Source organism: Pygocentrus nattereri, chromosome 19 (assembly GCF_015220715.1).
Source record: "Pygocentrus nattereri isolate fPygNat1 chromosome 19, fPygNat1.pri, whole genome shotgun sequence".
Lineage (NCBI taxonomy): Eukaryota > Metazoa > Chordata > Actinopteri > Characiformes > Serrasalmidae > Pygocentrus > Pygocentrus nattereri.
In genome coordinates, this window is record NC_051229.1 from 23508360 (window position 1) to 23752152 (window position 243793).

The 243793-nt window shown below is 39.0% G+C and overlaps 5 protein-coding genes across 7 annotated transcripts; 1 reads left to right on the forward strand and 4 right to left on the reverse strand.

The window, feature by feature from the left end:
* Nucleotides 1-13953: 13953 nt before the first annotated feature.
* On the reverse strand, nt 13954-38076 carry LOC108428268 (HERV-H LTR-associating protein 1). The gene is made up of 13 exons (XM_017699140.2): nt 37919-38076; nt 34319-34402; nt 34038-34094; nt 32863-32943; nt 30636-30719; nt 30416-30499; nt 30241-30324; nt 28870-28926; nt 24950-25024; nt 22364-22912; nt 18813-19005; nt 18490-18572; nt 13954-14449 (listed from the first exon to the last, which is right to left on the reverse strand). Exons 2-13 carry the CDS (start codon nt 34398-34400, stop codon nt 14406-14408), a joined length of 1473 nt encoding a protein of 490 aa, XP_017554629.1. The 5' UTR covers nt 34401-34402; nt 37919-38076; the 3' UTR covers nt 13954-14405.
* Nucleotides 38077-46096: 8020 nt separating this feature from the next.
* kcnq3 (potassium voltage-gated channel, KQT-like subfamily, member 3) lies at nt 46097-110787 on the reverse strand. Of its 2 annotated transcripts, XM_017699224.2 has the most exons (16): nt 110636-110787; nt 109851-110313; nt 79907-79997; nt 76898-77024; nt 74226-74398; nt 73004-73180; nt 72573-72683; nt 71860-71955; nt 71536-71630; nt 69474-69500; nt 58801-59030; nt 56622-56727; nt 53983-54114; nt 53765-53860; nt 52068-52152; nt 46097-50734 (listed from the first exon to the last, which is right to left on the reverse strand). In XM_017699224.2, exons 2-16 carry the CDS (start codon nt 110201-110203, stop codon nt 50156-50158), a joined length of 2478 nt encoding a protein of 825 aa, XP_017554713.1. In that variant the 5' UTR covers nt 110204-110313; nt 110636-110787; the 3' UTR covers nt 46097-50155. The 2 variants fall into 2 exon arrangements, with proteins under 2 accessions (XP_017554713.1, XP_037386884.1); XM_037530987.1 differs by lacking the exon at nt 110636-110787 and having other exon boundaries at nt 109851-110459.
* Nucleotides 110788-125683: 14896 nt separating this feature from the next.
* On the reverse strand, nt 125684-160360 carry lrrc6 (leucine rich repeat containing 6). Its single transcript, XM_017699141.2, has 12 exons — nt 160234-160360; nt 158469-158636; nt 158220-158297; nt 155958-156130; nt 152917-153110; nt 151683-151883; nt 146820-146897; nt 146501-146566; nt 142708-142777; nt 137002-137097; nt 134409-134494; nt 125684-126700 (listed from the first exon to the last, which is right to left on the reverse strand). Exons 1-12 carry the CDS (start codon nt 160241-160243, stop codon nt 126502-126504), a joined length of 1419 nt encoding a protein of 472 aa, XP_017554630.1. The 5' UTR covers nt 160244-160360; the 3' UTR covers nt 125684-126501.
* A 3386-nt stretch (nt 160361-163746) lies between these two features.
* Nucleotides 163747-219214, forward strand: LOC108428315 (ATP-dependent 6-phosphofructokinase, platelet type-like). Of its 2 annotated transcripts, XM_017699226.2 has the most exons (23): nt 163747-163982; nt 171848-171921; nt 174312-174389; nt 176273-176462; nt 177489-177654; nt 179951-179995; nt 181197-181305; nt 183098-183193; nt 187066-187158; nt 189041-189166; nt 191189-191253; nt 191620-191689; nt 194033-194179; nt 195201-195271; nt 195476-195563; nt 197675-197827; nt 204485-204649; nt 209380-209441; nt 211594-211705; nt 213337-213436; nt 214810-214815; nt 215016-215121; nt 216811-219214. In XM_017699226.2, the coding sequence occupies exons 1-23, from the start codon at nt 163898-163900 to the stop codon at nt 216977-216979; spliced, it is 2376 nt and encodes a 791-aa protein (XP_017554715.1). In that variant the 5' UTR covers nt 163747-163897; the 3' UTR covers nt 216980-219214. The 2 variants fall into 2 exon arrangements, with proteins under 2 accessions (XP_017554715.1, XP_037386725.1); XM_037530828.1 differs by lacking the exon at nt 214810-214815.
* A 360-nt stretch (nt 219215-219574) lies between these two features.
* pitrm1 (pitrilysin metallopeptidase 1) lies at nt 219575-243247 on the reverse strand. Its single transcript, XM_017699225.2, has 27 exons — nt 243034-243247; nt 240286-240376; nt 239671-239777; nt 239025-239176; nt 238771-238885; nt 237944-238040; nt 237512-237672; nt 236561-236687; nt 236377-236465; nt 233309-233437; nt 233056-233169; nt 232720-232816; nt 231888-232022; nt 230339-230477; nt 229943-230059; nt 226792-226921; nt 226506-226626; nt 226231-226307; nt 225730-225895; nt 225065-225165; nt 223574-223694; nt 223358-223414; nt 223152-223264; nt 222940-223065; nt 221406-221551; nt 221017-221119; nt 219575-220464 (listed from the first exon to the last, which is right to left on the reverse strand). The coding sequence occupies exons 1-27, from the start codon at nt 243078-243080 to the stop codon at nt 220371-220373; spliced, it is 3072 nt and encodes a 1023-aa protein (XP_017554714.2). The 5' UTR covers nt 243081-243247; the 3' UTR covers nt 219575-220370.
* Between the last annotated feature and the right edge of the window lie 546 nt (nt 243248-243793).

The following is a 243793-nucleotide window of genomic DNA, read 5'->3' on the forward strand; positions in this document are numbered from 1 at the left end:
GTATCAGCAGCATTATTGATTATTGAGTTCTTTAATCAGAGTAACATTAAAGAACATTTAATGTGTGACGTATTTGTATTGATTAATGTTCTTGTGATACAAACTAGATAAAAATCGATACATTTTCAGGCTTGTTAGCTTATGTTCTTTACATATGAAATAAATGCAACAGCACTGAGACATCACGTGATTAATGGAGAAGAGCAGATTAAACAGCAGAAATAGCCAGGATTTAAAGGTTATCATAAAATCACCACAAGCAATTGTTATTGCCAGCAATAACTGTGACTTCTAAGGCTTAAAGCTGAACTCTACTGTAATATATAAATGATGATGGTGTAATGCGGGAAATCTTACCTGAGGTGCTTTCACCTGCTCCAAACGCAGTCTGAACTCAAGAAAGAAGCAAAGGCCTTATAGCACAGGTGGTGTGTGCATGAGAGAAAATAACTCTAATAGTAACAAAGAGCCATTTAGGGCAACACCAGAGGTCAAAGGGTAGAACAGGTACCATGGTAACAGGGTCAGCTACCTGCACACCCCATGAGCAAGATGTGTATCAGGTCACACAGGAAGAGACCCACACACACACCTGTTCTCAACAAAAGGGGCCGGAGACTGCAAAATGGAACAAACACATACATACATACCTTCAGTCGAGGCCTAATCAGTCTCTTACACACACATGTGTAAACCTTGCACCCAATGGCTGATAGTTCACACCACTGTCCACTTTCATTGATGCTTAATTAGCTGTGTGTGTGTGTGTGTGTGTGTGTGTGTGTGTGTGTGTGTGTGTGTGTGTGTGTGTGTGTGTGTGTGTGTGTGTGTGTGTGTTTGGGTGTGTTCGCACACTCACAGGAAGCAGGCTCAGTTGGGGTGTGTAGGAAGATAGTGGCTCTTTGTGTTCACCAGGCTGCCCATTCTTATTTCAAAGCTCAGACCAGTGAGCAGCAGAACAGACATGCATTCACACACTCTGCCAAAGTTGTGCTGATTTTGTCTGCTTGTGCATCAGCAGCTTCAGTGCCTCTGATCCTCTCTGTTACAACTGGAGCAGTTTATGAAGCATCTTCATCCTCTGAGCAGGAAAAACACTTTCAAAACAGTCCTCAGTAACATTTCATTGAAGGAGGCCTATCTTAAGGCTGGCTTTACAGTGAAACTTTCATGCAACTAGTTACATGTTGAGATTTGCCTGCAACATAAGTGCCTAAGGATTAAATTGCTCCTAGGTGTGATTGTGTGTGTGAACATATGTGCCTGTGTGACAAGCCTTCTGGTGCAAGATACAGTCACTGAAGAGGAAATCATTTACACACTGCTCTGCATAGCTTTGTATTTGATGTTTAGCTAGCTAGCTGGCTACCTTAACAAACACTGCAAAACACAAGAAAAAATGTTATTTTTTATTAGGTGGAAACAAGCTGTAAGATGGCATCATCTACATTTGTTGGTTCTTTACTGTATTCTGAGTCCAAAGTTGCATACCGATGGGAAACTTAGCTCATTTACGCTGCAAAGTCATGGATTCACTTGGCAGAGTCAGTTTGGTGGTTGTGTGATGTTTACAAGTGGCTGTCTCTATTTTATTTAATCATAAAAATAAAAAAAAAACAGTAAGATAATAATGGTATAATAACATTTTCTTTTTAGGTGAAAAACTACAGAGACAGATCATATCAGACTGATTCAACTGGCCTGCTTCATGTCTTTGTCCAGGCACATGTGAAATCATCCAGGAAGTCAAAACATAGAAACAGGGATTTAGAGCTCACTTGTATCTGATTGTGCATTGTGTTGATCTGAAAAGTGTGCATTATTATTATTTCTATCATGAAATGTGTGGCTACTCACGCAGAAGTATGAAACAGTAGTGTGGCATGTGAGGTCAGTTCTTTTGAAGCTGCTCATGAAAGCTTTTACCGCCTCAAATTCCCTAGAGACCTGAGCTTTAACTTACCCTGATGACTTATACAAGTATACAAATATAGTCTTATTTATTATAATCCCATTTCCCAAAAGATGGGACACTGTGAAAATGTAAATAAAAACAAAATGCAACATCAATGTGCAAATCATTTAATCCCTATATTTCTTTGAAAATGCTTCAAAGACAACATATCAAATGTGGACACTGAGAAATTGTATTGTTTTTTTTTTTATATATGTCCATTTTGAATTTGTTGCCAGCAACACATTCCAAAATGGTTGGGACAGGGGTAACAAAAGACTGGTAAAGTTGTGTAATGCTAACACATCAGTAATACGATTGGCTATAAAAAAAGAGGCTGAGTCATTGAGAAGTAAAGATGAGGAGGGGTTCACCAATCTGTGAAAGACCGCATGATCAAATAGTGCAACAATTTAAGAATAATGTTTCTCAATGTAACGTAGCAAAGAACTTTTGCTTTTCATCATCTATGGTACATAATATCATTAAAAGATTTAAAGAATCTGAAGAAACCTCTATACGCAAGGCACAAGACCATAAACCAGTGTTTGCTGGCCATGATCTTTGGGCCCTCAGGCATCACTGCATTAAAAACAGACATGATTCTGTAGTGGAAATCACTGTATGGGCTCAGCAACACTTCTGAGAAACACTGTCTATAAACAGGATCCAGAAATGCTACCACCTTCTGTGGGCCCAAGCTCATTTAAAATAGAGAAAAGGGGAAGTGAAAAAGTGTCCTGTGGTCCAACAAATCAACATTTGAAATTCCTTTTGGAAATCATGGACACTGTGTCCTGGCTAAAGACCACTCAGCTTGTTGTCAGTGCACAGTTCAAAACATCATAACATGATGTTATAAGGGTGCATTAGTGCACATGGCATGGGTGACGTGCACATCTGTGAAGGCACCATTAATACTGAACAATATATATATGTTGCGGCAATATATGCTGCCGTCCAGACAACGTCTTTTTCAGGGAAGCCCTTGTAAAACCAAAAAACATTCTGCAGGTATTACAACAGCATGGCTCTGTATTAAAAGAGTCCAGGCACTAAACTGGTCTGCCTGCAGTCCAGACCTGTCACCACTGAAAACATTTGGCACATTACAAAATTAAAAATACAACAAAGGAGACCCCGAACTGTTGAGCAGCTAAAATCCTATATTAAGCAAAAATGGGAAAACAAACTACAGCAGTTAGTCTCCTCAGTTCTCAAATGCTTACAGAGTGTTGTTAAAAGAAGAAGTGATGAAACACAGTGGTAAGCATGCCCCAGGGTTTGAGAATTATGGTACACTACTGTAACACTAACATCACTTCTGCAGTAGTTACTTGGAGCTTAAATCAGAAGTAATCATGACTCTTTGTGAAATAGGTCTATTCCAAAGCTGGGGGGCTTGAAAAGGCTCTACCCCCTAATGCAACTTTATTCATTCTAGGTACTAATAATAAGCCAGCACCTTGTGATCTAAGTAGGTATGATGGTTCATAATAAGAGAGAAGTTCACTCAGGTACTGAGGGTCAAGGCTATTTAGAGCTTTATATGTCAGTAAAAGAATGATTTAATCAATCTGAAATTTAACAGGCAACTGGTGTATGGCAAACCTTCTGGTTCTTGTGAGAACTCTTGCTGCAGCATTCTGGACATACTGAAGCTTGTGAAGGCTTTTGCTGGAACATCCAGATAGCAGGGCATTACAATAATCCAGCCTTGAGGTAATAATTGCTGGAACTAGCTTTTCTGCATCCTGTAGGGACAGTGCACTTCTTAATTTAGCAATATTGCAGAGATGCAAAAAAGCTATTCTAGTAATAGTTGTTGGACGTGCAAGACAGTTTGTCAGGATCAATCGTTACACCAAGGTTTTTTACAGATGTACTTAATGCATCTGAGAAAGTAGGAGTTACTCATCATCTAGTCTTTTATACTTTCCTCAGTTTTGTTAAGTTGAAGTTTATTATCTAATTTGGTTGATATGTATAACTGTGTGTTCCAGTGCAGCAGTGAAAATTGATGTGTTTACTGATAATGGTACCCAGTCGTAGCATATATTTTGTGAATAAGAAGAAATTTATAAAATCATTGCTGCTGTAGGCTGATTAAATTTGGGCTTCAGTGATTGTTTGGTTCTTAGTTAATTTAGTAATTGATCTAAAAAAAATCTAGGATTATTCTTACAACCCCAATTCCAAAGAAGTTGGGACATTGTGTAAAACATAAATAAAAACAGAATACGATGATTTACAAATCCTTTTCAACCTGTATTAAATTGAATACACTACAAAGACAAGATATGTAATGTTCAAATGGATAAACTTTATTGTTTGTTGCAAATATTCACTCATTTTGAATTTGATGCCTGCAACACGTTCCAAAGAAGTTGGGACAGGGGCATGTTTACCACTGTGTTACATCACCTTTCCTTTTAACAACACTCAATAAGTGTTTGGGAACTGAGGTGCAAGTTACCCATGCCATGGGCACTAACACACCCCCATACCATCAGAGATGCTGGCTTTTGAACTTTGTGCTGATAACAATCCAGACAGTCCTTTTCCTCTTTGGCCCGGAGGACACGACGTCCATGATTTCCAAAAACAATTTGAAATGTGGACTCGTCAGACCACAGGATACTTTTACACTTTGCGTAAGTCCATCTCAGATGAGCTCGGGCCCAGAGAAACCAGTGGCGTTTCTGGGTGTTGTTGATGTATGGCTTTCGCTTTGCATGGCAGAGTTTTAACTTGCACTTGTAGATGGAGCGACGAACTGTGTTCACTGACAGTGGTTTTCTGAAGTGTTCCTGAGCCCATGTGGTAATATCCTCCTGAGGGATCGAAGGTCACGGGCATTCAATGTTGGTTTTCTGCCTTGCCGCTTACTTGTAGAGATTTCTCCAGATTCTCTGAATCTTTTGATGATATTATGGACTGTAGATGATGAAATCCCTAAATTCCTTGCAATTGCATGTTGAGAAACATTGTTCTTAAATTCTTAGATTGAAACGGATTTGCAAATCATCGTATTCTGTTTTTATTTATGTTTTACACAACGTCCCAACTTCACTGGAATTGGGGTTGTATTATTTTCTATGACACAGGAGAGATAGGTTGAGCATGCTGCAGTACGTGCCCTTCTAAAGTCTATAATGTTGTCCCTCCAGATGGACTGGAACACTTCTAGGTTAGACAAGCGCCATTTTCACTTTGGGTGTCTGACTGTCTGTTTTAAAGCTTGAGTATGATCATTGTTCCCTGGGGCAAACTTTTTCTGCCTTATTATTTATTTTTAATGGAGCCATATTATCTAAGGTAGAATGCGAACTATTCTCTAAGCACTTGGTCATGATCTCTAAATAAGATTAGACAGACAGCTGATAGAAGCTGATAATTGAGGGAGGTTTCTGATAAAGCTACCAGCTGTGGGGGAAGTTATATTACGCTTAACATGATAGCGTGGTGATAAACATTGAAATTAGGTAATGATCTGAGACTGCTGTGCTCTGGGGGGAACGGGTAAATGATCTATGTTTGCACCAAAGGTTAAAATGAAGTCTAAAATGTGGATGCAATAATGATTGGGCCTCTATATTTTGAGTGAAACCTACAGAGTCTAAGTTAAATATAAACGCTTTACTTAGTGGATCTTGTGGGCTCATACAGGCAAAATCCTAACTAATGTCTCACACTCACTATCAAACTCTCTCACACTCACCATCAAACCTCTCACACTCATGATCAAACCCTCTCTCACTCAATATCAAACTGTCTCACACTCACCTTCAAACTTTCTCACACTCGCCATCAAACCTCTTCCACTCACCATCAAATCCTCTCCTACTCACCATGAAACTCTCTTACAATCACCATCAAACCTCTCACACTCACTATCAAACTCTCACACTCACTACCAAACTCTGCCACACTCACCATCAAACTCTCTCACTCACTATCAAACTCTCTCACACTCACCATCAAACTCTCACACTCACCATCAAACCCTCTCACACTCACTATCAAACTGACACTGGCCATCTAACTCTCTCCCACTCACTATCAAACTATCTCACACTCGCCATCAAACCTCTTACACTTGCCATCAGTCTCTCACACTCGCCTATCAAACTTCAAACACTCACCATCAAACTCTCACCTGCCATCAAACCTCTCACATTCACCATCAAACCCTCTCCCACTCACTATCAAACCTTCTCACACTCACTATCAAACTCTCACTCTCACCATCAAACCTCTTACACTATCAAACTCTCTCACACTCACCATCAAACTCTCTCACACTCACCATCAAACTCTCACACTCACCATCAAACTCTCTCACACTCACCATCAAACTCTGACACACACTATCAAATTCATTCATACTCACCAACAAACCCTGTCACATTCACCATCAAACTCTCTCAAACTCATGATCAAACCTCTCAAACTCACTATCAAACCCTCTCACACTCCCCATCAAACTGTCTCACACTCACCATCAAACCCTCGCACTCACACCATCAAACTCTCTCAAACTCATGATCAAACCTCTCAAACTCTCCATCAAACTCTCACACACACTATCAAATTCTCTCACACTCACCATCAAACTCACGCTCTCCATCAAACCTCTCACACTCACCATCAAACTCTCTCACACACACTATCAAACTCTCTCACTCTTACCATCAAACCCTCTCACACACACCATCAAACTCTCTCAAACTCATGATCAAACCTCTCAAACTCTCCATCAAACTCTCACACACACACTATCAAATTCTCTCACACTCACCATCAAACTCTCACACTCACCATCAAACTCACGCTCGCCATCAAACCTCTCACACTCACCATCAAACTCTCTCACACACACTATCAAACTCTCTCATACTTACCATCAAACCTCTCACATTGAACATCAAACCCTCTCACACTCACTATCAAACTCTCTCACACTCACCATCAAACTCTCTCACACTCACCATCAAACTCTCACACTCACCATCAAACTCTCTCACACTCACTATCAAACTGACACTGGCCATCTAACTCTCTCCCACTCACTATCAAACTATCTCACACTCGCCATCAAACCTCTTACACTTGCCATCAGTCTCTCACACTCGCCTATCAAACTTCAAACACTCACCATCAAACTCTCACCTGCCATCAAACCTCTCACATTCACCATCAAACCCTCTCCCACTCACTATCAAACCTTCTCACACTCACTATCAAACTCTCACACTCACCATCAAACCTCTTACACTATCAAATTCTCTCACACTCACCATCAAACTCTCACACTCACCATCAAACTCACGCTCGCCATCAAACCTCTCACACTCACCATCAAACTCTCTCACACACACTATCAAACTCTCTCATACTTACCATCAAACCTCTCACATTGAACATCAACCCTCTCACACTCACTATCAAACTCTCTCACACTCACTATCAAACTCTCTCACACACGCTATCAAACTCTCTCATACTTACCATCAAACCTCTCACATTGAACATCAAACCCTCTCACACTCACTATCAAACTCTCTCACACTCACTATCAAACTGACACTGGCCATCTAACTCTCTCCCACTCACTATCAAACTATCTCACACTCGCCATCAAACCTCTTACACTTGCCATCAGTCTCTCACACTCGCCTATCAAACTTCAAACACTCACCATCAAACTCTCACCTGCCATCAAACCTCTCACATTCACCATCAAACCCTCTCCCACTCACTATCAAACCTTCTCACAATCACTATCAAACTCTCACTCTCACCATCAAACCTCTTACACTATCAAATTCTCTCACACTCACCATCAAACTCTCACACTCACCATCAAACTCACGCTCGCCATCAAACCTCTCACACTCACCATCAAACTCTCTCACACACACTATCAAACTCTCTCATACTTACCATCAAACCTCTCACATTGAACATCAAACCCTCTCACACTCACTATCAAACTGACACTGGCCATCTAACTCTCTCCCACTCACTATCAAACTATCTCACACTCGCCATCAAACCTCTTACACTTGCCATCAGTCTCTCACACTCGCCTATCAAACTTCAAACACTCACCATCAAACTCTCACCTGCCATCAAACCTCTCACATTCACCATCAAACCCTCTCCCACTCACTATCAAACCTTCTCACACTCACTATCAAACTCTCACTCTCACCATCAAACCTCTTACACTATCAAACTCTCTCACACTCACCATCAAACTCTCTCACACTCACCATCAAACTCTCACACTCACCATCAAACTCTCTCACACTCACCATCAAACTCTGACACACACTATCAAATTCTTTCATACTCACCAACAAACCCTGTCACATTCACCATCAAACTCTCTCAAACTCATGATCAAACCTCTCAAACTCACTATCAAACCCTCTCACACTCCCCATCAAACTGTCTCACACTCACCATCAAACCCTCGCACTCACACCATCAAACTCTCTCAAACTCATGATCAAACTTCTCAAACTCTCCATCAAACTCTCACACACACTATCAAATTCTCTCACACTCACCATCAAACTCACGCTCGCCATCAAACCTCTCACACTCACCATCAAACTCTCTCACACACACTATCAAACTCTCTCACACTTACCATCAAACCCTCTCACACACACCATCAAACTCTCTCAAACTCATGATCAAACCTCTCAAACTCTCACACACACACACTATCAAATTCTCTCACACTCACCATCAAACTCTCTCACACTCACCATCAAACTCACGCTCGCCATCAAACCTCTCACACTCACCATCAAACTCTCTCACACACACTATCAAACTCTCTCATACTTACCATCAAACCTCTCACATTGAACATCAAACCCTCTCACACTCACTATCAAACTCTCTCACACTCACCATCAAACCTTCTCACACTCGCCATCAAACCTCTCACACTCGCCATCAAACTCTCTCACATTGAGTGTCAGAGAACTTAATAGAGTGTAAGAGAAAACTTGATGGTCGATTTTTATATATATATATATATATATATATATATATATATATATATATATATATATACTTATCTTGTGAAAACATAAAACATAAGTAGAATAAAGGGTCGTGTTTTATTTATCCAAATGTATAAAAGTTCTATCACTTTAACCGGAGATAAACGTGTAGAGGGCACGTCTGGTCGCAGAAGCTCAAAAATCAGGCGATCGCGGTTAAGAAATGATAAAGACAGAAAAGATCGGTCATGGTGAGAGGACAGGACTAGTCAGACAATAGTGGGGACAAAATTACGTTTTATAGTTGTTTGTATATTTCATGCAGCTTTTCTATCAGCAAAAAAACTGAAGCGATATGGGGAAGAGAGTCTTCAGGACCCTCGCCATTTAACAGCGAAATCAAAGAGGAATGAAAGTCGCGCTGCCCAGTAATGATGAGAAAAAATGAATACTGTAATGTCAAGTCGTCAGATGTGAACTTCATTATAGTGACTGCGTCACAGCTCCAAACTTAAGCATTAAAGCTGTGAGCCTCTCGCTGTCCTGTGTCCATAATGTTCCTATAATACTGTGGCGGCTCTGGTTTTGGGAAGGAGCTTTAGAGGCGCGATATAGGGAGCTGGGCTGAGAGAAAACTCTCACTCCGAGACTCTGTTCGGCTTTAGGTCTTGATGTGCTGTTTGTTGTGAAGGAGAAGCGATGATTGATCGTTATTTACACACAGAAACAGCCGAAATCGCGAGTATAATTTGAAGTGTCCGTATGCCTGCGAGAGGCGCGTGCACGCGAAGGGGACAAACAGGCCTACTTTCAGTGATTTCTGAGTCCATGCCCTCTGCACGTTTACTTCAGGTTAAGGTGATAGATTTTTTTTGGATAAGTAATTTAAGGCCCTTTATTCTATTGCTGTTTGTTATTTAATGTTATGCTTAGTTTGTGAAACTGTGAAACAAACATATTTCGTGATTTTCTACTGACAATGACAGAATAAAAGATGACAATACACGGACAGCTATAGCACCAAAACGACTTCAGTCATACGTATAACCATCTACAGCAGATTGTGTATCAGTCTGAAGAAACATTTCACCACCAAAGAGCTCTTTAAACATGAAAATGGTTCTTTTTGTTTTCGTTGTTCTGTGTAAAACCTCTGTCTTTACTAAAGAACCTTTGAAGAACCGTCTGTTTTTAACAGTGAACTATCGCACGTAGGGGACGGGCATATTTGACTATGAGCGAATCAGAAACTGCTAATTTAAATCATAACTCTCTAGGCCAATCAGAAAACGCGACCACCAGGTTCTCGCATACACTCTACCAAGCTCTCTCACATTTACTATCAAGAACGTCTTAGAGTTCAATAGTAAGTGTGAGAGGGTTTGATAGTGTGAGGGTTTGATAGTGAGTGTGATTGAGTTTCATAGTGAGTGTGAGAGGGTTTGATAGTGAGTGTGATTGAGTTTGATAGTGAGTGTGAGAGGGTTTGATAGTGTGAGGGTTTGATAGTGAGTGTGATTGAGTTTGATAGTGAGTGTGAGAGGGTTTGATAGTGAGTGTGAGAGAGTTTGATGGTGTGAGAGGGTTTGATTATGAGTGTGAGAGGGTTTGATAGTGAGTGTGATAGGTTTCATAGTGTGAGAGGGTTTGATAGTGAGTGTGAGAGAGTTTGATGGTGAGTGTAAGAGGGTTTGATTATGAGTGTGAGAGGGTTTGATAGTGAGTGTGAGAGTTTGATACGGAGTGTGAGAGGGTTTGATTGTGAGTGTGATAGGTTTGATAGTGTTTGATAGTGAGTGTGAGAGAGTTTGATACTGAGTGTGAGAGGGTTTGATTGTGAGTGTGAGAGGTTTGATCGTGAGTGTGAGAGGGTTTGATAGTGAGTGTGAGAGAGTTTGATGGTGAGTGTGAGAGGGTTTGATACTGAGTGTGAGAGGGTTTGATAGTGTATCTGAGAGGTTTGATGGTGAATGTGAGAAGGCTTGATTGTGAGGGTGAGAGAGTTTGATGGTGAGTGTGAAAGGGTTTAATAGTGAGTGTGAGAGGGTTTGATAGTGAGTGTGAGATAGTTTGATGGTGAGTGTGAGAGGGTTTGATACTGAGTGTGAGAGGGTTTGATAGTGAGTCTGATAGGTTTGATGGTGAGTGTGAGAAGGCTTGATTGTGAGTGTGAGAGAGTTTGATGGTGAGTGTGAGAGGGTTTGATACTGAGTGTGAGAGGGTTTGATAGTGAGTCTGAGAGGTTTGATGGTGAGTGTGAGAAGGCTTGATTGTGAGTGTGAAAGGGTTTAATAGTGAGTGTGAGAGGGTTTGATAGTGAGTGTGAGAGGGTTTGATAGTGAGTGTGAGAGGTTAGTTAGGATTTTGGCCTAAACGGCCTCTCATAGGCTTGCCCTCAAATGTAGATATATTATCTACAAATCCCACATTGTTGTCTGAGCACCACTTGGAGTACCAGCAGTTCAGGAACCAACCCTGCTGTAGATTTCAGCACCATATGAACCTAGGATGGTCCCAGAGCATATTACATCGGACATCGTGTGGGTTAAGTTACACACCTGTTTAATGTTATCTTTAGTTATTTCTGACTGCTGCAGGCACATGTTATTAGTACCTACATGAAAGACTATCCTCGAATATCTACGGCTAACTAGCAGCTTCAAGTTCTCTCAAATATATGGGTCTGCAGCCTGGAGAACCTGTGGGCGTAAACAAATGGGCGTAGACACTGTCAATCATTTCTTGCATTGGCCAATTACAAGTGTGAATGAACTGTTACGTATTTCAGATCAATACATTATTATCACTATTGTTTCACACACACACACACACACACACACACAGTGTGAGTCAAAAGTCACAGGACACGGTTTTATTTTATTTTGTTTTTTATTTTGTTATCAACTTTTATCTCTGGGGTCATCTCAAACAAATTGTGTATGCTGAGAAAATCCGCAACATACACCACACATGTTCTGTGACTTTTGACACACCCTGTATATATATACCGTTTGGCTGCTTCTACTGAGCGATATCATCACTTAATCAATTTTTCGTCCATAACTGAGCTACAGGATTCCATTTAACTTGTTGAAAAAGTCACAGAACCCATTAAAAGTGTCTGCAGCATTCCCGTCCTCTTTAGCATTAGCTTTAGCTTTGCGGCTACGCTGCCAAGACGCCTCCCATTTGACCCACCGTGAAGGCTCTGCTGCTGAAGTCAAGTGTGTGCTAGCTCTCCCTGAGGCACCTGGAGCTTGTAATAGCGAGTCTGACGAGCCCTGCTTTTTCTAACTTCCAGATGCACACCTCTAACTGTAAAATCTTCCCTGTAAAGCACAAAACTAACTTGCACTTCTCACAAACTAGGCTAATAACACTGCTGTCACTAGTGATGGAGAGAAAAGAATAGCTTAACAGGCTGCACTCAGAGCAAAGCAAGAGCTCGCGGTCTGCCATAATAATACTTACATTATTTCATTGGCCTAATTGAGCCCTTTCCAGGTGTCCTGTGAATCCGATGAGAGAAAAAGTGACTTCCAAAAGTCGGTGGTTGTAATTAATTGTGAATAATAAGCAACAGCGAATCAAGTACATATCTGTTTATAACTGTCACTTTCATGACAACTAAAATTGTTGGATTATTCCTTAATAAATGTCTATGTAGGTTTATGTCAGATGTCACCAAAGGCTTATGTAGGTGTCATGTAGCCTTACAATTGCTACACCTCTATAAACCCTGTCATCATCCCTTTGGAAGCAGTAGTGGACAAAGCAGATAAATCCTGAAGTGAAACTAGAGATACCCTTGGTAAAATGTAACTTGCATAAAAGTATTACTTGAGTTAAAGTACAAAAAGTGTGCTTGCTTATAAATGTACTAATCAAAAATTCATCCTCACATACAGTACTGTGCAAAGGTCATGAGTGAAAAATTGTTTATTCATTGTTGTTATGTCTTAAACAAGCTGGTGCTCTTAAAGGCATGCCACTTCACCCATTAGAATCTCATATTAACCTCTTTAGGATTCTAGAATGACAAATAATGGGTATCATGTTGCAGGAAGAGATGAAATATCATTAACAGAGGGAAATAAATAGATGTCATTGTCTATGAAGTGTTAATGGAATCTAACTGTTATGTTGTAAAGAAACTCGATCTTTCTGTCAGTCATGGGTGTACAATTGTGTCAGTATTTGCAATAGTTAGGGTGGTCTTTGCACCAAACCAAGGTTGCCAGGCCCCTCAGACCCCCATAAGCCAAGGGCCATCTGAAAATACTAATTATATACAGTTTGTGTTGATGTTAAATAACCTTTTCTGAAATATATATACTTTCTAATAATAGCTGTAATTTGTGATTGTAGAAATTATTTTCAGTAATTTCTATAGGACTATTCCATGTTGTTATGTGATGACTGGTGTGAACAAGGTAATTAAGCAAAAATTTACAGAGGGGATGTTTTTTTGAGTGTCGAGAGGGCAAATTAAATAAAGTTATCCAAAGTTAACTTCCTTTTTTTTCAGTCAGAACAAAGTGCTGCACAGGCTCAGCAGAGCAGTGGATTACTTCCCTCCAGCAGTGAACATCCAAGGAATGAACACTGAGAGAGTGGACTCATATGTACTTGGGTTTTCACCTCAACAATGGACCAGACTGGTCAGATAACAGTAGTGCACTTTATTAGTGCACATTTGTTTGGAGTACGCGGTGGGCGGGGTATCTCTATGTGGAATACCCGTAAAATATCTTTATGGTGTAATTTCTTTTTGCTTTTCTATTTATAATGTTGTCTGTGTGTCTGCCCTGTGATGGACTGGCGACCTGTCCAGGGTGTATCCTGCCTTCCGCCTGAAGACTGCTGGGATAGGCTCCAGCTCCCCCCCGCGACCCTGACGGAGAAGCGGCTTAGAAAATGGATGGATGGATGGATGGATGGATGTTTATAATATTATATTTTTTATCTTGTTGTTTTACCTTTATTATTATATTATATATGTCTATAATATTAATAACAAGTAACAGACTGTAAACGTTTTAAGGTTAATTACTTGTTTGTTAATTCTCTTCTTGTTACTCCCTTTCTTGTGTGCTTTGCAAGGGATACCTTTGCTGCTGTAGAACTGTGAATTTCCCCGGTGTGGGTAAAATAAAGGACTATGTTATCTATGAAAGGTGAGTGTACTGCGATGTATAGCTGAAGCTATATAGTTTTTGCTGAATACATTTCACTGTGAACTTTTATTCATAATCAAGAGAAAGAAAAAGGTCAGTAAAATGGTCTCAACAAACATACAGAAAAGAGAAAAAGACATTTTTCTCTCACTCTCTTTCTCTCTTATGTCTTTCGCTCTCTTGCAAAGCTGAGGAAGTTCAGGATTTTGGTGTGCTGCTCAGTAACAGTCTGGCAGGATCACACTCTTCTCACATCTTCACACACATCCTTGCCAGGCACTTCTGCTTCAGATCTGTGTGTGTGAGGGAGAGAAAAAGAGATAGAGATATTAGGTGAAATAAAATACACACTATGAATCCTTTATTCTGTTTGTTATCCAATGTAGCTTCTGTAAGTTGACAGTGTTGCTGTTTCCCTGATCCTCAACTTTGAGATTTGACCCAGTCTGAACAGCCTCAACAGGCACTGCTAAATTTGAACCTTGAATCTAACCTGAACCTGCTTGCACATGCTAACAGAGATGAATTTCCGTAGATATGGTTTCACAATGCTGTCCTTTGTTACTATGAGCACAGTGATTGACAGAAAATGCCATACGAGCATAAACTGATATTTCACACATCTGTAATGCACTGTTTCAGCAAGGGGTGAAATACATAGAATTCTAGGAGGTATAGCCCCCTCTAATTAACCTCTTGGATCCCCTGAATGTCTCAGAATCAAAACTCTGGGGCTGGGGATGTAATGCTGTCAGTTAGGGAACATTGATGTTATGTGATTATGGTCATTGTTTAGCCTGCTTCACCCAAAAAAAGGGTGAGGTTCTGCCTTTGATATTTTTAACTAACTAGTTATAGAGCACTGGTCTACATCAGGGTGGTGCTGTTGCATAGGGGATCAAATTGTCGAAAGTTGGTTCTTAATAGCATAGTGTAATGGGGAGCGAGGAGGCGGACGCATACGCTGAGATAAGCGAGATTTATTAAGTGCAAATCCAGAATCAGGGTCATAATGGTCCAAGGTCATATAGCTGACACGGATAGAATGGGGTTCAGACATGACACAAACCAGAACAGAACTAACAGCAAACAGAGTCCAACGAAGCAAACATAAAAACAGAGCAAGGACATGAAACAGAGACCAATACATTCATACAAAGACTGACAAACACAAGGGGCAAACACAGGACTTAAATACACGGGACAATGAGGGACAGGTGAACACAATCAAGGGCGGAGTAACAAAACCAAAACAAACGCACATGGAGTGGGAGGAGCCAATCGTGACACATAGCAATGGTAATTAATGTTCCACTATGACCTTTCCATCAACCCAACTCTCTCATCAACCATTGTGTGATTGTGACTGAAGAACTTATTTTTACTTTTCTATAATTTCCTTCTCAATTATCCAATTCCATCCACTAGTTAGGACCCAGTCAGACACTACCATCAGCGCTAGGAGGACAAAGGCATACACAAGCTTCCTCCCAGTCACATGAACCCAGCCACTGCATCTCTTAGAACTGCTGCTAATGCAATTTCATTGGACAGCTGAATGCAGTTTTGGGGAGAAGACTTCTTCCTTGGTAAGGGACATGTTCACCCAGGTGATTTTCACCAGCATGACAAATACTGAGAACACAACTTGAAATTATTAAAATGACTAAAACAATGTTTTGTTTGCAACTGATGATACATATAGAGCTGAAATGTGAACACATCAAAATAATGCCAAAAATGTAAGTTAAAGCTACTGTTACTGAAGTAAAAAAAAAAGTTAAAACTGAAGTCCAATAAACTGGAAGTTAAGAATACTGTGACAGCACCTGATGCTGTTAATCAGAGCACTGGTGATCCTCAGTTTCAATTTCTGTTTCCTAACTGTCTTATCTGGCGTGCAAGCTGCACTACATCATTCTTTCTAATAATCAGCTACACGTTCAACATTAACACTCAAAGGTAATAAGAGGGAAAGTTTGAGATCTTGTCTGCAGTGTCTGGGACTTTTAATAGGCAGAGTTAGTAAGGAAAAAAATCTTACAATTTAAACCATTGTTTTGCAGTACTGATAATGTAATGTCATTATGCTAGTAGTGGAATATGAATATAGGACACCTAAGGACAGTAACACCTAAGTAAGGATAGTATTTAGGAAAATTAGTCTTGTTATGATGCTTCTATATACCATTTTACTATTACCTAGATTTAGGATAAGATCTTTGTCCACATCAACAAATCTTTTTGTTCACACTAGAATGCCAAATTACTCAAAAATGCTCTCATGAGAATGGCAGCACAGCAGAGGGCGACAAGAATTCAGAAAATGTCACATTTCATATATCTTGGTGTTCAGTAGGCTTTGATTTGCACTGCATGTAAATTCAAAAATACAAATGCTGCCAAAAAATAAAAGGAAAGTAAAACTTGCTGCCATAGAGTTGCCCATGTTAGCATGGCTATTCCACTGTCTCTGAAACATTGACATAGTCCTGATCAAGCACAGCATCCTTTCAATTCATTTGAATTATTGTCATTATAGTTTTATTTTGCTTTTTTCCAAACCTGACTTTAATTAATGATCACATATATTTTAAGCCTTTTTGCATTTAAGGTGATGTCCTAATGTAAAAGAACTGAACACAGTACATTCTGATGCCTCTGCACTAGTTTAATGAAAAAGTAAAGGTGAATTCAGTTGTAAAAATACCACTCTCAAAACGTTCCTAAATGGCCAAGTGCACCGAAACAACTCAGCGGCCACAGGTATTTCAACATACATAATAATACTGGGAGGCCGAAACACAAAAAAAACTATTTATTCTCTTCTGACTAACTTATTGATTCATGGCTGTCGCGCACACACACAGACACACACCATCTTAGCTGACCTTAGACACCATTAGTCATGTCTGGTGTTCGTTAATGAGAGATCTATTTCTATCTCCCCGGTCTCCTCACACACACACACACTTTAATGAGTTCAGATTCCAGCGCTTCTTATGAAACAAGTGCACACATATACCTAATTTTCTTTAACGAGGACGCCTCTGACCTTTGTGCATGTGTGTTAGAGAGATGAAGGGAGCTTTGAGTTGTGTTCTTAATCGCACACTTTAGAGAGACTGATTAAATGAGAGAGAGAAGGAAAGAGGGAGGAGAGAGAGCATCATTACCATTGTCACACTACCTGTCTCACTCTACAGCCTCAAACTGCAGCTGTTCTATGCTTCTTAAACTATAATGCTCTCTTCTAAACTGCTGGTCACGATCGTTTGTCATTTGTTCTTGACATTGGTGACCCACTGAGCATCTACACTGACCAGTTATCTGTTAATGAAAGCAGTTTCTAAGGAACCGAGAATCTTGTTTTACATTTAAGGGCAGGATATCATTTTCCTTGCTAACCTTTTAGCGACACTGTGTGTGTGATATGATGAAAGACAAGATGTATGAAGGTGAGTGTGCAACAGAGTGTCCATGTGTGTAATTTTCTAAACTAAAACACTATAACATTGTTAAAGGTAGACATGCATTTTTTGAAGTGCAATTGTGAAAAGTACAGTAGTTACAAACTGTGTTTTGACATCTTAACCACTAGTAAACTTGAATGATGTTTTATTTCATAAAATGTTCAAGAAAATGTTCAAGAAATCTGTTTCAGGGAAAAGTAGTTTTAATGCTGATGGTAGACTTTGTGGAGAAAGCCCAAAAAAGAATTCCAACCAGACTGCACTAAGATCACTGTAAAGCGCAGAGGTGGAAATGTCTAGGGCTGTTTTTCTTACAATTGTGTCAGTGAGCTTTTATTCATTGATAGGAAAAATAACTGGATGCAGCATCAGCAGTGTAATGACCTGAAGCACATCACGTGCTTTGGAATCATCTGTTTAAAATAAATGCCACTTGTTGTGCCATTTTGTTTTCTAACACAATGAATGTAATACATTTACAAGTATTGCACAAATGTCCAAATGCTCCAAGTTCTTTGCCACGAGGTGCCATGTTGGAACTTTCAGTGACCAGTATAAGAGAGTGTGAGAGCTGTACTACAAATTTGAACACACCTGCTCCCTATGCACACCTGAGACCTAGTTGAGCGAAGAATAAATTTACACTGTTATATAAGCTGCACACAGACTACTTTTCATTGTGTCAAAGTGTCATTTTGTCAGTGTTGTCCCATGAAAAGATATACTTAAATATCTGCAGAAATGTGAGGGGTGTACTCACTTTTGTGATACACTGTATATGAAGTACGATTTTTAACTGGAGTTTTAAAACTGTTTTTGTTTTTTTGTGCAGTTGATATCTTTGGTTTGCTACTACTTACTCCTGGAGAAGGCGACTCTTCTCATGCGACTGCAGACCTCTACTGTGTGCTTTTCATACCAGAAGTGGCTGTCTATACAATAGCTAAAGAGGGAGAGAGACATTAGTGAGAACAATGCAACTGGAATACTCACAAGTGTACAACTGACTGAATTAAGAGCTTGTGTGAACATGTTTTGTAAAATATAATCTTCTGCAGAGGTTATATGTTACTTCTGTGGAGCAATTATCTGGATGTACTTTCTACATTTTCTATCTATGGGTATTTCACTTCTGTGGAGTGCTTATGTGGCCATATGCTCTGTAGCATGTATGTGTCTTTACCTCTGCAGAGAGGTTTTGTGGCTGTACCCTCTGCAGAGGCACTGGGAGAAAAACTTGCACAGCTCGAACACACATGGCTGCAGCTTTATCGCGCTGACCGTTGGACTGTCTCCACTCAGGTCCTCATTCAGAGTTTCCTTAAGGTCCTCTCTCTGACTTCCTCTATAGAAAAGCTCTGATCTCCATGGGCAACCTGCCAGGACAGCACAGAATCTCCCATAGCAACAGAAATGTCACCCTGCTGTTACATTCATCTCAGTCTTGTTTAACCATTTAGTCTTGGCATTTGTGCCTTGCTGGGAAGTAAGACTGAAGACAGGTTATCTTTAAATCAAAGCAGATAGTGAGGGATCTTATCTGATCCAGCACATCACATCTCTCTAGAGTACACCTTGAAAACGGGCTTCTTCAGGGGTTCTTCAAGAAAAAAGCAATGGTTATATATAGAATAATGACATCTTGATGAATCATTTGAATGTTCAGATTTTTGTACCATTTTTACTGTTAATCATTTTATTACTTTACATAAATACAGTCAGCTCCATAATTATTGGCATCCTTGATAAAGATAGGTGTAAAGGTCATGGAAAAAATGTTTATCAGCTTATGCTAGTCAGTAATGTCTTGCGTAAACTGAGAAAAATACCATTCCGTCGCAGACTGAGAGGAACGAGGTTGATTCTCGGGGTGGTCAGTGTTCTCTGGTCCGAACTGTTAAATGAAAGCACATTCTTGTGTTTGTGTCCACTGACGCGCTAATGGCCGCTTCATTTTAATCCGAGTGGCTTAGATGCCCGACCTAGAGAGCTACTGGATATGCTAACGTTAGTATGACGCTTCTTATTTGCCAGCTTCTTGTTCAAATTTTCTCATTCCGCTTTAAATGGTGCAGCGGTTACAAGCTAAAGCCTTGAGAGAGGCTGCACCTTTACCACGACTGGGCGGGTTTCAGCGACTTCAGCGGACATGCCCCTGCATATCAGAGTAGTAAATAATGTGGGTTTTTTTTATCATTATTGTTATTATTTTTACAATTTTTAAACCTAATTTTATTTGCCGATTTTTCATTATCACATTTTTCTGTGGTATGACTAACTCAGAACACGTAACTACTTTACCCAGAGTTTAAAACAACTGGAGCTGTAGTGAACCTGCCTGGCTGAGGACATTTATTTTGCCTCTACGCACAGTAAGTCTCCAAAACTGCAATTAGACGCCAACTATGTGCCAACAAATTATTTGGAACACTTGCTGGAAGAATGTCTTTCCTTTCATCTATCCACAAATGTCTGTGCCATAAACACATTTTAGTTCCAACCCAAATCTAACACACCTAGTTAATACAGCAAGTTAATCAAAGTCTACTCACTGTGATTGTAATTCAACTCAGTGCAGGAGCAAAGTAATACAGTATGACTCACTGACTTTAAGCACACAGAAATGAATAGCAGAAGACATTTCAGTGAGACCAGGCTTTAACATGAGGTCATTGTGCCCTCTTGTGGTCAATGTTGTTCTCACATGCATTTACATATAAAGCCCAGCAGAGGTCTGTCTCTCCTCACACACAGACCACTCAGCGAAGACCCCTGAACCAGTAAGAGCTTTTAATGTGCACTGCAACAACCCCAAAATACAAACAACCCAATACAAGCAGCTGTGCTCTGAGTGTGTGTGTGTAAGAGAGAGATGGAATGGAGTTGTGTGTATGTGTGTGGAGATTTTTAATGTGCTTTTAACCTTCTCTGACCCTGCCAGTCAAACCACTCTCCAGGGGAATTCGGCAGCGTTGCCATGGACACTATCACTAGCACCGTCCAGCCTCCACTCAAATCAAATCATCGCTGTGGCAACAATAACATTAACCCCGCCTTGGCACCACTGAACCACCACTGGCTCTTTATCTGAATTAGGGGTCAGAGGTCAGTCTCTGATAGCTCTATATCCTCTATTCGACCAAGCTGTTGCATGTGCACATGCGCATGTATGTGTGTGTGTGTGTGTGTGTGTGTTTGCTCTCTAAATGTAAAATTTGAAAATGTCAAAATCTCTGAAAATGATATTTATCCTGATTCTGTCTTAGGAAAAAATCTGCTCTTTGTAGTTGTTTTTTTTTTTAGTTCAGCTTTTACAAGGCCCATATTCTACATTTTTCTTGCATTTTATGCTCCTTTCCTTCTTACACATCTTGTAACGTAATTGAGTTGTTTTTTGTGACATCACAAAAACGATTAATTCAAAGCAGGCTGTCTTTCTATATGGCCTGAAACAGTGTTTACATACTACATTAAGCTGTTTTATTATTTTTTTTAAAAGGGAGAAAAATTAGGATTTTTCACAATATTTTTCACGTCCCTTTCACATTTACTTTGAGTTATTTAGCTTGTTTTTGGTCTTTAGTTATGGTTCATTTAGGATTTGTTTGATGATTACAGATTAGAGTTAGGTTATAGCAATGATTATTATTAGTCAAGGATAACAGGCTAACATATTTGGTTACAATAAAAGGTCAGTAGTTAGTTCTCATAAATGTAATAGCTCAAATAATCTTTGTGAATGTGAGGAATGATGGCAGGGGTTAGGCTTAAGATCAATATTGCCTAAAGTTTTAAATAACAGTTTGATTATGTTGCATTTGCTTGGGGATGCTTAATATATTGGGATTTAGTAGATATTTGGTTAAGTTATAATGAACCAAGATGCTAGTTTGTTGAGATAACAATGTGATTAGACACAGAGAACGTTGTTTTGCTTCTAGCTAACGCCAGCTAGACTGGTTACAGGGTCATTGCTGTGTTCCCAGGGTTCTATTCTATTCTAATAACAACATCTACATTTCAATATTCTTTTTTACATGCCCTTCATGTCCTTCACCATTTCCACTTGCCCTCACTATTTCCCATTATACCATCTCAAAAAAAGTAAATTCTACAGTCCAACTTCTCAAAAAAGGTTTGGGTTACGAAGTCTGCTTAGCTAGCTAATTACCTCACTGAAGCTAGCCTAGCTGAAGCAAAGTGCCCTCTTATTGAAAAATCTGCTGTGTTGTTCCTTTTTTGACTTTTGACTCCTTTTTTGACTCCATGATATTAACTAGGACCTTGGGAACTCTTTCATAGGTTCTCTCAATGTATCATATCAAGGTATGATGTATCATATAAATAACTGAACATAGGACCCTGAACAATTTGCCCTCAACATAGGTAGACTCCTCCACTAACTCTGCCTTCTCAGTCACATCCTTAATAATGCATCCTTAGTAACATGTTCACATTAAGGCACTTATGTCTTGTTGCAGCAAAGTATAATATAATACACTTACTTATTCTAAAATACGAGTAACTGTCCCACTGTAGAGCCCTTTCGCTGAATTGTTGGCTTGTGTATTTTGTCCCTGACTTTCCATAATAGAATGTAACTAACAGATGCATCAGGTATGGTTAACCAAGTACTTTAGTAGATGTGCAATAGAGCTGTATGAAAACAACTTTTCATATAAAGATAGATATAGTATGTAAAATATAGTATGTGTGAGGACTGCACTTGAGTACCTGGTTTGTCTGTTAGCAGACCTTTGGTGGCAGCTGGACTGGTTGTCGTGGTATCAGTAGTAGGCCGAGTTGTCATCGGTACAGTAATGGCTGGTTTTATTGCTAAAATAGCAGAGGATATTGTTGTCCTAGAAACAAAAGCCTGCGTAGGTCGTCCAGTAACAGTACTGAACAGTGGTGTGGTTGGTGGTTCAGTCGATATGGCCACGCTAGTTTCAGTGGTTGTCTTGGAAACAGCTGTAGTTACTGTGGGTACTTCATTGAGTCTGGCTGTTATCAAAGCAGGCGTTAGATCAGTTGTCATGGGAACAGAATCTGATGTACCCATGCTAACACTAGAAGGCACAGGTGTTCTGGGAACAGTGCTTGGTATGGTTTCGGAGGTACTTTGCACAGTTGACACGGGGCCGCTGGTATCCACAGTTCTCAAAGCAACATCAGAATGTTCAGTTTCAGTGGAAACAAAAATGGGTGTAGTTGTCATGGTGACAACTGAGGGTTGTGTTGCTATAGAAACAACAGGGGATAGGGTAGAAGAGTTGGGGGAACCTGTGGGTAAAATAGCAGCAGTTAGAATTGACTCTTAAAAAATAAATAAAAACATTAAAAGTAATTTTATTTTAATTTATATTTAAATTGAAGGTGCTGAGGACGCTCTGGTACCCTGTACTGTAAGAATTGTGTAACTATTTAAAATTCAGTGAGTGTATATTTTCAAAATCTTAGCCTGTCATATTTTTTGTTTGCGTTTTGTGTTGACTGTGTTTAGATGCACTTATTTGAATATTAAGTACAAAAATTCAGATTTTTCAGTCATTTGTTCAACGCATTTATATTCACTTGGGTAATCAGATAATGTTAAACTCTGAGTCTGCATGAATCTGAAGTGTTTCATGCTTCTAATGGCTACCTCACAGAAAGGTATTACACTAAATAGTCTAAAACATTATGATAGTTTTACTATAGGTTTTTGGCATATAATGCATTTTTAAAGTATGCATAGCAGAGAGGTACATGCAGAGCCTTGTAAGGAAAAGTACCTAAAATAAACCTTATTTCTTCACTATTGTAAAGATACAAAATGTCTTATTATATAAAAAATATTATTAAAAAAACATTAAACAAATTAAAGTGGAATTCTGCTTTAACTTTGTGGTTAAATTAAGTTTGTGGCTGCTGTATTGTTGGCTTGTGTAGAGTTGTACTGAGACCAGGAAATAACATGACAGGTAAACCTGAAGGCATTCTGAGAGAGAGAGAGAGAGAGAGAGAGAGAGAGAGAGAGAGAGAGAGAGAGAGAGAGAAAGAAAGAGAGAGAGGGTGAGAGAGAGAGAGAAGTTGTGAGAGAGAGAGAGAGAGAGAGAGAGAGAGAGGGTGAGAGAGAGAGAGAGGGTGAGAGAGAGAGGTTGTGAGAGAGAGAGAGAGAGAGAGAGGGTGAGCGAGAGAGAGAGGGTGAGAGAGAGAGAGGGTGAGAGAGAGAGGGTGTGAGAGAGAGAGAGAGAGAGAGAGAGAGAGGGAGAGAGGGTGAGAGAGAGAGAGAGAGAGAGAGAATAATTTGGATGTAAATACTCATTCATTATTTATTTCAACTGTCTGAATTCCCAAGTCGTAATCCTGTCGTTGCTAAAATAACAGTAACTTTGCTTACATCCAAATATCGATGGTCCTGACTGTACATTAACCAACGAGATTCTCATTTTGGACTATTTCTATTGGTCCATTCATCATGAAATGTTCATGTACGCCAGTTGGCATTTTCAAATGGAATAATAAGGAAGAAAATGTTATAAGGTTTTAATGATGGTAATGATAAGTGTTTATTGACTAAGGCCACATTAAGTCATTTAATGGCCTCAGCTTAACAGGGTCACTCACTTGGGTGAGGAGTGAGATTATCAATTTTGCATTCACAAGTGCTGTCACACTGAAAAACACTGATTGGCTAACTCATGTTCATTAGTGTGTAGACCTGTTTCTTAAACCAGGTGGTCTATGGCTCAGATGAGAGAAAATTCACTAAGTGAGTTTAGTCAGTCCACATGTGTTTTCTCGCAGTGGATAAAGTGCAAATGTATTTTTTGTGTTTCAGGTCACCATAAACATGCATTATAAGCAATATAAGTATATAAATGATCAAATAAAGCTATTGATATAAGGAGACATATAGTGTCAGTAGTGGAGCTGAGAAATGTATCATGTGTTATCCTTGTAGGATGGAGTGGTATCGGAGAGATCTGGATTTCTATAGCTGCTCCTGAGCAAAATTGCATCACTCCTCCTCTATAAATATGATACGACCCAAACAGAAAGAAAAAAAATGTGCAAGGTTGCACAGTATGTAGATCCCTACCGAAAGGTTCCTACAGTGTGGCATAAACCTTTAAATTAGTGATGTAAATTAAATTATAAGTTGAAAACATGTTTTAGGGATAGGGTTAGCATAGTAGTAGTTATGGTTAAGGTTTAGATAATTCTCCAAGAAATGAATGTAAGTCTATGCAATGTTTCCACAATTTACAGAAACAAATGTGCGTGTGTATGTGTGTGTGTGTGTGTGTGTGTGTGTGTGTGTGTGTGTGTGTGTACCTATGTGTGTGTCCTCTATAATGGTGTGGTTGAAGAGTGGAGGAACAGAATCCCACAGCTGCGACAGATCTCTGTCTAAACACACAAACAAAAGGCATTGAGAACACAAAACATGTGTAACCTGTGGATCCTTAAAGTCTTTTATGAAGTCTCTAAACGCCGACATGTCAGTCAAGCGAACCGAAACTAAATACCGTCCGTTTGTGATATTCCGCACGAACATTTTTTTAAGTCTCAAAAATAATATACGTTAATTAAATTAATTATTATCAAAAGCTGAGCCGCATCAGAGGGATCAAAGAGCCGCATACGGCTCCGGAGCCGCGGGTTGCCGACCCCTGGCCTCGTGATCTGACCATAGGATCTGACGCTTCTCTTGATCTGACATGCGCAGGTTTCACTGTAACCAACACCAAGGCCTCGCCTACTAGCCATTAAGCCAGTCAGAAACAGGGGGGGCGGGACTTGCTTTGACCAAACAAATTGATAGATTCAGTAGGAAATCCCGGGAAATACACGTGCGAATTTTTTTCCACTGTCAACGCAAAACGTATAAACTCAGCCATGGAACACAACTATATTAAGCCTATATTAAGATGGAACTGAATAGTAATTTTAGGGCTGTAGTATTATTTATGAGTTTGTTGCACTGTAACTGTTTCAAAATATTTAAAATAAATGGTGCATAGTTTGCTATTATATTTTTAAAAGAAATTAATGTGTCCTTGTTCATGTCATTTAGTCAATGGTTAGGCTACTAATCAATTCCTAGTTTACTTTGGAGTATTGTTATTGCCACCTGCTGACCGTTCTTGGTATGGCTGTAGTATCTGTAGTCTCCTATGCTATAGAAGCAATAAGGTATGTGACTAGTTAAAAACAGGTATGGATTCCCGAACAGGCCTGCTAGTCCCAGGAGTTCTAGTAATCCGCACAAGCTTCTGAAATATAGGCTTATATTGGGTTTGTTTATCTCATGTCTGAATGTTGTTCATGTATTTCAACAAAATTCAACACAATCTATCATTGAAGGGACTAATTCAAAAGCAAAAATTCTTTGACAGTAATGAAGATCAGGGTTATACATAGACGTATATCTGCGCCCAGGGGCCAACAAGTTATGTGTTAAGTGTGTTGCATACATAGCACCCCCACCCTGCTCACCTCCCGAGCAGAGAAAAAAAGTTCAGGCTCAGGAATTTTTCCCAGTATCAGCCCTGTACTTCTGACTATATAGTATATTAAGGTTTAGTGGACCTTATGGCCCTGTAGCCTAGGCTTTTGTGTGTGTATATATACACTGACGTGCCAAAAGTCATGAGATAGCAGTGTGTGAATTGATTATGAAGTGATTATGAAGTGCCATTACCTCAGGGGATGGCTTAGAAACGCCCACACCTGTATAAGTTGTGAGGTGTTATCTTGTGGGTGAGGTTAAACACTGGCCAGTGTGCTCATGGCAATTCCATGTGAATTATCACAGTTCAAATGAGGCATGATAATGGGTGCCAAACAGATGGGACATTCCATTTCTGAAGTTGTGCAGGAATTAACAATCCTCAATCCACAGTGTCACATGTGTACCGGGAATACATCACAGAGGGCATTATGACCCACAGTGGATGGCGCAGTGGCCACTCAATGGTGCTGAATGATCTAACCGTCTAGCTAGAATTGTCTGTGCAGAAATCACATCCACATTCAATGCAGGAGGCACCACATGTGTATCCCATAGGTCAGTGCAGCATTCTTTAGATTCCATGAGATATGGGAGCAGAAGACCAACCAGAGGGCCTCTGTTAGCACCCTGACACTGAGCTCAGTGCCTAACCTGGGCTCATGAGATCACTCACTGGAATGTAGAAGATCCTAGAACAACATAGCATGGTATGACAAGTCATGGTACCAATTGTTTTGAGCTGATGACAAGGATTTGTGTGTGGCGCAGGCTCCATGAAGCCATGGACCCCAGTTGTCAACAAGGTACTGTGCAAGCTGGTGGTGGTTCCATACTGGTGTGTGGTATGTTCTCGTACTATAGGTTGGGATCACTGGTCTGCCTAAAAACCAGTGACTGCTACATTTCAATGCTTAGTGACTACTTGCAAAGTCCTTCATGGACTTTATGTACCCCCACAATGATTAGATTTTCCAGCAGGATAATGCACTGTGAGGAGCATTCTGGAGAGTTCCAATGAATGGTGTGGCCTGCACATTCGCCTGACATGTGCCTCAAATATTTATGGGATGTGGTGGAGAGGTCCATTCATGCCTGAGATCCTGCACCTAGAAATACCATGGAGCTATGGAGTTGCTGCACTTCGCCAGGCTAGAGGGGTACTAGTACCTGTATCATGACTTTTGGCATGCCTATATACATATACAGTATCTCACAAAAGTGAGTACACCCCTCACATTTCTGCAAATATTTTATTATATCTGTTCATGGGACAACACTATAGAAATGAAACTTGTATGTAACAAAGTAGTCAGTGTACAGCTTGTATAGCAGTATATATTTGCTGTCCTCACACACATAGCCATTAATGTCTAAATAGCTGGCAACACAAGTAAGTACACCTCACAGTGAACATATCCAAATTGTGCCCAATCGTGTCGTTGTCCCTCTCTGGTGTCATGTGACTTGTTAGAGTTACAAGGTTCCAGGTGTGAATGGGGAGCAGGGCTGTTAAATTTGGAGTTTTGGATACAATTCTCTCATAGTGGCCACTGGATATTCAACATCACACCATTTCTCACATTTCATCACAACATCACATGTGAGAAATAGAATTGTTGTTCTCCACAAAGATGGCCTAGGCTATAAGAAGATTGCTTAAACACTGAATCTGAGCTATAGGATGGTGGCCAAGGTCATGCAGCCGTTTTCCACTTGGAACAGCCCTCGCCAGGGATGACCAAAGAAGAAGCATTGCTGCAGAGTTTGAAGAAGAGGGAGGTCAGCCTGTCAGTGCTCAGACCATATGCTGCTAAATGCTTCAACTCATCTGCATGGCCGTCATCCCAGAAGGAAGCCTCTTCTGAAGCCGCTGCACAAGAAAACCTGCAAACAATTTGCTGAAGACAAGCAGTCCAAGAACATGGATTATTGGAATTATGTCCTGTGGTCTGACGAGACCAAGATGAACTATTTGGCTCAGATGGTGTCCAGCATGTGTGGTGGCACTCTGGTGCGGAGTACCAAGACAACTGTACCTGGCCTACAGTCAAGCATTGTGGTTTCAGCATCATGTTCTGGGGCTGCGGTTCATTGAGGTAAACATGAATTTCAACATGTACTCTGACATTCTGAAGCAGATCATGATCCCCTCCCTTCGGAAACTGCGCCGCATGGCAGTTGTCCAACACGATAATGACCCCAAACACACCTCCAAGATGACAACTGCCTTGCTGAAGGTAAAAGTGATGGACTGGCCAACTATGTCACCACACCTAAACCCAATTGAGCACCTGTGCAGCATCCTCAAATGGAAGGAGGAGGAGCGCAAGGTGTCTAACATCCACCAGCTCCGTGATGTCATCATGGAGGAGTGAAAGAGAATTCCGGTAGCAACCTGTGCAGCTCTGGTGAATTTCATGCCCAAGAGGATTAAGGCAGTGCTAGATAATAATGGTGGTCACACAAAATATTGACGCTTTGAGCACAATTTGGACACTGTGAGGTGTACTCAATTGTGTTGTAGGCTATTTTGACATTAATGGCTGTGCGTTGTGTTATTTTCAGAGGATAGTAAATCTATACTGCTATACAAGCTGTACACTGACTAAGTTGTGTTGTAATGTTGTTCCATGAAAAGATATATATGTATATGCATTGAATTTAAATTTTAAAAGTGCTACCGTAAATTCAGAGGAGCAGTACTGTGTGTGTGTAGATGTTTGTGTGAGTTATAGTTGACCTGTTTTTCCAGCCATTACACAGATGTAGATGCAGTCTGAGCTGTTCCTTTGGCTAACTGCAGTAACAAGACAAACAGTCATTAGCAGCACACACACACACACACACACACACACACACACACACACACACACACACACATTAACTCAGTAAGGCATTAGACTGTCTGAATTCGTGGGGTAGAAGAAAGTTAACTTATATTATAATATACTAATATTATATTATTAGTAGTAAAAGTATTTCAACTGTAATTAAATGTTTAATGTTGTAATTAAATATCTTTTAAATGCTATGATATGGTGAATCCTGTTTATTCTGACCAGGGACCATTTAGTGAGACTTATTTTTCAAAGAAATCTGCTGGACATTGTCCCAAACCTTCAAAGTTCAGTCTTAGAAGTTGGTTGCATTTTCCACTTCTCATGATCCAAGTAATTCCAAAGACATTCTGTGACGCTGAGGTCTGGACTCTAGATTGGTCAGTACATTGTTCTGAGAACACCAGCAGCAAGTTTGCTTTGCTTGCAGGTTGATTTTTTTCTTATTTTTGTGTGCACTTTTCTCAGTAAGAGCTACTTGACTGACAAGTGTGTGCGCGCTCTGCTGTAAGTACACTGGTGCAATATGGCTGCCATTTTATATCTTTTTTCATTTGTTTTGTATTGCTTGTGTGTGTGTGATGTTTTGATGTTTCCCTCCTGACTGAGGAGTTTGCCATCATATCCACTGAGAGTGATTTTCCACCTGTGGCTCAGAAGCTGAGTGTGGATACATCACAACTATGGTGCAGCCTGGACCAGCCACTTGAAAGATGCTGTATCACGGATTTGAGGCTTTCCAGGCTGGGGACCTGATAGTCAAGACCTCACAGTCTGGGCTGGCTGCTTGGTTGTGGGGCTGCCTGGACCGGTGGTTTTTGGCTGCATGAGCAGCATTATGACGCTTTTGTGAGGCTTCTTAGGCTGGCTTACTAAGCAACAATGCTTCACAGATATGTGGCTGACTGGGCCTGACCACATCCTTTCAGACTCACAATGTTGAGTTGTGTTCTCACAGTGGAAGAATGGACAGGTTTATACTGTTTATATGATGGTGACAGGTTTGGTGGCCCACCAGGTCCCACATCCTCAGTGTAATTTAATGATTTTTTTAATGGTTGTTTTCCTTTTCTTAAATGTGTGGATTATCTTATATCTCATCTCTCCTGAAAGATTAATAACTTGTGCTTAATGGTTGTTTTGACTAGAAATTATGTGTGTTAAAAATGTGTGTGTGTGTGTGTGTGTGTGTGTATGTGTGTGTGTGTGTGTGTGTGTGTGTGTGTGTGTGTGTGTGTGTGTGTGTGTGTGTGTGTGTGCGTGTTTGCCAATACCTGAGAGGATAGAGCTGGATTTGAACAGCTCCTGTAAGTAACTACTCGAGTTTCCCATCACATCCAACAGGATAGCTGTAAAATCTGATCACACATACTCAGCTATAAGCAATCCATTGTATCAGGCAAACAAATAAATGGATCTTAATGTGCTGTATTTAATAATGTTTTTGACCTGTGAGGTCATTGGTTTTGTTTGTCACACAGTAGCAGTATCTCATGGGAAACAAACTGCTCTCAATGTCCTGAAAATCAGAAACTACACACACACACACACACACACACACACACACACACACACACACATACACAGTTAAACATCACAGACAACAAAAACAACACAAAGGACTGTTGATATTCCACCTCTTGATGGAGAGAGATGTGTTTGTAGTTACTGTTATAGACCAGCAGGGTGAGTTTGTGCAGCGCAAGAGAGCTGTGTGACGTGACACTCAGAACAGAGAACAGATGCTGGGAACCTGACGGAAACACACAGAAAACATTACTATATCTTCAACCTGCTTGAGAATGTTTTAGTTTCCTGTGGATTTTAATATTGCTTAATATTGATGATGCACTGTGTGTGTGTGTGTGTGTGTGTGTGTGTGTGTGTGTGTGTGTGTGTGTGTATGTGTGTGTGTGTGTGTGCTATGCAAAGTCAGAGATCACCCTTCATTTATTTTATTTCCAGCCAAAAGGCCATTAAGTACAAGTTATTCATTTTTCAGCATAAAAAAAAGAAATATAATTAAAATAAAATTACACAAAAGCCTCCAACACTAAGTAAAATTTCAAATCTGTCAGTAATTTGTCCACTCTTTACTTTTGTGTCCCTACTGCCACTTTAAATCTTCCATCCTTCCAATCTTAAAATCACTGATTTATATCTGTGCTCTCCCAGAGATTGAGTTGAGCCAACTACTTGGACCTGCCCTAACATGACTCACAACTCGACTTGGACTTGAGACTTACACAGAAATTACTATTTGAAAAAAAAAAGAAAACAAAATAAAACATGAAAGTGATTAAATTAGAACCACCAAATATAAAGTGGTGAGAATAAAAATAAATGAAACCTTTTGTTTCCAACCCTACATGCCTCTACCTGCCACTGTTAGGCAAGGCTCAATACTGAATCTGAGGAGATTTGATATGAAATAATCCACTTGCATAAGGAACTCAAAGGAAGAAAAGTCCCTGCAGATTTTTTATTCTTTATATATATATATATATATATATATATATATATATATATATATATATATATATATATATATATATAATGATACTACAGTGCCTTGCAAAATTATTAATCCCCTTAAAAGTCATCAGATTGTGAAAAACAAATGACCGATTTTTCTACACAGTATTTGTATTGCAAACCGATGTGCTCTTAAAATAATTTTTTTAAAAACAAGATAAATTATTTGTCAGTAGATTTTTAAATAAAAATTAAAAACAAAAAAATAATTCTTTGCTTAAGTATTCAGCCCCATCAGACTGCAATAACAGCTTTAAGTTAATACCAGCTTTGCTCACTGTTTTGAGCAGTGTTTGCCAGGTCTTCCTCACAGATTTGGACTTCAACATTCAAAATTTTGTTGTTCAACCACTTCTGTTTCACTTTGGCATTGCGTTTGGAACCACAGTCCTACTGAAAGGTGAAGTTTCTCATAATATTTTAGGATTTTAGCAGACTGAAGCTGAAGTGTTTACAAAATGCCCCAACCCCGCTGAGGAAAAGCATCTGCGCAACATAATCCTGTATAAAACCTGCATAAACCTCTATACTTCACTGTTGGTTGGTGTTCTTCAGTGGGGTTGGAGCAACTTGTTAACACTCACAGCAGTTTGAATTTCAGTCAAAAAGCTCAGTTTTTGACCACAAAACCTTAGCCCACATTTTAGCTGGGTCACTCTGATGCTTTCTGGTGAACTCAAGATGTGTTTTTTCTTCAGTAATGGCTTCTTTCTAGCCACCATCCCATACAGGCCAATGGCATATAGAGCTCTTGATATCATTGACTGGTGCATCTTCCCTCTACTTTCAACCACTGAACTCTGTAGCTGCTTCAAAGTGATTGTTGACCTCATTGTGGTTTCTCTCACAAGTGCCCTCCTTGCTCCGACGTTTTGAGGGACAGTCTTGTCTAGGAAGTGTTTGGGTGCTCCACTTCCATTTCCTCACAATTGAGTTATAATTGAGGGGGTCTTTTATCAAAAAAATGTGAACTTTTTCCTGGCTTACAATTGAGAAACTGTAAGCCCAGTGCATCCTTGTTAGGGCAAAATCTGTCATCTTGGAGCTTCCACACATTATTTTCTAACATAAAACCTATATCACTTTAAATTAACTAATTTTTAAGGGTCAGTCTTTCAAAATATAATACGAAACAGCACAAAATTTGTAATCCAGATGGACCTGATGACTTTTAACGGGGCTGAGCACTCATGCAATACATTGTATATTTACTTACTGTGTTATTTTCTGCTATATATTTTTTCTGCTTTATTTTGTCAAAATGCTGAAAAATGTCTGTTTTGACTGGAAATTAGTCAGATGAAAGGATGGTGTCTGAATATGACCTTGTGTTCTGACATTGTGTAAATGGAAATGTGTACCTTTGTGTGCAGCACTGATGAGTGTGTTTACTAATGGAGTAAGGTCTATGGAGGCAGGGTCAATGTGTTCTACCGGAATTTCTGGAAGACAGAATACAAATGTCACCATGCCTAAGAGTCATTCCCACACATACAGCACCAATTTTGTTTAGCTGAAAAAAACAACACACATGGAATTCTGTGGCAACTATTAAAAAAGTTTAGATTATCTTTTATTTTAGTTTTCAAGTTAATTATGCTCAGTTAAGGAGCCAGTTGGAATGCTTTTCCAACAAGCTTTAAATTCAGACATAAACGTATGCATAGGCATGCATTAAACTTTAATGCATAGTCATTTATTGGGGAACTAAATTTCAGCATAATTTAATCGTTGAGATGAAAATAAAGTCATTCAGAGTGGTGGGCTGTGATATGATTCTTTGCAGATGAACTTACCATCTCAAATTTCTTTACAATGGTAGTGATAGTTGGTAATGGTGTCTACACTGCAAATATAGCCACTTTATTTTCTATCCAAAATGATCAGTGAACCAACATTTTTTGTGTAATGTTAACAAAAAGCTTGTTTTTAGCCTAAACCTTCAAAACTATCATAATGTCTCAGGCATTAGGTAGTTTTTAGAGGCATTAATCACTTCTTCTCATCACTGCTGTGAAAAAAATCTGACTCACAGATCTTCTCAGTTTCTTCACAGGAAACCACATTAATGACTATTTATATTTAACAATTCAACCAGGATTCAATCTAAACTTTTGACTGATCATATACATATCACTATGCTAAAATACACTTTTGTCTTTTCATGTTTGGCACAGCATCACATTCAAACCAAACATGATGTAAAAAAAAGGCATATTTCTATGGAATATCAGTATTAATTTCCTTTCCAGTCCTCAAGTAAATCAAGTAATCAGTTCAAGTAATTCTGCAGCACACAATACAGTTATGTTCATTAATGAGTGTAATTTAAGCACATAATAATCTGATAACAACATAAAACCTGCTTTGGGCAATAATTCAAATGATTAATTTACACTTGCTTATAATAATGATGTCACATGGCTACTATTATACTATTATTATTAAGCTAATAATCCATTATCAAGCTGGTGGAGGGATTTATTCATAACTGTTGTTGGTGATCTTCTGTGGTGACTTCTTGTTCATTGGTTACCTGTTGATGCTAGAATGCTTCGTTTTTCTCTTTGCTCCAGTTGTCCATACCTCACTACTGTAAAACAGAGAGAAAAGAGAGAGAATTAAACTTGCTAGGACTGTTAGTGCTATCTTGTGACTTCTCATCTTTTCTGGTGCTTGGCTAGAATTTGCCCTTATGAAAAGTGCATGCGTGGAATTAAGCCAAATAATAATAGTAGTTTTACATAATGTTTGTGCACAGTAATAATCACAATGTAATAGTGATACGATAAACTAATAAATGCTGTAGTTACCTACCTGTTATGCAAATGGGCAGCAGAGTTACTATGGCCACACTGACTTGTATGCAGACACATTGACTTAGTTTGAACTTGGCCATCACTGCAAAACCAACAAGAATCAGCAAATCACTCCAAATAAAGGGCTCTTTGGTGTGACACCATAAAAGAACCAAAACCATAAATATAGCATTCTAGTTTATATTTTGATGGATTTATTGGTCATGTAATAGTTTGTGGTAAGTCTTCACCTGCAAGAGTAAAGAATCAGCAAAATGTTCTGTGGGGTATTCTTTAAGAGGAATTTCACCAATTTTTGGAATTACAGCATAATTACATTAGATGGAAAAAAAGTCACTCAAAGTGATTTATCATAAGAAAGTGGTCAGAGAAGCTTGCCAAGTCAGAATTGTACACAGTGGTAATGAGAGGAACCAGACACCTGGAGAATGTGAAATGCTTGTGAATACGTTTCCTGACAAAACATTTTTTTGTGTGAGATGAAGTGATTGTGTGAGTGTTGAGGTGAAGTTAAAACATATTTTTAAAAAAAATCCATACAGTTCATTGTAAAATAGAATTTAAATAATTGTTATTTTGTTATTTGTTATATATTTTGTTATTTATATTTTTAAAGTTTACATATAAAAACTCAGAAGACACATGTAGATTCACATATTGGTTTGGATCATCAATAAAATGGCAATATTTTGTTGTAGATATTGAGACTCCTGACTCCAATTGAGAAATGCAAGCATTTTTACAAATAAAATTCCCCTTTAACCAGACAGCAGTGAACTGAATGGCTCACCCCACCCTTGAGTGCCATTAGGTCTTGTTGGTACCAACAAGATCCGGGGCAGGTATCAAAAACCATGAAACTTGACCCGTCCGTACAGAACCTGTAGCTAATGGAAAAAGCACAGTTCCTTTTTCTGGTGCCAAGGGTTCCAGTCCATTGTGCAGTGGAAAAACGCTTTAAGGCATCACTCCAAAAAAACATCTTTGGCATCTTTACTTTTAAGAGTGAGGCATGTAACCACAAAACAAAGCTGCCATAGTTCAGTCACCAGCAAGACAGAAATATGAAGCACAACGCTTAATCATGAATGCAGAAGAAAAATATCAAGAGTCTGGCAACATATTTGAGTTAACATGACTTCATTCCAGTATTCCAACAATTTAAGCTCTGCAGAAAGTGAACCAAACAGATTATGTATGCAGAATATGAACACAAAGTCTTTCTAGCACTAAAAGCCAATTACCACTAGCTTATCTCCAATACACACCAATTACAGTAATACAATTACAGCCTGCATATCTCTCAAACCAACCAATTATGTCTACCTTATCTACCCAAATAATGATGTCATTCTGTATCAGTGACCTCACTACTCATTCTCAGGAAGATGATAGTGTGCAGTAACAACAAAGAGTCAAAATACAGTTAGAAGGCCGTGCTGATAATCTTGCATAGCCTGCTTCTACAGAGTCTACAGCTGCTGAGTTATGTATAATTATGTTGCCTGAAACTAATCTGCTTTTGCAGAGAGAATGAGACAGAGAAGGATAATGTTACAGTAGTTGATAATGTGCTGTTATGCAATCACAAAAAAGCCATTAAGCATTTCATTGTATTTGAGCAGATATTGTTTGCCAACTGAATGCTATGAATAAATAAATGAATTGAGTGGAGTTTGTGTGCCATGTGTATTTGTGTTTCATTTGATCCTTTACAGTATTTCTGAAGCTGATTATCAGGATCAGAATGGCATAAACTAGTCCATAGAAATGCTACTGGTTAGAAACATTACAAAGACTCTTCTGTTTCAGAGAACTTCATAGCAATTTCTAATTTTCTATTTCTTTATTTATAATTTACTACTTAATGAATATATTCAAAAAGGTTCAGTCTGGCTTATGATTATCTAATGACAACAACTTAGAATGTTCCATTCTTGAGAAAAAATGCTAGAAAATGTTTTAACACCAACAGTTGTTGCAAAAGTTTGTGTGCCTCTGATCAAATCATATGTTTAGTTAGTGAAAATAATTGCACACCCTCTAGTAACCACACAGATTTCTAAAAATTCAATAGTTAAGATGTTAAAAAGTGTCATTCAGAGTCGTTTGATGTGGACTGCTTTGTTGAATAGCAAATGAACAGTTAAATGGTTATAAGTAGGTTTCCCATTGCTAAAGACATAGTTTTATGATTGTTTTGTGCTAAAAATATATTTAGACTTATTTTTAAGTATTCAGGGTGGACAGCCACAAGCAGGTTTAGTGGTCCCCAGTGAAAATGTATTTTTTCTGATTTATCATTTATTTAACTCTTGTAATTACCATTAACAACATAGAAAAACACAGAAGACACAAACAGGTTCACTGGTGGAATTGGATAGTAAATAAAATGTATTTGCATTGTAGAGATTGTGACCCCTAGAGTGTGGTATGTTTATGTTTATGTTCACCACCCCTGTATTAAAAAAAGTAATTGTAAAAGTAACAGTGATTGTGCATCAAAGTGTGCAAAAGTACAATAAAACATGTCATTTGGCCAGGGGTGCCCAAACATTTTCATAAGCATGAATTTATCTTACTTAATAAAAAAAATTTTACATTTGTGCTCAAATTTCTTTCCGTCATGTTTTCATGCAATGATGGGACCTATTTTCTGGGCACTTTAGGACACTGTGTGGGGGACGAACAGGGCAGATTGGCAGATTTGTTTTTGTACAAATTTTAAAGGTTTTACACCAACAACCTCCATATTTCTATTAGGATTAAGTTGCATCAACATCGATAGAGAAGATGTAGTGTTCCTTCACTAATTTGGGCCCAAATGTCTTTCCTGTAATTTTATGCACACTGATGTGACCCATTTTCTGTCATTGTATGGCACTATTTCTGTAAATCCAAATGTTCAGGTTGTACATATTGTTAATGAGTGTTGAGTTAAACCATTCCCTTATTTCAGAGCAAATTTGCACATTAGATAACTGCATTAAAAACTGTTTAACAGCTCAACGAAGCACTGTGGTGCCTTTAAAAAGTGCTCTGGAAAAGTGTTAAAAACCTCAATATTTGGATGTGTTCATACAGCTGTATTCTTTCATGAGCTAATACGTGAAAACTGTACAATAGTTTACAAAATAACAAATTGTAAAATAAAAAGAAAAGAAAAGGAAAGACGGATATAAACAAGGTGTGTAATGATACAGTCAGCCAACAATTCGATTCATGACACTGGGTTTACAATTTGAAAGAAGAAAAAATTCGAAAGAAGAAAAATAATCATGTTGTTGCACATGTCACTAATGAGGAGTACCAGATGAAGAGTTGGTTGTTGGCAAGTTTTGGTGTTCACACTTTCAACAGTGCAACTGCATTGATGGAATAATTGATAAAATGTCTGTTGTTACACCCGTACAGCTACTTCTTTTAAACAGGAGTTGTTCATTGCTGGTAGTTTTCTAATTATAACATACTGATTTTCCTAAGGAAGCTTAAGAGATTTGAAGTTGTAATTAGGACGAGGGTCAGTTGAAAGCATTAAGGCGAAGGTTATGCGTTATAAAGTAAAGTAAGTAAAAAAGTAAAGACCAGAATTACTCACCTGCAGGAGAAAGGCGCAGACAATCTGAGAGACAGACGGCACACTGCTTACTGTCCACTCTCTCTCTTTCTCTCTCACTCTCTCTCTTTCTCTCCCTCTCACACTCACACACACAGACACACACACACACACACACACACTAGGGGCCATTACGGTCCCCAGAGTGGGTAACAAGCTATAATAGCCCTCTGGTGTGTCACCTGAGATCAACTGGCATAGTGAATGAACCAGCTCTCACCCTGCGCACACACACTCCGATACAGCCACAGATTTGGTCATCAACACAGACACACACACCTATACAAATGTCAGTTCAGTCTGAAACAGCCATATCACCTGTGTGTTCACCTTTACATCACTTCTCAATGCCAAACCAAGGATTTCAGCTAGTGAGGACAAAAATGAAAAAAACTACAAACCTCACTCCCAAAAAGTTAGGACAGTGTGTGAAATACTAGTGCAAACAAGAATCAATAATTAGTAAACTCTGTTTGACATGTATTAAATTATTGTTATTTTTTGTTATTTTTGGTTAATGTGCACTCAATTAAATGCCTGCAGTATGTCCCAAAAGTTAGGACAGTAGCATGTTTACCACTGTGTTACATCTCTGTTCTTTTTAACAGCCCTTAAGAATTGTTTACGCACTGAAGACACAAACTGGTCCGGTTTTGAAAGTATAATATTCGACATTCGTCCATTATGCAAGTCTTCAGTTGTGCAACCGTGTAGGTCCTTCAATTTTATCCTTCTTTTTGCATTTCTTAATGCGTAACACGTTTTTAATGGGAGACACCAATACACCCTCATACCCAGACAGACCAGATTTTTTAACTTTATGCTGGTGAAAATCTGGATGATCCTTTTCCACTTTGGCCTGAAGAATGGCATCCTTTTTTCAATAAACAATCTGAAAGATACAATCTGAATTATATGTTTCTACTATGAATCAGTCCATTTCAGATGAGTCTGAGCCCAGAGAAGTAGGTTGTGTTTCTCAATGTTGTTGATATGTGGCTTCCACTGTGCATAGTACAATTTGTGGAAGTGGCGATGAACAATGTTTATTGACAAGGATTTGTCAAATTTGAGGGATCACAGGCATTCAATTGTGGTTTTCAGTCTGGTCTTTATGCACATAGATCTCTCTGGATTACTTGAATTTCGATGAAATTATGCACCATAGATGGTGAAATACCAACAGTCCTTTTAAGTCCTGAAAGGCTGTTCTTAAACTCTTGGATTAGTCATTAGTCACTGCCACATTTTTGGGCTAAGTGGTGGGCCTTGACATATCCATGCTCATGAAGGACTCAGCCTTTCCTGGATGCTCTTTCATACCCAAGCAGGCCTGCATAAGCTGTTTAAGATTTCACATTCCTAGGTTTAATTTAATCTGTCTCAATTTTGGGAGCATGTTGCAGGCATTTTAGGATGAGTGTATATATAAATACATTAAATATCTTGTTTTGTCACTTTTCAATCTAGAGGACGGCCAATAGGGAGCCCACAGATTTTCTTGCTTGGTAAATTATTAGTTTAAGTTCTTAATATACACACTCACATTCATGCACACATACATGCATACACAAATATACATCCCGCTGTCAGCAGCTAGGTTTTCAACCACAGACTTTTATGCCTGTGTTGATATATTGAACTAAAAAGCCTTGATGAAAATGGCAAATACATATAAATGCCAAAACTACATATAAATTATACAATATAAATTGCCAAAACTTGCAGAAAAGTTTGTACACTTCAAGAGAGAATCATTCTATCTCCAAAGTGCACATTTCTTGTTTACATGCTCTCCTTACTTGTGCAGACTCACCTGCCTCATGCCCTCTGTCACAGCTGCCAAACTTTCTGTTACTCTGGGCTCCAAACAGCTCTCAGGGCCTGGGAAAATCCATTACCATGGAGACCAAGAACCAGTTAACTGACCATTCCCACAGCAACGCTGCTCCCTGATTGCCCTCTGAAACTATCCCACTATTCATATTGTCCATACACTAATGATGTCAGCAGTACACATTCCACAGCCAAAATACTCAACCTTTTAGACACAAAAGCTTCACATTTTTCACAAGTCAGAAAATACCCCAATTATGTACATGCCTTGAGAAAATATTCAATCCACTTTGAAAATTATAAATATTTTCAAAATGATAACTTTACAGAAGGACAAAACCTGTATAACTATTAAACTGATTTTGGACCATTTCTGTTGCTCCATTCATCATGAACTTTTCACATAACATAAAGCACAGCTCACAAGTTCTATACATTTTTTAAATGACAAAAATAGGAATATATATGCCTGTTGACCTTTACATTGTGTGTAAAAAGGACTGACCCAACATAAATTAAATAAATTCTGGTTCTATTTACTATATAGATATATAAAGCATTCTACTCTTACTTTTTCAACAGGAAATATTGAATATTTATCTTTAGCCACTGTTAATTAACACTAGCTACCTTACCTAGCTGGCTTTCTTGTACTTGAACTATTTTCATGCCTGCATTATGGACAAAACATTGACATTTCTGTGAAACTATAGCAACAGTTTAATACATTTGTACTTCCCATCAAAATTTTTAGAAGTCAAGAAATATGTATACCAACCTGTCCATACATATTGGGTTGGCGATATGAACTTCATATGACATTTTTTAAATGATACATCAAATCTGCAGATATAATCCACTTTCTTGACAATAATAATATATCATGATATACAAAGCCTATTTCCTATGAAAAAGTCATAAGCTGCACCAACACTAAATAATTGTGTAAATGTTCACATTTCTAAGAATTTTCTAAGAATTATTTAAGCTTTTCAAGCAGGGCATGCACAGCATGAAGCATGGCCACTCTTCTGTTTACATTTATGGTGAAAACCTGTCATCAGGGCAGTTACCAACAAGTTTTATTAGTCTAATCCTGCTGGACTTAATAATCAGTATGCTATAGCTGGCTGTATTAAACTACTTTGCAGAACAGACATACAAGAATGCTAGTCAAAACCTTAATGATAGTCTTATTTGTTTTGTTTAATGAGGCAGCAAACCTAAGTTTTTACATTATGAAGTAACACAGTTAAGCTAAAAAGAAATCAAAAAATTCTTTAGCAATATAGTACACTACTTTTGTTATCATACTTTGCGTAAATAGCAAGACTGAAGATTTTAACAAATTTCATAGGTACTGTTAAGCAGTAAAATGATATAGAAAATGAGACGAACAATGTTTTTATAGAACCTTTTCAAAAACCAGGAACAAAATAATTTCCAGCTTTTCAAGAGTAAAAACTGCATTTAAAAGTGTGATTAACTGAAGTATAATGTTATTTTGTTTGTCTAGTACACTGAAGCTCACATTGTCCTCCAGCAGTGCTGCTCTGGTAAGATGTGTTAACTAGCCAGTATTACTCAGCTTTAGTCATTTTTCATGTTCACTATTAATTTTTTACAGCTGGATGTATCTTTTATTGTTTCCTTTACCACCACAGTTAGTTCAGTGGATCTAACTTGGTGGTGTTTAGCATCAGTTACATGTTAGCCTGTTAATGTTGGTTTTTTCTCTGTTCTTGGAATGCAGAACTTCAGATAACCTTGCATGAACTTCACCAGGCAATAACATTGACTATATTGTAACACCAGCAATCTCAAGGCCTGGCTTACATTAGACAGCAAACAAACAGTTAATTCTGGTATTTGACGTTGAAATGGGCAGGCTTGAAGAACTGAGCCACTTTTAAAGGGTCAAATCATTATGACTAGACAACTATGGCTTCTCAGAAATGGCAAGGATTGTTGAATGCTCCATGTCACCAATGCAGAATACCTAGTGACAGGGATCCAAGGAGGGACACATCACAAACTGGTGGCAGGATGTTGGGCACCAAAGGTGTATCAATGTCTGAAGCCAACAACATCCGTCTGTTCAATTAAGAGAAGGGCTACTATTACACAAGAGACAGAATTTTTTTAATAATGGTTATGGGAGGAATGTCTCACAACACACAACGCATTGCATTCTGCTTCGGGCTGAGTAGTCGCAGACAGGTCAGAGTGCCCATGCCCTGTCCACCATTAAAAACAAGTGCCAGAACTGGAACATGGAGCAGTGTCTGGTCCACTGAGTCTCATTTTCTTTTACATTGTATGGATGGCCTGGTATGCGTATGTGCACTGTTTACCTTGGGAAAGTGATGGCACCAAGATGCACTGAGGGAAGAAGACAAGCTAGTGAAGGGGGTGTGGCTCACAAAATTAAATTTAAAGTGGCACATGATAAGAAGAGCTTCATAAAATTTCAATATACCTTTAAAGTTGTTTTCTATGCATTTTACTATCTTTACTCTAAACTGTGAGAGTATAAGAGAAGATGTATCTTATGATTTCCCATGTCACATCTATATGGGACATAGCACTGTACAGTACACAGCATTTAATGTTAACAGATGCAACAACTGCTTTACATATTTCTATATATATATATAAATATAACACTATATACAATACTATATACACAATATAACATATGCATATAACACTGATAATACTGTTGACATTACTGTACATTCCAATCCATGTGCATCCTACTTAACTGTGCATACATGTATCCTTAATGACTTCATAATTCAGAGGATGCAGTGGCATTCAGAGAAAATCTATTTAAGACAAAACATTGGAACACTTCTGTTCACTTAAGAGTGGGATAGTGGTTATTTTTGACAATGCTGCTCTAGGGCTGGACAGGCAATGATTCTTTTTGTTATTGTGATCACTATACACGCATATTTGTGAACTTTATTTCCACCTTTTACTCCTCAAAGTGTTGCTCTTTAAGAAAATTGTTTTGACCACAGAGATCATTTAATATATCTTTATTAATAACTGGTGCAATTTAACATAAAAAAATGAAGTAAACATTTGCATATTTCAGTAAATCAAATTATTAAAACTGGTCTAGACCAGAATATAAATAAAAAGTTTATTAGTCAAAAATCTGGGATGAATTTTATATATATATATATATATATATATATATATATATATATATATATATATATATATATATATATATATATATATATAAAAAATGATACAGAGCTCAGAAGGCCACTAGTGTGAAATCATCTAGTCTGACATGAAAAGGAGGAACTGAAATGCGATTGGATGAGTCCTATCAAAGCAAAAATATGACTGGTAGAGAGCAAATGGATGACTGGCCCATTTAATCACAAGCCAAACATGTGAGTAAGAGGAAGCTATACTTCAAAATGACAAGGCACAAATAATGAATAGCAGTCATTAGTCAGTGATGGCAAGTTGTTTGTTAGTTTTACAGTACATGAGTGCAGTCAGTCTACGTGCTTTAATGTCACGGCTCGCACAAACACACACACACACGTTATACACACTAACCTACACAACCATTAAATGACCTGTCCTTATGCCAAAAAGTGCTCCTTAAGAAAGAAAGTAGACAGAGGGGGCTGCAGCAGGGGGAGGAATTAGAAGTCACAGTCTGTAAAACGTACATCACAGGGCATAAACGCATCATTATGGCTTCTGTTTCTTTTTGTCTTAATGACTCACTAGAAATGTCTGATCAGAAGTGAAGATAAACTACAGAGGGAAGTCATATGACTTCTGAAAGCACTGAAAAAATGTGATTTATATCCTCTATCATCTATGTAGATCTGTATTAGAAGATAACAGTTCTAAGACAATGCACTTGTCCAGATTCTTGTAAAGGAGAGTTGAGGAACTAAGGGCGGAATCCATCATAGATGGGTGATTTCACTGCTCCAGCACTCCAACTAAACCCGGCAATCAACTTCAATCCAGTACTTCTGACTCAAAAAATCACCACATTCTGCAGGAATCTGGTTCCCCACCCTTGGATACGTTAAAGAGCCTGATGAAAATCCTGCAAATGATAAGTTGAAAAAAATGTAGGGAGCTATAAATGGAAACAATTTTTTTTCTGAAATTCTCCTGTCAGGATAGTTTGGCCTATTGCTTTAATAACAGTAGCAGAAACATTCAAATGTTCATGCAAACCTTTTGCAGCATGCTAATCGACATGAGCCTTTGTCTTTCAATGTATTTTTAGGTTTTGGATGCCAGTTATTTTTTCACCCAAACAGTGAAAAAGAAATACATTGCCTTATATATTGACTTTGGCCAGAAGTGTACATCATTTCCATATAAAGAATACAGTTCAGTGCAAAAGAGACCACCCTACAATTATGTAATTTAATGGCTGTTTCCAGTCAAAACAGCGATTGAGTACAAGTTATTTTTCAGGTGATTAGATGTAAGATATTCCAGCTGTCTATTCTTTTTTAAGTCAAAAACATGTGTTAAAGGATACATTGAAAATGTGGCTCCTAACAATTGTGCAAGATCAAGAAAAAGCTTTAGATCTCAAATAATGCTCAGGTGTTTCTGTCCATCCCTCTACTATGAGAAAGGTCTTAAAGGATGTGCAGCTGTCAAGAAGCCATTGCTGAGAAAAGAAAATAGACAAAAATGGATGTTGGCAAATTACATGAAGAAGCTGCTAGTGTTCTCAGAACAATGGACTGCCAGACCATTCCAGACTCAGTATTATTCAGTGTATTTGGGATGACTTGGTTCATGAGAAGCAGAAAATACAACCAACTTCTAGGAATGAACTTTGAAAATGTGGGAAAATATCCCTGCACAAAACTGAAAGCAAGCCAATCATTTTCTGTTTTTCCTGAAATTGAAAAATAAATAACTTGTACTTAATGGCTGTAGTGCTGAGAAAATTAAATAAATGAAGTGGCCTCTGATTTTTGGATTTTTGAATTACATCAGTACTTTATTTTACAGTTTTTTGGCAAAAATTATATTGATGAACACTATAGTTTAAAAGGTTTGGAATTAATCTCAACAACATAAAACCACTTTTACTGCAGATACATGTATGAAATGGGTCTAATATTATGCAGGTATTCTACGGATTCACAGGTTTACAATTATTTGTAGGGAAAAAAAGGTTAAGTAATATTTTTAATATGATTCAAAACTTCCAAATGAACTGTTCAGCTGTTGTGTGATATATTTCATTCCTGTGAAAATGATGCACATGTTTGAATCAAGTAAATTCAATGCATGACTTTTTCAGTGTTTTAGCTCATCAGTCAGCTTATTGCAGGGGGGTCATGATTTAGTCCCAGAGGGCTGTGTGTTTTTCTCTGTTCTGACACAGATGACTCAGTGTATTACCTAATTACCCAGCTCTTCCTGAGTTAACCTAAACTAAGCAGTGATGTGGCTCTGCAGGATTGGATTTGACACTACTGGGTTTTTTGTGCCCAGACCTTGATCTAGTTAATGCACACTCATGCACATTAGCCCTGGCTGAAATGCCATGAATGCTTTTCTCCATTAACGTCTTAAGAAAACCACATAATCAACTCAACTTGAGTTCTAGAGCTGGCTGATATCCATGCTCCGTCCATACATATGGCATGTACATATGGCATGGCTGATGCTAAACCCTGCTTGTTTTCTCTACTTCCAGAACACTTTCCATGATTGATTTTGGATTTTTCAATACTTCTGTACTCTTTCTCACAGACATTTTGTTAACAAGACAATATTTTTAGACAGAATTAATTCAACTCAATATTCATGTTTTCTAAAGTCATATCTTTCAAAATGTTAATGTTTGAGGTGTGTTGGATGGTGCCTTTCCAGGAGTAGCACTGGAGATCTCTGGTTTGAATATAACAAGTGTTTGACTTCATAACCTTTTTCGAAGTAAATTTAAAGTGTTCTGGTTGGCTACTGTTACACTGTACCCAAAGTATTGATTGATAACTTATAAACAGGCATGGATCATCATGTGTTTTATGGGGGTATGCCCAGCAGCCTGAGCCTCTAGGGGGCCAGGCAGGAAAAAGAAACTTATTTGTCATTGGATTATGAGCGACCAGAATCCTCTGCACATCTTTCCTGAACTTTTCCTTTCCTGAACATCTGCTTCATTTTCTCCTCCAAAGCTTAGCCACTGTTTCACTTCTTCTATTACTTTGGTCAAGATTTCAGTCTTTTTAGCGTTGAGTTTCTTTGAATGTATTTGAAGCTCCAGATTTTTAAAAGCTCTGCCTGTAAAAGTGAGACCTCTAACTTCAGTAGACTGGAAGATGTCCATTTACAAAGCCAAATATAAAATGTCAGCCACTTGAGTTTTTTTTTTTTTTTAAAAAAAGGTTAAGTTCAGTTCCATCATCCATAACAACTGTCATCAGAGGTAAGATATAAATGTAAGAAATATAATTTCCACACCCAATGTGGCAGTATGCTTTAGCTAGGATATTTTACAGTTTGGATGTTTAAGCTTGCTGCTTTTTTCTGACTTTATGTATATTTTAGCTTTCCATTTTTTTCTGTCCTCTTCATTGGGGTAAACATTTTGCTTGTGAAGATTTAACGCAGGCTTTAGGGACATTTTGCACTGGTTGTTGGGTCTATGTTAACCTGTATTCTCATTAATGTGTAGGTAATCTTTCTGTTCTTTAGTCTTGATTGGAAAAAAATATGCACTTATAGCGGTCACATGCTCAACACTGCAGTTAGTGTACTGCCATTGTGGTGCTAAATAGGCCTCATATAACCTGCTGTGATATCATAAAAAAATACCACCCCAAAAAGGTAGCTAGTTAGAGGATTACCAAATATTTGTGCCCAGGGGCTGCTAACTTGGTGAACCAGGCCTGATTATAACATAGCTGGAATTATGTAATTCTCAACATATGAAAGCACGTTCCTCAAAAAAAAAAAGAAAGTGATACAGGTGTCCCAAGATTGAGCACTGTATGTATTTTGTATGCATGTGGAAGCACAGTGTTAGGATACAGCAGATGTAACTTTTTTTTCTTGAAAGAGTGCGTTTGTAGACAGAGCATGGATAGATCAGTCAACTCTACCTGTAACTCCACTAACTGACTTTACCAAAATAAAGACATACCAAGTGAAGATTAATGCTGTTGGAATATGGATAGCATTTGGTCTTGATTCAGGGACATACTGTTGTTTGAACCACTAATAATCACCAAAAAAGTGACAAAATTGTCAAATATTGTAAGTAACTTTTCTTGATATATGCAATTTTGATCATTCCAAACTTTTGCCGGTATATTAATAAATGTTGCACCTGAATCAAGCATTTGTGCCCATTCTTGGGCAGAATTTCTGGTCTGATATTAGGTGGATTTTACCAAGACTCATTTCATTCTCCTCTGTATCTCACTACAAACTTCAAGAGATACACAAAAAATAATAATTAGTTATTGATTATTAATTATTAATGATTTACATTTTGGGCTTTAACCCCTTGAGCCCAAGGTGTTTTATTCAGTTACTGAACTTGAGATTTATTATTGAGTGACTACACTTGAGAAGGTAATGTGTTGAATTAACCTGTTTCAAATGTGCACATTATTTCCACAAAGATACAATTATGTTACATTAACTAATATTGCCAAAAGTAAGCAAACTGAAATGCAAAATTGTGTTAGTGTAATGTAGTTAATTTGTGCAGAAATAGTGCACACAATTGAATCAGGTAAATTCAATACATTTACTTTTTCAGTTATATTATGTTGTAACTTATATTTGGTAACTACTATGAAACTAATATGTAGTTATAAGACTGGGAAAGTGAAATGTAGGCCCACACACCGGGCCTTCTAAAGGTCTAACCAGTTAATATTTTTGAACTGAGCAATGCTGCCCTAAAATAATCTGTTAAAAGTAACATTTTAGGAAGACCTCTATATATACACCAATCTACCGCTCATTCTTTACAGTAATTAGTTTAATCATTGACAGATGTTATGCTGTAAAAGTACACTAACTAGTGTTAAAAGCCTAAAACTACAACCACAGTCATGGTCAACAACCTCTGTGCTGGACTGCAATGACTTTGTGAGGCGTATGGATGGTTACCATGGAGAAGACAGTTCCATGATGCTCTTACAAGAAGCAACATTCTTTAAGCTGGCAGTTTAGAAGCTGTGAAAGCCAATCACGGTAAGAGACACCAAGAAGATCTCCATGGTGATTGGCTGGGCTGAAGCCATGTGGTGATGTCATAGAACAGTTCCTGATTGGACAGAGCAGCATTGGTGGCCTGGTTTGTTTGGTCCCATACGTCCACACTCCGCCTTACAAGCATACTCTGCAATGTCCAAAAAAGTGCACTTGGTAATGATCAAGGTGTGATTTGGGACATGCTCTCTGTATCAGTCAGAAACTCTCTACTTGTTAAAGTGAAAACCAAAGCCGTAAATCAAACACGCCTGATAACCAGGCTGCCAAAAATCAGAGAGAAACAAATACAGCAATAAAACTTGTAAATAAGAGAAACAGCCAATTTGGTTACCACAAAGAAAGCTCTCCACTGCAATGAAAAAATTACCTGGAACACAAACTAAGTGCAAAAAAGATCCAGAAGACATAATAACACTCTTAAAAATAAAGGTGTCATTAAGAATTTTTTGCATGATGCCATAGAAGAACCACATTTGGTTTTCTAAAGAACCTTGGAGTTAGGGGTGGACAATGTGCCGATAAATTACGTCACATCGCAATATGTTTTTCTGAGTATATTTTTAGTACTTAAAGAACACTCTGCATTTGTTTGATTACAAAGACTGCACACAATACTGTCACTCCAAATGCTCATGGAAGTTGTAGTCAATTATTGAGCTGTTCTGACTGCATGGCACATGTAATATCGAACAACATATCCCAACTGCCCAAACCATCTGCTCTGCACACTCGAGTGAGCTGTGACGCAGATTAAGTTCTGAAGTTTATGATAATTGTACTCTATTGAGTAAATTAAATAGTAAAGAACACAACCACATGTTAGCAAGGATGCACAAAATGCAGTTTAGAGCTGTGTTGTCATACATAAACTTAGCAATTAAGGCTTTTACCATTTGCTTGTTGAAGAAAGTAAGTCTTCCCAAAGAAGTCTGTGAAATTGGAAGCTAAGGCACCCCCTGCTGTTCATACTACGTTTTACTCTCTTTAAACTAGATATCTTTAGCCTGTTTCTCAAGAATAAGCTGACAAAATTACAAATCATATATATTTAAATAGTATTGAGCCTTACCTTTAGAACTATTTCACTTCATATTTTCAGATTTGTTACTCTAACCCAAACATGCATAGCCATGCATATCTGCTGCCGTGGGTTTCTTCTCATTCAAATGCAGAAAAAAAAAGGCTACTTAAGCACTAGTAGTGTCCCCTTGTTGGGAATCAGAATTAATCTAGATAAAATGATTCAATTTTATTAGCACTTAAAATTATATTGTTCCATTTACTTTAGTTTACATTTACATTAGTCATTTTTTTATGTCAGTGCTTAAAAATGTTCATTTGTGCTACTACACTTGCAACTTGTATAGCACCCGTGCTACATGCTCAAAAATCTAAGTACAGCCCTGATTAGGCCTGAATAACTGGATGTAGAGCAGTGTAGTCTGCCAATCATTGAACTGAAATCACTGTATTCATAGTGTTAGGCAACACTGGGGATTTTTTTTATGTGCTCCAATTGAAGTGTGAAGAGCCTTTTTAAAAATTAAAAATCTTCACATAATGTAATGACTCTAAGAAAATTGGAACCTTTAATCAGTATAAAGTTTCTTTAAACCTATAACAGGTTCTTCTTCCTCACAAATCTCCAAAAGTGGTTCTTCTATGGCATTGCTCAAAGAACCCTTGTCTTTTTTTTATTTTTTTATTTTTATTAAAGAGTGAAGTGCAAAGCAGAAGAAACGTCTTTACCGTTAGCTGCTTTATAGGTGAACGTCATGCAGTCCATGCATATGAAAAAGCTAGATGGTCGTAAATATAAAAATAAGTGTACAAAAATGGCATAGCATTTCATTTTGCTTCCCCCCCAACATACAGTCCCTTCTTGGTCTGCCCCTGTGCAGTGTCTACCACTAAAGACGAAAAAGATAAAACGCATGCATTCCATGCAGTGCTCCTTGCTTTGCAGCGGTAAAGCATGATGTTGATATATATTTATATATTTTCTGAAGATTATTATGTCTGAGCATATGCGTGTGTTTGTGAGTGCTGTACAGAGTCTAGTTTTTTAAAAATGTATGTTGTTATATTTGTGTGCGTATGTGTGTATTTGTGCACGTATGCATGTGTTTTTCAAGGTGGGGTGGTCCACGCTCCATCAGTGGCAAATCCGTCTCCAGTAGAAGACAGTGGAATGGGTCCACTTGGAGTAAAAGGGTCAGTGTCCGTATCCGTCTCTCCCTCGGCCAAATAGCGGCGATCGCGTCCCCAACTTGACCCTGCTGTGATTCCCGAGCCTTTGCCCATGACCTCCTCTCTCTCAGCAGAGATGCTGAAGCCGCTGGGTGACCGCTCCAGTTCCTCATGCGTGACGGACAGCAATGACAGTGGAGTCCCTGCCCCCTGATCCATGCAAAGGTGTTCTGATAGGTCCAGGTGGTCAGAAGGGGAATGGCTGGGCAGTGGACTGATCGGTAAGACAGTGGGCCTTGCCGGGTTTGAGTGAGAATGTGTGTTTGACATTGTGTGTGAGAGTGTGTAGAAGGGTGTGTAGTGTAGAGGTGGAGCATAGCTGCAGTACACTCGGTCTCCGGCAACACTGACAGTGACTGAAGGGTCGTGGCGCTCCATGGTAACATGGGTGGGGCCTGTGAGATCATGCTGCATGTGCATGTCCACCAGGAAGTCAAGCTTCTTCTCCATGTCTGTCACCTTTCACAAAAGCAAGATAACACAAAGAAAACAGGAACAGTAAAAGCTAGTGCTGAATGCTGTATAATTCATATCAGTATACCAGTATCGGTGTAACAGAACAGTATAGATTTTAGGCCTTGTCCACACTAGCAGCATTATTAAAACATTTGTGATCACAAAAACTACTTAAAAACGCTCACATTAACATGCAAGTAGAGCGGAATAATACATCATAAAATTTCATGACATACCTCAAGAAGAACATTTTGAGCATGTGTATTGCACAAAATACAGAGCACACTAAAAAGCAGAGGCAGAGATTTTACTTGGTGGTGTGATACATATAAAATAGGCTTTGAATTGCAGCTGTCAAAACTCCATAATTAAATATTTCACACAAGTTTGATTTCTGCCAAAAATAAAAGCTAAAACTCCATGACATTACTTATGTTGCCATAAATGCCCCACCATCTCAGAAATATCTACACAGACAGAGAAGATAATGAGGTGAGTAGGAGATGCCTTATCATTCTGAAGCCTCCAAAGTCTAAAAGTAACTGTTATCAAGTCCTAAATCACCCCAAAACTGCAGAGCAAACAGAAAGAACCCAGTCATTAGAAATATTTAAGAAGGAGGTCTGGATATGAAAGTAGCTACAGGCTATTTTCAAAAAAAAAAAACATATTTGCCCATCCACACAAAAAATTGAAAGAGTGTTGTGCCAAAAAAAAAGAATAAAAATTTAACAACAAACTTTTTCCTTTTCTCCATCTTTATGTGTTTTTCTCAAGCGCTCGGATAACTTCCTTAGATTTTCCATCTCTACATCCAAAAGAAGAGACCTTTATAACCATGACCAGAGGGAGGTGCAACATTGAAATGACTCAAAAAAATCCCTACAATCACAAATAACAGCAATTTTTAGGAATTAGGAATTCATAGGAATAGCTTATTATATTCAAAATATACAAGAATGGAGACCCTGGGTGGCTGCCTACCTTTGACCACCCTTGGTTCCAGGACTTTATCATTTACAAATGAATCCCTGCCTAATTATCCAGTGCCTACTACAAATTATTTTAATAAATATTATTTTTTAATATATTTGTTATGTAACTTTTTATATTAATATAAAAGTTATGTTGTTATGTGTATGGAACTGAAGCATGGAGCCATATCCTTGCCATTGACCCTTGAGGTTCAAGGAGTTAACATTCTGACAGAAACCAGAAAAAGATCATCATGAATCTCTTCTTCACAAAAATAAAACAGCTCAGTAAAAACTGAATTTATGTAAGAAGGGGTGAGTGTAAAAGGCTGAAAGGAGTGGGGGACTGAAGGTGTTAGTACCTGTCTCTCCACACGTACAAATCTACTCATCATGCTTTGGTCCTCGGCATCTGGCAGGCCTGTTTTAGCCAGATAAGCCTCATGTCTAAGAGAGAGAGAGTGAGAGCGAGAGAGAGAGTGAGAGAGAGAGTGATAGCGAGAGAGAGAGAGAGAGAGAGAGAGAGAGGGGGAGAGAGAGCGAGAGAGAGATAGGGAGAGAGTGTGAGAGAGAGAAAGAAAAAAAGGGGGTAAGGCCAGAGAGAGAGAGAGAGAGAGAGAGAGAGAGAGAGACTTAAAACCCTCTGCAGTAAGCCTGAGAGAGCAGGAGGAGCATCAGGGTTAATGTAGCGTGACAGCCATTTCAGGATTACAATCACAATCTAAAGCTGTTTTAGGATGACGCTTTTACTTAATTTAGACTCACATCAAGACTTATTAAGATTCGCACTTATGATTAATTTTGTATTATGAGTAGAATTATTTTAGGTTTATCGAGCATGTAATTATTGTAGGATTATGATAATGGGTTAATTATGGTAATGATTTGTCAAGATTTGTCAAGACGTTTGTGATTAATTCAATGCTCTAGCAAAGCCTGTGAGCCATAAACACCCCAGATGTCGGAGGGATTTCTGAATTTGGTGAAATTTTCTTAAACATGCTGCATATACAAGCTAACTTTGTATAGCTAACATATATAGCTAAATGGCAAATGTATTCTTTATAGTGAATGACACCTATTGGAATAAGCATGTCAGTCATGTCAGATGTCATGACAGGCTTATGTACATAATGAACATGTTAACAAGTGTTTCCTTTGTTGTTTTAGTTAATTAAAATAATATGTATTTTTTAAATGTTGAAATAATGACACTAAAATTCAGGAAAGTAATTATTTTGGAATGAGTATTATTAATTTAAAGGAAATCAGCCATTATTTGTCTGTTTTGGTATGCTGCAGGAAAAAGGTAACTTTTTTCTCCTCCACCTGGCCAGAATAGGCTTTCTTACAAACATGGTCATATTTTTTTCCCTTTTTTGTATTTTGTAAATTTCACATTATATATATATATATTGACAAACAATGTGAGTTGCAATAAAACATGCTGGTTTTACATAAAATGGGAACTGATAAAAAGCTAAAAATACATATACATATATATATTTTTAAAACCGCATAGCCTTATTACATGTAATGATTCTATATCTTGAAGCAGTAGATTTTGAGCATATACTGTTTAGGATTATAGAATATCTGTTCAAATTAGTTTAGAGTTAGTTATCCAGTCTTATATAGCTTAGATCGTTCAGAAGCAGTAGTAGTAGTAGTAGTGTAGTCATGGGCTGGAGGTTAGGGCACTGGCCCTGTGACCGGAAGGTTGCTGGTTCGATCCTCAGTGCTGACAGTCCATGACTGAGGTATCCTTGAGCAAGACACCTAACCGCCAATTGCTCCCTGGGTCCTGTGGATAGGGCTGCTCACTGCCCCCTAGTGTGTGTGTGCTCATTAGTGTGTATGTATGTTTGTTTCATTTCATGGATGTGGAGGTGGAACTTCCCTGGTTGTGGGATTAAAAAAGTATCACTTAACTTAATACTAGTAGTAATTGCTTGAGGTTTCTTTACAGTAAGTCTATGTTGGTTATTTAGAGGTTAGTAAATTTGGTTGTTAAGGTTTCTTTTTAGTCACTGTATGTCATTTCATTAGAGGTTCTCACTTGGGAGACTGCTGAGATGGATAGGGGAAAGGTGTTTTCTGGGTCTTCTTATGTTTTGGAGTAAGCGGTGGTCCAGGAGCAAGAATCAAATCTATTCTGGAGAGACGGGAAACAGAAAGCACAGATTTATTTGTTTCTTTTAAATATCTAACACAGTAAGATACAGAAGACCCCATAAAATGAGGTAATACCTGTGTGTGTGTTTGTGTGTGTGTTACCGTGTCTGAAGGTATTTGATTCTGCACAGCATGTCCAGGTGTCCTGCGGAGTACTGCTCTATCACATCCTTCACATCATATGGCCTCAGAGTCTCCTTAAAATGTTTTTTATTCAACAGGAACATCATAATCCTAAAACATACATGCACAAATAAACCTCAGACAACAACAGAAAAGATAAAGAAGGGAAAGCATTTTGTAGGTCAAGTTAAATGTAGAGAATCTGACTGAACTTGCTGCAGCTTACTCAAAACATCTTAAGTGCAGGGGTCGGTAGTAACTTGTTCCTTGTTCTAAGTTATGCATTTAGAGGCAATTTATCATAATTTTTGCAAAAAAGGTCATTCAGAGTGTTTTGACTGAAAAGGTACACTGTAGTTAGATTTCTTTAAAATGGTGATGATAGGAACCAAGGGTCATTATGCATCTACTATGCAAATATAGCCATTTCATTTATCACACATTTCCACCAGAGAGGTCTCCAAACCTCCAAATCTTACATAGTGCAGCTTTTATTTAGCTATTTTTAATTTTTTTTTAGTTTTTTAAAGAAATACAAGCAAATCTGTTTTTAAAAAAATCAAGTTTATATGACTTAAACATGATCTGAATGCATGTGTGTGATTGTTAATCTGCTGAGTGCTATTGCTCTCAGCTAGTATTTAAAGGTTAATGACCTTGCCCCTTTAATAGAAACCCATTTCACTCGATGGATGAGGGGCTTTATAAGTGGATATTTTAGGCAGACCACACTTTCCTGTCATTAATCAGCGGGAGTATGTGAGAACTTAGGGGATTATTAGTGTGAGTGGTGGGTGGGTGTGTGTGTGGGTGTGTGTGCGTGCGCGCGCATGTGTGCATGAGTGTGTGTGTGAGAAAGAGAGAGAGAGTGTGATGGGGAGAGAGAGGTGAGGAGTAATGGGGATGTCTGAATGTGTAGGTGTAGTTGGGGGCAGTAGTGTGTGAGAGAGAGAGAAAAGTGAGGACGTTGTGTAAATGTGAATGTGGCTGCGTATGAGAGATGGTGAGGACATTGTGTGTGGATGATGTGTGGGCTGAATGATGTGTGTCCTAAATGGCTTGTCAGTACAATGATGTATAATAGTGGATGGGAGGAGGTGTTATATTCATGGAGTTAAATCATGAGACAGAGTGTTCTTTATCACAGAAGAGGACGCACAGCTGGTCACCTGCATTACCTCTGCGGGGCTTGGCCGTGTAATAAAAAGGGCACTCAGCTCCAAATAAGACATAATGTCAGCCAGGGCTGGGTCTGTCATTTCTGGGGACTAATTGACCTATCTGTGCTCCACTCACATAGTGGTTCATTTGTAGCAGCGCTTATATAGTTGTACAAGCTTTACAGAACACTGGAAAAACTTTGTTTCAAGAAGTCTCATTAAGCTTCGTTAAGGTCATACAGACAGTCAGTGTAGTCTTTTAGTCTTCCATTTCTTTAACTGAGATACACATTTCAATTTAGAAAAAACAGAAATCACAAATGTAATCTAGAGCCCATGCATGACAAGCATGAATGTGAGGGAGCACTATTGCACTACTGGGTACACCACTTGTTGTCTGTATTTATGTAAAAAACATTGTGTGACTATTTATTCTTGTGTAGTTTTAAAGTAAAGAAGCAAAATTTGTACACAATGTCTTTTTTGCTTTTTACTTTAAAATTAAGATTCTACAGTGGTTTATAGCTTGGATGTATGCTTCTAGGCATAAACTGTCATTGGTATAGAAACTTTAGATTATATGGAGATTCTTCATACTTAGATATCTCATTTACAAAAATAGTTCTTTAAAGAACCATCCACTGAAAGGTTCTTTAGGAAACCAAGATTGGATCTTCTATAGCATCTCTTCTTTTTTGGTTAGATTTGTCATCTTTATCACTGTAGGCATGCTGAGCTGAACTGTGTTAGTGTAGGTAATTGAAACTAGGTGTGATAAATGCCACTGTTGTAACTTTTGATGTTTGATCTATCCCAATCTATCCTCACAGTGAGCCCTTTCATATGTATACAAAATAAATATGATTTGAAATTAGCAATGCAATCTAAACTCTGTATTTTCATAGAAATTGAGTTGCTTTCTCATTTGCTCGAGTGGAATTTTTGCTAATGTTCCATAAAGCTTGCCCAACCTGGCCATAGTTGCTATGAAAACTTTGTGGGTGGAGCATGGGCAGTTCATTTTAACGAATTCTTTTCTGCTATGCTAACATAGCATCAATGAAAGTAAGCTAACATAAATGTTAGTTTATATAAATGTTACAGTAAGCACTGACCAAGACACACAGAGAGAGAGAAGGACAGAAAATAATTCTGTTTTGATTTTGAATCAGAGTTTTGCATATGTGGAAGTAAAGTAAAAAGGTTTGCTGGCTAGCTATGGTATCTTTGAAGAAATATGAAAAAAACTGTCTACTACATGTAAACAGCATGGCAACTACATGTGTCCACAAAGCATTTATTTGGTTTGTGTGATGACAAAGACCGCTACTGATCCTAGTTCATCTAAGAGTGAAGGTCAGCACTGGGAGCATTCACCAACAGACATGTGTCTGTTCACCTTCACACGTACCTTTTTAAGTGAGTTTTGAGGTTGCACATGTATGTTTGAGTTTTTACCTTACTGCTCTGATGACTAGTTTGAGAGTAGGAATCATTTCCTCCATCAGGATGTCAGGGGGGAAGCCCTTTTCCTCAGGTGTGGGGTCTGTCAGACCACCTGCATCTAAGAGGAACAACCACAAGATTACTGTCAATAACAGACATTGTGCAATCAGCAATAACAAACAAGCATTTACATTTTTGAATGTATGTTTACATTAAAGAAATACTGCAGACACATCTATATTGTACTGATGATTGCCAGAAATAATTATGACTTTTATATGTGCTTAACACTCTAACAATACAGAACTTAGGGTGAGTCAGACATGAGAGAATGTCTCACCCGTTAGTCTTCTGTAGTTTTTTTCCACTTTCAAGCACCAGACTTGAGTTAATGTTAATTTGACACCACTAAAAATGGACAAGTGTGTGATCATTTTATGATGCCAAATTGTGGTGTACAAGCTTCCATTACTCTTTAGCTACACCAGCCGAAAGGGAAACCCCAGGCCTTTGTAGACCTTCAGAGAAGGTCTAATGATCTCAGAGAACTCATAAATACATGTCTACTTTTTAACTTCATTTTTATTCACACTGTAAAAAATTTGAGGTCGGCTCAATTTAACATGATCTAGTAACTGATTACATGGCTTTTCTTAAGTTAACTTGAGGACATACAAGTTCATAGAGTTCATACAGTTCATACAACTTGAGCTGAATCAAAAAATTCTTCCAGCTACTGTTTTTAGGTCTGTATCTCATTTAGATAAACAAGACTGAATTTGCATTTTTTACTCAATCTCCCCACTAGCTGGCACTCCTATCACATCCCATCTGGCATGTTCTTCTCTTGGGCCTCTGGATATGGACAGCTGTGGTATTCCTGGGATTCAAAATCCCAATCTCCTGCTGCTGGGATGAATCATTAAACAGCTACACTACATGAGACTGCACCACGCCTTAAGCTAAAACAACAAATATTTTTTCCAGTGTATTAAACATTTGTAGACACAAAATCTGTGTCCCTGAGTGGAGCAGTGGGGAAGTTGAGTTTAAAAAACAATTATTTTTACTTAACTAAGGCACAGAACAAAAAATGAAGAGAACTTTTGACTCAACTAAGAAGTTTGAGTTGTGTGAACTCTGGTGTCCTTAAATTGAGTCAACTCAATCCATTATTAAGGTCTGGATGAAAATAAAAGGGTTAATTTCTTGAAGGAGAATTGTATTTCTCCATGGTATCTAGGCAGAGCTCTACCATTCATTAGGACTCCAAATGCTGAAGAGAAGAGCGAACATCACCATCAGAGTAATAACAAAGTGACAAAGGAATCAACCAATCACATTTTGATGTACAATAGATGGGACCAATTTTGTGCTAAAAGGCCTGTCTCAAAGTTCTAGATACACCACTGGATTTCAGTATGAGCAGCAGCCAAATCAATGGGTTGTTTGAACTGGAAAACAGTGGCAGCTCTATACCAGGGCTCTTTACTGAGTCACTGGGAAACTGCTACAATGCAAATATGCTAATATATCTATAACTAGCTTAAACTAAAACATGGAATGCCTTTTAGAAGCATCAAATACATCAATTAGCATTATTGTGGAGGTGGGCTTTTTTTCTCATGTTTAGATATATATGGCTTGAATTGAAGTCCTAACTCTAATAGTCACAGTTTGCCACTGACATCAGTTACAGCCATATGCAATAGGGTGGACACCCCTGGTCAAAGTAAATGTTCTTCTACTATGAACAAACTTAAATATGTAATTTTTTTCAAAATATAATTTCTATTTATTTTCCAAACTTAACATACTGGAAAACAGAAGCATGAAATATACAATATGCCATATGTTTTGCACACATTTTTTGTTCCATTTTTCCTCATTTTTTACAGTACATTTAGTAAACAAGCAGTAATTGTGTATTAAATCTGCAGAAGTGTAGAGGATGTGTACTTATTTTTACATAGAAAATCAACAAAGCATGTAATTTGACTATGGAGCTCCAAACTTTTGCTTGAGATTGTGTTGGTTCAGATGCTAAACATAGCTTGCATGGTTTATCAACTATATTTGAGGATAACATTAGGTTTAGTTGTAGGCAAAGCAGTACTGGCCTAAGTAATATAATGTAATTCAATGATAAAGTCTGATGCAGTCCTGTGTGTGTGTGTGTGTGTGTTCATACCTTCTGAACTCTGTCTCAGAGCATAGGCCTTCATTCTGAACGCAGTCCTGAATCTCTCTCTGTTGGTGAAGCCAGCAGGTTTTGCCTCTTTGGATGGACTCTCGACCTCTGTCGGCCCACAGTTCCCTGCTCCACTCCCAGGATTCCCTGCAGGCATCATGAAGCGCCCTCTCACCGAGGACGGGCGTGGAGTGGGCAAACGCACGCGGTCCAGCAGTGTCAGCTTCTGACTGAGACACATACAGAGAAACACACAGCAATGTTACACTCTCTACTGCAAAGTACAAGGAGCATGCCACCATTCCAAAGGGAAGAGGTTAAAATGTTACATCACACAGTCAGTAGAGAAAATAATACGTAGACATGGCATACTTCACTGCTGTGACTCACTCTGTTAAGTCTGAAACATACATTCAAAAGTCAGATTTTGGGTAGGATTTGGAGGGCTGGGAAGGTTACTTTAAAAATGTGTTTCGGTATAGATTATTGATTACATGTCAAAAAATGTAATATGTAAACTAATCCAAAGGACTACTATATCTTAAACTAACACGATCTGATTATTAAGATGTTTTCAAACAAGGCAAACACAAAAAACGTTTTATGAGACTAAACAATGTATTATAGGTGACATATAATTGCCAAGACTGTGCCAGGAAGAAGCATTATGTCCCAGAGTTTAATGTTATAATGAGAATGATAACTGGAAACTTGCTAACTAGCTTACAGCAGCTTCCATAATCATAGAGAAACAAAATGAAACACAATCAACAACCACTGCCCTCACATTTAACTGCCTAGTTAACTTACTGTAACAGCTGACACCACACAAAAGGTGAATGATAATTAACTCTCCTGTTATCCTCAAATTTACTTTTTAATAATAAGGAAAGTAAGAGAGAAGCCAGCAGTCACTTAAGAGAACAGTAGAGAACAGTAAGCACTGCACTGCAATCATCTCCATTCCTACTCCCCACGCAAAACTCCTCTACTAAAAACAGCATTTGCACACAAGCATTTAAATAAATCGGAGAAAAAGGCTTGAAGAGATTAGACTAAAATAGTACCCTTTGGCAATTGTCAGCTTGTGATGTTTGGAGAAAATGGGGGTTTTCCCTAAAAAGCCATACCCACAACACCAGAAACACAGTGAAGTATGCAGGTGGGAGCATTATGATATGGAGCTACATCTCTGTAAATTATATTTGGGCATTACATGTCATGTCATGTTCAAAGGAAACATGAATGTAGTAATGTACTGTGACATATTAAATAAGAATTTGATCTCATCTACCAGAAAAGGTAAGAAATTTGATTTTCTAACAAGATAATGACCCTAAACTTAAAGCCAAAATAAATCAAGACTCTTTCCTGCCATAGGTGAAGATGCAGGCATCTTCTGACTCAGATCCCATTGAAATTTTAAAATGCTGAAACATTCTAATGCTGGGGGACTGAAGACCATTTACCATAAGAATGGACAAAAACTGACATTGTCAATAACAGTGTTGTAAAAAAGTATTTTTGACTCTTTTTAATGCTATGGATATGTGGTGTCTGAATAACTTTTTTACCCAACAACTTTAAACATATATGCATTTATGCTTATGAAGGCAGAGTTTTCATTTATTTTTACATGTACAAAGTCAAAAGACATTTTAAATTTGAAGTGGATATATGCAGAGAAAGAATATTAAATGATAAAAACAAAAGCATCTGAATACCTATTTCCCCTCACAGTAAATCAGATGATTGCCTAATTATTCTTCCCCACCACTAAAAAAGTACTGATTGTTCCTTTTGGTCCTCCTAAAACACTGACAAAATGCAGTACTTCTGTTTCTGAATTCTAGGATTAGAGATTAGCAAGGGCAGTTCACCATGACTGTTTCATAGAGCTTTTACACGTACACACACACACACACACACACACACACACACACACACACACACACACACACACTCTGCCTACAGGCGAAACCAGACCCTGTTCTCGTAAACAATACCCTAAAACAACACAGGGCATTCTGTAGTGGCCAATCCCTTAGGATGGACCCTCAGAGACACACACACACGCGCAGATACACACTCTCCCACACACAGTGGACTGAGGCTCTCTCTTGAGTGCAGTGAAAAGCAGGAGATTGCACTGGTGAGAGAAGCTTTAAGGAGATGGAGACAATCTGCTCAGACAGAACAGACAGAATTACAACTGATTACCATGCAGTTACAGACAACACTTTCCCACAGACACACACCCACACACACACACACACACAACCACTTCTCACGGTACTTGGATCGTCTATAGACAAATGATGGACTTTGTTGCCCCTGTTTGTGAGTGTGTGTGTGTGCAGGGGTGTGTGTGGGGAGCTTATAGGCCATACAGTGAGTGGACTGGCACTGAAAGAAAAGTGAGAAGAGACAGGAAAAGAACATCACCTGACAGTAACTCATTCACACAAATGAATGAATTAATGAATGACAGGACAAAATTGAGGACTTTGCAGTAACACCTGAGTAAAACAGGACTAACCTACAATATCAGCACTAAACATGCTCCTGACTTTGTAAAGTACCTTTTACAAAAGCTATAGAGAACTGTCAAAGGTCATAGACCCTCATTCTTTCATTTAATGTCCATTAAGTAAGTTATTCATCGAGATAAACAGTACACAAAGCTGTTTCATTCTTGCTTCACATCTGAACACATCCACAGGTGTTTCTGTCCATCCTTTCACTGTGAGAAGACACTCAAGACTGTGAGTCTGAAAGGATGTGTAGCTATCAAGAAGCTGTTATGGAGAAAAGTAAATAGAAAAAGCTTTGCTAATCAAATGAAGAATTTTTTGGTGTTCTCAGAACAATGGCCTGGCCACCCCAGAATCCAGAACTTAACATCACTGAATGTGTTTGTTTTTACCTGAGAAGCAGAAATTCAATAAGTTCAAGACTGAACTTTGGAGGTGTAAAAAAAATCTTGCAGATTTCTTTGAAAAATTGGAAGCAGGTCTCCCAAAAAAGAATGAAAACAATAAAAAAGGAAAAAACGTTGAACACACTTACTGAAACATTTGACATATTTGATTGTGAAACTTCCTGGATCGGGGCCTTGTCATGGCTGAAGGGCTTGTGTGGTCTAGGGATCTTCAGAGCTAAGTGGTCAGGAGCAATATGCTCCTGGTAGGGTCTCCCAGGGCGAACAGGTCTGGAGTGAAGACCCAGACTAACACGATCCAAAAAATCCCACCATGAAAAATGGGCACAGAACAACGTCACCGGGACCTACCTCTGGAGCCAGGCCTGGGGGTACTGTCCCCCGGCGAGTGCCTGGTGGCCGGGCAGGTGGCTCTTGGCGCGTGGAATGTAACCTCACTGGGGGGGGGGGAGCCGGAGCTTGTGCGGGAGGTTGAGAGGTACCAACTAGATATAGTTGGACTCACCTCCACCCACAGTGTCAGCTCTGGAACAAAACTCCTCGATAGGGGTTGGTCCCTCTCCTACTCAAGGGTTGCACAAGGTGAGAGGCGTGGGGCGGGAATGGGAATACTCACGAGTCCCTGGCTGGCGGCCATGCAGTTGGAGTTGCCTCAATGCGAATTAAATTCGCAGAGAGCAAAACTCTGTCTGTTGTGTGTGCTTATGCACCAAACAACAGGTAAGAGTATTCAGCCTTCTTGGAGCCAGTGAGCGGGGTTCTGGAAAGGGTCCCGCCTACAGACTCCATAGTCTTACTGGGGGACTTCAATGCTCATGTTGGCAATGACTGGGAGACCTGGAGAGGTGTGATTGGGAAGAACGGCCTGCCCGATCTAAACCCGAATGGTGAATTGTTATTGGACTTCTGTGCCAGACATGGATTGTCCATAAAAAACACCAAGTTCGAACACAAGGATGTTCAGAACCTGCCTCTACCAATGCAGTTTCTAAAGCTTTACCATCCAGTCTTCAGAGATTCTCTTAGCTTTTATTTGGTATTTAGCTTATTAAATTGTAAACACTGTTGTGTTTCTTGTGAGTCTTGGTTTCTCCCTAGGTTTCTTCCTCCTGACTGAGGGAGATTTTCCTTGCCACCGTCACCTCTGGCTTGCTCACTGGGGGCTATATGTTGTAACCGTGTGTTTTCAAACTTCTGTAAAGCTGTAAAAAGTACTATACAAATAAACTTGAATTAAATTGAATAAGTGTATATGGTACAAGAGCTCCTTGGGTCAGAGGTCAATGATCAACTTTGTTGTCATTTCATCTGACTTGGGACCATATGTTCTGGACACTTGGGTTAAGAAAGGTGCTGAGCTGTCAACTGATCACCATCTGGTGGTGAGTTGGATCAGATGGCAAGGAAAACTGATGGTCAGACATGGTAGGCCCAAGCGAATTGTGAGGGTGTGCTGGGAAAGACTGTTGGAGGCTCCTGTTCAGAATGATTTCAACTCCCACCTCCGGGAGAGCTTTTCTCATGTGCTGAGGGAGGTAGAGGACATGGAGTCTGAATGGACCCTGTTCAAAACCTCCATTGTGGAAGCTGCTAGGCATAGCTGTGGACAAAAGCTTATGGGTGCCTGTCGGGCCGGTAACCCAAGAACCCCCTGGTGGACACCAGTGGTGAGGGAGGCCATCAAGCTGAAGAAAGAGGTCTTTAGGGACTGGATGGCCTGAAGGACTCCAGACTCAGCAGAGAGGTACCGAAAGGCAAAAAAGGTGACAGCCGCAATGGTGGCAGAAGCAAAATCCCGGACATGGGAGGAGTTTGGTGAAGCCATGGAAAGACTTTCGGTTGGCTTCAAGGAGGTTCTGGACAACTGTCCGGCGACTCAGGAGTGGATGGGGTGGCTGTGCCCAAGCTGTATTCAGCAAGGGTGGAGAAACTGTGACTTCAAATAAGGATATTGTTGGTCGGTGGATGGAGCACTTTGAAGAACTCCTTAATCATGCCTCCCTCACAGGAGTCAGGGCCGGAGGCCTCTGGTGTGTCAAGCTCCATTTCCCTGGTGGAGGTCACTGAGGTAGTGGGCAAGCTCTTCAGTGGCAAGGCACTGGGGTGGATGAGATTAAGATGCTTAAGGCTCTGGATATTGTGGGGCTGTCATGGCTGATGCGCCTCTGCAATATTGCATGGACTTCAGGAACAGTACCCTTGGACTGGCAGACGTGGTGGTGTGGTGGTCCCTATTTTTAAAAAAGGGGACCAGAGGGTGTGTGCCAACTATCGGGGTATCACACTGCTCAGCCTCCCTGGGAAAGTCTATGCCAAGGTGCTGGAAAAGAAACTGCAACCAATAGTTGAACCTCAGATTGAGGAGGAACAATGCGGATTCCATCTGGGCCGTGGAACAATGGACCAGCTTTTCACCCTCTCGCGTATTGTTGAGGGGGCATGGGAGTATGCCAATGCAGTCTACATGTGTTTTGTGGATTTGGAGAAGGCTTACGACCGGGTTCCCCGAGATATCTTGTGGGAAGTCCTCCAGGAGTATGGGGTACCGGGGCTACTACTCTGGGCCATTCGATCTCTGTACTCCCAGAGTGAGAGCTGTGTTGGTATACTCAGCATTAAGTCGGACCCTTTCAGTATTAGCATTGGGATCTGGCAGGGTTGCGCCCTGTCTCCACTCCTGTTCGTGATATTCATGGACAGGGTGTAGCCAAGGTCAAGAGGGCATTATGTGCGGAGGCTGGAGGGTGGTGTCTCTGCTATTTGCAGACGATGTTGTTCTTTTGGCTGAATCACATGGTTGCCTCCAGCGCTCAATGGAGCAGTTTGCAGCTGAGTGTGAATGAGTCTTAGCCCGGAATGAGTCTTAGCCCATGAGTCCATGGTCTTAGCCTGGAAAAGGATGGCATGCCCAAGGACTTGCCCCAGGTGGAGGAGTTTAAGTATCTCAGGGTCTTGTTCACAAACGATGCTAAGAGGGATCGTGAGATTGGCCGCAGGCTGGGACAGGCGGCAGCAGTAATGCGGTCACTGTACTGGACTGTAGTGGTGAAGAGGGAGCTCAGCCATAAGGCAAAGCTCTCTGTTTACCGGTCGGTCTACATCCTGACCCTCACCTATGGCCATGAGCTGTGGGTAATGACCGAAAGAATGAGATTGCGAATACAAGCGATGGAAATGAGCTTTCTACACAGGGTGGTGGGCTACACACTTTTTGATAGGGTGAGGAGCTCGGCCATCTGGGAGGTGCTCGGAGAGCCACTACTCCTCCGCATTGAGAGGAGCCAGCTAAGGCGGTTCGGGCATCTGATTCAGATGCCCCATGGACGCTTCCCAGTAGGGGTGTACCAGGCACAGCCTACCGGGATAAGGCCCTGGGGTTGTCCTAGGACCCGTTGGAGGGATTACATCTCCAAGTTGGCCTGAGAGCGGCTTGGGGTCCCTGGTAATGAGCTGGAGGAAGTTGCGGGGGACAGGGTCATCTGGGATTCTCTGCTTTCCCAACTGCTACCGTGACCCTATCTGCGGTCAACGATGACGACGATGATGATGATGATGATGATGATTGTGAAACTTTTACTTATGGCTTTTACACCAAAACAACGTCAAAATGATCATGACTGCAAAGTGTTGCAATGAGTGTAGTCTCTGTAGTCTCAACATGTAGTCATTTAGACTACATGTTGAATTGAAAATAGTACAAAGACAACACATCAAATGTGAACTTTTGTTTTTTGGCAAATATATGCCCCTTTTAAATTTGACGCAGGCAACATATTTGAATTTGGGACAGGGGCATGTTTGCAACTGTGTTGCATCACCTCTTCTCTTAAGAACACTCTGTAAGCATTTGGAAACTGAGGAGATTAATTGCTGTACTTTTAAAACTGAAATATTTCCCATTTTTGCTTGATATAGTATTTCAGTTGTTCAGCAGTTCAGTCTCCATTTTTTCACTTTATGTTTCAGAATGGGCTGCAGGCATTAAAGAGCCTTGCTAATTAAAGGGCCTTGCTGTTGTAATGTGGTTTGGCATTGTTTTGCTGAAATAAGCATGGTCTTCCCTGAAAAAGATGTCTGGATGGCAGCATATGTTGCTCCAAAATGTGTATGTATCATTCAGCATTAATGGTGTCTCCATAGATGTGCAAGTCACCCATGCCATGTGCACCAGTGCATCCTCATACCATCACAGATGCTAGCCTTTGAACTGTGTGCTGATAACAAGCTGAATGATCCCACTCTTCTTTAGCCTGGAGGATGTGGGGTCTATGATTTCCAGAAAGAATTTTGATACTGACCACAGCACACTTTCCACTTTGCCTCAGTCTATCTTAAATGAGCTAGGGCCCAGAGAATTCAGCAGTGTTTTGTTGCCCCTGTACCAACTTTTTTGAAATGGCATTAAATTCAAAACACACAATTTCTCATTTTCAACATTCGATATGTTGTCTTTGTACTATTTAAAAGTGAACACAGTTTAAATGATTTGCATATCATTATGTTCAGTTTTTATTTACATTTTGCACAGCGTCATAACTTTTTTGGAAACATGGTTGGACATTTATAATAATTACATACAATATGTGTGTGTGTATATATATATATATATATATATATATATATATATATATATATATATATATATATATATATGTGTATATAAAACACATGAAAGTAATACGTGTGACTCCACATTCTGACATAAACAAACGTTTGTGTGTGTGTGTTCTAGTTTCTCTTTTGGTGGGTAGTGATAATGTCAAACTACAAGTTCTCAGACTTCCCAAACTGCATGTGAGTGTGTGTGTGTGTGTGTGTGTGTGTGTGTGTGTGTGTGTGTGTGTGTGTGTGTGTGTGTGTGCGTGCGTGTGTGTGTGTGTGTGTGTCTGTGAGCAAAAGAGAACAGTAACTTGATCTTTGAGTGAACACGGATTACAGGGTGAGGCAATTCAGCCATGCAGAACTCAACACATTCTCTCCACTTCTTTTTCTCTCTCTCCTTCACTCTGTCTCTTTGTCTCTCTCCATCTCTCTGTCGATCTTTTACTCCTTCTACCACCCTCTATGTATTTTTACCTGCCTCCCTTTTTCTCTGTATAATTATTATTTTATTATATACTGCTCAAAAAAATAAAGGGAACACTTAAACAACACAATATAACTCCAAGTAAATCAAACTTCTGTTAAATCAAACTGTCCACTTAGGAAGCAACACTGCTTGACAATCAATTCCACATGCTGTTGTGCAAATGGAATAGACAACAGGTGGAAATTATTGGCAATTAGCAAGACACACTCAATAAAGGAGTGGTTCTGCAGGTGGGGACCACAGACCACTTCTCAGTACCTTTCTGCTTTCTGGCTGATGTTTTGGTCACTTTTGAATGTTGGTGGTGCTTTCACACTCATGGTAGCATGAGACGGACTCTACAACCCAAAGTGGCTCAGGTAGTGCAGCTCATCCAGGACGGCACATCAATGCGAGCTGTGGCAAGAAGGTTTGCTGTGTCTGTCAGCGTAGTGTCCAGAGGCTGGAGGCGCTACCAGGAGACAGGCCAGTACACCAGCAGACGTGGAGGAGGCCGTAGGAGGGCAACAACCCAGCAGCAGGACTGCTACCTCCGCCTTTGTGCAAGGAGGAACAGGAGGAGCGCTGCCAGAACCCTGCAAAAAGACGTCCAGCAGGCCACGAATGTGCATGTGTCTGCACAAACCGACTCTATGAGGATGGTATGAGGGCCCGACGTCCACAGATGGGGGTTGTGCTCACAGCCCAACACCGTGCAGGACGCTTGGCATTTGCAAGAGAACACCAGGATTGGCAAATTCGCCACTGGCGCCCTGTGCTCTTCACAGATGAAAGCAGGTTCACACTGAGCACATGTGACAGACGTGACAGAGTCTGGAGACACAGTGGAGAGCGATCTGCTGCCTGCAACATCCTTCAGCATGACAGGTTTGGCAGTGGGTCAATAATGGTGTGGGGTGGCATTTCTTTGGAGGGCCACACAGCCCTCCATATGCTCGCCAGAGGTAGCCTGAATGCCATTAGGTACCGAGATGAGATTCTCAGACCCCTTGTGACACCATATGCTGGTGTGGTTGGCCCTGGGTTCCTCCTAATGCAGGACAATGCTAGACCTCATGTGGCTGGAGTGTGTCAGCAGTTCCTGCAAGATGAAGGCATTGAAGCTATGGACTGGCCCGCCCGTTCCCCTGACCTGAATCCGATTGAGCACATCTGGGACATCATGTCTCACTCCATCCACCAACACCACATTGCACCACAGACTTTCAAGGAGTTGGCGGATGCTTTAGTCCAGGTCTGGGAGGAGATCCCTCAGGAGACCATCCGCCACCTCATCAGGAGCATGCCCAGGAGTTGTAGGGAGGTTATACAGGCACATGGAGGCCACACACAACACTGAGCCTCATTTCGACTTGTTTTAAGGACATTACATCAAAGTTGGATCAGCCTGTAGTGTGTTTTTCCACTTTAATTTTGTGTGTGACTCCAAATCCAGGCCTCCATTGGTTAATAAATTTGATTTCCATTGATGATTTTTGTGTGATTTTGTTGTCAGCACATTCAACTTTGTAGTATTCAATGAGAATATTTCATTCATTCAGATCTAGGATGTGTTATTTGAGTGTTCCCTTTATTTTTTTGAGCAGTGTATTAATATATACATATTTATTATATGTATTTGTCCCTTTTTATTTATTTTCTCCTCTTTCTCTCTTCTTCTGTCTCTCTCTACATCCTTTCTCTCTATCCTTCTTTCTCTCTCTGTCTTTTTCTCTCTTTCTCTTTCTTGCCCTCTGTCCCAATTTTGTCTTTTCCTCTTCATCTCTCATCTCCTTTCCAGCTGTCTGTCTTTCTCCCTCTCACATTTCTCTCACATTCTATGTATCCCCCCCTTTTCCCTCAATAGTTAATTTATCTCTCCCTCTACTTCTTTCTCTCCCCCTCTCTCTTTTCTATCTGATTCTTTCCCGCTCTCTTTCACTGTCTCTCACCCCATTGCACTCTCTCTCCATTTGCCTCTTTCTCTCTCTCTCTCTCTCTCTCTCTCTCTCTCTCTCTCTCTCTCTCTCTCTCTCTCTCTCTCTCTCTCTCTCTCTCTCTCTACGCTTGGCCACTCAATCTACTGCTCTTAATATATGGAGTGTGGGGTCAGTGTTCATGTCAAGGACTTCTGCAGTATGAAATCTCCTACATAGTCATTACTCGCTGGACCCTGTTAGTGATGCTAGCCCCCTAATATCATCTTTCATACTCCTAATACTACCACTGACATCTCACAGCCATCCATTACCAGCACACACATACATACACACACACACACACACACACACCCTCTCTCGCCCTCTCTGACTCTCTGACTCTCTCCACTGACACCATCGTTTTTCAGTGGCCCATAACTCTGTCTCTTTCCTAATGGTTTCGGTAATTTCTCATACAGAACCACTGTCTGCATGTCAGAATGACTCTGCTCATTACACACACACACACACCCACACACACCCACACCCACACACACACTCACATCAGTGCTGGTTATTATGCCTGCAGTGGTAGAATAATGGCAGCAGTTACTGAGAGTTATTTAAAGAAACACATTACACTGAGCCATTAATCTCATGCTTAATTTCAGCTATAAAGAGAAAGAGAGAGAGACAGAGAGAGAGAGAAAGAGCGAGGGAGTGCGAGACAGAGAGAGAATCTTACCTAGCAATTGCTTCCAGATTTTCCTTCCTACGGGTAAAGGAATGCTCAGAATTATAAAGCAAATAAGTTACACTTCAAGACAGTTCAAGACATACACATACACAAACATTCACTCACATTGCCAGGGCCAGGTTAAGCTATTCTGTGGCCCTAAACTATGAAAAGGCACACCTACAATTCATGTATACTGTATAAAAAATGATGACAACAGTTTCTTTTACACTGTCTTGTATTCTAGGTTAATAACCAGGTAAAAACACAGCATGGTGGTAAATTGCACGGCATTCATGAAACTACCCTGCTAGCTGTTAATTGTTCACAATAGCCAAAATATTGTGCAAATGGGGAGGTACCACAACTAAATCATGTTGAAAATCTAGCAAATAAGCTGATAAAGAACATAGTAAATAAATCCATAACTAGCAACAACTGGGGTTCAAACAGTGGTGCAGTGGGTAAGGCTGTCGATTCCTTTCTATGTGGAGCTTGTATGTTCTCTCCCATGTCTATATGGGTTTCCTCCCACAATACAAAGACATGCTGTTCAGCCTGTTCCCTGCCTTCCACCCAATGAGTGCTGGGATAGGCTCAGGCACCCCCAATGACCCAGGAGGATAAGCAGCTTAGAAAATATGCAATAAAGCAAGAGAGCAAATTGGAAAAGTATCTATATAAAATGTGAGGGGCCAGTAAAACCATAGTGAGAATCACTGCTTTCTTTAACAGCCCCAATTTGGTTTCATTTCTAGGTAATAGACAAGAACATACCATATACATGCTATATAAATAAGAGTCTTGTGCCATCAAGTGTCTTTGAACCAACTTTTTAACCCCTATAACTGCATGCTGTTTAGTAATTACTCTCATTTACCTTCCAATTTCAACATGACATTACAGTGAAATTGAATGTGAGTTTGTCTGTACTTACCACTTTGTTATTCCAAATAATTATCCAATATTGAGATGTTTTACTATGTCCATTAGCAGCACAAAACTCATTTCAGTGAAATTAAGATATGGTCTGGTTATCAACAATTTGCCCAAAATAATTACACAGCACTTTGGAGTTTTTACATCACCCTTACCCATAATTGGCCTGAAAGATAGCACATTAAAGGCCCAAACTTACTGTTTTTAACCCATATGCAAAAATACAGTTGTATGGTTAATCTGGCCAAGTGCATAGCACATGTATTAATATATGGACAAAGGACATCATGCTAAACATACACACACATGCACACACACAGTACCTCATTCTAAACTCCTGGCAGATCTGCAGATGGAACTTCACATGCAAAATGAACTATAACACAAATAAGTGAATTTGCCGTAAATCACAACAACAAATGAAAATAAACAAAAATGAAAGAAATGATTTTTTACATAAAACTTTCAAAATATAAAGTGAAACACACACAGAACTGCGATAAATAATTAAAAACAGTGCTGGGTGATACTGATCAGGTTAGCACTGAAACTGAGTCTGCTGAGTTCTGATACTCTATGATAACAGAATGGCTTATAAATCTGGTATACCTTGTTCTGACTGGACTGTTGTACTTCTATAAAAATGACACAATATTGTAAATCTTACACACATTTGTTACACGAATTTTACTAATATACGCATATCCAGGAAGGTAAAACATGATATTTATTGATTTTTTATGTATTTAAAACTGTCCATCCTTCATTTATTTAATTTCCAAATTTCAAAATAGCCATTAGGCATTCTTCAGCATCAGAAAATTAAAGAAAATCAGAGAATAAAAAAAAAAACCTAGCTATTTTATGGATAGTATATGAATATAATACATTATATGGATAACATGTTGTATGGATATTACAAATTATAGGGATATCATAAAATTATGCATCAAATACATCTCTTAAAATATAGCTAAAAACTGAAAAACAGTATTACTGTGTCAGTATCACCGAATACCAGTATAGATAACATATCATCCAGCACTGATCACAAATGAGCAAGAAACTAAGGGAAAATTGAAAAAATGTGTGTATGTTTATAACATGTACATGTCATGCAGAGGTAACACACCTGAAGCATGGCAGAGATATCACTGTTTCGTAGAATCTCCATGTTGCAATAAGGTCTTCTCTCACTGGATTTGTGGCATAATATCGCCATGCCGCCTAGTACAAAACAGCAGTGTCAACAGTGCATGTACAGATAAGCTCCATAAATCTGGAACTCTTCTGAAAAGAGTGATATAGGTTGAGTATAGTTTTCTGTGGCTACTTTTTATTGGTCCCTGTATGGTGGATGTGATGTGATGTGATGTGACTGGCCGATAGACGGATTATGTGGTGTATGATTGGCTGAAATGGTAACAGTGTAGAGAATGATTGGTTAAGAATTTACCTGTATGAGTCCGGCTGCAGGGTGTCTGCGTTTCTCAAAGTGTTTCTGTCTGTGCTGCTCCTGAACTTTAAGAGCCAAACCAGAACCCAGGATCCCCTACAGACACAAATAATTAAACACAGAGCCAGCTAACGGTCAAACACAGAGAGACCTGCACTCAACATGTCCAACAGACACAAACAAACACAGAGAGAGGTAAAGCTAAAATATTTTACAAAAACAACCAATCGAAGATGGCACAAGCTGTCTGCAGGCAGTTTCAGATGCATATTGGATACATTCTGCCCATGTTTTATGTACAAAACTGGCACACCAGCCTAAAAGTGCAGTTTTTAAATGCACTTCTCTAATTGAATAATTTTAAAACTAGACACACATTTGTTTTACAGTCTCAAATGCATGTGTTGTGCCAGCAGTCATAGTGACTAGATGGAGGCACAAGTTTTGAAGCATTTGGTTGAATTTAAGTAGATAATATAGCCCAATACACTATTCTTACTATTCACCCTGCTGCTTTTTGTCAGCAGTCACATCAACCGTAAATACAAGAGACAACCATTTCCATTGGCAGACACACATCTCCACCATGCTTGACACATGAGGTGGTAGACTTTTGATCATTCAACGTCTGCGTTTAAGCTAAACCTAGTATGGGAGGGTGAAAGTAGCTTGACACTAGGTAAAAAGGAAGAAGGAAGAATAGCAGTACTCACAGCCGGCAGAGCAAAGAATGAAACACCGATCAAAGCAAAGGTTCCAGCAAGCAGACGTCCTGCCCATGTTTTTGGTGTCTTATCACCGTATCCAATGGTTGTCAAAGTGATCTAACACAAGAATTTCACAGTATTGAATCAGATGAGCATAATCCCCCTTTTTCTATATCTGTTTTATATACCACCAGCTGGGTACATTTCCTTCAAAAGCCGCATTTCTCTTGCTGGAACTCTAAAACAACCAGTTAATATGTTGGCAAGAATTTACTTGAATTCCAGATCCTCCATGTATAAACGCATTAGTCAGCCCAAGTGTTGAGGTGTGCATATTTGTGTTAGTGTTTGTAATGTGTGGTAGTGTGGAATGTTTTCAATTGTGTGTTGATGTTCTAGTAAGCTTGTGTGTTTATAAAGTTTGTGTTTTCTCTCACCAGCCCCCACCACAGTGCATCTGCATAGGTGTCAAAGTCCTGCTCAGGTGTGGGGGTGGGGGTGAGATCTTCCTTGACTGACCCATCTGTCATTACAACATCCTTCTCCACAAGATAAACCAGGAACGAGGCCAAGATCAGAGAGAGAAAACCTATGTACCAGGCAGTGATCAGCTCCTACACACACAAAAACAAAATCACATTGACACACAACCAGTAGTTTTCATGCTGCACACCCACATACAGTGTCTTGTATGTAGGCATGTAATATGGATAGCAATATGGATGTGTTTTGGTGTAGATATAGTAGCTTTTGTGTATGTGTGCCTAGAAGAAAGTAAAATCAAAAAAGAGAGCTCCTCGCACACAGTCACACTAACATGGTGGTGCCATGTTAGTGTGTGTTGTGCTGGTACAAGTTTATAAGACAGAACAGTATTGCTAGAGAGTGTTCACTTACTGTCAACTCTATTAGACACACATACCTTGTTGGTCTACCTTGTAGATGTAAAGTTGAAGACTATACCACAGTGATCACAAACCATCTCCTTGAGAGCTACTGTCCTGAAAAGTCTGCATCTAATATTCCAGCCTGCATCTAATATGTTATGCCCATCAGTAAAGCATCTGATCCAGCCAATCAAGGACATCTGAAGAAGTTAATTGCCAGGAGTAGGTGTGGCAGATTGCAGTTGCAACTAGACTCTGCAGGAAGGTAGACCTTAAAAAGGTGCATAGTGTGGGGTCACCAGAACTGTGATAGGGAACACCTGCTCTAGTCTTCTATCAGTGGTCAGTTTCTGAACACAGGACGCTAGATATTTTTTGGTTGGAGTTCTATTCTCAGCCCAGCACTGACAGTGAAGTGTTTAAAAACTCCAACAGCACTGCTGTGTCTAATCCACTCAGACCAGCGCATCACACACTAACACACCACCACCACATCAGTGTCAATGCAGTGCTGAGAATGGTCCACCACCCAAATGATACCTGCTCTGTGGTGGTTGTGAGGGGGTCCTTGACATTGATGAAATGGGTAAACAAAGGCTAACAAATTATGCAGAGCAACTGACTGACTTCATTGAGAAACTGTAGAACTACAGAATACACCTACATTGTAATAAATGGACAATGAATGTAGATGAAAAGTAGTAGTACCTAATAAACTGGACAGTCGATTTATGACTCTGTGTGTGTGCACATGGTGTATGTGTGCGTATACCTTGCTGTGGGCACATATTGCAGACCCCAGCAGTTTCCAGGTGCCTCCTCGGCGGTCCATGCGCAGCATGCGCAGGATCTGCAGAAAGCGCAGACTTCGGAGAGACGTGGCCAACACATTTCCCTGATTTCCCAATGCCACCACTGGTACTGACGCTATCAGCACAAAGATATCTGCACAAACACAATATACGCTTTATTCAACAAGATGACATAGAGCATGTGTTTGTTTTTTTTATATATAGGCACTAAAATGTGAGCTTGCTTAATTAGGCTTGAATCTTTCATTGTTTTTATATCAAAATCACAATGTGAAAGAGAGCAGTTTTCAAATTGCAAGAGCCACAGTTTTTCACTAAATGTACTTTATTGAGTCTAGGAGCAGCACAGCATTGCCAGAAAGCATCACATGGTGAATGTCCAGTCAGTCCAGGAATTTGAATGCGCAACCTCTCCTACTACCAGGCTACCAGCCTTTTCATTTTATTTATATCTTGCAATATTTAACCTTGTCTTAACAAGGTTTAATTTTGGAAATTTAACCTAATACTGCAGAGCTTGTGAACTGCCGGTCTGGCACACTGCATTCTACATTTAAGCTTAAAAAATGAATGCTAGTCTTCTTGGATATTTAGAAAAAGATGTTGAGCTTAATATATTTAAAATAATCACATTTAAATTACAATATGGGTATAAAATTTCACTCATACTTACAATGAATAATAAAATGCCAAAGGCTTAGCATTGACTACCTTGATAGTGCAAACATTTTTCTGATGGATGCCCTGCCATATTTCACATTAGCTGTTAGCATCACATATGTCAAGCTTCACAACCTCTTTTTCCTTGCGTAACAGTGTTCAAACCAAACTTTGTTAAGAGGGCTCAAATGATGGCTAATAAAAGATGTTATGGCAAAAAACTACAATGTGTAATACATTTCAAAGAGTTACAGTACAGTTAATTATTAGGTCCCTATGTAGACTGTAGGACATTTTTTGATCCAGTCATAGAACTGGCACCTGTTACTATATACCAGATACAGTTACTATATACTAAAGATACATATAACAACAAAAAAGGTATTTGTTTATGCTATTCCTTAAAAGTTTTTTAGACATGTACCTTAGAGGATATGAGCCAGATTCATAAAATGCACCATCATATTTACTGTGAAGTTCAAGAGCAAATAGCAAGGCAGTAATGTTTGCAGAATGTCTCATAATAGCACCTGAGCCGTTGTATCATAGTAGTAAGAGAAGTTTACAATACGAATAAGTGAAGGGTAATTTGACATGATCAAATTTTTAGCTTTCAATCCTACTTTTCCATTTGTAATTTATTTGACAAAAAGATATCAATTTATACATGTGGCAATTAAAAAGAGTGTAATTTTAATTTTCACATGTGTAAACTTAATTCCTGACATCACGATTAATAGGAAATAAAAAGCTAAAATGGCTTGATATAATAATTAGAATATCAGCATTTTTATATTGTGTGAAAAAAATGACCATATGTTAAACTTTAATTCATGTAATGGTAGCAAAAAATTTGGTGGTAAAAGTTTAGGAATTTCCAAATTTTCTATTATGAACAACATTTAAACGGAGCTTCACTTGGTGCAGATGGTTAAAATGTCTGACTTATTTATGTGGATTTTAACCAGCTCTTGCCTCTTACACCAGTGAAAATACCACAGCATTAAAAAACAGCCATGCACTAATCACTTTGACTTTATAAACATGTCTTATTTACCATGCTGCACATTTGGCATGGCTAATGCTGACTTTACCACTGAAGAATTCAGCTCAATGAGTTTTCTTCCAGAAAACAGTATATTGAATATGTTATTAGCTTATTTTGCTACAGTATTATTGGAGTTGGTACAACACCACATGAATAGCAGCTCTGTCAGAATCAATCTATTAAACTAAGTAAACAAACTAATTAATAACATCATTGATTAAAAATGACCTTCTTAATAAGTCAGCAAAGATTATTTGGCATTGTGCATGATGATAATGCAGGTTTTACATGTTCCTACTGGCCTTTCTTAACCAAGAAACTGTGTGTGATTGACACACAACTCAATCAAAGACATTCAGAGTGATTTAACGAGAAATTCTCAAGAATTCTCAATTCTCAATAAACTTAGGAAGTCAGAATTGTTCACAGTGGTGGTGATAGAAGCCAGATGTCAGAGTTCAATGCCTTGAAAACCTGCGTTACAGAAAGCTATTACACAAATTAGTATACTTTACTATTATTTTTTCTTACAACCATTATGTCTGATGAGACATCATTTTACAATAGAATTGAGATAAGGTTTTGGCCTATAATGCATTTTTAAAAACATATTTATGGTGGAGAGGTACATGCAGGGCGTGGCATGTAAAATAGTACTCTTTTTAAAATTGATAAGTTTCTCTTTAAAGTAGCATTTCACATCAAACTACTCTGAGTGCCTTTGTTTACATCTCAACAATTATGCCGATATTTAGAATTTCCCTTTAAGCCCATTTTTATTGTTTGGCCTTTATATAAATGGCTTACTTGATTTACTGTCAAGAAAAAAATATTACTGAATCACCCATATAATCAATAGTGACAGCTCTAAAGTATACCAATACATGAAGTGTGTATGTGTGTGTATGCAAGACAGACACTTGCCCAGTATGCACAGTGGTTTGCGGGCGAATTTGAGCCTCCCTCTCCAGCCCTTGTATCTACAACAGCATCCTGCTGCCCAGACCCTTAGCACAAACTCCGCTCCGAAAATAAAGATAGTGAATGTTTCCTAGAGGACAAGAGGCAGAGAGAAAAATACTCTTAATAATATCAGCTTACACATTTCTCTGTATTTATCTTTGTTTATACCTGTTCCTCAACATACACAAGACTCATTTAAAGCTACTTAACTTCCACTGCTGAATCACCACTTAGCAGTGACTCATCATTCTGTTTAATTCCAGCATATATCCAGTGCTCTCATTGTTACTGAACACATGCAGTACATACATATACACATAGCCATACATACAACTAACTATATTTGATATTTCTGCTGTGCTAGTGTTTCATATTAGCGCACAGTATAACATTTACAAATTTTTTTTTTATTTTGCTTGCACCACAGTGTTTAGCTAAATATTACTAGGCCAAAGAACTACAACTACTAACATCAACAGTTGTAAGCCTTATCAAATCATGTAGGGTGAGCCCTTATGTTGGGAATGTTGTTGGTTTTTGAAGAGAAATGTAAAAGTAAACACAACCTTGGCAGCAAAGTGTTACAAAAATATCATTGTTTTGCAGATGTTAATCCACGGTTACTTTATATTGAAAAATATAAAATAACTAATTGAAAGGTAAAATAGTCATTGTGGCATGTGTAAAAAGTTTACACACCCTTCTAGACTATGAACTTACAAATAACTTGTTAGGCATTAATTGACTTGTTAGAACTGTTTGGGCAGGTCAAGCATTGTCATTAGGAATTGTCAGGTGAAGAAAATTCCAGAATGTAATAGATTTTCTAAAGCTATAGTCTGTGTTATTTAATATAATGTATATAGCCTGCAATTTCCACTCTCTGAAATGCCAGTTAAGGGGAAGTGTGCAACTGTGGAAGTCAAGGCAAGAAGTGGAATAACAAGACCTCAAACAGAACTCTTTGTATCCTTGTCAGCAAGACAAAGCAAAACCCCCATATGACAGCAAGGACCTGCAAGAGCTTTGCTGTCACAGGAGTGGTGGTAGATTGTTTTACTCTGCAGTGCTGCTTGAACAAACATGATTTGGAAGATTTGAAATTTCATCAGACAGAAATCTTGCTGCTATCTCATTGCAAAATTCAGCATGCAGAGTGTGCAAAACAACATTGAGATAAGCAAGCTCTTGTAGACTGATGAAATAAAAATGGAACTCTTTGGCACAATCACAGAAATAAAAAAAGGAGGAGTATTTGATTAAAAAAACATCTTGCCTGCTGCTGAACATGGGCGTTATTCTATTTTACTTTTGCTTTATGCATTTGTGTGGTAGCCAGTGGCACAGGAAATATTCCATGGGAAGGTGGAAGAATACATCCCACAAAATATTATAAAATTCTGGAAAGAAATGTGACAATGACCTCAAAATACACCATAAACTACATCAAGCTGAAGCTTTTAGAAGGGCCCTCATATGAGTTTGAACATTACTGAACATTTATGAGTCAATATTAAACATGGGGTGCACACAAGACAGCCCAAGAATACAGCAGCAGTAGAAGCGTTTTGTAAGGCAGAATGGGTAAAAATCTGTGAAAGAAGAATTGGAAGACTCCACTAGGATAAAAATACTTTGGCCACAAAAAGCCACAAAAAGCATTTGCAAAGTGCTTACTTAGTAAGGAATCCAAAAACCTTTGCACAAGCCGGCAATTATTATTTAAGTTGTGTCCAATTTTTTAGTTAATCAAATAAAAAAGAAATGTGTTTATTTATTTTTGCTTAAGAACAATATGCATTCTGTCAGGGGTGTCTGAACTTTTGCATACAACTGTAGCTAAATATAAAGCTAAATCTTGTCCTTCTTTTCTGCCTAATTTCTTTTCTCAGTAACAGATTCTTGACAGCTATACATACTTTCAGACTCATAGTGTTGAGTTGTCTTCTCACAGTGGAAGGATGGACAGAAACATCTGTGGATTTTTTCAGGTGTGAAGCAATAGTGGATCTTGATTTTTTCCTTTTTCTCAATGATGTAAGCTTTAAGTACCATTTATCAGATGGGGACAGTTTTAGTGTTCTACCAGGTCTTGCACAGTTTTTAGGAGTTTCATTATCTCTATAAAAAGAAAGTAAAATAATATTTTTAGATTTTAGATGCACACGAGAAAGAAATGTACAAGGCCACTGTGGTTAGTTTGGATAGTTGCTTGTGTGGATGTTAGTATCTGTTTGAAGGGGAATATAATGTCAGTGAGAGCTTTGGGAACAGCTTTTGCTGGAAGAACACAGCTGGTTGTTTTTAAGATTGGAAAGAGGGAAGAGTTAAACTGGCAGTATACTGTTAGAAATAAAGGTACCACACAGGTACATGATTCATTCATCAAGGTACAAACAATGTAAGTGTACCCTCAAAGGTGCAACAGCGGTTTTAAGGTCCAACTGTGTTATCTTAAATAAGTTTTTTCATAGTGGAAAAGTAGACATTTGTATCTTTTTATAAACTAATATATTAAAACAGAACAATAAAATAAAGCTTGGAGAAGAGACGGGATGTGTGGAGTCAGTACAGCTGAGAAAATATAATTTCAATGGATTATGGTACAGTTATGTTCCCTGACTAAAGGTACTGAGATGTACCCCTGAGGGTACCACCACAGTGACAAAAAGGGTACTGCCCCAGTAACAGTGTTGTAGATGCACAAAAGTTAAATGTGGATAAATTAAATACAGATTTGAGATTATACTTGATGTTGAATGTCATTTTTGTAATTTTATGCTTTTTCCCCTAATGCTGTGTAATATATACACAAATGTATAACTTGTACAAAAGGGATGTTTTGAGTGGAAATTAAATAAATGAAGTATATTAAATTAAATTACAATTTTGGATCACTTCTATTGATCCATTCTTCATAATATGTTGACACTCCCAAGTACAAGCACACACACACAAATAAACACTCACCAGAACCACCAGCCAGTGACCTGAGTCAGCCTCATACTCTTTAAATGTGGTCAGAATAGCCAGAATCAGACAGCCCAGAACTATCAGAAACCTGGAGAGAGGGAAATAGAGAGACACTCAGTGAACTGTTACTGATTTTAGTATCCCAGCTGGTGGCTAAGTGCTATGATGTCCCACCTTGCGTAAAAAGCTAGTAGCACAAATGTTTGCCCCTTATTCATTCCTATGGAGAGAAAAATGCTATATAATGATGATTGTATGAAAACTGTTTTACAATTTTACAATGTGCAACTACCTATAATAGTGAGAAATAAATCCAAGCATGACAGAATTTTTATTGTTCACTGGCCAAGGCTTTTAGGGAAAACTTAATTAGACAAGATTTCTTGTATTTCTTAAATGATCAAAAAAAAACAAACCTATTTTATACAAATAAATCAAATGTGTTAACATGTGGTGCAAGACAGTCTTTTAGCAACAGAATACCAGCATTCAGGATGCATGGGTTCATTACTTATTAGTATTGGTAATTAATACTTTTTCCTGCAGGCGTAATCATTGCCAAAGTAAATGCATCCATCCATTCATTTACATTTTGACTGAGGCTGATAGTGCCAAAGATATATGTCCATATACTGTACCTGCTTATATAAAACATATATGTGCAATATAACACCAAAATTTTGAGACCACATTAAAAATCTTTTTTTTCATTTAAACCTGGAAATAAACAGCAACAAGTTTTAGAATCTTGAAAAATTCAGAACAAAGAAAGGACAATTTAAATTAAAAATAAATATTAAAAAAGTAAATGTGCCAAACTGACCATGTTAAAGCTTTTGGAAGGAAGGAAATTTAGCAGGCAATAGCAGACACTCAACACTATACAGTAACCGTAAATGGGTGTAGACATATAACAAGAATAAATAAACCAGAATGAGGTATGCAGAAAGTGCAATATGTGCAGCACGCTGTCTATATGTGCAGATGGATAGATAAACACAAGATAAGCATGAGATTCAGTTTCAGCCCCCCCCCCCCCCCCCCCCTTTTCTGCTGGTCCCCTGGAATGAGTGGAAGAACTGATGGCTCTGGGGACAAAGGACCTCCTGAATCTGTCAGTTGAGCAGCTCTGTGACAGCAACCTGCCACTAAACATTCTCCTCCTGTCCATGATGATGGTGTGCAGTGGGTGGCCATCATCCTCCATAATGGAGAGCAGTTTGTGTAGTGTCCTTGTCTCAGCCACCTTGACCACAGAGTCAAGTTCCACACCGACCACTGATCCCGCTCGCCTGACCAGCTTGACCAGTCGCATCTTGTCTCTCCTTTTTATGCTTCCTCCCCAGCACACCACAGCATAGAAAAGACAGCTGGCAACCATGGTCTGATAGTAATATTTACATATATGTAAAACATATATAGTCATATATCAACTAGACAAACTTGACACATATTTTGAAAAACAAAACCTGGTCATTTTGCAGTGGAGAAGGAAAAACCTTCTTAACTTGTAATGAAGGTTAATTTAACATATTTTTTTCCTAGGATTTACCATTTGCATTGGTACATTTATTATGAAAAAGTAATACAATGCAATTACATAAAAAGGTTAATGACAAAAATGGAGATACAAGGCTTTTTCAACAACATGGAAATATTTTTCTTTTGCCTACTGATGACCATGTCCATGTGCAGACAATACCAAATTTGACCAGCTGGGGGAGTTCTGTAAGTGGCAATGCTGTAAAGGCAGCATAGAGTGAAAGGGAGCGAAAAGGAGCTGCTGTTTTTTTAAGCAGTATGCTGAAACCCTGTCGCATTCACTTTCCTTTACACTCCTCAGTCAGGCAGGTAAACAGCCACACACAGCGGTACTGTCTCAGCTTGATATCATCATAAGATGTAGTAAATCTCTGCATGTGTGTGTGCAGATGTGGGTATGTTTGATTCTTGCCTGCTTGTGTCTTATTCACCTGGCTGATCAGTGCAGACTTAAGAAAGATCAGCAGAACACAAACATTCACATAGAGCAAAAAATAGAACCCACAGCTCCCTGTTGTTTCCTTCTTTGTCTGTCTTTCAACTGACCTGTTGACACTGTTACCATGGTTACTGTGGATTCAGGGTTTCATTTGCTAGTTGCCATGGTTTTTACCACAATATTTTAACATTCTTTGTGTGTGTGTGTGTGTGTGTGTGTATGTGTGTGTGAGAGAGAGAGAGAGAGAGAGTGAGAGAGAGAGAGAGAGAGAGAGAGAGAGAGAGAGCTATAGTACCTGAGGGGTTTTTCGCTAACAACCAATTTGCACCAGAGGTCCAATAAAGAAATGCAGAGTGTGTGAATCAGACAATAATCTCCCTTAACCACCTACACGCACACACACACAGCACACAAACAGAAACACCCCGCAGGGACCCCGTCTTCACAAGGTCAAGAGAAGGGCTTTATAGCATATAGCACAGGTTATGCTATATGAATGATTTGGCCAGAAATCAAATTCACATTATTTCCTACTTACCCCAGATGTAGACAATCAGCATGTTTGGAGTTCAAATTTTGATTCTTTAGTTTGGCACTAGAGCTACAAGGCTTACACTCCTAGCAAAGATTAAAAAACAATAGACACCAAAATCTTTTCTGTAAAAAAGCATGCCCAAAATACTGTATTAACCACTATGAGCTATAATAATGAATAAAAGATAGCTGTGTAGTCGCACACAACAACATGAACTTGGATGAGTCCGTAGCTATTTTCATTTAAGTAGGCAGGACTCTAACAACTGGATTGGTTCTTTTCTTCTTTTTGCTTGAGAGTTTGGGGTGATTTGGGAGTTATAATCATGATTATAATTGAATGTGAGTGCAGTCCGTGAGGCATCATGTTCTGTGCTCAATTCTTGCAAATATCAGAAATACCTCAGTGACTGAGGTGACAGATATATGACTTGATGCTTATGAAAATATATCCCAATTCCACAATTCAAATCAGGCGAATATATAAAAAATATTCATCCTGATCAGGATTGAGTGACATATCCAGAGACACTGGCATAAGCATGGCTACATAAACAACCCCATACAAGTGGCCAGTGTTCTTTCTCTTTTTAAGGTTTTATTTTCTGTTTTCTGCTCTGTATTTTTGTACATTTTCTTCTGGAGGAGTAGAGGATCTCAATTTTAGGACAAATCACATTTTATAGGTTATTATCTCCCCCTGCTGGGCTTGCATGCTCATGCAGATGTTTTCATATTTTTTGTGTAGATGTAGAGATTTTTGAAAATGCTGCCCTGTTGTGTGCACTTGCATCACATGGACACATGAACCCCAGGTCACGTCCATGATGTATCTATTTATACACACATACATATCTCAAGTTCGGAAATTCAAGATTAACACCTGCTTCTAAAAAGAAACAAACAGATTTGTCACAACACCTGTTGTCTGAAGTGGTTGCATGCAGCTACATGCTGAAGTTTCGTTCATTGTATACTTCACAGTAATACATTCTGTCCTGAACTACAAATCTGCATGACATTGACTAAAGGCTGGATGAAGGGTTGAGTGGTTGAGAGAAGTCTTGGGCATATATTTATGCAAAAGATTTTCTGGTGACTATTGACTCCTAGTGTTTGTTAGCCTTGTAGCCCCATAGCTAAAAGTTGCACTCCAAACATCGTGTTTTTTTTTGTTTTCCTCTAAAGCCACACACATAGGTTACAAATTTGCTGCTGTAGAAAACAAGCTTGTTTGTAGAAACTGCCCAATTGTGAGAAAATGACCTCAGCTGAGGAGACTGATCAGTGGGCAAGAGTGGCATCTCTGCCACAGAAAGCCTGGTGGTGCACCATAAACTGTAGGAGCAGCAGCCAGTTCGTCAATGAAACCACACACAAACCTGATCCAAGCACAAACGCACTCCATCAATAAAATCACAAATTCACAAATTAACATAACATGGTGCAGGAGTTAGTCGACGCTGGATCTCACAAAACCTTGTTATACAGCATAACATTACAAATCCAAAGTTAATTCACTGCTCAAAAAGAAAAGATGCATGACAGTTTTTCATTGGGGCAAATTTGTCAAAAGCTTTTCTCTCAAAGTCCACTAATCCATGAATGAACTGAAGTGATAGCATAGCAAGTGTATAAATGGGCAGGCAAAGAAAGCATAAAGCAGAGTATTTTTTAGCTGCACTCGCAATTAGCCATGGTCCTCTCTTAACTCATTCTGGATTGAAGGAGCAGTTTTTGTCCTTTGCAGACTGAATGATGTTGAAATTCCCTGACTGATGGGAGCCAAACGTTTAATCTATTATGACCACAGCTGATGAGGTACAATGGCTAGCTGCCCATACGTTAATAATGTTACTAAATGTCTGGGCGCATGTAAATGCATTATGTTTTATTGGATCCAGAGCGGGTTACTGAAAGCTCATTGAGCATACATTGAATGTTTTGAAATTGAAAGTATTGGACAGCTCTACCATTGTCATATGTAATAAATGTGCAACAATGTTAGTTATGAAGAATTATTGATGGTGTCGTGCACTGCTCCACAACGACGTCTAGTGGGGCCAGGCCCCACTGGCCCCTAATGTAGAAACACCACTGGTAGTAAAACAGAGAAAGATCAACGTCACTGGCTATGTTTAGCACAAATATGCAGATAGAACTGAACAATATGATGATACCGTTATCATGATTATGTCACAATATGGCACTGTATGCTTTCCTGAGCATGTGCGTTCTATTTATCTGTCTATCTTCTTCTATCTACCTATCTATTTATTGTTTGCATCAGACATATACTGTGTTCTAGTGGCCAAACAGAAAATCTGTTAAAATAGAACTAAAAGAAAAAGAATGTTGTTAATTAATATGTCACTTTAGCTGAAAAGGAGGAAAACACTGAAACCTCACAAAGACATGTTTTCCAGTTCCATCATTGTGCAGAGGTCAATCAAGGTACTCATGAAAAAAACATCTGTCTCAGGAGATGCATATGCAATAGCCAGAGCTATCCGCCCACTGAAAATGAACATTTACATATTTTCATGCTGCATTTTTATTCCAAGAAATGTTTCATAAGGTTCTTTCTGACCGGCCAGCCTGGGTCATGGCTCCTAAAAAGCAGGAGTTATATTGTATAATGCTTTACAACACACATGAGCACAAAAGCCTGTACAGAAATTCTGGATGAATGAATTTCAAGTTGCAACACCCAACAGCACAAAGCACCTAATCACATTAATTAGCAGTGGGAGCTAATGTGTATTTAGTAAATGAATGCAACAACCGGCCCAGTAGTTAGTGATCACGCTTGAGACAGTGTGTTAATGCTCGACCCTATTTCCATCTGAGCATAATTAACACAACAAAGGGAGGCCTGTATGATTGCTGCAGTTATTTTACTGCATTCAAAGCAATTTGCATTTAGTTTAATGTTTCATCAATTTTTTGTGGAAAATGTCTATACATAAGGAATTGATTACTGCTTCTTTAAAATAATAGTTTGGCAAAAAATCTAATTTAAAAATTTTCCACTGCATGTAGTCTATTATCCACCTGTTAGGAGGCCAAATTTTGCTCCCTTAGTTTAAAATTGAAGCTATAATGTTTGTGGCTAACAAACACTGACCCAGACAAGACCCAGATACCCAGATAATACCCAGATACCCAGAAACAAAACCTAGATGTAGCTAAACACTGTCAGCAGTGTTTTTAGATTAAGTTCTGGCAATATGGCAAAAACATAATCCCAATACATCCAGACATTTTCATAATACCCCAATATAATAATTATCTTTTGCTTGATATGTTGGAACAGACAAAAACAGAGTTTTAAAGGTAAGGCAGAAGAACAGGACATCTGTGGACAGTGGACACTTCAATGCACTGTAAACCCATCCTCTTGGACACAATTTCTCCAAACAACACAACAACAACAAAAATAACAGCAGCAGCAGTACCTTTTCAACCTGGGAGTGTGACACCTTCCAAGAGGCATACTCCACAATATGAAGCAATGCTTTTTATTCAGTGCTTTATATACAAAAAAGCACTCTTTTAAATAATTTAAATACTTACATTATAAGCTCATAACAGGCAACTAACGTTTTTTTACTTGGTATGTGCCAGTTTTTCCAAAAAAGTCAGTTTTTTTTATTTTATTATTATTTTAGCATTAGTCTGTTAGCCAGTTCATCTTTCTGTTGGCCAGTTTAGCCTACCACTGAGGGCAGAATATATCCAGTTATAATATAATGTGAAAACCAGTTAAAGTGAGACTGTTGTAGGCAAACAGTGATGTTCAACTGGCAGTTTATAATTTGGTTGCATTTTATGGACAGATGTCAATACTAACACTGCTTTTTAAAGACCTTACTATGAAGCCACATTCACATTGTCTGCTGAAGCTCAGTGCTTGTAGCATTGCTGCTCTTGCTATACTTTCATCATCACTCAGCTGTATTGACAACTGCAAAGTGCACATTGTTCCAGAACGCCTGAGATACATTTAATGGGTCAAAATGATAACTCGAAAAATAAGAACACATTTTTTGAATTTGCTAAAACAGTAATAAATGACACTTTAGTTTCCTAACCATGTATTTCACTCACAATCTCAAAATACAGTGGTCACGTTAAAAAATGAGGTGACACTGTGTGATTGAGAGAGAAAGCCATAAAACCAAAGACATTATCCAAGAGAAGGCAGGTTACAGATGGTTGAAAAATGAAAGGGAAAAATTGTAATGCTCAACATGTCATCTGTTTAAGGGAAAGTCCTACCTTTCAATATAAAGACACACACACACACACACACACACACACACACACACACACACACATATACACTCACTGGCCACTTTATTAGGTACAGTTCAGTTGCTTGTTAACACAAATAGCTAATCAGCCAATCACATGGCCGCAACTCAGTGCATTTAGACATGTAGAGGTGGGCAAGACAACTTGCTGAAGCGCAATATCGCATATCAGAATGGGGAAGAAAGGTGATTTAAGTGACTTTGAACATGGCATGGTTGTTGGTGCCAGACAGGCTGGTCTGAGTACTTCAGAAGCTGCTGATCTACTGGGATTTTCGCGCAAAACCATCTCTAGGTGTTTGCATCTCTACAGAGAATGGTCCGAAAAAGAGGAAATATCCAGCGAGCGGCAGTCGTGTGGACGAAAATGCCTTGTTGATGTGAGAGGTCAGAGGAGAATGGGCAGACTGGTTTGAGATGATAGAAAGACAATAGTAACTCAAATAAATAAACAAAATCTCTGAGGAATGTTTCCAACACCTTGATGAAAGTATGCCACGAAGAATTAAGGCAGTTCTGAAGGCAAAAGGGGGTCCAACCTTTTACTGTACCTAATAAAGTGGCTGGTGAGTGTATATCTTTATTTGATATTAGAACCGCAAAAGTGGCAAAATGTCTGTTTAAACCTCATTAGTTCTTAGTACACTACATGTGCTTCTATTCTGTCACTTACCTGATACACAGAGGAAGACACACACACACACACACACCACACACTCATCTATCATATAATGTACCGCATGTCATCACCGTCATAATGAAGACAAATGAGGGACCAGTTGAACAGAAATAATGATTCTCTCTCTCTCTCTCTCTCTCTCTTTCTCATGCCTTTCTGCCTTGCATCTGTCTTGCTGTCTTTCTCTTCTTTGCCACCATCTCTCTTACTCTCTTTCCTTAACTGTATTTCTCTTCCTTGTCACCATCTCTCTCTTTCTCTCTCTCTCTCTGTCTCCCTCCCTCTCTGTTTTACTCTCTCATCTATCTTTCTCTCAGTTTCTCTTCATTGCTCTCTTTCTTTATCTCTCTTTCTCTCTCTCTCTCTCTCTCTCTCTCCTTCCACCTCTCTCCTAATCTTTCATCTATCTTTCTCTCAGTTTCTCTTCATTGCTCTCTTTCTTTCTCTCTCTCTCTCTCTCTCTCTCTCTCTCTTTCTCTATCTATCTATCTATCTATCTATCTATCTATCTATCTATCTATCTATCTATCTATCTATCTATCTATTTAGCAATCCCCAACTCTCTCTCTCTCTCTTTCTCATGCCTTTCTGCCTTGCATCTGTCTTGCTGTCTTTCTCTTCTTTGCCACCATCTCTCTTACTCTCTTTCCTTAACTGTATTTCTCTTCCTTGTCACCATCTCTCTCTTTCTCTCTCTCTCTCTCTGTCTCCCTCCCTCTCTGTCTTACTCTCTCATCTATCTTTCTCTCAGTTTCTCTTCATTGCTCTCTTTCTTTATCTCTCTTTCTCTCTCTCTCTCTCTCTCTCTCTCTCTCTCTCTCTCCTTCCACCTCTCTCCTAATCTTTCATCTATCTTTCTCTCAGTTTCTCTTCATTGCTCTCTTTCTCTCTCTCTCTCTCTCTCTCTCTCTCTCTCTCTATCTATCTATCTATCTATCTATCTATCTATTTAGCAATCCCCAACTCTCTCTCTCTCTCTCTCTCTCTCTCTCTCTCTCTCTCTCTCTCTCTCTCTCTCTCTCTCTCTCTCACTCTGCCTTTCTTGCTCTGGGCTTATTGGAATTTTACATGCCTACTTTGTCATCATTGTAACTGCCACTATCATTATGCTAATCATTAGCATCATCATCATTATCTGCCTGTGTGCAAAAAAATATATACACAATACTGAAAGGAGCTGTGAGTGTGTGTGTGTGCGTGTGTGTGTGTGGTGGCTCTGCTCTAGCTTACTGTATGAAGTGCTGACATGCAGGCTGACACAAATCCACTGGGGGTGAACAGGTGGGTTTAGTGAAAGTATTTACAGGAAAGTCTATTCATTTGGTAGCAATGGAGCCAATCAGTTATTTTCACTCGTATGAGGCCAGAGTCTTACCTGCTTGAATAAAACCTATAAACCTGAAACTGGATCTTGCTATTAGCAGTAGAAGCAGTCGATTAGGGCTGCGGGTGAACCCCCAGCACTGCCAGGTATGTTGTATTTTTAGTTCTTTTTTTGGACTTTTACCCATTTCGTGGCCAGTCATGGCCAGTTCCACCTACTAGTTAGGTCTCCTCATCACACAATGCTAACAAGCTGGGAGAGTGAAGAGTAGCACAGTCTTCCTCTGAGACATGTGAATCTAGACACTGCATCTTTTTTAACTGCTAACACAAGGTCATTTTACAAACAAAATAAAAATCTACAAATCTTTGGCTTTGTTATATTGTGTTCTTTACATATCAAAATTACAATCTACAAGCCATCACTCTCTTGAACAGTTAAAATATTCCACAACAACAACATTCCAGCTTCAAACTGCACTTCTACATATACTGGTATATAGTATCAATGTCACGCCCTTGGACGGTACTAGGAACCAGTCTCCTAACATGAACTCCATTACCCAGAACACCTTGCAGGAGACCCAGTTTTCCTGGAACCAGTCAAAAAACTCATATCTGCTCACCCTCACATGAGTACTGATTATACACACTTGTGTTGTTCCTTATTTAAGCTCTGTGTTTGCCTAGTCTCTTTGCGAAGTATTGCCAGTTTACCTACCTTACTGAGCATTTATCTATTTTTTTTTTTTGACCCTGTTTTGTTTTTCGACCTCATTTTTGCCTTGTCCTGTATGTTATGTTTGCTGTTTAGGTATTTACGACTTGGACTGTTTTCAACTACTATTTTGGAATTGCCCTCAACAATAAAGCTCATCTTTTACCCTCACGTCCACGAGTGTCTGATCTGAGCCCGACACTGACAATCAAGTTCAACTCCATCCTCTGGAACTGCTGTCTCAAACCAGTTTATTTAACTGTTACATCAATGATCCCTTTCTCTGCCACTATACACCCTTTAACTGCTGCTCCACTCAGCACTTTAACTTTAGACCCACACTTTGCACATTGTAAGATTTACAGGTATGACTGTGTGTGTGTGTGTGTGTGTCTGATGTGATGGTAGGAATGCATTTTGTTTTGTTTTATTTTATTTAATTTTATCTTGCTATATTTTATATTTATTTTATCTTATTCTCTACATGTGAATGTCTGTCTGCTACTGTGCGCTATGAGCTCCTGTAACCAAAACCAAATTCCTTGTATGCGTAGCACACCTGGATTTCCATAAATACATCCCCAAAACTTCACTTAGCCCATTCAACCCCATCCAGGTCTTCATCAAGGTTGTACATTCTTGCCATGTTTTGGGAAAAAAAATATTTTTGTGCATTATTTAAGCATAATGATCCAACTATTAATGCTACTTTTACAGATTAAACAGGGATTTCAAACCTGTATTTTGAAATGTCAATGTGGCTTTTAGTTTTGAATTCATAGCTTTCTCTTTCATCAAAGAGTCTCCTGTAATGAGTGGAAACTGCCAAATTGTGTTGCCAAGATAGTCTTATAGTGAAAAGATTTCCCTTAAAGGACTTGGTAAAAGGCTAAACTAAAGAAGCCAAACATGAACACCAAACATGTCTTGGCTGATCAAATACATTTGAGGTAAGTGGAAATTTTTACACCAAACCATTTCAAGAAGTGGATCATATGGATCATAGGAATAACCATTTTAAAGGGTCACTATGTGATAAAATATCCAAAATGTTTTGGTGCATTTTTTTAACTATATAGTATAAAGTATAAAGTTGCAACTGAAAGTAGCATTACTCAGTCAGGAGAAGAGGTTAAGTCTGAAATGTAAAATTAACGTTATACTGATGATGCCACTTCCTTCAGCAAGTTTTCACTTGTTTTCACGAGTTCTCTTAGATCAACCTTTAAAGGCACTCCCAAACATCAGAATCATCCACACAAGGAAGGGGTACCTCAGCACAACCAACATGATTACAATGTTCTTCTTCATCTTGCATGCAAATGGACATTTCCACCATAGGGGTTTTCCAAATCCCCAAGATGTACATAGTGTAGTCAAGTAAAATAAAACTTTTCAAAGATTGTCCACTGCGCACATACACATAAACATAGTTCCTGGAAAATGTGTATGTGTTTGGCCTCTGGCTGGAAGGGCATGTTTGTAAGATTGATGAGATTGATACTGAGGCCGTCAGCTATAATGAGAGCATCAATATGGGTCGTCTACGCTCACTGTGACTCACACACACAGGCTTAAATTAAAGGTTGCAGGCCTACTGCAACACCACAAAATCCACATACACACACATACACACACATACAAGAGGCAAACCATTTCCTTCATGTACATCACAAACTGCCCTCGAGTACTTAAAGAAAGTGAGAGAGAGAGAGAGGCAGAGTAAGGTGGAGGGGTGAGGCCATTAGAGGTTATTAGAGAGGTGATGAAGACTAAAAGGACCTGTGTGTTTCAGCTGATTTCCAGGAATTGCAACTTACAGCTATGTGTTTGTGTGTGTGTGTGTGTGCATATTCTAAGAGCCTACAAAGGAGGAAATGGCAGTTTTTCCATATTTCCACTGTTGTACTCATCTATAGATGTTTTTAATAGTTACAAACCTCAGTTTCTAAAACATTGTGATACTATGTGATATGAGATGTACATAAAAACAGTAAGCATAAACAGTGAGTATGTAAATATATGCTCAATCTGCAATTGATGCCTGCAACACATTCCAAAAAAGTTGGGACAGACACAATTTAAGACAAGGCATATTGTGAAATGTTCAAAAAAATCTTAAATAGGGAATATAATAATGCATGTATAGGAGTAGGAGAAAGGCCTCATCCTGTATGAGCAAGGATGGGTCAAGGCTCACCACTTGGCCAAAAGCCAAGGCCTTTGGACAAGGATGAAAACCACAAATAACCTAATAAAATAATTATAAAATAAATGTGACCTCTGATCCCTCAGAGGGCTCTGTAATAAATCTCAGCATGCTTCTGTAATAAATATCATCACATTGGGAACACTCTGACAAACCATTGTGAATTAAAATTGTGTTATCCAGACTGCTACCAGCATAAAGTTTAAAAAGCCAAGGAGCAGCCCAGAATTCTCTCCCACTGAAAACGTGTGCTGCTTTAGGCCCTGTACTGTTGTGCGTTCGGGTGCCAACTTGTTTTGGAATGCGTTGCAGGCATCAAACACAGAATGTGCATGTACTTGTAATGCCAAGAAAGTTCATAAGAATCAAATATTGTTTTGTTGTTTTCAATTTAAGGCAGATCATACAGAGTTTACTAATCACTGCTTTGTTTTTATTCACATTTCATTTACTGTCCTAACATTTTTGGAATTGAGGTTTGTACAAACACTACAAATGACTTTTTTAGAAAACGAAACATTTGTTATATAATATTAATATTTAGGCATTTACCTCAATTCTAGACTCTGTTGGTTTTACCCAAAATGTAACAGGGCCTACACACTACTGCAGTCACATGTTAGATTTAGTTTTGACACTAGGTCTCAACACAGACAAGCTTAATATCCTACCGCAAACCTCAGCAGTCTCTGACCATTACTTAATTTTATATGAGCTACGTCTTAGCTATAATATATGTACATCCCCTCATTATTCTACAAAGTGCTCAATAAAACCTTTTACCGCCCTACAATTTGTAGAAAATTTGCCAGAACTATCAATGCCAGTTTTCACTCCATCAGACCAAATAGAACTAGATTTACTAACCGATTATTTTGAAAATACTTTCCGATCCACTTTAGAAAAGGTGGTGCCACTTAAAATAAAAAGAATAAGGCAGAAAAGGGTACAATGATAAAACCCATACCTTAAAACAAAAAGCTCGGAAACTAGAGCGGAAATTCCACTCTGCCTGGAAGGACAGCCTTATAGAGTATAGAAATGCTCTCACAAAAGCTAGCTCAGCATATCTGGCCTCGCTGATCGAGAATAATAAATATAATCCTAGAATTCTCTATAGTGTGATTTCCCAAATCCCAGCAACTCTCACCAGTGAAGTTTTTATGGACTTCTTTAATAATAAAATTGAACATATTAGGACAACAAATTCAACTCACAGTATTAAATCCAACCTGGCTGTCATCTGACTTGGCTGATATAGAACAAAACACAGTTGTAGAAAAAAGGCTTGGAACTTTTTACCCACTCCCACAGCTGGAGCTAGAGAAGATTATCTCTTCTGCAAATTGCACAACCTGCATACTCAATGCAATTCCCTCAAAATTACTCAAAGAAGTACTGCCAGTCATTATAAACCCTATTTTAACTATAGTAAACGTGTCCCTTAGCCTGGGCCATGTTCCCAAAGCTTTTAAAATAGCAGTTATTAAACCCCTGATCAAGAAACCAAATCTTGATGTTAGTGTATTGTTTAATTACAGGCCTATTTCTTATATATAATTTACCATTGATATCTAAGATCTTAGAAAAGGCTGTGGCCCAACAACTTAGTTCATATCTACATAAGAACCATATATATGAAAAATTCCAATCTGGATTCAGGCCACATCACAGCATTGAGACAGTTAAGATATCTAATGATCTTCTTCTTGCCTCTGATCAAGGCTACGTATCCCTGTTAGTGCTACTTGACCTCAGCGCAGCTTTCGACACAATAGACCACAATATTCTCCTAGAAAGGTTAGAAAACATGGTTGGAATCACAGGGACAGCCCAATCATGGTTCAAATCTTACCTAACAGAATGTTATCAGTTTGTTAGGGTAAACAATTTATCTTCCAGTTATTCAAAAGTAAAATTTGGAATTCCGCAGGGGTCTATTTTAGGACCATTATTATTTACTCTATACATGTTACTGTTAAGCACAGTTATAAGTAACCATGGTATTAACTTTCATTGTTATGCAGACGATACACAACTGTACATATCAGCCAAGCCTGATGACAAATACAGATTAAAGAAAATGGAGGACTGTGTAAAAGATGTGAAATGCTGGATGTTATGGAACTTCCTCCTACTAAACAGTAACAAAACAGAGGTTCTCCTTCTGGGTCCTAAATTGGCAAGAAATAAACTATCAGATTTAATTTTAAATCTTGCCGACTTTCCAGTTACACCTGGCTCATCATAATTGACTTAGATTTGTCATTCGATGAACACATAGGCTGCATCACTAGGACAGCTTTTCTACATCTTCGCAACATTGCCAAGATAAGAAATGCCCTATCCCTGCGTGATGTGGAAACACTAGTACATGCCTTTATTACTTCCAGGCTAGACTACTGTAATGCATTACTGTCAGGATGCAGGAGCAGGAATTTGAGCAAACTCCAACTAGTCCAAAACGCCGCAGCCAGGGTCCTCACTAAAACTAGAAAATTTGATCATATCAGTCCAGTGCTATCATCACTTCATTGGCTGCCTGTTAAATTTCGTTTTGATTACAAAATTCTCTTATTGACGTAAAAAGCCCTACATGGTCTTGCTCCTGAGTACTTACAAGAACTTATTTCCCATTATGAGCCATCACAACTACTCAGATCCCAGAGCGCTGGCTTATTAATAGTTCCCAGAATTCATAAGGCTGCAGCTGGGGGAAGAGCTTTTTCTTATAAAGCCCCCAAACTCTGGAATGATCTTCCAGAAACTGTTCGGGACTCTTTAAGACTAGGCTGAAAACTCACTTGTTCCGTTTAGCTTTTGGTAGCTAATATTCCCCCTTAGATAAAGGCAGCAGATCCAGGGGTCCATAGATACAGGGAATTATAGTAAACTGAGACGCTGGTGCTGTCGTCCCGCTGCTCGCACGTGGTCACTCAAGTTTGTGGACGGTGGAGCTGGAGGGATGCCAAACTGTTTCAGAGTGCTGCCGTGTCTGTGTGTCCTTCTGGTTCTCTCCTTTTAGTTAAGCTGTCCTAGTCAGATCTGCTGGAGTCATTAGCCACATTCTGTAAATGTTTACATCTACTGTTTTACGTACAAGCAGACAAAATAAAACTAATTCCATCTCCCCGCTTTTTTCCGAGTATACAATCACCCACATGTCTGGCCGGACACTGAAGGACGACTGACTGTCGAGCCCTCCTGCTACCCACTTCAGACCAGCTGCCCACACCCCAGCTACCACCACCTGCCTTGGACTAGCTGCCCACCCTACACTGATGTTGTCATAGACTCCTAGCTATTCCTAATACCAATATTACTGCTGTTAATATTAGTAATATAATCACTTGTAGGTAGTTTGACCAGAGGAGGATGGGTCCCCCCTGGTGAGCCTCGTTCCTCCCAAGGTTTCTTCCTCAGTTCTGAAGGAGTTTTTCCTTGCCACTGTCACTCCTGGCTTGCCCACCGGGTTTTATTAAGTTTTTTAAGCTTTTACATTTTTACATTTTTTACACTCTTGTTAAAACTCTGTCTTTTCTGGAATTCTGTGAAGCTGCTTTTTACAACATCCGTTGTAAAAAGCGCTATACAAATAAATTTCATTTGATTTGATATTTCTGAAGAATTCACTTTTGAATGTTAGCTTGCAAATTCTAAGCTTAGCAAAGAGATGTATGTTAATATATGCTATGCCAAGGTGCTAAAAATATCAGCCCACTAATAGCTCTAGTAAGTCAGTTATGAATTAATCAGTATAAAACATACAGATCAATCATGTTATTTTGAGAAAATGTTCATGGTCAGATAATATCAGGTGGGGTAAAGAAGCAGATCAGCAGTTTTACATTCAGAACTAAGGGCACTGCATCATATATAACATTTAACAGTATGTACAAAGGAGAGAACTCCAGCAGTTTTCCACCTAATTTCTATCTGCTGCATCTCTTGTGTATGATCGATTGCGACAGACTGTAGTTTGCTAATATTTTATCAAAACTGTACTCAACTTAATAAAAGGACAGGAGCCCCATTAATCCAAAATACACCTATAATGGAAGCAAATGAGAAGGTGATTCAGCAGTTTCTTGCTGTCTTCTATCATAAGAGTCAATATATAAATATAAACACAGTAAAAGGGATATAAGGTTTGTGGTAAAAGCTTGAAGAATCACGGCATAAGATGAGGAAGAAATATCAAGAAAGAAAAATCCATGCATAAGAACAGCCACACACTCTAAAAGAACCAGACAGCAAGTTTTATTAGAAATGGAACCTAAAGAGCATAAGGGCAGCAAAAAATCTCTTAGTTAGCATAAGAAAAGTTCAATTTCTGCTGTTTTAATCTGATATGAATGAAAGAGAGAGAAAAAGAGAGGGGAGAGAGAGAGATAGAGAGAGAGAGCTTATGAAAATGAATAGAGAAATAACAATCATTTCCAGTTAGTGAGTAATGAGAGTACACTGACATACATACACACACACACACACACACACACACAGACTCTAGAGTAAAGTGCTCTATTAAATGCAAAATACCAAAACAACACCTGTTTTACTAAGAACAGCCCGATTTGCTCTCTCTCCTTTCTTTTTTACTCTTGGTTTTTCATTTTCTCTATTTTTGTCTCACTCTCTCCCTCCCTTTCTCTTTTCTGTCCAATTCATGTCTTTGACAAAATATCTCTCTATGCATATCTTTCTTTTTTCTGTTTTCCTTCTTCTTCTTATTCTCGTCTTTCTCTTTTTTGTCTCTCCTTTTTGTTCCCGTTTTACTTTTTATATATCCTTTCTCTTTGATTCACTTCTTTGACAACTTCAGTTCTTCTTTCTCTCTTTTTGGCCTCTTTCTCTATTTTTCTCTCCTTTCTTTCTCTCTGCTCTATATTCCTATCTCTCCTCTCTCTCTCTCTCTCTCTCTCTCTCTCTCGCTCTCTCTCTCAGCACTGTGTTCTATTCAGTGTGAAGTCTTCCATGACAGTCCAAACCAAAGACATTTAATGCACACATTGTGTCCTGCTACAGTTTCTATGGTAACACTCAAAAACAAGGTTGCTCTTATCATTCAAATGCATGCACATGCACACACACATACAAGCACACAAACACACATGCAGGAATATAGTGCTATTCTCTGTGTGAATGTGTATGTATGTTAAATATTGATATTTATTAATATTCATGAAAGGCTGGATGTTGCATAACTTCCTCCTACTAAACAGTAACAAAACAGAGGTTCTCCTTTTGGGTCCAAAAATGGCAAGAAATTAACTTTCCAGATACACCTGGATGAGCAGCAAAAAATCTTGGTGTCGTAATTGATTCAGATTTATCATTCGATCATCACATAGGCAGCATCACTAGGACAGCATTTTTACATCTTCGCAACATTGCCAAGATAAGAAATGCCTTATCCCGCCCTTATCCCTACACATTAGTACATGCCTTTATTACTTCAAGGCTAGACTATTGTAATGCACTACTGTCAGGATGCACTAGCAGGAATTTAAGTAAACTTCAACTAGTTCAAAACGCTGCAGGCAGGGTGCTCACTAAAACTAGAAAATTTGATCATATCAGTCCAGTTCTATCATCACCTCATTGGCTGTCTGTTAAATTTCATATTGATTACAAAATACTTTTACTGACATATAAAGCCCTACATATGCTAGCTCCTGAGTACCTGCAGGACCTTTTTCCGTATTACGAGCCACCACGATTACTCTGATCACAGAGTGCTGGCTTTTTAATGGTTCCCAGAATTCAGAAGGCTTCAGCTGAGGGAAGAGCCTTTTCTTATAAAGGCATCAGCAGATATGTTCATGGAAAATGCTGGATTTCAGCATTGGCCAATGATTGCCATATCGGTGCATCCCTAATCCCTAACTACAAAATGTAGGCAAAAATGTGCAAACACACACACATAAATCAGGACTAATTTTATCAGCAAAAATATCACTCAAGCTATACTGGAAGTCTTACATAGATCACCGTGAGTACGAGTCATAGTCTAACCAGGTTTCCATGCTCTTTACTGCAGAAATTACTGCAAAAGTTCTACATACATGTTATTGTCTGTTATAAGCTTCAAATGAATGTGTGCATCATCTAGTATAGCCAAAAATGTTTGTGTGAATTACCATTAGCTTAGTGCTATATATTCTGCAAAAATCAATAAAATCAGTTTTCAAAATTTCAGTTTCAATTTGATATGTTATGGTTGCTACATTCATGAATATATTAATGTATACAACATGGAATGCTCACACACAGACGCACACACACACACACACACACACACATGCACACACATGAGTACTCATCTCTCTGTGTAGGTTGAACATATTTGCTCAGTTTTAGCTGTGATCTAATTTGGTCTGGTTGCTGAGCAACAGAAGACTCTATGGTGCATATCCCTGTATCATGATTCTGAAGGAAAACACACACACACACACCCACTTCAGCAGTACTCTGCCAGCAGAGCAGAGACATCAGAAAGAAAATCAGAAATGTCTCAGTTGTGTGTGTTGTGTTTTTTGTGTGAGTGCATGTGTGTGTGCATACATTCTCTTTCCTGTATGTGTGTATTTGTCAGTAGAGACTAGAGCAGCCCTCCTCCACTCCACATAGAGATGTTACCATGGCAACATGTCACATGACCCTGGCTCAGAAGGCAGTGAAACTAACTACAGTAAAAGAGAGAGGTCAAAGGCCAATAGACATGAACAGAGTGACAGTCATACTAATTAGTATAACCAATCATAATCTCCATTTCCCCAGGGGGTGGGATATTTCCCTAACAAAGCTCTCGCAAGTTTGTGTTCAGTGAGAGGAGCTGCAGCTCACTGGGTCACAGATTTTACTAAATGTCTGTTTGAATTTCTCACTGCTGCTATTCTAAGGAGCTAAGGTGATATAAATACTAGCTAAACTTTGCTTTTAATTTTGGCAGCTGGATCTCAGAGTGTATTTTTGGCCAAGCCTCAAGTTAGCAGACCAATCATAAAGATATCAAGACACATTTATTATTATTGCTTTGTTTTGTGATACAAATATAAATATAAGCTATGTAGTTATAAACATTTGTGTGAGTCTGTGAGCAGAGAACAGTGCAGTACAATGCTCTTATATCCATGTTCCCCTATCAGCCAAAAACTAAAGCTAACTAAATTGCCAGCAAACTAGCAAACTGACCATAAAAGGACCAAAAGACAATAAATATAAAGAAATCATGGTTATTATAATGCTTATAGCTCTCTCTCTCAACTATATGAAAAAATTACCTCAAACTAGAACTGTAAGCTCCATTGGGTCAGTTCTTGTTTTTTGAATTTTCAGTGGAAAAATATCTATCTATCTATCTATCTATCTATCTATCTATCTATCTATCTATCTATCTATCTATCTATCTATCTATCTATCTATCTATCTATCTATCTATCTATCTATCTATCTATCTAATGTATAAGGAGTGTTTCAGCGTGGGCTGTTTTTAAATGAGAAACAACAAAGGGCGGCAGAGAAGAGATTCTATTTACATATATCTTAAAGACAACAAGGCAACAAACACATCTTGTTTAAGTATATGAGAAACTGGTTGTAAAATAGTCATGTGAATTATGATATATAAAAGCACACAAACATCATCAGTGAACCTAAATACGATGGTCATATCATACCTTTAAAATATCTTTACTTGCATGTTTGTAAAAATAATATCAGTAAAATACAAAAGCCTATTTGTGGAAATAGGCAGCTGATCCCATGACTACGTGTATAGCTTTGTGTGTGCGTATTGTTTGGCCTCGGGGGGATACAGGCATAAGTTTAATGGATTTCCTCTCACATTAACCTCCACCTTCTCAGGAAGGTCTCACACACACACACACACACACACACACACACACACACACACACACAAACACACAGGGCCTATGAAGGGTAAGGAATCACCTTTTTGCCTGGGAATGCTGGGTAATGAAATTCATCCAAGAAACAGTGGGGAGATTCCCAAAGCTCATTAAATACAGGCACACATGCACGTACACATACACGCCTGTGCCAAATGTTTGTGTGTGGTGACTTGGCATGTTTGCACTAATGATCAGAGCCAAAAAAGCTGATTTCCTGCAAATGCATCACCTGTTGTTGGCTGCAGACTTGGCTGCAGTGCTAGCTCTCCTTCTCATTTTGACCCACACAGTAGTGCATATAGAAAGTCATTTAACTAATATTTAAGCAACAGAACACTGAATGATGTTTTATCATGTATAACATGATGGCTGTGGTTTTTGCCGCAGATCATCACAGCCATGATGTTATTTGTAATAACGCAATCTAGAGTGTACTTTTCCTTAAGTATATGGCATTAAAAGTTCTCAGTTCTGCAAAATAAAAAAATGCAGCAAAGAAGACATAAATATTGTACTAAACATGCTATAATATTGGCAATTCCTTCCTTCTAAAACAAAAAGTTGTAGCCTTTTGTGTTACAGACCTTCAACTCATTTTTTTTCAATAATAACCTGAATGTTTTGATCCACTGCCAGAATTTCGTTGTTCGTCTTGTTTGCTGAAAGGTGCTCTGCCATTTTCCAGTTTTAGTTTTTCTGCCTCCTTACAAAAAAGTCACATAATTCATATGTGAAGTGTGTAAAAGTCCAGCACAAGAGTACTGTGTGATCACATGCCGTGTCATGCCCTCAAAAAAAGCATGTGATCACCCATAATGTACTTTTTTTTATGTATGAGAAAAATAATGAGGTGTAATAATGAAGTTTGCTTAGGCACAATAATAGGTTTGGAATTTAATGCAGTCTTTCAGAATCTGATCAAATGGGAAGCAGGTTAAGTATTACCTTATAAAAGATGTCTGAGTTTGTTTTCTGATTTTATATGTGCAAAAGTAGAAACAAAGGTCTCTTTTCCACTGTAGACCCAAATCATTCCCAGTTTATTGTCTATAATTGTAACAGAAAAGCAGATGGAATAGAGCCTTTACTACTGTGGTTTTTGGATCTGTAGGCTACTAAATACTACTACTCTTGTTTCATTATTAAGTTTTGGACGGAAACAAAAAAGACATCCAGCAGAAAATCGATCAATCTGGATTTTTTTCTCTATGGTGTCTAGGTACATAGAGCTTAGCAAACTCTCCTATTACTTAGGACTTCAAGACCTGAAAAGTCTTAATATGTCAGATGAACATAATAACAAAGTGAGAGAGAAATATAAAAAATTCATTTGCAATATGCGAGAGCAATCTCCTGAGAAAAAATACCACTTTAGGCCTTCTGGGAGTCCCAGATATGTCACTGACTGTGAAAGTCTAAGCAGTAGGTTGTTAGAAATGGAAAACAGCTACATGCCACTGAAAGAGTCACTGTGAAGTTGCTGCAAAGTAAAAAATATTCTAATATATCTGTCACATGTTTCAAGTAAAACATGGAACGTCTTTTGGAAGCTTTTAATATCTGTGTTTAATGTTGAATTGCCTTTTCCAAATTGTCTGTCCCACCTTAAACACCAAAAAAATTGCATTTTGGTGCCAGCAAATTTTTCGTTCCACCTTAAATCCTGCAGTATAACTGCTGCACCGTTGAAGGTGGGACAGAAAATTCAAACAAGAAGCTAGCTTCTTACTGACAGACTGCTAGAATCCTATAAGGAAGTAAGTGTTACTGTTGAGGTTTTTTTTCATGATGTTTTGACTGAGTTTTGACATTTATGGGCCAAATTCTAACAATCACAGTTCGCCACTGCTTTTTTCTGATTATCTGATGCTGATCTAACATCTAACTTGTACTTAATGTTTCTTTTGACTAAATATAATTAGTGTAGGGTGGTCTTTGACTACTGCACAGTACTGGGTATAACAACATAAATTTGTCTTTCAGTATACTTGTGGTTTTTATGATTGTGTTAATGAATTGTAGTATATTCATTTGGAACTCATGAACATGTTTTAATCAGGTAAATTCAGTGCATTGCTTTTTTCAGTGCCAAACACACACCTACACATTTATACATGCACACACATACATTAGAGGAGCTTAGATGCTGATAAATAAAGATCAGTGCTCTTGAGCTGAGTCCTCTCTCTCCATTCAGCTTCAACAGTGCTGCAGGCTGAAGGGTCTGACAGAGGTGTCGCCTTCAGCTAAACTCACATAGCTTTGGTTTATTAATGAGGAGAGTGTGTTTGAGCATGTGTGTGTGTGTGTTAGATGTTTGTGTGTGTGTGTGTGTGTGTGTGTGTGTGTGTGTGTGTGTGTGTGTGTGTGTGTGTGTGTGTGTGTGTGTGTGAGAATATCTTTACCAACCTGACTCACTTTCTCTTTTGCTCGCCTGACCTACATTTGAATGTGAACTATAACATACTCTTATAATAGCATCCTAACCTATGAGGTTAAATAAAGGCATTGAATGAATGAATGAATAAGGCTTTTTTGTCAGATGAACTCTTAGCTCTCTTAACAATCAACTCCTGCAAATGTTCTTATGTCAGTTTGCTTACGTCATTCTCAACTCATTGCTCATTGGCCTCTCTGTTGGTCACTATCAGCACTTTCCACCCATCTCTCTATAGCATGTTTGTTTTCATTAACCATTAAAGATTTAACAGGCCCATATATTAAATTTTTCATGTATTTTACTTTCTCCCCTTCCCATCTATTTCATGTATATGTTTTAAGTGGCAAAACAGTAATCACTCTTTTTCCATGACCAATACGAACCTCTCTTTTTTCCTTATAATTGAACTGTGTTTGCTACAATACCTTTGAGACTGATATATGTCAATTATTTAAATGAGCTCTGTTCTGATTGGCTGTCCTGTATTCTGCCTCATGCAAAATGCAGTCTAGGTTGAAATACATTTTATAACTTCAGCGTAAATGGGTGGGGCTAATCTGCTATAAGCTGAGTAGTCAGATATATGTAAACAACTGGGTTTTTCATGACATCAGAAAAACAATAAATACAAACATTTATAACATAAACATAAATTTATAACATAAATATTTGTATTTGTATTTGTAACAAACATTTATATATAAATGTTTTTAATGGACAGGACAGTGAATATAGACAAAATCAGAATGTTTGTAAACATGATGGTTTGCTATACTTCCGAGTAGATAACTTCTACTGTAAAAAAATGTAAAAAACAAAACAGTGGCAAAAACATTGTGTTGTGCTTGAGTCTTTAATGTCAAATGTACCAAAATGTGTGATGGATCTTACTTAAACTTGTCCTGTTCTCCAGCTTTGAAAAGCAGATAGAGCTAGGGGTGGTCATTTCAATATATCATGAAAGTTGTAAGCATTTAAAGAACATTGACTGACTGCATGTTTCATCACAGGATAAATAGATCCAAAAGATGAATTAATTTTTAATTGTTTAATTGTATTTAAAGCAATAGAGTGTGTTAAGCATTGAACAAAAATCACTGTATTCATAGTTTTTCACGGTATTGGAATCTCATTCAATGACAAACTGTAGTACAGAGATTAATTTTAGTCAAGACACAGAAATTTAGAGTGCATTATAAATTTCAAATGGTTTGTATTTGCTTTGTTTGCAGGTGAAAAGTCATAATGTTATACAATAAATAGCAATAAATAGCAATAAATAGTTCTCATGTAACTGAACTATTGTTAGGATGGTGACATATTTTGTTGTAGTTTTTCAGCTTTACTAGTTTAGATTAGTTACAACAACATAGTCGTTGTGGTTGGTAGTGCAGCATTTTAAACTTAAGGTTATGTATCTAAACTCCAACCTTAATTCAGTGAATAAGATTTTTGTATATCCTTACAACTATTGCTATAAATGTGAGCAGATATCTATACATATATACATACATATATACATACACACACAGTGGCAAGAAACAATATGGGGAACCTTTGGAATTACCATCCAAGTTAAAGAAAGACAGAACAAACACAATCTAAACTGATAAAACAAAGAGTATTGTTAATGTACATATTGAATAAATCATACAAACATTGTGTGTGAAAGCTAACTGGACTCTGATCAATGAAATGAGATTGGAGCTGTGAGTGAAAGCTACTTTGACTAATAAAAAACATTAAATCATTTTTCATTTGCTATTCACAAGAGGCATCTGCTGAAGTGAACCACGCATTGCAAAAAAGAAATCTCAAAAGACTTATAATCAATAATTGTTCACCTGCATTAGACAGGAAAGGGTTACAAATTAATCTAAAAATGTGTTTAGGTCATAATCAGTCCACATTTAATAGATATAACTGTCTATAAATGGAGACGATATAGTATTGTGTGTACTCCCTCGTACTAGGTGTTCAACAAAGATCACTCCAAAGGCACAATGCAGAATGATCAATGAAGCAAAAAAGAGTAGAGTGGAGTAGGGTAACAGCTAAAGGCTTGAGTGAATCAGTAAAGCTTAACATCTCTGCTCATGAGTTTACTACATGAAAAATGAAAAAAGCAAGACACCAAAGAGGAAGCTTAAAAAACATCATTGCATGAGCATTCCAAAATATTACTGGGAAAAATGTGTTATGGATTGAAGAAAAGACAACACTACGCATTGTGTAAAAAGGACATTCTGTACCAATATGCAAACATAGTCAGACAGTAAAGTATGGTGGAGGGAGCATCATGATTTGGGGCTACATGACTTGCTCTATGCCTGGACCAAGGCTGTGACCAAAAGAAAAAAATAATTTCCAGGTTTATCAAAGTATCCTACAAGATTATTTCAGGGTGTTTGTCTACCAGCTGAAGCTCAGTAGAAGCTGCATGATGCAGCAGGACAATGACCTTATACATTAGACCTTAAATCTACTACAGGATGGCATCAAAATAATAAAATCTGAGTATCTCAGTCCGGTGTCACAATCTAATGCTTTAACCACAAACTGATATGTCAGCTCCTGTAACAAACTAGCCACAAACTAATGTGCGAGTCATAATATAACAGTGTAATTCAATACAATTAGCTATGATACAATTTGATACAATATAATATAAAAATGGTATGGAAATGATACATAAAGGTATGATACAGATAAAATGTAAAGATATTCATTTATTTTATAGAGAAAACACTAACAGTAGAAGAAATACATATCAACAACTACAATGCATCATCATTTTATGTCTGTCAGTGTGTTAGCTTGACCATTTGCAAACCTCTCCTAGAGGATGTCCAATAATTCCAGTTACCATCCAGCTTCTTTGTTTATCTAATCAATCCTGAAATGAAAATGAAAAATTCTGAAGAACCTAAGATTATTTTTTGTTAATGGCTAAGTCCAGACCTTAATCCAACAGAGATGCTGGGAAATGGCCTCTAAAGAGCCATCCGCAATAGACAGCTAAAGAATATGGCACTATTCTAAGACTGTTTTATAAATGACCATCCACACTGGCTGCTAAGACAGCTGCGACAGGACTCAAACCTAATGAATTGACATCACAGCAGTATTCTGCCACGTTTCTTTCCATGGACAGAATGAAGCAGGCTCTTTCTGCTCCGTTTGATTCCAGATTGAAACTGTCCATGCTGACATCCCATTGAGGAGCTCATGACTGGACTGTAGGGCTGTGCAGTCTACCAAAGTTTTTCTCTTTAATTCATCAGACTCTGTGATTAATGAAGGCTGATTGTTTTGCATTCCATTCACTACTACATCCACTCCAGCAGAAACACACACTCCAGGCTATAAATACTGTAGGTCTCTAAATCAGGCATACCTAATCATACACATTATGCTATATTAGGAGTTCTAGTTATAAACTACACTGAGGAATCACAGAAATATCCATTGTGAACTGAGTGCAGTGGCCAGAATCAGATAGTGAGCACTCCAGCAAATTAGATGAGTTCATTAAGTCTGAAACATTACAGATGTTACTGATGAGTACTGTGTCTGTGTGCCACACACTCCACCAGCATGTACATTAAAGATATAGATCAGTGAAAAAATTGAATTTACGTAATTTCCAGATGCTGGGTTCAAATTGAGGGAGGGCTCGGGTGGACCTCTCATAAAGGTGAAGGGATCACCCGTAAGAGAGACAAATTTGAACTTGGAGGCATTGGGCTGGGGTTCCCTATTATCTCCTTGAATAAATACTTTTCTGTTTTTTTTTTTTTTGTATTCAACATTACCACCTCCAGATAAACTGTAAACTCACCCAGTCTGCATTCGTAACAAAACTGCACATTCAATATTCTAAAAGAACAATATTTAAAATAAAAGTTGGGTTTGCCACAAGGTAACACACTAGCCACAAGCTAACATGCTAGTCAACATACGATTTCCAACATAACTGTCAATCTAGTGCACCTAGATGTGTCACCCCAGTTTAAAACTGAAAAAGTTTAAGAAGTGTTTAGATTTGACTGTAATTTCAAAATGATATTTGATGATGTATTTATTGTGTTTATTGTGGAATGTTTAGGCTATTGTGTAAGTTTGTATTTCCTTAATTTTACTGCATTTGTTGCAATATTATATAGTATCTGTAATAATAAAATGGGTACATTTAGTCCCAGTTTCTGCCTTCATTCATATAGATGTCAGATATGTACATGAAAAACATTGGATATCAGCATTGGCCCACAGGTCCCATCAATGTGCCCTCAATCTAGCATTTTAGCAAAGTTTGCCACCTTCAGATCAATGTATTGCAAAGCGCTGATGAATTTTACACGACTAGCTGTTTGCATTTCAGTAACAGTAACATTATACACTTTCCTCAAACATACACACACACACACACTCACCTACACACAATACCCAACATTTCATTATCAATAATTCACATTAATACGGAGAGATGTAACCTCAGCTAAGACTGGTTAAAAGCCTCATTGCATTCCTGGAGACTACACTTGCACACACACACACACACACTGGTTAAAAGCCTCACTGTATCCCTGGAAAGTACACATGGGTATACACACATGCACACACACTAGCATACTGGTTAAAAGCTTTATTGCAATCCTAGAGACCAGCAGATTCTGAACCACATCCTGAATCTCTCAAAGCTGTAAACAGCAAATGGGATGTGAGTGTGTGTGTGTGTGTGTGTGTGTGTGTGTGTGTGTGTGTGTGTGTGTGTGTGTGTGTGTGTGTGTGTGTGTGTGTGAGTGAGTGTTCCTCTAAGTAAGCATATGCATGTGAGGAACATCCTGTATAAGGAAGACAGTAAGGAAATATGTGCAAATACAGTGGTGTGTAGGGCTCAGAAACCACGCTTTGTCTATTGATTTTCCAGTCAAACCAACCATTAAATACATGTTATTTACTCTACAGCCTCAGAAAGCAGGAAAGATACATTTAACAGAAAATCACACAAAAGCGAAATAAAACAACCAAATATAATATCAAATCTGTCTGTATTTAATATCAGTCCTTACTTTTGTCCTTCACTACTGCCACTTAAGATCTTCCATCATTCCAATCTTAAAACTGAGTCACAGCTGTGTCCTCCCAACAAAAGCTGTTCTCAAAGCTCTTGCTGGTTATGTTGTCATTCATAGAGACACTGACATTCACAAAAGCAACAACCTAAAGTTAGTTTAGCTGCCTTGCACATTTTTGTCAAATGCATCTAAATTGGCTGACAGACATATTTCTGAAGAGATTAGATATGAGATAATCTACTTCCATAAAACTAGTTCGGAAGATGACTGAAAAATGAACATACATAGAAAACAGGACTCTTAACAACCATGCAAGTCGTAGTAGACCACTAGCAACTGTGACAGGCAGACAGAGCTGGACTGGGAACTAAATTCAGGCTAGAATGTTTTTGTCTAAACCAGCCCACTACAACCACAGTGGCCCACTGGAAATAGTCCTAGTCCTCCCGATAGTCAGACCATCCATGCCATCAGATAAACAGCACTTAAAACATCTCTGAAAGACAGGAGAAAATCTAGCTCCACTCTTTCTTCAGGTGGCGCAACACTGTGAGTCTGAAAAGATGTGTAGCTTGCAAGAAGCTGTTATGGAGAAAAGAAGAATATTTGCAAATCAAACAAAGAAGCTGCTGGTACTCTCAGAACAATGGACTGACCAACCCAGAGTTCAGACCTCAATATCACTGAATGTTTTTGGGATTACTTGGATTGTGAGAAGCAGAAAATGCAACCAACTTCTAAGACTAATTGTTGGAGGTGCAGAAAAATATCCCTGCAGATTTCTTTAAAAAACTGACAGCCTGGTTAAAATAGTGAATAAATACATACTGTATTTAGTTGATGAAGCATCTGTCATTTTCTGTTAAATGCATGTTTTCTGTTTTTTTTTTCTTGACAGTGATTCATACTTAATGGCTGATTTGATTGGAAATTAAATAAATCCACAGTACTGTAGCTGTGTACGACAACATTTTGAGAAAACTGCTAGATTAGATGAATGTGTGGAAGTGTATTTGTATATGTGTGCATGTGTGAGTGAGAGAGAGACAGAGAAAGATGCAGTACTTAAACTTGTTTTTGGCTCAGGGGAAAGTTATCCATCTGCTCTCCGATCCTCTGTAATGAAGCTCTTCCAATTAAGCAACACAAACATGCCCTTATGCCCCCCAGTGTGTGTATTTGTGCGTGTGTGTGTGTGTGTGTGTGTGCGTTTACTAAAATGAGGGTCACTTACATAATTGTTTTTTCTATGCTGTTAGCTCTTTATATCACATTAACACCCACAAATTTAGACCCACAGGCATCTCTGAGCATTCAAGATCTTATTTACATACTTTCTCCAAACTGTCAGTGAGCTTTACTACAATTAGAATTCAATATATCAGCACCCTGGACAGCTCTGCTGCATCACAAAGCCTTATTTCAGCACCATGGACAGCTACATCAGTATAAGCCATTACAGCAGCACCTTCAGTTGCTTTTAAAGGGTCCATATCCTGGAATTTGGTTAGGAACTCAAAAGTATGTCCCAACTCTAAACAGTCTATAGAAACTAAGCTCCAAAATCAGTCTATGTTGAATTCACTGTTTTTGGGATGTCAGGAAAACCAGTGCATTTATATATGTGCTCCCATTTAGCCTACAGCAGTTTAACCCCACCCATTCACACTGAAATTATAAGGAGTTATTTGACAAGGATTGCATTGATGTGGCACAAAATAGGTCAGCCAAAAGCAGTCTTAGAGGCTCAGAAGCAACAGCCTGTTTAATTAAACAGAGATTGGTGGATGATAAAATGTAAAAAATGAATTACATGATTGTTTTAGCCCAAAGAAACATTGTACATGAACCTTAAGTGAAAACATACATGAACAATGTAGGATGTGGGTCCTTTATAATTCAGTCTTTTGCTGGATAATCTAGAATGGTATTTGAACAGCAGGCTGTAATGCTCATATTGGACTGCTTTCCATTCTGGTCTTCAACACTGAACAACGTTTCATCTTATGCTCAATTTTTCTGTCAGTCTAACCAGGTCAGCCAGTGCAGTGGTCTCTCCCTCATCTCCAACAGTGGCACCAGTCTGGGACAGTAAAGGACAGCTCACACTTCCTCTGATGTTGGCATAGTCTGAGAGCACAGACAATCTTTGAAGGACAAGCTTTCTGAAACTAGCAGAGCTTTACACCATCATTAAAGAACAAAGTTACCCAGCCGCTGGAGATGTACCACCCTGCAGAGTCTGATAATATAAGACACATAGTCAGTCACTTCTGACACACACACACACACACACACACACACACACAAACACACACACACACACACACCAACCAGCCAGTTCATTAAAACCACCTTATTGTTATTACACTCACTGTTAGTGTTACCAACTCTACTTATCTAACAGCTCTACCACTGGTCAGGACCATCACAGGTAAATAGACCTAATGAGCTTAGATAATGATTACACATATAAGATGAAGTCCAAACTCCTACAGATGCAGTGTAGTCCCAACCATAAAACTTAAAGTGCATGAAGACATCACAATAATGACTGTTATAAAGCTCAGTTCCCTCAAAGTGATGTTCCTCTGGTATTCTTATAAGAGTGTAAGAATGGCTATGGAAGTGCAGGTGTGATCAAGAGCTCTCTCTCTCCCTCTCTCTCTCTCTCTCTCTCTCTCTCTCTCTCTCTCTGAGCGCTCAGAAGGGTTCAGTGTGTGCTCGTGTGTGAATCCGAGAGCACTCACACGAACGCGTGGTAGAGCAGCGCCCATCCTCGCGGTCTCTCGAGCGCGTCGTAAATGAGGTTCTGGATGCGCCGCTTGCGCGCGTTGTTCCTCTTGACAGGGCGCGTGTAGCCCAGCGGAGTTTTGGCGAGCAGCCCGATGTTCTGCGAGCCACGCTTGAAGTCCGCCACCCTGCCGGCGCCCGCGCCCGCCAGCAGCAGTGCGCCGTCCCGCTCGTGGCCCGCGCACGGCTCCAGCTCGCCGGCCAGCGCGCTTCTCCGCCTCTTGCCGCTGCCGCTATCGCGCGCCGCCTCCTCCTCCTCAGCGCCGCCGCCGCCGATGCCGCCGCCATTCCTGGCCCTGATGAGCCCCATGTTCAGTGGCGCGTGTGCAGCTGTGGGTTGAAGCGCATGCCATGATCCGGGCGGGAGCGCGCGAGCCCCTCCGGCGGGTCATTTAAGGAGAGAGGCGCTAGGCGGTTCCGCTGTTGGAGAGAAAACATCCATTTCGTTAAGCGCACGCGCGCACATACACATGTACACACAGACAAACATACACACACACGACGGGAAATCTGTCGGTCGGCGGCGCGCGCGGAAACGTAAATGCAACAAAGGGGTCGCGCGCGTTTCCAAGCAACAACTGCGCTGCCTCGAGCCGAGTATCCCCGGATATACAATACAAGCTTTAGTGCGAACACACATACATGCACACACACACACGCACACACACACACAGACAGAGTCACACACACACACACACACACACACACACACACAGACAGACAGACACAGTCATATACACACCGAGGACGAAACGCGGCCGCTCCCTGTGCTGCATCACTCTCGGATCAGAGCTTCCAGTCCGCGCGCTGCTGTTACCTGCAGCTCGCGCTAAAATAGACAGCGTGACGCGCCACGGGGCGGAGATGAAAGAAGGGGGAGGGGGAGCAGAGGAGCGAGTAAGGGAGGGAGGTGGAGGATGGGGGATCAGACAGAGGCGCGAGACGCGGGGTGGTCACGTGACGTACTCCTGCTGCTGGCGGAGCTCCGCTACTCCCACAGTCGAGCAGCTCCGTTTATGCGCCGCGCTACGAGACGCGAGCACGAGCAACAGTGTACAGCTTTAATACAGCTGAACTGCGATCATCGACAGCAGCATGCTCTCTCTCTCTCTCTCCCTCTCTCTCTCTCTCTCTCTCTCTCTCTCTCTCCCTCTCTATCTATCTATCTATCTATCTATCTATCTATCTATCTATCTATCTATCTATCTATCTATCTAGCAATCTCTCTCTCTCTCTCTCGCTCTCCCCCCACCTCTCTGTTTACCTGGATCTTCTCTCATCTTTCCTGTTTAATTTCTCTTTCACTGTCCCTCCTTCCCTTCTTTTTTTCTTTCTTTCTTTCTTTCTTTCTTTCTTTCTTTCTTTCTTTCTCACTTCCTCCTCTCTCTCATTCCTTCTTTCTTTCTTTTCCTTTATGTCTCTCTGCCTGTGTTTTCTGCTCCTGTTCTTTTTCCTTCCCTCTTTTTATCCCACCTTTTTGTTCTGTTTCTACCTTTTTTATCTTCTTCTCTCTTTCCATCCATACTGTTCTCTGCTGTCTTTCCCTCTCTCCCTTCCTCTACCTCCTGTCTTTCCCTCTCTCCTCATCTTTCTTGCTCTCCTCTTCCACATCCTACCTTCACTTCTATTCTGTTTATCTGCTGTACTATCTCTATCTGTCTCCTTTTCTATCACTTTTTTTTCTTGTTTCTTGCTCCTTTCTCTCCTTTACTCTTATATCTCTATCCCCTTCACTCTCTTCATGCCTCCATTCTTCCTCTTTTTCTCCCATCCTTTCGTCTTTCTCCTTTCCACCACTCTTCCTGCTCTTTCTTCTTTTTTATCTCCCTTTCCTTCTCATCTCTCTTCATCTCGCCCTTTCTCTCTCCATTTTCCCTCTCTTCTTTACCTCTCTGCCTCTCTCTCCCCATCTCTTTCTTTATTGCCCTTAGTTTTCTTCTCTCCCCTTCTTCCTCTCCTTGTCCCTCCCTCTTTTCTATGCTGTCTTCTCCTAAATCCTTTTCTCCTTTTCTCTCTCTCTCCTTTTTGTATCCCTTCTTTCTTTCCTTCTCCTTCTCGTTCTTTTCTCTCACTGTCCCTTCATTCTTACTCTTTTATGTATGTGCCATGTGTATCTTTTTTCTCTCCCTCTTTCCTCTCCCTCCCTTCCCTCATCTCTCCCACCCTTCTTCTTTCTTCTTCACTCTCCCCCTCCCCCTCCCTTCTTACCTCTCTATCTCCATGTCTTTCTACCTATTCTGCCTTCTTTTTTGATCACTCTCTCTCTGCCTTCTTATTTCTTTCTCCATCTCTCTCTCTGTCATTATCTCCATTTATCTCTATATATCTCTATTGCCCTCCCTTCTCTCTCTCTCTCTTTCACTCTCTCTCTCTCTCTCTCTCTCTCTCTCTCTCTCTCTCTCTCTCTCTCTCTCTCTTTCTGTGTTCCTTTCTCCCTCCATTTGCCTCCTCCCAGCTGCTCAGGTAAAAGCTTTCAGGTCAGTAAGTCATTAAGTCAGCCTTGTTTCTGGTTGTCATGTTGTGACGTGAGGATCTGACGTTTAATTCAGTTAATCTCTGTCTGACTGACGTCACATAGCTGAACACCATCTACCACACTGTCTCAATAAACAGAATTTCTTCAAAGAAAACATCAAAAATGCTGGACAACCTCCTGTGTGGTGGGTTATGGTGGGCCACTTTTGATAGACATTAACAAGACATATATACCGTTTACAAGGAACACTTTCAGAAAGGAATCAAAAGCCTTGAGTTTGCAGACTCACTCAGTAATACCATATTGTTTACTTTCATGTTGCATGTGGCCTGAATCTGGTGTTTCATCTCTGTAATCGCTGTATCTGCATGTTTCTCCTCTTGCAGTGTGTTATTACAGTGCCTGCTTCCTTTATTCTCTCTCTCTCACACTCTCTCTCTCTCTCTCTCTCTCTCCCTGTCTTTCCCTCCCTGTTCCAATCCTCCTCCACTCCTGCGTGTGTGTATCTGTGTGTGTTCATCTGTAGGGAATAGCAGAGAGCCTACAGGCGGACTGCCCTGCAACTCTCACAGACTGACTGGCTACAGAGAGAGAGAGAGAAATTTCATCAATATTTGATGAGATTTACACACTGCTGAAGTGTAACATGTCTTTTGTTGCATATCTCACATATCAAAATAGGACTATCCTAGCAGATAAACTCCTTACCTGCACACACAAAAACCCAGGAACATTTCACTGCTCAAATGTTTCTCTTTCATTGCTAAGGAGACTTAATAGTGATTCTCCTACAATTTCTTTAGGAGAGATAGCATTATACAAAAACATTAACAATGAGAGTGATGAAAGTTCAGTTGTAGATAAACATAAGTGTTATTATCTCTACAAATCTGATCACAACATGAGACTTTATTGAGATCTCCATTAAAAAAGGAGACACATGATGTTGCTGAATTCTTTTGCTCATTAGAAACATCTGAGCTGCTGGAGACACAAGTGAAAGCTCTTTTACAGATTTAATTCTTGTCTAGGAGATATGAAAGACTCAACACTCAGCTAACAGACACCTGTGTTGGCTGGCATCACACTGAGAGATGCGGAGAGGGAGTGTCATGCAAACCCAGAGAGAGTGAGGCAAGAATTTCTCTCTTGGTCTCCCAGCCACAGTTGACCAGGTATTGACCTCACAATATCCCAATGATAGAGCCAACTATTAGATGCTTGAGAGCCATCAATTTGATTCTGATTCTTTAGGAAATGATCATTTAGCTATGCATCATAGCATCTTAAACCTCATCACAGTTTGATTAGTTTGTTTTGTTGTCATTCAAAATGTGAAGCACTACTCTTATTAGGCAGCAAAAACTGTTGGATTGCTAATTTGACCCCCTTGTGGAGAATATTTAGCCTGCTAAACATGTTGGAGTGAGTATAAGGTGCTCAACTTTGTATGTAAAAAATACAGTGAATACACAAATGTGCCTCTACATCAAAAGGATTTGAGGCAGTATAAACAATAAATTCAATAGACCACTTTTTTTTTGCATTTTTATATCCATTTCTGCATTTTCTGGTATGATCAGGCCATACAGCATCTCAATTCACTTCTGATCTGCATCTTGCTCAATGCTCAATATAGACATTACTCCTTAAAAGCCTTTTTATTCTGTAACTACAGGGACCTCAATGGAATCTAGATGAGCTATTCTTAAGTTATAGTGTGTAATAAAACTCTGGGCCAGGTAGTGGTCCCTGGTTGGTGGGCCCTGGAGAAATGTTATACATTTGAACAGTATTTTGGTCAAACTTTCAAAACAGTTTCATTAATATTTATTAGTTAGTACTTAAAGATCCGTATCTTACTATGTTTCTTTATTTTATTTTTCTCCTGAGGTCCACTTTGACATTTTCTGATGTTCATGTGCCAAAACATTCATAATTCAACTTGATATGACTATTTTGAAACTTCTCTTTATTCCTTAAAGGGACCCCCATATGGTTCACATTTTTGTGTTGTGAGATGGCTTGGGGAAAAGATCTGGACCATTTGAGAATCTCTGAGGACCAGTTTGAGAACCTCTGCCTTTAAGGGCCAATTAACTACAATTTTAATTTTAAAAATGATTTCTTCACCTGAGGTCCACTTATTCTATCATTTTTACATAACCATTTTCAAATCTCTCTTTATTCTTTTATTTTGCCTTTAAGACTAATACATGTAAATGATCTATGTTCTGATTCAATGTTTTATATTGTGCCTCCTTCAAAATGCAGTCAGTGGTGAAGCACTCCTCATAAATTCAGTGTCAATATGAGGGGCTAAATAACTGTAGGCTACATTAGCAGCATATCACTTGTAACCTTGTATATTTTCTTGTTTTTTGACATAATTTGAAAATACCTGTTACCCTTTACATTGTATATAAATTTCATGATGAATGGACCAAAAGAATTGACCCAAAATGTTTTGGAAATAAGTCTGGTTCCATTGACTTACATTAAAGTAGGTTTTTTCCTCCTCCTGTAAAGTTACCATCTTAGATATTAGGGTTTCTTCCAACAACAGTGATATGTAAACTACTGGTTTCTGTGGCATCAGTGAAAAAACAGTGAAATCAAATCAGGCTGTTTTTTCAGCTTTGTTTCCACCTTTGGACTGAATGGGCTAGAGAGTGAATGGTACATTTCAAAACTTTAACAATATTTACATTCCATATCCATCTCTGTCAAAAAAGGACAATTTAGTTTTCCATAATTTGGGATCTTTAAGGCCTTTACACACTGATTGTAGTTCATGTGATTTATTAAGTCATCATACAATCATAAACCACACAGTACAACTGATGTTCTCTTGCACGCCAAATGCATTTTTTCAGACAGCAAAAGTGCAGCATTATTTTATTCACCTCCTGATCAATTTTTGATAACTTTCGTAGGCGATATAAACTCACTGATCACTTTTTGACCAGTCACTGTTTCAACCAATCACTATTGTCTCTGATGATGCCATGGCAATGAATAATGCTAGAGCATTTAGAACTAGAAAGCCCTCTCAAAGTTGCAGCTCCTGAATGAGGTGTTGAAACTCTCTGTGCTTTTTTCACATTTCCAAAATAGAAAATAGCCTTCAAAGGTCTCAGCCATAGCCACAGGCCTCAGCTTGCCCATTTTGTAGGGAGCAAATATCTTTTGGCACTTGAAGACATTCTGCTTGCTGAAAAAAGGGTATTACATGCAGTATGTGTAGTTTTCTGTCCAAATATTTTGCATTTGTATGTAATTTATTTGTGACACATTTAGAATTCAGAACTAACATCTGTTACTGTGCCTTTAAGACTGACATATGTGAATGACAGTTCCGATTGGCAGCCCTGCACTGTGCCTTATTCTAAAAGCAGACCAGGCTGAAACACTCCTTATAACTTTAATATGAATGCGCTGATAAATGTAAATGTGTTAGTTTTAATAACATCACAGAAAAGTAAGTTCTAAATGAAATGTATGTGAAATGTGTAGACTGGGAAGTGAATGCTTTTGAAACATTTATGTACTGTTTTATTTTACAAAAAGTGAGAAAAATGATTTTCTCTGTAACATGTGATCATCCAGTGCAGGATTTTAGCTAATTACATTTCTTCGCCTTGAAATTACCATCAATTTTGTAAAATAAAGATGAACATTTTAGGGCTGCCTTCAGCCCCAACAAACTGTAGCAAAAGGTTTATTTTAACAGAAATGGTGTGCATTGAACACTGTGATTTGCAACTATGGTAGATGAGAAGACCATTCTTCCCATGCTTTTTGAAGAATTTTTGGAGCCTAATTGAAAAAAAGCTTTACAATAAAATACTGCATACACCAAGCAGCCATATTTGTGGAGGACATTATTAGAAGCCATTGTGTATGTGGCCTTTTTAATATGGTGGGGTACGTCCCTGCTGATTGGGTAAGACATCTGACACATCCATAAAGGCCCCTTGCACACCATTTTGCACCATTTCCACAAAAAATGTCAACAACCTGGAAAACTATAGCAAAACGGTGCACAGCTTTCTGAAGTCCTGCATTCTGTTTTTAAAAATAAATTCCATTTATTCTAGTAAATAGAATGGATATAATCAGAAAAAGCAGAAAGAGTTAGAATTTGTTGTGAAATAGATCATTTTTGTGTGGTTCTGAAATATTGTTGTCAACTTTGTTGTGCATCCTTCGAAAACTAAGTGATGCGATTTTTGAAGGATTTAAAGGTGTGGAATGTCTTTCCAAAGATCTGCTTACAAGGTGAGTCCAGTCATTACCTAGTACAGCTAACACTGTGGACTTTTATGTATCTCACCCATCTTTGCTATTCAGGAAATCATCATGTTTTCTGGTAAAATGTGATGTAGTAGAACAAGTACAGGACAATTTTGTCAAAACAACAAAACCTTGTATCTATGGAACAAGAGAATAGATATGAGAAATAGATAGTTCCTCTTTACAAGAGAAGGAAATAATGTTTTTAGCTTTAATTTAAGTTTATGTAACAAGATTTATATCGGTAGAGACCATTTCTAATGATCCATTCATCATATGGGGCAAAATAAATAAGTAAGTAAATAAATAAATAAAACTGGAATTCAAGAATGTGTTAAAGGTACACTGAACATGGAACTCCATCCAAGAATGACCCGGTAGACCTCCAAAACTGACAACCATGACATAAGCAGTACTTAATGCTTTCATCCAGGTTGCATCTTAAGCCTAGACAAAACATTTTCAATGAAGAGTCACCGTTGGCACTGCAATTCAGTCCCAGACTAGGCATAATCCAAAACTGTGCAAGACCCGGTAGACCACCAAAACTGCCACCATTAGATAAACAGTACTTTAATTTTCATCTTGCTTGACATCTGAAAACTTCCACAGGTGTTTCTGTCCATCCTTCCATTATGAAAAGACACCTCAACACTATGAGTCTGAAAGGGATGTGTAGCTGTCAAGACTGAGAAAAGGAAATAGACAAAAAAGAACATTTGCAAATCAAACAAACTAGCTGCTGGTGTTCCTGGAACAATGGACTGGCCACTCCAGAGTCCAGACTTAAACATCATTGAATGTGTTTGGGATCATATCATGTGTAATGTGTAATGACATCATATCTAGTTGATGATATTTAGTTGATATCTTCTCTGTACTTTTGTGAAATGTATGTGCTTTTGCTTTTTCCTGTTGCTAAAAACTTGTACTTAATGGCTTTTTTGATGTGGTATTAAATTAAGGGTGGTCTCTGACTTTTTAACAGAACTATATATTGGTGAAAAAGCATGAAAGATAGATTTGGAACATTTATAGACTGACTGAAATGCAGAAACTGGAGGTAGTTGTGTGTTTGTTTGTTGTGACTTTGTGGGGGAAGCTGGTGTTAATCCCGCCCTCTGGAGCAATAGGGCGTTGGCACAGTGCAGGGCAGGGCTCCCCAAGCTGGATACACAGTGTACTGAAGTGCACACATACACACACACACACTCACACACTGATCCTCAGGATGGGCCAAGACACACTGCTGCATGTGGAAGAGGCAGAGGGGAGTGCAGACTGAAGGCATAATAGAATGAGAAAAGACAAACAGACACATAAAAATGGAGCAACATCAAAAACTGTCCAGAGCCTTAAGGTTAGGTATGATTAATAGACAAAAACAAAAGATGTTTCATCTTGCAGTTATGAGACAGGAGGGTTAAAGAGAGACAGAGAGAGAGAGAGAGAGAGAGAGAGAGAGAGAGAGAGAGAGAGAGAGAGAGAGAGAGAGAGGAAGAAAGATTAGTGATGGAGAAAGAGAGAGAAGCTTTGTCAGGATGAGGGAGTGTAAATAATTCAAGCTGTCTGACAGCTCAGTGACATGGCCATGTTTTATTCATCCTTCCTTCATCTCAGACAAAGAAAAGTACTGAAATCCATTTCTCCCAGTGTGAAGAGGCACAAAAGGTCAATCCACTTGTGCATCTACTGGTGTGAACAGACCCTACAGGATCTCAATCCACTTCTGATCTTGCATCTCATGCTGAGAGGAGTTAACAGTCTTTTTAGAGTCTTTTTAGACATTGCATCCAGCATGCATTTTCAGTGATCTGATTACGTTTGGATTTTACTTGACTGCATGAAAAGCCAAGGGTAAACACCTCCAGGACCCACTGGCCTTTATTTAGCAAAGTTGCATATGGTCAAATCTGATCGTAAAATGGACGCATGCAAATTTCACCAGCAGTTTTGTTATCCATCAATTTCATCTGTACAATCAAACTCTGGTAGAAGTACATAATATATGACTAGCCTGAAAAGGGTCTGAATTACAGTTAAATAATTAAAATTATTATCTACATCTTCAATAATATCTGCAGTGACAGTGAAAATACTGTGATAATATGAACAGTTTGCACACATTTCTTGTACTTAAGTGGATGCAGTTCTTATGTGCACACTGATAAACAAATGCTGTGACTATATGTTCCTATATGTTGTTTTATACTTCTGACACGTAAGCATGGCCTGCTTGGCCCCAAACTCCACCTACGAGGATAACCATTAGCTCACGAGCTGCTAAATTATTTTGTTTTATTGCCTCACTATCAAAACATCTACATGAATTAGTGTGAGCTTCATGTAAATTATATGTATATGAGGGCAGATTTGGGCTTGTCCATGCAAGTGTACAAGTGTACATGTGTGCAAATGTAAATAAATAACTCATGTGCTGGTCATTTCCACGCACTGTAGCTCATTCATATCAATTGCACCCAAATCACTTCTTGGTTTGTCTTTGTATGACAGTTTCATGAATCAGACACAGTAGTTTGAAGGTCATTCAGGACAGTCAAATCTCTGCTCGCTTCTACACAATTTTGTTGAATAAGGGCCACTGTGATGTAGATAACGATCGGATTATTCAAACCATATCCAGAGGCAGTCAGAGATGGATCTTGACCACATTTAACACAAATGTAAATGGAATGCATTTTCTGAATACAATTATGTGAATGGAATGTGGTGAAAAGATAAACAAGATGGGAGTCTGGAGCACCTCAAAAACAAAAGCTTTCTCTGGGCTGATGAAAGCGTACGAACCAAGCATGTAAAATTATACTGTAACAGGCAAAAAAGGAAACAAAAGTAAAACAGAAACAACACGTCTTGATGTGCTTTTTATGCAGGAAAAGCAAAATTGGAACTCATCCATCAAACTGAGGACACGTTTCAGTGAAAAATGTAAATTGAATATAGTCAAAGTATATCCAGATATGACACAAGACACATGTTAATGCAAGGTGTAAACAGGCTAGAAGTCTACTAGTGTGAACAGGGGGGTATTTCACAAAGCAGGATTTCTCAGTTTAGCTAGATAACTTAAGCCCAAAGTCAAGCCTGTGCAATAGAAAAAGAAATGAGGAATTGGACAGTCCTCAAAGTTGGGCTTATCTGACTAAATGAGAAAGCCTGCTTGTGAAATACCCCTCAGGAAGGTACTGGAATCAAAAACTGGTCCTGGTCCATTGTCCAGATGGGTCTGCCCCAATCAGTCAGACATCAACCATGCTTGTACCCTCTTTAGTGTACATTCACTGGTTGCTTTATTAAGACTGGAATAAATCAGCCATCTCATCTCGTTAGTAGGCTATTTAACACATGACGTTAGCTGTGTGTTCTTCTTCTTATTATTAAGTACCATCAAGGTGATTTTGACTCCAGGTGATCATATAACTAGTGTTTCTCTAGAATATCCTATCTTCTGTTTGAGTTGACAGGCTGCTTAATGACTTGTTAATGATTCTTCTGTCTCCATCCACTGCTGGTCCATCCTCTTCCTCTTTTACCTTCAACAGTTCCAAGCATAATTGTCTTTTCAATTAACTAGCTTTATTCATAATATGCACAAAATAAGAACTGAGCATCGGTTTGGCTTTGAGTGAGAGGAGAGCCTTAATTTGATCAAGAATCTATTAATTTTCTTTGCCTTCCATGCTTCTCTCCAAAGCCTTTGAATGTTATCAGTGTGGCTACTAACAAATGCTAATGCTTTCTTGGTTTGTAAAAGCAAATGGAGGAAATGATCGCCTGGGCAACCTTACTGACACAAAGGTGGAGCTCATCCCTAGGGACCTTAGAAGCTGTATACACAAGACATGAATCACAATGCTCAAAACAGGTATGAATTTATGCATCCATTCAAGAACAGAACAGAAGCCTAAATTTATTAGCAAGGAAGACAATGACATTTGAAACAGAGACTGGAGTTTGACCAGTATTTTTTAGTCATTTATTTATTTGTATGTTTTCTTTTGACAGAGGGAGCAGCATTTATACATTCCACATTCACAATTCAACAAGACCTCTGTTTATTTCTTCCATAAGCAAAAGGAATGAGGCCATTATTTAGGCTGAATATACAGTTCCAAACTTTCTCCCTCATGAGCAAATACTGCGCTGAAAAGGAGGAAAAGAACGACCAAAACACTGAAGTGTAACATATCATAAGAAAGAATAAAAATGGTTTCTCACATTTGACAAAAGGGCAACTGAAAAAGTACAGGAGAAAAAATATCAATATAAAAAATCTAACCTTTTCACTCAAATTTCCTGATAAATTTACCATTAACCACTTTCCACCATATCCCATTTATCCCAAATTCCACTAATTCCACTCAGAGCAATATCATTTGTAGCCACTATACATTGTTTGTCCTTGTCTTGCATATGTTACATGTATTAGATGTACAGTACTGTGCAAAAGTCAGAGACCACCCCTTATTTATTTAATTTTCAGTATGATTTTATATATATATATATATATATATATATAAATCATATTTCTGAGGAGATATTAAGATAATACATATGGCTAAGGGGGTGGTCAAAGGGACTTAATAATTAATTATAAGTTAATAATAAATTAATAATAAGTAAAAAAAAAAATAAAAAATTGGCCAGGTTCCCAGACCCTGATTAAACCTAAGGCTAGACCAAAAAAGAATTTGCAATGATGAGTCACCATTGGCACTGCAATTTGGTTCATGACTAGGTATAATCTGTGCCAAGGAAGCTGACCCCTTTAAAACATACAAAGAAATGGGGCCCCTCACAGCTGTGCAAGACCTGGTAGACCACCAAAACTGTCAACACGAATTTAAAAGGATGTGTAGCTGTCAAGAAGCCCTCAATGAAAAAATGAAATAGACAATAAAGAAGGACATCTGCAAATCAAACAAAGAATCTGCTCGTGTTGTCAGAACAATGGACTGACGACCACACCAGAGTCCAGACCTCAACATCACTGAAACATGACTTGGAGATTTATTTGAAAAACTGAAAGCAAGTCTCCCCAAAAGGAAGCTGTAATAAAGGCAAATAATTCACACAATGAATACTGAAAAATGTCACTGGGTGAGTGCCCCCCCCCCCCCCCACTGAAAAATGAATAAAATGCACTTAATATCTGTTTTGACTGGAAATTGGCTTTTGACCTTTGAACAGTACTGCAAAAATGCTAAAAAAGCACCATTGTAGTTTGAATATGTGACAGGAAGCAAAATGATGTATGTGTATCCATGAGTGTGACATAAGACCTCAATGAATCAGCCTAGGTGTGTGTGTGTAATGCAAGCCCTCTATGAATCAGCATGTGTTAAGGAGATGGATGCAATGATGAAATTGCCTCATCATCTCAGTCAGTGGAAGCAAGAGTAACTTGCATCCATTATCTATTACCTACATCCACACACACACACACATAGAGTAGAAGAGAGAACTTGCTTTAATTACCCTCTGCCTACATGTTAATTCACCAACAAATGTACAGTCCCAGTTTTCACTGCTCTAACACACCTGACTCACTTGGTTCAGGAGATAGATGAGGGGTGTTAGATTAAGTGAAAATGAATATGTGCAATAAAAAATGGGATTTAGAACCTCTGTCCTATTTTTGCAAAAGGACCAATATATTGTCAGCTGACCTTTCCAGGATCCACCCACACTTGCAGCAAGATTGGACAAGCATTACAGACCATTTACAAAAGACCATTTACATTTTATTCAACACAATGAGTAACTGCAGCATTTAGAGTACATTTAGAATTGATATTTTAAATGATATTTATTATGTATGAGTGTTAAAGGTGCCCATAGTCATGTAAACAAGCTTTTTTGGGCTAAACATCCAATTAGGCTAAGCAGAAAGGCAGAGTTAGGGAAATTTAGCTTTGTATGTTTCTAGTAAATGTAATGGCAAAGATTAATATCTTAGATGTTTTGTATATTACTGATCATCATCATCGTCGTTGACCGCTTAATCCAGATAGGGTCGCGGTAGCAGTTGGGAGAGCAGCGAATCCCAGATGACCGTGTCCCCTGCAACGTCCTCTAGCTCATGCCCAGGGACCCCAAGCCGCGCCCAGGGACCCCAAGCCGCTCCCAGGCCAATTCCATCCCAGGCCAATCCCTCCAGCGGGTCCAAGGACGACCCCGGGGCCGTGCCTGGTACACCCCCACCGGGAGGCTTCCAGGGGGCATCCAAATCAGATCAATCCGAATCAGCTGGCTGCTCTCAATGCAGAGGAGTAGCGGCTCTACTCTGGGTAGCCCGCCACCCTGCGAAGAAAGTTCATTTCCGCCGCTTGTATTTGCGATCTCATTCTTTCGGCCATTACCCTCAGCTCATGACCATAGGTGAGGGTCGGGATGTAGACCGACTGGTAAACAGAGAGCTTTTACTTATGGCTCAGCTCCCTCTTCATCGCTACAGTCTGGTACAGTGACCACATTACTGCTGCCGCCTGTCCCAGCCTGCAGCCGATCTCACAATCCCTCTTCCCATCACACGTGAACAAGACCCCGAGATACTTAAACTCCTCCACTTGGGGCAAGTCCTTTCCCCTTACCTGGAGTGTCCATGCCATCCTTTTCCGGGCTGAGACCATGGACTTAGATTTGGAGGTGCTAATCCACATACCAACCGCTTCACACTCACACAGCTGCAAACCGCTATAGGGAGCGCTGGAGGCAGCCATGTGATTCAGCCAAAAGAACAACATCGTCTGCAAACAGTAGAGTTGGCACCCTCCGGCCTCCACACATAATGTCCTCCTGACCATGGCTACGCCTTGACACCCTGTCCAAGAATGTCACGAACAAGAGCGGAGACAGGGCATAACCCTGCCGGAGCCCAACGCTAATACTGAAAGGGTCCGAGTTAATGCTGAGTATACGAACACAGCTCTCACTCTGGGAGTACAGAGATCAAATGGCCCGGAGTAGTAGCCCTGGTACCCCATACTCCCGGAGGACCTCCCACAAGATATCTCGGGGAACCTGGTAGTAAGCCTTCTCCAAATCCACAAAACACATGTAGACTGCATTGGCCAACTCCCATGCCCCGTCAACAATCCACGAGAGGGTGAAAAGCTGGTCCATTGATCCACGGCCAGGACGGAATCTGCATTCCTCCTCAATCTGAGGTTCAACTATTGCCTTGCCACTGAAGAGCTTGCAACTACGTCAGTGACTTCCACCAGGGAAATGGAGCTTGACACGCCAGAGGCCTCCGGCCCTGACTCCTGTGAGGGAGGCATGTCTCCTGGATTAAGAGTTCTTCAAAGTGTTCCTTCCACCGACCGACAATATCCTCATTTGAAGTCAGAGTTTCTCCACCCTTGCCGAATACAGCTTGGGCGCAGCCACCCCGACCACTCCTGAGTCGCCGGACAGTTGTCCAGAACCGCCATGAAGCCGACCGAAAGTCTTTTTCCATGGCTTTGCCAAACTCCTCCCATGCCCTGAACTTTGCTTCTGCCACCATTGTGGCTGTCACCTTTTTCACCTGTCGGTACCTCTCTGCTGAGTCGGGAGCCCTACGGGCCATCCAGTCCCTAAAGGCCTCTTTCTTCAGCTTCACCACTCGTGTCCACCAGGGGGTTCTTGGGTTACTGCCCCGACAGGCACCCACAAGCTTTTGGCCACAGCTATGCCTGGCAGCTTCCACAATGGAGGTTTTGAACAGGGTCCATTCAGACTCCATATTCCCTACCTCCCCCAGGACATGAGAAAAGCTCTCCCGGAGGTGGGAGTTGAAATCATTCTGAACAGGGGCCTCCGACAGTCTTTCCCAGGACACCCTCACTATTCGCTTGGGCCTACCAGGTCTGACCATCAGATGGTGATCAGTTGACAGCTCAGCACCTCTCTACCCGAGTGTCCAGAACATACGGTCCCAAGTCAGATGAAACGACAACAAAGTCAATCATTGACCTCTGACCCAAGGAGCTCTGGTACCATGTACAATTATGAACATCCTTGTGTTCGAACTTGGTGTTTGTTATGGACAATCCACATCTGGCACAGAAGTTCAATAACAATTCACCATTCGGGTTTAGATTGGGCAAGCCGTTCTTCCCAATCACGTCTCTCCAGTTCTCCCAGTCTTTGCCAACATGAGCATTGAAGTCCCCCAGTAAGACTATGGAGTCTGTAGGTGGGACCCTTTCCAGAACTCCCATTCGCTCCAAGAAGGCCGAATACTCTGACCTGTTGTTTGGTGCATAAGTACACACAACAGTCAGAGTTTTCCTATCTGCAATTTTAATTTGCATTGAGGCAACCCTCTCGTCCACTGGGACAAACTCCAACTGCACGGCCGCCAGCCTGGGACTCGTGAGTATTCCCATTCCCGCCCCACGCCTCTCACCTTGTGCAACCCCTGAGCAGGAGAGGGACCATCCCCTATCAAGGAGTTTGGCTTCAGAGCCGACACTGTGGGTGGAGGTGAGCCCAACTATAACTAGTTGGTACCGCTCAACCTCCCGCACAAGCTCTGGCTCCTTCCCCCCCAGTGAGGTTAAAGTCCACATGCCAAGAGCCAGTTTCTGCCGCAAGTGCCTAGGCCAAGGGCCATGGTAACTCTGTAATCTTCCTCACTCAGGGTGCTGGAAATGACTCATGTTTTAACCTAGTTTGAATCAACTCTTCTCCATGAATTTATATGTTATAGGTTGTGATCTTCCTCACTCAGGGTCCTAGAAAAGACAATACTACCTATTTTTAGCTTTACATTTTTCACTCTTAAGCACTTTGTCTTAAATAAACTTGCCTTGCCTTGTCTTATTCCACCTAACATAGATGAGAACTGTCAAGCTCAGGGGGAGGCCAGTAGGACCACTTTGTGCCATTATAGCAGGTACATATCATGCCCATACCGAAAGCTGCCTGTGTTATAGTGTATGTTTAAGGACATCCTTAGGCCACAACGTCAGGTTTCAGACATTAGACTTAGAAAGCTTCAGTCTAAGCTAATTGGGTATAGACCTCTGAGAACAGTAACTGCATTGTTTTCTTCCTTAGTAGATCAATTACTAAGTTCTATGAACAAATTAAAGATGACAACATAATACAACCACAAATTTACTGAATTGTGCTATTATGTTATTTTATTTACACAGATTACGCTTCAACTCAATATGACTGTGTGATAAACACATAAATAAAAGTTCAAACATAGTAAATGTTTCACAGAGAAACTCTAATTAACCTAATCTAGAAATTTATGTATTTTGTATTTCTAGCTGTTTTAGCCTTATAGATCCATTGCAGATCTAAAAAGATAAGACACCAAACATATCTAACAGATTACGTTTAGAGAAAGGACAAAATTGGATAAAAAAAAATCTAGCTGGCAATGCTAGACTGAAGCAGCTGTCTACCAAAAATATCTATCCTAACAGGTGATGTTAAATAAAATTTTAAACAAATTTAAACATAAATATTTTGACAAAGAATTTAGTTGACACTAAAGTTTCTTAATAGACTGAGTGACATTTTTGCCAGCATTTGCTAAGCAGTAAAAAGTGAACACAAAAGAACACATCTGTGGGTGGATAAGTCAATACCTATTACTATACCCATCTTTGTGATACTGTTGTTACAAAAGCTTGCAATATACAAATGATCAATCACTAAGTTTTTTATTGTGTGATGTGAGAATATTGACCAAAGTCACACATTCCAGCTGAGAGTTCTTTCGGTGTATTGATCAATCAAGTCCATATGTCCATATTATGTGTTCCAAAACATGCACAGCTGTACATGGAAACTCCCACCCTGTATTTGTGTCAGATGAGTGGGGGCACTTCTGGGTCATCCACAAACTCCTTGGAAATAGGCTTCTCCTGGGCTCCACGAGCTTGTAGTCCCCAGGAGAACCGCAGGGGTCTCTGGGCAGTGCAGTTTTCTTTAGGGACAATGTTGGCCAGGTCTACTGTAGAGGTTTTGCTGGGGTCAACCTCTAATCTCTTACAACCGATCATCACCCTGCAGGGAGCAAGAGAGATAAAATAGGGGGGGGGTGTAGAGGATATCCAGTGAGGGAAAGACACTAAAGTCACTGCAATATAAAATACTTCTGTTAATACAGTGACCTTGACAAGTGTTTGGACTATATAGCTGCATTTGCTGTCTTTATCAATTATTATTCATGGGTATTTCTGGGTAAATATATTTCTTTATTTTAACATCACAAATAAAGCAATGGTCCTTAACCCAGATGTATCCAATCAGCCATGACATGTTGGGTGTCCAAATTTTGTTTCTTTAGTTCTGCCCTGGAGCTGTGAGACTGATGTAGCTAAATCTACTTCACTAATCACCACTTGCCTTAAAGTTGCCAATGAGTTGTTAAGGAATCTCAGAATCTTGCTTATTTGGTTTCTGAAACTGTATGACATAATGACATCTATAAAAATGGATAAAAGTATGTTGTATAGCTAACAGCAGAAGCAGTTATTTTAAAGCCTTAATTTTGTCCATTCATTTCACAGTTTTTATAGATAACAGAATGTCATACAGCATAACTGTGAATGCAATTGTACAAACCAGGTCCCCAAACAGTTGGGACAAATTGTCAATAAAACCAGAAATCAGTGGTAAGTAAAATTCATTTGACCTGTGTTAAATTGAAACGAGTACAAAACCACATTTGTTTTGACCTTATGAACTTCATAGTTTTTATAAAAATATGCTCATTTCAAACTGAATGCTTGCAATACAAAAATATTGGACAGTACTGAAGACACAGACAGATTCCATTTTGAAAGTGGAATTTCCTTGCCATTCTTCAGTTAAACAAGTCTTCAGCTATGCAACCATATAGGGCCTTTGTTGTTGTATTTTTGACCTTAATAATGCAACACACATTTCAATTACAGCCAGTATTGGACTGCAGGTAGGTCATCTAGCACCCACATTCTTATTATAAGCCATGCTGTGGTAACACATGCCAAATGTGGTTTTGCGTTGTCAGGTTCAAATATGCATGAACACCCCTGAAAAAGGTGTTGTCTAGAAGGCAGTATATGTTGCTCCAAAATCTCAAACAACTACAAATGTGTATGTTTATTATTTTGTCAGAAATTGTTGCATGAGTGTGCAGCTTGCTTTCATGAAATGCTTTCCTTAAAAAATGTCTTATTAAAATGGTTAATTCCTGTTGGGTGACTTATTACAACCATAGCACATTTCTCCATTGAAAAAACAAAGGACTTCTCAGTATATCCAAAAAATGCAATTTGCGGGGTACTATATCAGCTTTATTTTGTATGTCACAAATAAGCCTGAACTTGTTCCAACATACAAAATATACCATTAAGAGGAAGGGTGGTGGTGGAAAGGAGGGAGGGGTGAGTTTTGGAAATTGAAAGGGGAGTTAATAAGTTGCATGATGGTGCATTTTCTTCGCATTATGAGTGCAATTAGGTTTAGGGATGATCCTAGGACATTTTAATACTACCTGGGCATAACAATAAAGCATAAACATCCATCCATCCATTTTCCAAGCCGCTTCTCCGTCCGGGTCGCGGGGTGGTGCTGGAGCCTATCCCAGCAGTCATGGGGCGCTCTAACAATTTATTAAAGAGCATTGATACTGATATAGTATATTGTTCCTCTAGATTTGATTTCACAATTAATTAAAATAATGCTCTATTTGAAAGAATTTTCTGCTGCATATGTGTGCTATTTAGATCCTGATTGATTGTGGTTAGCATACCTTTGGTAGCCTTTTTAAAGGTCAATGTATAAAATCAGCACTCATTAATCAGTAATCATCTTTAATTTGAAGAGGCTGTGTTGGGTAGTAGTGCTGGCCAGTGCAATCCAACTACATAGCTGAGTCTGGTCTTGGTGGTCACTTTGATGACACTGCACAATGCTCAGGGGATGTGAAAACCCCTGAGATATATATCTTGCAGCAAAGACAGTCTTGAGATATGCATACAGTGTCAGAAACAAATAGTGCAATTACATGCACACCAATAATACAGTCACTATTGAGTTTTGGCAGTTATCTGATCATTAAAGTTATCATGTAAATAGCATACTCTGATTTGTCAGATCAAATTAAGCCATTATAGGTTTATAAGAAATGTGATAAAGAGACCTGGGGCTTAGCTCAGTAATCAGGCTTTTCAAATCATGTACAGCCTAACTCTGACTTCTTTCGTTTTTCTACAGCAGCCTATGTGCACAAACAGAACCAGATAGTGAGCTGCCCACAAAACAGTAAACACTAAATACTTATTTTGATGCTACAACAGCACAATGGCAAAAATAACTGCACATTAACTCCCAAATAAATATTTACCAATAAAAGGAGTTTGTGATAAATAGAAAACTACGGCAAGAATTTAGCGCCATGTGTTGCGCTTCTCGGGGGAATTTATTGGCAAGATGCTAAGCAACAGTATTTAAATCAGTTCAATCCAAGATTTATTTACATAGCACCTTTAGAATGGGCATTGACAAAAAGCTGCTTTACAGAAATCCCAAGTGAGCAAGCCAAGTGCTACAGTGACAAAGAAAAAGCTTCTAAAAGCAAGAGGTAGAAACCTTGCTAGATGACCTAAGACTCCAAAAGGAAACTAATTTACCTCTGGTTGACACCCTACTAGTAAAAGAATAGCACAACAAGAACCATATAAATAATCAAGATTTGACAATAAATGTACAACACTGAATGTGGAATAAAGAAATGAGCCTGTCATTGTAAAGAATTCTTTATAAGCAAAAATGTAGAGATGTATACTGTACTTTTAAGAAGAAAACTCATTATTGAGTGACAGAACCACAGTTTTCTCATTATCAGATTGCTGATATACTCGTAAATGTGTTGAACAAACCAAATTATCCACACTTCATTTTTGTACAAACCATTGCTTTAGGGGGAAGATGTTAAAACTGTTCTATCAGGTCTTTCTGTATTTTCCTGTTTCTATCTGGCAGGCTCACCCCCACCCCCTCTCTCTCTCTGTCTCTGTCTGTCTCTCTCTCTCTCTCTCTCTCTCTCTAAAATAGTGTCTGCGTTGCAGGGTCACTGTCTCTCTGGCTGCGGGCTTTTAAAATAAATCAACAGGAATCGAATTAGACCTTCTGCTGGACCCTGATTGGCTGCCACATTACTGATAACAGCCAGTGACATTCTACTTCCTGAGCCAGTATTGCACTCACAAACACATACACTTAATGAACTTCACTAAGAAAGCAGCACTTACTTCTTATTACAGTCAGATCAGGCAGAAAGCTACACAGATACAGTTTGTGTGAGTGTTTGTAAAATCCCCCACACCTAGCAGAGGTCAGGTCGTAGGTACATGTAGGTGCAAGGAAACTCCCTTCACATTTAATTAACACTGTATTAGCATTTTTATTGCATTGCCTTTATTGCATGTGTGCTGTGTGTGAAGATTACAGCCTTCCCCTCTCTGAAATAATAAAGCCTGCTGAAGGACTCGCGGACATACACACACATGCTCACACACGCTAGCACAGAGGGCCTGATCTGTTAAAGGAGAATTCCACTGATCTTTTTTTAAATATCTGCATTACTGACATGTAAGCAAAGTCATTCAATGTGGTTTGAAGCTTAGTGAGTTTTTTTTTTCTTTTACAGTGGTGGTGATGGGAACCAGTGGTTGCGATGTCTACAGCACAAATACAGTCATTTTTTTGTTCACCATCCAAAACAACTCTTTTCATATGTAATGTTGGACATTTTTCTTTGTGTACTATTTTGCCCAACAATGGCCTGGATGTATCTCTTCGCCACGAAAGTATTTCACAAATATGTTTTAGGCCAAATTTTTTATCTCAAAACTACTATAAAATAATGTCTCAGGCATCAGGCAGTATATTCATAGCAATGTCATAGAATAACCTTCTGTGATGGAGCATTCAGAGGAATTAAACCCTTCAGACGTCTGGTTCCCATCACCACCATTGTGAACCAGTAATTTTCTCCAGACCTCAGCATTTGACATCAAACAACTTTGATTGACTTTGTTTACATCTTAAAATTATAATTATACAGACATTTCCCCTTTAAGCCTTTTGCATTAGTTTCAGTCACAAATCAGACATTCTGCCAGCATGTTATGTACAAAACTGGAGCTTTAAACATGCACTTTCTGGGCTGTGTGCATGGAAAACCACGCAATGCGCTTATCTCCCTCATGCATATGCACTGGAGTGGGGTTTCAAACAGGGAAAAAAAAATCCATTTATTAAAACTAGGGTTGCACCGATACCACTTCTTCCCTTCTGATAATGATACTGATACCTGATCCTTAAGTATTGGCAGATACCAATTCTAACTGTGTCTAATCTAAGAAAACATCTTTTTTGTTTATTTACTTATATATAACTAGTATGCACTGTTATATAATTAATAATAGCAACATTAACTGAAGAAAATGCTAAATATTTTATTGATCATAATTAAAAACAGAACTAAACAATAATATAAACAAACATGTGGTCTGTATGTGTAAGCATGCAGCAGCTTCTCTGGCTCAGCAAAAGCACTGCTGAAAGTTGAATTTCCCAAGCGATTTGCCTCATATGTTTGTCCCATACACTCAGGCTTATCTACAGAGTCACACTGTCAGTAACAGCTGTTTTCAGTGTATTTTCATCTTTGCTAGACCATGTGCTCCTGAAACGAACAGAGGTCACACAAACTGCCATTATGAATCAGCACAGTCATATTTGTGAACACGGTGTGCAAATTTCTTGTGTACCTTATTGTTTGTAATGCCTGTAAAGTACAACTGGGAGGGGAGCAGGGTCTGTAATGTATCATTTTACAAGTTGTTGATAGCAGGATCCTGTGACAGGTGGCTACAGCAGGTAGGAAGCAGCAATGATGTAATAAACCCTCATGACAAGCACTGTTAACAATATTAGAAAAGCTCACCTACTTGCTGGGAGTGGCTGGGGACTGATAACTCTGGTACTATGGCATATCTGACGTCACCTGCACCAAATTTAGACCCACCCGAAAATTTAACTGCCAGTTTACTGTAAAATCATCATAAAAGCTGTAGAATAACTAGAAAAATACAATGAACATGAGTAGACAGAGTCTTCGAAGCTGCTACATTTTGTCTCAAGTTTGTTCACTGCTCCACAATTTCACTGCTTCTTTTAACCCTGTGGGTCACTAAGAGTTAGTGGGCATGGCATATTGTGGCCCATCCCCTGGGCCCCCACAATGACGGCTGAGAGAGCCGGCAGAAAGGCAGGGCCCGAGCAATCAGTGGTGACGCACCTCAGGATGCCAGGGAGGTGTGTGTGTGGGGGGGGGCAGAGCGGAAAGCCCGAGCCCCCTCGACAGACACGAGTCACAGGAGTGACGGTGGGAGGATGAGGACAACGCTGGTGCCAACCACTAGAGGCACCAGAGGAAGGAGCAAGTCCTGAGCTCCGCCGCCCAGGCCCCGCCCCCTGTTACGCAGCGATGCTGCTACGTTTGACCCAGGCGGCCGAGTTGCCAGCTGGGGGCGGTAACGAGGAGGTGGAGCGGCGAGCTCTCATTCCCCCTCGGCTCTGGTGCTCATTTGTGCTTAATTGCTATTTTGCCTGGAAATTAAATAAACGAAAGGGTGGTCTCTGAATTTTGTGTAGTATTGTACATCTGGCACAGAAGAAACAAAAACAAAACCACAACAAAATCTATAGGAAAATAGAGCATTGCTGAGTCATTCAGAGCCCTAATTAGATGAAGAGGCATAAATAAATAAAGTTAGAACAGCTCAAATTACCCAAGGCAATTAGTTTCTTTTAAACAGTTGAGTAAACTCACATTTACTATGTTTTAAAGTGTAAACACAAATGGGCTCTCTCCCTCTCCCTCTCCCTCTCCCTCTGTCTCTCTCTCTCTCTCTCTCTCATGCACACACAGCCTCGTATATTCCAGTACTAGAGTGAAGGTGACCGGTTTAGACCTCCCACAGTGAACCACTGAGCAGAGAAGCTGAGGGACAATGACAGAAGCAAGCGGATGTGCAAGACAGAAAGACAGCAAAAAAAAAGAAGCAAAAGTAGAGAGAAAGGCACAGAAAAGAGGAAAAAGACTGTCAAAGCAAAAGACAAAAAAAGAGAAGGAGTATGAAAGAGGGTTTGCGTTATATAAAGAGAGGATTAGATGTGTAGCTGTGACTCAGTAGCACTCTTCATATTTCCTATTTGTGGTGCGGGTGGTGGATGAGGCAGAGCATGTACAGCACATACATAACAGTGCATTTTAATCTCACTCACATAAAGCACTGTTTATAACTGAGCTTTAGTTCACTTACACATTCCGGTCATATCACTGAAAGGCCAGGGAGGCTTTATTAGGATCAAAGGGCATATGAACAACATAAAACTAATACATATCCATAGAACTGTACACATAAACACATTCAGGGTTTACTAGCTTTGTCAAGGTTAGCTCTGGTAAATTCACACTAAAGTGGTCACAGTGCTGCTTTTGTTAAACACCTCAGCGTCACTGCTGGACTGGGAATAGTCCACCATCCAAAAATATTGAGCCCACAGGGTTCTGTGGACAGCGTCCTGTGACCACTGATGAAGAACTAGAGGATGATACAATATAAACTCTGCAGCAACAAATGAACTACTGTCTCTGACTTTACATGTACAAGCTGGACCAACAAGGTGAGTGTGTGTCATAGAAAGGACTGTGAACTGAAACAGTGTTTAAAAACTCCAGCTGCACTGCTGTGTCTAATCCACTCACACCAGCACATCAGTGTCACTGCAGTGCTGAGAATGTTAGTGACCCTTAGTGACCCTAGTCAAACCCTTCTTGCCTCTCATACACCACACCACCAACTTCTGCAGATCTACCCAAACCCCAAGAAAGAGTGGAATCAGCAGTTTTTATACTTGGAGCTTTCTCTGCATGTGTATGTGGAAGAAAGTTGCAGAGGCTGTAGTGGTTATTCATTTATTATATCTTTGTTATTCACTGTTCATTTTCAGTGCAGACTTTCTCACACCTACACATATGGAAGGGAGTCCTCAATAAAAAGGGGTGAAAGGAGCTTAATGGGTAAAAATGAAAAGTTAAAATACTTTCTAATCACTTGCCCATGGCTTTCCTTTCATTTTAAAAAGCAGAAAGATGTATTTCACTGAAAAAGCAAATAAAACTTACCTACTTATTTTTTCTACAGCAAACAGGTTTTGGACACTAGGATGCTAGCATTACTGCTACTGACTGCTGACTGGATGGTGAGCGGAGTAGCTCATTGGCTAAGTGAAGTGGTTTGCGCTCACTGACGTCACATGTACATGGCCATAATTTATGCTTTATGATGTTTTGTGTTCAGGAAAATTATGATTTTTTAAAAATATTACATATTAAGCACTTACAAACTATGACTTTGCTCAAATGCTCCATTTTAACCCAATTATTGTGAAGCACCCTCTAGTGTTTGACAAACCCAGAAAAAAGTGGTACCTCTCCTCTCTGCAAATTCTCTGCAGTGTAACATTATAAGTTAGAAAGCTTGCTTACTTTAAGAGTGCACTCATGTAGCTAATTAGCTTCTGTTAGGCCTATGCAAAACTTAAGACTAACTAGAAGTCATAAGTAGATGTGGAAATCTGGATATAAACCAGCACCTGACATAAACCAGCACTTGTGCAGAGACATGGATAAGAATAAGAAATGGTTGCCTACTTGGGCTTTTCCTCTGCATTCTTGTTGCTCTTCTTAACATGGGATGTTTTCAGGACTGCTTTCTTTACTTTTATCTCTCCATGTGCCTAAGCAAACACAAATCAACATGCACAGTTTTACATGATTGCACCCCATGGTCATGCTCCCACAAGCCTCTCCAAATGCTGCTTTCAAGCAGAAAAATACCTATTCACATTTCAAAATGGGTTTGTTTCTTAAACACTTCTTATACACTTATACATAGGCTAAGTTTGGACAGCCCCCAAAGTATATTGACAGCTGCCCAAGTATATTTTGTCCCATTTTTTTTAAATTTCCAAAATAACTGTTGAATAAACCAGGGCACATTTCATGTCACATGAGGCGCGATATCTGCTGCTTGTGTTTCAACATCATTGTGGTTCAATGCTGCCCATTCACTTTATCTATTTATTATCTATTTATTTATATTTATTGTTTAGAAACAAATGTAATATAAGACAAGGAGAACAGGAGGCCATATAGAGAATGCACAAAATGCTGGATTTTCTGATAGAGAACAGAATTAATGGTTCCATCAATTATGGCAACTCACCCAAGCCCTAAAGCACCAAAGCATTCCTGCACCATCACACTGTCACCATGTTTAACTAATGGTATGATGGTCTTGTTGTGGAATACTATGTTTGCTTTACACCAATTTAATGGAATCCCTTCGTTGGACACTGAACATTATTCCAAAAGGCTTGGGGTCATCATGGGTTTTTTTTGGCAAATGTAAGATAAGCTTTTATGTTCCATGTGGTTAGTAATGTTTTCTGGCTTGCAACTCTCCCACAGATACCATTTTTGCCTGTTTTTAATGGTGGAATCATGAAAGCTGATCTTATCTGAGGCGAGCAAGGCCTCCAGTACCTTTAACATTCATCTAGGTTCTTTTGTGATTTCCTGGATAAGCCATCACTGGCCACATCCAGGAAGATTCACCATTGTTCTATGTTTCCCCCATTCATAAATAAAGGCTTTTAATGTGGTCTCAGAGCCTTAGAAATCTTTATATAATCCTTTCCAGTCTGATTTAATTCAATAAGTTTCTTTCATATCTTTTCTGGAATTTCTTTTGATTATGGTGAGACATTTTAGTGTTCTTTACATTGCTGAAAAGTTCTGTTTAAGTGAGTTTAGATTCAACAGGGCTGACAGTAAGCAAGCTGGTGTGTGTCTAGTGTAACTGATTCCGATTATCAACTAAATGTATTTAAGTGGTTGATCAAGAGGGGAAAATACTTTTTCACTGTACATGTTTTATTTGAAGACCAAATTAGTTAAAGGAATACTGAGATGAGTTTGGATGTCCACTCTATTAGTATACCCCTCCCTTTCTGATGCCCCCCAGGTTTATTTCAGAAACACTCAGGAAGATAAAGTTGGTACTAAATCTAAATTTTCTCACCGTGGAGCTTTAAAAATGAACGTATATTCCACTTCTTATGACAGGCCCCCGATAATATGACAGGGACCTTTTGCTGGAGCAGCAAGATGCAAGCCTGTCTGCAGCCAGACACTATCAACCAGTCAAACTAGAATAACTTGGAGGCCAACTGAATTAATAATCACACAATATTTGTTTATGTTGAAATGTCACAGTATTTGTTTATGTTCCAAATGAATGCACCAAAGTTCTTCCTTCGAGAAAACGAAACAAACAGTGAAGGCTAAAGTTTTATGTGCTCACTAAAGTAAGGATGGTCTAATGATGCTTGCTTCATAAACCTTCACTGTGCTCACATCTAATCTACTCTTTACTCATCATCCACTAATCAATAGGTATGCCAAGTTGTTTGCAATAGAGGTAACTAAGGCCTAATGTAAATGTGCTGCAAATATCAGGCTGACTGTAGCTGTCAACAATTACAGTACTGATATCACAGTGTACTTAATTTAGCAGGCTCTAATCACACAGTAGTTGTGCACATACTGTACATGTAATTATGGTAGCCATTCCTTTGGGTTGAGTGGCAAGTGGTTTTGTGTCATTATGCTTCAGCTGTGGTTTTGTTAAGGTGTATTTTAATATATTTTATATTTGAAAGACATTTTTCTTAGCTCAACAATGGTAAAATGTACGGTAGTGTTAATGGTGTACAGTGTGTTCAAGTTACAGGGTATTCACGTGTAGTTCTTCTTGTGAACACTGTTAAAGTATCTAGTGAAGTGTATTATTATGCAGTTTTACAGCAGGACCTACTTAGGTCAGGTCAGCAAATTTATTTATAAAGCATTTATATCACCACATATATATACCAAACTGCACAATAATTCAAATGCAATCTAATAATAGAAAGACAGGTATATATAGATTGTTGTAGTTTTACAGTTAAAGTGTATTCAGTTATAGATTTACAGAACCATGTTAAAGTGCATTAGATTGTAGTTTTACAGTTCCTTCTTAAGGCATATTTGGGTGGAAGTCTACAGTCAAGATTTATTCAGTTGTAGATTTACAGTTCCTTGTCAAGGTGTATTTAGTTGTAAGTCTACAGTTAAGGTATATTCACTTGTAGTTTTACAGTACCACGTTGAGGTATATTCAGTTGTACTTTCACAGCAGTACCTTGGGCATAGTAAGAAGCAGATAGCCAGTGGTTTGAGATCTCTGTGCTGTACTGCTGTCAGGCTTCACCTCAGCAGGCAAAACCAACTGGAACACCTGAAAACACACCCACACATTTTTGCACATATTTTGCAAAGACAAGCATTATAGCCACATAAATACTGAAAGTACAGATAAATGCAAAAAATTCAACAGATCTCTTTTACAAGAATGCATAAGCCATTTTAATAGACCTATCTTTTCTTGCATCTCCTGACAACCTGAGAATAAGCACCCACAATTCAACTCTGCCCACTGAACTCTCAGCTGGGACTGTGCAATACATGATACTATAACTGTATTTTGTTTCTTTGTCCATTTTTAAATATATAAAACATTGAGAGTTGACACTGTGAGTTGAATCTGATGGATCTCATTATGCCACAGTGGGGCTGGGTGATGAAACAATAGCGATAATTATCACGATGTAACTTCCGTGATAGAACTATGAGAAATGTTCAATAAATGTTTTATTTAAACCACCATTCTCACACTTCCACATTCTAGCAACAGCCCTGGTGGCATTTTCTCCAGCAAAGAAAGTAAGATTACTCTGCAGAGCTTTTTTGGCATGACTGGGGGCGTTTTCTCCTGCAAAGAAAGTAACATTACTCTGCAGAGTTTTTTTGGCATGACCGGGGGGTGGGGTCAAGGAGTGAAATGAGTAGCCAAATACACTTCTGAAACTTCTTAAATGTGGAGTTATGTATTCCCTGTCTGAGTGGAGCAATCAGAGATCTGTTGTCCTGTGACCAAGCATGAGTGATGAGATAAGTGGTGTAACTATACTGTCCCAGAGAGAATTCACCTGTTTCTTAACATAATAAAAAACTTTTTGTATTAAATCATGTCTGCTCCTCACAACAACACCGATATTTTAGCACTTAGTCATATAGTCATATTTTAGTATTAGTGCATTCCCAAGAAATGAAAGTGAAACAAAAAGTGGGTTCATGCATGATTTAGACGAAAGTAAACTGAGGATGCACTATGTGTGCCACTGTGCCACAAATTGATGTTACTCTAGATCAAACAAGACAAAAAAGTGCCGATTCCAATTTAAACGTATCTCAAAGGAGGACGCTGTTTGTCTGGTGCATCATATTGCAGTTAATGCTTTTTCACAGCAAGAGTCAGATATATTGCAGTCCACACTGTAACTACTATGACAGAAAAGAGAAATCCAAATGTCGGCTAGCTGGTGATTGAATACTGTGATATGTTCTGACATGGATGTGGTAGAAGTGATGACAGTATGTCTGTGTGATCCATCACTGACCTACCGAGCCAGCTAATGTTTGCTGTTCGTATTAAGCTGACATTGTTTAGAAACTAAACAATTTAGCACTTGTAACCAGATAACCTAGCACCAGTCAAATAAAGACAAGTAAAATAATTTGTTTTCTGTTAAATTATGACTATTACAAAATTTGTGTCTTTTCCAGCTGGTAAAAACAACTAACCAGAAACTTTCTCCCACTCTCCCATGACAGAATTGTGAAATGTTCCAATGTTTGGAAAGTGTTTGTCATGTTCTGACCATAAAGGATAGTTTAAAGCAGCAATTATCCACTTAGGAGCCAAAATCAGCCTTCAAACTTAAGGAATAATGATTTGACATGTATTACGATATGGACAGATATCAAACAATATACAATTTTTAAATCGCATTAAGATTTTTGGCCATATCACATTCTACAGCTTGTTTCAGCAGTGGTTTGGAGCAAGAGTGTGGATCCTCTGTCCCTCATGACCAGTCTGAGAACCACTGGATTAAAGTGTATTTTATGTTTAAATGGTGAATTATTTTTTCAGTTGAAAGTGGTACAGTGAATGTGTGTGGTGTATTACTGAAAGTATATTTTTACTAGTAAATAAAATGTATATTTAAAGGGGATCAGTCACACCGTGAAATAGTTTTGGTCTGTTCTCCAGCCCTCTAAATAAACATTCAGAGCAAAAAATAGACATTTAGCAATGTAGAGATATTGAACGGTTTTATTCCAGATTCTCAAAAGCTTGTGAGTTTTGCAAGGCTACTTTTGAAGCTCTATTTTAATTAGTAAACTTAATTAAAAAAATTAATTTTGAAAATCAGTCAATATGCCAAAATGAGTTGTTGAAGAATGTACAGGAATTAAAGTCAGTGTTAATCACACAACACAGAAGGACTGGGGAAGAGGTGAAGTGAGGGGCTGCTATAAATAACACAAACTCTGACAAGAACACATCACTACACGTAATGAGAATGAGTGTTTTCAACCGTTCAAAATATCAAAAGATTTTAAGAAGGATTTGATGTTTGGACTTTTTGAACATCAAATCCAGTCTGGAGCTCAATCTTTTTGTGAACCTCACTAAAAGGGAAAAACAGAGCTGAGGTAGGCTGCCTGTTAGTAAATAATAGCCGAGTAAGCAATGCTGGCAAATAAGCTATAGCTACTAGAAAAAGAGCTCACTTGATAACATTACAATATGTTTGTCTCAGCTCATTTCATTCGCACGCTAATCTCATAGACCCGTGTGTGTTTTCCCCTTGTGCTTTAGCCAGGCTTATCATTTGCTGTTTGTGATGCTGTCTCTCTGCTCTCACGTCTATTATATGGTTTCAGAAAAAAAATCAGAATTCAATTTTTCATGTCACTAGGCTTTGTCACATAGAAAATATATAGTCTGCTCCATCAAACTATAATGGCTACTTCTGTATTCCTGGTTGTTATGCTGTTTCTGTTGTGGACAGGAGTAAGGCACTGTTCTGTTTTTGGTGTATATGTGAGGGAGTGAGGAGAGAGGAAGTTAGTGGATGGTTGTTTGAGAGTTAGAAGGGGTTGCACTAGTAAATGGGAGTCTACAGACCATGCATATCATGCTTTGTGTCCTCTCCCTGTTTAAACATGCTCAAAGGTGTCACAGGTATGTTTTTCCCTTCGTTCTCTGAAATGGCTTTTGACTGTAAAAACATGTCTTTTTTTTCAAAACTTTGGAATGATGAAGCACCTTCTGGTACCAGAAAATATCCACAAGTAACTCTTCTTCTTTTAACACATAAACAAAGTAATCAAGAGAGGTTTGATGTGGAATGCACCGCACTGGTGGTGATAGGAACTAGAAGTCCAAAGCATTCAATGTCTAAAAGCTCCCTCACAGAAAGTTGTGAAATAAACCATGTTTCATGATAGTCTCAAGAGGTTTTCCCTAAAAACATATTTTTAATGATAATTATGGCAAAGAAGCACATGCAGGGCATTGTAAGGCAAAATAGTTGGCAAACAAATTGTATTTATTTTTTTGTATTTACCACTAGTTCACCATTATCAACATTACATGCAAAATTTAAAAGAGGTTCATTGGTTGTTTTGGATAGTAAATTAAATTGTCATTATTTGCTTTGATTACATTGTCACCTTTGGTTCCAATTTGTTTATATCTCATGGTTTAATTAAGCAAAAATGTTGAAATATCAGTGGAACATATATAACCCCATTTCCAAAAAAGTTCGGACACTGTGCAAAAAGTAAATAAAAACAAAATCCAATGATGTGCAAATCATTTAAACCCTGTATTTACTTGAAACTAGACAACATATCAAATGTTGAAATTGAGAAATGTATTGTTTGTTTTTTTACTTTTCAAATATATGTCCATTTTTAATTGGATGCCAATAACATGTTCCAGAAAGTTGTGAAAGGGCAGTAAAAGGCTAGTAAAGTTGTGTAATGCTAAAAAGAAAACACCTGGTGGTTGGTTGACAACAGGTCAGTAACATGATTGGGTATAAAAAGAGTCTTTCAGAAATAAAGATGAGTAGGAGTTCACCACTCTATGAAAGACTGCACAATCAAACAGTGCAACAATTCAAGAATAACGTTTCTCAACGTAAAATAGCTTTTGCTTTCTTGCTTGTACACATGCAAGTTAAAACTAAAAAATGCAAAGAAGAAATGCTGCCACCTTCACTGGGCCTGAGCTCATTTAAAATGGACTGAGGTGAAGTGGAAAACTGTCCTGTGGTCCAACAAATCAACATCTGAAATTCTTTTTTTAATTGATCAGAACCATTTGCCACCTATGTTTTCACACAGAGAAATTAGGCCTCCCCATTTAACCCATGCGTGCAGTGAAACACCCACATATATGCACACTAGTGAACACAAACACTAGGGGGCAGTGAGCACACTTACCCAGAGCGGTGGGCAGCCCAGCACCCAGGGAGCAGTTGGGGGTTAGGTGCCTTGTGGAGGGCACTTCAGTCACATACGATCAGCCAAGGAGATCAAACTGGCGACCCTCCGGTCACAAGGCTGGTTCCCTAACCTCCAGCCCATGGCATCATGGCACCACTTTTTAGAAATCATGGACACAGTATCCCCCAGGCTAAAGCTTGTTATCAGTGCACAGTTTAAAAGCCAGTATTCAGCTTTAGGGGAGCATTAGTGCAAATGGCATGGGTGACGTGCACATCTGTGAAGGCACCACTGATGCTGAACGATATATACATGTTTTGGCAACACATGGGTATGGGTATATATTTTTCAAAAAATAAATAAATAAAATTTCCTTTCATCATTTGATATGTTGTCTTTGCAGTGTTTTCCTTTAAAAAATATTCTTTTACATTATTTGCATATCACTGCATCCTATTTTCATTTACATTCTGCACAGCGTCCCAAATTTTTTGGAAATGGTTTTGTAAATAAATTAATATGCTAATAAAGTGTGCATTCAGTTGTAGTTACACAGTAGCCCTTGGTCAAGATAATTCTATAGAAATCTTTTACAAGAATTACATAAGCCATTTCAAGAGTCTCATCATCATCAACTGAAGATCTGTGCTCTAACAGAATGAAAGACTTGGGGGAGGCATGCAGGTGCAAAATGTGGGTAAGATCTCTACACTGCAAATTGTCAAATGAGCAGAACATAAATCATCTGCACTTACTTCAGGAAAATATAAACTTTTAGATTTTTTCCTATTTGTATGTTCACACACAGGTCAGACTTGGTGCCACATAATCTGCACCGACCTAGGTCATACCTTTCTGCAATCTTGCTGAAATTAAAACACCCATGTGGATTGTTCAGGTGTGTGTGTGTAGCATCTTAACAGACCTTGAACTCTGAACTGTCGCTGTAAAGGTGATCTATACACACGTTTGCTCAGACACACTCTCGCACACACATACACAGGTTTAAAGTGGAATTCAAACTCATGTCACTTGAGAAGTGATATACAACACAAATCAATCACACTGTCCAATCAGAGTTAACCAAATACAACCCACATCCATAAATACTGAGACCTCCACATGGCTCTGGCTGTTACTCACAGTAGCGTAGGTCTGATTTGGTTATTTGCGAGGGAAGGAAAAATGCAAAGGTCGAGCATGTGTGGATTTACAACAGAGTAATCAGCTTTAAAGACCAAACCACCTGCAGCAGCAGCACTCATTAAACTAATCAGAGAAAGAAAGAGAGAGAGGAGAGTGAGGGAGATGAGAGTGTCAGAGATGGAGGGAAGGAGAGAAAAATAAACTGAGAAATGGGGAAAGAAACATGATAGAGCCGTACAGAATCAGTGAGCTTGTGTATGTGTGTATGAAAGTGCGTCAGTGAATGAATATATATGTTGCTGTATGTAGGAAAGAGAATTATAGAGGAATTTAGCACCTTTCCTTTCACAGTCACTCTAACGTATGTAGGTTGAACATCCACATCTAGAAGGGACGTGTCCAAATGCCTACAGTCACATAAAACAAAACAACACATTACAACATACATAAACACAAAGACATGGGCAACATGACAATGTAATTGGATATTGACAATAACTGAGAAGTAACCCAATTCCAAACCATTGCAAGTTTTAACACCCAAGTTGAAAAAGAATAGCATTAGATATCTCAACAAATAATATAAAATAATATTTACAATATTGGGCAAAAGTCAGAGGCCCTTTATTGACTAAATTACCCTAACTTACTAATTTACCAAATGACCCTTGATTTATTGAATTCTCCTAATTTTCTCTGTATCTTTCAACAAGCACACATTACCTCAGATCTGAAAAAATACAACCCTAATTCCAATGAAGTTGGGACATTGTGTAAAACAAATAAAAACAGAATACAATGATTTGCAAATCTTTTTCAACCTATATTCAATTGAATACACTACAAAGACAAGATATTTAATGTTCAAACAGATAAACTTTTTAGCAAATATTCACTCATTTTGAATTTGATGCCTACAACACGTTCCAAAGAAGTTGGGACAGGGGCATGTTTACCACTGTGTTACATCACCTTTGCTTTTAACAACACTCAATAAACGTTTGGGAACTGAGGACACTAATTGTTGAAGCTTTATAGGTGGAATTCTTTTCCATTCTTGCTTGATGTACAACTTCAGTTGCTCAACAGTCCGGAGTCTCCATTGTTGTATTTTGCTGTTGTAACACGTGCAGAATGTGGCTTGGCATTGTCATTGTCGTCCCTGAAAAAGACGTTGCTTGGATGGCAGCATATGTTGCTCCAAAACCTGTATGTACCTTTCAGCATTAATGGTGCCTTCACAGATGTGCAAGTTACCCATGCCATGGGCACTAACACACCCCCATACCATCAGAGATGCTGGCTTTTGAACTTTGCGCTGATAACAATCCGGAAAGTCCTTTTCCTCTTTGGCCCGGAGGACACAACGTCCATGATTTCCAAAAACAATTTGGAATGTGGACTCGTCAGACCACAGGACACTTTTCCACTTTGCGTCAGTCCATTTCAGATGCGCTTCGGCCCAGAGAAGCTGGCAGCGTTTCTGGGTGTTGTTGATATATGGCTTTCGCTTTGCATGGCAGTTTTAACTTGCACTTGTAGATGGAACGACGAACTGTGTTCACTGACAGTGGTTTTCTGAAGTGTTCCTGAGCCCATGTGGTAATATCCATTACAGAATGATGTCGGTGTTTAATGCAGTGCTGCCTGAGGGATCGAAGGTCACGGGTCATTTAATGTTGGTTTTCTGCCTTGCTGCTTACTTGCAGAGATTTCTCCAAATTCTCTGAACCTTCTGATTTTGTAGATGATGAAATCCCTAAATTCCTTGCAATTGTACATTAAGAAACGTTGTTCTTAAACTGTTGGACTACTTGCTCACAGTTGTTCACAAGTGGTGAACCTCGCCCTATCCTTGCTTGTGAACGACTGAGCCTTTCAGGGATGCTCCCTTTATACCCAATCATGACACTCACCTGTTTTCAATTAACCTGTTCACCTGTGGAATGTTCCAAACAGGTGTTTTGTGAGCATTCCTCAACTTTCCCAGTCTTTTGTTGCCTCTGTCCCAACTTGTTTGGAACGTGTTGCAGGCATCAAATTCAAAAACGAGTGAATATTTGCAAAAAACAATAAAGTTTATACATTTGAACATTAAATATCTTGTCTTTGTAGTGTATTCAAATGAATATAGGTTGAAAAGGATTTGCAAATCATCGTATTCTGTTTTTATTTATGTTTTACACAACATCCCAACTTCATTGGAATTAGGGTTGTACACAGGTGTTTCTGACCATCCGTGTACTGTGAGAGGACAGCTATGCTATGGGCCTGAGGATGTGTAGCTGTTAAAAAGCCGTTAGTGACAAAAGGAAACAGACAAAAAACTGAGCAAAGAACCGGCTGGTGTTATAATGGACTACTAACTACTCCAGAGTCTATTCACAGTGAATGTGTTTGGGTTTAATTGGACCGTGAGAAACAGAAAACACAACAAACAACTGAGACTGAACTTTGGAGATGTGGAAAAATATTTATGCAGAGAGGGGTGGGCTATATGGCAATAATCAAAATACTTCAAGACATTTTTACAATATATGACATGTATCACAATATTTAGTTTTTCTGAGGTTTGATAAGATGGAACAGAAAAAAAAAAACAGAACCAGCACTGCCATATTTAAAAATACAAAGAAAAACTATGAATACAGTGATTTTTTTGCAATGTTTCACATGCTCGAATGAACTAAACACAATTAAACAGGACTTATCCTCTCTTTGTGATAAAACATGCAGCAAGTCATTGTTCCTTAACTACTGATGATATGCATGATCCAATATGGCATAATGTACCACAACAGTGATAAAAAGAAAATCATCATATTGCCTACCCCTACTGCAAGTCTGCAAAAATGAATGAAAGCTTAATGACCTTTTTGCAAATTAAATAAATGAAGGGTGGTCTCTGACATCTGCACAGTAATGAACACTAGAGGGATTAATAAGCCATTATGCTATCCCTGCTACAGTATTCTGGGAAAGTGTCTCAATGGTTTGGCAGGGATGTAAATTTAATAAAATATAATGACTTCCCACTGGTGTGTACAGGTACCTCGTTGTTGGCAAAAAATATAGATTTGTTGATACATAATGTTTCGGGAAATTTGAATCAATACCAATAAGCTGCCATAAAATATTCATAAGCATCACTGAATAGCTTGACACCAACATAACACATAAATCACATAGGTATGCAAGCAGAAATTTAAATTATGATAGAGGTGGTAGGGGTCACATTTAAAGCAAATAAAAATGTTTCATCATTAAATATATTGCTATGTAATACTATATTGTGGTTGGCAATGTGCTTTTATTTTCATGACTGAATTTGAATCTCATTGTAGCAAAATTTTAAAGTTCATGTTGCTCAGCAACCAGCCACTGAATAGTACACAGTACTGAATATTAATACTTTTCAAAGCAGTGTATCAGTTGGAAATTTCAATATAGTTGACAACACTACACCTCACGTACCTTTTAAAACCATGGAAAAAGAAACCCACACCAGCAGAATCTCATGAAGGCGTGTGTGTTTACAGTTGCAAATACTAACAGAAAAAACTACAGTACTACTTTTAGTATACTACAAATACTAAAAATAAATAATTTAATATGTGACTTTCATTTACTCTGTAAAAAAGGCAAAAAGGCTAAAGATAGCAAAGATGGTAGGCCTTGCAATTCTGGGGCTCTAGGCCTGGATGAAAATTTGTATAATATTTGACGTGATGGCCTCCTGAGTGGCACAACATTCTACACTGCAAATAATGTTATTTTGGCAAGTGAACTTAATCTAGCTGATACATCTAATATTTCTCATTTGAGACTGCGTTGATGACATTTTGATGCCCTTGGTTAATGTGGGCCGAAGGCAGGCACCTAGCTTTGCCAAGTGCAAAGACCACCCCTGGAGTCATATAGGTGATGATGTAACTGATAATCCCAATCTGTTATTATTAAAAAATATATATATATATATATACACACATATCTATATATATATATATATATATATATATATATATATATATATATAGATATATATATAGATATATATATATAGATATGGACCAGCCAAATAACCACAAGCATGTATTTTTTATATATATGATAATCTTGTATGTGTGTACCTGTATACATGCAGGTCCAGAAGCACACAGTTGTTGTCTTCATCATCAGTGAGGTTAAAGTCCAGTCTGAAATGGCAATATTGTAATGTAGTAATAATAATAACAACTTTATTTATAGAACATTTTTTCACAATAGTGCTTTACAGATAGGTGATAAAGTTTAACAGTGACAGAAAATATTAAAGTTAAGTTTGATTTTCTTCTGTTATTGATATCATTGTACAGCAAGAGCTGTGATTTCTAAAAGTGTTTCTGTACAGTAGAATACAGTGTGTGTGTGTGTGTGTGTGTGTGTGTGTGTGTGTGTGTGCATACATACTTGGCCTCATTAACGTTCAAAACCTTTCCCTCAGCAGTGATCAGAGTTCTGGGGGCCTTAACTTTGCACTTCGGCTCTCTACAAAACACCACAGGTTAGAATTGAGTGAGAGTGCATAGTGCGCAGCCATCTGCTAATATGTGTGTAACAAGAGTTTAAAGCAGGGGTCACCAATCTTATCCATAAAAGGCTAATATTCCTGTAGGTTTTCATTCTGATTGCTACAAGCACAGCTGATTTTACTTACTTACCGGTTACATTTTTTCAAGCAATATGAATATCAACAGTAATATGAGCATGACTGCTCAGTTTGGTGTTCCATGCTTTCAACAGACAATCTGCTGTATCAGAAAAAAGTGCTTCACCATGTGACCTGAAGCATCATTGCTAAATTACAGTATGTGGCAGCAGGTTCTAAATGGCTGGACAATTTTATCATCACAAAGTCAACAATTTTTACCAATGACATTACTTTTGCCTTACGATAAGGAGAGTCCAGTCTCAAAGGGCCAGTATGGCTGCAGGTTTTTAACCGTCAGCGCTGCAGGAAACTATTCAATGCCACCATGTGGCCAAATTTAAAAACGCAATTTTTTATTAAATTTGCTAAATTAGGCTTAGAGGTTACAAACCTTTGTCATATCTCCCATCTATTTAAAGATTTATCAGCAATTTTGAAAGTGAAAATTACCCAACACCAGCAGCATTTTCAGTCCTCCACAGAATACTCCTTCACACAAATGTACACGAATACCATGACATTTGTGTGTCTGAGTTACTGTTGGGTTTGTTGGGTCATTTATTCTTGCCCACACATTTATATAAATGTATGTGTGCGCACGCGTGTGTGTGTGTGTGTGTGTGTAATGCAGTGTCAGAGCAATAGTACACAAGTGTAATTAGCCCTCCCCACTGAAGAATGTGAGGTCATGAGGATGCTGCAGGGGTTGCTGTTAATTAACCATTCCCCTTAATTAAAGCTGTCTCTGTGTTAGCCTTGTTAGAGGCCCTGCTAGTACAGAGGGAATGATCACCCTGAGATTAATAAGGTGAATGTGGAGCAGCAGTAGCTATGGGGTTAAAATGTGAACACTGCAGAAGACAGCCTCTTCTTCTACTACTGTGTAAAAATCAGAGACCACCCTTAATTTATTAAATTTCCAATCAACACAGCAATTAAGTACAAGTTATTCATTTTCAGGAGATTCTTTCTGAGAAGATTACATACAAGATCATTCACTTCTATAAGGAAAGGGAAACTAAGTAAAAGAGAACAAAATAAGTAAAAACACATTCAAAAAAACATTACAAGATACAGAGAAAATGGGACTCCTCACTACCAAGCAAGTCATGGTAGACCAAAACTGTCCCCACCAGATAAACAGTACTTAATGTTTTCATCTTTGAGATGAGATTAGATGAATCTTACAACTGTGAGAAGACAGCTTAGCACTATGTGTCTGAAAAATTTGGCTGACACTCTTATCCAAAGCAACTTACAATTTGATCATTTTACACAGGAAGGCAAAGGTAGTGTTAGGAGTTGCCCAAGGACTCTTATTGGTATAGTTTAGGGTGCTTGTCAAAGTAGGGGATTGAACCCCAGTCTACAGCATAGTAGGCAGATGTGTTACCCACTACACTACACCAATCACCTAAAAATGTCAAGAAGCTAAGAAAAAGAAATAGATAAAAAAGATTTTAAACTAAAACACTGAAACTGGACAAATGCAGTATTACAGACTGAAAATAAAGCAGTTCCCAGATAAAAGAACTGGCCACTTGACTGTAGAAAAGGCAAAGGGTGGAGATATTTTCTGTGAAATATCTGTTTTCTACTTTTTTCCTGACATAGAAAAATGAATAACTTGTAATTTATGGGCATTTCACCCCTTAAATAGAAAGAGCTTGTGAGCGGGCCAAAAGTTTTATTGCACACATAACCTAAGAATACCTTGCATTAACGTCCCGGTAGTTACTGAATAATAAGCTTTAGTATGTAATAGGGGTGCGGAAACCAGCCATTAGGGGTGTACTTTGTGTACTTCTGGTGCCGGTCCCAAGCCCGGATAAATGGTGAGGGTTGCATCAGGAAGGGCATCCGGCGTAAAAGATGTGCTAAAACTATCATGCGGATCACAAATAAGATTGCCATACCGGATCGGTCGAGGCCCGGGTTAACAACGACCACCTCCGGTGCTGTTGACCAGCAGGGTGTCTTTGTGGATCTAGAAAAGGCATATGATATGGTGCCAAGAGAGGAACTGTGGTACTGTATGAGGAAGTCAAGTGTAGCTGAAAAGTATGTTAGGGTGGTGCAGGACATGTATGAGGATAGGGAGACAGTGGTGAGGTGTACAGTTGGAGTGACAAATGGTTTCAAGGTGAAGGTAGGGTTACATCAGGGATCAGCTTTGAGCCCCTTCTTGTTTACAATGGTGATGGACAGGTTGACAGATGAGGTCAGGCAGGAGGCTCCATGGACCATGATTTTTGCAGATGACATTGTAATCTGTGGTGAGAGTAGAGAGCAGGTGGAAGAGGTTTGCACTGGAGAGGAGAGGAATGAAGGTCAGTAGAGATAAGACGGAATACATGTGTGTGAATGAGAGGGAGGCAGGTGGAAAGTTGAAGATGCAATGAGTAGAGGTCGTAAAGGTGGATGACTTCAAATATCTTGGGTCAACCATCCAGAGCAATGGACAGTGCAAAAAAGAGGTGAGGAAGAGGGTGCAGGCAGGATGGAGTGGGTGGAGATGGATGTCAGGGCTGATGTGTGACAGAAGGATAGCAGCAAGAGTGAAAGGGAAGGTTTACAAGACAGTAGTGCGTCCTGCTATGATGTATGGTTTGGAGACTGTGGCTCTGTCTAAAAGACAGGAGGCTGAGCTGGAGGTGGCGGAGATGAAGATGCTGAGATTTTCGTTGGGAGTGACAAGGACGGACAAGATTAGAAATTAGCAGATCAGAGGGACAGTGAAGGTGGAGCAGTTTGGAGATAAAGCCAGAGAGGCCAGGTTGAAATGGTTTGGACATGTGTTGAGGAAGAATAGTGGATATATTGTCAAAGAATGTTGGAGATGGAGCTGCCAGGTAGAAGGAGAAGAGGTAGACCTCAGAGAAGGTTTATGGATGTAGTGAAGGTGGACATGGAGATGGTTGGTGTGAAAGTAGAGGAGGCAATGGATAGTGCAAGATGGAGGCAGATGATCCGCTGTGGCGACCCCTAAAGGGAGCAGCCGAAAGAAGAAGAAGATGTAATAGGGGTGCAGGAAAAAAGATGTATCGCGATGCGGACGTGAACAATTCTGAATCGAATAACAAAACGTTAAAAATCAATTTTCAAAATATTTAATTTATAACATAATGTTGATGGAACGCAAAAGGCAAAACCTAGAAGCACAGAAGTGCAGTGCCCAGATATTCAACATAAACACTACTGGATGAGCGAGAAATCTGACCGGCTCTGCATTAAAAGCCAGGTTAGAACAGGAGTCACAACACAAATGTTAAGAAGAGCCATTTTGTCCTTTCAACAAAAATCAGACCACCTTGGCAGCCAGAGCATTTATGTCCAGCATGTCTCAGTGTGTGATAATGTCCTAGTATAAGTTAGGTTAAAATAAAAATGAAAACGCGGATTTACTTTGCTCTGCTTTAAGCTTTAGCTCAGCTACAGCCACTTTCCTCCCATCTCCGCCAAAAAAACTTTTCCTCTAAAGTCGATCAGTTTCTTGTAAAATGTCTCTCAATGTTCGACTGTTTTACAAGGCTGAAGTCGCTTCTTGAAGTCGCTCCAGCTTCTTGTTCAAATTTTCCTGTTTCAGTTTAAATTCCGAGGCGCTGAATGTAAATGTGGCACAATTTAAGGTGGAACGGGAAAATTTGAAAGAGAAGCAACTTCATCTTCGCAACTTTTTAGTGTTTGACAGTCTCTCCTTGCAGATTTAACTTGTCAGGAAACCAACTAAGGTGCTTATGAATGCGAATAACGCATCGTTGCTAGGTGACCTGCAGTCTGAGTCTCAGTCATTGTGAAACAGGGCTTTCGCGCTGTGTTGCACACATCCCGTTTCATAGGTATTTTATTGACACAGCAACATACCCCCCCCCCCCCTCTACAACGAGACCAAAACCTAAGTTATCAAATCACAAAAAAAAAAAAAACAGGCAGGATGGCTGTAACGTGCTGCGGAGACATCCACCGCCAATGGGTCTTATTTCACCGTAACTGCGCATTTTATTGCATTTTTAATGGCAGCAGCGTATCATGCGCTCCAAGCCATATCAGTAAATGAAAGCCTTCTAGTTCACTTGCTAAATCACTTCCATTTGATTTATTAATCAAAATATTGAAAGTTAATTCATTATGGATCATTACAAATACTTTGCTTTAAAAGTACCAAGTCCTGAAACAGTAGAAAAACAGAAATCCTGTATAGAAAAAAAGATGCATCGAGATGCATCAATAATCATTTTATAATCGCATATCAGCCCTCTGAATCATAATCGAATCGAAAGGTGCCTAGAGATTCCCACCCCTAGTACGTAATAAGCATAGGATTTTTTTTACTGTTACAGTACACAAGAAACATCTTTTAATTAAACTTATTGTCTCAGATACATTCACTAGTGATATATCTTTTAATGATTAAAATCTGCCACCAGGGTGCTTGTCATGTGCTCATAATAATAATAATAATAATAATAATAATAATAATAGCTTTATTTATAAAGTTAATATTATTGTTACACATATAAATGCAGGGGAAAATTCCTTAAACCACTTCATAATTACTCTACCTGCTGCAAAACTACATCACTTTCTCTCCAAAAGTGTGCCCACCCACTTTTTTGGCGTACCTCTGTCTCTCTTTTGCTGTCTTCTTTTCTTCTAGATAGTGATGTGCCTCCAGTCTCGACTCCGGAGTAAAGGCACAAGGTTTTTCCCAGAATTCCCTCTCCTGTTCTTCTGAATGTGAGTTTAAGGCTAGGTTTCGGTCCTGCTCTGGCGAGTACTCAGCATTAGAATCTTGGTTCCTGTTCTCCTTGGCTTCGTCTGAGCTAAAACACAAATATTTGAGAAGTCAACTCACAAACACGACTGTTAAAAGCAAAGACTTTCATACATGAATAGAGCCACTGACCTTCCTCACTAATTTACTTCTTTCACAAAGTTTGCCTGGGGAGGTCGGTAATGTAATTTTACCACAGGACATCATGTCAAATCTAGCCAGCATTTTGTTAACCCAAACCATCTGTCTTGCTGATTTAAGTGAATGTACTTTGTCACTAGCATTTTCATGTGCTTGGAAATTCACAGGCAACAGTCAATATCACCAAACAAAGTCAAATGTTTTCTCTGTAATTTTTCCATGTTTTAATATACTGAGTTGTAAACTTGAGGTAGAACAGTACATACTGACTTAAACTTTAGCCACAAGGAACACAAGTAAATGCTTCTTTGAGAGTATTTATACTTAAGAAACACCTTTTGCACACAATATAATTGCATTTTTGCTGACATGTTAAGAAGCCACAGCACGAAGTAGCATAACAAAGTAACCAGCAGCTTTAGTAATGCAGAGACTGCACAGCCAAAAGAATTTTAATGTACATCTTTAATAACTATTTTGAAAAGAAAACTATCAAAGCATTATTTAAGCAAAAACTATTCTTAAGACAATCTGACAAGTGTGAAAGAAACCTAAAGTATTCGAACATAGCAGTTTATAAAAAAATAATATGACATAACAGACAATCATGAATGTTTTTTCTATGAAAAATAAGTAAATATATTTCAAAACTCTCTTTTCTCCGTCCCTGAGATAAACACAAAAAATAAGAAGTTTTTTTGACAGGCAGTAAACACCACACAGTCCTATAAATGCATATCTATATATATAATGAGGCAAAATAGCAGTGTCCTTTTATCTTATTATGGGTGCTAAATAGCTGTTGCGCTTGTTTAGTAAATCACAATAGTCACTTTTTACTTTTGAAATAGGATTGGCGCAGAACGTTGGTAAGTCTGCCTCTTTATTAGTGACAAAAGTAGTTTTCTCATCTGTCGAGGTATGCACTACATCATACTCACAAGTTGCTATTGAGATCTTCATGATCTAGATCCTGTGGTTTGCTGACTGTGGCCTTTATTTGCTCTTTCTTCTTCTGCTTTTCTCTCTTTTCCAAATACTCAGTCTCCTGTTGTAAGACTCGCCTCCTCAGGTCATCCAGGTCCTGCAGCGCCCGTATCCGTTCGGCTCGCCCGACTGCTGTGCCGTCCAACCACTGGAAAGCATAACAAAATACCATGCGTCCAAAAACCACCATAGTGAGACCTTCAATATCTAATGGTGTGCTCACCACCTCTTAAAAGTCAGAAAACTGTCATATAAACTATTGTACCTACCAGTTCTTGTGTACGGGTAGTCTTCAGCAAATGGTAAATTTATCATGCAAACAATGTATATATTCTCTGACAGTGACCAGTATTACATTGGTCTGTTGAGTTGGAATGTACTGGCTGGTGACAAGACAAAACTTGTAAACTCAGGTAACAAAGTTCATCAAAGTAATTTCAGCATTTTCTTGTAAACTTGGACATTATGGACCATTTGAAGTTCCAACCAGAAGATTTAGTCATAAATTGCCAAAAACACAGCCCCTTTTGGTAAATACTGTATCTACTTTTCTACATTTATGGCCAGAAGCGAGGTCTGTATATCTACGGCCATACACAGAGCTTGTTTACACCTTGCATGTGTAGCATCTGTATAAGATTCCATTCAATTTACTCTAGAAAGTGCTACTAGTGTAACTAGATGTCTCTCTCTCTCTCTTTTGTATATCATCACATGGCCAACTCAGTGCCATGCAGCCACACCCTCGTCCCAAGTCCCAAGTCTGGTCCCAAGTCAAAGAGGGCAGCTTCTGAGTGTGGGCTGTATAGGGGGCAGCCAGTGATTATGCGCTCGGCAGTCTGTTCAGGTTCGCCACACTCGCATGCTGCACTGTCCAACAGGCCCCACTTCTTCAGCGATGACTTGAAGTGGCCGACCCCAGTGCGTAAACGGTTCAGCAAGGTCCACAGGTGTCATGGGAGGTCTTCTCCTTTTACACCGCCTCCTGGGTCCCTGATGTATTGTTGGATGCAGGATGGCCCAGCCATCTCCCACGTCTGTTTCCAGGATGCTGCCAGCCAAGCATCGCTGGACAAGTCCTCAGGAATAGACTGTAGCATCTCTTGTGCTTCCTTGTTGTAGGGATGGTGAGACTTGAGCCTGCCTGGTGGAGCCGATGTTATTGTGGCTTTATGCCAGTTATACTTCTGGGCTTTTCTTGCCAGGGTGAGGGTAGCTGCATCCCATCTGAGACTGGCTGGGGCGATTCCAGCAAGGACTGGCAGGTAGGATGCAGGGGTGGGTTTCAGACAACCAGTTACTATCCAGAGGGCGTTGTTGATGGAAGTATCTACCATGTTCACATGTGGACTTCTGCTGCAGGCAGGGGCACAGTATTTGGCTGCGGGTAGGACAAGGGCTTGCGTGGATATGCGAAGGGTCTGGGGGGAAGCTCCCCAAGTCAATCCAGCCAAGCGGCGGATGAGCAAGACCCTTTCTGTTACCTTGGCCTTCATTTCATCCAGGTGTTGCTTATAGGACAGTGTCCGGTCCAAGTTTTTGTCTGCCTCCGGGAAGCGGCCATTTTTCAGGAGCTGGGAAGCAATGGCATCTGCTGTCACTGGACACCTGCGGGGTGGTATTCTTCTCCCTGAGAACAGGTTGATGGTCTGCCATGCCTTCCGACTAGAGTGGGTGAAGTCGATAGATTCCACTACTTCAGTCCACCTGGTCCTTCGGGTGTCGTCCAGCTTCTGCAGTAGGGTTGTTGCTGTTGCCTCCATTTCTTCCCTGGAGCTCACCTGCTGGTGTTGGTGCAGCAGACAGCTGCACTCCTCATCCCAGCCCGGGATGTAGTTCTTATTGTAGCCACAAGGAATGTTGTGCTTTGCTGCCCTTAGGATGACTATATGTTGGTAGTTGAAGTCACCTGCGTAGATGGCGGGAGCAGGTACAGATGGAAGTGATGCTATAGTCAGCGCTGTTAGTGGGGGCTTATATACATTCACAACAACAGATGTTTCTTCGATTTTGGTGACCAGCCGCTCAATGTTGCAGCCAGGTGGAGATTGGCTGGTGGCGTACCAGCTTAATCCTTCCTGGACAAGGGTTGCCATTCCATGCTTCTTGCTGTGGATGGACCCAGCGAGAAGGAACCCAGGCAGCTTGAGGTTGTCATCGGAAACCCAGTGTGTCTCTTACAGTAGAACAACTGCCACTATACTGGAATCGGCAAGATGTCTGATGACTTTATGTTTGGTGAAGGTAAGGCCCTCAAAGGTTGAGTTGGAGCACTGACAGGCTTTGGTTATCGTCAGTGGGGGCATCCACCCGTCCTGAGGAGGACGTTCTCTGCCTTGGTCTTGACCTTGGCCTGTAACTTGGTCTGCCAGCTCGATGATTCTTTGGCGACATTAGTTTCATGAGTTGGTCTTACACCATTTCTCACTACTACCAGGGGAGGCCGTGTGACTAGATGTGATGCGATTTTATACATACCAAATTAACCCTCTGGTGTCCACGCAGTCGCCTGTGTGTCAAATAAAATTTTTCTGTATATGTTTTTGTATCTTTGTGCTAATACTGCACAGAAATACAGTTCAAGCATTTCCTGACTCTGTAGAATCTGCCCTTTTGAGTCCATTTTATATGGACAATGGGGCACTCAGGAAATCAGGGCTGTCACGTTGGAAACCTGTCATTCTTCTTTCAGTCAACATCAGAGACACTGACATCTGTGAAATGGCATGCAAAGAGTTTACATGCATGTTACAGCTGCTGCAACACTTTTGGAAAGTAGCGACAAACTTAACAGAGCAATTCGATATGAAACATTTGGGTATTATTTTACATGCAAGCACCATTATAGGAGAATTTAAGAAGATATGCAAAAATCCAGAAAATGCCCCCAGAGGGTTAACTGATCAGCTGATCAGGTGTAGAAGAGCACAGAATCCCTGCTGGACTAGAAAGAAACCTCCCCCTTCTCTACCTGGCTGTGTGTGTCCCTCAATACCTGTAGCTGAGGCAGACAGGCCAATACATACTGCCTGTAACCTTGGAACTCAGTGCAGGGGTTCCCGACCAGGTAGAGCTCCCGCAGATGCACATTATGTTTCAGGGACTCCACACTACTCAGCCGACCCACAAAGTTCACTGTAAGGTCCAGCTTCTTCAGACTTTCACAGCCTATATATGCATATATAGACACAAAAACAAATATGACGTACTTAATCGTGTGCACATGACACAAACCTTGCTACAGAAAATGTACATAACCATGCATTAAACATGCCACAGAAGATATCATATGCTGTCACTTTATCATTATGACTAATCGTCATGACTGATGTCATGGCCGATGTCATGACAACTTATGTCACGCTAACTTGTGTTGTGAAACATCACAAATTACAATAAAACTATCATGGTAATTTTTTTATATTGGTAGTATCACACTGCTATATTACTGGACATAAGCTGATATGACAACACATTACAGCATATGGTATCTGCCATGGCACATTTATGGCATGGTTATGTCAATGTGATGTTGCATGGTGCAAGAAAAGTGTTACATTGTTACAAGTCATCTGAGAAAATTACATGTAAAAAAAATATATTAATTTAAACATTTGAACAGTGATCAAATAGATTGTGATTAGTGAGTTTATTTGTTCAGAAATATAATACTAATAAAAATCTTATAATAATGTTTGTTCACATTTATAATAATAATAAATATAATACCAATAAAAATCCTATATTAATGTTTGTTCGCAGTTATTAAACTTTATATTGTGTTTTAACAACCAAAAAAAAAACATTGCCTAGATAAATTGTTTTAAATAAGGTACCTAAGACTATACTGTATGTCAGTTTGAAATGTTTACGGGTCAAATGCACTGGTGATGGCAGTTAATAAATCCAAGCAAATTTGTTCTTCAAACTACCTTTTAAGATATCAACTAGCTTTTTTCAAAATATAAATTACTTTTTAACTGTTTATTTGTTTATTTGCATTTGTTCTAATGATATATGGTGTTTTTACAAGCAAAAGCAGCCAAGATGAATTGTTTTAAACAATGTGTTTAAACAATGTGTACCTAAGACTGTACACAGTGCACAGTACTGTATACATGCCATACATATTAGTGATGGGCCGATCCAGTGTTTTTCAGTTGCGATCCAATACTGATATATAACAGCCAATACCGATATCGATACCGATACAAATACCGATATAAGGGCTCTTTAGTTTATTATCATTGGTACTATGTTTAAGGTTACATAATGAGGCTGAAATAGACACAGCACTTAGAAGAGTACACACATGCATTTAATAAAAATGCATTCCAAAGGCATACACAAACACAATAGTTTTCTTTCATATCAAATATTTAAACCACAAAACTGAAATAAACATCTTATGTATCAAAAACCTTTCTAGTATGCTAAATACAACAATATGACTGACTGCATGATCTAAACAGGTCATGTATTGGGGCAACTGCAGCAGCAACAACTGTGGAAGGATTACAAATTAAAACTTTGAAAAAAAAGAGCAAAAATAAAGGTAAATACTTTCACAGTTTAAAAGTGCTTTCAGTCAGTTAATGTCTGTAAAGTCTGTAACAGGCAACAAAGAGGAAAAGCACCAGCTGTAATGTTTTCTTTCAAGTTAAATATTTAAGGTGCAAAGCAAAAAATAAACATCTTTATTATCAAAAATTTTTGTCTGCTTGCTAGCACATACTCCTCGTATTCTGCGATGTGAAACCTCTGCAGGTGTTTGAGTAAATTTGTTGTGTTATAAGATGCTGGAGTAATTCCACCCCTTGGGACATCCACCTTACAAATACTACATGTAGCCTTTTTGCTGTTCGGCGTTTCCAAAGAGAAAAATCTCCACATAACAGACATTTATCAGCCAGCTACAGACTGAGGCTGCTGAGGGTTCAAGGTAAACTGTGGAACTGGAATCCGGATCACTGGTGCATTTCGTGTTAACGTTACGGCGCGTTTATTGTCCAGCTCAAGCTGCGGAATGGAAAATGGATCGGTAAGTGGATCGGCCGCAATCGCCCGATATCCGATACGTTAAACTACGTCAATATTGGCCCCGATACCTATATTGTATCGGATCGGTCCCATCTCTATTACATATTGGCACATATTCAACCAGAACCTGAATCTAATCCATTCTGCTGGCATTAGTCATGGCCTATGGTAAATCACTTAATAAAAGAGTGTAAAATGGACTAAAGGATCACTTTACCTTCCAATTTCTCAATCACTTCAATGTTATTCAGGGCCAGATTCAGATACTCCAGCTTCTTCAGTCTTCCAACATTCTCTAGAGAAACATAAAATGCCATCAGATTAAACAGTTACCACATGTTCATCACACTAGATCAAAGCAATATGAAGTGCTTCAATTGACAGTGTAAACCCATGAAATGTTTTCATGTGGGACATGGTCATGAAAGCTTTATGCTTGATTAATGAGCAGACTTTAATTCCATACCTATTTTAGGGATGAGGTTGTTTTGTAAGTAGAGGATTTTAAGATCTCTGCACCACTTGTCAAGGTGCTCTATTCGCTCAATATCCTGCTGATGCAGCGACACCTCCTCCAGAGAGAAGATCTCGCAGTTGTTGTGCTCAGCGCGACGCCGGATAAGATCCTCTGTGACTGAAAAAGAATTTTAGTTTTGCAGATAAGGTTGGAAAGTACTAACCCATTTCCAAAAAAGCTGGGATGCTGTGCAGAATGTTAATAAAACCAGAATGCAATGCTATGCAGAATGAATAGAATGCAAATCATGTAGACCATATTTTAAAGGAAAATACTACGAAGACAACATATCAAATGATGAAACTGAGAAATTGTATTGTTTTTGGAAAATATATGCAATATTTTAATTTGATGCCAACAACACATTCCAAAAAGGTTTTGAGAGGGGCATGTTTACCACTGTGTTTCATCACTTCTTCTTTTAACAACACACTGTAAGCGTTTGGGAACTGAGGATACCAACTGCTGTAGTTTTGGAAGTGAAATGTTTTCCCATTCTTGTTTGATACAGAATTTCAGCTGTTCAACAGTTCAGGGTCTCCTCTGTCATCTTTTTCATTTCAGAATAGACCAAATGTTTTCAGAGGTGACTGACTGCAGGCAGGCCAGTTTAGCACCCAGACTCCTTTAATAGCCATGCTGTTGTAATACATGGAGAAAGTGATTTGTATTAAAACATTCTTTCATCAACGACACTGAGAACAGTCCGCAAACGCAGATCAGCAGAACGCCACTCATTACAGCATAGGTGCTGCAATAGAATTTCATTCCAACAAAGCACTTGATCAACTGATTTAATTTAACTGAATGAACAAGTAGAATCAGATGTACTCCTGTGGGCTTGGAATGTAAACCTGCAGCCACACCAGCCTTCTGTGGATAAAATCAGACCCTCCTGCTCTAAAGAACTTGTATTAAAGTTTGTCTCATCCTAAACAGCTATAACTTTTGTTATATTTCCCAAATGTATATTAGTTGAATTTCATATTTCATTATTATTCATTTTTATGATAAAATATATACCATAAAAACACAAAACATGCATTTAAAAAAACATATATAAACAATAAAGAGAGGTTGGGTTTCTTTATGCTTACTACAAATTTTCCACTATTTCATGCAATGTTAGCTCATAATGTTATGAAGATACCTGTGTAAACCTAGAGGCAGTAGGAAGAGAAGCCTATTACAAATCCATTTGAATTTCCTGTCATTAACTTTTCGTTAATAGCAACATTGTGGATTGTACTGCAGCTACATGTTAGCTACGCTAGCTAGGTTAGCTTATGTGACTACTTTTGATCAGTACACACGACCTGAGCAAAACTCTATGAGAACTTCCTCTGCACTTCCTTTTCCTCGAATGTCTTATTTCTGCAAACACAAACAAATGTCAATTTTGAACTTGTGAATTAACCTCTAACAGCTAAATTTCGCTGTGAGCTAACAATACGCTTTCAACAACTCCGCTACGGTTAGCTAAGTAGGCAAGTTAAGCCAACATACTTAACCTAGCCATTTTGCTTGTTTTGCCAACCAACCAGTTAACTAGCTAACGTTACCAGCAAAGTACACTCGTCAATAATTTGTCAAACAACGGAAGTCTGAAGGTGTCTGTTCTTACAGGCAACATATATCTAGTAATTCAGAAATGCTGAAATGTTCGATAATTTTCACTACATTATCAGTGCAATATGCATGAAAACACACTTACTGCGGACCATGCTTGAGTTTGAGTTTGTTGGGGTCACTATGGAAACCGCCAGAGAGGAAGACTGCAGCTAACCAGTTGCAGACTACAGGGAACCATACAGTCCGTTACAGATACAGATAAACACTGCTAACCTCCGAAAGGACAAATCACTGGCAGAAGAGCTCGCAGAAAGAAAGGATAGATTAAATTGTCTTGTGTTTTTATTTTATTAAGCACAAAACACAATGGTTAAACGTTCTGGACGGCAACGGCAGTTGTAATAGCTGCGGATGGCCACATGAGGGCAACATATTCACATATTTTCAGATTGCTCCAGTTTCAAACGCAGTTGTTTTTACAGTTTTTGTGTGTTAGTACCAGGTCGTATGTAGGTGCTCCTATACTTGTTTATTCAAAAAGTTATAGATGTAATGTAGATTATAAATGTTATGGATGTAGTCTAAGCACCGAAACTTTTGTAAACGTTATTCCTCAGATACCCTCTATTGCTGAATTGTAACTATTGTTTAAAGAGGGATTCAACTTTTTGTAATGAATATCTCATGAATAATTCATTAATTAACACATAAAAACTCATTCAGAGTGGTTTAATGAGTAATTTTCCCTTCTAGAGAAATTTCAGCCTTGTTAGATTTGTTATTACAGTGGTGGTGATAGAGACCCGATATCTGCCTTTAATGCCTCTGGTTACTTCACAGTGAAATACTACAAAGAGCGGTTGTAGAGATACTGCTTGATACCTGAAACATTGTTTTTAGAAAGTCCTGCACGAGTCTAGAATCAAGACTAGATGCTCAAAGTTCTCTTATTCCTATGAATGAAGCAATTAAACACACCTGAGGGATTACAAACATCTGTGAAGTCCTATGTCCGAGATATTATGTTGCCTTGAAATGTAAACCTCTATATGTAGGTATATATGAATGTATGTACACTATATTGCCAAAAGTATTCACTCACTCATTCGAATCATTAATTTCATGTGTTCCAATCACTTTCATGGCAACAGGTAAATAAAAACCAAGCACCCTAGCCTGCAGACTGCCTCTACAAACATTTGTGAAACAATGGGTGGCTCTCAGGAGCTCCAGTGAATTCCAGTGTGGTACCGTGATAGGATGCCACCTGTGCAACAAGTCCAGTTATGAAATTTCCTCGATATTAAATATTCCACAGTCACCTGTCAGTGGTATTATAACAAAGTGGAAGCATTTGGGAATGACAGCAACTCGAAGTGATAGGCAACATATAATGATAGAGTGGGGTCAGCAGATGCTGAGGCACACAGTGCGCAGAGGTCACCAACTTTTTGCAGAGTCAATCGCTACAGACCTCTAAACTTCATGTGGCCTTCAGATTAGCTCAAGAACAGTGTGTAGAGAGCTTTATGGAGTGGGTCTCCATGGCTGAGCAGCTGCATCCAAGCCTTACATCACCAAGTGCAATGCAAAGCGTCAAATGCAGTGGTATAAAGCACTGGACTCTAGAAGAGTGGAGACATGTGCTCTGGAGTGACAAATCACGCTCCTCCATCTGGCAATCCGATGGACAAGTCTGGATTTGGCAGCTGCCAGGAGAACGGTACTTGTCTGACTGCATTGCGCCAAGCGTAAAGTTTGGTGGAAGGGGGATTATGGTGTGGGTTTGTTTCTCAGGAGTTGGGCTCGGCCCCTTAGTTCCAGTGAAAGGAGCTCAGTGCTTCAGCAGACCAAGAGATTTTGGACAATTTCATGCTCCCATCTTTGCGGGAACAGTTTGGGAATGGCCCCTCCCTCTTTCAACATAACTATGCACCAGTGCACAAATCAAGGTCCATAAAGACATGGATGAATGAGTTTGGTGTGGAAGAACACACACACAGAGTCCTGACCTCAACCTGATAGAACACCTTTGGGATTAATTTGAGTGGAGACTGCGAGCCAGGCCTTCTCGCCCAAAATCACTGTCTGACGTCACAAATGTGCTTCTGGAAGAATGGTCAAAAATTCCCATAACACAATCCTAACTCTTGTGGAAAGCCTACCCAGAAGAGTTGAAGCTGTTATAGCTGCACAGGGCAGACTGACATCATATTAAGCCCTATCGATTTAGAATGACATGTCACTTAAGTTCATATGTGTGTGAAGGCAGATGAGCAAATACTTGTATGTGTATGTATGTATAAAAGGTTCTGTAATGTCTACATGGTAAAGCTTAAATGTAATTAAAAAATTATATTATAATGTTAAATATTATAAAATCACAATATTATCATATGAGAATGTGAACTTTAACCACATGTGAATGGTTTGAGTACACATTTTAAACTGTGAAGTATAGATGCAAATGAAAAAACTTTGACTTTGTCCCAAACATTATAACCTTTAAAACCTATGGCTGTAATTTTAACATTTAACATTTTCAAAAAACACCCAAAATATGCAACAGTATGAGGCCTTTATGGTCAGTTGCTACCTAAATAATTTAAAAGGTAAATAAATGAAAATACGTAAATAAATGAATGCTTGTGATGAAAACATGAAAAAATACCCAAAAGTTTTTATTTTGGGTACTGGCCTAACCAACATTATCAACCCTTTAGAATAAGGCTTATGCTAAGCTCAGGAGCAGAAAGCAGCAGCAGCAGCCTAAGAAGTAACACAATCCCAATATAAACCAACCCTCCCTCCCCTTTCCCTCCCCAGAGACAGGGTGGGGGTTTGGCTGTAAACAGTGCAGACAGCAGGAGTGCACCCTGCACTTTTCATCTGCCTGACACACAACACAGTGGACAATGACACTTATAGCAAGGGTGTGTCTGTGTACAACTGTTGATATATATTAAGCTTTATTTTTCTTTCCTTACATGTGTCTTGCTTTTTCTCATTCTCTTACTATCACTACTACTACTAGGGCATTTCCAGGTTTCAGATGTCCCACTAACAGGGTGAAAGCAGAATAAATAGAGCCAGATGAAGATAAGGACACACACACACACACACACACACACACGCACGCACGCACGCACGCACGCACACGCGCACACACGCACACACACACACCCAGAAGGAAGGTCATTCAGAAAAAAAATTAACATATTGTAATGTTATATACTGTGCATAAGATTATAGGCATACGCATACAAATACGTCCATATGATGGTGTGTGTCGCCCATATGATGATGCTCATTACGGTTATATATATATATATATAGATAGATAGATAGATAGATAGATAGATAGATCGCCTGTAATGTGTTATTAACAAATATACAAATAGCCTGCAGCAAGTTCCCTTTGACCCTAGTATTATGACTTCAATTGGTCCAATTTTGTCTACAGAAGACGTGATCTGTAAGTCTATTGGTCTTTGGAGTTGTCAGTCAGACTAACGTCATTTTTCCCACCCGTTTTCCGACCCACCGCTGATCCATCGACCTGATTGGCTATAAAATTCATGCTCTGAGGCTCACAAGCTGTCCGTCCAATCCCAGCTACCAACTACTAACCAATCAAGGGGGGCAGAAGGTGGGGCTTGTCGGAATACGGGTGAGGGAAAGATACAACTGTAATAAAAAGCGGTTCGAATTCTTGTCATTTTCGAGCAGCCAGCAATAATCAGTATCGTTTTGACCAGTCCGTATCAGGAACGACACCTCGTGTGGGAGAAATTTTCAGCTGAACGATGCCGGACTCGAAAAAATTCTTCGAGAATCTCTCCGGAGCAGGAAAGTCAATCGGCGTGCTGACGAGCGGCGGAGATGCTCAAGGTGAGCGGCTGTAACCGGATTAACCTGCACACACCAGTCGCTCGTTTCCAGTAGAGGAATGCGAGGAGTTGCCCTAAATATAATTTTTCCAATGCTGTCCTGGACTCTCATGAAAAGCTGAGGTGCAACAGATGTCCTTTCATTTGTGCAGATGTGCTGCAAGCCAACACTTCACTTAAGCTAATTAGGCACAGCGTCAGTGACGCTACATTATGTATTAATGGCTATTACTGTCCATTCTGTTTGATAAATTACTTTATATCTCCATTCTACCTACTTAAAAAAGATGGTTCTTCATTGTTTTTTTTTTAATTAAGGCAGTGGTTCTATTTAGGTCCATAAGTTGATTGACAGAGCACATTCTCAATCAGTCTGAAGAACCATTTCACCATTTAAAGAACCATTTATGCCTAAAATGGCTCTGTATGAAATAAGTCTAAATAGAACCATTGCCCTACTTAAAGAATTCTTGAAGAACCATCTTTTATAAGTGTGTACATGAGAAACTGGTCTTGTTCTTAATTCTGATTCATTCTGATTTTTCTTCTAAATAAATAGGTTTTTCTTTCCATTCCAGTTGTAGAAAGGAGTTTGTATTCTCGGTAAAACGTTTTTTGTTTTTTCCCCCCTGCAGTCCTGCTAATAGTAAATGTGAACTATAGTCTGATGTTTGCTGTTTCCAGTTTTGCTGAAATGAGTACAGAGAAGGAAAATTAGATTAGTAAAATATACGTGATGTATTTATGAAATAAGAAGGGATGATTGAAATGAATGTCACAGTCATTCTATCAGAATGAATGTCCAGTCTGTTTTGGTTCAGAGTTTTTGTGATGCAGCTGTTAGTGCAGAAGCCCCCAGAGAATTTGTGACGCTGGGCAAAGTGCGCATGCGTGTTGAGCAGGGAGTGCGAGTACGTGAGGAGAGTCAAGTAGCAGTGCTGTATCCTGCCACGCCACATTGCGTCACTACAGCACTCAGCTCAGCGTCACTACATTGGTTAGCTCAGCATCACCATAGAGGTTAGCTCAGCATCACCATAGAGGTTAGCTCAGCATCACCATAGAGGTTAGCTCAGCGTCACCATAGAGGTTAGATCAGCAACATTACATCTGTCAATTCAATTTCACTACAGTGTTCAGCTCTGCATCACTACATCAGTCAGTTCAGCGTCATAGCAATCAGCTCCACATCACTACAGCAGTCAGCTCAGAATCATTATAGCAGATAGTTCTGCATCATTACATTCGTATGCTTCATATCAGATCAGAAGTCAGTTTGGCTGTCAGTTCAGCATCAGTAGTCAACTGAGCATCACTGTAGCAGTCAGCCCCACTTTACTATGGCAGTCAGCTCTGCTTCATTATAGCACTCGGTTCAGCATCACTTCGGCAGTCTGCTCTGCTTCACTACAGCAGTCGATTCAGCATTGCTACAGCAGTCAGCTCTGCTTCACTATAGCAGTCAGCCCCACGTCACTACAGCTGTCAGCCCTGCATCACTACAGCTGTCAGCCCCACATCACTACAGCAGTCAGCCCCGCATCAATACAGCAGTCAGCCCCACTTCAGTACAGCAGTCAGCCCCTCTTCACTACAGCAGTCAACCCCATATCACTACAGCCGATGGTTCAGCATTACTACGGCAGTCAGCTCTGGTTCACTACAGCAATCAGCCCCACATCACTACAGCAGTCAGTTCAGTCTCACTTCGGCAGTCAGCTCTGCTTCACTACAGCAATCAGCCCCACATCACTACAGCAGTCAGCCCCGCTTCACTATAGCAGTCAGCCCCATATCACAACAGCAGAGGGTTCAGCATCACTATGGCAGTCAGCTCTGGTTCAGTACAGCAATCATCCCCACATCACTACAGCAGATGGTTCAGCATCACTAAAGCAGTCAGCTCTGGTTAACTACAGCAATCAGCCCCACATCACTACAGCCGGTTCAGCCTTACTACAGTAGTCAGCTCTGCTTCACTACAGCAGTATGCCTGTATCACTACAGTAGATGGTTCAGCATCACTACGGCAGTCAGTTTTGGTCCACTACAGCAATCAGCCCCACATCACTAAAGCAGTTGGTTCAGCATCACTACGGCAGTCAGCTCTGCTTCGCTACATCAGTCAGCTCTGGTTCACTACAGCAGTCAGCCCAACATCACTGCAGCAATCAGTCCCACACCACTATATCAGTCAGCCCCGCATCACTACAATTGTCACTCCCACATCACTGCAGCCACTTATCACTACAGCGGTCGTTCCTGCATCACTACAACAGTCAGCCCTGCTTCACTACATCAGTCAGCTCTGCTTCACTACAGCAATCAGCCCCACATCACTACAGCAGTCAGCCCTGCATCACTACAGCAGTCAGTCCCGCACCGCTATATCAGTCAGTTCTGGATTACTATGGCAGTCAGTCCCGCGTCACTACAGTAGTCAGCCCCACATCACTACAGTTGTCATTCCCACATCACTACAGCCACTTATCACTACAGCGGTCATTCCTGCTTCACTACAGCAGTCAGCTCTGTTTTACTACAGCAATCCGCCTGCATCACTACTGCAGTTTGTTCAGCATCACTATGGCAGTCAGCTCTGCTTCACTACAGCAATCAGCCCAGCATCACTGCAGCAGTCAGTCCCACACCACTACATCAGTCATCTCCTGCATCACTACAGCAGTCAGTCCCTCATCACTACAGTAGTCAGCCCCACATCACTGCAGTAGTCAGCCCTGCATCACTACAATTGTCAGTCCCATATCACTACAGCCACTTATCACTACAGCTGTCATCCCTGCATTGCTACACCTTTCAGCCCTGCATCTCTACAGCAGTCAGCCCCGCATTACTACAGCAGTCAGCCCCGCTTCACTATAGCAGTCAGCCCCATATCACTACAGCAGATGGTTCAGCATCACTACGGCAGTCAGCTCTGGTTCACTACAGCAATCAGCCCCACATCACTACAGCAGATGGTTCAGCATCACTGCGGCAGTCAGCTCTGGTTCACTACAGCAATCAGCCCCACATCCCTACAGCAGATGGTTCAGCATCACTATGGCAGTCAGCTCTGGTTCACTACAGCAATCATTCCCACATCACTACAGCAGTCGGTTCAGCCTCGCTATAGCAGTCAGCTCTGCTTCAATACAGCACTATGCCTATTTCAGTACAGTATATGGTTCAGCATTACTATGGCAGTCAGCTTTGGTTCACCACAGCGATCAGCCCCACATCACTACAGCAGTTGGTTCAGCATCACTACGGCAGTCAGCTCTGCTTCACTACAGCAGTCAGCCCAACATCACTGCAGCAATCAGTCCCACACCACTATATCAGTCAGTTCTACATCACTATGGTAGTCAGTCCTGCGTCACTGCAGTAGTCAGCCCCGCATCACTACAACAGCAGTCGGTTCAGCATCACTATGGCAGTCAGCTCTACTTCACTACAGCAGTCAGCCCAGCATCACTGCAGCAATCAGACCCACACCACTATATCAGTTAGTTCTGCATCACTATTTGTCAGTCCTGCGTCACTACAGTAGTCAGCCCCGCATCACTACAGTTGTCACTCCCACATCACTGCAGCCACTTATCACTACAGCGGTCATTCCTGCATCACTACACAACAGTCAACCCTGCTTCACTACAGCAGTCAGCTCTGGTTTACTACAGCAATCAGCCCCACATCACTACAGCAGATGGTTCAGCATCACTATGGCAGTCAGCTCTGGTTTACTACAGCAATCAGCCCCACACCACTATTTCAGTCAGTTCTGCATCACTATGGCAGTCAGTCCCGCGTCACTACAGTATCCAGCCCCGCATTACTACAATTCTCACTCCCACATCACTACAGCCACTTATTACAACAGCGGTCATTCCTGCCTCACTACAACAGACAGCTCTGCTTTACTACAGCAGTCAGCCTTCATCACTACAGCAGTTTGTTCAGCATCACTATGGTAGTCAGCTCTGCTTCACTACAGCAGTCAGCCCAGCATCACTATTGCAGTTTGTTCAGCCTCACTACGGCAGTCAGCTCTGCTTCACTACAGCAGTCAGCCTAGCTTCACTGCAGCAGTCAGTCCCACACCACTATATCAGTCATTCCTGCATCACTATAACAGTCAGCCCTGCTTCACTACAGTAGTCAGCCTCGCTTCACTACAGCAGTCAGCCCCACGTCACTACAGCGGTGAACCCTGCATCACTACAGCTGTCAGCACCTCTTCACTTCAGCAGTCAGTCCCGCATCACTATAGCTGTCAGCAGTGCATCACTACACCTTTCAGACATGCATCACTACAGCTGTCAGTGCCGCATCACTACAGCTGTCAGTGGTGAACCCTGCATCACTACAGCTGTCAGCACCTCTTCACTTCAGCAGTCAGCCCCACTTCACTACAGCTGTCAGCCCCACTTCACTACAGCACACTACTTTCTAAGCCGCTTCTCCCTCAGGGTCGTGGGGGGTGCTGAAGCCTATCCCAGCGTTCATCGGGTGGAAGGCTTACTGAATTTACATTGCTGGAAAAATTAAATCAATGAACCTGTATTTTATGTGATAATAGCATTGACTAATATGTCTTTTTACAGCGAGAGATTGTTTCAAAATAAAAGTCTTTAGTAGCAGTAGTCAGTTGAATGTAGTTAACTGGTTGATTTAGTAGCTAATGGGGCAATCATTTTTTCAGCTAAAGCTGAATAGGCTTTTATTTTCAATAAATGAAATCATCATTTTGTGTTTAATTGGGGTATCTTTGTCTAACCTCTCCTTGGATCACCACCTTACCGTGGTGGAGAGGTTTTTGTGCCTACATGATCCTAGGAGCTATGTTGTCAGGGGCGAAAGCTCCTGGTAGGGTCCTAGGTGATGGGCCAGACAAAGGGTGATCCAAAAACCCCATATGAACAGTAACAACAGGACCCCTCGCCCGGATGAGGGTTCCCGGGGCCTCACCCTGGAGCCAGGCCTGGGGGAGGGGCTCCTCAGCAAGTGCCTGGTGGCCGGGCCTTTACCCATGGGTCCCGGCCGGGCTCAGCCCGAAAGAGCTACATGGGACCACTCTCCCACGGACCCGCCACCCATGGGAGAGGCACTTATGGGGGTCTGGTGCATTGTGGATCAGGTGGTGGCCGAAGGCGGGGGCTTTGGCATTCTGATCCTCAGCTACTGAAACTGGTTATTGGAACATTGGAACGTTATCTCTCTGGCAGGAAAATAGCCCGAGCTAGTGTATGAGGCTGAGAGACACCAACTAGATATAGTTGGGCTCACCTCAACACATGGCAGGGGCTCTGGAACAGACTCTCTTGAGAGGGGTTGGACCTTATTCCATTCTGGGGTTGTCCAGGGTGAGAGGCATCAGGCAGGATTGGGCTTACTCATAGTTCCCCGGCTCAGCGCCTGTATGTTGGGGTTTTCTCCGGTGGACGAGAGGGTTATTTCCCTGTGCCTTTGGGTCGGGGAACAGGCTCTGACTGTTTTCTGTGCTTATGCACTGAATGGCAGTTCAGAGTGTCCAGCCTTCTTGGAGACCCTGGATGGGGTACTGGAAAGTGACCCCTGCGGGGACTCTATTGTCTTGCTGGGTGACTTCAATGCTCACGTGGGCAATGACACTGAGACCTGGAAGGGTGTGACTGGGAGGAACGGCCTCCCCGATCTGAACCCGAGTGGTGTTTTGTTATTGGAGTTCTGTGCTCGCCACAGTCTGTCCATAACAAATTGCCTGTTGTGGCGGCAATCCCCGGAACCCGTTGGTGGACACCTCGGGTAAAGGATGCTGTCAAGCTGAAGAAAGAGTCCTATCGGGCCTGGTTGGCTTGTGACTCTGGAGGCAAAAGATGGGTACCGAAGGGCCAAGCGGATCACAGCTTCGGTGGTGGCTGAGGCAAAAACTCGGGTGTGGGAGGAGTTTGGTTAGGCCATGGAGAAAGACTATTGACAGGCACCAAGATGGTTCTGGCAAAATGTCAGGCGCCTCAGGAGAGGAAAGCGATTCCTGACCAACACTGTATAAAGTGGGGCTGGGGGGGCTGCTGACTTCGACTGGGGATGTCGTTGGATGGTGGAAGGAATACTTTGAGGATCTTCTCAATCCCACCAACGATCCTTCCCTAGAGGAGGCAGAGCTTGGAGATCCGATCGAAGGTCCGTCCATCACTCAGGCTGAGGTAACCAAGGTGGTTGGAAAACTCCTTGGTGGCAGAGCATCGGGGGTGGATGAGATCCGCCCGGAATTCCTGAGGGCTCTGGATGTTGTAGGGCTGTCCTGGCTGACATGCCTCTGCAACATCGCGTGGACATCTGGGGTGGTCCCCCTGGAATGGCAGACTGGGGTGGTGGTCCTGCTTTTTAAGAAAGGGGACCAGAGGGTGTGTTCCAACTATTGGGGGATCACAGTTCTCAGCCTACCCGGTAAGGTCTATGCAGGAGTACTGGAGAAGAGAGTCCGCCCAATAGTTGAATCTCAGATACAAGAGGAACAATGCGGGTTTCGCCCAGGTCGTGGAACACTGGACCAGCTTTTTACCCTCGCCAGGGTCCTGGAGGGTGCGTAGGAGTTTGCCCAACCAGTCTACATGTGTTTTGTGGTTATGGAGAAGGCATTTGACCGTGTCCCATGGGGGATCCTGTGGGGAGTGCTCCGGGAGTACGGGGTGAGGGGCTCGTTGTTACGGGCCATTCAGTCCCTGTATAAACAGCAGGAGCTTGGTTCGTATAGCCGGAGTTGGACTGGTTTCCAGTCAGGGTTGGGCTGTCCATTGTCACTGATCCTGTTCACAACTTTTATGGACAGAATTTCTTGGAACAGCCAAGTGGCAGAGGGCGTCCAGTATCAGCTCTCTCTGGACCAGTTTGCAGCAGAGTGTGAAGCGGCTGGGATGAAAATCAGCACCTCTAAATCTGAGACCATGGTCCTCAGTCGGAAAAGGGTGGAATGCTCTGTCCAGGTAGGCAGAGAATTCTTGTCCCAAGTGGAGGAGTTTAAATATCTTGGGATTTTGTTCACGAGTGAAAGAAGGATGGAGAGAGAGGTTGACAGGCGGATTGGTGCGTGTCTGCAGTAATGCGGACCCTAAACCGGTCCATCATGGTGAAGAGAGAGCTGAGCCAGAAAGCGAAGCTGTCAATTTACCGGTCAATCTACGTTCCGACTCTCACCTATGGTCATGAGCTTTGGGTAGTGACCGAAAGAACGAGATTGCAGATTCAAGTGCCCGAAATGAGCTTTCTCTGCAGGGTTGCCGGGCTCTCCCTTAGAGATAGGGTGAGAAGCTCAGTGATTCGGGAGAGGCTCAGAGTAGAGCCGCTGCTCCTCCACGTTGAGAGAAGCCAATAGAGGTGGTTCAGGCATCTGGTAAGGATAGCCTCTGGACGCCTCCCTAGGGAAGACCCCGGAGAAGACCCAGGACATGTTGGAGGGATTATATCTCTCGACTGTCTTGGGAACGCCTCGGCATCCCTCCGGAAGACCTGGAGGAGGTGGCAGAGGATACTTAGGCTGCTGCCCCCGCGACCCGGATTCGGATGAGCGGTGCAGGATGGATGGATGGATCTTTGTCTAACATTTAAAGCAGTTTAAAGATCTGAAGCACATTGACAAATTAAAAAATTGAAAAAATTAGTAAGGGAGGAAATACTTTTTCAGTACAGTATATACTACATCAAACCTTTTTATTGAAAAGGTGAAGGAAAATCAGTTTTATTTAGGCCCTTTACAATATTTTTTCTTTTCATTTGTTGTGGCTGCTACCAAAAATTAGTCAAAACACCCACCTTTCTCTCTGTCTCTCTCTCATTCTCTCTCTCTCTCTCTCTCTCTCTCTCTCTCTCTCTCTCTCTCTCCAGGAATGAATGCAGCAGTAAGGGCTGTTGTCAGGATGGGGATTTATGTTGGAGCCAAAGTCTATTTTATCCATGAGGTATGATAACAAAACTCAGTGCTGCTGTTAAAACAATCACCAAAAAGCAGAGCATATGTGATGCTGGCAACTTTTGTAACATATGGAATATTGTGAACTACTGTCCACAAATATACTAAATTCGATTATATAATCAAATTATAAAACAGACGTTTGATTGTGAAAACAAAAATAGCACTACTATATCTGTCTGCCTCACAAGCACTCTTGCATTATATGGTGAACAGGAGTCACATAATGTCACTTTCATTGATTAAATGTTGGTCAAGCTGATACAAGCGAATAATTCAACAACAACCATATGATAACAATGTCAAAGAATTTACAACCCAGCTTGGTCATGGAGAGTGATTTCAGCTCTCAGAAATCTAAAAAGCTCCATTTAGAAATGCTTACAGACTTTGGTCAGTAGATGGCAAATTCCAGCACTAGCAACCTTAGGCACATTTAGAAAGTATGCACCCAAATGAGCATGGCCTACCGTCCAGAACTCAACTCAGACAGCCATTGCTCAGTTCATATTGTACACCACCCATCACAAGCCTGCCATGTGGAGCATGACAATAGTGAAGGTGCTCAGTGGTATTGTTTTATTTCCCATTTCATGTCAAGGAAAAGATGATTGTTGTTCCATGTTTATGACAGCACAGCTCGCTCAGAGCATTTAATGTCTCTTTTATATACTGTATATTTTATATACCTGATTATCTTATTTGTTTGTTATGTAGATCGTTTAAAAGGCATGTTTATGTTGAAATAAATATACAAGTAGTTATTTCTCCCATTGTATTGGTTTGCCCTCATATGGACATGCTCAGAAATAAATATTTCGCCGGTTCAAACCTGTGTGTGTTTTTTTTTAGAAGGAATTATCAAATGTCATTTTTGGCCTGTTTTGACAGCATTAACAGGCAGGGGTCAAAGAAATGTGTCACTGTCTAAAAAGTGGTATGTCCAATACATATGGATCATATGGATCATTTTGCCAAACTGATTCAAAGTCAGAGTTGAAAACATATTTTGGAATTCTTCAAAATCCAGTTAAAATCCTTTTGCTTTGAATTACCCTATGCATTAATTCAAATTACTGAAAAAAAAGATTGAACAGTCCATTTTGTCACTACTAAAACAATCATAATAGTATCAAAATAATTAAAAAACTCTAGCCAGTACATGACAAACACCGCTTTGAGGAGTTGTGCACACATAAAATCATATTTTTCAGTAAAACTTACTTAAAAGTTACTTAATTGCATAAAGTATATGTTTCAGTACTGACAGTTCTTAAAGTTACACCCTGATTTTAAGACTTTGGGACACATTTACTTCAAATCAATAGGATCTAACTGCTCACCATGGCTGTGTCTAGAAACTTTTGCCCTGCTTCTGCTCCTTTCTTTCCCTTCCCTTCTCTTCTTACTGCTCCTCTCCTAACCTGGAAACATGCAGATGAATCAAGGAGCGGAAAGGAATAGGAAGAGTGGAGAGAACGAGCTGAAAGTAGGGAAATGGGACAGCTGATTCGTTGTAGTGTCATTAAATTTGATGTCAGCTATTGATGAAATGAGCAAATAACAGTGTTCGCTTGAAAGCACAGCCTAAGCTGCTACACAGAGTGTGCCTGTTCCATCCACATTATCCAAGCCACTTGTCCTTCTGGGTCAGTCGGTTTCTGGGTCACATAGGAGAGGAGAAGCATCGGTAGAAAAAAGCAGTCACTTTCAGCATTTCTGGACGCATCCCATCTGACCATGAAGGGCAGGGATTCAGTCTTACTTCCTGCTACAAAATGCAAGGGTTTGATGAAATAAAATAATGGACTAAACTCTTTGGGATATATATATATTTTCATGATACATTTACATTTTTTAAATTCACTTTAAAAAGTTTGAGAACCACTGGGTTGGAGCAGCCACCTCCCAAGAAGGAGGGTTTAAATAGAGCATGACATCGAATGTCTGGGGGGAAAAAACTAACATTTTTTTACTCACTAATTTAGTAGAATGTTCCAAGCAAATGTGTCCAGAATCAGCTGCAAGTGTCTGTAATTATGAATGGAAAGAGACTTGAGTAAGCCAGTCTAAAATGGGAGAATCCATATGCAGCTCTCCAGAGAGGAGAGACACTGACTCCTGCCCTAAAATGCCTTCATTCTCTTATTGCATCTGCATAAGTAACCATCAGCATTAGCATTCAAAGTCTAAAGTAACAGCCCATATATTTTTGACCCCCCCCCCAAACAAATGCTGTTTATCTGTTTATCTTTACAGAAAACCTGAATTTTATGTGAAATTAATATCATCATTTAACTGCTTGATTACTTCTAGACATGAAATTAAGATCGGCTGATAGTTCAGTAAGATTAAGGTTAAGTGTGTTCTGTCATGCAGGGTTACCAGGGCATGGTGGATGGAGGTGACAACATCAAGGAGGCCACGTGGGAGAGTGTCTCCAGCATGCTTCAACTGGTCAGTATTATATATACATGATACTAAAATGTGATATGACACTTATCAATGGAGCATTATCATGTACATAAAGTTATTTATTTGAGTTATTAACAATAAGTAAATAACAATAGAGTTATTTATTATGAAACTAATGGGGAGTTAGTAGTTAGTAGTAAAAATACAAATGAACAAGTTGGGCAAATTAACAACATTTTGCATTATAGTTCTAGAGATATTGAATTGTTTTATTCCAGATGCAGATCTTCTTACCAGGGTGCCAACACACCAGTTTGACAATAGTTTTGTTTTTAACCAAATTAATGTAGAGAACCACTCAATATTGTCTGCATGGTACATATTACCATCAGGGAAGATTTTTGCTGTAGGCTAAGGCTCTTTAATGCCCACATATGGCACATTGTAATTGAATTTGGATCACAAAAACATTTTGTGATAAATCTGCAGGTGATAATTGTTTGTCTAAATTAACATTATTACCCAAAATTACTAACGTTAGCTGCATCTAGAATCAATGAAAAGATATTTCTTAGACAAACTAACTTGTTGGTACATCATCCACCTGAAAGAAAGTACCTCGACATGACCTCAGCATCCAACTCCGAACCAGTTAGCTGTAGTGTCAGCTCATTATCGCAGGTCCTTCCTTCCTTCCTGCTGCTGTGAGACTGTACAACCAGCACTGCTCCCAGTAGACCACATACAATACAATATACACTTACATTCAGAATGCAAACATTTTTCATTGTGCAATATGCTAAGTGCAATACAGATTCCTATGCAACTCTCATTTTATTTTATTTTATTATTATCCTTATTTTGTTGTAAATAGTCTAGAGATTTAGCTTTAATTTTTATTATTTATAATGTTGATAAGGTTTATACTGTTTCCCACTTCTACTTCTGAGTGCCTTACTCCTGTTACTCTGCTGCTGCTGTAATACTGTGAATTTCCCCGCTGTGGGACTAATAAAGGATTATCTTATCTTATCTTATTAGCTTATCTAAAGAGGTTAGAGTTTTTAAACACTGTCCATTCACTGTGCTCTCTATTAAACACTCCTACCTTGTCAGTCCACATTGTAGATGTAAAGTTAGAGATGATAGCTTATCTGCTGCTGCCCAGTTTGTGTTGGACATTCTCTGGTCCTTCATCAGCGGTCACAGGACGCTGACCACAGGACACTGTTGGCTGGATATTTTTAGTTAATGGACCATTCTCTGTCCAGCAGTGACACTGAGGTCTTTAAAAACTCCAGCAGCACTGCTGTGTCTGATCCACTCGTACCAGCACAATACACACTAACACACCACCACCACATCAGTGTTACTGCAGTGCTGAGAATGATCCACCACCCATATAGTACCTGCACTGTAAGGATCCATGGGGGTCCTGATCACTGAAGAACTGGGTAAAAGGGGGCTAAAAAAGTGTGCAGATGGACTACAGTCTGTAATTTTAGAACTACAAAGTGCACCTATATAGTTAGAGGAGCTGATAAAATGGACAGTGAGCATAGAAACAAATAGGTATTTATTAGGTTTTCATAATTCCTGATCGGTATATATATATATATATATATAGTGTATAAAACTTGCAATGTTCATATACTTCATATATGTATTATAATTAATAATGTTCATGTATTTATGTAAGTAAGACAAATATAAAAACAAACTCATGAACCACACAGTTTTTTAACTCTATGATCACATGCAAAAATACAAATGATAACATCCCCAAGGGCCATCCCCTTATTTTGACACTGTAATCTGGTGACCACTGAAACTATGATTTGGACTGTTGGATGTCCACATTAGTGAGTGAAGTTATTATTAGAGAACATTTTTAATTTATAGTCTGTATGTGTAATTGTGTGCAGGGTGGTACAGTGATTGGCAGCGCCCGCTGTAAAGAGTTTCGAACACATGACGGCCGTCTGCGTGCGGCTCTGAACCTGGTACAACTCGGAATTACTAACCTGTGTGTGATTGGTGGAGACGGCAGCCTGACTGGAGCTAATCTGTTCAGGGAGGAGTGGAGCGGCCTGTTGGAGGAGCTTGTGCAATCAGGTAAGGAGCTTAGATTAGTAAGTGTTTAATAAATCAGTAGTGTGTTCAGTAGATCACAGTTAATGAATTAATAAATGGATAAATTATTGTCATTGTCAAATTCCTTGAATTTAATATTTTGTTTTGTTTAGTTACCATGCAATACCTGCTTTAGTTAGTCAGTCATTTAATTAAATCAGGTATGCTGCTGAATTGAACAAATCCATGCAGTGGCTGGATTGTGGGAGTGCACTGAGAAGTCAGAAACCAAGGAGGGAGCAAGAGGGAGAGAAGTGCTGCATAGGAGATATCAATTATGGAAGACTGTTGATTACCAGATAATTTGTGTGATGGCCCTGGGGAAGAGGCTGCTCTGCACTCTAGCAGTACAGGCATATATAGCATTGTATCACATGTTGGAGGAGGACAGACAAATGCTGGCAGGAGTGAGTAGTGGAGGGGCTACATAGATCATTATCAGCACAGACCTATGATATGGTAAATGTCCTCCAGGCATGGTTTAAAAGAATTAATCCAATCAATGAGCTGTTGGTGTTGAGTAGGTTGTTTAAAGGGTTGATTTATCAGATTGGAGAATATTGTAATGTAAATTCTTTATGTTTTTAAATCATTTTTTAAAATGTAATTCTGCATGTCCTTTTTCACTGTAAAACAAAGTGAACATTCAAATGTAGTATGAGTCACAAAGCCTTCCAGTTGTCTATGTCGGAAACATCAAATGCGAATTGCATTGCACTGTGCGCCTCGCAGATGGTGTAGACAGCTTCATTGATTATAAGGAGCATTTTGGTTTAGTTTATGCTGCTCATTCAAGTCACTCGCTCTTAGGACAAAGTGTAAGGAATAAAGAGAGGTTGGAAAATTACGTATCACTGTTGGTACATAAATCCACATAAACAGCCCTGATTCAGCTTTGATGTTGTTTTACACATTTCATGGTTGGGTGTTCTTACTAAAATATGTTTCTTTCTACATTGAATGTCTTTCTTTCTGTGTTTGATGTCCTGTTGTGTGTTTCTATCTCAGGTCAGATAGATGAGCAGGCAGTTGAAACGCATTCTGTGCTGCATATCGTGGGCATGGTTGGCTCTATAGATAATGACTTCTGTGGAACAGACATGACCATTGGCACTGACTCTGCTCTGCACAGGATCATAGAGGTGGTGGACGCCATAATGACCACAGCACAGAGGTACGCACACAAACACAGACACATTAGAGCTTGAGCCATTGCTCCCATCAATTTCAGTCAGGTTCAGACATCATTTGTGTTGCGTCAGGTCAAATTTCATGTCCAGGTTCTCACAATCCACTCTGCACTTTTAACAGATTTTACCAACTTTTCCTCTGGTTTAGTTTTTCTCCTTACTCTATTCTTCCTGCCTTTCCCTCTCCATGAGGCAAATCGATGCAGCCCTATACACAGTGCCCGGGGAGCAGTTGGGGTTGGGTGCTTTGCTCAAAGACACCTCAGTCACATACTGTCAGCTCTGGGGATTGAACCGGCGACCTTCCGGTCACAAGGCCAGTTCACTAACCGCCAGTCCATGACTGCTAATATGTTATATACAACATGCTCTATGTAAACAAATAAAGTTCCAGGATTAAAGAGGTGCAGAATTACATCTTGTTCTAGAGCATATTGTATCAGCACTGTCACCTAAAAGAGAAAGTCTCCAGCCATATGTTATTGTTGGCTAAAGTACTTTTTTTAACTGCAGTTACCTGGCACATGTTACAGATGTGCATCCCTAGCTATTATGTAGTGAAATACCTTGTTTATCTATTTATGTTTCTATAGCAGCAACTTTTTGCCACTGCTTCAGAGTTTAAAAGTCATAAAATCACAATTACAATGCTCTGCAGAGAATTTATTTATTTATTTATTTTTATTTAAAAAGACGGATACAGGAAATAGAGACACATGCCAACACTCAACCAGTCTTCCTATATCTTTGCAGCCAATGAGAGTGTGTGAGGGGCGCAGACTTCATACTGGACTTATATTTCAGGCCAGCAGAAGAATATCAAACAAATTAGACTTTTTTTCAACCCAACTCTGAGCATAATCTCAGTGGACTCCTAACAGCCAAAGAAAAGTCAGAACATGAAAGAAGTAAATTCAAAAAGTAAAAACAAAATAGAAAGTAAATACAAAAAAGATTAAAGTGGTGTAAAGTCACAGCACGATTTACAGCACAATTTACAGTCAAAAAAATACCAGACTAATCACAACTTACATCCATTACTCTCATTTGAATATGTTAACCTGCTGCTTCTTTACTGTGTCAGAGCAAATGGCAAAGAAAACAGTGACAGCAGCAAGCTGCTTCAAGATTGTGCATTTGCATTTCCTGGTAACAGGAGAACACGGGTTTGTGCCAGTTCGTTGAGTTCAGTTCAATGTCAGCAACAACTTGAAGGATGAGAAGTGTGTGTTCCCACATAGTTTAGTGCGTCATCCCCAATATTTCACAAATCTCCAAAAAATCTGCTGAAACCAGTCAGATCATGTGAGATGCTCTTTAAACGGGCTTTAAAAGTAATATCCAAGGCTTAAGAAAGAGAAAGAGAGGAATGAAGAGAGAAACGTAGATTAATCTGGACTGTAAAGTTAGATTTTACAGTTTAAAAGAACACTCATAACATTCTTTATTGATGTTCATGTCTAACTAATTGTTACTATTATTGTTATTATAATTAATATTATTATATATTATATTATATATATATTATATATATATATTATAATATATTATTTTGTGAAATAATGATTCCACTAACCTAACATACATTTTAGTGAGCTCAATTAACTATAAAACCAGTAATGTTACTTCAATAAATTTTAATTTGAGTTAGCATCCTGGGAGGGGTGGTGGGGTAGGTTTTGTTTAGGACATTTTTAGAACTTTTGACGTGGTTCTTGTCAGGCCGGGTTCGGACAGAGTTATGGCTCTAAATCAGATGCTTCAGATTTGGTTTGGCTCGGACAGAAAATTCTCGAGTAATTTTTGGATTCAGACCTTCAACTTAAGCCTGATTAAAAGTGCCACACACATACATAACCACAGGCAGACACAATGAGAAGTAGAGAGATGAAATCCTCATAGTCATGCACGCATGCCTAAAGGCACACACAAGTACATGCTCATCCACACCAGAGGGCAGCTATGGTCATATGTGTTCATGCACATACAATTTCAAACTGACACACATGCAAGTACAAACATGGACACCACACATACAGTAAAACACACTGCATACATTTGTAACTCCCTGGAAGCACAAAGTAAATTCTAGTCAGGCCAGGCAGATGAACCGGTTGTTTTGTTGTGCTGTGTTATATCTTGCAGACTGTAAATGTGTTGTAGTCTCTGGATGAAGCACATAAAGCAACGGGTGGTCTATCATGTGTTATGTTGTATTTCAGTCCCCAAAGCTAGTAGATAAAGGATCTAATGATTTTGCATGTTGTGTTTGTGCTGTAGCCATCAGAGAACCTTCGTCCTGGAGGTGATGGGGAGACACTGCGGGTGAGGCTGCATATATGAAAAAGTATTTTAGGGCTGTCACAGTTACTGAGTTTAAAACATTATATGCACTGCATTAATCAGCAGGGAATAGTTGGCAATTTGCATTGATTATGCATATTTTAAATTCTTTACTGGTCTCTGTTACTGTAAGAAACAGTGTATCGTCGCTGTTGCAATACAACTTTGTAATCTCTGTTCAGTAACCTTGGTTTTTACTTTTTTGCATAATTTGAAAACTTAAAATTATACTTAGAATGATTTACAGACCAACAAAAATGTCTAAAATTACTTGGAAGAAAATATTTTTACATTAACTTCTGGTACAAGTTAATAGTGTTTTTTCCTTCTACTGTAAAGTTACCATTTTGGAGATACAGGGTTTTGTTCCAACAGAGAAAATACTTTTATGTACACCTTCCTGTATTTACATACTTTCTTCATTTTATCAGCTCTTCTCACTATATAGGTGCATAGGTGCATGTAAATATGCATATTTACATAAACCCCTTTTACCCTGTTCTTCAGTGGTCAGAAGCCTTTTTAGTTTTTCTTGTTTTTTTTTCTTGTTGATGTCTTATTTATATTGCACATTTTCATATGCAAAGTAGTTCACTGCTCTTTAAACAAAGTAAAAAAAAAACCTTATTACAAAAAATCCATAATAAAAATACATTTTAAATAAAATAAAAATAGCTGAGGTGGTTCGGGCATCTGATCCGGATGCTCCCTGGGCGCCTCCCGGTGGGGGTGTACCAGGCATGGCCTACCAGGACAAGACCCTGGGGTCGTCCTAGGACCCGCTGGAGGGATTATATCTCCAATTTGGCCTGGGAGTGGCTTGGGGTCCCCGGGAATGAGCTGCAGGGGACAGGGTTGTCTGCGATTCTCTGCTCTCTCAACTGCTACTGCAACCCTTGACTAGCGGTTAACAATGATAATGATGATGATGATGATGATGACGATGATGATGATAAATAAAAATAAATGTAATGAATATAAAGTAATGAACATGGATAAAAAAGGAACAGAGAATAAAAGAAACTTGCTAAGAAGTGTAAATTACTAATTACTAATATAATTGATAGTGATAGCTATGAAGTTAAAAATTAATATTATAAAAATTATGATATAATAAATATTAATTTTAGGGATCAGGGATGTATGTACTAAAACTCATCTTGTGGTGTGTGCATGTATGTAGGTATCTAGCGTTAGTCAGTGCTTTGGCGTGCGGTGCTGACTGGGTGCTGATTCCTGAAATGCCTCCAGAGGATGGCTGGGAGGAACAGATGTGTCAGAAGCTATCAGAGGTAACGTGCACACACACACACACACACACACACACACACACACACACAAACACACACACACACACACACACACACACACACACGGGCTACATATACAGAACACATGTATGAACACAGCCACTCATACATGGAACCAAGTGGTGGGCAATATGACAACATTTATTGTTATTATGAATGACATATGAATATAAAATAGCCTTTATTTTACATGCTTTTGTTTTGTTAGTTTATGATGTTTGTGGGGGCTTATGTACCAAAAACTGTCAATATAAAATTTTACATGACCATTTTCCTACTTCTCTTTATGCATTTGAATTAAACAGGCTATTTTTGTTGCTGTGCATTTAAGATATGTGCAAATGACCTACGTTCTGATTGCCTGCCCGGTATTGTATTTCATGCAGAAAGCAGCCCGAGCTGAAACATTTCCTATAACTGGGTAGGGCTAAACTGCAGCTGGCAGTTTCATTGTATTCATAGTTTTTATATATTATTCCTAAATGTGGTACTGTTTCTTGTTTGTTCTATCTTATCAAAACACTAAATATCATGATACATATTGGGAAAGGTCCTAAGGTCCTAACCTCTTGAGAAAGGCCCTAAGAAAAATTTTACAGATTCATGACATGTTCTTAAACCGCAGAACTGTTCTCACCTTTGTGCTCTTGAGCATGTGTGCAGATTCTGTTCTTACTTAAGAACAAAATTCTAGATATCTTCTTACGAATGCTTGATGAATGATGCCCATTGTACTTTTGTCATATCACCCACCCCTAACCGAGCCTTCTTGCACTTATAATGGCAATGAAATGCATTACAATCCTGTGTAAGTCTGGGCACAACATAAATAAAAGAGATCTGTGCCCTCCTGCTATTTTAATTATACCTTACATTATTCAATGTAGTCTGTCACATTACTTTCAAGCCTCGAGACTGAAAAAACGGTTCTTCTTGGTGAAAAAACTCTATAGAAAATAATCATATTGCATACTTCATGTTTAACCAGCAGTGCAATGTTAATTGATAAAATAATTGATAATTAAGATAAGATTTACTTTAAGTAAGGGTTTAATAGAACTCACAAAAGTCAAAGTAACTGGATAAAAGAGAAAAAAGAAAAGAAGCTGTAGGGGAGGTAAAGAGAAAATAACAAATAAAAGAAAGCTAAACTTAGGTTTGGGGAAAACTACTTTACCTACATTTCAAAGCTTTATCAACGCCATGTATCCATGAAAATCTCAACAAAGAGATGTCCCCTTTTAAACAGACCATTTACTTTTTCAGGCTGTAAGGATTTCAAGGAAGCCAGCCTCTAGAAAAGTAAAATCAAAGAAGAGATCTTATTATCTGTGTACTTTCTCTTAGACAACAATGAGATCAGATGGAAAGAAAAAGGGGACTTTTCCTGTGTCTCCTGCTGCTTTTTCTCCTGAGCAAAAACCCCCATTATCTCATATGTATCTCCTCAATAGAGATTACAATGAAGTCTCTCACACTACAAACACTGCATAACAAAATGAAAAGAACACACACACACACACACACACACACACACACACACACACACACACACACACACACATACACATCCTTTTGTTGCTCCTTCGCTGTTGTGTATATGCTATTGTACAGAGTCGTTTGCGCGGTTCTCGTCTCAACATAATCATAGTGGCAGAGGGAGCCATAGACCAGCATGGCAAACCCATCTCATCTGAGGCTGTCAAAGATGTGAGTACTGCAACTTACCTTTGCACTGCATGTGTGATATTTGTGTGCTTTTAAATCCCTGTAGAACCGAGCAGATAAGAAAAGGCTTAATATCATCATAGTAGCAGAAGGAGCCTTAGACTCGCACAACAGGTCGATAACTACGGACTATGTGAAAGATGTGAGTACTGCACAGCTGGCTTAGATCACCATCATCTCACTCTTACCCCTGCCTCATCCTGCATGTTCTCCCACCTACCTGTTACTGTTCTTCTGTCCACCTGGGCTGCATCTGAACTTCTGCATCTCTAACCCCAGAGATTCATACCTGTCTCAACTCAACTTCTGAAGCCAGGTGTCAGGTGTAAGCTGATCAGGGACAACACAAAAATGTGCAGAGCATTGGGTTCCTGTGATTTGTATTAAGTGCCACTTCCTGTCTTTCTCCCTACATAAAGATCTGACAAGGTCAATACTTCTCACATATTTATATTATAGACGAAAACCTTTTTTTTAATTTAGGAATTATATCTTACAGCATCTCATCTCAACTTAGAGAAATCTTAAAGTCTTTGATTGAGTTTGATATTGTTATATCTTTACTTACACTCTTAAAAAAAGATCTTCTTCAAGGGTTCTTTAGTAAATGTTCTTTAGTCTCTATAGAACCATGAACACTCAAAGAACCCTTTGCATGTTTAAAGGGTTCTTTGCATCCAGAAAGGATCCTTCACATTAATGGAGAATGTGCTGTAGATGGTTCTATGCAGAACATTTTTGAAAAGACTACACACCATGAAAAAAGGGTTCTTCTAATGTTACAATATCAAGCTTGCGACAATAGAAGTGCAATATAGAGCCATTTTTAAAATGTTTCTATATAAAACCACCTACAGCACATTCTCCATCAATGTGAAGAGTGCTTTCCTGATGCATAGAACCCTTTAATCACACAAAGGGTTCTTTGACTGTGGTTCTATGCAGAGCCATTTTCTTTACTAAAGAAGTGTGTATAATGCCCAGTTATATGCAAACTGGTGAAATATAAACATGTAATCAGAAAGATGTTAAAAATGTAAGTCAGTTATTTCACAAAGATTTAGTTGGTGTGAGAGTCGTAGTAACGCTGTTCCTGCTCTTAATAAACAGAGAAATTCACTGATATCACTGCAATATTTTTATTATTTATATTTAATTAATTTATATTTTCACCAACATTACCACATGAAGGACATGAGAGTGCATGAAAATATGTCTGCAGTGTCCACAATTTTTGAACCAATTTTTGAGTTGTGAAACCATCGTTTTGCAGTATCAGTAAATGTTATGTCATTATACCAGATATAGTGAACTTATTATGCTGCCTGTCACAGTAGTCAAAAAAATAACATTGTAAACAGTAAAACATTAAAAGTAGAAGTTAGGGATCCCCAAAGAGCATAGCTGGCCTCATCAACTGGGTAGGCTGGCTGTCCCTCTTCCCCCATCACTTTGTGATGCTAGCCACTGGAAGAATCTTTAAAGAGCATTAGCCATTAGCGCTCAGAAACTAAATACATTTTCTGGTCCTCCTAATTAACAGTGACAGTCTTCTCATTGTTCACCTTCATCACTGCAGTATTTTATTTGGCATGTTTTCATCAATATTTATACACAAAGGTAATGAGAGGGAATGGGAAGAATGTGTCTGCAGTGTCTAAAATGTGTGAACCACATTTAGTGAGTTTAAAAAATCACTCTCACAAGTGAAACCATGGTTTTGCAATATGAATAAATATAATGTCATTATGCTAATTATAGTTATGCTGGCTGTCACAGTTGCTCTAAAAACAATAACATTCTATTTTTTCAACAGAATTGCATACAGAAGAAACAAAGTTAAAACTGAAATTAGGACACCACTGTGCTTGTACTAAAGTTAGGACACGATTTAGGCAGTTTTGTCTAGTTAGTATGCTTCTATAAGGCTGATTTCATATCTGGAATTCAGATAAGATTATGAATTTAGGAGCTGTTGTTCTGTAATAATTACTGCCGTAAGTTCAACCCTAACTGAAGTTGTCATGGTGGCTAAACAGATACGGTTTCAAAGTTAGGAGGTTGTGAACAGTTGTATGGAAGACTAGTTTATTTATAATTGTGTTTACACACACACCATAATAATATGACTTAATAACGTGAAACACCCCGTTCATGATGCAACTAAATTTATCCATGTATGAATGTCACAGCACTTAAAAATTCACTTACGCTTTATCTTGCATGTGGCACAGCACAAAAGCTTTGACAAGCAATATGTTGACAATAAATGTGGATATTTCTGCGTTCTAGTGTTAAAACACATTGGACTATTCAATTGCGTAAAAAATCACATTTGCATTATTGACCAAACAAATTATACTTTGTGGGAATAGGCCTCTGTCAGACCTTGACAAACATGCTGCTTACATTTTCATGCCTTAGTTTTGCATTTAAATGTACTAACTGTGTGTTAGAATGACCAGGAATATTAGAAAACCCTATCAAAACTCACCTAACATTGCAACCCTAAAACTATTCTTCAGATGACCATGATTACTTGGACCTGGATCAGGAGTTACAGCTGATTTATAATTGAGCAAATTGCACATGAGTGTATTTGATACACAGAAACACGACTTATAGGTTATTTTAGCTCACAGAGGAACCAATGAGCACACCCCAAAAAATCTCAGCTAGTTGTCATGCGAATCTGCAGTGCTCTCTGTCAAACATTGATTGGTTGTGCAGTATATTTGGTAGCAGGATTGACACCCAGAATGATATAAAATATCATTTTTATCACATTCAAATTTTTTGTTGTTATTTCTTGTTCATTTTCTGTACATTCTGATTTGAAAATATGCAGCACTGGCCCCTATTACAGTAAACGTTACATTAACTCATGTCTTATGTTAATGTATGTAAACATCTGCGCACAATGCAGCCTCATGATCACAAAACTACAGAAATCACAAATTTGCAGACATGTAATTCTGTCCTTAGATGTGGGTTAGAGCTGAATTCTGCAGGAGGGCAGATGTTTAGGTTGACGGTTGGTGATCACTGTCCTACTAAAGGGATTCCCACTAATGAGTGATGGGTCAACTCTTGTTTTTGTTATCTCCCAGCTCAACTTACAATAAATTCTCATTCTCATATTGTGAATTTTCATAAGTGAATGCAGCTACTGCTGATAGACATTCAACATTGCACACATGCAGTTTGTATTATCTTTAAAGAAATGTATTACCAATAAAATGGAGCAGCCACACATCTACAGGTCTAAGGTCACTATGTCAAATGCCAAGCATCAGCTTGAGGGGTATGAAACCCCTTAGCGCTGGGCTGTAGATCAGTGGAACTGCATTCACTGGAGTGATGGAGCACCACTGAATACCTTTGGGATATGTTGGAATAGCAGTTGTGATCTAGGACTAATCATCTAACATCAGTACCTGACCTCACTGATGCTCTTGTGGATGAATGCAGACAAATGTTCCAGCATCTAGTGTGAAGTCTCTCCAGAAGAGCATAGCTTGCGCATTCAGCAAAGGGGTACACACTCGCTGATTTTGGAAGAAGCATTGGATGAGCCAATGTCTACAAACCTTTGGACATGAGACAGGTAAACAAAGGTGGTAGATTATTGGTGGTTATCTGGCATAGGTGATCTCAAAGCTGGAAGTGGAGGTCTTCACATTGGATTGGGAATCTCTGTAGTGACATCTGGTCTTTCTGTATTTGAGTTCATTTGCCTCTGTTAAATTTCACACTCCCTGCATGTCTATCTCTTTTTATTTTCAGAATCATCAGTCATGTTTCCGTATAAATATTTTCATTAGCGCATTGGCTGAAAGCTAACCCTAACCCTAACCTCTCTTTCTCTCCATTTCCATCTGATTGTGTGTGTGTGTGTGTGTGTGTGTGTGTGTGTCGTGGAACTATGTGAATGTGTGTGAAGGTAGCTGGTGGTGAGCTGTGTGGACTTTGATACAATGTGTCATCTAAGCTGATGTTGTCTTTGTGTTGTAGCTGGTGGTAAGATGTTTGGGCTTTGATACCCGCGTCACCATCCTGGGCCATGTGCAGAGAGGAGGGACGCCCTCTGCCTTCGACAGAATCCTGGTATGATTTGTATGCCTGCAGACTTGATATCAAAATTAGTCATTTTGAGTGATAAATATGCCATGCACATGAATTGTGCAGATCTGATGAGTTTTTAATTATGGGAAGTGGGGTTCTGCTGCCAGCAGAATTCTGAGAGAACTCTTCCCTTTTAAACACAGCATAGCAGCAGTTCTGGTCATTACTCAGCCGACTCACAGATATAGTTTTTCATTTTTATTGGCCAATCAGAACCAACAAAGATAATGTTACTGAAAAATGCCACATTTTGGCTCTCTTTTGACAAAGTTGGTTTTATTATTTAGCTTTTGAGCAGTGGGTGAAAGGGTAAATTTGTAAATATTTTAATTGTTAGCAATCCAAGGCAGTCAGCTACATCTTAATTTTTGTCTGAAACTAATTCAGTCGATTTCTGTGGACTGCTGTAAATTCTATCCATTTTGCAGGTAGTAAAACATAAATGATGGGCAAATTGACCTATATGTATAATAGATGTTGGGTCTCAAAAGATGTCTACCAAATGTATACACATTGACACTTATTTATCAAGGTTCAAGGGAAACAAGTGGAGATTGGAGCGCAAATGACAAATCAGCTTTAGTGTGTGAAGTCAAGTACTACTACTCACAGACTACTAGTGCCTCAATTACATATCATTTACATGAAGCACATCCTAATTCATGCAGAGGTTTCAGTACAGAGCCAATAAAATGACAGTATTGAGCAGCTTATGAACCAGCCGCTGTGCTCGCGTGAGGAGTTTGAGGTCTGACAGTGAGTGCACTTCTCCCACTACTGAACGAATTTTTTAGTGTTAAAATTACGACTGGAAAGTCAAGTTGGACACTTTGGAGGTTGTGGCAGAAAAGAGGATGATCAACAAGTTGTTAGCCATATTGAATAACACCATACACCCTCTGCATGCTACACTGGATAAACAGAGAAGCACATTCAGTGGCCGACTGTTATTAAAGAGCGCCATGTGAGATCTTTCTTACCTACTGCTATAAGGCTGTACGAGTCTCCCTACTGCAGAGTTGGTACTGATCTCCTGCTTTCTGAACTGTGCTGAACCACATCACTGTATCTCCTCTCTGATTAATACACTCTGTAATATATCATATCATAACTACTACTTTAATGACATTCACTGTGCACTTTACACTGTAATATTGATGTAACTCCAAGTTAGTTATGTCTATAATATGTGCTTTTAGTTTACCTCATACCAGTCAGTGCCTGCTATCATATAAATACAACAAATCTGTCTCATATGCCATGCAAATATGTAAATAGATATGCTTTTACTTTTTATTTTATTTCTCTTATACTTTAACTTATGTCTATATTTATTTCTCTGTTTTTTTAAGAATTTAGAATGATGTGATTGTGTAATGTGATTATTGTCCTAAAATAAGATGCAAAATGCTTCAGCATGAACTGTATTTTTTAGCTTTTGTTTGTAGTATAAAACAAAATTCAGTCTTTATATGTAGCATTGAATAGCTGTAGTATTTGTTTACCCCACAGTACAAGTAAAATACGTACATCCTTTTTTGTACTTGATTAGTTAAACCATTAGTATTTTTTATTTTCTATTTTATTATTATTACGGTGTTGTAGACAATATTTTTGTTTAGTTAGCTGCAAATCATACATTTTTAATGTATCTTTTAATGAAGAAGGGCCATTATCTCCAAAATTTTAATTTTTCAGGAGAAGAAGGAAACAAACTGTTAATGTATGTTTATGTAAATAGATATTTCTAGTAATTTTGGGCCATCAATCCATTTATCATGACATTCACTAAATGTAAGGACCAGTGAGTATGAAAAACAGCAAAGGCTTTGAGCTCTGTCTCTGTCTCTCTCTCTTTCTCTAGGCCAGTAGAATGGGGGTGGAGGCAGTGTTAGCTTTGCTGGAAGCATCTCCAGATACTCCTGCCTGTGTGGTGTCTCTGCGTGGAAATCAGGCCATTAGGCTGCCTCTCATGGAATGTGTGCAGATGGTTAGTGTGTGTGTGTCTGTGTGTGTGTGTGTGTGTGTGTATCTGCATGTGCCACTGTGCAAAAATGCATGCATTTGTGTATCTGTGTGTCCATGCTGAATGCAGCAGGTCTTTGCTAAGAAAAGAAAGCCAGAATCTATTAGCCTTCTCTTATTAAATTTATTCAGGTCTCCTGTAAAGTTCGGCATTGACTGCAAGGTCTTGCTTAAAGCCTTTTAAGCCTTCTAATGGCCTAGCTCCAGCAAATCCGGCCCATCCCTTCAAGCATTATAGCTTCTTCTAGGACAGGGATGTCCAGTCTTGTTCACAAAGGGCTAGGCCAGGGCTGCAGTTTTACATTTATAAAGACGGATACTAATTCAATAAACAAGTGCTCTTTCTTGCCCTTTGTGGATGAGACTGCATACCCCATGTTCTAGGATCATGAACAGCTTAGTTGGTGAAAGATTTTATATATATATATATATATATATATATAGCATTTTAGAGAATACAGTTATATTTAATAAATATAAATAAGTGTAATAAGTGTAAATATTTGATTGAATTGCAAGATTTTCAAGTTCAAATAAGTTAACACATCATCTACGCAGAAGAAAACTGTGCACATTTGAATGACTGTTTATTTGCTGAAATTAACATATTGGAACTATAATAAATAATAACAATAATAAAACATAAAATGTGGCCACATTTTATATTTTTGTTTGTATTTTTCCCCCCAATTTTTCAAACTCAGCAAATAAATATAAACTGTGTGTTAAATTTGCATAAAAATACAAATTGTTTTATACAGCAATTAGAAAGTTGTATAAGTAGGTATGATGTATAAGTCATTTAAACCCTATATGTACTTGAAAACAGAGACAAAGACAACATATCAAATGTTGAAACTGAGAAATTTCATTGTTTTTTGAAAAATACATGCCCATTTTGAATTTGATGCCAGCAACATGTTTCAAAAAAGCTGGGACAGGGGGTGTTCTTACCACTGTGTTGCATCACCTCTTCTTTTAACAACAGCATTTGGGAACTGAGGAGACCAGTTGCTGTAGTTTTCAAAGTGAAAGTGGCTCAATGTATTTGATTTGATTTTCAGTGTGCCAAATGTTTTCAATTGGTGACAGGTGTGGACTGCAGGCAGGCCAGTTTAACATCAGGACTTTTTTACTGTGGACACATTTTGTTGAAATATGCACAGAATGTGGTTTGTTTTTGCTTTACTGAAAAAGATGTTATCTAGATGGCAGCATATGTTGCTCTAAAACCTGTATGTATCGTTCAGTATTAATGGTGCCTTCATAGACATGCAAGTCTCCCATGCCATGTGCACTAATGCATCTCCATACCAACACAAATGGTGGTTTATGAACTGTGAGCTGAAAACAAGATGATTTCCAAAAAGAATTTAAAATTTGATTCACTTTCCACTTTACCTCAGTCCATCTTAAGCTTGTGCCCACATAAGGTGGCAGTGTTTATATATGGTTTATTATTTGCATCGTAGTTTTAACTTGCATTTGTGGTTGCAGGGATGAACTGTGTTCACAGACAAAGGTGTTCCTAAGCACATGCAGTGATTTCCACTGAAGAATTATGTCTGTTTTTGATGCAGGGCCATCCGAGGGCCTGAAGATCTTCGCCAGCCAATATTGGTTTTCAGCCTTGTCCTTGTTTAGAAAGATTAATCTGGATTCTCTGAATCTTTTAATGATATCCTGTACCGTAAATGATGAAATCACCAAGTGCTTTACTATTTTGTTATTCTTGAATTGTTGCAATACTTGGCTGCACAGTGGCAATATATTTTATATTATATAATTTAAAAAAAACAATAACATTTCTTAGTTTAAACATTCGATATGTTGTCTTTGAATTTGTTTCAGTTTAATACAGGAGTATCATTGAATTCTGTTTTTATTTTCATTTTGCACAGTGATTTTTTTGGAAATGTGGTTATAATAATAATAATAATAATAATAATAATGAGTTTTGATATTAAATGTTTTTGTGTGCATGCAGACTCAGGAAGTGCAGAAAGCTATGGATGAGAAGAACTTTGAGGAGGCAGTTAAACTTCGAGGCAGGTAATGCAGCATCTATTCACTTATTTACCCATCCATTCATCCATCTAGCCAGCCTTTATCCATCTATCCATCCATCCATCCATCCATCCATCCATCCATCCATCCATCCATCCATCCAAATGATTCAACCACAACAGTTTAAGAGCTATCTGTCTATCTGTCCATCTCTTCATGCATTTATCTGTCCAGCTGTCCATTCTTTAAATTGATCCATAAATCATATGTACTATTCTAGTTCAATTTTCTTAAAGCATAGTATGCTTTATTCAGTTTAGTTTTTGAAAAATGCTGAAAATCTTTAATGCAGTAACAATTAGAGGAAATTGCTCAATAACTGAGGTGTTCTATTTCTGTGAAAACCATCAGGAGTTTTGAAAACAACCTAAACACCTACAAGCTGCTATCATATCGCAAACCAGACTCAGAAGTCCCAAAAGTGAGTTTTACTGATACCTGAACCTTTATATGTAACATATTTATATGCTATAGTTATGTGATTATTTTAGAAAGCATTACATTGTTATTGTCTGTTTTATTTATTGTGTATGCATTTACTTGTAAAATCTATATTGTCTCAATTTATTGTACTGAATTATATTTTCCAGCTACTAATTATAACAGGTATAGTTCAGCATGTCAGATGAAGGGTTGTTGCTGTCTCTTTTTGTGACACTACTTGCTGACAGCATTTGTCTATTGATTACTCTGATCTTATGCGGATGGGGATGGAAAGAGTTTGGAGGATGGTCCATGCTGCGTATGTACACAATGCGTAGATGTAGCATAGCTGTGTGGCAAAAAGGTATTGGGGTTTATCTCTTCTTTTCCTTTGCAGTAGAGTAGAGTTGAATTTAATAGAAGCAAAAATATCTTTGCAGTAGAAACCAACCGATCAATAGAGTAAAGTACAATAAGAAGAATAAAACTATTGTGAAACATGATTATATTGATTATATATAAAAAACAAAAATCAGCAACAGCATTTGGGAACTGAGGAGACCAGTTACTGTAGTTTTCAAAGTGAAAGTGGCCAATATAGGATTGATATAGAATTTCAGCTGCTCAACAGTTCGCCTTTGTCATATTTTTCATTGTGCCATGATTTTCAGTGTGCCAAATGTTTTCAATTGCAGGCAGGCCAGTTTAGCATCAGGACTTTTTCTACTGTGGAGACATGTTGTTGAAATATGTGCAGAATGTGGTTTGTTACTGTCTTCCTGACATAAACAAAGCCTTTACTGAAAAAGACGTTGTCTCGATGGCAGCATATGTTGCTCTAAAACCTGTATATATCATTCAACATTTAAAAAAAAAATCAGTTCTAAAATCTGGTTGCATGTTGTCCCTTACATGGTAAAATCACTGTAACACAGCCTCTTGTGGATCACTGCTTATTTACTTAAACAGTTTTAGTTTAAATAATTCCGTTTAGCTGAATTTAAACATAGTGCTCAATAATAAATAACGTTTTGTTAAAGTCTCCTAAGGTGAAAACGATCCAAATATATAATCAAAGGTACAAAAAGATTCTTAAGATTTAATTGTATACCTTATGTTTTTAAATGTACATGACATTCACTTCACCAGGGGGAAAATGCATCTTTGTAGCTTTTCATAACTTGTATTTTTTATGTGAAAAGTATGTTTATGATAAAGTGCAACTTAAAAAAATATATATATCTATAGCAGAATATGGTATTATTATGTTCCCTAATTAAACTTACTGATGATTTATCCTTGAGTGTACCACCACAGTGGATGTGTTTGTACCTTGAAAAGTACAGCTTTTATCTGAGGATTTAGAATATGAATGTACTATGAGTAAAATGTGCTCTCTAAGGATGAGTAATTTGTTCAGTTTATTTTTTTTTTCTTTTTGACAGTGACACAAAAAGATACTAGCTCACCTGTGAAACTGTCATGGCTTCCCTGATTTTGCAGATCTGACCCTGCTTCTTACAGTATTTCACATGCATTCTGCATGTATGTGTACTGTAGGTAACATGACTAGGCATTGCGGAATAATGCAGCATGATCGGTATGCTGCTTCACACTGGCTGCAGCTTTCGATTTACCCTTTTTAATATGCACTGTGAGTTTATATAATTGCATGTGTTGATAGAGAGGAAAAAATGGAGATAATATCAGAGAGAGAGAGGTGACATCAGCTGCACTGATACAAAATGTTCTCTAGGCTTTGCATATAATGCAAGATCTAACCACTATCTCCAGTTGCTGCATGCATACAACCTTTGAACAGTGTGAGAACAGGTGCAGATGCTTTTCTTTTATGCAGCTACTAACTCTTGTGTGCCTGGGTGTGTGAGAACTTTTTGAGCCTGTTTACACCTTGCATTAACATTGTGTTTGGACCATTTCTGGATAAACTTTGGCTGGTCATGTTTCACTTTCTAGTCATGTTCTAGTCATTTTACTTTTTATTCCCCGTTACTATATGAGTAGTTAAGCTGGGCCTGGAAATTTCAGGGGTTAACTTTAGCTCTGTATATCTTCCATCATTCATTTCATTGTTTATTGTCTTACCTGCTAGTCTGAATTTGGCAGATGCATTTTCGCTCGTGTAATTGCATACAGGTAACGAAAATGACCTCTGAATGTGGTTTGAGTGATCCAATCGTAATATACTCACAATGCACCTTGGGGGGGGGGGGGGGGGGGTTGATGTATTTACATCTAGTTTTGTTAATATAAGGTGTAAACAGGCTTCTTGTATGAATAAGTGTACATGCGTGTGTTAACACTTCTGTCCGTGCACTAGAGTCCGTACAATGTGGCTGTGCTAAATGTGGGCGCTCCAGCGGCGGGCATGAATGCTGCAGTCCGTTCTGCCGTCAGGGTGGGCATCACTGAAGGCCACACCATGTTTGCAGTTCATGATGGTTTTGAGGGCTTCAGCAAGGGCCAGGTAATAGCTCATATTTCCTACAGGTAACACCATGCCATATACTTAAAACCCAAACTAAATGTGAAAACAGTACAAAGATGTTAAGGTATTTAATGTTTCAACAACTTTAGATGATATCCGTGACAGAAGTGAAACACCTAAAATCCTTGTACTCACTTGTTGAGGAATGCTGTTGCTGACAGCTAGTGTTCTCAGAATAAACTGAATGTGTTTCAGATTACTTTCCTGAGAAGCAGATGAAAAGAAATATGAGAACTGAGTAAAGAGCATAATGATAGTAGTCAAACTGTGTGGTAACAACATACATGTCCTGGATGTATGTGACTGCTGTAATGCTTCTCCAAAATTGACCTGCTCTGAACCATCCTTTATAGATTTATTCAGAAATGCAGGGAAATGTAGTTTGCTGCATATGGGTGTTTTTGTCACTGCTCTGCTGTCATAACTGGGGGGCTTTAAATATAATATGTTCTGCAAAATAGATCATCAAGAAATACTCTAAAATACAAAAATACTATAAAAAATAACTCTGTCTGATCTACCCATAACAGTGAAACACTAATACTAACATGCCACCACCATGTCAGTGTCACTGCATTGCTGAGAATTTTCTTCCACCTGTGGGGTCCGGACCACTGAAGAAAAGTTTAGTTTACAAGAGTTTAAATTATGCAAGTAACAAATTATACATATAAACCTTTATGGTAGGTTAAGCTGATAAAATGAGCAATGATTGCAGATACAAGGTGGCTGCTATTATTGAAGTGGCCAGTCATCAGATACCGGACATGGTCATTCGATAACACTGGAAACAGACTTAAGCAAGTACAACATTGATTCTTCACAATCTTGCATGCAAATAAAGTGCAAATTTCATGAAGACCAATTAAAATGCTCCAAAATTTCTTGGAATAAAATCTCTTTACATGAACGTACATTAAAAGTATAGAATATTTTTTACATCCCTTTTACATGCCATTTTGTCACAGCAAGGATATGTTATGCGATCTGTCTCTCTCAGATAACAGAGATCAAATGGGGGGATGTCGGAGGCTGGACTGGTCAGGGTGGGTCCCTGCTAGGGACAAAAAGGTGAGGTATTAACCCTCATACACAATATGCAACAGCCACTGACACAAATGTGCAAATAATAAAACCATTTATTAATTAATGAATAATATTCAAAAAGAAAAATCAGTTAAACAATTAGATAAGCATATTATTTTTGTATTAGTAGCTTGACTTAATGTTTACAGTTTTTTTTATCATTTTTTCATTTTTATTTTATTTTTTCAGAACTCTTCCAGCTAAGCATTTGAATAAAATTGCTGAACAGATAAGAATTCATAACATCGGTGCTTTACTGGTCATTGGAGGATTTGAGGTAAGTTGATCCAACAGAAAAAGGATTAATCATACAGTTGCAATATAGTATTGTTAAGGACTTTTTCGAGTACAATTGTAGTTTCATGTTTACTAATGCTGTAAAACAAATACAGTGCAGCTTTTTGCCGTAGTCTTTCATACCATTGAACAGGTTCTTTTTGTAGTTGTATTATTTACATGTCAGTTTTATAGTAGCTACCAAATAATGCATAGTGGTTTCTGAATAATAGCTGAATGGTTATGGGTAAATCTTATCGTACCACTGTTTTGACATTGATTGACATTTTTTTGTTTTAAAAAGTTATATCTTTGACCACAAAGTGCATAATTACAATTAAAAAACACAAAAATGATACAAGCACCAGCAGTTGGACTGGAAAGGATCTATCTGTAGATCTGCAGCATTATATTCTCACTTCTCAGACCTGCATTCTCAGCTTCAAGTATGATGTCACATAGAAGTCAAGAGACTACATAGCTACTAGAGATTTTTCCTTATTTATTTAGTTGATTTTGAATATGTCGTAGAACACGTAGGCTCACACTGAACTATAAACTAAGCAAAAGATTGCAGCTGCTTAAATCTTTTTATTTAAATCTTTTTTATTTTTATATAAAACAAATACACGTGGGCCAAACAAAAACAAACGCAAATGGACCGGACTGGGAGGGGCCAATCGTGACACACATAAAGCTGAAAGTGCAACTGTAATTCCGAAACATGCGAATAGTGGCATACGTATTATCAGGGTTGGGATATAATGGAACACAAATACTGGAAATATATATTCAGAATAAAGAAATTAGGTATCACTATTCAGTCCAAGTTACATTTTGTAAAGGCTTAATTCAGAATACAGTTACCTTTTACATTTTTGCTAGATAAAAGAAAAATAATAATTAAAAGAAATCAGTAATATTAATACTTGTTTACTATATATTTTAAAGTCAGTGCATAGCATATAGCAAACATGCTCATTAGACAAGCTCTAAGGAGGAACTCCATGAACAGCTCAACAAACACTGAAGTTCCTACTGAAGACTGAGTAGACTGATAAGTCAGTGTATTGAGACAGCTATTGATCTCAGGTGTTTGCAAACTCCTTGAAGGATGATTAAACTACGATTTCCTCAGTAGTGGGCATGTTCGCAAGTGAGAAGCTTAGCTTCAGTGTTGTACTGGACTTCCACTTGAGGGACTGTGAGACCCACTGTGGACTGAAGCATGCAAAAAGAAAAAAGGTTGAACTCAGCAAAGAAAAGAAGAAAACACAGAGTCAGTTCTGTAAAGAGTGGCTGACCACAGATTTCAGTATAACAGAGCAGCAGAGACCCCTGCAGGTCTAGAGCTAATTACCAAAGGCTTAAAGACTGAGGCTGTGTCAGAGTCCCGAACATTAACAGGAAGATTATTCCAGAGCTGGGAGGCTTTGTATGAAAAAGCTCTCCCCCACTGATGTAACTTTATTAATTCTAGGTACGAGTAGTGAACCAGCACCTTGTGATCTAAGTAGGTGTGATGGTTAATAGTAGGAAAGAAGTTCACTCAGGTACTGGGTGAGTCTGTTTAGAGCTTTATAGGTCAATAATAGAATTTTATAATCAATGCGAAATTTAACTTCTAACTAGTGTAGGGTTGATAAAACTGGGCTACTATGGTCAATACAGTGTGCATGAAGTTTTTTCCATGTTCTAAATGTATTCTAAATTTGTTGCTTTTTATGTATTATAATGGAATACATTACTGAATTGATTTAGGACAGTTTGTTCAATATTCAGGCATCACTACTTTTTCAAAGTATTCTGCCCCACTCGTAAGGGAGTTGAAAATGCAAGTCAGAAATTGTGGCATTGTGGCTCTGCAGTTACTACTCCTTGGATGTATTTAATTACACTCATATGCAGTGCACTCACAATGAGTGGTGTGTTTTATTCTCAGCCATTATCCTGTGAATGACCTAGAAGTCATCACCAACCAGTCAACAGGCCCAATACCAATAGGCCACACCTCCTGCTTCTTTTTCCTCTCCCTTCCTTCCCCTATTTCTGGTCCCATTTTATTGCCTGTAATGCTAAGCCCTCACCCATAAGCCCTTGCTCTATCTGCAGGCATATCTGGGTCTGCTGGAGCTGCTAGCTGCTCGTTCCAAACACCCTGAGCTTTGTGTTCCCATGGTGATGGTTCCCTCCACTGTCTCCAACAACATCCCTGGCTCGGACCTGAGCATCGGGGCAGACACTGCCCTCAATGCCATCACCAACGTAAGACAGCACACACTCGTGCCAGAATGTGAATGTGCATGCATGTGAGAAGAGAGTGTGTTAGCGTGTTTGTTATGTATACATTCACAATGTTCACCAACCTCATCACCAGCCAAACAGCACATCTGAATTATGTGCAGAGGACTGACCAGTAGGGATGGGTGATATCAAGTTTTATAAAATTGTGCTCCAACAAGAAATTTACATCAGTTACATGATTAAAATAACCTAATTTTAGGCCCATCACTATATACCTCTGCCAGCATCAAAGCCAAAGATATACACCGATCAGGCATAACATTATGACCACCTCCATGTTTCTATGCTCATTGTCCATTTTATCAGCTCCACTTGCTATATAGGTGCACTTTTTAGTTCTACAATTACAGACTGTAGTCCATCTGTTTCTCTATGTACTTTGGCAGCCCCCTATTACTCTGTCAGTGGTCAGGACCTCCATGGACCCTCACAGAGTAGGTATTGTTTGGGTGATGGATCATTCTCAGCACTGCAGTAACACTAGTGTCGTGGTGGTGTGTTAGTGTTGTTATGCTGGTATGAGTGTATCAGACACAGCAGTGCTGCTTTAGAGCTACAGACTGCACCTATATAGTAAGTGGAGCTGATAAAATTGACAATGAGTGTAGAAACAAGGAGGTGGTCATAATGTTATGCCTGGTCAGTGTATGGATATATGGGTTCAAAAGGACATGACAGCATCAGAAGTATCAGTACTTCAATATCAATCAATCTTCCCATCCCTGCTGACCATACTTGTATGATAATATGAATGGATAAACACAACTGGTAGACTAATCTGATCTATTACTGCAGATACAAATGAGTAATAGAGCACTGTGTTTAGTGATGTGAAGCTTTTTCACATTTCTACATCTCTATCTCTCTCTCTCTTCTTCTCACTGTCTAGAAGAAGAGAGAGTCCTTCATTAGCCAAGTAGATGCTACATAATAGTTACCCTTTTATTACAAGGGTTACATATAATGACACACTAATAATTTTGCAAGATTGTTCAGGTAGCTACCAGTGAAAAGACAAGATCTGAGTATTCCTGCTTTGGATGTGTGGATCCATTCTCAAGCTGTTTGGTAAAATGTGGTTGCTGATCAGTGTGTTTTGTTGTTCAGGTAAGTACAGTCTCACAATCTCAATGTGTGTGTGTGTGTGTGTGTGTGTGTGTGTGTGTGTGTGTGTGTGTGTGTGTGTGTGTGTGTGTGTGTGTGTGATAGGATAAACAGTATTAGTTTTGTTCTAAGATCTTTTCTGAAGCAGTAAGATTAGTATTTGATATTACATGAAGAACAAACATACCGATCTTATATTAGGCTCATGAGACTGTGTGAAGTTTTATTGTCTGATCGAGCCCTTTAGCTTTTGACACTTGACAATAGTACAACAGGCCAGCGAGAGCCACTTTCCAAAAAAATCTAAATGCATCAATAAAATAAAATATATAAAGGATGCTGTGCCACTCCACTTTCCTGTGCTAGCACACATGTATTTTCAGTGTTCAGCATGTTCTGACTGCAGGCTTTCAGATTGCAGATCCCCTTAATCAGTATTTGTGACTCCTTTCTCAGTTAACACATTTTAGGGCAGCATGTTATGTGGTAGCATCACCTCAGAAAACCCTGCAATGAAATCAAAGATGCTTAAAGTTCAGCTCAGACACATCAGTTAACTTGTTTTTGGTTTGACAGTTATAGGTGTGGTTTGGTAGTTTTTGCTATAGGTTTAATAAATTGCATGTTTATAGCCTTCTCATTCAAGTGATAAAACAGCTAAAGCTTTCTGTATAGGCTATGTTGTAGTACCTTTTCTTTACTGTTATTGCATCCCATCATTGCGTCCCGTCAAAATATTATTCTCTCTTTTATGTTTGGCAAGAGAAGGCTTTCTGTTTGTGGATGGCTGCAGTATAACTATCTGTTCAAAGAGCAGTTTAAAAATAAAAAGTGCTGCTTTGCTCTGTTACAGACTGTGCTGAAGCAGGTATTTACACTGATCAACACAAGGACAACAAGATTACAACACAGATATGATTATGATCCATCATAAAACAGTTGCAGTTAAATTTCTGACATTTATGTTGTCCTACTAGATGGGCAATTTGTGAGTGATTCCTGATACATCTTACATTACAGGTCAAATATGTGAAGTTTGACATTTCATGTGTTACATTTCGAAATTTCCTCAGTAAACTATAAGTAGTTAAGGTTTTTATTTATACTAATAATAATTAGTATAATTTCAGCAGTAATAAATAGAATATCATTTCATGCTTTACATGATCAAGCTTTATCAGAGATGACAGCAGTTCAATGAACCATAGAGCCTGGGACATATTTCTTAAACTTTCACTTCAAGATGCAAAGCACCTCATAGAACTGGCTTAGAATTCACTCAAACACTCAGGCGCTCTAGTAAATGAAGCAAAAACAACCTTGTGTTAGCTGAAATGGCTGAGTCTATTGAACATTCTGGACACTTAAGAAGGGTGCTTTCTATTATTTTTGAGGTACTATACACTTGTGTTTCATATCAATTACACCTTGTGTCCTTGTTAATCATATAATCATAAATGTCTGTCATATCATGATTTAAAAGTGCTTAATATGGAAGTCTGTAACATAAGTAGCATCTGCGCTATGATATTGCTAATTTCAAGGGCTTTAACAAGGGCTTTTCCCTTGTTAATTAGCATCAAGCTAATGTTTACACACTTCCAGTCAACACAAATAGTATTGTATGTTTATATGTTTTAGTGTTAAAGTGAGTATTTAAACATTTAATGCAAAAACTGAATATTACTGGATTGGCCTCTTTTTTTAAATGTGCAACTACAAGCATTTATGAGATCTTATATTTTTTACTCCTCCGAGGTGAGGCATGCGTTTTGACCTTTTTTGATAGGAAACAGTTCTGGGATCTCTCCTCTGGCATGCATCGCTGATCCTCTCATAAGAGGGACTGTGATGTGATAACAGCTTGCCAGTGCAATGGGAGCATCTGAAAACAGAACTGATTTTTGAATCTAAAAACCTGTAATGAAGCTCTAATTTATTTTAACAAGTGACAGTGATTGTGGCGGCAGTTTAAAGTGTTCATAATGATGTTACAGTGTGTGTTCAATATATACCAAATTATAGATTACTGGCTCATGTCTAGTGGGTACAGTAAATCAGTCTTCCCAGAGGTGGGTATGCACTGTATACCTGCTTATATACACCAGTACACTCATGCATTGCTGCATGACCAATAGTTTACAGTTTTGGTCTAGATCAAAGCCTGGTTTTGTGTGTGTTCAGACATAATTAGCGACCTTTTGTGCGGTGTATTGTTGCGTGAGTGTGTGTTAAGATGGCCAGTCTCTCCCCAGCCCTCCCACTTTTGCTTCAGCCCACCAAATACCCACCTCCTCCAACCTCTTAGGCCAGTGTTTCTCAATCATGGCCCTGGAGGCCCACTTTTTAGTGTTTCCTTCTCCCAACATACCTGATCCTACTAATGTGCTCAATAATAGCCGAAATAGTAAGATTGTGAAAATGGAAAAAATGTCCATTGTGGTGTAAAAAAACCCAACCTGAGTCCCAAAGGAGTTTTGCCAGTTTATTGGTTGAAACCACTGGACAAAACTGTTTTTATGATAATGAAGGAAAATATGAAAAATAGAAATCAAGACAGAAAATGCTAAATATGAACAGTTTAACAAAATTGAAATAAAATGAAAAAAAAATAGGCTTGAGAGCCTTTAGGGCACCCATCACCCCATTAATCCTGAGTGTGGACTCTCCCTGAGCTTATCTCTCCAAGTCTCAACTTTTAAGCTTTTACCGAAAGAATTTGTAACAACCCTGCATATCTGAAGTGACCTTCTTCACCTAATCAGCATTAGCCAGAGAGACAAGCACTCATTCTCAGGGCCTACAGAGATGAACGACCCAACTGCACACTTAAGACACATGCATTGTAATACACCTAAGAACATTGTAATACCTGATTTTTATACTACCTAAAGCTAAAGATGAAGTGTAATCAATTGAAGTGAAAGGATCTAGAGTTGGTGGAGACTATAGAAGTAGGAGATGTAGGTCAAGAGTAGAGAATATCTTTTTTTTTACAACCCCAGTTCCAATGAAGTCAGGACATTGTATAAAACATAAATAAAAACAGAATACGATGATTTGCAAATCCTTTTCAACCCATATTCAATTGAATATGCTAAATATTTAATGTTCAAATGGATAAACTTAATTATTTTTTGCAAATATTCACTCATTTTGAATTTGATGCCTGCAACACGTTCCAAAGAAGTTGGGACAGGGGCATGTTTACCACTGTGGTACATCACCTTTCCTTTTAACAACACTCAATAAGCGTTTGGGAACTGAGGACACTAATTGTTGCTTTGTAGGTGGAATTCTGTCCCATTCTTGCTTGATATACAACTTCAGTTGCTCAACAGTCCGGAGTCTCTGTTGTCGTATTTTGCGCTTCATAATGCGCCACACATGGTCTGGACTGCAGGCAGGCCAGTCTAGTACCGCACTCTTTTATGTAAACTCGTTGATTGGATTACTGACAAAGTCTGATTTTCTGCAGTTATTGGATTATTAAGTGCATGTAAACACATGCATGTAAATGGCAGTTAGTTAGCAATAAATTAGTTATACTTTGTAAAACTAGATGTGCATTTCCTGAAGGAACTGCAAGAGTGCTTGAAAAGAGCTGCAAGTGTGAAGTGTGTGTGTGTGTGTGTGTGTGTGTGTGTGTGTGTGTGTGTGTGTAGGTGAACAACACCTTCTTAGGTATGTGTCTGTGTGGTGTGTGTGAGAGGGAGAGATTTATGTGTTTGAGGAGGGGGGTGGGGGGCTCATTCAAATTAACTGTCACTCTGTTATTATGCAGCTCTGAACAAACAGTCATAACTCGGGAAATGTTAACTCGCTTAACCGGATAGATGGTGTGAGATAAGACCCCTTGAGGATTATTTTGGTGCAATGTTGTGTGTATTGAGAAGAAAATGTCTGAGTTATGACAAGTTAAACACAGAGAAAATCTTGAAATAAGCAGATTGTGATTTTGAGAAATTTACATGGGAGTGAAGGGGGCAGTTTTCTGTGCCTAGTGCCAAACAAATGCTCATAACTCTAAAGCTAATTGATAAAATGATGAGATATTTTAAGGTTTAGAAAGGACACATTTCTCTACCATTTAAAACAAAAAAAATGAAGAAAAAAAATGAAAATGGAGTTTCTAGGTGAAAGTTTAAGGATTTTAAAGCAGATTCCCTGTTGAAAGCTGTGTCTGTGAGAATGAGTGGCCTGCTGTGACATCATTGATGTCATTCACTCTTATGGGAGGTTTTTCATTTTTAAACTTAATTTTATTAAAAACTGCCAATCTGATCGACTCCAAAAATACATAGCACAAGTTGAGCGCTGAGACCTTCGAAACACAGTTTGATCGGAGTCTGTATTTTAAGCAGTTTGGGCTGTATTAATCGCAGAAAAATGTGGAAGAAGAATAAGAAGAAGTATGAGAGATAACAATATAGTGCTTTTTCAGCTCTCTAATGATAGATAACAATAGAGTGCATTCAAGCACTCTAATTAAGTCTGTCCAAAAACACACCTACATTGTGTGTGCAAAGTAATTTGATGGTTACGTTGGCAGCTATCCACTTTTTTACAGTTTGTGAGCAACATTGGAGTGCTACATCAGGTGATGCGAAACATCCCTTGTTCTTTGTCATTGCTCACTCAATCTTTCTGATTGGGAACATATTTTTGTTCCATCTTTGTCAGATGAAGAAACAAGTAAATCCAAGGACTAACCTGATTAAAACTGATTAGCTTAACTGTTGGTGAGGCAAAGCCCTCATGTCTGAAGATGTTAAGTGAAAAATGTTCAATATAAACTTATTCTGTGTTTGTAACCCTAATGCCCCTCAGACGGCTACTGTGCTGGGAAAACTACACATTTAAGATGTGATAAAAGTACAGTTCTTTAAGTGGTCACCACTCGCAGAATACATTAGTTTTTGTTTTATAATTTTTTTAACATGTTTTTATAATATATCAGTAAATTCACCATCCTTTTGTCAAACACAAACAACCACTTATGTCATAAATGTATGTGTTTTGCAAATATACAAACTGTTCTTTACAAAATGTGCAGGTTGAAGAATAAGTGAGAAATAAGTGATTTCCATTTAGGAATTGTGCAACCCTATTGTAATTGCATCAGAATAGTCATGTTTTACTATCATTTTTGATGCCCAAATGGGATTAAAGTGTAAAGCAGAGTAAACAGGCTGCTTGCCTGTGCTCCATTGTTTTGAGTTATTTAAGTTGTGTGCAGTGGTTTCTACTGCAGGTGTGTTTGTATGTATTTTGTACTGTAATATCTGTCTGACAGTGATCTTTGTGTTTTGCATGCATTTGTTTAGCATGTGCTCAGTGTGCCTTGTACTCAGTGTTGTTCTATTTTCCTTATAAATGTCAGCACTATTTGTAAATATGTGTGGATGCAAGATAATGTGTGTTTATGAACCTTTGAAAACATTTCTCTGTGTGTGTGTGTGTGTGTGTGTGTGTGTGTGTGTGTGTGTGTGTGTGTGTGTGCGTGTGAGGCAGACATGTGATCGCATAAAACAGTCTGCAAGTGGTACAAAGAGGCGTGTTTTCATCATTGAAACCATGGGTGGCTACTGTGGTTACCTGGCGACGGTAGGTGCGTTGGCTGCTGGAGCCGATGCTGCCTATATATATGAAGAACCCTTCAGCATCAGAGACCTGCAGGTGACATCAACGACATACACATTTACATACACATATTTAATATGTGTGTGTGTGTGTGTGTGTGTGTGTGTGTGCGTGCATATATATATATATATATGGATATGGATATATAAATATATATATATTATATTTCCAAAAGTATTCACTCACCCATCCAAATCATTGAATTTAGGTATTTCAATCACTTCCATGGCCACAGGTAAAAAACCAAGTACGTAGACTGCTTCTACAAACATTTGTGAAAGAATGGGTCACTTTCAGGAGCTCAGTGAATTCCAGCATGGTACCGTGATAGGATGCCACCTGTACAACAAGTCCAGTTGTGAAATTTCCTCATTACTAAATATTCCACAGTCAACTGTCAGTGGTTTTATAACAAAGTGGAAGTGTGGCACCACTGGACTCCAGAGCAGTGGAGACGTGTTCTCCATAAAGACATGGATGAGCGAGTTTGGTGTTGAAGAACTTGACTGGCCTGACCTCAATCCAATAGAACACCTTTGAGTGGAGACTGCAAGCCAGGCCTTCTCACCCAACATCAGTGTCTGACCTCACAAATGCGATTCTGGAAGAATGGTCAAAAATTCCCATAAACACACTCCTAAACCTTGTGGACAGACTTCCCAGAAGAGTTGAAGCTGTTATAGCTGCAAAGGGTGGGACAACATCATATTAAACCCTATGGATTAAGAATGGGATGTCACTCAAGTTCATATGCATATGAAGGCAAATTGGTGAATACTTTTGGCAGTATAGTTTACACACACACACACGTGTGTGTGTGTGTGTGTGTATGTATATATGTGTATATATATATATATATATATATATATATATATATATATATATATATATATATTCTGAATTACTTTTTTTTCCATCTTTCTTTCAAAATACTTTTCAAAAGTAAACTGGTTGAAAACAAAATAGAATTCTTGTCATGAATAAATGTAATAATAAATATAATAATTATTAGCGTCCCTACAGATTCTTAAGAGTGAAATTTAACTGAGTATTTTCATATGTAAACACATTTTATGTTTTTAAGTTCATTTGAGTGATAAGGAAAACTTAAATGGTCAGCCATTTAAGTTTTCTTGATTCACTGGGGAATATATATGAGACAAAACAAAGGCCAAATTCCTTCAGTTAAACCAGAGAAAACAGCAGTGATGTGCGACAAAAGGTTGATCTGCACAAATCAGGAAATGGCTACAAGAAAATAGCTAAAGAGATGAAAATGCCCATTTACATTATAAGCGCAATTATTAAGAAGCTTTAAACATCTGGAGATGTTAAGAATCTGTAGGGAAGAGGATGTATGTCTATACTGATCTCACACACAATGAGGAGGACGGTTTGAGTGCACAATGAATCGCCAAGGGTCACAGATGGGGAAGTGCAGAATTTAGTTAGGTCCTGGGGTCACAGCATCTCCCAAACCACAACACCACCTATAACTGACACTGCAGTTAATTAATGGCTATATAGCTAGCAACAAAAGTAAATAAGGGCAACAAATCACAATTCTTATTCTAAAGCTGAAGCTGCTATCTTTTATCCTTTGTACACTGTGAGTTATGAATCTTTCAAACTCCCAAATTGTATTTACAACCATTGATCATTTTATCAGAAACACCTACCATGTAGGTTTATGGTAAATGACTGTAGCTCATTTGTTGCTGCATAGTTTGTCAGCCACTCTCTACCCTGTCTATCACTGAAAAGGGACCTCCAGAGGACCACCAGTGTTTAGATATTATTTGGGTGGGGTACAACTCTGAGCACAGCTGCTATACCGGCGTATTAGTAACATGTAATATAGCATTGCTTTAGCATGAGTGAATCAGGCATAGTGGTGGTGTTGGAAACTGCTGGGTCTATTGTGTGTTTATGTTTCTGGACCAACAACCTAGGTGTTTCTATTAAAGTGGTAAGTAATTGTACACAGGGTTTAAAAACTCCAGCAACACTGCTGTGCCTGAACCTCACTCTAGCACTCATCTTGGAATTCCTGGAATACTCCTTAAGGATAATATCTGTTGTGAAACAAGCATACGGATAAAATAAAATTGAATTGCAACTAGGTGTGACCGATATGAAAAAATAGTATATTGCGATACTTAACGAAATTTTCATGATACATATCACAATATTTTGATAAATTGTTATTTAATATTTTACATACTGTCTTGCATTAAATACAATTAAACAGCAATAATGATGCTGTCTCTTTAATCAAGCATTCAACTGATTAGTGATCTTTAAGATCACCCCAATAACAAAAGTGGTCTTTAAGAGCATCGCAATAACAAAAATTGTCAGGATAAAATATCATGTTACCCACCCCTTTTTGGAGCTAGAGCTTTAATTGGACCTGAAATTGTTTCGTCCAATACTGACCCAAGTCCGACATAATTCTGCCTGAACGGAACCACAGTATCATGCTTTGAGTCTGAAACTGACCAGGACCAGCTAATCATCATCCAAAATGCTGAAACAGCTGACAGGAAAGCACCAGTTACTGTGTAGTAACAACAGTAGCCATCATTAAAGCACAGAAAAAAAAATACAAAACAATATAAAATAATATGCTATGATAAAATTGTCAGGTGTCAAAAAATATGTTTAAATTCTGCTTTAACAAATTTATTCATCAAATAATACTTTTTAACAGCATCACAAACACTGTTCACATCTTTCCTTACTGCACTGTTCTGTGCGCTGTGCTGTGCTGATGTAGCGAGATGGCAGCATTTACCTGTTTACTAAAATTCTATTTCTGCAAATAGAACATGTGCATATTTTTGGCCAAACCGACACATTAACCCCTTAACAAGTTTTTATTACACACTTCTATAACCTAGGAAAAGCTCCATTAGTTTGCATTGAAGTCCCTGTAGTTACTGAATAATAAGCCTTTATATGAAATAAATCTAAAATGATAAAGTGTTAAACACTCTTTTGGCTCAATTGTTTCACTACTTTTTCCCGTTTTCACATGAGTGTGGGCCCCCGTGGACTTCGGTGCTGATGGTAGTGAACTCTAGCATGCTAGATTAAAAAATAATTTAAGGTAGTTAAAGTAGTAGAATAAAGTAAGAGAATTCAGGGGAAAATGAAGCATAAAATTTGTTAAAAGTGGGAGGTGGGCTGTGAGAACCCAACTGAACTTGACATGAGCAGCTGGATTCTGTATGTATCTGACAAATGCTTCAAGCTCTAGTTGGAATGCAGAGATAAATACTGTTCCACTAGGTCAGTTGAAAACTCTCTCTCGCTCTCATCTGTCTCCTGCTTCCTGTGTTTGAACAAGTGAATCATCCATTACCTGGTCTCAAAAGATAGTGTGTCTATATTAGGATGAATGGATGACCTAAATACTCTCATAAACATAGGCACACACACAACAGCATGATTATTACAAGCGGTTAATCTGTGATTAGTGATGTTATTGTTGTGACTGGAGTGTTGGAAATAGAGGAATTACAACAGACATGCACACACAAATACACCGAACATGACCACCTCCTTGTTTCTACGCTCATTGTCCATTTTATCAGCTCCACTTACTATATAGGTGCACTTTGTAGTTCTACAATTACAGACTGTAGTTCATTTGTCTCTCTGCATACTATGTTAGCCCCCTTGTTCCCTGTTCTTCAGTGGTCAGAACCCCCATGGATCCTCATGGAGCAGGTACTATTTGGGTGGTGGATCATTCTCAATACTTCAATAACACTGATGTGGTGGTGGTGTGTTAGTGTGTGTTACACTTATCTGAGTGGATCAGACACAGCAGTGCTGCTGGAGCTTTTAAACACCTCAGTGTTACTGCTGGACAGAGAATAGTCCACCAACCAAATATATCCAGCCAGCAGCGTCCTGTGACCACTGATGAAGGACTAGAGAATGACCAACACAAACTGCAGCAGCAGATGAGCTGTTGTCTCTGACTTTATATCTACAAGGTGGACTGACATGGTAGAAGTGTCTAATAGAGTGGACAGTTAGTGGATACACTGTTTAAAAACTCCAGCAACACTGCCGTGTCTGATCCATTTGTATCAGCACAACACACACCAACACACCACCACATCAGTGCAGTGCTGAGAATGATCCACCACCTAAATAGTACCTGCTCCGTGAGGGTCCATGGGGGTCCTGACCACTGAACAACAGGGTTACAGGGGGCTAACAAAGTATGCAGAGAAACAGATGAACTACAGTCTGTAATTGTAGAACTACAAAGTGCACCTATATAATAAGTGGAGCTGATAAAATGGACAATGAGCGTAGAAACAAGGAGGTGGGTATAATATTATGCCTGATCTGTGTATAATCTATCAACTCACACAAGTCTCTCACCGACATGAGTCCTTCAGCAAATACATATTAAGTCTATATTCCAGTTTAGATAAAATCAACACTTAAAAGATTTAGAAGTAATAGCACCCCCTGCTTTTGGATTAAATAATAGCATTGTCCTGGAGCCTATTTTTTTCTTTCTCCTTCTCCTGCTCCAAACTTAGTGTGTTATATTTAGCCTTGTGGACTATTTCAGGAGTTTACAGCAGAGAGAGAGAGAGAGAGGAGAAAGTGAGTGAGAGAGAGTAAGAAAAGGAGAGAGGGAGAAAAAGAGAGAGGGGAAGAGAGAGAGATGCATAGAGAGCGTGTGGTTGTGGAGGGCAGTGACGTTAATGTGAGTTTTTAATAACTGCATTTTCCAGACCAATGTAGAGCATTTGACAGAGAAGATGAAGACCAGCATCCAGAGAGGCCTAGTACTCAGGTACCTCACACATACATACACATACACACACAATTCACCCTGCAGAATGTTTCTTTCTTAGCTCTTGTCATAAAGCAGTAGCTTTTGTGTTTTTATGTTGGTTAGTAGAGATATTATTAACTGATTTGGTGACTATTATGTTGGTTTATGGTTAGTTGTAAGTGTGATTTACACAGATTACTGAAGCAGTTCAAAGACAGAGTTCAAAAGTCTTTTCAGACTTTTAACTGACTTGGACTTTAGACCAAAATCCTTATGCTTTGAATGGCTCCATACCTTATTTATGTTTCAATTATAAAAATGTTGTCAATACCAATAAAATTATGCCTTTGTGATGATGCTAGCTGGTCTAGCACATCACCAACAGCCAAGAACAAGACTGAAAGGGACAAGGTATGACGAAGCCTTCTATTTTAATTAACTTAAAGAGACAGTTACTTACCTGTTTCCTGGAAAGAGTAATGGCTCAGGTCATTCGGTCCTCTTGTAGGTCTGCGGGCCTGAAAGGCACACAAGGACAGTGGGTGCACGGGTCGACCTGGAGAGAAAGAAAGAAAGAATTTGTAGATATATTTACTTGAAGTATATGCTGAATATGTATGTACTGTGAATGGGAACGTGACTGTTTTGCCTTATGAATACCTGAATTTAATTTTTGTTTAGTCCACTGGGAGGGGCTATAGGTATTTAAGGTCAGGCCCAGTCTAGTTGGGGCGAACTGCTGCAAGTAAGATGACTAGTCTCACTGCCGATATGCACCCTGAGTTAGAGAGGGAAATTAAGGGAGAATAGTCAATGAAGAATAACAAAATTCCTGTCATACATTTGAGTTTTATTTATTTTTATGTAAATAGTTGTGCGATACCATGGTGATGGATCTTTTATTGTGCTGATTGGATTTTTTGATAACATGTGCAATAAGGTAACAGGGCAAGAGAAACATTTTATCAGCCTTATGCTTGAACTTCTTTCAAACATGCCAACACGGTAACATCCATGCCACTTCGAGCTCACTCTACCACAGCCTCTGAAACAGAAAATGTTTTGGTAGTATGTTTAGTGAATTTTTAGTATAACTCAAAAAAGCTATTAAGTACATGATAAGTAAATACAGCACTGAACTGTTGTACATCAATACAAAAATGTTCACTTAATTGCAGAAAATATGTGTTTCAGTAGTGACAATTTCTAATGTTATATTTACTTTAAAATAGTGGGATGTAACTGCTTACCATGTGGCCATAAGGGAGAAAGATGCAGTCTCACTTTCTGCTCTAAAAAGCAGCAGTGTAGCTTAAATAAGGCTCCACCTATTGACTAAAACTCGTGTGTTGTTAGTTATATTAAAACATGGGACAGCGTTTATTTTTTTTTTATTAAACTGATGAATGATAAATCTGAATCTTTCAGTTTCACTTTAGAAGAAATCAAAAAGGTCTTTCAAAGAAAACAACACAGAAAAAATTGCAAAATGTATTATTTTTAAACATTAGATTTTTAGGTTAGGGGTTGGGACAGCCACAGAAAGTACCCTGTAAATGATAATTTATATATCACTGCTGTCAGAAGAAAACCTAGTATCTCCATTTTGTTGTTTTCAGTTTATGATATAATTTGAAAATGCATATTGTACTTAACATTGTAGATTTAATTAATAATAGACTAAATAAATGGGCCAAAATGACTTGGCTAAAACATCATTGTTTCCACTGACTTACATTAAAAGTAAAGTTTCTTCTCTCTCCTGTAAAGTTACCATTTTGGAGATACGAGGTTTTGTTCCAACAACAGCAACGTGTGTGTGTGTGTGTGTGTATATATATATATATATATATATATATATATATATATAGCTTATTATTATCTCAGTTAATGCTTTGGGTTTAAATAGATCATAACATTATCCTTATTAATATTGGAGGTCTGAATACTAATTCATTTTTCACTGTTGGAATGGCAGTTTACTAGAATGAATTCAGTAGAAAGGTCCATAGACTGCATTGAAGTGAATGCACAGTTATGAAGATATAACTGCATGTGTGTATGGATCTGTATGAGATACTGAATAAACTAAAAAATGTATGTGGGCATGTGTTAATGTAAGTGTGTGTGTGTGTGTGCGTGCGTGCGTGCGTGTGTGTTCTCTTTGCAGGAACGAGAACAGCAATGAGAATTTCACTACAGACTTTATCTACCAGCTGTACACAGAAGAGGGCAAAGGAGTGTTTGACTGCAGGAAGAATGTCCTGGGACATATGCAGCAGGTACACTCTCTAACACACAAACCAGGCACACACACACACACACACACACACACTTATGCACTTATGCAAGCGCTCACCTTCACACATGTACATCATTTACTCTTTCATAGAACTGTCTCACACACACACACACACACACACAACACACCTATGAAATGAATAGCACAAATAAACTTTATTGGGATGCATTATAGTTGTTGGATGCATAAAGATCCAGAGTATATTTTACTATCAAATTCCTTACATACACCTACCAGGCCTGTGCAGTCATATTATGGTTAGTAGTAGTATAAGTTATTGTAGGTTAGTAACTATATATACACAGTGATGGGCTAAAACATGAGTTCCTGCCTATATGCTGTTGGTCCTCCACGTGCCACCTGCTGAGGTATGGACTAGACAAAGGCTTTGAAGATACCCTGTGGTATCTGGCACCAAGACGTTAGTAGTAGATCCTGTAAGTCCTGTAAGCTACGAGGTGTAGCTGCCTGGGATTGGACTTCTTGTTCCAGCGCATATTGAGATGTGGGGAATTTGGAGGCTTAAACTCTCCATCATGTTCTTCAAACCATTCCTGGACAATATGTGCAGTGTGGCAGGGCACATTATCCTGCTGAAAGCGGCCAATGCCATTGAGGAATACTATTATTATGAAGGGTTTTACCTGGTCCACAGCAATGTTAAGGTAAGTGGCATGTGTCAAACTGATATCCGCATGAGTGCCAGAACCCAGAGTTTTCTCACAGAACACTCCCTGTACCACTTTTACATTTACAGCATTTAGCGAAAGCTCTTATCCAGAAAGACACAAAGAGTCTACCTAGAGAAATTATCTTTGTTAGTTACAAATAAGCCAGAGGGAAAGCTAGACCTGAACTCAGATATTTCTAGAAACAAAAGCCTGTGTTGATACCTAGAGAAAAAGGAAAAGAAGTAAACACAGTGTAGTGCATTAAAATAAATATTTAACTTAGTGCTGTAAAAAGAGATGTGTCTTCAGTCTGTGTTTGATGACCGCAAGAGGCTCTGCTGTTCGGACAGCCATTGGGAGTTCATTCCACCACCTTGGTCCAAGGACAGAGAAAAGTCTTGAAGTTGGTCTTCCACGCATCATGAAGAATGGCGGTTGGAGTTTTAGGCAGGGAGGAGCTGGTCCATTTTTGGCTTTGTAGGCAAGCATTAGGGTTTTAAATCTGATGCGTGCAGCTACAGAAAGCCAGTGCAGAACAGTCAGAGAGTTCTCGAAGAGTTGTCTTCTCCCCACAGTGCATTCTAGTGCCATCGATTTCTGCGCTGTGTGCTGTGACAGATTCCTCCCAGAACCATCATTAAAAATCTCTACGATTAACGCCACATTAGCCCTTCTCTCAGTTTGAGACAGACAGGTTAGCCTTTATTGCCCTCACACATCAATGAGCCTTGCACATGTAACACCCCATCGCTGGTTCATGGTTTGTCCGACCTTAGATCACAGACGGTAGGTACTCACCACAAGATAATGTTATTCATTTCATATGTTCATATATTCATGTCATAATGGTTTGGCTCATCATTGTGTATATATACATATGTGTATGTGTGTAAATAGTTCAGTCATGTTTCATTTACAAACCTGGTAAATACGGTTTCAGGGAGGAGCTCCATCTCCGTTTGACAGGAACTTTGGCACAAAGATTGCAGCTAAGGCTATGCAGTGGATCTCCAAAAAGCTGAAGGAATTCTACATTGAGGGTACACACACACACACACTGACCATCACTAATATTATATTTAAGACATTAGCATGATGTGTTTTACTTCGACTGCGTTTAAAGGTTGCGTTACCCAGGTAGTGTTATCAGCTGAATGATTCTTAATTTTGCTTTTGCAATACTTCTTCACAACTGCAACCTACTAATTGTCTTGGCTGGCTTTAAATGTTGAAAAACTCGTGCAATTAGTCAGAAGCAAGTTCTTTAACAACTATAAAGATAGACGAAAACATGTAAAGTTGCAGGAAACATTGTTAGCATGGAATAAGTGAATATATCATATTTATGACTTTTATATCACATAGTTCTTGCTATACAAAATCATTATGATTTTATGAAAGTGGTCTTAGAAAGTTGAGTAGGTTGCAGCTTCTGCAACTGAGTTTCAGTCAAGTAAGTTGGAGGCTTAACATTTAAGCAAAAGAACATAGAGAGAGTGTTCTTTGTGATCTGTTGCTTTTATACAGCATTTAAATCAAACAGTAAAGCCACAAGCATTATATCAAAGGTGCGTTAATATTGGCAATTGTTTCTTCAAAAAGTAGTCATCATTTGCATTACACATGCCACAATATCAGGTTCAGTTCTGCTTTCCAGTAATTGCCAGGTTAACCTGAAAGATTTGTTCCGGCTAGTACATAAATCTTACAGTCCATCTTAGATGCTGAATTGTATTCTTTCATTTCTGGCTAATTCTGGTCTGTTCAGTTGCTCCACTGTCACATCTGCTGAGTGGAAAGCTTGTTTAGGGGCAATGGCAGGTTCTAAATTTGGTGTTTTTGCATATGCCATGGGAGAAACTTAGTAACTTAGGTTAGCTGCACCATAAAGTTGTCATTACAGTATTTAGCAGCTGGTGCTTAGTTTAATGATGTAGTCATTGTGATAAAAGGTGCTGTCATCAGAAATAACGGCTTGGGTTGAACAAATCCCAGCCAATCAGATTATATTGTTGAAAAGAACTGTTGTATGAATATGGAATGCAAGTGAAATTTAGGCTGGCTTTACATGGTGGCAGTTCCATGCAACTTTTGTTTGGAAGCTACATGAAACTAAATTGAAATTGAGTTGCATAATGTAAAGTGTCCTTCAAAATGTCCTTCAAGTGTCTCATTTGAAACTCTGTCACAACAGTTGAGTACTTGATGAATTAAGTTTCTTAAAAAAGCTGATGAAAGTGCCAGTAATGCATGATCACTTTGACTCACATACTTTAATCAATAAAGATTGATTTCACCAGCTCAGTGCTCAAGAAAATAAATAAAACTTTCTCTTGAACTTCAGTTATTGCATAATTTAATGTCTTTTCCTCTTTGCTTTTATTTTTCTGACATGTTCTGTCGTGGAATTTAGAGGAAGGTAAATCCCTTTGTGTTAGAATACAGGATTATTGCTGTTTGTTGAAATAAGCATAGTTACATTTATATTGGGTGGGTATTTGTGTAGATTTTTGAGTTGTATTAATGTGTCTTTGTGTAGACTTTTATCTTGTGTCTTAATCTTATCTTGAGCAGAGTTCTGTAGGATAAATGTGTGTAATCATACATTTGTGCATGTAGGTCGTGTGTTTGCCAACACTGAGGACTCTGCGTGTTTATTGGGGATGCGCCGTAGAGCTTTGGTCTTCCAGCCGGTGACACAGCTAAAAGAAGAGACGGACTTTGAGTAAGAAACCCAAACACATACAAGTTGCCCGACCACCTTTGGGATTTTTTTTGATTGGTAGAAAATTGGAATCATAACATATTTAACTTACATCCAATTCCTTTGTATGTATCCTCAGTGGCCATTTTATCCTAAAGACCTACCGTCTACAGGCAGGTCCACAAATATTTAGACATCATTAAAGTTATTTTAGTTCCAGTATATTGGAGTTTACATGAACTAATGAATGCATGTTCAAAGTGCAGGCTTTTAGCTTTATTTGAATTACAGCCATTTTCATACACAGCATTTTTAGAGCCTCAAAAGTAATTGGACAGCCAGGTGCTCATCTGTTCCTTGGGCAGGTGTGTGTTATTCCCTCCAGGTCTGTAGTTGATTTCAAGTGTGGCATCTGCATTTAGAACTTGTTTCTTTTAACTGTACATTTCAAGTCCAAAGAGTGGTCAGTGAAGCAAGCCTGCAGAACTCATCAGAGCGGCAAAAATGTCAGGTGTGGCCAAATAAAGTATTTGATTCATTTTTAAAAAGATGTAATGCACTGGAGAGATAAAAAAAAAACCCAGGAAGTAGGCATATCTGTGTCAAAGTCAACAATCAAGAGAAGCCTTCAACAAAACAAATAAAGAGGGTTTACCACAAGAACCACTGATAAGCTTCAAAAGAGGAAAGTGAGATGATCATAAGGGCAGATGAGACAAAGATCAGCTTGTATAAGAATGATGGGAAGAGAAGAATATGGAGAAGAGAAGGAACCAGTCATGATCCAAAGCATACCACCTAATCTGTCAAGCATGGTGGAGGTAGGGGCATGGGCATGTATGGCTGCCAATAGAACTTGTTGTCTTATAATTACTGATGATGCGACTGGTGACAAAAGCAACATGCTGAATTCTGAAGAGGATAGGGTTATATCAACTGCTCAGATTCAGCAAAATGCTTCAAAAACCGTTACATGGTGCTTCACAGTGCCGATGCTCAATGATCTGAAGTTTACTGAGAAACAACCCAAGGTATTTTTAATGAAAAGAAGTGTAGTGTTCTGCAATGGCCAAATTAACCACCTGACCTCAATCCAAATGATATATTAAATTATATATTTAAAAAATGATTTAGATATGGTGTGGTAGATGTGTAACTTGTAAGTTAGTTTAAGACGTACTGAAGTAAGTTTATTAACTGGATTTAGAGATGAACAAACTGATAGTGAAGTACTGATTCTTGGAAGTTTTTTATGTAGTCAGTAATATTAATATTTATGTTTTAATAAATGAAATATGTATTTTATGGTGAAAAAAGATTGCAGCAAATAAACGCTCTCAGGCATTATTAAGGTATATAGACGAAGGCCTAACATTAGGTCACTTAACACTCAAATTTTTGAAACACCCTGCAGTTCTTGACCAGCTCAGTTCTCCGATGAAAGACACATATGGACTTAGATTGAACAGTTTACTTAAGACTAACACTTACATGTATTTTTTCACTATACAGTTTCAAATATTTCCCTTTTTTATGTGCTTAACTGCTAAAAGTATTACTATGGGTATCAGTACTGGCATTTTGGTATCAGAATAATAGTCTTCATATTACTCTGTAACTAATCAAAAAGAAAATGTGGTTTCATCCATCTCTAACTGGAATAGGTGCTGTTTGCTCCCATATTTTCATACTTTGTTGATGGTTCCACAGGCACAGGATCCCTAAGGAACAATGGTGGCTAAAGCTCCGCCCTTTAATGAAGATACTGGCCAAGTACAAGACCAGCTATGATGTGTCTGACTCCGGCCAGCTGGAACATGTGGCTGGTCTGAGGACTCGGGATGAGAATGAGGTAGAGAAAGAGTGTGAGGAAGAGTAAGGAAGAGCATATAATAGTGGGTGAAAGGAGTGAGAGAAAAGAAAGAATGTGAAGAGAATTTATTTTGTGAACATTCAACTTCATAGCAAATTCACAGCAGTGTGTTGAGTGCATAGGTGTAGAATCTCTTAAATACCTCTAATCAGACCCTGCTGCCACTGATGTACTGCCATGGTTGTCCTCTTCACCGATACAAGTAAGCTTAGTGTGCTAGCACCTTATGTACGTCAGATAGTTAAGCTAAAATTTAACCTAAAACACGCCTGTAGGCGTAGCATATGCTTTTTTTCCTCATTGGAAAGGCAAGTGAAAATCATCCATGTGAAGAAGTCTACGACAAGTAAACAGTACATGTTTTTCCTCTGTGCAGTCCTGTGGAAGTGTGAGGTCAGATTTGTCTTTTGCACAAGACTCCATGCTGTTCTCTGTAGCACCTTGATATTTGTTGAGTGATTAGTCTGAATCTGTGTGCGAATGCTTCTTACCAAAGCAGGAGTTTATGTGTGTCAATAGCTGTTGACTGTGATGTCTGTTTTTGTGAAATGAAGTTTTACTGCTGTCATAAATTAACTAAAACTATATGATAGAATCAGTCATACTATTGCCAGCGCTTACTGCAGCTATTTAGAGAAATGCAGGTAGCTACACTGCTAGTTACATGGCATAGAGCTTGCTACTTTGAAGATACTTCATGATTGATGTCTCTGAGCCAAATTTGAAGATGTAATGTGAAACAATTTGAAAGGGTTGCATGATTATATCGAAATCATATCAGTATAGGCAGATAACTGTTAACAGCATCGAACAGATCAAATGATATGTGTTTGTAGTGTTCCAGAAAAGCCTGTGTTTTATTCATTTTACTCTGTGTGTAATCCTCTCCAAATAAATGTTACATTTTTCCATGATGTTAATCCTGGAGGATCTAGAGGCAGTTTTAACATTTTAAAAATGTGTTGGCATCAGTCTTAAACCTCAGCACCTTATTTACACCTAAGCACATTAATTAAAACCATTTGGCAGTGTGTGTTTTGCAAAAAAACACCATCTATCCTTAAAATAAATGTACAATTTCCTTTGTTCAAAATATTTTAGGAACAATGTTTAGCTCTAGATTTTTCTTTGATGCCCCCAGCCGTCGCATAGATTTATTCAATTTAATTACCAGCCAGGTATTAAATTATAACTGCAAATAATATTCGGCTAGCACCAGGAGAGGTTTGGAAGTGGTTAAATAACCACAGTGAGATACGTGAAACTAGTTACTGTACTGACATTATATTATACAAGGTACTTGCAGGTGACTTCCTAAATGAAGGAAAACAAATCAAGTAGCACATTAAGGGCTGTGATGCATCTTAATCTATAAAATAGCTTCACTGCTGAAAAGATGTTTGAATTGGAAAAGAGCAACACTACTACCACACTGGCAGTTAGACCTGCGGCAGTCCTAGATCATTAACCGGAGGCCTTAGGCCTCAACTGTAAGGCCACCTTTTTCTGTTCCAGAACCAGCAATGCATGAAATATAAACTTAAACAGGGGTTGTAAGGTTAGCTTATTTTAAGGTAGTTGTGATCTGATGTTCAACTCAGCTACCATAAATTGAGCTCAAAGTTACCTGTTTTTCAATCTGGTCCTTGTAGACCCTCAGAGAGTTCAACCCTGGATGAAATACAATATGGATAGATTATACTTTACATGCTGCCACTGCTATATAAGCTGCTCTAAATGTGTAGTTCATAATTTATGCTAACTTGTAATGTTTTATAAAAGTCAGTGATGACCACAAAGCAAGTGAAACACATGGTGTATAACAATGATTACACAATATATTAAAGAATTAAAAAAAGAATTGCTGTTCTCAAATCTTGATGTTTTTGTTATTCAGTTATGCTTAGATTTCTGCAAATATTTTCTGCAATATTTATGCATATGCATTTATTCAGCTGTTAAGGTGTAAACAAAGTCATTTGCAGTGGTTTGATGTGAAACAGATCATTGTAAAGATTAAGAAATGGAACTTTCTTTACAGGAACCAGGGTCACAATGTCTAGAACACAAATATAGCCATTATTATTTACTATATCAAACTACCTGTGAACCTACATGTATCTTCTGAGTTTTGTGATGGTGATGTCTACATTGCCTTACAACCTTTCAGCCATGAGGAGATTAAAAAGTTTTAAACCACAATGTTCCTTCAAAACTGCAAATAAAATGTCTGAACAATCATGACTTGGCAAGTTTCTCTAGCATGGAGCATTTTACACCAAACCACTCTGAATGACAACCATTTTATTATGCAGAGATGTTGAATAATCCATGCCCTTTAACGTAATAAGGGCCACTGATTAGTCATAATACAGCAGCATTGAGTTCTTATGGTTTCCTATTCCATTTTACACCCTCTTACACCAGTAAAGTGTAAGATTGAATCTAGGTAGGTAAAAGAAAGCAAAATTATGAGATATTCATTTTACCAGGGTATGGATTAAGACTTATTTGTAATAATGGTCATCATTACAATCATCAATGCTTAAAGCATTCCTTTAAAAACTGATTCATTTTGAATGGAAGATGGAAGAAGGAATATGCAATGTGCAACATACACAATATTTATTTTATAAAAAAATGACTACAAGTCTCACCACTGGACACTCTTTTACCTCCTCTCGTAAAGGGCTAAAGGAAAATCATGGGCTGTACTCACAAATCAAACTGGGAGCAGGACTGCTCATCTAAAATCATTTTCACCATGACAGTCATGTCAAATATAAAGGAATCTTTGGGAATATCAGCCCAGAAGTGCATTTCTTATCCTGGATTGGGACCTAAACCACTGGCTTAGGTGCACACCCATTACAGACTACGTTGTGCGTTTAAAGTTTGTTCACAATAAATATAAAAACTTGGAAACACAATCAGTTTTGCTCTGTAACATTGAGAGAGCTGCAGTTTGTAGCTCACACTGGAAAGATGTTCAGGAATAGGTTTAAAAAAAAAAAAAAAAGTGCCAGTATTGAGTGTAACGGTCAGAAGAACCTACTGGAATTCCAAACTTGGTATTCAGAATTACATTTAGATCTCCAGTACTGACAGTTGTCAAGATGTGCCTGTGAAGTTGAAATAGATGGAAGTTTGCTTACTGAAAAAAATGAATTGTTGCACCTTTTATTGAAAGAAAACTGAAATCTGCTGTATTTCAAATGTGTCCAGGGTTTTAAGTCCATTTCTCCCACCCACATGTATCCACGTGATGTGCACTGCAAAAAATGTTTTTTGAAATCTTCAAAGCAATACGAAAGATTCTGATGACACCATTTTAAATAATCCAGGAGTGATTTGATGATACAGTAAATAAAAGCCTGTATCAAAGCAGAAAAAGTGGCTATTTCACAATCCAGGATGGGTCCTTCTTGATATTTTCATTTTTGGGACCTAGAACTGCCACTCCACACGTCCTCTGTCCGATACCAAGGTAGCTGCAGACAAAAGCATCAATGAAGAAAATATTAATCACATTAATGTGAAGAAAATATACAGCTCAAAACATCAGTTCATGCATTTACCAGTATTTCCCCACATAGTGTAAAAATTCAATTTGAAAAGATTTTTGAAAATATTTAATCACTGTCATAACATAACCGCATATGTCTGAAAGAACTTCAGAACAGGAGGAGAAACCATGTTGACATTTAACAGAAGTTAATATAAGAAGATTTTGGACCAGTTCCAATGTTCACAAGTTGGTGCCATCAAGTCGATTCTGACTCCCGGTAACCAGGTGGATAGTGCTTCTCCAGAATTTCCTGTCTACTGTTTGACATGAAAATGTATTTGAAAATAAAGGTTTTGAAATGACAGTGACGATATTTACTATTGTTACTAATAATTTAACATTTATTTTAGCTGGAGAGGGAAGCTGTATGGAGAAAACAGTGACTCGCTTCTAAATACTATATATGGAAATAGGTGAGTTTAATAGTGATGTTATGAGGTCATGTTTAACATTTTTCTATTTAAAATGTTCTTACCGGCCAGCCACATCTATAAGGTTTTTGTGCGTTACAGCAAAGAGTCTCTCTCTGTGAGCCTGTTTCAGTTCATCACTGACCCCATTTAAAAACAGTCCCAGACCTGCAGCACAGTAAAGACGCAGATGTTTAGACAGTTGTAGAAAATCCAAGCAACAAGCTAAGAAAAAGTATTTTTTCACACATTATTAATTTTCCTAAATGTACATACAGAAAAGCTCCTCCGAATGTCCTGAAACATGATCTAAACATTACATCTTTATAAGGTCAATTTCTTGGGAGTGTTATCTGTAATAGTACAGGCAGTGACACAGAGCTGTATGCTTAAAATGAGGGTCAAAAAGAAAGAAATTAATGTGTAGTTCATCGATCTTTTGTAAAAGCCTAACCCTTTTCTGAGGGGGCAATCGGGGCATCCACAGCAGAGAAGACAGATAATTTCGCCTCGTCCACATCTTGCTGTGTGAACCTCCCATCTCTAGCCCATTCCACACCACTTCGAAATGCTGCCAGTGTTTGAGAGCAGTTTGGATCTCTGTGGGATCACAGTGGAGAAGAGTTACCATGGAACTAAATGTAGGTAGTAACCACCTTAATACTTAGGAACAGATGTACAGGGTGCACAGCACAATTAGATCTTGAGACTAGGAGCAACTGTGCTTTTTTGCAGATTCTAAACTGCATTTACACTACATTAATATTTTTAGGAGTGTATTTCGTAGCTCCTGCTTTCCACCCATTAACTGCTGGAATAGACTCCAGCACCCCCTAACCCCCAGCCCAGGATGATAAGTGGCTTAGAAAAGCGCGCGTGTGTGTGTGTGTGTGTGTGTATTTCTTGGCTTATTCTATTCTGGACTCCTAATTAGATGCTCTAACAATAGTTTGAACAAAATATTTAAGGGAGTATGATTATCCTTGTCAGTGTATAACCTACTGATACAAACAGGAGGTGGGAGGCATGGAACTAGAAGTGTGATGTATCTAGACCTGTCAACATCAAGACGTTTTAGCTGATTATGTGCCACAGAAATGATTACTATTAACATTTTCATTGTCTTTTTATTCATTGACTGCAACCATTAAAGCAGCACTACGTAATTTTTGTTAAAATGGAAAGAATTAGAGAGAAAAATAAGCTAAAATATGGGGTGCGTGTGCTGCTGTAAGTCACCTGGTAAAGCCTGAAATTATAAAATAAAATAAAAAAGTCAGTCAGTTTTTGGTCTGGCTCAAATTTTAGATTACAATGATAAATCAACTTTGTACTGATGAAAATATGATGACAGTAGAATAGCAGATGAATCACTTTCATCTTTCGTCTAGTTTCCTCCTTGAATTCTCTTTCTAACAAACATCAGATTCATCCACACAGGAAAGGGGTCAAAATACAACAGACACTACAGAATTTCATTTCTGCCAGAGAGGTCTCCAAATCTCCAGAACGTACAATTCCCAGGTTTAATGTATAAAATTAACTTAATATATACCATAATATAATATATACCATTTACCATAAATATAAAATTATTAGCAGTGTTGCTTCCTAACTGTTGACATGTAGGCCAAAACCCATTTCTTATGTTTACCCCTACCCCTTGTTTTTGAGTGTCACCTTGCCCTGTGGAACTGAGTTACAAGGGTTAGTGATTGAAGTCTTCCCCTCTCAAATGGGACAATCCTCAAATAAGCTACTAGCGGTGCACTGTAGGCAACCCTGCTGATTTGTCACTAGTAGCTCCCAACTCAAGACAGACACATTTCAGAAGCAAATAAATAAAGATCACTCACTGCTGCTCTTTAAAGGTGTTATTTTTTGCTAAAAGTCCATTTTAAGAAACTGAAGCATTACTAGTTCAACAAGAGGTTAAGTAGTAAACTCAGATATAAGTGGTTTTACTGCAGTTCAATGTTATTATATACCTGTATGAGTAAAAGGAAAACAGGCCATTTCCTCCCATTCTTGCTCCACCTCCATAGGCACCACCCTTCTCTCGGATTTCTCCATGTAGAAATTTAGCAGTCATCATCCTACCTAAAATACACAGACTAAAAGAAAGAAAAAGTGTAAGAAACATGTAAGCTAACACAGAAGACTTAATTCTGATATAACTCTGCACTGTGTTTATTTTTACCTGGCGTAATCCTCATGTGTGAAAGGGACTGTACGCACACATTCACTAACGAAGTTGACAGGGTATGGAAGCTCAAAATACGTCTTCATCTGACAGGGCTTAAAACGAGCCTCCTAAAACCCCAAAAGGAAGACCGTGTTAGAACAGAAAATCTGCATAAAATTTTGTAGGCAACAAAGGTTGAACACGTGCATACATGTACATACAGACACAAGTTTACGACTAGCAGCTGATCCCGAAGGAGCACGAGGGTCCAATGGTCTCTAGACAGAAACAAAACACAACAAACAAAACACACACACACACACACACACACAAATAAATACATAATGCAAATATTTTCAAATTGTGCAAAGAAATAGCAGATGAGTAAATAAATTGAACTAGTAAATAAGATAATGTGAGCACTTGTGGTTCATTACCTCAACAATAACTGGTCTGACAGGCTTTCGCTCTTTCCTGAGGGAGGTTATATTACCCATAAACCTCTCCACCTCTACTGCAGTGTCTTCCATTTTCTGAGGAGTAGCATTCACTGCACACCTGATAAAGTAAATTGAAAAACCAAAACTGCATTACCGTTTAGTTCTTCTTACGGTGTATGTGAGCAGAAAAAATGCTGTTTTGAGTGGGTTCAGTGGAATTTGAAGCTTTGGTAACTCCTGCTAGACTGGCAGATTGCATAATCATCTGTATAGTGTTGATGTAATCAGATTTACTCCACTGGCATTTGTCTTTTAGGTGGTCAGCTTGTAAGGTATAAATCTTTCAGGGCATTGGAACCTTGTGCTAGGTTTAGGTTTGTTTAGGAGTACTGAGGTTTAGAACATTGAGCAGTGTAAACCAGAGACTGTGTAAAAAACATCGCAAATCCTTAACACAGACAGTTCTCAAAGTGTTTAGGAAATTTATAGCTATAAATTGGCTTCAATGCATTAAGCTGGACACACTGTACACAATACACAACTTTTTAAAATTCTTACAGATTTCAAAAATGGAGATCACCACACACTTTATGTCAATCATAACAGAAGTTTCTGCATGCTAGACAATAAGTCAGAAAGAGTCTACAACACACATGACGAATTTCAAATGCGAAAATCACTCAAATTCCAGATCTTTCCTGTTATCTTGTGATAAAAACAAAGCTAAACTGGACCAGACCTATTTGTGCTTTTAAGCATCCACAAGAAGTATAGTAAAATGCAAACTGGTGATAATTATGTGGTTGAAACACATATCACAGTCAGAGTTGGAGAGATATTTTACTACAAACTGGCTGCTGACTTATTTGCCTGAACCCAATAAGCAACTGCTCTGTCTCTGCAGTCCACTGCTCCAATTACATTGCTAACCACCTCACACTACAGGACTCATGAACATATGGAGTTGTAAAAATCAAATATATCTGAAAACATTAGAGGGCCTCTGATGACATCAGTGCTCGATTGGAAGGCTAAAGATTTACTGGTTTCTCCTAGTACACTACCAGATCATCTGTGCTGTCAAATCAAATCTTATCAACTTCCCAAAATCACAAGCTTTAGGACTCCTACTATTAGTAAATTTTGGATATTGTGTCTTACGAGATTAAGAATGTTTATTTGCAAGCACTGAGAAATAGAGTGATGTTTAGAGGGAGGTGTAATGATGTTTTGAGCATAGAAGGGTATAATGCTGTTTAGAGCACTGGGAGATTGGGTACTGGGAATAAAATTTAGAGAGAGGAGTACCAGCATCAGCATGACAGCTTCCAATGCTATAAATGCTGATGCCAATACTCCTCTCTCTAAATCTTTATAACGTTGTGGCATTTATAGCATCGGTAGCTGTAATGCTTTAGAGCACTTTATATGTGTCTTTGGTGTATAGGTGTAAAGAAAATGAATGGAACTATCTTCCAGCTTTGGCACCTCATATTATCCGGGTTGAAGAGGTGTCTTTTTATTCTAGGCAACTTCCTTAAAATGGATGTCAGATCAGTCATCTCTGCCATTCTCTTCATGAACTTCACCTGAGAATAAATCACAAAAAACCTATGAGGCTAACAATCTAACATGCATGGATTCACTCACACATAACTGTGGTGTTTGTCAACCCGCAAATCGTTTTTGAGCATAATCTGCCTCAAAAACCTAGGTCAAGAATAGTTACATGTTCCAGACACAAATTAAAAGATTCACTGGGAAAAATATTTGGAAAAATGTTTAACTTACTTGACTGATTTGATAAACAGGTTACAATTCATTCAATTCAAACATGTGAAAAGCTTCTCAGGCATGAATAGAGGCAAAACTGATCATACAGAAAAATGTGTCATAGAGTAGGAAATTTTATCAAAACCATGATAAATTATGGTCATAATGCTTTTCTGAGCATATTGTTGTTACTCAAGTACTTAAAAACACTGCAGTGCAGTTTGTAAAACAATGAATAGAAATTACTGTAGTTGTCAGTTTATTATTTCTATTAAATTATTTATGTCGCACTACATGTTCTTTCAAATCTCAGAAAAACTAAGTATAGAAATATCATATTTTTGCCATATCACCCACATCTGTGTAATCATGTGACTAACCTGGTCCATTCCACCAAAGGTCTCTTGCAGATCAGCAGCCGGTGTAAGTGATCGAGCTGCCCGTGTCATTGCATACACGTGACCCGAATAAGAGATGCCATTGGACAGTTCCTGAGCTGACATCATCACCAACACTCTCAGCCTCTCCTCATCATCAAAATGAGGACTGGAATAACAACAAAAAAAATTTATACAGCTGTAAGTTAAAAATTTCAGTTGCTGAGTTAAACAAATTTGAAAGTAAAACAATTATTAACTCTGTAAATGCACAAAAACCAAAGTGAGTGAAATCAGTACCACATTTTTCCTAATCACACGGAGATTGAAACAGAGGTTTCCTAATCACACAATGAAACGGAGGTTTCATTGTGCATTGCAGAAACATGTTTGTTGGGGGGAATTTTACATACTGTAGGTAAAAATGTATAGTATGTAAAATTCCTGCTACGGAATATATTCAACAAGAATTATAATCAGTGTTGAAGATATGACTATATTCACCTGTTGAACAGGTCACTCCACAGATGGAACATGTCAGGTAAGTTCCTCTCCAGACATGCAGAGGTGAGGAGGATGCCCTACAGGACACAGCCACTTACATGAACTTCCAACAGTTTCCAAAATGCTAATAACACTAACAATAAATGACAGCTAGTTGCCTTCAGTTTCCATTACTTCTTTTGAGTACTATTCAGAGGAGGATACTAATTTACATTCTTTCATATTTCGAAAATTTGCCATGCAAGTATTTCTGAATTACTGCATTAAACATTTACCTGTTCATACAGGTCTAGGTCAGCAGTGTCTGAGATTATCTGTGGGGTCACAGACATGCCACCAGTCTTCAGCTCCATCTGCTGGGCTTGCTGACGATAATCGAACTCCCCGCAGCCTAACCTGGGGTTAAACAATCTCAGATTCTTTAAAAAAATATGAAATGACCAGATCGAGACAGGGTCTACTTCTTTCTTTATATGAGGAGTACAAAAGATGCCATTTAGTTTGTTATTGTAACCTTCCAAAAGCGTAACTAGGTCTGCGGTGACTTATTTTAAGCCTTACTTGGTGATGACGCTGCAGAACAGTGGCACATAGATCTTCAGGTCCTCTGGGAGTGTGTTAAGGTTACACATAGCTCTGAAATATACCATGCCATTAGTTGGCTGCTCACAGTATTGAACAGGCACTCCGCCTAAAGGGAGGGAGAAGAGGAGGAGCGAGAGAAGAAGAAGAAGAAGAGAAAAAGAGAGAGGAGGGAAAGGAGGATACTTCTATTACAAATGTTAACTTACAATTTGGCATTGTTAGTTAGGGGTTGCATAAATTAGTCGACCAAAAAAAATAAATAAATTTTTAAAAAATCCACGGCAGTAGACATTTTGATGAGACACAACAGCACATTCAGTGCAAGACTCATTCTACCAAAATGCACCACAGAACGCCACAGGAAGTCATTCTTACCTGTGGCCTTCAAACTCCATAACTCCATAACTTTGTTTTAAATTATTAAACTGTTTATTCTTTTACATAAATGGTTGCAACTGTAACAACTGCAATTTCCCTCTGGGATTAATAAAGGATTCTGATTCTGATGATAGTTGAAGAGTGCCTGAAAGAGGCCTGAAGGCCTGGAGGAGAGAAGAGACATCAGTTTTTCTGTCAAACACAGCACCAAGTAAGCAGAAATAAACTGTGGGTTAACTGTACATCTTTAAAGTTCACTTTAATATTACAAGCCCAATTCCAATGAAGTTGGGACATTGTGTAAAACAAATAAAAACAGAATACGATCATTTGCAAAACCTTTTCAACCTATATTCAATTGAATACACTACAAAGAAAAGATATTTAATGTTCAAACGGATAAACTTGATTGTTTTTCGCAAATATTCACACATTTTGATTTGATGCCTGCAACACATTCCAAAGAAGTTGGGACAGGGGAATGTTTACCACTGTGTTACATCACCTTTCCTTTTAACAACACTGAATAAGCGTTTGGGAACTGAGGACACTAATTGTTGAAGCTTTGTAGGTGGAATTCTTTCCCATTCTTGCTCCATGTACAACTTCAGTTGGTCAACAGTCCGGGGTCTCCGCTGTCGTATTTTGCGCTTCATAATGCGCCACACATTTTCAATGGGAGACAGGTCTGAACTGCAGGCAGGCCGGTCTAGTACCTGCACTCTTACTACGAACGTGCAGAATGTGGCTTGGCATTGTCTTAGAAGCAGGGACGTCCCTAAAAAAGACGTTGCCTGGATGGCAGCATATGTTGCTCCAACACCTGTATGTACCTTTCAGCATTCATGGTGCCTTCACAGATGTGCAAGTTACCCATGCCATGGGCACTAACACACCCCCATACCATCAGAGATGCTGGCTTTTGAACTTTGCGCTGATAACAATCCGGACAGTCCTTTTCCTCTTTGGCCCGGAGGACACAACGTCCATGATTTCCAAAAACAATTTGAAACGTGAACTCGTCAGACCATAGGACATTTTTCAGTTTTAACTTGCACTTGTAGATGGAGCGACGAACTGCGTTCACTGACGATGGTTTTCTGAAGTGTTCCTGAGCCCATGTGGTAATATCCATTACAGAATGATGTCAGTTTTTAATGCAGTGCCGCCTGACGGATCGAAGGTCACGGGCATTCAATGTTGGTTTTCTGCCTTGCCGCTTACTTGGAGAGATTTCTCCAGATCCTCTGAATCTTTTGATGATATTATGAACTGTAGACGATGAAATCCCTAAATTCCTTGCAGTTGCCTGTTGAGAAGCTGTTGGACTATTTGCTCATGCAGTTGTTCACAAAGTGGTGAACCTCACCCCGTCCTTGCTTGTGAATGACTGAGCCTTTCAGGGTTGCTCCCTTTATACCCAATCATGACACTCACCTGTTTCCAATTAACCTGTTCACCTGTGGAATGTTCCAAACAGGTGTTTTTTGAGCATTCCTCATCTTTCCCAGTCTTTTGTTGCCCCTGTCCCAACTTCTTTGGAACGTGTTACAGGCATTAAAATATAAAATGAGTTAATATTTGCAAAAAACAATAAAGTTTATCAGTTTGAACATTAAATATCTTGTATTTCTGCTGTATTCAATTGAATATAGGTTGAAAAGGATTTGCAAATTGTCGTATTATGTTTTTATTTATGTTCTACACAATATCCCAACTTCATTGGAATTGGGGTTGTACAAATTATTATATGTGTAAAGTTTATTTGATTGCTTTATGTTGTTTGACTTCTATCCTATTTGACAGCTCTGACAGTCCCAACTCGGCCAATTTGTGCTGCATCAAAAATTTCAAGTGTTCCTGACTTCATTATGCAATTTTGAAGGATGTTCATGTAATGCCCAATACAGCAGAGAGCACTTTAAAGCAACAACAGACTGTTTTGCGTGATGTGCACAAAGAAGAACCATTCGGTAAACATACAAGAATATTTTGCTTACTTCCTGCCTATGGTTTCAAACACAATTCAGGAATAATGTTTTAAAATAGGATATCATGAATGTTTTCTGGTTCAGCAACTAGACATATACCGCACTCTGAAAGGCTCACTGGTGAATAGAGATGCAACAGCTTGCTACTTGTATTTAGTTTGATAAACAGGTCTATTTCTGATCACACTGACAACAGCCAGCTTTTATTCTCCGTAAGTGGTGAGATTCTGAGAGCTGTGGTGATTTTAGTGCGCAGTTTAGTCTGTTTATTTCTGTGGACAGAGTGTCTGAGGCGGAGACTTCCTGAAATACGAAATAAAAAATAAATAAATAAATAAAAACTCCAGTGCACATCTCACAGTTTAGACCATGACATCTGCTACTAGAACCAGACCATATTAGCAAGCCAATGACAATGCATTTTTCACAGATGTCTAGAACACTTACATTTTTTTTAATGTGGCAAAGAAAACTAATCCAGTACTTTTCTGAATGATTCATAAAAATGAACAGTGTAAATAAACTCATAAATGCTAGTATCAGGGGTAATATAATTAGTTCTAGTCTTCCTGCTATTGTGATCAACTGTTCAGACAGCATTGTTTAAAAGCATCATACCAATATAGCAAATACTGAACTAAACCGTATTCAACTGAGAGGAAAAACAATGGAGGGTCCAATACATTTTTTGAATCTGATGTATATTTATCCATGTGTTGCTGTATGTTGTGTGTTTATGCGTTGAGGGTTATGTTTACCTGCAGCACCCATCTGCACAGGTGTTCGTGGTATGGTGGGTTCGATGTCAGACACCTTGAGGGCAGGTAAGCAGGAAGCATCCTGAGTTTTGCACTGTTCAGAGAGCAACTGCAAACCTGAGACATTGAAATAACACAGTATCTTCAATCAAACACTGAACTTGAAAAAATCTTCACAATCATCATAAAGAAATGTTCAGCTAATGTTATGGCAATGAAAGAATACATTCTCAATTTTTTCCCCTCACAACTAACACTGGGCCTAATAGACAAATTCACTACATAAGAAAAGCCACTCATTCGTTTGTGTTGTGTGTGTGGCATACAGGAAGACTTCAGTTTATGTCTGTGTATTTATGTGGTTGGTTATGCTGGACCTGGTCTTGTGGTTCATACCTTTCTCATAGATGTCTATGCGGGCAGCATCGCTGAGGGCCTGTATTTTCTGCTGAAGCTTGTCCTGCTCTGCATTACTCTGTTTCTCCACATACTGCTCATCTGGACTCATGGACAGAGTCAGCTGATGGGTGTTCTCCTGGAACAACACCACCAAACAGCCTTTATGTGAGATCATGAGTACTGCTCCTTAGCACCCACTATAAAATCAAATCATTGGTCCTTTCTCTCAACTTGCAGGGTCTCTCACTGTATGAATTTGAAATGGTCAGCAAGGTCAAGTCTCAATATGCAACAGTACTTTATTTATTTATTTAACTACTAAACAATATACAATTAACCAAAGTGCTACTCTCTATGTTTACCACTGTGTTACATCACCTTTCCTTTAAACAACACTCAACAAGCGTTTGGGAACTGAGGACACTAATTGTTGAAGCTTTGTAGGTGGAATTCTTTTCCATTCTTGCTTGATGTACAACTTTAGTTGATCAACAGTCCGGGGTCTCTGTTGTCGTATTTTGCGCTTCATAATGCGCCAGACATTTTCAATGTGAGACAGGTCTGGACTGCAGACAGGCCAGTCTAGTACCCGCACTCTTTTACTATGAAGCCACGCTGTTGTAACACATGCAGAATGTGACTTGACATTGTCTTGCTGAAATAAGCAGGGACGTCCCTGAAAAAGACGTTGCTTGGCTGGCAGTATATGTTGCTGTATGTACCTGTATGTACCTTTCAGCATTAATGGTGCCTTCACAGAGGTGCAAGTTACCCATGCCAAGGGCACAAACACACCCCATACCATCAGAGATGCTGGCTTTTGAACTTTGCGCTGATAACAATCCGGACAGTCCTTTTCCTCTTTGGCCCGGAGGACACAACGTCCATGATTTCCAAAAACAATTTGAAATGTGAACTCGTCAGACCATAGGACATTTTTCCACTTTGCGTCAGTCCATCTCAGATGAGCTCGGGCCCAGAGAAGCCGGTGCAGTTTCAGGGTGTTGCTGATATATGGCTTTCGCTTTGCATGGCAGAGTTTTAACTTGCACTTATAGATGGATTTTCTGAAGTGTTCCTGAGCCCACGTGGTAATATCCGTTACAGAATGATGTCGGTTTTTTAATGCAGTGCCACCTTCAATGTTGGTTTTCTGCCTTGCCGCTTACTTGCAGAGATTTGTCCAGATTCTCTGAATCTTTTGATGATATTATGGACTGTACATGATGAAATCCCTAAATTCCTTGCAATTACATGTTGAGAAACGTTCTTAAACTGTTGGACTATTTGCTATTTGTGGAATGTTCCAAACAGGTGTTTTTTGAGCATTCCTCAACTTTCCCAGTCTTTTGTTGCCCCTGTCCCAACTTCTTTGGAACGTGTTGCAGGCATCAAATTCAAAATGAGTGAATATTTGCAAAAAACAATAAAGTTTATCCGTTTGAATATTAAAGAGTATCCTGTTTTTATTTATGTTTTACACAACGTCCCAACTTCACTGGAATTGGGGTTGTAATATTAATATATAATTTGGCTGATTCATTACCTTAAAGTAGTGCTGAACTTTGTCCTGTATGTAGCGAGGGTTCTCTTGCAGGCACTGTCTGAATCTGGCCACATTCTCACTGATTTTCAGCAATTGTACCGGGTCTCCATCATGATTCCAGCAGGATGCAATGTACTAAACAAAAAGACATTGTGAGAAAGTAAATGAATACACTTCTACCTTTAATCTCAGTGGCAACTGTATTGTATCTACACTCGTAAATCTTGCAGTCTTAGATCATAAAGCCTGCATTCGTAAAATTTCTCTGATCTAGGGACAGATCACTTTGATGATGTTACTAACAGGAACAGACCTTACATCTGCACTCCTACTCTATGAAGGTTCATAAACATAGGCCACTGACCATTTTATCAGGACCCCTTCCACATAGATGCATTTTGCAGCTACAATTACAGACTTCAGTCCATTTATTTATCTGGATTATTTGCTAGCCTTTGTTTACCCTGTTCTTCAAATGGTCAGGACCCCCACTGGACCACTACAGAGCAGACACTGCCTTGTGTGGCCTACACTGTGCAGTGACACTCACTAACATGCTACTATGTCAGTGTCTCTGTAGTGCTGAGAATGATCCACCACCCAAATAATACTTATTCAGTGGTACTCCTGACCATTGATGAACAGAGCAAAGGGGGGCTAAAAACTATGCAGTGAAACAGATGGACTACAGTGTAACTGTAGAACTACAAAGTACACCTGTGTGGGTCATTTTGGGTCATTTATTTTAACTATTCTTCATGAAATTTACAAACAATGTAAAGGACAACATGTATTTTCAGATTATGACATTGTGTGTGTGTGTGTTACTCACAGACGCAAGGGCCAAGCCAAAGCTAGTAGACTGATGTTTCATCTGAATCTCAATCTTATGCAGTAAAGCCTCAATTCGCTCCTCCTCAAAACCAGTCCTGCAACCAATCATATTAAGTCATTTAACATTCCAAATCACTTTGCATTCACTGCACCTGCTTTTAAAACCAGTTTACTTTCAATTCACATTCACATGCTAATTATAGTATAGTGTTATTACCAAGTTAACCTTGTTCTACTTATTTAGCACACAACTGAATGAATAAATTCTAGTATCTAAATCCATTTAATTTCATCACCTCATTAAAAGCCCAACAAGATCCAAATAAGTGCTTACGCGATAATGTCATCAATGGTTTGGCTAATGATGCATTTGACCTTCTCAATGTTCTCCTCTGCCATGCCCTGCAGGCCAACACTGAATGAGGCCTGCTTTGTGCTGCCATCATATCTAGATTGAAAACACAGTAATTATAATAACAGAGAAATTAAATTTTTATTGTAATTGTAATTATTCTGATGAATAAAAATGACTCTGTAGAATAGGGAGTTCTGTGTTTATGCATATATGAGTATGAGTTAATCTGTACCCCACTACAGAAGAGAAGTCTGTGCCTATCTTGGGTTCAATCAGCGCTTTGTAGAACGGAGAGTTTGGCCCAGAGATCATCAGAGACGAGAGCAGACTTAGAGTGAATGCCTCAAACGTGTCTGTGATGCTGTAGCGAACAAAAATACAACACACATTTAGACCAATAGTGATAACTGAAAAGAGCAAAAGAGAGTATGTCAGTGTATTAACACTACTAGAAGACCTCAATACTACACTTGTAGTTTAAGAATATGCCATAACCTGGAGGACAACCACTGAGGCTGCTCAGTGCTTTCCTCAAATTGTCTCACTTTCACAACATCTGTGTGAATTTCTGTTTTATTCAGAATAGGTGCAGAAAAGCAAAAATCAGGGCAGCAACTGCAAATGACACACCTATCAGCCACTTTATTAGGAACACTCAAGACACCTGCTCAGTCATGCAATTATCCATAAATGGCATGATTTGGTCTAGCTGACAAGAAGACTCAAACAACAACCATTTACAACAGTGGTGACTAGATACATAAAATCTTGAGGTGCACGGGCTACAACAACCAGGTCACTTTAAAGCCACCTCCACACATGTCTAAACATTTTGATCATAAGCATTACATAACAAACAGTATTCAAATAATTCAGATGATCAACTGGAGTTTTATATGCTACAGCAAAAAGTTTATGGAGTTCATTTTTCTGTTTTTCCCATTGCTTTTGGCTTATTTCTATAACTTTTGTGGGTTTTTTGTAAATTTAGTTTAATAACAAATCATTCAGGTTTATGTTCAGTTATTTAAACAAGCATCAATACTTGTATATCAAAAAGAAAACAAAAAAATAACATGACTAAAACTTAAAGCTGGGTCCAAGTACAGTCGTGGCCAAAAGTTTTGAGAATGGCACAAACTTCGGTTTTCCCAAAGTTTGCTGCCTCAGTTTTTTTAGAACCTTTTGTCAGATGTTTATATGGCATAATGAAGTACATTACATTACCGGCATTTGGCTGATGCTCTTATCCAGAGCGACTTACAATTTGATCATTTTTACACAAATGGCCTAACTGCATGTCTTTTGGACTGTGGGAGGAAACCGGAGAACCCGGAGGAAACCCACGCAGACACGGGGAGAACATGCAAACTCCACACAGAGAGGACCCCGGTCGCCCGGCCGGGGAATCGAACCCAGGCCCTCCTTGCTGTGAGGCGACAGCGCTACCCACCACGCCACCGTGCCGCCCATACAATTCCAAGCATTCCATATGTGTGTTAACTTTTTTTATTGACTGATACATCCAGTTTAAGCAAAGACTTAATATTTACAGTGTTGACCCTTCTTTAAGACTTCTGCAATTCGCTTTGGCAAAATGGATATCAGCTTCTGTGCAAAATCTTGAATGATGGCAACCCATTCTTGCCTAATCACAGTTTCTGGGTTTTTTGTTTGTCCACCCTCTTTTTGAGGATTGACCACAGGCTCTCAATGGGATTGAGATCTGAGGAGTTTCCTGGCCATGGACCTAAAATTTCAATGATTTGTTCACCAAGCCACTTTTGCCTTCTGACATGGTGCTCCATCATGCTGGAAAAAGTAATGTTCATCTCCAAATTGCACCTGGGTCGTTGGGAGAAGTTGCTCGTGGAGGATGTTTTGATACCATTCCTTATTCATGGCAGTGTTCTTAGGCAAAATTTTTATAGCGAACCCACTCCCCTGGATGAGAAGCAACCCCACACATGAATGGTCTCAGGATGCTTCACTGTTGGCATGACACAAGACTCATGGTAGCGCTCACCTTTTCTTCTCCGGACATACATTTTTCTAGACGTCCCAAACAGTCTGAAGGGGGCATCATCAGAGAAAATAACTTTACCCTAGTCCTCTGCAGTCCAATCCCTATACTTCCTGCAGAATGTCAGTCTGTCCTTGATGTTTTTCTTGGAGAGAAGTGGCTTCTTTGCTGAACTTTTTGATACCAAGCCATCCTCCAAAAGCCTTTATCTCACTGTGCATTCAGATGCACTCACACCTGCCCTCTGCCACTTTGCCTAAGCACTGATTAGGCAAAAATGGGTTGCCGTCATTCCAGCCCTGAAGCTGATATCCAGCATGCCGAGGCGAATTGCAGAAGTCTTAAAGAAGAAGGGTCAACACTGTAAATATTAAGTCTTTGCTTAAACTGGATGTATTTGTCAATAAAAAGTTAACACACGTATGGAATGCTTATAATTGTACTTCATTATACCATATAAACATCTGAGAAAAGGTTCTAAAAAAACTGAGGCAGCAAACTTTTGCGAAAGCCAAAATTTCTGCCATTCTCAAAAATAACCCAATATAAGTCCACAGTGGTTTCCACTTCTCAGGAATCCAAGGTTACATTGGGTACAACCTAACCAAATCCGCACAGGTTGTTTAAAGACTGGAAAAACATGACCTGGTAAGATGAATCTCAATCTCTGCTGCAACATGCACATACTGGGCCCCCCCAAATACCAATTAAGCATTGCTCTAATGCCACAGCTTAAGGCTGAGCACTGTTGCTCACAACATGAATCCCTTCATGGCCACAATTTACCCATCTTCTAATGGCGACTCTCAACAAATACTGCAGCTTATTTGAGACTTGAGTTAGACTTGAGTCTAACAGAGAACCTCTGGGGTGTGGCAAAACAGGAAATGTGCAGCATGAATATGCAGCACTTCTGTGATGTATTCATGTCAATATGGACCAGAATCTCTAAGAAATGGTTCCAGCACCTTGTTGAATCCATGCCACAAAGAAGGCTTTTCTGAGAGCAAAGAGGGGTCCTACACAGTATTCGAATGGTGTTTCTAATAAAGTGGTCAGTGAGTTTATGTAAATAGCAGACTCACATGCAGGTACTTGTTTTGACAGCTGAAACTGATTAATCGGCTCATTTCAACACCGTATCACAGATTAATGAATCACACAGGAACTAGTTCACATGTCTTTCCAGTGCTTCAATCTGCACTCAACTGTGAGCAAATTCAATGAAAAAGGACCAATGTGTTCTGTTTTGTACATGTTTGTATATATACACTCACTCTCCCAGCAGATAGCTCACACACAGTGTGTTCTGTTTAGTTGGGTCTGGAGCCAGTGGATCAAGACTGCAGGTCACATGATCTTCTCTCTAAATAATTAAAAACACAGTCATTGAAATGAATAAGCAATTAACAACAAACTTTCATGTGATATGTTTTGGCTGGATGCATGTGTGCATCTAACCGGTTTGTCCCAGAGTGTCTGAGCCGGTACTGCAGTGTCTGGGTCTGTTCTCTGAAACTTGCACAGTGCCTCCTCTTCTATCTGCTTTAGATGCTGCTCCAGCGGCAGATCCCCATATGTAAAAAACCTGTTAACAACAAAGAATTTTCTATTATAAAATTTTTTTTTACGTTTTTAGGGGCAGTGCATGTATCATGTTGGGATGTTAGATATTAAGTGTGTGTGCATATACCTGCTTTGTGGGTGTGTTAAATCACTGAAACGTTTCAGTAACTGAGTGTGTATATTAAAATCCCAGGTTTATTACATAGTAAGGTTTATTTAAGGGGTCAAACATGATGTTTCCACAACCAGTCTTCACCTTTTAGAATTCAGGCCAAATGGTCTCATCAGATGATTCTAAGTGATTTAATGCATTTCTTTTGCAAATTTTGAATGGGCTTGAATTATCTTTTGGTCAAAAAGGTTCTTTTTGTGAAACCCTGTGTTAACCCATAAGCCTAGACAAATATAGAATATGGGGAATTATGTTCACATGCAAAGAGTGGCCAGTATCAGCCTGAAATTGCGCCAATTTTTTTTACATGTTGGCCTCTTGGTAGCCTCTAAGTTCTTCTTGTCCTGTCATCAACATTTTAGGATTTCTCTGACCATGGCAACATTGCTGTGCTGTCACACTTTTCCAACTACTGATATGTCTTCAGAGAGCTCTATGGTACATCCAATACTTTTAATGTTCTTTTATATTCTCCTGATCTATATGTTTTAACATAAAATTGGATTTAAGGTTATATTAATGATGGAAAAATGTTCAAAATATTTGTATTGATTTCTGGCTTCACATAACAAAAAATCTGCAATTTTAATAATGGTGTATAGACTTTTTATAACCACTGTATGTACTATACCTATACAATTTTGGGGTGTTTGAGCGCACGTGTGTGTGTGTACCTTGCATTGCTGGGATGATAGTGTGTAGCATGGAAGTGTTTAAGCTGTTCCCAGGTGAGATCAGTTATGGCAAGTGGTTCTCCTCCTGACACCACAGAGTAAGTGTGATCAGGTAGGAGCTTATTCTGCAGGTGCTGTGCATATACTCTCTCATTATCCGACTACGTGCGCACACACACACACACACACACACACACACACACACACACACACAAGATATATTTCAACTACAGATAGACAACCATTCTTATATTAAAGAGAGGATAAAAAAAGAGCAAACAGTAATGGAATTAGACAAATGTTGATAGCAATGGAACTCTCAACATTTTACAAATAAGAAGTTTGGATATAAGGTAGTAGGATCAGGGCTGTTTTTAAAGTGAGTGGGGCAGTTTACTGATAATGTAACAGAAGTGGGTGCAATAGACTCACAAAAACTCCTTTCATCTCATTGAACACCACCCCTTTAAACATCAGGGGAGACGAAGGGTCTGTAGGATTCTCATTTTCCAAACGCCAGCCTTCCTGCCTGCAACACATACCAACAGTATTGTACCGTCATGTATGCCATCACTACATTTGTTTAGTATCTAGCACTGGTTGTTAGGCCAGTCACAATTGTTACATAATTGCCAAATCACAATTATTGAGATGATCACAATTATATAAACTAACTGCAATCATTTTCCACAGTTGTTAGATTTTAGTCATATTATGCTGCATCAAGCAAAATGTGAACTGAGTTTGCTGGATTGATGTAAATCAATGTAAATAAAAGAATTTAGTAAATGCTTTCACTGAGACAACATAGAACTCAGGAAAAAAAAATCTCACTTGGTGTTTTAACATGTTTAGATGGCAGTGCTGAGCAGTGTTTATTGGTTAACTACATAACTAATTCTAACGTTTTAGCATGTATGCTGGTAGAATGAGGTTTTTTTTTTGCTTATATTTATACTCTTGTGAAGAACCTGTACTTTTGCTTAACAAAATTCAGCGTAACTGAAGACCAGGGTCCTACTTTCTCTGCAAATGTCCAGTGTGGCTGCAGTTAAATGTTTGAAGTTGTTTACTGAATAAACAAGTGGAGTCAGATATCTCTTGGCACACAAGAGATCAGTTATACATGTGCTTGAACAAATGAACTGATGCCTGAATAAATCGCACCACTAAACATTGTTATATACAAGCCTTTCCTGAGGAATCTCAAACAGATTCTAATGACCATGTTTGTATGTGTACCAGAAACAATTCTGTACCAGAAATCCAGTTCTCGAAGGGAAGGGAAGAAGACAGCATCCAGATAGACAGACAGAAGGTTCTGGAAGTCTTTGGCATTCTGAGTGGAGAATGGGTACATTGTGTAGTCACTAGCTGTTGAGAAAGGAAAAGTTCCATTATCATACTTGATAGATCAAAATTCTGTTCTGGAAGGTGTCTTCCATTTGTATGTGCATACTGTAAATACCACTGTTCTTTTAAAGAAAATACTGTGGTTTCCTAATAGTCATACCTGTGAAGGCATTCATAAAAGTGGAGAGAGAGCGATTCAGCATTTTAAAGAAGGGATCTCTGCAGGGGAAGCGCTGAGAGCCACAAAGAACTGTGTGTTCTAGAATGTGGGGAACACCTGTGTTGTCCATGGGCGTGGTACGGAATTGCACACTTGAACACACATGTACACAAAAAGAGAAGAAAATGCAGAAATAAACATGTCATATCTAACAGCGAAACTGTGTTGCTGTTACTTCTGGCTGAAAAGAGACTGCTACACCTTCATGCTTTTCCGGCACCAAACCACACAGTTTGAATTCGATATCACCATCTCTGACTGGCAGAGCTCACTACATCACATACAAGTACTACATTTCTTTGTGATGAATGAGAAAATAAAATGTAAATTTTTTGAAAGGAAAGTTTAAATCAGTATTGCTTTTGACTTTAACTGGGGTGTATTCCATCATCTCATAGTTCATTGCAATTCTACTGTGGCTGGTTTAAATATTATGGTTCAAAATATAACTGCCTCTGATTATGAATAAGATTTTTATTCTGGAACGACACTGTTCATGAGTGATTTTAATCACTGCTGCCCCAACCTGGCATATCACTTGCCCTGGGCAATCAGGAAATTGTTACTGTTAAACATGCAAACATACCTGAAGAGGTTGTTGGAGTCATCTCTGGCTGCATGCAGATATTGAGCTCCTGTGACATCATGATCAAGTTTAACTGCAGTCAGGAACAGGTCTGGCACTGGCGTTACCTAAACAACCACACAGTTTATTATTTAGCAAATACTGCCAAGGCAACCACACAGTTCACTAATGAACTGCTACCTAGAAAACATGGACCAATGAATCAATCTAAACAACCACACAGTAAATGAAACTATAGAGGAGTCTGAACTTTCCACATGATACCACAGCATTTCAGAATGTCAATGTGTCCGTATAGAAAATGTACCGGTATATACTCGGGACAGGGGCTACTGTGAAGTTTGGATTTTTTTTATTAATGTTATTAGCCTTAACAGAAAATGCTACAGGCTATTGCCTCTGGTGTGGTTAAGTGTCAAGAATATGGACAAAAATAAAAACGTAATATAAGCCTACCTAACTGAAAAGGCTACCTTATATAGAACCATTTTCCTTTTTAAGAACCCTTGAAGAACCATCATTTTTGTGTAAGATATGAGTAGTATTACTGTGTAGTATTATGTCATTTCAAGTGCATGCTGTGTGCGCACATAAGTAGCGTGTGATTTTGAGTACCTCCCGAACAGTAAAGCCATGGATCTTCTGACCAACCACATACTGCAGAGCTCGTTCAGCGGCAGAGATACTTTTTGGTCTCTGCAAAACACTGCAGTGAAAGAAATGCAATTTAATTAATAAGGGCTTAAAGATTATGGGGTTAGGTGTTTAAATAGGAGTTAGGGAGGCCTTGGTTCTCACAGACAGAGTAACTGCCAGTCAGCTGCACTGGATTTACTGAATTTATTCTCAGGTTCCCCAACAAAATGTGTGATGCCATTAGTGTTCACAATAACTCCACATAATGCACTACATATAACATTCAAAATATTAATATCTGGAAAGCTCTTCTTCTTCTTCTTTTGGCTGCTCCCTTTAGGGGTCGCCACAGCGGATCATCTGACTCCATCTTGCCCTATCCACTGCCTTCTCTACTTTTACACCAACCATCTCCATGTCCACCTTCACACTACATCCATAAACCTTCTCTGAGGTCTACCTCTTTTCCTTCTACCCGGCAGCTCCATCTCCAACATTCTTTGACCCATATATCCACTATTCCTCCTCAACACATGTCCAAACCATCTCAACCTGGCCTCTCTGGCTTTATCTCCAAACTGCTCCACCTTCACTGTCCCTCTGATCTGCTCATTTCTAATCTTGTCCATCCTTGTCACTCCCAACGAAAATCTCAGCATCTTCATCTCTGCTGCCTCCAGCTCAGCCTCCTGTCTTTTAGAGAGACAGGAGGCTTCCCTCTCTATCCTTTATCAGCCTAACCTGCTGTACATCCTTTCCAGCTTTATCTCTCTGTTTAGCCAAACAATACAAGTCCTTTACTCCTTCTTTATTGTCCAGCCTCTCACCACCTTAGCTGTAGTTTCCCAGTCCTCAGGTAGCTCCTCACTGCCCCCAAGGGCCTGTTGCAATTTTTCCCTGAACTGCCTGCAACCATCCTCCTCCTTCAGCTTCCACCATCTAATCTTTGGCTCTGTCTTCACTCTCTTCCTCTTCTTTGTTTCTAATCTCATTCCACATACAACCACCCTATGCTGCCTTGCTACACTTTCCCCTGGTACCACTTTACAATCTCCAATCTCCTTTAGGTGGCATCTCCTGCTAAGGATATAATCCACCTGTGTGCACCTCCCTCCACTCTTGTATGTCACCCTGTGTTATTCCCTCTTCTGAAAATACGTGTTCACCACAGCCATTTCCATTCTCTTTGCAAAATCTACAATCATCTGACCTTCCGCATTTCTGTCTTTCACACCATACATACCCAGCACCTCTTCATCCCATCTGTTCCCTTCACCAACATGTCCATTGAAGTCTGCACCAATCACTAATCTCTCCTCTCTAGGGACACCATCTACCACTTCATCCATCTTACTCCAAAATTCCTCTTTCTCCTCTAACTGACAACCAACCTGTGGTGCATATGAACTGACCACATTCAAAATTACACCATCAACCTCCAACTTCAGGCTCATGATCCTGTCTGACATTCTCTTTACATCCAGAAAACTTTTCACAAGCTGTTCCTTTAGGATAATCCCTACTCCATTTCTCTTCCTCTCTACACCATGATAGAACAGTTTGAATCCACCTCCAATGTTCCTGGCCTTGCTTCCTTTCCATCTGGTCTCCTGGACACACAGAATATCTACCTTCCTTCTCTCCATCATGTCTGCAAGCTCTCTGCCTTTACCAGTCATTGTCCCTATGTTCAGTGTCCCTACTCTACTCTTCTCTCTCGCTGCCTTCTAACCCGCCTTCCTCCTCTCCACTTTGACCGATCCGGTATGGCAATCATATTTGTGATCCGCATGATAGTTTTGACACTTTTACGCCGGATGCCCTTCCTGACGCAACCCTCACCATTTATCCGGGCTTGGGACCGGCACCAGAAGTACACAAAGTACACCCCTAATGGCTGTTTTTTTTTTTTAATATCTGTAAAGCAATACCACAAAAAGCAGAAACCACCACCTGTTAAAACAATAATGACAGGTGTTCTAATAATTTGCTCTACCTATCCAATAGTCCTTCAGAGTATGTGCATATCATCACTATAACTTACTATAAATTCTGTTTTTGCTGTTGATTCAGTCTTGCCTCAAGTCAATTGTACAGACTCTGATTAATATTACTCCTTACCCACTGACAAGGTAATCTGGGGTTTCACAATATCAAACTTTTAGACGCTTTTTGATAAGATGATTTAGGCTATCAAAGTATCCCATCACTACACTTTTACGCAGGTACTATTTTCTGATAAGGTGATTTGGCCTATAAAATATCCTACCAGTAGTTTTACTGCTGGTAGCATTACAACTTGATAAGTTGATTTACGCTATCAGAATGTTCTACCTACAGCTTTAAGCTATAAGCTAACGCTAACTATCTATAAGTATGCGCTACGGCAGGACTCCTGGACAAGTCATCAGAACACCCAGTGTCTCTTATACCACCACTTTTTCCTACCAGACATTCTGAAGATTACAAATCTATAACTTGTGGTCGATATGCTAACCTAACGTTTTATACAGAAGTCTGCAGCCCCAACTCAGTGTTAGCAGTTACAAACTCTAAAACTTTCACTGAATCATACGGAAGAAAATCTTCATGATACACTGATATTCGATCATTAAGAAAAGGGACATAAATTAAACAACCTACACATTAACCTGGACACGCATTTATGTTAACTGGTGAAAATCCATTCAGCCATCCCTTCATCCAACAGCGAAAACGGGAACTCACCTTAGGCACCTAAGTTTAGATAGGAATGTTTTACTTTGCCGAAACATTGTGAAGCACCTCTAAAATCTTTGCTCTGCTTTAATAGTTTAGTTGGTGTAAACATACATTTCTAAAACACGATAAACAGTCTAAGGGTTTAAACTCCGACAGCACCGCTCTCATAATAACATTCCACTCCTTCCATGCGCAGTACCGTCACGCTGGCGCATGGTCACTGAGCGATCGAGCAGCCTCGCTACAACGCTGCTCGCGATTGGCTAGTTCGCCAAGAATGCTCGCATATGATTGGTCAGTGACAAGTGAACAAGCGAGGACTTTTAATGTCAGCTGGGATGCTCATACATGATGAGGTCTTTGAGGTTATGAATGCTATTTTTCTGATGGCAATGCTTCATACATAAAGTAACCTTCATTTATTTCTCTCAAATATGGATGAATTATACTGTAGCTACTAGACAGTTTATTTAATATATTTCTATACATTTACAAAATTATAAATGCAAATAAAAGCTGTTATCCCTCAAGCTTTATATTGTCTATTTTCACTATTTAACACCAGATGGCACCAAAGGGGTGTAATGGACATTTATTTTTCATATTTACATTTACATTTACAGTTACAGCATTTGGCTGACGCTCTTATCCAGAGCGACTTACAATTTGATTATTTTTACATATGTAGGCCAAGGCGGTGTTAGGAGTCTTGCCCAAGGACTCTTATTGGTATAGTGAAAATATATTATATATTATATTATATAAA

Coding starts and splice junctions, on each gene's coding strand:
- LOC108428268 (XM_017699140.2), bottom strand. CDS start 34,400: ATGGCCAAGTTCAAACTAAGTCAATGTGTCTGCATACAAGTCAGTGTG. Junction 30,720..32,862: donor CATCAGTGCTGCACACAAAG/GTACACATTTCC, acceptor TGTTTCCGTCAG/GTTCCCAGCATCTGTTCTCT. Junction 30,500..30,635: donor CACCCTGCTGGTCTATAACA/GTAACTACAAAC, acceptor GTGTGTGTGTAG/TTTCTGATTTTCAGGACATT.
- pitrm1 (XM_017699225.2), bottom strand. CDS start 243,080: ATGTTTCGGCAAAGTAAAACATTCCTATCTAAACTTAGGTGCCTAAG. Junction 230,478..231,887: donor AAGTTCAGCACTACTTTAAG/GTAATGAATCAG, acceptor GTGTTGTTCCAG/GAGAACACCCATCAGCTGAC. Junction 225,166..225,729: donor CCTTTGGTGGAATGGACCAG/GTTAGTCACATG, acceptor ATTTATTCTCAG/GTGAAGTTCATGAAGAGAAT.
- LOC108428315 (XM_017699226.2), top strand. CDS start 163,898: ATGCCGGACTCGAAAAAATTCTTCGAGAATCTCTCCGGAGCAGGAAAG. Junction 204,650..209,379: donor TCAGCATCAGAGACCTGCAG/GTGACATCAACG, acceptor TGCATTTTCCAG/ACCAATGTAGAGCATTTGAC. Junction 209,442..211,593: donor CAGAGAGGCCTAGTACTCAG/GTACCTCACACA, acceptor TTCTCTTTGCAG/GAACGAGAACAGCAATGAGA.
- lrrc6 (XM_017699141.2), bottom strand. Junction 146,567..146,819: donor TTGAACGTTAATGAGGCCAA/GTATGTATGCAC, acceptor TTGCCATTTCAG/ACTGGACTTTAACCTCACTG. Junction 126,701..134,408: donor AATGCAGAGGAAAAGCCCAA/GTAGGCAACCAT, acceptor TGCTCCCTGCAG/GGTGATGATCGGTTGTAAGA.
- kcnq3 (XM_017699224.2), bottom strand. CDS start 110,203: ATGGGGCTCATCAGGGCCAGGAATGGCGGCGGCATCGGCGGCGGCGGC. Junction 79,998..109,850: donor CTGCTCTACCACGCGTTCGT/GTGAGTGCTCTC, acceptor CCCTCTCTCCAG/GTTTCTGATAGTTCTGGGCT. Junction 71,956..72,572: donor CATTCTTTGCTCTGCCGGCT/GTGAGTACTGCT, acceptor TTGTGTCTGTAG/GGGATCCTGGGTTCTGGTTT.